The 266258-nt window shown below is 41.5% G+C and overlaps 17 protein-coding genes across 27 annotated transcripts; 6 read left to right on the top strand and 11 right to left on the bottom strand.

The window, feature by feature from the left end:
* Positions 1–4208: 4208 nt before the first annotated feature.
* Positions 4209–8853, bottom strand: LOC143106065 (LIM domain transcription factor LMO4-B). Its single transcript, XM_076270241.1, has 5 exons — positions 8485–8853; positions 6498–6719; positions 5595–5691; positions 5254–5412; positions 4209–4842 (listed from the first exon to the last, which is right to left on the bottom strand). Exons 2-5 carry the CDS (start codon positions 6710–6712, stop codon positions 4834–4836), a joined length of 480 nt encoding a protein of 159 aa, XP_076126356.1. The 5' UTR covers positions 6713–6719; positions 8485–8853; the 3' UTR covers positions 4209–4833.
* A 3269-nt stretch (positions 8854–12122) lies between these two features.
* Positions 12123–15992, bottom strand: ccn1l2 (cellular communication network factor 1, like 2). Its single transcript, XM_076270370.1, has 5 exons — positions 15563–15992; positions 14841–15057; positions 14382–14714; positions 13960–14159; positions 12123–13709 (listed from the first exon to the last, which is right to left on the bottom strand). Exons 1-5 carry the CDS (start codon positions 15635–15637, stop codon positions 13383–13385), a joined length of 1152 nt encoding a protein of 383 aa, XP_076126485.1. The 5' UTR covers positions 15638–15992; the 3' UTR covers positions 12123–13382.
* An 8460-nt stretch (positions 15993–24452) lies between these two features.
* Positions 24453–28635, bottom strand: LOC143106158 (uncharacterized). Of its 2 annotated transcripts, XM_076270366.1 has the most exons (9): positions 28566–28635; positions 28048–28424; positions 27524–27642; positions 27279–27360; positions 26797–27129; positions 26468–26672; positions 26119–26222; positions 25939–26041; positions 24453–24877 (listed from the first exon to the last, which is right to left on the bottom strand). In XM_076270366.1, the coding sequence occupies exons 3-9, from the start codon at positions 27580–27582 to the stop codon at positions 24663–24665; spliced, it is 1101 nt and encodes a 366-aa protein (XP_076126481.1). In that variant the 5' UTR covers positions 27583–27642; positions 28048–28424; positions 28566–28635; the 3' UTR covers positions 24453–24662. The 2 variants fall into 2 exon arrangements, with proteins under 2 accessions (XP_076126481.1, XP_076126480.1); XM_076270365.1 differs by having other exon boundaries at positions 28048–28571.
* Positions 28636–29659: 1024 nt separating this feature from the next.
* fkbp15b (FKBP prolyl isomerase family member 15b) lies at positions 29660–44265 on the top strand. Of its 4 annotated transcripts, none has more exons than XM_076271154.1 (29): positions 29660–29872; positions 31828–31934; positions 32035–32113; positions 32256–32325; positions 32644–32718; positions 32817–32915; positions 33157–33306; positions 33417–33485; positions 33583–33726; positions 34025–34173; positions 34350–34398; positions 34652–34774; positions 34894–34984; positions 35121–35224; positions 35536–35572; positions 35731–35840; positions 36140–36238; positions 36348–36442; positions 36565–36667; positions 37887–38058; positions 38438–38574; positions 38765–38920; positions 39219–39371; positions 39734–39826; positions 40110–40244; positions 40476–40583; positions 41432–42444; positions 42947–43055; positions 43371–44265. In XM_076271154.1, the coding sequence occupies exons 1-29, from the start codon at positions 29823–29825 to the stop codon at positions 43449–43451; spliced, it is 3960 nt and encodes a 1319-aa protein (XP_076127269.1). In that variant the 5' UTR covers positions 29660–29822; the 3' UTR covers positions 43452–44265. The 4 variants fall into 4 exon arrangements, with proteins under 4 accessions (XP_076127269.1, XP_076127267.1, XP_076127270.1 ...); XM_076271152.1 differs by having other exon boundaries at positions 35494–35572; XM_076271155.1 differs by lacking the exon at positions 39734–39826 and having other exon boundaries at positions 35494–35572.
* A 100-nt stretch (positions 44266–44365) lies between these two features.
* Positions 44366–49148, bottom strand: stambpb (STAM binding protein b). Of its 3 annotated transcripts, none has more exons than XM_076271158.1 (10): positions 48917–49148; positions 47784–48022; positions 47612–47687; positions 47345–47440; positions 46578–46959; positions 46192–46316; positions 45843–45980; positions 45346–45458; positions 45013–45112; positions 44366–44846 (listed from the first exon to the last, which is right to left on the bottom strand). In XM_076271158.1, the coding sequence occupies exons 2-10, from the start codon at positions 47984–47986 to the stop codon at positions 44790–44792; spliced, it is 1290 nt and encodes a 429-aa protein (XP_076127273.1). In that variant the 5' UTR covers positions 47987–48022; positions 48917–49148; the 3' UTR covers positions 44366–44789. The 3 variants fall into 3 exon arrangements, with proteins under 3 accessions (XP_076127273.1, XP_076127272.1, XP_076127274.1); XM_076271157.1 differs by having other exon boundaries at positions 48921–49148; XM_076271159.1 differs by lacking the exon at positions 48917–49148 and adding an exon at positions 48326–48905.
* Positions 49149–49505: 357 nt separating this feature from the next.
* LOC143105960 (deoxyribonuclease-2-alpha-like) lies at positions 49506–54878 on the bottom strand. The gene is made up of 7 exons (XM_076270101.1): positions 54768–54878; positions 54416–54525; positions 54182–54335; positions 53924–54026; positions 51596–51760; positions 51049–51276; positions 49506–50576 (listed from the first exon to the last, which is right to left on the bottom strand). Exons 2-7 carry the CDS (start codon positions 54517–54519, stop codon positions 50191–50193), a joined length of 1140 nt encoding a protein of 379 aa, XP_076126216.1. The 5' UTR covers positions 54520–54525; positions 54768–54878; the 3' UTR covers positions 49506–50190.
* A 271-nt stretch (positions 54879–55149) lies between these two features.
* nfu1 (NFU1 iron-sulfur cluster scaffold homolog (S. cerevisiae)) lies at positions 55150–58377 on the bottom strand. The gene is made up of 8 exons (XM_076270444.1): positions 58306–58377; positions 57797–57894; positions 57569–57704; positions 57364–57430; positions 57138–57255; positions 56946–57009; positions 56526–56700; positions 55150–56116 (listed from the first exon to the last, which is right to left on the bottom strand). Exons 1-8 carry the CDS (start codon positions 58362–58364, stop codon positions 56078–56080), a joined length of 756 nt encoding a protein of 251 aa, XP_076126559.1. The 5' UTR covers positions 58365–58377; the 3' UTR covers positions 55150–56077.
* Positions 58378–58702: 325 nt separating this feature from the next.
* Positions 58703–69875, top strand: rabl6b (RAB, member RAS oncogene family-like 6b). 3 transcript variants are annotated; one of them, XM_076271178.1, is made up of 18 exons: positions 58705–58800; positions 59061–59163; positions 59325–59716; positions 59876–60010; positions 61643–61690; positions 62171–62200; positions 63014–63066; positions 63176–63270; positions 63356–63496; positions 63582–63687; positions 64198–64301; positions 64495–64895; positions 66125–66272; positions 66671–66874; positions 67317–67629; positions 68185–68368; positions 68487–68545; positions 68763–69875. In XM_076271178.1, exons 3-18 carry the CDS (start codon positions 59587–59589, stop codon positions 68958–68960), a joined length of 2349 nt encoding a protein of 782 aa, XP_076127293.1. In that variant the 5' UTR covers positions 58705–58800; positions 59061–59163; positions 59325–59586; the 3' UTR covers positions 68961–69875. The 3 variants fall into 3 exon arrangements, with proteins under 3 accessions (XP_076127292.1, XP_076127294.1, XP_076127293.1); XM_076271177.1 differs by lacking the exon at positions 59061–59163 and having other exon boundaries at positions 58703–58800; XM_076271179.1 differs by lacking the exons at positions 59061–59163; positions 62171–62200 and having other exon boundaries at positions 58703–58800.
* A 1029-nt stretch (positions 69876–70904) lies between these two features.
* LOC143106732 (uncharacterized) lies at positions 70905–72917 on the bottom strand. The gene is made up of 5 exons (XM_076271180.1): positions 72808–72917; positions 71929–72225; positions 71580–71669; positions 71454–71473; positions 70905–71367 (listed from the first exon to the last, which is right to left on the bottom strand). The coding sequence occupies exons 1-5, from the start codon at positions 72860–72862 to the stop codon at positions 71284–71286; spliced, it is 546 nt and encodes a 181-aa protein (XP_076127295.1). The 5' UTR covers positions 72863–72917; the 3' UTR covers positions 70905–71283.
* A 1007-nt stretch (positions 72918–73924) lies between these two features.
* Positions 73925–77969, top strand: imp4 (IMP U3 small nucleolar ribonucleoprotein 4). Its single transcript, XM_076270996.1, has 9 exons — positions 73925–74001; positions 74761–74869; positions 75097–75180; positions 75264–75373; positions 75466–75598; positions 75695–75849; positions 76972–77066; positions 77170–77243; positions 77362–77969. Exons 1-9 carry the CDS (start codon positions 73999–74001, stop codon positions 77472–77474), a joined length of 876 nt encoding a protein of 291 aa, XP_076127111.1. The 5' UTR covers positions 73925–73998; the 3' UTR covers positions 77475–77969.
* Positions 77970–78437: 468 nt separating this feature from the next.
* Positions 78438–90093, top strand: araf (A-Raf proto-oncogene, serine/threonine kinase). 2 transcript variants are annotated; one of them, XM_076270994.1, is made up of 16 exons: positions 78438–78519; positions 80060–80271; positions 80588–80691; positions 81039–81141; positions 81236–81390; positions 81524–81646; positions 81742–81886; positions 82117–82141; positions 82556–82683; positions 82811–83013; positions 84212–84388; positions 85489–85535; positions 85829–85947; positions 86140–86271; positions 87274–87408; positions 87797–90093. In XM_076270994.1, the coding sequence occupies exons 2-16, from the start codon at positions 80164–80166 to the stop codon at positions 87935–87937; spliced, it is 1845 nt and encodes a 614-aa protein (XP_076127109.1). In that variant the 5' UTR covers positions 78438–78519; positions 80060–80163; the 3' UTR covers positions 87938–90093. The 2 variants fall into 2 exon arrangements, with proteins under 2 accessions (XP_076127109.1, XP_076127110.1); XM_076270995.1 differs by lacking the exon at positions 78438–78519 and having other exon boundaries at positions 78620–80271.
* A 2963-nt stretch (positions 90094–93056) lies between these two features.
* LOC143106630 (leukocyte surface antigen CD53-like) lies at positions 93057–96988 on the bottom strand. Its single transcript, XM_076270997.1, has 8 exons — positions 96852–96988; positions 96030–96102; positions 95541–95729; positions 95184–95258; positions 94838–94960; positions 94565–94672; positions 94214–94297; positions 93057–93906 (listed from the first exon to the last, which is right to left on the bottom strand). The coding sequence occupies exons 2-8, from the start codon at positions 96084–96086 to the stop codon at positions 93835–93837; spliced, it is 708 nt and encodes a 235-aa protein (XP_076127112.1). The 5' UTR covers positions 96087–96102; positions 96852–96988; the 3' UTR covers positions 93057–93834.
* Positions 96989–97272: 284 nt separating this feature from the next.
* On the bottom strand, positions 97273–102156 carry LOC143106631 (leukocyte surface antigen CD53-like). Of its 2 annotated transcripts, none has more exons than XM_076270999.1 (8): positions 102041–102156; positions 101140–101229; positions 100597–100764; positions 99146–99220; positions 98904–99014; positions 98642–98749; positions 98026–98109; positions 97273–97935 (listed from the first exon to the last, which is right to left on the bottom strand). In XM_076270999.1, the coding sequence occupies exons 2-8, from the start codon at positions 101200–101202 to the stop codon at positions 97867–97869; spliced, it is 678 nt and encodes a 225-aa protein (XP_076127114.1). In that variant the 5' UTR covers positions 101203–101229; positions 102041–102156; the 3' UTR covers positions 97273–97866. The 2 variants fall into 2 exon arrangements, with proteins under 2 accessions (XP_076127114.1, XP_076127113.1); XM_076270998.1 differs by having other exon boundaries at positions 97848–97935; positions 100597–100785; positions 102041–102155.
* A 1646-nt stretch (positions 102157–103802) lies between these two features.
* lman2lb (lectin, mannose-binding 2-like b) lies at positions 103803–112420 on the bottom strand. The gene is made up of 8 exons (XM_076270992.1): positions 112225–112420; positions 111444–111562; positions 110756–110873; positions 110406–110488; positions 106975–107136; positions 106551–106665; positions 104901–105023; positions 103803–104723 (listed from the first exon to the last, which is right to left on the bottom strand). The coding sequence occupies exons 1-8, from the start codon at positions 112418–112420 to the stop codon at positions 104578–104580; spliced, it is 1062 nt and encodes a 353-aa protein (XP_076127107.1). The 3' UTR covers positions 103803–104577.
* A 14564-nt stretch (positions 112421–126984) lies between these two features.
* On the top strand, positions 126985–129795 carry tbx3b (T-box transcription factor 3b). Its single transcript, XM_076271351.1, has 7 exons — positions 126985–127178; positions 127414–127681; positions 127996–128142; positions 128327–128403; positions 128553–128686; positions 128928–129144; positions 129684–129795. Exons 1-7 carry the CDS (start codon positions 126985–126987, stop codon positions 129793–129795), a joined length of 1149 nt encoding a protein of 382 aa, XP_076127466.1.
* Positions 129796–136205: 6410 nt separating this feature from the next.
* On the top strand, positions 136206–141191 carry tm2d2 (TM2 domain containing 2). The gene is made up of 4 exons (XM_076270261.1): positions 136206–136769; positions 136948–137035; positions 137184–137299; positions 139801–141191. The coding sequence occupies exons 1-4, from the start codon at positions 136507–136509 to the stop codon at positions 140012–140014; spliced, it is 681 nt and encodes a 226-aa protein (XP_076126376.1). The 5' UTR covers positions 136206–136506; the 3' UTR covers positions 140015–141191.
* Positions 141192–144943: 3752 nt separating this feature from the next.
* htra4 (HtrA serine peptidase 4) lies at positions 144944–157542 on the bottom strand. The gene is made up of 9 exons (XM_076270481.1): positions 156856–157542; positions 152532–152631; positions 151495–151699; positions 150321–150515; positions 150166–150198; positions 149269–149383; positions 148754–148811; positions 148362–148457; positions 144944–145913 (listed from the first exon to the last, which is right to left on the bottom strand). Exons 1-9 carry the CDS (start codon positions 157271–157273, stop codon positions 145748–145750), a joined length of 1386 nt encoding a protein of 461 aa, XP_076126596.1. The 5' UTR covers positions 157274–157542; the 3' UTR covers positions 144944–145747.
* Positions 157543–266258: the final 108716 nt, after the last annotated feature.

The raw sequence follows: 266258 nt of genomic DNA, 5'->3' as shown, positions 1-266258 counted from the left end.
GGCAGGGGCATCTGTGGAGCCTGAGAGGCCCTCAGGTCCCCCGGCAGAGGAACAGAGGAGCATCTGGCATCCCTCTGGGGTGTTATCAGAGGACGCAGCTCCTCGGAGGCCTCGGCCTCACTCTTGTTTTGCGGTGATATACGCCCGTCACGGACCCACCTACACATGGGTCACAACTGCTGTGGCTGCAATAGCTTTAATGCCTATATATGAAGCATGTCAAATGTCTATATAGCCCCTGTTAGCCAACAGACAATATGGCCCACAGTATAAATCACCAAGCACCAGGAGCACTGGCAACAAACATATTGGAGATGTATGCGACATCAATGATCTGCCCAACTTATCCTGTGCAGTTTCTCTATATGAACCAGTGGTGTCACTTTGGCTGATCTCTCCTTACGCTGCATTGAGCTGCTTGTGTTGCTGTGCTCGGAAACTTAAGGGGCTGCTAATTTAATATGCAAATGACTCAATTGTCAGTCTGAATGCATATTTTAATTAAAGCCATGCTACCAAAGTGGGAGAGAGAGGGGAGACGGGGGGGGGGGGGGGGCAGAAAGAGAGACAAGGGTCCATTGGGGGAAGGAAGGCTGTATTACAAGGTTGGAGATGGGGGGTAGCATTAGCTCAGGGTAGAAAATCAAGCAAAGGTGAGAGTGAAAGGTTGACCATATAAATGCTCAATAGAGCCCAGTGAGAGATTGTGCTACCCACAATAGAGATAAATGTCAGTGGCGCAAGTACATATTATGGGGTTTTTTTGAGGGTGCCTTTACTGAGATTCCCTTTTACTGTAATCTGAGATTTGCTAAAAACAGGCTTAGGTCATTTTAAGGTCACAACCAAGGACTGACCGATGGATCAGTGTTTAAATGTCCATGTAAAAATTACTGATTCTATTTATCCATAAATATAAAGAAACACAAACATGGGTTTGGGGTAAGACAACAGGTCACAACAAAACAGCTCTGTTTACCTACACAAGTGAATGAGAGGGAGAGAGACAAGAGACAGAGCAAGAGCTTTCTCTCATTCCATATTTTTAAAGTGCTGGATAGCAAAACTTGAGAGTGTGTATGTGAGTGTGTGTGTGCATGTGTTGGTGCATGTGTGTGTGTCTCTGTGTGTGTGTGGTGAACACAGTTAGTAGAGGCAGAGCATGCTGAAGAGGTGAGCATGTCTGTTGAAGGGGGGGGGGGGTGTTAAGTCAAGAAGGAGCCCTCCATGTAGCTAATTTATTTACAGATTTAATTAGATGGATCTCTCCTCACAGTTCTAAGAAAGAGAGGAGAAATGTTGCCAGCGTTACAGTACTTTAATTACGCTTCCCAGCTCCACATCCCTGCTCGCTGACGTCTGGGGAACCAGTTAATTAAAATGCTCATTATTTTACTTTTAATTAGATCCCCCCTCTTTTGTTTCCTTTTACCATATGGCCATGTTCCGTGGTCAAATTAACGTAATTGAGCTAATTAAGCCGATCAGTTTAATTATTCAAAGAATTCTGATTGGGCAGGGAACTTATTTCTCGCTCCCTTTTCTTGTCTCTGTCTCCTTCATCCCTCCCTGTTAAGTTTGCAGTTGTCAAGTTCTCTCTCTTTGTCATGGAGCTTCGAGCCTCGTTTCCAAAGCAGCACTTGATTATTGAGAGATAGAGATTGGGAGAGAGAGAGAGAGAGAGAGAGAGAGAGAGAGAGAGAGAGAGAGAGAGAGAGAGAAAGAGAGAGAGAGAGAGAGAGAGAGAGAGAGAGGAAATAATGTTCCATTAAATTCATGTTTCATTTAACTCGGGCAAAAAAATCATGTGTTGGAGAAATTCCTTTTAATGCATACCTAAAGGCTGAGACATTTATTTGAATTTCAGTGATGAGGTGTGAACAGCAGGGGAAACGTGAGATAGGCGATGCTCAGGATGGAATTAAAATGCAATCCTGTTCAGCAGCATCGCTAGAGTTCAATCATGCCAAAGGACGACCATGGTTCAGAGTCCTTATTAACATTCTTCTGCCTCGTATGAGGAAATATTTTTCGGTGTGCTGGTAACCTAAACCCATTTGCGGTTTCACAGTGAGCATCTTACCTTCCTGTGTATTGCAAGGGAGGGAAGCTACAGTTAGAATGGGCTTTGCTCACAATTAGGCCATTTGAATCCATTAGAGTGGTTATTGATGTTATTTGTCATGATGTGGACCAGGATGGCTAAACATGTGCCAGTAAGGACTAGAATCCTGGAAGTCACATGAGATGTAATGCAGAGAGCAGAGCTGCATTCTAAAGGTCTTTGCGTATTTTTCTCAATCATGTGACAAGTGATTGGGATCCAAGAGAATTAACATGAATCTTCTCAGAAGACATGAAGAAAGCACCGTCAAAGACTAGGCTACTTTTCAATACAACATGGCAAGTCCATGAGAAAATATGAACCATATTGCATGCAATGTCAGTAATTACATTTATTCATTTTAGCAGGCAAGTAAGACGCTTTTCTCCAAAGCAACTTACAAAATGAGGAATAACATCCAAGCTACATTGCAAAGGAGACCATCAGTAACAATAACATGTTCTTCCTCCCTCTACACATATGCAAATATAAACACATATGTAATACATACATATGGTCACATAACAACAGGCCCTCAGTCAGTGTCCGTAGCATAGCTCTCACCTACTTACTAACTACTCCCCAAACTTCCCAATACATGTCTTCATGTCTTCTTTCCTCATCGCTTGCTCTTTTGGATACAAATCACGAGTATAGCAAAAAACATATTTCAGCTTTATCTTTCTTCCTCTGCAAGTGAAAAGATCTTTTCAGGACTTTCTCTTCTCTCCTACCCAGCAGGAGGCGTGAAAGCTGAACTAATTAGACTCATTTGCATGTGTTAATATGATTAATTAGAGAATATAAACACTTTTCCATGACAGACGCTGCATAGCAATCCATACACCTGCAAACTTTTGCGATAAAAGATAAAGCCTCCTGGCAAAGAGGCTTTCTCTCCGAGACCTGCTAATTGGCATTTGAATATGCTCAACTAATTAGTAATATGCAGATGAGGCTTGATTGGTTTGAATGCAAAGTGTAACTTGTGGCACAGTGGGATTCAAATTGTGCTGAGGTTTTTATTTCCTTACTTATCAAGATATGAAGATAATTGTAATTGTGATCATTTGCATACGTTAATGAATTTGCCTGATGCTTTTCAATCAGACGTGCAATAAATAATTGATGCCGTATCAGCATCTAGGCTGACACTTGGGACTTTTTTAATAGCTAAGCACATTATGGTGCCATTTTGATAGCTGCAACGCTAAGGAATAGCACACGTCAAGTTGCTTGATCAGAAACATTCAAAAGATAGTTCATCTTATTTTAAAAAAATGCTAACTGCTAAACATTGTCCACAACATGGTATTCCAGTGTCATATTTTTCTTCAAGATGTCTAATCATGACAAATGCCTTTTGTTTAAAACACTAACAGACCCAGGTGACATTATGTTTAGGTTCAAAAAGGACAAAAAAGGCCCAGTAAGACCAAAAGAACAAAAGTATTATTCAGTCAAATGTTACATGTGACTGAGATAATGTGAATAATCTTTTCATTCAATTTCAGACCCATAAAAACGCAGAAGAGCAACAAAGCAAAATCCTAAAGACAAGCATCAAACTTGAAAGGCATGCCAAAAAAATTCAAGGTCACTAAATGTGTGTGTGAGAGAGAGGGAGAGAGAGGGAGAGAGAGAGAGAGAGAGCGAGAGAGAGAGAACATTTAGGTGGGGAGAATGTGAGGGACAGGGCTAGAGCTGGGTGGCATTTTTTAATTGCAACATGGTAAACAGTTAATGCATCTGATTGTTTTGAAGCACTGAATGGAAAAAAGAGCTGCTCCCCTTAATTAGCCAGGCTCCAGATTAGGCCTTATTAAATTCAGACATGGGATCAGACCAAAGTTCAGCATCCCATGTGCAAATGCAGAAGAGATACCGTGCTCACAATTAATTGCTTCAGTAATGGTCAGAGCTCGAGCCCTTTAATTCCATTCCTATGGGTAATCAGCCTTGCACCACTGAGGGCGAAACTAAGTAACCAAACGAGAAAGCTAGAACACCAACACCCCCCCCCCCGTTCACTATTTCTTTTTAAAAAAAATCTAGTATGCTTTTATCCAGTGTGCTGTCAACATTTAGTACAAAACAGAGGGGCTATGGTTTCAAGTATTTATTTACCATTTGATAATTTCACATCATAAATAGACATCCTTTTAAGAAAAGAGGATGTTACATTTTAGACAATAGAATTCCAATGTAGCACACAATACCATTATAAAAAAATATTTACAGGTCACCTCCGAAATCTGAAGATGTATGAAGTCAACTGACTTGATATATATAAAAAAATACCCTGAAAACAAACTCCAAACAAAGAATGACTGAATGGCGGCTGAAAATGTTCAGATCTGCCTTGTATAAATTAAACTGACAGTTCTGACAGATAGATTACTGACAGTTCACCGACAGGGATGACTTACAGAAAACATGGCATTTGCAGTCCTAACAATGTATTTTAAGTGAAGCAATGTCGAAGGGAAAAAAAACGTATATACTTGATGCACATCTGGTTAGTTGAGTCTGTAGTTTTGCTGGTCTGCCCATATCACATGTGTACCTTATCAAAATAAGTGCTCCAATCCGATGGTTAAGTCATCCACGGACACAGAAAGGATCCAGGAATTGCAGAAGCCAAAAACACCAGAAGCTGAGAAGAAGTTGCTCCAGAGAGAAGTGCGGTTTGGAGAGGAACATGTCGACCAGTCAGCAACTTCTACCCTTCAGCAAACCTGAGACGAGAAGGAGAAAACTTGATGTGTATATCATTTGCAAAAGCCAGTGTATAGGACAGCCGATCACAGTGACATTGACCTACATGACTGTTTGAGACTGTTTAGAACTAGATCATTGCTATGAAATGGTACAGCAAAATAACCAAGCACAGTTCTGAAAAAAAGTCATGGTGAAGTCCGGACTATACTGTGCATAAACAACTCCCAAACACTTACTGACAAAGGAACAAAGCTGGAAAAAAAATAGTACTCTGGACATTCTCACAAACATGTCGTACAGTCCTAATTTTCCCATGTTGTAGAGAACCTTAGGACTGCACACCTAGGACTCTCACAAACATGTTGTGGTTTGAGCTATTGCCGGATCTATGCATTGCTTGTCAGTGGGAGCTGGTCTCAAGGACACACCTTCTGATCGGGCAGCACAGGGTTGCTCTGGAGGGGCTGCAGGTGACTGCTCAGTAGGGACCCGCCAGGACGGTCGTGCTCACAGAAGATGGTTCCGTTCACGTAGTGGAAGCGATCGCCCGGCATCAGTCGATTTCGGCAAGTGGCACAGGTGAAACACTGGAACAGACAACAATTCTGTTGATCTCCTATTCATGCAAAGTCAGGCCAACATCAGTAAGCACAGGTCTACTCTATAGCCTAGTAATTTTACTCTAAAGCCTAGTAATTTTACTGTGACTTATGATAATAATGATGATGATGATGGTCATGAAGATAATGGTAAGGTCTAAAATCTTCACCTTGAGGTGGTAGACATTGCCCTGTGCCCTCATCACCATCTCACTGGCAGGAATGGATTGTCCACAAGCACCGCATGCCCCTGAGTGACCAAACAGTCTGTGTAGGACACACACACACACACACACAACAAAAGGGGTTACTGCAGTGCATGGCAAAGACATGACAACTTTCTGACGGTCACGTGTAATGAACATTACACCCCTTGTAGCACTTTTCCCCTGTGAGATGGTTGGCAACGCTAACAGCACAGACAAAAACCTGCTCTGACTAATGCACTCTGAAAAGCACAGTCTCCTACTTATTCAAAAGGGGTTTTCATTCAAGGCAGAGATATTTGCAATGCAAAACAGTTCATAACCCTTTGCTAACTAACTTGATCGGTTGGATTTCTCACCATCTATAACTTCCTGCATGCCTCATCATCTGTAGCCCCTTTATCCTTTGAGCATTCTAAACAGCAGTATTCCATTACCAGTATATGTATCTAATAGCAAGCGGCAGTACAAAGATGAGTCAATTATACTAATACACCACAACCACAAGGTGGGTTCGGGAATCAAACCCAGGACAACTGATTGTCAGGCCGTGGCTTAACCGCTGTGCCACCACGCCTGCAGTGTGGCGCGTTAGCATGTATGGGCACCACAGCCTGTTAGGTACGGTTACCACAGTTTCAAACACTACATGTTGCAAGGTAGACTCTGAAGGACTCTTGGAACAGTTCTAGACTCTCTAAGATGTTAGCGTCCACTAGAACCTTCAAGTCAGTGCTCAGGTACTTAAATGGTTACTTCTGAGTGGTGTCCTATAAGTAAGGAAAGGGGTTAATATTCACCCACTACTTGGGGCTTACATAAAGTCGGAATAGAATCCCCATCATCACTGTGGAGCCGGATTCTCACCTGATGTAGTCGCTTCTGCATAGGATCATGCCGCCCTTGCTGTAGCAGGTGGTCCCGATCTCGCCCAGCTGGGCCTGACAGCAGGTGCACTTGAGGCAGCGCGTGTGCCAGTACCTCTCCATGGAGAAGAGCAGGAAGCGGTCGGCTATCCGGCCCCCGCAGCCCGCGCACGACCTGGGGGGAGACCCACTGCCAGGCACCTGACTGTTCACCATAGCAGAGCTGTGGAATCAATCACAGGGCTATTACAGCAAACACGGCAGTCCAACTCACACTGCTTTTCTATTTATAACCTCCAAGTAGCTTCTCTGCTGTGAGATCTGCTTCCATCCAGTCAGTCTGTTTTACTACAAAGGCACCGCTAGTTAATTAATGTAGCAAGCACACAGGCACATTTTGACAGAAAAAGCATGTAGTATATGCATAAACTATACACGTGGTAAATCACAGTGATACATATCCAAAGAAACACATATGTTTGGACAATTAACAAATCTAGGAAAGCTACAGATTCGTCCATCATAACTTTGACACACTGTCGAGATCATGATGGACAATGGTCTGTGCTAACAAACACATGTTACCTTGTGCATAATCAACACATGATGAGACCAAGTGAAAACAGAACCACCAGAGGTTACCCAGCCGTGGCTCTTTTGCCATTTTACATCCTGTTCTCACTTGAAAGCCACAGAACCTAGACAGAATCATCTGAATCTCTTCTGTAATCTCCATCAGAGAAATCTTTGGGAATGTGTTCTAAATTGCAGCCAAAGGACTTGACAATGGGCGGGGGGGCTTTTGGAAAGGGAGTGGGTAAATGTGGGCGAGGACTCGCACTCTTCATGTCTTCCATTAGGAGTCAGCCGGCACTGAAACCATCTAGATTAATGGGTGTCAGCCCACCCTAATTGTCTTCTCAAAAACCCTCTTGTGTGACTAATGCACTGGATAACCTAGACACTGGCATAGTGCTGTAAGCACTGAATCAACTACTTTTACTAAAGACTGCAAATGTAGGCTGCCGTGGTTGTTAATGAAATGACACACAAACATGTACACTAGTGCCACATTAATCAAATCCAATCAAGCCTTTTCTACTGTGGTTGCAGATCATTTCATTCTAGATCATTTACACATAAATAGACTGGAATTATTTCCTTTAAAACAAAAAACACAAATATGGCTACCAGCTAGACCAATAAATGCCACCTGCAATTAATTCATAAAACAGATCAAACTGGATATTTTTAAGAACTTGAAAACTTCCCAGATTATAATTGCCATTATTTTCAGTGGTTCACCTTAGCTGATACTATTAACACAGTCAATACAATTTAAGATTGATCAGGACAAGAATGCCTCTTTGCATCACTTCCGTGAATGCCTGGGTAAAGTGGGTAGTGTAAACCATAAGGATCAATGCTAAACCTTACATCTCCAGATCAAACTCTGTGAAGCAGATGGACATTATCTAAAGCTGATCTCTAAGCTGACAGGGAGTTTATTACTAAGACTCTTAGATTTGTGTCAATTAGGAAAGACTTAAATGAATCCTTAACAGCATAAAGACCTGTCAAAAGAAAGACGGGACCATGCGTAATGAACGTGAACGTTTCCAGATAGGATGGAACACCTGAACAATTGAAACTTGCCTTTAGAAAACTTGACCCATGATCAGTGACTGGTTGATATATTATCAGTAGCTGTAACTGATCTGCATTTATGAAACGTGATTTCTCCTACTTGAACTTGAGTTAACGTTGGCGCAATCACATTCTACGAGTCCACACGTCTTCCTCCCTTGGTATGCGTAAACATAATAGCCACTTCCAACTTTGCATTTCTTATAAAACACAATTGTAGCATGCTGAATAGGCTTGGGTTTCAACATCGATATTCTATTTAACTGAGAACCTGAATAGAGTGTTCCATTAAAACGAACAACATTCAACAACAATCAACCAGGTAAGGAAATTTATCTCACCCTAAAGTTCCTCGTTTGGACACCGTGATGAACTTTTCGACGGGTTGTTGTCCGTAATCCGAAAGGTACCGCTCAAATATGAAGACAGGAGAACGTTGTAAAAACTTCTGTGTGTAAAACGAAAAGTCCGCGCTCCCTCGAACAAATTGAAAACAAACGAAAAGCCTCTAATTAAATTATGCTCTCGGTAGCTACAGACTCCGCTTGAGATGCGCAAAGCAAACTAAGGATAATATGCATAGAGGTAAACGCTCAAAGTAGCCTAACCATTGTTCAAGCGCAAAATGGGTAGACATCAGAGCAACATGACATGGATTTACTGCACGGCTCACTCTCGGTGGCGGTGAAAGCGTAAATTATTTCAAAAAGGGTGTAGGAAGGATTTTAAATGGCTTCTCAGTGACGTTGTCGAGATTCATCCATTGCAGCCATTGAACGTTCAGGAGGAGGAGTGGCACTTGACAGGATGATCGATGTGCAAGGTTGGAATTATTGACTAGTCGCGCCCCCCTAATCATTTAGAAGGTATTACTTGCCGAAAGTCATCCACCGTCATGCCACTATTTTATAGTAAATTCTGCTGTTTGTGTCAGAATATTATAATCTCAGTTGGGCTGTAAAATAAATTTCATTTTCAAAATACAAATACACATTTGTGAGTGACATCCGCCTCAGAATGTTATCGTCTCCATATTAGCAAAGGCAGCAATAACAGTCCCATACTTTAGGCGAAATAAAATACTATTTCTTCTTCTGAGGTCTTTGTGAAAGCTGCTGTGTATATGATTAAGCAAAGTGAGATGATTATTTCTCCCTATTATTTCACACTGTAGCCCTACATCACTTTTCTAAATCTAGATAAGACTATGCCCCGTTTCATGATTATGCAAAAAGAAACGGCAAATATGTTGCAGAAGTACTAAAAACAAATGCCATGTGTATGAGGCGATGAGTAGCTGTTCATCTCCAAAAGTCCTTTTGCAGTGAGTTGTGTGTGACCTCTGTCATTGTTGAGCTTCATTAATGTATATTCCAAAATAAATTCAATTCAATTACGACCAAACATTTTTCTATGGCATATATTCCATTCATTAAATGTTACTCCAAAATTGTAATGACAGAATACAACATGACAGAGTCAATTACAAATCAGTAAACTCATCACTCATCATTGTTGTATCCTTTTCTCATATCTGTAGTAGGGTATACGGGTGCACTACAATATTTCACAATTCACACAAAGCTGTTCTGATTCTCTTCATGCCTGCATTGTTAATTTGCTACACTGATCATTGTAGGTCGGTACTTCATTTTACCAGCAGGGGGAAGCCAACTCTTGCTCTTTGTTTGGTGTCTCGTTTAAATGACCCTACTGTGTTTCACAGCCTTTCTCATCGTTGATTTTAAAAGAATCCTTTTTTTTGCTAATTAAATTAGATTCATCTCTACCTCTATGCCCCAATATTGACAGTTTACATTTTTTAGGTGTCTGCCTATTTTTTTGTAAAATGAAGATGCCTACATATTTTTAAAAAATCAGGAGTTTTAGAGCAACTGAAGAGTGGGACTGAAAACCAGTGAGTGGCCTGTGTTTTTATCATATATTCCCTTACTCTCTACTTTTATGTTACGTGCATTCAGAGAGTTCGTTTTAATCGGTTACCATTTTGGTAATCAGTTATTCAGTATATGTAGGCCTATATTTTTTCAGGAAAATACCTCAACATTCTTTGATTTCAGTTCCTTTTAACATTGATTTAGCTTTGACAGCAAAATATCTTGACAGGTGCAAAACAAAGCACTCGATAACATAATCTTGGACTTTGGGAAATACTGATAGACATTTATTTACCATTTCCTGATATTTTAACGCTCAAATAACTAATTGATTAATCAATAAAATTACCAATAGCTGCAGCCATACATGGTACTCCCACTGAACTAGTACTAATGTGTTGAGAATAACTAAGAATACATCAGAATCTGTGTGTAAATCTGTTTATACTGGATGATGTGTGTATCAAATTGGCTATGTATCCATGTTATGCTATTTATTGTGTTGTGATGGCATTCAATTTTTTTCACCAACAGATTTGTCTGTGTTAGCTCTGTCACCTGTCATCTTGAATTATGGACATTTGTATTATGACTTGTGTTATGGGTGTTGGTGGACATAGTGGTCGTTTGTGTGAAACCTGAGTTCCTGTGGCCCCTTTATTCTATTCTCTTAGGCCTCGGTCAGTCTCTGACATATATCCTGTTTCTCTGTCAAGTTAATGCTGAAAGTTGCACTTTCATGTGAGATCAGGCAACACCTGGAGCTTCCTGTCTAGTTCATCAGGCACTGCACACTCTAGCAACACATCTTGGAGATGAAAATGTCCCAAAACACAGGGCTGTATTCACACGGCCATAACCTGCCATATATCTTCATCAGGTCAGGCCGGTTGCTGTGATAGAGGGGAGTTTGACCTATTTTTTATCAAAGGGGGAAAGTAAAGGGAGCTTATTATATGATGGTCATGTATGTATCTTGACCACTTCAAAATTGGAAATACTAACACCACTGCAATAATATACAGCAGTATATAATTTTTGGCAAATTCATTCACAGTTATTATAACTATTGCCATGACTGTCCTCAGAAATGCTATGTGTACCTCTTTGTCAAAGACTTGTTGTCAAGGGACACCAGACAATGTGTACAATAACTCCGGGAAAGGCACCAACTGTCAGATTCAACCATTTAAATCCCTCTTTGCAAATACAGGAGGGCTCACATTTCAGGGAAATGAGGCACACTTTGAATACAACAGGAAGACCAGTTTATACCAGTGACGATGATGGCGCCCTTGGTGTAGGTGTAACCATGGGGATAGTGGAATGCCCGTGATTTATGGAAATAGAAGACAACAGTGTACATATCATTTTCGCTATTGTCAGTTTTTTTAAAAATGAGATCAATGCACACATGAGAGGTTGTATATTTTAAAATGTAATACCCACTATGTGTGCTCATTTCAACTATGTTCCTCATTGTTGTTTCTAATGACTCTTGTGGTTGCTTTAGGGAGACAGATGATTATGGATGTGATGTTCTGAAGTGTCATTGTACTGTGAGCATAGAATCACACTGTTTTGCAGAGTGCCAATTTTAGGCCGTTGTCGTTGAGGATGCTCACTGTACTACCTGACCACAGAAGGTGATGGCACAGCACCGACACTGCCGCGCCCGGCTCTTGGGCAGGCATGGGTTTGGGGTGGGGAAGTGTGGGGGGTTGACCAAGACCAGGAGAGCAGGGCAGCGTGTGGAATTTGGGAGGTGTTTGCTATGTTTGTGCTGGAGAGCCCGGCTGTGTGTTCACAGGCTGAACTCTGGTCCACTGGTGTCTGACTGGGGCCAGGCCAGTGACTTAGCCTCCTCCTCATACCACTCTACATCCCCAGCCAGGAGACAAGTAACTGACGTGCTAGGACTTGTTGCCCTCTGTTACGCAAATGGCCATTGTAGATTGTGGCCTTTATAGCCCCATGAAGAGCCGAGTATGATATCTAGTATTAACACATATAAAGTTTTCTTCTGTGAATCATAATACATTATAGCAATATGATGGCCAAACAAATTGAAAGGCAAAATCAAGCTTTTGTATATGTTTTAATGTGATGTGCTTGTCACACATCAAAGACACAATTTATTACAAAACTAAATAGAAGTCATAAATACACAAATAAAATCCTCACTCCAGGATGAGAGCCTGTAAAGCATCAGAATTTAGTCAGATCCCAAGCACGCCCCGAAAAATGAAGCGATTTCCAAATATCGTCACTCCACTGAATGAAGTTTGTATATGTACATTGAAAGTTCTAATAAAACACACAGACTCTTTCTGTTATTTTTTTTACTTCTCTCATTCAACTTGTCTATCATCCCTTTTCATTGTCTTGACTTCACTCTGTCACCGACACAAAAAACACATACACATACACAAACACGCACGTATATGCCGGATTCACACACTCACATCAGAAGGCAGTGCAGTGCCAACAATGGTCGATAATTAGAGAACTGTATGCACTGAACAGACAGAAACAATTAACAAATGAGTCAGTATACTTATGGATCCCCAAATCTGTTGTGTATTCAAAGCAATCATCAGCCTACCATTCAAATACACATTCAAGACCAAAATCACCTGTCAACACCACAGCGGAGATCAACTTGGAAAGGGATGTTAGTGCACTTCAATATTTACCCATCCAAGCTGATGGGAAGTCTACAAATACCTAAATATTCTGCCTTTCCTCCAGTGTTGGAGGTACTCAAAAATTAAGACCAATAAATTAGAAGAGAGTCGGACCAAAAGAAACAACAGTAATATGTAACAGACACATCTCATCTGATGTCGAGTTTGCCATTCATTGGTTCAACAGCAATGTGTTGCAACTCAGAACTGTCTCCATAGATAGCAGGTTATGTCTGTGAAGTGTCAGCACTTAGTTGTGCAGTGCAGAGTCCAGCTACAGATGGTAGAACTCCACATGGCAAACATTCCACAAAAGGCGAGGGAAAAAGGGAGGGAGGGAGAAGAACGTCCAAATGGTAGGAAACGTAAAGTGCAAGCAGATCATCTAAACATATTATTGAAGGTTAGCTTAGTTGGGGGAGGAGGGGAGAGGGAGGGGAAGAGGGCTGATCCTGACACTAGATGAAGGCCAGTGCTCTCTCTTAAGTCTGTGGAGAAGTGATCGACCACACAAGAGGCAGCACCTCCACTGCCGGTGGTCTGGTGCGCAATGGTGGACCTTCTGGTCATACATCAGTCACAGAGGGAGGCAAGCCAGGCTCCCATCCTAATGCAGGGTTGGGTTGAGGGTTGGGTGGCTGGACGGATTGGCTTTCACTCCAGTGATGGCGATCCCTGGAAGGTGTGGATGTCGTTGTGGAGGCTGACCGAGGGCCCGGCCCGGTCATCGCCATCGTTGGAGGACGGGCAGCTCCGGCTGCAGCGGCAACGCTGGACCCACATGACGTTGCGGTTAACATTCTCGCCGTCGGGGCACTGGAAGCGCAGGCGCACTGTGCGACTCTGCGTGGGACGGCAGCAGCGGCCATCGACGCAGGAGCCGCAGGTGCGCGGCCGGTAGCGCCGGGTTGTGGTGCAGCCGGCGAACGTGATGCTCACTGGTTGCCGAGGCCGCACGGTCCGCCGGCACTTCTTCCCTTTCTAGAACAACACCAATCGAAACCATGAAATATGACATATATATATATATATATATATATATATATATACATATATATACATATATATATATATATATATATTGCATATTCTTAACAATCACCATTCTTTGTAAAACAATGTAGTTTTAGATGTTGTTTAACTGGTGCCTGAATTCCTAATGTGGGACGACAGGGAGAAAACAGGGAAACGTCTTAGTAAGCAGTTCACAGGGAGTTCACCATGTTATTACCTTGACACTAGCAGTCACACCACACTCCCGAATCTGGCAAAACCGTGTCTCTTTGACCAGGCGGCACTCTGGGTTCTCATTGGTGACTCGGCTGGAGACGCCAAAGCCACATGTGGCCGAGCACTCCGACCAATCAGTGGTCTGTGGGAAACAGGAGGTCTGGGGCACTATCAGACGAGACGTGGGCAGAGACAGCCACTCTGTGTGAGAGGAAAGAAATATAAAGTGCATCAATAAAAGCAACATGCTGAATTATGTGAAATATACAACTATGAATTCAAAGCATTGGTTTCATATTCAGCCTCAGAACAGGCTTAATGATTTTAAGGTCAGGCTAAAAAGCAATATGGTGACAATCCCCATGTTCTCTCGTCCTTGCTACACCCAAGGCATATGGGATGACGTATGTGTGTTTTCCCTACCCTGGAAGGAGAGGCTGGTGCTTGAGCGCTGCTGTGTCGGGAGGTGCTTGCTGATGTGGTTTGTAGGGAGAGACGTGTGCTCAGGCTCCCGCGGCTCCTCGCTGATGTGGTTGCTGTCGTCGCACACCCACTCCTGGCAGCAGCGACCGGCCGGCGTGGCCAGTCGAGGGCTGGCGCAGCGCCAGTCGGGCAGAGGCACCTGGTGCGGGCACAGGGGCATGCAGCCCACCACGCCGTCCATGCAGCTGCACTGGTGCTGGCAGCTGGGCTGGAAGTCCTCGCCGTGCTGGTAAACGCGTCCGGTGAACTCGCACGGCCGACCCTGGGCCTGGGCTAACGGGAAGAGGTCAGAGGTCAAAGGGGAAGGGTCAGGTAAACCCCCCCCCCCACCTCCTCTACCTGGCACAAAGAGGCCATTCTAAACCCCCTCCCCCACCCCCTGCCCTTTCCCTCTCTTACCTCGGCACAGGCCTCGCTCAGGGTCACCCCCGGCCCCCAGGTGGCAGTGCAGGCCCTTGATGTGGTCGCAGGGCAGGTCGGGGCCGCAGTCCTGGTTGAACTGCTGCGCGCACACCCGGCAGCCGCAGCCGCAAGCGTCCGTCACCCAGCTAACGCCCAGCGGGCAGGCCGGCAGGGAGGGGGAGCAGGAGCACTGGGCCGGGCAGGCGCCCTCCACCTACAAGAAGGACCACGCAGCACGTTACTTAATGGTCAGGACGGCCAACACAAAGCTACACTGTGCCTGGACCGCGGGTGACTGACTCATTCACTGATATCATTCCATCAGCAGCACTTCTGAGTGAGGTGACATCTGTATGAAAGCACTGAACCCTCTGATCTGTATACAAATATGAATAGATTAACATTTTTTTCTTTTACTATTTTATGTTCCGGGCTGGTACTTGGAATTAACACAATAATTGTGATTATGAACTATTCAGCCTGGTGTCTGGTTTTCAGTGTGAGTGGCAGTAAAAAGATTAAACTTCATAATAATAACTAAAAACACTCCATGAGACATTGTATATTTGTGTCTTTATCTGATGAGATAATTTAATTGACAGTAAGGTCCTAATGACTTTGTCATCCTTCCTCACTCACTGTGCTAAAACACATCCAGCTGCAACAAACTATCATCATGGGAAAAAAACTGGTAGCCAAGCAGTTATTGCTAAACTCACCAGCAATGCTGAGCCCCAATACATCAAGAAAGCAATGTTGAGCATCTTCCTCGTCAAATTCTCCATGAAAAACATCCCTCTGGTTGATTTTGGCAAAAATATACTAATTTTCCAGAAGTGATGTAGAGATCCAAACGATAGCTTTTAGTGATCCGGTGCTAAAGCATGAAAAATCCGTAGCAATTCTCAACAGCTTCACTGAAGATCTTATGTCCAAAAATGTATCAGAAAAAGTTAGTCTAGCTAAACAATAAGCTAACAGTGTCACTTCACTGTGTGTCTGCACTTTCTCTGTCTGTCTCTCAGTATGTGTCTGAAGCCAGTCAGGGGTCTTAAGTGCGTGCACTGAGATGTGCACCAGTCAGCTTCTCTCTGTCTGTCTCTCTCTGGCTTCTCCCCTCTCCAAAGCTAAGCTCCCAGTGCCACCCAGCTCCTGTGAGATTGGCTGAGAGAATCTCCCAGCCAGCACCTCACCTTATAGAGGCTCTCAGACAGCCCCCCCCCCCCCACACACACACCTCTCCACCACACACACTCACGCACACACACACAGACACACACACGCCCCCCTCCGTGACATCACCACACCTCTCTGGAGGGAGGAGGGAAGCAGAGTGCAGCTCTGGAGGAAATGGCTGATGAATTACAACCTGTCTGTGGACCATAGTGACAACAACATGAGCAAAGATTGCTTTTGGGTTTTGCTATTAGTTGCTATATTTGTGTGTATAAATATAGGGTGGCTAATGTAGTAGAATAGGCAGACAAGCATTTAGGCTGACACAGATTTATTATTGATAATAAGGATAAACAATTCTGATGGGGAAAAAATGGTTGTAATACAAGGTGATGTGCCACATAACAATCAAAGGTTTCAGTTATGTAGCAAAGCTATGAGGGAAACCCCAGTCTGAGTAAAGAATATTTTTATGCTAGGAAATGGTGATGCAGACAATGAACTGAGGAAATCCCTAAAAAACAACACATAAGCACAAATACAAGTACACACGAACGCACACACAAATACACACAAATACACACACACACACATAATACCTCCTATCCTGAAACACCTTCCGCTTCAGACACTTCCTGGTGAGCACCAGCGTAGCCTGAAATCTTTCCTAACAGTGACATTCCAGGAAACCCAGGCTGTTCACGCAGGTTCCCATGTTTTCGTAGGAAAAACCAAACATTCTCTTTGTCATCCCATAAGAACATGAAAAGTGTTTTTGTTCCTGGTCAGGAAGCCCTCGCATTAGGCCTTGGCTAGCAGTTATGAAACACATAACAGGAAAAGGAATTTAGCACTTTTCATGAGGCCGGTGTTAACCTACACCCAGACCTAATATGTCTAGTTTTGCCTTTACTGTGTACTGTATCTGGACCACAGGTATTTTCCACAGCAAACCAAAACATGCTTGTTGAAAAGCACTATTATATTGTGTGTAAAAAATGCGTACGTTTAAAGCACCATTTAATCAAAATGCTCTTTAAATGGGAACAACCAACAAAGATATCTCAAGACCATAAAAGTGTAATAATTATGAAGTGGAATAGTACATTAGAACCTTAGAAGGTTCTGCACACACACGTGCATACATACAGAAACACACACACACACACACACACAAATCGCTTTACATAAGCATACAGACAGAAAGCAGGATAAGATCGGGTGCAGTCTTGGAGATGTTTGGAAGCAGTCGGAGCACCTAGTCTTGGAAGGGGCGGAGGTAAAGAGAAGGAGGGCACACAGTCGGGATTCTTGGGATTCCTGGCCCACAAAGGCAGGATGTGTGCGCTGGCCATCTCACATCGAGCCCTGATGAGGAGGTGGGGGGCTGAGGGGGGGCTGCTATTGGCAAATGTCCGTCTGGCTCATTCCCAGCCATTGTTTGTCAGTCAGGCAAACATTTCCAAGAGAAAGTGTGTGTGTGGGGGGGGGGGGGGGGGGGAGGGCTGGAGGTATCTATGAAGTAAGGCTGTAGCCTACGGTTTCCCACTCCAACCTGGACCTCTGTTGGAGACTGAAATTACCTTTATGAGATTCCCCGTCAGCTGAACCACACACAACACGACAGCTTTGCTTTAAAGACTCTTATTTCCCTACATCCCTACTGGATCTCATATATGGACTACACTCCTATATGACTATGATCTGTGTAATCCTGACATCATTTTGGGGTGTGTGTAGTAAACAGTATATTACACTGGGTGTGATTTCCTTTAGACCTCAAACTATTTAAAGTGAGCTACCACTGCAGAGCTAAGTACGTCCTCACCTTGAGATTGTATATATGTGTGTGTGTGTGTGTGCGTGTGGAGAGAGAGAGAGAGAGAGATAGATAGATAGAGACAGAGAGAGAGAGAGAGATAATGTGCATTGCTTGTAGTCCTCATGATTAATTAAATGCATTAAATTAATTTTCCAGACTTTCTCACAGTATGCATGACATTAATTCTCCAGACTTTCTCACAGTATGCATGACATGCAGGTGCATGTCTGTTTAATGATTTGCTTGTGGAGATTGAGTCAGTGCTGGGCTTTGACAGGAATGTTGTTTGTATTTTTGGCATGACAACTCTTAGGACAGCAACATGTTTTGCATCAAATAAAGAATTAGTTCAATGTCTGTGTTGAGGCATGAGTAGGGTAAGAGGTTTGACTGTTCACCAAATAAACAGAGTAGGCCTATACCTCAACTGATTTATAATGGCATATACAAAGAAAGTTTACATTCATTTCCTGTCAGGCTATCATTTTGTTGCCTGTTGCAGCTGTTGTCTCACACATGAATTAGTTCATTCTACAGCTGTATATCACCTTGTACAGACACAAGTTAAACTGTGTACAGTGCAAAACCGTACAAGTGTATCGTATATCATTCCAAGGCACGTCACCAACCCACAATCTAGGATACAATACGTCTGCGAACCATTGAAGATGCTTCCGTCATGACCACAATGACGACATTGCTCAGGTAAATATTTATGCTTTGTTCTTGTATCTTCAATCTTCAATCTCTTGTTTTGCATAGCAACGCATTTTAGTATAGTATACAGAAAGTGTGACATCTGCCTCGTAGGCTCGTCCATGTAAACAGCGTTTGAGTGACATTGAGATCATTTGGCATAGACCTCTCCGGAATAAGTCCCGCCTCCGAAACATCCGGATCCACCCAACTTCCGGGCGTCGAATGTCTATGGGAAATAACATGGCGTTTCGAAGTATCATACCTGTCAAACATCTGTAGGTGGCGAAGTAGAAAAAAATGGTGGGCCGATTGGCCTTCACACTTCTGCCATCTAGTTTCCACTGGATTTTTTGATTGTCGATTGACCGTTGTACCGGAAATGCGACTGAACGAACGAACGAACGATTCAGAACGAATCATCTTGGCGAACTGAACGACACGAACTGTGTCATGAGAACGAACGATCAAATCCACCTCTACCCAGAATTGGTTCAACATGTAGCCTAGGCCTACTTATTCTGTTGGAACATGATGGATGTAGGCTTGTCTTAGTTAGAACATGAATACATGTAGGAAAACTGTAGCCTACAATGTTGAAACTTCATTAAATTAACATTCATTAGCCTATTTTGTGTCATTATTAGTGACAAGCCTATTGCTATTGTTGCTTAAAACTATTATGCATAATAACCATCTGCAAAACAGGACTATAACCAATTATCTGCTAGATATCAGAAATGCCATAGGCTGGCCTTACCACATTTTCTCTTTTTTACATCAATATGTTATGGAAGCATATGAGCCCACTTCAAATCATCTCCAAATATGTGATTATGTATCCTATCCTATAGACTATGTCTAACAACGTTTTCTGGACAAATGTATCCCTCAGACTGCAATTCGATTTTGCTGTGCTGTAGCTTACTATAAAAGTAGGCCTAGAGCCATTTCTTAGAGTGGCTTGAGATTAACATAGCCTAAATACTGTAATGTTGCCATTAATAAAGACACGTTTATTAAGTAGGCTAACAAATGAAAAGTGTTTTGAGCTGAAATGGCATGAGGGCTAGACTGCCTGGACCTTTGAGCAAAATATCAGCAGACAGAGAAGCCCTCAGTGTCTAGCAATGCAGACTGCTCGGGGGAACCTGCTTATCCAACTGTGGGTCGCCAGTCGAACTGACAGGCTTATCATAAATTCGCATTTATTTCAATTTGGCTATAGGCTACGATTAAAGTTCTATGGTTCAAAACTACTTGCAATATGCTATTGACACTAGTTAACCACAATTTGTAGCCCTATTGGTCATGTTAAGCATTACTTGCAATGTGAAACTAAAATCTAAGATAGTAGAAAATTATGTTTAAAGACAAACAAACAGACAAAATGCACCAAAAACAAAACCCCGGAGAGGTAGACTACACATTTGTTGTTGCATGATAAAGCAATGAACATGCTGGTAGGTGTTTGACATGACGTTTGATGGATCCACCGGTTGGTAGGAAGGGAGGTTTTTGGCATATTGGCCTAGTGTGATGGCATGGAGACTGCGCACCATTGACTGAATCGATAAGAACTCGGCAATGAGCCAGCGCAGGTTGACGTGAGCGTAGGGATGTAACAGTTACCGGTATAATGGTAAACCGCGATAAAAAATGTTGACGATAACAATTAGCGTTTTCATTTCAAATATCATGATTATCACGGTTGATTACCACGGTGTGGAAACCGTGTGTTTAATCCTTCTCAGATTCTGTTATCTACTTGATGGATTTAACTGTGGCACAAAGCCAATTAAACAGGACCAAGGAAAAAGTGACAACACACAATGCCACGGTAACGTTATGCTATTAATTTAGAATGCTTAGCTCAGCCAGGTATGTGCAGTCAGGATGTAGGCCTGCACCAGAATAAAGGAATCACATCTACTCAGTAAAAAAAAAAAAATGACCCTCACTCAGCACCCCCTCTATGAACACCCTCAGGTGAAAATGAGTTCCAGCGTCCCTGATTAAATGTTGCACTTTTGATAAGGTTTTGCCTATATTTTGTAATATAGTAAATGCTGTCACACTTTTTGAAACTATTTCAGCTTGTGTAGGCCTATTAGTGCTTTCTGGACATATTGAACACACTTTTACGATACACACCACGATAATATCGAAAACCGTGATCATTTTGGTTAACCGTAAGGTTACATTTTCATACCGTTACATCCCTCCCTGATTCATCTCCTTTGTGATATGGCACTGTGGTTTTAAAAGAGATCCCGCACACTGTCCATTCCGCATGACTTTTTTTTTTTGAATATGTATACAATTTTAGTCATATTTATCACCGTTATGCATGGTCACCCACACACATTAATGATCCCTCCATTGTGACTGGACATGAGTCAATCTCCAATTATTTTGGTGGAGATGTCCGTGGTGGCCCAACCCAAGTCGCACTGGCGTGATGGGGCAGCCAGTGTGTGTGTGTAAGGTGAGTGTGGAATCAGCTGCATCTCTCTCACGCAGGTCAGAGAGCAGACGCATTCCTCATACGGATGTCTCAGAGCACCTCCTCAGAACGTCAACATCAACAGAAACCCTGCGAAACATGTGGGTCTCATGTACTATGTAAGTACACAGCCAGTTGTTTGAGGTGGTGGTGGTGGTGGTGGTGGTGGTGGTGGTGGTGTGTGTGTGTGTGTGTGTGTGTGTGTGTGTGTGTAAGGGGGAGGGGGTGGGGGTCAGCCCACGTGTGCATGTGGCAGGCTGACAGACACCTCAGTGAAAGCAGCTTTCAGAGACCTCTGGTTTTGGTGGAATTCAAGTGAAGCACAGCTGGATCTTATTCATTCCTTCATTAAATATGCTTAAGTCATTTGATGCGTCAGCATGTTGAGTAGGTCTTCATGCTAATAAATGAATGTGGGTGTGTATATACTTTTCCCTTTTTTGTTTTACGTTGGACACCAACAGTCCAGCATAGGCCTCAGGCATTCCAAAAATCTTTCACCAGTCCTTAGCGATCCGCGATCAGCCACGTACTGATGCAGTACTGCAGGTGTATCTGGGACTCGTGCGTAGCCACAACAGGGCTCATTTAAACAGCTCCGGCTCTCTGGTAGCGGAGTGCAGCAGTGAGAAAGCGTGGCGGCTACATTCCAGCACTCGCCTTAATAGAAGTGATGAAAGCAACAAGAGACCCCCTCCACCGCGAGGCCAATAACCTGCCTATTGTGCGCGAGCTGTGGGCAGGTGTGCCGGCCGGGGGAGTTACAGTGTACATCGCACACCCTCTAATATGTCACGCTCCACATTCCCGGGGCTCATATTAAAACTGGTGCAGAGGGACAGGCATGTCGGTGAATACCTCAGCCATGATAGCGTGTGTGTGTGTGTGTGTGTGTGTGCGCGCGCGCATACACATGTTCATGACCATGGAACATCTGTCTCTCTGCTGGGTTATCTAAAACAATGCTGAGCCCAAAGAACGATGCCAAGAGAGGCAGCCATGAGAACAGCTTGATTGTACACACAAAACCAAGTAAAATGAAAACCTTAATCACCTAATATTTCGCAGCTATACTTTTGTGGTACAATGTCCACAGCAACAGTGCCAGTCGTCTACAACGAGAAATAAGCAATTTTACAGCGAGTCGACAAGTAAGAAGGAAAAAATACTGAGAACCTTGATTAGCTTGCTTATCAAAAGCCACACTGTGGAGCGTATGACTTAAAGAAAAAACATGAACGAGAGTGAAGAAAAATGGTCCTGTAAACAGACCATTGGCACCCTATCCACAGGTGAATTTGAGGTTGCTCCTCATCCAGCACACAGCAGCCCAGCAACATACACAAATAAGAGAAATAACATTTCTCTCAGAAAAAAAAAAGTGTTGGGGCTGCCTCTACAGAAGGCTTCACTCACACAGGCCGTTCTGTTAGCGGAGGAGCAAGGAGGCGGGTGTCTGTGTGGCTCCACTACAGAGCCCTGCCTGTGATTTCACAGGGAAAATGTTATCTCAGAAAGTTCCAGAATTATCCCATGGGGGAAAGTGACACAAACAAAATACAGTCCAACACACACTGGCGTGACTGTATGGGGGCAAACGCTGAAAAGCCTGCCTGTGAAGGCTACACTGGCTTGGGCATGGCCTCTATCAGAAATGTGGTGATTCAGAGATTTGTGGTACTGTGCTAAAAGTGATGGAGAATGAAATTACAGCATCCTAAAAAAGAAGAAGAAAAAAAGAACTGCAGAACCCATGTGAAACGGGAACTCCTGGCCAGGGAGATTCTTGTCGCAGCACTTTTTGAGATTCCTGGCACAAAGTGTTTGTTTAATCTATCTAATTACACTCGCATTGCCCGATCTTGCAGTCAGTTTCATTTGTTTGCTTTGCAAAAAAAAAGGGGGGGGGGGGTGGGGGGGAACTCCAAAAGCCCCTAACCTCCCACCCAAACCTCATGCCGCCTCAAATTAAGCAAGTCGGTCTGCACCGATGCTCACTTTTTCCCTGAGTCATTCCTGATCAAAAGGCCGCTTTATACTTGAGTGAGGTCTTACACTTGGGAAATCATACCTGTAATTAGGTCAAACCAGTTAAAAGGGTGCACTTCATCACACAGCAGCGTTTGAAGCATCGCGGTCCGACTGTGAGTGCCATGGTCTTCAGTTGAGGGGTAGAGTAGACAACATGTCAAAGCTGTCACTCAACATTGTGCAACCCGGTTAACTGTCTGTAAATGTCACTGACGCTTTTTAACATGCATCTTGACGTACAACTCCCAACAGATGACGAGGGCCTCTAACGCTGGTCAAACAAACGGGTCTCAGCTGTTTGGGGTTTATAGGGCCCGCGTTAATGTGAGGCCATCTGTTGCTATGGCAGAGCACATCCTTTGGGAGGCCACTATGGAAATCTGTACTCGTTGCGGAAGCTCCCTCCGCTTTTCCTACGACGATGACAGTTTACTCTCTGTTTAGGAAAAAGGGTGGGATGCTTTTTTCTTTTTTCCATTCGTGTTGCACACTGTGTGGGTCGCTTGGATGTCCTCTGGCATTCAGACAGGACCTGGGTGTGAGAACTGACTTTCCTCAGCTAACACAGCTGGCGGAGCAAAAACTCCGGGCCAGAAAGGAAATAGCCGGCAACGGGAGGGAATCCTGCAAGCCAGAGGGCAGTCTCTCACAATGCCATCAGTGCTGGGCGAGGGTGAAGGCTGGGCGACCACTGTGTCATTTCAGATTAGGATGAGAAACACAGCCAGATCCATGTAATATGGGAGATTTCTACATCCTTGCCTTAAACACTGGATTAGGCTTTAACTAAAGTTGGCTATTGATCTGTCTTCAACATACATGGTGTGCTCAGTAAGCACATCTAACATGCATATTACACAATTACTCAGTACTGCATTGTGTAATATGGTCCCTCGTACATGCAGGTAACATACATATTTAACAGTGTAAGCTGCTATTTAATGGGTCTTACATTTAATAAACAAAAACTTCTAATCAGTACACCTAGAAACCCCTTCACTACTACTAATAATATTAATAGATATATTGTTCTAATACATTTAGAAGTTTTCATTTAATATTTCTATTTAACTATAAAGTTGAGCTAACTCTGAGAATCTCATTATTGATATGACTGTCTGATTGCAAATAGGGAAAGTATTCTGATATTGTCTGGTACTTATTGGCCATCCCAACTCAGGACACACTGAGAGTCAGAAATTATTTTGAGTGTGAGGGTTCTGATTAATTAGAGCTCTTCTTTGCAATGTTCATGCATGGATCTAGCCCTCACCTCATGTTAAAAATTGAGTTCTGTTTCTAATAGTTTAGAATCTATGAATGTATGTATTTGATGTTGCAATGTCCTTACCAACATCATATTGCACTGCCTACTACCTAATTTACAGTTGTGCAAGTAATGTGACAATGACAACATACATACAAACATACATTTTGGATAAAGTCCAGACTGGAATGACTTAGAAGCATTTGAGATGTGCTTTTATGGACCTGTGTTAACATTTGTATTGCTGTTTGTATAAAAACGTAAAATATCTGCGCGGAATGACCACCACCATATGACTGGCAGGTCCTCACTTGATCATTTTTACTGCTCGTTGGGGTCTTTCTGCTTCGGGCTGGGTGGTGGCGCGGTAAGCTCAGGGCAAGAGACCTCAGGCTCAGGTTCCAAACTCTCAAAGTCTGCCCACTGTAGCCTCTTCTTACTGGCGGGATTGTGGAAAGCCGGTGGCATTACCTGGCTATGCTGAGGCACCTCTGCTTCCGCACTCATCGTGGCTACAGAGGTGTTCGGAGTTGGCTCTAAGATGACAGCAGAGAGAAATGAAATGTACATAATATCTATGAAAACCACATTCACGACATGTAATGACATGGAATTTACATGAAAACCAATCTGTACAATCTTTGTACTCTTTGGAAGGAAATTGGATAGTCATAATCAGGATTGTAGACTGTGTAAGTGAAAAAACTAGAAGATCTACAAGATTTAGAATTTCAAAAGTCCTCAAAACTCATCTAAAACATGAGCCATACAACACTATGCCAGTTTGGTTGCAACGGCAATACACAGTAAGTCAATGGCAAAGTGATGTACTAATGTATTCACATCCGTCTTAATAAACATTTACCAGTCTGACTCTTTGGTTATTAGGCTGTTAGAACTAACACATGCAATGTATAGGATGATTGAATTTGTAGGGTGCTGTAATATAAATCATAGCAACACAGTTCTACTCAATATCCTCACAAACAAATCGGTAAACCCTATATTCATCTCACATATCAGCACATAGGGAATGCACTGTAAATGAAAAGCCTTGTAAAAGGCTCAAATTAAAGGCACAGTCAGGGATTGCGCAGGAAGTAGCATTTATGTGTGTTTATGTTTATGTTTAAATGTATTAGCAGATGCTTTCATGCAAAAAAACAATGCATTATATTTTAACCAAACATCAAACAAAACATGCCAGAGAGGCAGCTCACCCCTACCTTATGATGTACAAACTGGACTACAAGGTATGGGGGGCATTTATTCAGGTCCCGGGGGTCCTCCTTCATCAGTTTTTGGTTTCTACCTTCAGTATTCCCAGAGAAATGACTCAGGGTTTCGTTTTTGTTTGAAGGATAGGCTGCCCCCACTTTGTTTGTTTCCCGTTTTCAGAGCCTGGGCTGCCTTTCTTTTTTCTTTTTTTTTTAAAGTGTACTCACGGAATAGCAGCTAGCGATCGTGAGGAGGTGATTGCTGAATGTGACAATAAGTTTTATGGGCTTTGAATCGCGTAAAATCCCTCATTGCACCTTTAAGCATTACTTCTTTTTAGATGGGGCAGTGTGACACAGCTGACTGATGGTAAGCTCACCTGTCTCATCTTCAGGGCGTTCCTCTGGCTGGAGTGGACCAGGTGTGAAGTGAACATCACTGCCTTGCTTTATAGGTACTTCACCCGCATCTCCATCAAAGAGCTATTAGTGACACATATGTTAAGAATGCAGTACCCCAAAAGGAATCATATACATCATGTGTTGGACAGCACACTTACATGGAGTGGGATTTGAACACCTGGACTCGAACTGTGCTTGGATGGCTCCTTAAGAATACTCTTGCTCTGGGAGACTAACTGAGGGGAGGTCTTTCCTGTAGCACCTTTCATGCATTGACATATTGCAGGTCCCATACACACACATGCACACATGCACTCACACACACAGACACAGACACAGACACACACACACACACACACACACACACACACACACACACACACACACACACACACACACACACACACACACACAGCTAATTTATTACTTTGTAATGCAGAATATATTTTAAAACATCTAATTTCATGACATCCTGTCTGTAGGCATTTACCTCGAGACTAAACTAACCTTTTAAGACTGGATTCCTTAGGTGGGGCACTGTAGCCTGAGGAATGACATTGAGACGGGGATGTGTATGCTGTGGTGACAGGGGTGCAGTAGCGCCCTCTGGAGGAACTGCTTTTTCCTTCGTCCGGTTGTTTGAGAGGTTATATTTTTTCCACAAATAAGCCTGTGCTCTGAGACTTTTCCAGTCAATACCCTCCTCGCTATTCTACATCAAATTAAAAATCATAAAATAATAATGAACAACAAAATCATTGAAAAACAATACAAAATGAAGAAACCAAAAACTGATGAAGGAGGACCCCCGGAACCCGAATAAATGCCCCCCATACCTTGTAGTCCAGTTTGTACATTATCTGGACATCACCGGGCACCTTCCTCTGCTTCTTCTCTCTGATGTCGTGGAAGACCACAGGCTTGTTCCTGAGCAAAAACGGGTCTTTGTTTGCAGAAGGTGCTGACTCGGGCCTCCGCTTGGTTGTGTTTGGGGCCCGCGCGTCAGAGAGAGGGAAGGTTCCTGTGTCCTCTGTGGCCTTCCAGGAGCCAGCTGTGTGCCCAAGGACACTGCATTGCTCTGATAAATCCGAGGCCATCAGTGGTGAGATGGATGGAGAGAAAGACAGCTGGAACCGCACCCTCTTTTTCACGCCTGTTTTCTTCCTGATCTATATTGACATAATACATTTTAAGAGCATGTCCTTTTATGATGATCTATTATCTATTTTTTTATTGTTAAAAAAGTAACCATGAAGGCCACACCTCTAATTGAGGTGGCTTTCAAACCTACTGGATTTGTAATAACATGTCTACTTACATTAGATTTGATCAAAGTTTCTGAGGATGGCAAACAGAAAATCTCTTTCACAGCCACATGAGGGGATTTAGCCCTTTCTTCACTAATGGGAGACAAAGCATGGATACAACTGACTTCTGTGAGTTACACAGTTTATATGCACTGCAGTCCCATTGTAATAAACTGCTATACATTATTATATTATAATATGATTAGTTAGATTTCCTCTATTCCTGGATCTCATCTAATGAGCTACCTGTATTTACCTGTTCTGGGAGAGAGCAACAGGGGCGTGGTCTGGATTAGGAACCCACACAACAAGCATGTTTGAACCTCGAGTTGGACTAGGACAACTGGCCAGTGGCTCAATCCAAGCTGTGTTAAGCTACAAAAATATTACATTGAGAAATAGACAAATTGGTTAGATAAAATAGGCCAAGGAGCATCTATTTTACTAAAAGAATGCCTGGTAGTCAGGCCTAGATATTAGAATAATGGAAAAAGGCCTTGTATATAATTTTCATGTTTTTTTTACTGCCCTTCATTCTATTCTTACTGTTCTGTTTTTATTATTTTACTCTTTTTATGGTTTTTATTTGTATTCCTATTATGTTAAGTGTGTTGCACTTTGAGAGCAAAGATTAACAGGAGTCAAATTCCTTGTTCGTTTATGCAAACCTGGCAAATAAAGCTGATTCTGATTCTGGTTTTGTCATGTTCTTAGCTATCTAGAATTGTAAACTTTTGTACAGCTTTAACCGCGTAAAGCATTGCATAAACAATTACACACCTTAACCTGCTGCTTGCTCTGATTACAAGAATCCACACAGGTCACCGGTGGAAGTTGAAGTCGTCTGTGCAAAGCAGAGGTCAAAACTCTCAGACCCAAACAATGAGTTTGTAGGCTACTTCTACACTAAATCTGCACTGCTTCTTGTCAAGTGTCAGATATATGGAATCTATTAAGAAAATCTTGTGACACTCACTTCTCTGACCTCCTGTTCTGTTCCATGAGAGGGCTCAAAGATGGGAAAGACTGGTTCTGATGAGAGGCCTCACACATCAAGCTATCTGTGCTGTTACTCACATACAAAGGGTTAGACCTAGATTTGTCTTTGCCCCAGGTCCATTGTGAAACATCCACAACTGTCAATGTTGGGAACTCATCTATGAGAGAGACATGAAGAAAAAGAGTGGTCTATAGGCCAGTATGCTTTTTGATCATAGGCTAGTAGGCTAAATACTGATATTGCAGCTATTGGGCACAACACACAGTTGATCTTTCGTTGTAATTTAAGCATAGAATACCGTTTGTACGGGCACATTCCTGAGAAGACAACTTCACTTTTTGCGGTGAGATGCCTTTAGAAAGCCTGCGCTCAGCCTCCCAGCAGCAAGGATGCTGACATACAGCCCAATAACAGTGAGGTCCATGAGAGTTCCTCTCTGCGACGCTGCCCATATTTGGACACACCTGAGAGAAAAGACAATGAATTAGCTATTTTCAGCTGATTAGCATCGATACCTTTTCAGCTAGGCTTGTCATAGGCTGTGTAGTGATTCAACAGTAAAATAATGTTAAGATGATAATTGGGGAATGAAGCGACATCTTAAATGTTTTAATGAAGTTGACATACACATGACCATAGCTTAGCCAGTTAACTTAGGCTACATGCGGGTTCTTTCTAACATTTAACGTTAGCGCATTTCTAAAGACAATTTTCAATAACCTGACTTAGTCGCTAACGTTATGCTTTGGCAATGGATGTTAGATGTAAAGTGACACACTGTCAGTAAGCAGTGCACGCAACAACGTTACCTCAGAGTGTTACATCGACTCTCTCTCTCGGAAATAAGACGATAATTAATCTCGGCCTAACGTTAATTCATAGAGGGAAGGAAAGGTCCATTTTCCAAACATGTAAGCTAGTTCTCTGGACAAACTCCCCCAATCTTTTTGGACTTTTCTGCTACAACACTGGAATAAACGGAGTGCTGCTTAGCAACGCAGTCGAAGTTCTATGTGGATTTTTGTCGCCACCATGTGGAGAAACTTAATTTTGGAGTGGAACAATTTAGTATATTCTAAACTGATTAAAGCTATTTTTAACAAGTCTGGCAACTACCTTAGCGTGAAAGCCTGATCATGTTTCAAATAATAATATGCTAACGATTCACCTAGGCTATATCAATCCACTTATATTAAAAATAACTTAAGGCCTATTTGATATTGTTCTGCTGATTAACAAATCTGACATATCGAGTATGAGCATGAGTATAAGTCATGCTTAAGTCATAGTAAGAAGTAGCAGATTAAAAAAAAAACTGCTATGTGCTTTCTTGTCTCTGTCAGTCCCAAGCATCAGGTGGTGGGTCAGCTGATTCCAAGGGAAACAGGAAGCGATGTGGTTGTTAGCTAGCCTAGCTCTCTGGCTACATTAGCTATGACCTGTGCATATTCGAGTACGTTTTGTCCTAAGAGTAAACCACGACATTAGTCGTTTGGAGAGTGCAATAATCCGTATCTGTGTCGTCTGCACTGGAACAGGACATCTAAAAAGAATTATGTTCTCCACAGATGATGAGGATGGAGATTTTTTGTCTCCCACAGGAGGGTGAGTGTCTAGTTCCAGAGGCAAGCTATCAGCAGCTAGGTAGATTCAGTGTTTAGGTAGCTGTAGCCATTAGCAGTATACAATAGACCCCACACAGTCCTAGTTTTGTTTCTGTCTTTTAATTTGATTACTTTAACATTAACATATTTGAGTACCATTCAACCATGCCAGTATTAACGTTAATCTAGTTTGACATTTCAGTGTTAGCATATTGTATTGGTGATAATGATTTTAACTTCATCAAAAGATTGTTACTGTACAACAGAAAGTAACTTAAATAGTTGGGTTAGCGGTCTCGTCTTTTTCTGATCAAATATGTTGTTGGCAAATTATTGGAGAAGCACCGTCAACGTTACGTTCAATCCCCTTATACGATCAGATGATTGCACAAAAGTGTGAAAAATGACAGTACACAGACAGCACACAGGTCTCGAGCTAGTTAATTAGCAGTCTGTCTGGATGGCTCAGGAGGAGGCAAGAAAACGGCCAGCTTGGTGAGACGAAAGCTTATGGCTACTTCAATTTACACGGATTTGTGGGTGAATGGCGTTGCTAACACCATGTTTTCCGATTTTCACAAGTTGACATTTATATACCCACATGATAATAAGTTTTAGTGGCTCAGTGGGTCATGTGAGTGGTTTTGATGTCCTGGCAGGAACTGTTCTTGCTCAAGGAAGGAAGTTGAAGTTTAAGATTAGCCCAAGTTAGTTGGACTAATGTGTCTTAAAATGTCAGGGCTGGTGCATGTTTAAGGTGATTCAAGATTAAACTTAGGCTGAAAGAAAACGGCAGAAAAGTTTCACAGGTTTAACTAAATTTGGGCTTTTTGTAAACACACACATGCACACACACTACACCTGACCACTGCATATTGTCTTTGTTTGCCTGTAGCTGCTACAGTCCTCTCATTGATATCAGGTGGATAATCTACTGCACAATAGATCTGTTTTGCTTTCTAATATTTTCTGGGCAGGGGTAGCTGGTGTGGCATGAAATGCAATTTGGAGCCAAATAAACTCTTTCTAGTTTGGCAGAAACATGGCCAAAAAAATCGGTATAGATGGGAGGGTGGAGTGGGGGCTGATATAATTCCTCTCACATGCTAGTGGTTATGGGAGGAGGTTAAAGGCAAGGCAAGGCAAGGCTGGCAGGCCAGCCCCTTCTCAGCTGGCTGAAGCTGCTGATTTGAGAGCTGCACTGCGGCTGCCTCATGGAGGCTCATCAGGGCACTTGCCTGCGATTCCCTGCTAATTCTGCCACCGACGTGTGACTGCCACCGATGGATACCAACCGGGAGAGGAGAGACAGGGAGAGGGAAAGGGCTCGTATGATGAAGATCGTCCGTGCAGAAGCACGTTCAAGTAATGTTTTGTCTGGAGTAGTGTCCATCAACAGGTCTTGGGGACCAAGTCCTCAGACCGTCGGCCCTGGCCTCACCAGCTTGTACTCACTACGGGACAATGACTACCAGTGGAGGGAAATCCATGGGTCAGCATGAGTTCATAGACGTGTGATAGTCAGATATAGGCCAGTCAGTGTTGGCATGTCTCTTTCATTTGTTTGTTGCTTGGTTTATTGGTTTTGCATGATTAGCTTGCATTAATCTGCATTGATATAGTTTCTTGTAGCCTACATGATAATGTCACTAAAGAAATGACTAACTAGTGCTATGCGTCTTAATATGCTATGTCGCCTGACCTAGTATGGTGTAGGATGTTAAAGAAATGCATGAGTTTTAATACACTTATTTTTTGGCAGATATTTTACTTGGCTTGTCGAAGGAAAACTAGTTGTTTTATGAACTACTGGGTAGTAATTCCTTCTGAGAAGTCAATGTCAGTCTTTGCTGTGCAAGGAGAACAATGCATTGTGATTGTACTGTAAATTCTTTGGGCAGTGAAGGATTTGCGTGTGTGCGCGCATTTGTGTGTGTCTGCGTGTGTGATTTTTAGGGCAAAGTTGGCGTCTCTCTTTGGACTTGATCAGGCAACAAGTCAAGGCAATGATTCATTCCAGTACACAGCCCCAAAGCAACCAAGGAAGAGTTCTATGAACTCAGGTATGATTGCAGATATCTGAGAATATGTTACCAAAGGATTGGCATTTGCCATCCCTTACCTGGCCATCAATATATTCCTGGATTTTTTGTTTTTTTGAAGGTCCACCTACTCAGAAGCCACCTCCACCAGCTGGAACCCCTGCAGTGCTTTTAGCAACAGCAGTTCATGCCTACAGATAGTAAGTTGTAATAACTGTTGAAAAAATATTAATATACAAGTAGTTACCAGAGAAATAATCAAGTTGTACAGAATGTCCTATTTCCCTGTGACTTGACTGTATATGTAGCCTAATATGTCGTAACTGTTCGTCCCTGCATCAGCGTTAATGGACAGTACATGAAGCAAGGCAAACTGGGAGCTGCTGTGCTGGGAAGTCACACTAGTAAAGAGGTGGGTATCAATGTATGGAGAAAGATAATCAAACAATATGTTATGATTTTGTGTGAATGACAGAATGACTGTTTAGTGAATGTAGGAGAGTGCATCTTGTGTTTTTAACTTAGATTCAAGTTTGATCGCCACATGGATCAGTACTAGTTCCATTGTAGAGTCATCTGCCTCTTTGCAGTCTGAGTCAGTAAGAATGGTATTCGGCGGAATGGTGGAGCATTTAGTGCTCGAGTTATGGTCCAGCTAAATGGAGTGGTGTGTCACTGGGCGCGAGAGTCCTGCGTTGACAACATATCGTCTGTCTGTGTTCTCTCATAGTACAAGCTGCTGCTGTATGCCAGTCAACAGAAGCCAGTCACGTCAGCCAAGATTCACACGGGCTTCATCTTCACTGTGAGTCTGGGCAAACTTGAAATGGCTGGACAATGCATTGTCCCTGGTTTTTGTCTAATGCAGAGTTGAACATGCCATACATTGTCTTGCTTCCTCAGGTTCAGCCTAGCAATTACTGCACATTCTACGATGACCAGCGGCAGAACTGGTCAGTGATGTTTGAGTCTGAGAAAGCAGCGCTGGACTTCTGTAAGGAGGTAGGGAGACCACTCTACAGTGTGTTAGCGATTTCAGGTAACATTACTTGTCACTGCACACACTGAGATTTCTGATTGTATTGAAAGCTCTTGCTGGTACCTATAACCATCTGAACTGATTGGTTATGTGGACACAATCAAATCCTGAATCTGCTTAATTGGTGGTAATAAAACCATCATGCTGCACCCTATGCTTATGAGGAGAGCCTCTAATGAACCAACACTTCCTCTTGTATTGCAGGTGTGTTTGTCAAAGGTCAACAGTGCGGCTCAGCTGGATGCTGTGATCGTGCAGGACCTGACGCTCGGAGAGGGACAGGCAGTGGAGAATGGCGACTCTCTGGAGGTGGCCTACACGGGCTGGCTACTGCAGAACCACACCACTGGAGCGGTATGCACATCATTTGAGAGTGAAGTGTAGCGGTAAAGCCCTTCAGTACAAGCAGCTTTACTGTTGAGGCACATCACAGTATTTCCTATATATACCTGTGCTCCTTGCAGGTGTTTGACTCCAATCTCAATAAAGACAAGCTCCTGCGGCTGAAGCTAGGCGCTGGGAAAGTCATTAAGGTAAGAGTACTCTTTCTTTGGCATCTCTCTACACTTTTTTAAATGTAATTGATCCAACCTTTGGGTTACCTCTCTCTCTCTCTCTCTCCACCCTCAGGGCTGGGAAGAGGGGATGGCGGGCATGAAGAAGGGTGGACGGCGACTTCTTGTGGTTCCCCCCAACCAGGCGTACGGCGCGCAGGGCGTGCCTAACCGGGTGCCAGCGAACAGCACGCTGATCTTTGAAACAGAGATCAGAAGGGTGAGTGACGCATTCACTGAAATAACATATTTAACATATAACATATTATAACATATACATTTGGTTTAAATGTGTACTTGGATAAAACTAGATCCATTCAGTTTTTTTAATGGTTAGACAATCTTTTTTTCTGAGCTGATCCTTCTCACTGACTCCTGTGTCATCTCACACCCTGACCTGGCATCTTAGCATGTTATTTGTCCATGACCTTCCTGACTTTTACCACTAAGCATGAATAATATGAGAGTGCAGTGTACTTTTTTTTAAAGCTCTTAATTTGTGCCCCTGCTCTTCTCAGGTGAAGTTTGCCAAGGATGGAGGCTCTGAGCGGGTCAGTATCGGCTCTCGGGACTCGGCCGCACCCTCGCCTGCCCCCAGTGTGGAGAGTCTGGGCCCTGAGGTGACCGCACAGCCTCCACCTGCTGCCTCAGCTCCGGCTAAACAAGGGTAGGAGTCCCCCTTTTACACACACAGAGACACAGACAGACACACACAAACCTCCAGCAGTGTTATTGTATTAGTTCTGCACATAAACATTTTTAATTTGTGTAGTTTAGACATACTGAACATGCTATGAGGAAACACTTACAGTTTGTCATTTTTTCCCCCATTGCTTTACCCAGAGATGCACCCCTGCGTGTGAAATCCAACTCTATCAGTGAACAGTTAACGGTGTGTAGCCGTTCATGGTACACTTTTATCATGAAGCACCATGCTTTCAGAAGATATTCTTGTTGTGGATGCATTTTTTAAAAACTATTATATGTCAATAGTGTGAAATGCAGCAGATGAGGTATTCCTGGACCTACGTGGATTGATATTTTGAAAAGTATTTCTAATTTGTATGTAGTATTTCAGTAATGCTGATCTGTTTTGTCACCACAGCACCGTCTTACCTGCCTCATTCTATTCCATTGTACCCCAGAATCCTGACGTGACCAAAGCCAAGCTCATCTCCCGCATGGCTAAGATGGGTCAGCCCATGCTGCCGTTCCTGGCCGGTCCAGCGACGTCCCCACACGCAGACTCCAGCGACTCTGAAATGGAGGTGAGACACTCTTCAGCTGGGGTGGGAAACTGGGGCACTTACGACACATACACCAGGCCTGAGTTTGTTGCATGTCTTCTAGGATGACGGATTTAGTTTGTCCCGTCTGGTCTCTCTAGGACCCCAGTGTGTCGCGTGCGAAGGAGCGTCCTGTGGCTCCCTCTCCTCAGCCTGTGCAGATCACAGCAGCCCCTCCGACCTCCGTGCATGGTGAAGCTCCTAACCCACATCACCTCATAGTCGTTCACTGTCATAACCCCCACTTACCTTACTAAGCCAGTGGAGACTAATGACTGCACTGATGTCTTCCACTGACCCCCATGTGTTTCCATATGCTCTCCTGTAGTGACCTCACATCCTCATGCGAACCCTGCCGCAGCACTGATGCCAGTCACCATGGCGACTGCCACCCCACAGCCCATGATGCCAGGTTCCCTCCATGCTTTTCAGGTATGCATTTTCTGTGTTCTGTGCTTGTTTACGTCCTTGCTTGCTAGTTTGTTTGTTCACTTCCCTGCTTGGTAGTATGTTCCGCCTCCATGTTTAATTTATACTTCCTCTTGTCACAGACGATCATTGCAAGTTTCATTTGTGTTTCTGTCTGTTTGATATCTTTTTTGTTGAAAGGTTTTTGTTTTGTTTTGTTTCATTCTTGTATGCTTTTTGTATGCTTTTGCCTTGCTTCTCTAAAAGCAAATCACTGCTTTTATTTTTCTCAGCCGTACACTTACACACAGTCTGCGGCTCCCTCTCACTTGCAGCCTGAGATGTATGCCGGTCAGACAGTAGCATACCAGGGTAAGTCCTCTCCAGCATCACTCCCATAGAGTTTCTCTGAGGTTCCCACCCTTACACTTTCCCCTGCTCTACATTATTGCCCATCGGCAACAATGCAGCTTGTCATCTCCTCAATATCTAGTAACCTCTGCATGTCTTTCTCATTGGGTTTCTTTAAGGACCTAGAGATGTCACGTCCTTCCTGATGACCGAGGCTCGTCAGCACAACACCGAGATCCGACTGGCCGTGGGCAAAGTTGGAGATAAAGTTGACCAGCTGGCTGCTAAGGTTTGTGTGTAAATTTGTGAAGATTTCACATCATTCATGCAGATGGCATGGAGTGGAGTGACTTTACAGCCCACTGTAAATCTTTATCTCCCTCTCCTTCAATTATACTGTTAGTTGTTACAGTTTAGCAGATAGGTTGCTCCTGTAATCTGGTTAAAGAGATTTATAGATGCAGCCCACAAGGCAACGTCCACTGCAAACCTTCAGTCAATGCAGAGTTTGAGTTGGTCTCTCTGTTCACATTGATATTATGACAGCTCTGCTGCTCGCTTTGGTGACGGCCATATGTCTCTGTCCAGGTGGATGACCTCCAGAGGCAGGGTGGACACTCACTGGGGTTCTCCAATGTCTCCATGGAAACATCAATGATCATGCACAACATTCAGAGAATAATACAGGTTAAACAAAACGCCACATTAAAAGCTTTTTATGTTGTGTTGGTGTGTTTCAATGATTCAGTATCCAGTATATCGTCACAATAAATGGTCTTGTCATGGTTTCACACAGGAAAATGAGTGCTTGAAGAAGGAGGTCTTTGACAAGAGCACACGCATTGAAGAGCAAAACCGCAAGATTGGAGAACTCATCAACCAAAACCAGAGGTCAGACTCACACAGAGCAGTAGGATTTGAGAACAGCATGTTGTGAAAAGCTTTCCTGTGTCCATGTTACACATCCTACTCCAGTCCAGAGTCTGTGGTGTCTTACCTGTCGCTCCCTGCAGGTACATGGAACAAAGTAACCTCCTGATGGAGCAGAGGAATGACTCTCTGAAGAGCACCAGTGAGCAGAGCCAGGCACGACTTCTTCAAGCAGAGCAAGATAAGGTAAGAGCATGGTGTCCACTGAGATATTCGTAGGTGCTCCAGAAGGTGCTTTACCAGTTATATGATGTTATAGCAGCACTGTGTCCTAGCTTATCCACTCCTGACTAACCTTAGGTTACAATTAGCTTTTATGAGCAACATCTCTTATGAACAGTAGAATTATGTGCAGCATGCTTTAATTTAACATTGTTCAATATGTTGAGTTCTGTGAAAAAGAATACTTGTAATAATGTGTATTAGATCAAGCTTGCCCTTTAGTTCACTGTTATAAATGTCAGTAATGTGCTAATGCACATCTAACATACATACTCATTGGAAACTGTGTGAAATGCAAAATGTCTCTAATACACTATACAAAGTGTTTTGTGGGTCTTCTGATGCCATGTTAAGCCATTGCTCCTTGTGTTTCTGATGTGTACAGGAAACCCTCTCAATGTTATACATCCTCCCCTGTCCTCAAGGCTTCTTACTTACTGTTAGTCCTCTGGCTATTTGAAAAATGCCTAACACCCCTTTGTTGATCACAATGAACTCCTCTGTCTGATAACATGTGGGCCTTTTCTGCACAGCTGCTCTGTTCTCCTAGCTGTCTGACTTAGGGCCTTTAGTAGTGACTGCTTTCTCTTCCCAGCATGCATTTCCACCAGACATGGGTTTGGATCAGGTGAGGTTCAGAGTGTTCTTTCTCAGTCTCTCCGTGTCACCATCATAATCTTCACTAGTCACCTCACTGTCTCTCTCCTTCCATGAGCAACATCTTTGTAAACTGCAACGGCCTCTTAACACTTTTACGTTCTCATTGTTTCTTTTCTTCCCACCCCGTGTCATCATCTTCAGGCTGATTCCATTACAAGGAGTTACATTGCTGCCATGTAACAGTCCAGCATCCTAGCTCAGTTACAATTAGTGTAGTGATTTTCTTTTCCGTGTTTGCTTGTTTTATTCCTGCACCTTTTGTACACGGCATTTTCTATTTTCATTTATCACCTATATAAATTCAGAGATCACTGAACTCTGTCTGTCTGTCTGTCTCTCTCTCTCTCTGTCTGTTTTTCTCTCTCTGTCTCTCTCTTTCTCTGTCTGTTTCTCTCTCTCTCTCTCTCTTTCTCTCTCTCTCTCTCTCTGTCTGTTTTTCTCTCTCTGTCTCTCTTTCTCTGTCTGTTTCTCTCTCTGTCTCTCTCTCTCTTCCTCCCTTTCTCTCGCTGTATCTGTGGCTTAGGCTCATTTGACGGAGGAGTTGGCGGGCTCCACTGCCCGTGTGTCGGAGCTGCAGCTGGAGGTGAGCTCCCAGCAGCAGAAGGCTGCCGCCCTGCAGGCTAAACTGAACACTGCGCTCCAGGAGCGAGACCAACACGCCAGCCAGCTCACCAACCTGCAGACCCAGCTGGAAGGTGTGTGTGTGTGTGTGTGTGTGTGTGTGTGTGTGTGTGTGTGTGTGTGTGTGTGTGTGTGTGTGTGTGTGTGTGTGGGTGTGGGTGTGGGTGTGGGTGTGGGTGTGGGTGTGGGTGTGGGTGTGGGTGTGGGTGTGGGTGTGGGTGGTATCATCTGCCTGTCGTGTTATGAATAAAAAAAAAAAAAATCATAATGACTAGTGGAAATCATGCAAATCCTTTTGGTGTTTGCTGTGCAAGGAAGTCATTTGTTACTTACTACCAGGTTCCCATGGCCACCAACATTACAAATAGCTCCTTGTTACAACATTTGTGTACAAATGCGCTGACCAACTTCATGATCGGATGAATAATTTGTGTGTGTGTGTGTGATACACAGAGGTGAAGGAGACGGGGGAAAGAGTACACACACAGTACAAGGCAGAGAAACAGAAGCGCAAAGAGGTGGAGCTGAAGCTGAGCAGTGTGGAGGAGGAGCTGCAGGACCTGACCACAGAGAAGGACAGCCTGGAGCGAGTGAGTAGCCCCACACTAGGGCTGCACCGATTAGTCAAATGACTGATTACTTATCAACTATTAGATTAATTGTCAACTATTCTGGTTATCGGTTAGTTATGTCAGACACGAGGAGGAGGTAGCAGGTGTTTGATGATCAGTGATGATGGTGATCTGATTGATTGATTGATTGAGTGTGTGTGTGTGTCAGACTCTTTCGGACAGGAAGAGGAAGTGGCAAGCTGAGCGTGAGCGCTGTGACGAGGAGCTGGAGGAGGTGCGCAGGAGCAGCCAGCAGGAGCTGGACAACCTGAGGAGCCAACTGCGCAAGGCCAGAACGAGCACTGACCACGCCGCCCAAGAACAGGTGCGTGTGAGAATCTTATGTATGGGTCCCTGTGGAGGTTGGTGGCTGATGCGCCCTGTACTTCTGAATGCTTTTGTCACTCCAGAGATTATCTGTTTTCTTTGGCTATTTATCACATGCACTGGTATAGATATTCAAGGCTGTCTTAAGATTTCACTCTTTTGGTCAACAATAAGCCTGTGTGTGTGTTTGTTATCTTGCATGGATTGTCAGTAAAACATTGATGATCTCTCTATAATGGTCAGTCTATTAGTGTAAGTATTGGGGGTGTTGACCTGTGTGTGTGTGTGTTTTGCAGATGACCCAGCTGCAGGCTGAGCTGGAACAGGAGTGGCAGACCAAGTGTGACCAGGCTCTGGCTTCAGCCAAGGAGCAGCAGACTCGAGCGATGGTAGAGCTCACCGAGCACAGAGACGGCCTGGAGGTCAAACTCACACAACTACAGGAGAAGGTACTGTTTACATATCCACACATAAACAAATAGCTCCTCAAGTAATATAACACACACACACACACACACACACACACACACACACACACACACACACACACACACACACACACAAAGGTACACCGTTCCCTAAAACTATGCAAACCAAAATCACCATTTGTAAACATAGCCCAAATGAAGCTATAAACATTGGCACACTTATTCACATACCCACTCAGCTCTTATGCTCAAGTCTGGCTTATCTAAACACCACCAGGCAGCCATCACAACACTGGTGAAGCAGCTATAATGAAGTGGTGAAAACAAGTCCATGTGCACCTTGCGCTTCTTACTGACCTGTGAGTCCTGTCTGCCTCCCACAGTTCTCAGTGCTGAAGCAATCCCGGGAGTCAGAGGAGCAGAGACTCCTCCAGCAGCAGGATCAGAGCGAGGAGCTGCAGGCTCTCAAAGACAAGGTGCTGCTGACACGCTTCTCCAGATCTGGAGACATTTATTAAAAACCTGCACTATGATTTAAAAAACAAAAAATACCCTGGAGTTGATAAATAACCTAATTTTTGCACATTTGCGAATGTGGACTTAACTGTTTGCATCTGATGCTGACTATCTCTCTTTTGTTCCTTTCCATTGTCAACAGTTATATATCACCACACAAAGAGATTCTTAATTTTACTCATCCATGTTTCTCATTCTTTTTCCCCCATCTCTCTTTCTCTCCATTTCTCTTCTATCGGTCAGTACTCTGCTCTGGAGGGCCGGGCGGTGTCCATGAGGCAGCAGTATGAGACTCGCGTGGCGGAGCTGGAGAGGCGTCTGGAGGAGCAGCAGCCACAGGAGGAGGAGAAGCTGGAGCAGGCAGACACCGCAGTAGAGGTGGGGAGAGCAGGTCCTCCTCCCTTATGTCCACAACAGCATACTTGTACACAGTAGAGATCGGAATTGAGAACTCAGGGAGAAATTGTCAAGGGAGTCCAGGGAAACTTACTTTAGGTTCCCCATCATAAGACCTCAAGAGAATATCTTATCCATATTGTTAACCTCTCTCTGTCTCTCCGTGGGGGTTGTTGTCTGATACAATCTCCTGGCCTTGTGTTGTGATTGCAGGTGAAGCGTGTGATGAATGGAGTGTTCCACTCACTACGGGGGGAGTTTGACCTCCATGAGTCTTACAAAGGCAGTGCCATTCTTGGTGTTCTGGTCAGCACCATTAAGGTATGTAACCCCCTCTATCCCTCACAGGACTACAACCTAATGATCTTCCAGCATTCACTTGTGAGGGAGTCAGAAATATATTCAGCCAGGGACGTCACTATAGGATTGAAAGACAGGGAGTGGCTTAGCCCCCAGGTTTGTGGGTAATGAATAATCACACCTTCTTTAATTCAATTATTATTAGTTATAGGGCATCTATCAGGACTTGTTTTCTGGCTCTCTTTTCTTTCCCTGCCTTCTTTCGAAGACTGATATTGTATCTTGCTTGTTAAGCGTTTTCTATAGCCTACCTATGTTGATCTTAGTCTAAATTACGGCAGTGTTAAAATTGGCAACTACAATATATCCTTTTCTTTCCCTTAAGTAGACGTGAAGGAATTACAAGTCATTAACACCTACTTACAATTTCACTCTGTGTGTAATCCTCCTTCTTCTGCTTGCAACTCTGCCGACCGTTCAGAAATTTAATGTTACAATGAACCCTAACTCACCCCTAGTGATAGCCCACCTAGCAACCAGAGCGATACTTGCCAAGCCCACCTAGCAACCAGAGCGATACTTGCCAAGTTGCCATAATTAAATAATGGCAACTTGTACTATTATTTATTTCAACTCATAGTCCTGCTTTTTACGTTAAGTGCATGCCTGCAACTATTTCCTTTAAAAAAAAATTTTTTTAATTACTATAATTGTTTAGGGGGGCTTTTGATCATCTTAGGGTGGCTTCATGTAAATGTGTCAAGTGCAGTAGTTTGTGGTCGATTCAATCACATAATGAGGATTGCATGTCATTTCTTATGTATGATGTATTTTCTTACATTATGTACCATTCTGATATCCTCCTCTAGAATGTAACCCTACAACTCCTTGCAAAGAGTGAGAAGACTTCTGTAGAACAGAGTCAACAAGAGGAGGAGGAAGATGAAGATGAGGAAAATGAGGAAGAGACTAAAGTGCCACCAACTACACAGATGAATGGGAAGAAAGAGGAGGTGGATGACAAAGAAAAAGAGATTGATGAGAAGGACGTGGAGAAGAATGTGCAGAAAGTAGTGGAGGAGAAGAGTGTACCTCCAGAAAGAGAGGAGAAGAGTGCACCTCCAGAGAGAGAGGAGGAGAAGAGTGCACCTCCAGAGAGAGAGGAGGAGAAGAGTGCACCTCCAGAGAGAGAGGAGAAGAGTGCACCTCCAGAGAGAGAGGAGGAGAAGAGTGCACCTCCAGAGAAAGAGGAGGAGAAGAGTGCACCTCCAGAGAGAGAGGAGAAGAGTGCACCTCCAGAGAGAGAGGAGGAGAAGAGTGCACCTCCAGAGAGAGAGGAGGAGAAGAGTGCACCTCCAGAGAGAGAGGAGGAGAAGAGTGCACCTCCAGAGAAAGAGGAGGAGAAGAGTGCACCTCCAGAGAAAGAGGAGGAGAAAGTGCCTGAAGCCTTCAGAAATGAAGTGGCCACGGACAAGCATGCGGAACAGCCAGGGAAAGCGGAGGAGGAAGTCGTCCCAGAGAACAAGGAAGTGCCCACTCGCACTGACCAGGAAGTACAGCACACAGAAGTCGTGACCAATCAGGTGACTGTTATGGACACTACTGTACAAGCTGTCTGCCAGGCAGACAGCCAGAGTGCCACAGAGACTGTAGACCCAAGCAAGGCCAAACCCCAAGAGCACTTAGTTTCTGAGGAAGAGGTAAAGCCACACCCTCCTACCGACACCAGCCCTGACAAAGACACAGGGAAGCACAACGAGAACGCGGCCAACCCTCTAGGGGAAGCTGTTGTCACAGACACCAGATCTGGACCACCCACTCAGCCCCCACCACCACCTCCAAACGTCACACACGAAAACACAAAGGCCACCACATCCAACAGGTACAGGAAGATTATCCAACTCCGATATCAATCTGCTAATTCGCAATTTCCAAAAGGCAGATATTAAGACAGGAAGAGCTTTGTAAATGAGCTTTTATCAGTTCTGACATACCATGGAGTATGGAGGTTGATGATCCCACATTGTATTTGCATGGTTATAGTAAGTCTTATTAAATGGGCACCACCTGGTCATTATTTCATCAGACTGATCATACTCTAATCATCAATTTAATTGTGGCGTCTTTAAAATAATAATAATAATAATAATAATAGTAGCTTTGAAATCAGCAAAACTAACCCATCCCAGTCTGGACTGCATGCTGTCTGTATTTCTTAACAATGTCAAAGTCCCACCCCACTTCTCTATACTCTGATACCCCCAGATTCTCTGTGTACTTACTGTGGACTTGTGTCCTCCATGTCCATCTATTTCTCTCCCTGTGTCTGTCTGTCTGTCTGCGTGTCCCTCCTGTGTCCTGTGCTCTCTGTGCTACTCTCTCAGTCTGACTGGGGGAGTAGATGAGGAAAATGGAGAGGAGCCATTTTTCAAGAAGGCCACCCCCCCGGTCAAACCCCCACCCACCCCGACAGAGGACGACGATGATGAGTTGGTGAGGAAGAATCTGCCAGGGCCCCCGACAGGCTCTCAGATTCCACACTAACATTCCACACTCCCTCTAACATCTATGTACTTACTCATTAGTAGTGGTAGTAGCAAAATCAATGCCAATCATCCCAAAGACTGATTGACCTGGTAGAGTTCTAAAACACTGTTGTGAATTGTCTTGTGACCTCACTATACAGAAATACCACATAGAACTCCTCAGGACTTACACTCTCCTATCTGGGAGGTAAAATGCCAACTTATTGCATTGCTTGTGTGCATTTCCCCATTCACTAATGCATTTGTATCTGCCACGTTTCAGAGTATGAAGGGAAGACCTCCCCCTGCCCCACTGTTTGGAGATGACGACGATGACGAGGATGATTTGGACTGGCTGAGCTGAGCAGTGACCAAAAGCTGCCTTTAAGGAGGCCAGGACAGTTCCATGGCAGAGCAGCCTGCTGGCAAACGAGATGAATTTCCATCTGATTGGTTGGATGGATGAAGGACTGGGTTGGACTGGAGCTGAACTGCCGCTGCTGAATGTCACCATGGATGTATACCAGAGCACCAGCCACAGGGGATGTCCTATGATTCACTAGTACTAAAATCAGAGGGAAAGCAAACAACCTGTGGCTTACAGGTCCTGACGGTTGAACTGAAGGTCATACAGAAAAGACTGTGCTTGACTGGTTTGCTGCTTCTTAAAAAAAAACAAAAAAAAAACAATCATGGTCTTTAACTTGGGGTAGCTTGTCTTAATTCTCAAACAGCTACCACTGTTAATGTTTTTCTTTCACAGGCACTTCATAAAACGGCTTTTTACTTGGAAGATCATGGTTCCTTTACAAGCTGCATTGTGACCGCAAAGCCTTTTGATATAACAGACTACATATTGTAGGACGATCAATGACATTCACAAGACCTGTATGAGAATGAAAAAAAAAAAAAAACCGTTTTAAGTATGAAGCCTATGAAGTGTGGCTAAGCTGATTACTGGCCTCGCTTTTATTTGAAAGCCCAGATGTTCATTAAAAGTGTTGATTCATGGATCGTTTCCTTACTTTTTGTAAAGAGGATTCTTGAGATTCAACAAATATTTTCAGCATTGTGCTATCTGTGCTAGCTGGCAAATGGTTGAATTTTACATCCTGTTTCTTTTTTGCTAACAGTAATTAATGTTGATTAATAAATAGAGTACTACCTTTCAGAAGCTAGTATTTCTCCCTTTCTCGTTAATCTGCAGACTGCAGTGAACAATGGCAGTAAGGTGTGTTTGTGTCTGATCCGAATTAAAGAGGCACTTTGTGAGAATCATTCCTTGAAAAATATCACTCATCTCCTTTAATAGTTTAGCAACAATTAGTGTGGAACCATTATGGGATTATAAATAAAAGATAAACACAGGAGGGTCAATAACAGAACAGAGTATACAGTGATACAATCCCTAACGAGAATGAGTATTCTGAGGTTAAGTGTCCATCCCTGAGCTCCCAGTAGACAACATTTAAAGGATTTTTATTCACTCTTGCCCCTTATACAAGTGCATCAGATAGGCTGATATGCCAAACGAAGTCCCGTCCCGTCCCTAAAGACACTCCATAGTCCTCTGGTCTTGGCTTCAAATCATCTCCCATCCAGGTTCTTGGAGTGCTAGTTGCCATAGAATGTAAATTAATATAAAGTCAAAGAGGGGTTGTTCTCTACTTCATCACACCGATACTCGGTATGTGATCAGACTTCATCGCAGGTCCAACATTGTGACCGTGGCGTCTGTGATAATGATATGGCTTCCTTCCTGTCATAGCAAAGACAAAGGTGGAAGAAAGTACTTTTTAACTTCAACTCAATTGCACCATTTTAATCACAAATACACCAATTTAAACTATTCTGTATTTAACACTGAAATGCATAGGGTTGTAGTTCATATTTTGAAGAGTATTTGAAAAGATAGTGAAACTCACAGCAAAGAGAGGAGGGTGTTTGGAGTGTGGATGGAAGCCCTTTTGTTTACAGGTGGATATCTCCTCCATTCCATGGTCTGTCAGCCTGAAGTATCCCGTCCTGCCAGAAAAGCAAGTCATGCAGTGTCTTGGCCAAGAGGAATACGGTGACACTATTTTTTATTTTTTATTTTTTTTAACCGTCAATCTAGAAAAAACTCGCACACCATTATTTGCCATTGAAAAATAGACTAAGTGTTTAATCCATTTATTTTTTAACCTTATTTTTTAACCACAATGGCTTAGCTTGCTTTGGACTGTTCATAAATGCCCAGGGACTGTGTTAAGACTCACTCGTTGAACTTTGGGGAGCACACAATAGCGATGGCCTCTGGTAGCATTATTTGGTAGGAGCAGTGTGTGTGAAGATCAACGCTGGATAAGAACGCTGTCTGTGTAGGGTGTGTCTACAACACATGAAATTCAAAGTCATATTCAAAGCACAGTTCAATCTCAAACAGATAATCACGTTCTCTCTTCACTGATATAGTAAATAGGTTAGTCACATAAGACATAATTATCTAGATGGCTCTAGGAGGTGTTGATTCTAGAACGTAAGAATGAAAAAGAGAACTAGATTGGTTAAAAAATGAACATCTGTATAATGCAAACCGGGAACTTACTGTACAGGCAGGCCCCACCAGGCACCTAATAGTCTGCTGCAACAATTAGCTTCCACTATATAATCCATGCTTCAATTGACCCCGTGTAGCCCGGCTGTTAGTCTTTGGCCAATGCTGAAATGTGTACCATTTTTAGTCGTGCGTGCACATCCATATACCGGTACTCACATGAATCCAGCCCAGGGTAATGAGGTCATACTGGCCCTGGACCAGGAAAAGCTCCTCTTCATTCTCCGTGTCACAGTAGTCTGGGCCCCCACACTGCTTTGGCACTATCACATGGGTTATTGTGAAAGCATTCCTGGTCTGGGGAAAACGGTCACAGTGTTTGTATAAATGTCGGTGTATTATTATGTCTCGATGAAGACCGTCACTATGGAGGGATGTAAAACTGGAGTTGAACTGGTAGAACAACTGGTGACAGAAATGGCATCTGATAGAAAATTAAGATGATAAATGCATGTTAAAAGCCAGAGGGGGCACATGACAGAAGGCAGAGAAGGTTTCTGTGACGTACCAGTTTGCCACAGAGAATTCCACAGGTTTCCACTGATCTGATAGTGTTGGCATTGGCTATTCTCAGGAACTGGCTACAAAGCTCAGCTGGCACAGTCAGTTGCCTCAGCCCATCGACCATGATATCTGTGCCACAGAAAAGAAACAGGATGAAATTCGCAGGCAAGAGAGATCAACAAACATTCAGAACTTCATTGCTTCATAACTACTGTATATTATGTATATTAATCAACTCCAACTCCAAATAAAGTTATCAAGACAGAATTAATAAAGTTAGCAAGACAGTATTCACCCTAACATGGACCTAAAGTATCCATAAGTAGCATTCACTACTGACTTTACAAAGAAACCTAGGAAGGCACTTTAGAAAAACAAAATATGTTTTACTGTTGCTAGTTGAGATGAGGGTTCCTGGCTTGAGTGATCGGTCAAAAGCGGGAGGCGATACAGGTGTCTGCACAGGTTCACCGGAGTGGTTGGCGCTGGGGTACACAGGACTCTGTGCCGTCGGCTGAACCGGGAGCGGAGGACCCTGTATCCCAGGGAGGAGTGGGGTGTCAGTGGTGAGGGCACCAGCAGTCGGGGCGTTGAACTCCTGGAGGATTCGCTTGCGCTCCTTCTCCAGCTCCTGGCGGCGGATCATCTCCTCGAAGGCGCTGAACTGCTCCTGCTCGCGCTGCCGCCGCTGCATCTCGGCCACGCGCTGCCTCTCCGTGTCCAGCTCTCGCTGCCGCGACAGCTGCTGAGCCATGGCGGCCTCCTCCGCCTGCTGCAAATGACCACACACACCTCTACATGTAAGCTTCAGAACAGACCACAGCAACAAGACCCAACATTCCAAATCCACTTGCACAACACCATCACACAGGGTCTTTTTGTTTGCTGTCTGTAATAGCTATATTTCTCTCCACATGTTATAATGCAATAACGCAGTTACACACTAAAATGTAAAGTATGGCTAGCAACTTATCATCCACTTTTTTCTGTAACAACCACATCTAATAACAAGAGGAAAGCACAAAAAACAATGAAGAATTGGTGTTAAACACATGGACTAGGATGAGAAATGTTGATATTATGATGTGGAACATAATGCCATTAAAGCCAATTGCTGTTATGTTGTTTTCGAGGATAGAGGCAGGAAAGGAGCTTACCTTTCTGACTATATAGTCAGCATACTCCCGTTCATATCGCCTGAAGATATGTTTCTTAAGCTCTTCTGCTTGAGGAAAGGCAATTTCCTTGAGTTTCTGTTTTGGTGGCAAAATGGATAAGAAAACACACACATCAAAATAACATAAAACGTGCTGTTTTCATCAGACATGAAATATACATCAAACACACACACGGAAAAATTGGTGTCATTACATTCAGGGTAAATCAGTTGGGAGTGGTTGTGTGAATCAATAACATACACTCACCTTTAAAGTGTCCTTCTTTTCGGGAATAGCTGAATTCTTATACTCTGGATGTTTTGGCAACTTTTCGATGAAAAGCCTGATGGAATAAAAATTTTAAAAGTTTATATGGCACCTATTACATGTCTTGTAACTTGTGTCTCACTCAAACACACCAACAGCCCCCAGCTCTTACGTGATGTATTTGTTATAAAGGATGAAAGCATGCTCTGTGTTCCCCTCCTCAGCGTAGGTGTGGGCCATCCGAATCATCTCCATGCCGGAGCGGAAGTATCGGCGAGCGGGCACGTTCTCATTGACGTCCACAGCGCTCCCCTTCTTGACTAAGGCACGCACCCGCTCCTCAGGCGGGAGACTTGGATCTGTGTGGTCCAACATGATCCCCTTCAATCAGAGGATCTCCTACTTAAACACCTGAAATGCACAGCCCAATCAATTGAGTGTCGGCCTAAATAAAGATCTAGTTACATTTTGAACACGTTGAAATGAGTACATCAAAGAATTACTTGGTGGTGTACAGATTGTCATCACCAAGGCAAACTGGAAAATAGGCACATTGCTGTGAGTAACTCTTGACTTTCAAACTTTAGTGTAAGCAGTTGTCTCTTTTTGCATTCCAAGTAGTACTATGTAGTTACACTATTGTCAGAGAACTGAAGTTTCTGGTTATCTGTCTAATCTGTAGTGCCAGTTATGCAATGAGTTCAGTTGTAAAACCTTGTCAGTGAGCTTTCAGTCATAGAGGATTGCCTTTGGAAGTGCTACAGCCATTTAATGTTGTTGCTCAATCCAACTCAAGGGGCAAGTGTGTTCTCTGCATTCCACGACATGAACATGTAACACCAGCAGAGTTAGACAGGATTCAGGGTACTGTGTTAACACGATTAGCGTTGTAGTGCATTCTCCCTTGTCATCTGGGAAATCCAGTTCTGTGCTTGAAACATATAAAGCCTGTTGTAGCACGGCCTCTAACGTTAGTCCATGTGCTGGAGGCTGAGTTTAGTGTAATTCCATTTGTAGGCAGAAACTTACGTTATTCTGTCAAATAAAGCATGTCAACCAATTTAGCCAGCGCTACGACTAGATTAGCTATCTTGTCACCATGTTGGGTGACCAAATCTCAGCTCTCTCAACACACCTTATTAAGACCTACAATTGAGATTCTAGAGTGATTTTTCTCTGTCCTTCCGCGTGTTAACTAACAATAACTTCAAACTGTTTGATTTTAAACAATTTCCAGATAACCATGCTACCATCATGCTACTGATGTCGATTGCACAGAAAACAAACAACACTCTTAGCCGCTACTTACCTGGTTGTTGGTAGATCACGATAGCCTATAGCGCACTATATCTGGTAACGTTAAGTGAGTTCATTTCACAGAGTTGCTACAATTGTTTTATCAATTAAAATAAATCGTCATAATTTAATATTCAGTCCCCTGAGAATAGTATAATATGCGTAACGTTGTATGGACAGACCAATATTGAATGTGGTCGATTTTGGGCTGAACGCGGATGGTCAACACCAGTTTACGCGGAAGAACCTCGAACCGGAAATACGCAAGCGCACCCACGCTCGCCCATTCAAAATCTAGCACCTCTCCAGTCCAGACTCCAACACTCCACTCACAATCTAGTCCTCATAGTCGAACATCTTCAGCAATATCGCAAACAGCTGTTTTTTGATATTACACATATAATAATCTAAGCACACGTTTAAATAAAATACCACAGAGTAGTCACAATTATGTGGAGGCACTCCTCTGTAAAAGTAGGATTACTACTGTAAAATAGGATTAACAGTTTGTTTCAGTGACTTTCTATTTTACAGTATATCATGAATAGCTACCCTCTCATGTGTACAATCCAAATAATAATAACAAATGAGAAATACATACGAACAGAATTGTTTATTTTAAACCAGTACATCCAAGATTATTTAAAGCCTCCTTTAGGTATAAATAATGATGTAGGCCTATCCTGCACAAGAGTTAACTTTTTGGCACAATTAATTTGCTCTGTAAGCATGAGCATTGCTGTAGGTAAATTGTGGATGACATTCATTTCTAAATTAAAAGTGGCTGTGGTAAAGCAACAGTAGTAGCAACACCTTCTAACATAAAAAAAATGTAGATGGAAGATTGTGTAAATTAATACAGCAAAGGTAAATACATTGTTTCCTGACTGCCAATGCGGTTTATTATCAGTTCGTAAAGGTTAGGCGAAGTAGGATGATGAAATGAAAATCCCAGATCAATGTGATTGGTTAGGCTGGACTAATGATTTCAAAAGTAAAGCAAAGTCTACACCCATTACGATGCCAGGGTTGGAAACATTTCCCAATGGAGAGTACCCAGACTACACTTCACGAAGTAAAACTAAGTATGAGTCTGGTGAAACCAGGCAGGCCTACCGATAATTGTACCAAAAATCCAAAATAGTGCTTGATTGATCTCTTAAAAAATTCTTAATCATATTTTACAGTAAAAAGCAACAAATACCTGAGATAAGTGCATACATCTCTGACATGAGCCATAGGACTGTAGAAATATTTCCCCCTTGAAAAACAATATTGCCGCTCTATCTCCCTGTTGCTGTATCACAGTCACATTGACCTCCTTGGCAGGACAGACATTTCAGGGCTGTGCTTCGGTAGGCTTTCCACACAGTGGGGTCTTGGAGGCACACAGTTCCTCCACCTCTCTTCTCCTCCGCCTCATTGCGGTTGATGTCGCCCACGCAGACCCAGCCACCGGCGCTTCCAGACGCAGCCATAGTGCTGACCGCCCACTTGGAGTGGTCATCTGTGGCGTCGAAGGTGAACCTCTGCCCAGGGGCAAGCTGCTGGACGTTCAGCACCTTCCAGCTACCGGAGCAGTTTGAGGGCTGAATCCCAGTGGACCGCTGCCAGAACTGAACCAGCAGGTCGGACTGAAGAGTAGGGGCCACCCAGGAGTGATAGAGATCTTCATACGTGACAGGAAAATATGAATTAGACCCTGCTCGACACATCTATGAAACTCCCGCCCTGCGTCCTAATTGGCTCTACCATAAAATCTGGTGCAGAAATCACTCTCAACGGAAGAGGTCCCAGATGGATGTGAGTGAAGCTAGGTGGAGCTAAGCGGAACGAAATTCATCTGGCGAGAGTCAGGTTAGTAGCCATAAGCATAAGCAAGCTATCTGAGTTTGGTTCCAAAATGCTATATCCACCATTTTAATGAATTTTCATAAATCATTTCGAACTGTAATTGGGTATTGTTATTTGATATATCTTTACTCAATCAAAACAACACAACTGCAATTTGATTGATATTACCTGAAATACACAATTAAATAGCATGACTTTTTAATGTTTTTAAAAACAGAGATATAGCATTTTGGAACCAAACTCTTCATATGTCCGTAGCCTACATTGCAGTCACTGGTAATATTTACCATTTGCAAAGGATGCTCCTTTAGCAAAGTCGATGAATGTAGTCCCACCCAATGACGTGAGGGACACACTGCGATTGGATATTTTGGTGACATCATGAAGAAGACTGACATTCCCTCTCTCTCCTTGGCTGTCCTTACACAGCTGGACCATGGATTGCACAGAGGAGGCAAGGGAATCGGGAATATGGCAGTCAAAGATGTGTGGCTGATTAATCTGTAGCTGTTCCCCTAAGAAACAAAGCACATACCTTACTTCACATTGACATGATCTGTGGGTCACAAACAGTTATGTGCATGCATAGAAAAAAAATATTTTTTATCCAATCTCATGTACCACATACTCTGCAATATGGATGACATATTTTTTACTTTATTTTCTAATTTCATTATATTCTGTCCAATTAACATTCTCAAGATTATTTTCAGAGTTTTTATCTTAAAGTTTTCTGTCAGAACACTGAACACATACAGTGTTGACAATGTTTTAGATCAACCTTTCTACAGAGGGCACAATCATACTTTTCTTGATACACATTATGCACCTCACCTATTGTCTGGAAGTGATCCAGGGGGTAGGTGACACAGATGAAGTTTTGACCATTCAAAACACCACTGTCTGGGTATGAAAACTGTCCGACTTTCTTGGGTGGTGGAAAATGTGGTGTGCTGTGGACCAACCAATAACCTTGCTTTTTGTCAAATAAGACAACACCTGAAGAAGGGAAATAAAACAGAATTATCTTATAAAATATGGCAGTGAAACCTGGAGGTGTAAGTCAAGTAAGATTATGAGACAACAGGAAGCAGAGTGGTTATTGTCTGATGTACTAAAACAGGTTTATAATTTTGAACTGGTTAATGTGCACATGGAAGTGAATTTAAAGGTGTGTAGTGTGACTGTATCTGAGGCTGATACATTAGAGAAGAAATGACAAAAACATTTTATCCAACCTGGAAAAAAATGAATTTCGTAATATTTCAAAATGGAGGGATTTGTTACGAAATATATTGCAAAGCATTCTTTGACCGGAATGTTTTATGGGAATGAAAAGGCTGCAGATGACAAGTGGGCCGCATCCTGCTTCAAAATCAATCCAAAAATCATGAAAGATACAAAAGGAATACTCGCAAATGTCGCAAACTTTTTACTTCAAGATTGAACAAGGTAGAGGAAGAGAGGTATCAACTCTTATCACATCTTGATGACGAAGCTCTATGTCAGTATCAGCTCGATGAAACGATTAAAAAAAAAGGACAAATTCCTATTGCAGGAATACACGATAACTCTAAAGGCAGGCATCGATCTACTGACAAAAGAGAATCAGCAATTGCAGGAAGACATGGTGACTCATAACAACCTGTGGGAGTCAGTGGAAGTGTTGTCGAGTGAGTTACAGTTAAAAGAGGCTGTACACAATTACTTGATGTAGAGGTTATTTGACATTACTGATGCTGGTGTAGTTTATTGAAAAAAGAGCTCAGATTCACAGTCATGAACAGTGTTGTTGTCACTAAATATCCAATGGCACCAAGTCACTCCAATACCATGATGGCACAAGTGGAGATGAAGTGATTTCGCATACCATCAAATACTTACTTATTATAAAATACATAACCCCATACTTAGAGTTAGTAGTAAAGAATGTCAGAAAGTTTGGACCTGATAAACATAGCCCTCAGATTTTCTCACCAGTCTGGAGGACTGGGTTGATGCATAGACATATTTTGATGCTTGTGTTATGCATACCTCTATGTTATCTAGCAGTGGTTCTCAAATGGGGGTACGCCTACCCCTGGGGGTACGTGAAGGCACTCCAGGGGGTTCGTGAGATTTTAAAATATACATATATTTAAAAAGTAGAATCCATGCAAAATACTTTCAAAACAATTATTTAATAAATATTTCAGGAAAATATAAGTTCATAAAATGAATTTTATATTTCAGGCTATTCAATTTCATTATCCTAAAAAACCCCCATGTTGATAATTATTTTATGTGCACAAATCTTTATTTATAATTAAGTTAACTATTTCTTTCGTTTTTTTTATATTTTTATAGTTCAAGAGAGAACACTACAAATAAGTGTTTTGCATATTTATGGAGTTTTAAATGGTTCATTTAATAGTTTTAAATGGTTATATGGTCACTGTTTTCACTACATTAGTTTGAATCATTTGCAATACATTTAGTCATGGATTATTAACATTTAAAATGTTCAAAATAGTTTTTCAAATGTTTGAATTTTGTATGTGTTTATCAGTTCCAAGGTTTAATAAATTAGACACTGATGGCACAGTGCTCTGTTTTAAGTCTTTTTTTTTTCTCAACTAAAAATGCTTTGCGCTGGTTAGGGGGTACTTGGTTGAAAAAATATTTCACAGGGGGTACATCACTGAAAAAAGGCTGAGAACCACTGATCTAGTCTTGTCAGATAAAAAGTACAGTAGAAATTTGGAAATAAGCAGGACAGGAAAAGGGTGTCACTAGAATCTGTCAATTTGGACAAGCTAGCAGAAGTGATGATGGGGAAAGGGGAACATACTGCTGCAAATGCTACAGACAGGTTACTAGAAGTGTTTCAGACATATGGTTGGTCCCTTGCAACTGAGCTATAAATCCACTTTGATTAACAAGAGTGATCCCGTGAGCTCAAACCCATAGGTTCTAGCATCACTTGCTAGCATGTTCCTTAAGGCGTCAGGAGCGAGGTTTCAGGGAAAACTGAATGCTGCGTCAACCTAAATAAACTTCCTTTTTTTTACAAGGATTTGAAAACAAGAACCAAAACCAAAGTATGGCCAATGAAAAACTGTCACATGATAAATTATAATCATATAACTGTCCTTTATGCCTTTGGTAATAAATCAACCTTACCTTTGGTATGACCTCCACTTCTACCAACATTTTCAGATGTTCTAATCCCAGGCACTGGTGCAGGAGGCTGATCATTGTACAGTATGTAGCCCTGCTCAGTGCTCTATAAAAAGGTGGTGTATTGTTATTGTTACAATGAGCAACAAGTAGGCTACCAAACATGGAAAACATTGTTGTAGCCTATTAACTGCTTATTTTCTAATCATAAACTAAGGTGGCCCGTTGCCATAAGTATGAATATGCAGAGGCATTGCTGACCGTGTATAGTGGTCCAACAGTCCTTCCCAAGGCTCCTGCACTGTCATTCACCAATCCTTTTCCATCTGCCCACCCCTCACTCCCTTGGTTCATGAAAAGATACTTCAGCCCTTCAAAACGGGACTTATGGTGAGGGAGTTTGTAGAGATAAAACCTGCATTGGAGTATATATTATATGTTATTTGCACCATTTGACTTATTTTCTTACCCTTTGTTTTTCGTCCTCATACTGACCAATCCACAGCTTTTCCCAAGTCATCATAGCACGAAATAGGGTCTGCACTCCCCTCTAGCGTCTGGTAATGTAGCAGCAACAGGGCAAAAGCAACAGCGACCATGACCCACTAAGGAAGCGAAAGCATAGTAAGTAAAGCAAGTAAAATAATTAATCTTAAGAAGAGTGCTAATATAACAGTGTAAATTGTATTGTTACTGTGTGACACTTTTTCGAGTAGTTAAATGTGATTTGCACGAATTTCATCTGAACCAAATCCGAAGCAATCGGAACAAATTCGTGTCAGGCTAATTTGCATCTAGACGAACGAAATCACTGCCACACGAAGTTGTTTAATAATGCATGGCTCACCTTTTTAAGTTGAACCGGATAGGAAATTCGAAAAGTAGGCTAAAAAGTCTTCAGAAGTTAGTTTGGAAGCCTGACGCCCTGTTCATTCGTACAGTCCATCCGACACATTGAAACTACTCACATCATTATTTTGAAGCTGTGTGACGTCTTTCTTGGTCGAGGTCATGTGATCACGTTGCTCACATGCATGTTGTTGCCCGATTTTTGCAAGCTGCATTTTTTTCAGAGATGTTTGAAGATTCTTGAATCACTCTCTATGGTGTTTGATGACAGTTATATATATAAAATATATATATTATATAAATAAATATAACAAAAATGGCAGTTACATTGCATTGCTGTCATGATTATGTAATGAACAAAAATAACTTGTAAACAAATGTATACTTAAAATAAATTTTATTACTTTATGAGTATGCTCTCAGAAAGTACATACAGTAGTATAGCTATAATATTTGAACTGTGAAATTAATCCCCCCTTATACAAAGGGTTTTGTATTTATAGCATCAGAATGTTGAACACTGGCATATGATTTATCAAACAACCAGTGAGGCTACAGTAAGAAGACGGTTTAATGAAACTCATACAATGTGGTGAGTATCCATGGTTATTTCAGGGACCAATATGGATTCATTGCTGTTGGTAAACAATATGCACACTGATGGTAAATATGCTCATTGCATAAATGTGATATTGTATGTTCAGAAAGAGAATGTCTTTATAAACCACATATCACACTTTAGTAGATTGCCTCTGGCTCAGTGATACTGTGAATCTGTTCTACTGATAATAAGCCACCTGTTCATGGGCACTGAACTTCTATCCAGAGCTAGTGTCTGGCACTATGCATACAATGCATACAGTCAATATTATACAACTGCATTTTGAGTACATTTGTGCGTTGTGACGTGTGCTTTTGTTACTCTCACTTCCAAGAGTCGTATTTAATTGTTACACAATAAATAATAAATAATTTGAAGCAAAGAGTAACTGCCAACATTTAGATCCTCTGTTGGGGTAAAACACTGTAGAGTGGACTGCAGAAATGTAGCATGGAAGACAATACATGTCTGCTACATCTCGAGGCCAGCCATATCTTTCTAATCCAAGGCCTTACAAAATAATCCAGGTAAAGAGCAATGACATAAATACAATGGGTGCAGGTCATTGCTGTTGAAGAGACCAGCCTCTGAGGCCCTCATTGAAATATGTAGCATGTCGAGGCAAGGAGGAGGAGGGGGGAGGGGGGGACATGGCTGCCAAGGTGTGAGCGACAGGAATGTCTTTCATCATCATGGACCGACAAAGTTCAGCCTTTGGCACCCTGCTCCACATCCTCGTCCTTCACCTGAGAGGGGAACAGAAAAAGACACTTTGGGTGAGGTGCTACAACCCTTCAATAAAGTGTATGGAAGATGATGCAGACATCACAGAAGCATTGATACAGATTTTTACATTATGTGATGCATTCAGCCCTCTTCACTCTCACATATGCATTTTCAAACTCTTGAATTTATGAACCAAAATAGCATATAACTGAATCAGTGATTTTACTACTCCTAGAGTCACAAAGGAAACATAATAAAACCGATTACAGCTCTAATCCGTATAGCACAAGGGTCATTGTAATAGTAACACAATATTTTACATCATCCAATGAATGGCCCAGTGTCAATTTCAAAACCTAAGATCAAAATCATCACCATAACAAATCAACTTTGGGAGGAGAACGTGAACAATATATGACCAAAATGTACCTGCTCTACTCCCTCCACCTCTGGGACATAGAACTGAAGCATATTCTGGATCCCACTCTTGAGAGTGACAATGGAACTGGGACAGCTGGTGCAGGATCCCTGTAGTTGCAGCTTCACAATGCCATCATCAAACCCTCTATACAACACATCACCACCATCCTCCTGCACTGTCGGCCTGTGGGACATAGGTCCGCAAGTTAGCATCATATCGGAATCATCAGAAGGGTAGAACCTCCGTTTGACAAACCTCCACATATACTCCGGAGGTTATATCTGAAAGCCCTTATAGATAGGCAGACTTAGTTTGGTCATCTTATCTAAACAAACACCGAGCATGGGTGGTTTAAAACAGTTGCCTTTAGATCTTTAGATTCACACTCATGTTAGTGCATTGCGATGATGTGACTATTTTCAACCTACCTAATGCGAGTGTCTAGAAGTTCTTTTATCATTGCAACCACCTCATCGTCATCATCTGATGGAGCTGTTTGAGAAGGAACAGTGTATCTCCAACAGTGACATTTGTGCAAGACCTGTTTATTCAAGATGTCTTCAGTCAATCTACTAGCTTTATTTATTTGAAATCTAATGGGAGGGAAAAAAAAACCAAACCTGTATCTGCTTGTGGTGAAGCATCCTCATTCAGCACTGGAAGTCCAGTGGTAAAGAAGTCCATGATTGTTGCAAAGACATCAGGCTTGATTACTTTCCACTCCATGGTCTCATCAGCCTGATGTATGGAAATGGTCATTCAGTCATTCCAGTAGATCTAGGCTAATGCTACTTATGCTGTATTGCATTCAAGTATTTTACACTGTAACTGCATACAAGTTCATACCCTAGTAATTGTTATGAAATCAGGACCCAGGAAAACGCTTTTTACACCATCAATTCTAAACAAATGCCTGTAAAATACAAATGTTATAGTCAATCACAATCAGTGATGAGTGAATTTCAATCATGACTATACTGTATGTCTATATGGCAATGCAATAAGCGACATAAACTAGCCTGTAAAAAAAGAATAAAGAAGAGCTGAGCACCTGGCCAGTGGAGAACAATATGCATCACGAGGCCCAGCAAAATCAATCGTTCCCGACTCCAGCACCACGCGACCAGGCAGGAACTTCAGACTATTTGGGTTTGGAGTGTCTTGGGTCTGTATGAACATGTTTCTCACTGGATAAAAAGCAAACAAAGAAACGTTAAGTGTTAATCGGGTGATGCTTCTTGATCTGATAGGACTGTGACAGAAGGGGAAAACCGCTCACCAAATACATGATTAGTAACTGATGGCAATGGTAGTCCTCTCGTAATTGCCTTTTGGCCGGAAGGTCTCTCCAGTACAGCAACATAATTACGAACGTGCCTGTAAAAATATTCATGATTCTGTTATGTTGAAACTTTTGCCTTGAACGGGGAGATTATGTCAGCGACAACACTGTACCCGGGGGCTCCAGCAATACATAAAGGGAAATTAAACTAGCCAGTTAGCTAATCATAACATATAATCTTTACACAGTACGCATAACACGCATCGCACCATACATATGACGAAACTGGCATTTCCCACTTTCTAGCTATGGCATTAACACAAGCTGGTTTTAAGAAAGTCAAAGTTGAGGACAAATCTGCGTCAGACCTAGCTCACACTGGATTATGAAACGCGCACCCACGACCGAAGCAGTTAGATAATCATAAACAAACTGATTACATGAATGACATTGCAAAGGCTTATTAAATAAACCCCCTGATAATACTCCATTCAAATTCAACTCACGGTCTTGCTATTAACGCAGAAATATTCCACAATCTCCCGACACGACCGTAGGATGCCATGTTTACACGGATTCTTCTTCGTCTAAATTTAATTCGAGTTTCGCGAAGACGTATCATGTCGGGCCTATGACCTGCACTGCCACCTTTCAGTCTGGATGTGAAAAGCATGCTCAACTTGTTTCACTTTTTTGAACATTACATTTATATTATATCATCATTCTTAACAAATATTATTGTAACCTATTACATAAATAATCAGATAAGATAATATACACAAAAAAAATAAATAAAAAAAAAAAATAAAAACGTTGTCGACTTCTAGCAAACACTAGAGGCAGCAGTCTTCCGGGTGCGTGCGCTCTGCAGTAAATAGCACGAACCCAGGAAGAGAGAAAAATGGTTGCTGATGTTGAGGAATGATGAAAAATCGAGGTCAAGATTAAACTTATTGGAATGGACTAATACTCACGCTAATGCTTTGCTGTGGTGCATTGCTGTAAGTAATGATCAGGGTAGATACCTGAATCTTAATCTGTTACTTTGGTTTTGCTGTGAAATAACTAGCTAGCTAACGTTACAGCTGATTATAGAGTTCCTCTATATCATTAGCGTGCAAGGTAGCTGCTATAGTGTTTCTCCTTATAACATCACATGTCGACGGAAGCAGGAATGTTGCAAACCAAGTAGCTCTGCATGTGTTCATTCTGTCCATTGTGCCATTGGGTAGATAAGGAATGTTGTGCCATTTGATTGCAGGCTACACTAGCTAGCTGACAACCCATTCATATTCAGCCTGGTCAACTCTGCCTGTTAATTAGTCAGGTGCTCTTGGACGTTATCTCAATACTACACCAGAACGGTAGCTATATTTTTTCGAAAGAATACATGTTCGAACATTGCTTCTGTACTTTTCTGTGAAAAGTAGTATTGAAAACATTGCACCGTTGAGAAGTATTGAAACATTGCACCGTTATGGCAGTCATTGAATTGACTGGACAATCTTTTGTGGTCTTTCTGCAGGGCATTACTAATGAAAGCAGATACACAAACATGATTTGGAACGCAGAAGACAGTTGACTTCAAGTTCAATGATATGACCATCTACATGCCTAACATCCAAAACAAAGATTACACTATGGAGCACTACGTTTTGTCACTCCAATTTTGCTGTGGGGAAATGTACTGATTCACAATGTTTTACACAGTGACAGTCATTTGTTGATAACCAAACAAACCCTATTTTCACAATACCAAAGTGTTCTTCAGTTAGTCCTCCATCAAAATGTTTTCTGCACTGAAGAAGTTGGTTGGCTCCGAGCCTGTGCCACCAAAAGACAAGAACATCCCGGCAGGTCTTCAGTCAATGAACCAAAGCTTACAAAGGCGCTTTGCAAAGGGTGTTCAGTACAACAGTGAGTACCTCCGCTCTCCAGCTCCATTGTTGAAGTGTGCTGTTTGATTTCGTTATTAATGCAGATTATCATGAATCTGCATAGTTAAGTATGCAGGAGGAAAATTCATATGGTCATTCCATGTATTTCATACCACATTTTTCTGTCCTCCCTTTCAAGTGAAAATTGTTATTCGTGGAGACAGAAACACTGGCAAGAGCACCTTGTGGCAACGACTTCAGGGACAGAAGTTTGTGGAGGAGTACATCCCCACTCAGGAGATCCAGGTCACTAGCATCCACTGGAGTTACAAAAGTAAGTGGGCCTGGTGGCTGGCATGATAATGAAGTAGGCTGGTTAGGTTTTCATCCTGTTTGAATGCTTTTATATATGAAAATTATTTTTTTAATGCATTTTGAATAGTAATATCAGATATGCACAGGAGACGTGTTTAATTCCTTTTGCTATAGGTAGAGGATTTCCCAGTTACCCCATATCCCAATCGACTGCCAAGCCTACACAACTTGATGCAGGATACAATAACAATGCACAATTGGTTGGCAGCAGTCTCAAAATCCTTCTTCACTGTACAACATGAGCTGCCAGTAGCCTGCATACCCAACCAAAGAAACAAAACCACAAAATCAGCATCAAAGCAACCTTAGTGTACAGAAAACAATATTGAACAGAGCAGCCTTCATGCACATTTTACTTGGGTCATCAAGCAGGCACCTGCCTTCGTCAGTGTTACATTGAATTAGACCTACGACACCTCTAGAAGGCTGAGCAGTGGTGTCTGGCATCTCAGACCCACACCCCTCCGTACTCGTGATCAGTTCTCTACCAGCAAATACCAACAAATACAAACAATTACTTTGGTCATTCTTCTTCATTGCTGTGGCCATTTATGATCCGATCCGCAACATTAACCAGACAAAAAGCAAACCCTTGATGCGGCCACTGACAAATACTACTCCAGAAACAAAGAAACAAGTTAGTAACTTAGTCAATTCAGGTTACAGCATGACCCCAAGTAGTCTGTGTGGTCCTCAGCCATAGCCACTGGCTTTAGATAACTCTTTTGCAGCTCCTTTCAGTGACTGTCCTAGAAAACAACAAAATCCAACAAAATTGTTGTGGCTGACTTTGCTACAAAGCCTCTAAGACCTATCTCTACTGGTATCTCTACTGGTATTGTGTGTGCTTGCCAGCCACATTCGCTTACTTCTGCTACCGGTTCTGCATACTTCTTCCTTTCAAAGGTTTCAAAGGAAAGGCATATATAGTGTAATTTGTCTGTGGTCTGTGTTTGTGATGTTTGTCATGTTTATTGTTTGTTGTTGTTTTGAATTTGTTTTGATTCATTTTTTAATTTGAACCATGCCTTTTCATTCATTTATCAAATTATATCCAATTTAGGTGCCAACCAAGGTAAATTCATTTCAACAAAATGATCACTAGTATGTTGGTGTCCTCTATAGAAATAGGACTGATTCTAGATCTGTAATGGTACAAATGTAGGCTTTTGTGAGTTTGCTTAAATATTGCTGACCTACTATAGATATGACAAATATCTATAAGAAATATATCTGCATTAATAGAAAAGCTACACACACCCCTCTTTCAAAGTTAAGCAGTTTAGATCAAGTAGTCTAGTTGATTATTATCAGTATTTCAGTTGGTTTATTCAATTGTGAGTCCCTTTTCATTAGAATTATACTGTTTCATTAGAAAAGTAAGTAGGCTGTTCTTTGTTTGTTATGTTTTTTTTCTAAGCCAATGTCATCCCCTAGTCTAGTGCATGTGACTGTAGAATTAGTAGTCAAAGGAATCCATGGAATTCCAACTCCTTCGGGGGAAACTAATACTGACAAATTCAATGCAACACAATAACTTGTATAAAGATAGTTTAATTTCTTTGATTGTCCCCAATTCTCTTATCCGTAGCAACTGATGACGTGGTCAAGGTGGAAGTGTGGGATGTGGTGGATAAAGGTGAGTTTGTAAGGGAGAAATTCCCTTAGAGAGAAGGAAAGACCGTTTCTTTCCTTAACAGTGTTGCCAACTGTTTCTAAAATGTATTGTCAGTCATGGGAATTTATTACAGACAAGCTGATGCCCATTAGAAGACAGTGAGCCCCAATTTAAATGACTAGAAAAGTGCACAGTCTTATCAATGAGCAAAGTGTCTCCTGCATGAGCTAAAGCTGTTGTGAGGTGTTTGGGAGCATTGAGCTGACCCACTGATCTTGCATAGGATATTGAATTAGCAAATAGATTTAGCCTTGTTATTGAAGTAGCTTTGGTTAGACTTTGCCCACCATTTAAATTAGGGCCCATTGTGTTGAGTTGCTCATGACCATGTTATTTACCTCTGACTCTGATCTGAAGCTGCTGTATAGATGTGTAAGCATAATCTGTACTGTTAACAATTGAGTTTTTCTCTTCCTTTGCCCAAACGCTTAACTCATCAAGGCCAAAAATATCCTCTTCCTGAAGGTGTAGGTGAGAGTGATCGTAGCCTGTAGAGGTTTGAGTGTGAGCTAACTGTGTTCAGTGTGGTGCGTCTTAATGCTAAGTGCTGCCTGTGCTATCTCACTGCTACTATACCCTGGCCTGTTCACAGACGTGGCACAGCTAAAGTACAGACAGATTTTCTGTTTGAACACAACATAATTTAAAATAGCCTCCACACAGTGCTCATGTGTTGTGTTTGGCATCTGTCTTTGCTTTTAGCCTAATGTGCTGTCCTCAGATGCTCAAATTGGATTCACCCTCACACTATTGAAATTTTTGTTGAGTCTTTCATATTTTAGGACTTTTCACTGTGTCCGTGATATCCCTCGTGGATGTTCCACTTCCAAAGCCACAGAGCATATGCTTTTCTAATACATATTAATGGCCGTGGTTATAATATGCAGTGTCATCTGATGCTGCATTGAAGCAGTAAACATGAATGGCTAAGCACCTGTCTAATTGCACCTTATAATGTCATGAGTTTTACCAGTGCCAAATGAAAGGCATAACTATTTTGCTGTCCATTGTGTGAACAGAATATATATGTATTCTAAGTTAAATTTCTCTCAGTGCAATTTGGTGGCACTAACATGTTTTATGTCTATGCATTATTCCTGCATTTCTCCGATACTCTTTTAACCTATTTAAAAGTAATAAGTGAAATATTCTTGAAGTTATGCTAAGGTTTTATAAAAGATTTGCCCCATATGTGTGTATTAACATGCTTGAGATTTGGAATGACTTTTGCCATTTTGACCTGAGATGCATACTTGCCTTTTTATTTTGTTTTAAATATCACAGGAAAAGGAAAAAAGAAAGGTGATAACCTGAAATTAGACAATGAACCACAAGAGGCAAGTATTCTTAAAGCCTGTGTATTGTCAGCTGAAGTATACCGGCACCAATAACATCCTTAGTTATTAATTTTTGTTTGTTGCTCTATTGATTGTTCTATCACTGTAGCAATCAGACAAAGAAGTGGCTTTGGACGCAGAATTTCTGGATGTTTACAAGAACTGCAATGGTGTGATCATGATGTTTGACATCACCAAACAATGGTAATAACACGTCTGTATGTGAACACACAAGTCCTGTCAGTTGAGTAAATTGTAATAAGAATTACACCACATCTACTCTTTGCAGGACGTACAACTACATTTTACGAGAGCTACCGAAAGTGCCCAACCACGTGCCGGTGTGCGTCCTCGGCAACCACCGTGACATGGGTGAACACCGCGTCATTCTGCCGGACGACATCCGCAATTTCATAGCGGACCTTAACAGGTAAGGGTATGGATAATTCGGTGGCGAGGCTATAAGCTAACCAAAGCGTGGAGTAAGTTTTGTGTGTGCTCTTGTCTTTTCACAGGCCACTGGGCTCATCTTACATTCACTACGCCGAGTCCTCCATGAAGAATGGATTTGGCCTCAAATATCTACACAGATTTTTCAACATTCCTTTCTTACAACTACAGGTAAACCCTCCCAGCATTCCATTCTGCATATGTGACAAGACTCATGCCCAAACCTAATTTGTTGTATTTTAGATTATATTTGTGAACGACATGTTTGTGGAACCTATACTCCATTACAGTCACTTGAGCTGTGTCAGGACCAGTGCTTTCCAAAGATGTCCTTCATTATTGATTTGGTTGGAGTGGAAAACAACACAGGTGATAGATTATCCTGCAGTAAACCTAGAGCCAGTCAAGACATTGGCGTGTGTGTGTGTGTGTGTGTGTGTGTGTGTGTGTGTGTGTGTGTGTGTGTGTGTGTATAGAACCACGTGCTGAGAAGATGAAACCACTAGCGAGTCTATCAGTGGCCTCCTTATGTGTCGGCTGGTTATTTAATATGCTAGTCTAGAGCCGCAGGCTTTCTCGCGCTGGTAGCTGTTGACGGAGGCTGTGCAGGAGTGAGAGGCTGCCTCGGGGCACAGTCACTTGATTGTTCTTACCGCTGCTGCCGTGCTCTGGTCTGTGCAGAGGGAGACTTTGTTGCGGCAGCTCGAGACCAATCAGCTGGACATTGACGCTACGCTGGAGGAGCTGTGTGTGCAGCAGGAGACGGAGGACCAGAACTACGAGATGTAATAATCCACCTTCATGTGTTGTGCTGTTTTTTTCTCTTTCTCTCTGCTTCGGTTCGTTATAGATTAAAAGCTCTGAACTTTGGTAAAGACAATGATGTGAAATGTCTGCATTTTAATGTATAAAAGCTCAGCAGAGTGGTCTTTTTACGGATGGCAACTTGTTTATGTTGTCTGTGCTGTGGATTGGCAGCTTCCTGGAGATGATGGACTCTCGCGGTAAAGGGTACAGCTCCCCTGGCCGTGCCAATGGACAGAGCCCGTCCTCAGGGTCCCAGTCCCCCGTCGTCCCCCCCAGCAGGGACTCCACGGACAGCTCCAGCCCCGGCACTCCGCAGCCCCCCCTCCCGGCCCAGGCGCAGCCGACCTCCTCTCCGTCCTCCCCACCCGAGCCCTCCAGCGCAGCGGCGTCACCACCTCCTCCGGCCGACCTCCATTCTCCTGAGCGGCCAGCGCCCGCCCCCTCCCCTTCCTCCTCCTCCTCCTCCTCCACAGCACCTGCCGCACCCATGGCCGCCCCACCCCAGAAGCGTGGCATCATATCCCGGCTGTTTGGATCGTCCCCCGCCCCGGAACCCCCTGCTGCCAAGCCAGGTGAGCCAGTTGACTGCCATTCCCAGAGGTGGACATCCAAGGTTCAGAAAATAAAAGTGATTTGCTCTGCCAGTGATTTGTTCCAACCATTTAGTAAACCAGCTAATCTTAGCACAACTGTTCAACCAGGTAGGTCAGCCAGTTAGTGTTAAGTGCACAGACAGTAGGAATGCATGGTAGAACTTTTTTGAAGCCGGGGTGGTCCACCTCCGGCCATTCCTGATTAGTTCCCAAACTGCCAACAGTGTGAATGCACTTTGATATGTAAATCAACAAGTCAAAACAGTCACTCACCACCACACACTGGAATACTTAACTGATTTATTTTCAGGGAACAACACATTTCCCTTGTTTGCCTCATCAATTCTGGTCCCCGTGAAGACGTGTTGTTGGCTCTTAATAAAATAAGTATTCCAGTGTGCGGTGACTACTTTGACTTTTTGATTCCCATGCTCCTGCACCCACCAGCACCTGGTAACCTGAAGTAACAGTGCACAGGGAGCAGTACATGCTGCACTTTGATGTAGCTTTGTTATACTTTGATATCACTTTTAATGGAAGCCAGCCAAGTAGTTTTAGATAGTTTTTTTGTATTTGCAAGAAATGTGACGGGTCAAGTTTTGTGGATTGCAGAGTGTAAAATCTCGTTTGCTCTGCTAGGACGTGCAGAGAGGATTTGGTTCCCTTGCACAGACAGGCACAAAAACTTCAAAGTGCTGACAATAGTCTTCACGGTCCGCTTGGCAGCAATGTGGAACTTGCAGAGAGGGGGATAAGCTACTTGTAGTTTTGAGTCAGATGTTTTTACCCAGGGGAGGTTTGCCTTCTTTTTGCCTCTGAGAAGTACTGTCAGCAGACTCCTGATCAATGGAAGCCATTGTACCGGCAATACTTTAAAAGGAGAGGTTTGTGAAATGACTCATGTTGAAATGATTAGCTTCACAACTGGATGTGTCCTCTTTTCAGTCTTAAAATGTTGCCTACCCTTTCTTAAAGCCTGATCCTATATTTCTACCCAAAAACCAACATCCATGTCAGATTTAGGACTGCTTGCCTGACTTTTCAACACAGGTGAACTATTTTAACAGTATATGCCCTTAAAGTGTATGCACTCCTGACACGTTTCTTTTGATTGTCTGATATTTAACCTTTGTAAAAAAACGTATGAGATGGGAATATACATCAGAATCCAGAAGTGGGCGGTAATTTTACTGTCTTCCTGTCTTCAGAGCCTCCTGCTCCAGTGTGTCCAGAGAAGGTTCATAATGTGGATGACTTTGTGCCAGATGAGGGGCTGGACCGGAGCTTTCTGGAGGAAAGCGTCCCACCCAAAGCCAGCGTGGCTCCCCCACCCTCGGCTCCACTGGACAGTGACAGGTATGGAGCACTATGGATTCACTATATATCTGATGAATGACACTGCTGAATTTGACTAACTAAAAGTACTAATTTAAATATATTCACCCTTGATATGGGTGTCTGTGTTTTGTGTTTTTTTATGCATGTTTTGCATGCATGTTTTGACCAAAGTTCTTATAGTAATGATTTTGAGTGATGATAATGATAATGAGTTACTTTTAGGCTTCAGCAATCATTAGTGTCAATTCACTTTAGCAAATGGCAATTGCATTACACATAGCGGTGCACCACCATTTTACCAAATGTAGTTTTTTGCTTGTGCATAGCTAAGAGCTGTGGCATATATTCAATTAAAAATATGGGAACTTCCAGGTTGACCATGTAAATGATGTTGTTTTTATTCATCCCTGCTAAAGTGATGGAGAAGGCCAAGGGGGAAACCCAATGGTGGCGGAGTTTCAGGACGACCTCGACCTTGATGACAAGGAGGCTTCACTCCCACTCCCAAGCGTTTCAATCCCTAGCAAAGACCTCACATTATCTAGTGACGAGGACGAATCGCAGCCCAAAGTCACCGTTGCTTTGGACGAGGATCTGGAACCAGAGCTCCAAAATCCCCTGTAAGTGCCATATTTAAAAGTCAGAACCCAGTGTTTCCTCTAGGATTTTTTTAAGCAGTGGGGGCAGGCCTGTCCGAACCTGTCCCCCGTCCCCCCGTCCCACGGAACTGACAATTGACACTTCGCTGCAACACAAACAATTATATGTATTCTATTCACACACAATGAGGCATTATTTTCAGTTGTGATTGAGCTGTATATTTGGAGAATCTACAACAGGTCTGCACAATGAATTTTGAAAAGGCAACTGCGACTAGTGTACTGTACGTCTGCCCCATTTCTGATACCATGGGGGAAGAAAATTAAACCGTGGGGGGCCGCCACTACCAAATCAACATAGAGGAAACACTGAGAACCGTTCAAATTAATGAACGTGATCAGCTTGTAGTTTGCTTATTTTTTTTCCTTTAAATCAACGATGCTTCCCTCTCCTTCCTAATAGAGAGGACTTGAGTTCGCTGATTCTGCACAGCCAGAGCACAGCTCCGGAGGCGATGCCTACCATCGCCACCCACGCTGAGCAGATTGAGATGGATAGTCAGGCCCCCGAGCCGGCAATCCTTATGCCATCCTCCACAGCAGCGTTGGCGCAGCCAGCCAATCAGAGCAAGAGGAGGGTGGAGAAAGAAGCGTACGCTCTGGCCGAGTCCTCAGACACAGACGGGGACGCTCCTGTGGCCAAACAGATGCTGTCCTATGTCATGGATGATCCGGACTTTGAAAGCGAGGAGTCTGACACACAGAAAGCAGCGAAGGTGAGCTGAGATCAGAAATGGAGACTTAAAACAGTTTTATGTTTGTGTTGGCAGTTCTGATCAAATTTTTGCATTTGCAGAGGTTCATGTGTAGATATGTAAACTTGCTAGCCTTATTGGTGGCTTATTTTGTTTTTATGAAAGACAATACTGAAATGTACAACCATTAGCTCTTTGTGCTGTTAATAATAACTCAGTAGTATACTATCAATGTCTGGATATCGTATCTGTATTGGGAAGAATTCAGCCTGGCTGGCATTTTAGATAGGTAATACAGTATAGAGGTTTGTTTACAAAATATCCATCATTTCTATATTTAATGTTATGCCCTCAATATGACCTCAGATCACAGGTTGTGGTCATGTTTATTAACACATTGACATCCACATACCGGTAAATACTGCATGTGAACACAAGATGGAAGTGTGGCCACAAGGCAAAATTTCTTTACTTTTTGTGTGCCATAAATTGCGGGTCAAAATACTATGCTCAAAACAAATGTGTCCTACACTCTTTGTTTCTGTCCAACATTGTGGTTCTTTGGCTTCTTCACAGGAGTCATTTTCCGTCAGGAATGACCTCTCTGAACTTTCCGATGATGATTTCATTCCCTCTAAAATGCCTGAGCCCATGAAACCCACAGCGCTGTCTTTCAAAACCAAGAACGAGAATGACCTCTTTGGTTTAGGATTTGTGGAAAAAGCAACCAAAACCAAAGACAGCAGTGATGAGCAAGATGGCAAGTCCTCTTTTAACTTCTTACCCAATAATGACCATGTCTGGTATTTTTCTATACATGTTTCACTCGCCAATTTATATCTTCTCCTCATATCTGATGGTTGGATCATTTCTTTCAGTGAAAGAAAGAAAGCATTCCACCAAAGAGAAGAAGAAAAAGAAGAAGAAAAGCAAAGAGGTCAGTTATATTCACGTGACAAAGGCATCATTATCATGACTCAGTTTTTTGCATCACCTAGCAGTTATTAGAGTCAGATGTTGACATTGTCAGTGTGTGTGGGTGTGGGTGAACGTTGTCGGTGTGTGTGTGTGTGTGTGTGTGTGTGTGTGTGTGGGTGTGTGTGGGTTCACGTTGCCAGTCATATATTTCAGACCGTGTTCTGGTTTCATTTCAGGAGGAGGATAAATCCAGCAAGAAGAAGCAGAAGCACAAGAAGAAAGAGAAAGATGAAGCCGGAACAGGAGACGAGAAAGACAAGAAGAAGAAAAAGTCTCGGCCCAAGAAAAGCGGCAACTTGGACGACCTGGAGTCCTTCTTGGCAGGAGGCGAGGAGTCCACGAAGAGAGATGAGGGCGACTATGAGGAGCTGTAGAAGCCCATCCACTATGGTGAGATGATTAGGAGATTGCACCACGTTTGGGTCATCCAATCCACGACAGAGGGGGAGGGGGGACTGCCTCCCCCCTCCATCTTGAGATCTGTGGCACAGCACTGGTCTGTCTTGTACGGTGGCTCTACCAATGCCACTGAGCCACAACAAAGTGCAGATGAGACTCCCAGCTCCCTACTCGGGTACAGATTGCAATAAGTACAGATGCTACTGAAAGATACTATGTTTTATCCTGGCTAACTATCCTGGCTACTTTTTTTTATACTAGAAACCGGAATTGCTGAGTTTTCTATGCTGGTACTCTTCCCACTTTAAGACACACCACTCCATCTTTAAATTTGGTCTTGTTGTTGTAGGCTGTGCTGTAATGCATGCCTAATGCTAATTGCCTTATATATTTTTCTTGTTTTGCTGTTAGTGTAGATATGCATTTTGTATGAATGTAAGAGTTGTCCATTTTTTCCTGGCTATGTGTTTATTTGTTGTAAAGCGATGATATGACTCCATATTGATTTTTTTTCTCTGACATTAGATGGTAAACAGTAGTATGCAGCCTGTTTGAATAATGCCTTTAAGAAAATCACAGCAAAAAATGCATGTTCAGGCTTTCTCCATTTTGAAGTGGTCTTATTGTAATATATATTATCATGTAAAGTTAATGAATTGTTATTGTGTTATAGCAGTATTTCACACGACACCTTGTGGTCTTAAGTCAGTCTGTTGAACAACTTCATGAAATTTGGCGGCTTACATTTTTCAGTGAATACAGGTCCGACTTGTTAGATGCCATTGTACTTACTGGCCAATGGAAATTATGGGTATAGTAGGATAATTAGGCTACTGAATTTACATACAGACTTTTAAATTATAATTAGACAATAAAGCAAGAATACTGTACATTTGAAAGTTATTTTGTTTTTATTTTAAAGAGCCAATCGATTTGGCAGTCTACTGTAGCCTTCAGGTAAAGACTTGGTAGAAGTCAGCTCTGGTTGTTGAAATACCACCACAGGGTATGTTGTGGATGGTTTCATTTTGTATACAAAGTTATCCTTCTATCTTACTCCATACAGTAGTTTGGGAATAGGGAAAAATATGTTCCTTAACTCTAGCTAACTTCAACTTGTAGTGTACCCTGACAAAAGCGCAAGTTAGATTTGTATCACATATTTTTGTCAGGTATTTCTGATATGTGCTTTTCTTGTTGTGTTTATGCACCATTGTCTCTTGCCAAGAGATTGCATAAACCAAATCTATCACTACGGATCTCTTTTGTGACTGACCTGTGTGGGCAGTGCAGGCTGTGTGTGCTTTGACTGCAAAGGAGCAGCAGGGGTTGTACCACTCAGACTCTTAAACTCAAGGATGGCCTCAAGGATCTCCATCTTGGTCAAACTGTTATACATATACTACATACCGAGTGAGTCTTTCGCCATGAAACCGCATCACCTGTGCCCACGGGGCTGTGTACTCATGAACTGTCCGCTTCATGTCTCTTTGTCTTTTTTTTTTACCTGTGTTCCGTTCTGTGTGTGACTGAAATGTAGACATTATTGGTGTCCCAAGTTGTCCTCCAAAAAATGGTGACTCCGTTGCATGCCTAATTGTCATGTATGTCGTGTTGCCCCCAACAAATACAGTGACGAGAGACGCACTTGTTAACAGCAAGCACATGGCTGGCTTATGAAGACAACCATCTCAGCTCTTCACAATAGACCTCAACTCTTTTAGAACACCAACAGATGGCAGTAGTCTCAAGTACTTTGACCTACTCTCATTTCCTCTGTTTTGAAGCTATGCATCAACCTAAATGACAGTAAGCATTTGTACCATTTCCTCTGAACGCCACTAAATGTCCATTTGGAAGAATTAATGCACTATCCTCCTCTGTGTGTCCTATATTCACAACAGAGACGGGGCAAATCCTTGGAATTTAAGCCTAAATTAATGTTTATTCAATATCAAGAAAATCGGTCATCAGTACATGTGTATGCACTTGTGAAATAAACGCCAGCACATTTTTTTACAGTCAAAACGGTGTTTGTTGTATATTGTGTTAAAGACTGATAAATATTCCACAAGCATTTTTATACCAGAGTCTGAAAAAGCTAACACAAGTTAATGAAAGTTATCAATTAACTTTAGAAATTAAGTACATTTTATCATTTTCTTTATAATGTTTTACATTTCCTGATGTGTCTAAACACAGCTAACAGCACAGTTAACATTGTAGCACAAGTCTCTGAAACAGAGATGCAACATTATGACAAGACGGAGATATTAAAGCACCACTCTGCCTCTGCCATCACTCCTCAATAACTGTGTTGTCAGCTTCACGATCTGCGCCTCTGGCACGCAAGGGGATTTCACTGTATGTGCCATCTGCCACCTAAAAGAGAGGTTAAGTGCTGATAATCAAAATAAAATGTGGACAAATTGATTCTCTGTTCTTTGAAGAACATTCAACCAACATACCTTTTCAGTCTTGACTGTTCCTAAGTGGGGAAATGAGGGTAAACATGAAAATGTGTTTTCACTGTTCTCCTGATTTAGGTATAGATATTACATATATATTACATGGTATACTTGGCGAATACATACTGCGTTTGAGCATACATATACTGAGGGATGACAGTGGCAGAAAGGGGAAGAGAATCCAGCGTATGAAGCTCCACACATAAAATGAAGAGTCTGTCAGAGAGGCAATAGTAAAATTCCATGTTTGGCAACCAAGATTTTGGTCACAGTATTTGTTTATTTTGTTATATATTGAAAGGATACTGAAGCATATCAGATGATAACAAATGTAAAGAAATGTTAAACGGCAGCTTGTCTATTCCTGGCACCATTAGTATAAGGAAACCAAAACTTGTTAAGCACAAGCAGTTCCTGTCAGTTTTTTTCTCATGGAGTCTAAAAATAATAGACAAGACAACAAACAGGCTCTCACCATTTGGAAAGTATTTCTCTGCCAGCTTGATGATGGTTTGATTCTTAAACACCAGGCCACACCAGTACACCCCATCTCCTTGACTCAGTTTTTGCACGGTGACTGTGAAAGCAGTCGCCATGTCGTCAGTTATTTCCACGCTTCCATTGTCAATAGACCTTATTTTCTTACCGAAAGCAAAGCCTGTACAGCACTTCTCAGACTCTTTCTTGCACCAGACCCTCTCCAAGCTTGCATACTCTTGACCATAACGACAGACTAAAGTCTGGTCCTCCCATGAGTTACATATGTCAGACTCTGAGGGATGTAAAAATTGAATGAATGTTAAAAAAAAATTATACTGTGATGATGAAATAACATGATGGTCCTTAAATTGCGTGAATCAGTCATTAAAAAATATTCAACTGTTTAAGGGTCAATACTTGCACTATTTTACATTGTCTCAAATGCATAGTATACTGTATAGAAATATTTAATTTCCTTTTTGGTTCATAGACAAGTTGATTGTATGTCTTATCAACATATCGACATGCAAAATTAATTTAATTCACTTCAGAACAACATCTATGATATCTTTTTGCAGTTGATGTATGGTCATATACATATCAGCATGGATCAAATGTTATAAAGAGCAATAGTGCAAGTACATTCTCGTATGCCTTATCTTATGTTAGAAAAGATCGAGTTATCGAAAGAACTATCTGTAGCTCATATAAAATCTTCTACAATTAATAACATCTATTGATACCTGTATCCACATGTAATCAATTACAGTTGGCTTTATAGTCATACAATTTGTATTACTCCCAATGTAGTAGCTCTAAGCATTCTTTAAGAAATATGTATCTAAGAAGAAAATGTGAAATGTAGAGAATTTACCTGTCAGAATAAGCACAAATATGAGTACAAAGTTATATGAGTGCATTTCACACATACTTTCGCTGACGAAAAGACAAAAAACATCCTCTCACAGCTTCTTTAAGTTGTAGGAAGTTGAAGTGAGAGGAAATGGCAAACCACTAATTAAAAAAAAAAAGAATGATGGCCTCATGTCAGCCCTAATTACAATTTATTATCTTTCTCCAAAAATCTATAGGCCTTTCCCTTTTTACACTGGGGTTTTATTGCGGAATTATTAGAAGAATATCTATCCATTTTAGACTGATGGAGACGGAATGGGGGGGTTGATGCTGGCCCCCATATTTGCCTGCAGCAAAGCTAGACCATAAAGGAAAAGACACATAATATTAATAAATGGCCAGATAGGAAGCCTACCCAATTTGAGTAGCCAAATCAGTGTATCTTCTGCAGTATACCTTAGTCAGGGCTAATGGGCAAAAAATACAAAAAAATTAGGAATATTAAGATAGCCTGCAACATTCAAGTTGTAAAATAAAATATTAAATAGCTAGGCCTTCAACAACCATGGCTATAAAGAAGGTATTTTGCATTTCGACATAGTAATATTGACAGCTTTTCACCGATTAACAATGTAACATATATATTTCAATACACATTGTCATGCAAACTAAATGACCTTAACCATGTCAACTAGGCAAAACAACTATAGGCCAATCATCTAGGGCTGGCAGACAATCATCCAGAGAGAGCAACAAAAGCTCTCTCTTTCAAACTTTTGCATCACATGCCGTCATGTAGCCTATACACATAGACGTCAACAAATAACATAATTTAAGGCCCATTATACAAAATGACAAAAAATGTTTTTAATAGGATAGGCTATGTAGGCCTACTGGTATTTTAAATAACCGAGCCTGCTGTGTATCAGAAATACTGGCCATTATGCCTACAGTCCGCCGGCTCTTCTGAAACTTTTCAAATGCACGACACACATTAAGACACGAGACCCCGGAAATTGTGAACTTTGCGAATTGTGTGACTTTTAATTTGTTTAGAGACTTTTATTTTGAATGTTTGTAACCTGTGGCTGGTTTCGTATGCGTAATTTCATTGGCTGTTAGTGTTATCCAATGACAATCTCTGTTATTCAGGTGACGCGTATGCTGCACATGTGAAGAAGAGTAGGCAGGCGACACAGTCAACGCCAAAATGGTAAGTTTCTTCATAAACAATTTCTCATTATTTAGTAATCATGCCATAGAACGTACCATTGGAAATAAGGCAAGAAAACGGTGAAATGTGTTCACTTTTAATGTATGTGCTAATTTAACTAGAAACCGTACCTTGTAGGTTAGCATGCTAGTTAGCTAACGTTACCCACTTAATCAAAATTTTCTCAGGTGATGTTTGAGCAAAATAAACACATGCCTTTATATGCGAGGTAATGTCGGTATGTTAACATTGATATGTTTTCTGATGTGGGAGACAATACCATCTGTTGCACTGGAACGGTACACCATAGTTGTGAGCTAGCATAACTAGAACAGCAACTATGTGTCTGTCTGTGGGGAAGACACAATCAGCATGGCTTCAATGTGTCTTTATGTTGGAGTGTGATAGCGTTACTGCAAATGCAAATACAGAGTACTGTATTTTCAGGTAAGGCATGCGTTATTTCAGGTGGAGGATAATAAACATGCTTTGCTAAGGTCTAGTCTACTGAAAGTACTTCTCATATCTCCTCACTTTTCTGTTGTGTTCTGTTGTGATGGATGTCCACATCAATAGGTAGAATCAATAATTATAGAAATTGTATTGTAGAATCATGACATTCACGGACAAAAAGGATCAACATAAAAACAAGAAGCATGAAACACTGAAACATTTATTTAAAATACAATTATATTGTAATGTTATCTGCTGCTGGATTATTGGAATAGTAACCTCATGTATGTTGTTGCTCCATTCTAGTTGCGGAGAGAGGTAAGATTAAGACGGGAATATCTGTACAGGAAGGCGCAAGAGGACAGACTGCGCACCATTGAGGAGAAGAAACAGAAGCTTAAAACCTCTCTTGATGGTAAACACACCGATAAGATGTTATGTATTTTAGCTTGGTGTATTCATGACATGTAGTCAGTTCTGCTTTATGAATATGTTTGCATATGATGACTATGAAGATAGATTTGGTTGTTATTGCTGCTGTTAATGTTAAGTGATCAACAATATTTTCAGTACAGTGAAGGATTCATGCAAGATCTTGTAATCACTGAATTTGTGACCTGTTCTTGTCCTTTTTCTCAACAGAGAATAAACTAATTCCAACTGAAGTGCGCAAAGAGGCCTTGCAGTTGCAGAAATTGTTGGAGTACGATGATGAGGGCGGCGAAGGTAAAGGAAATTGCAAACTCTATTTGTTTGCTATGTTTCCTTTAGGTCTGCTCCTTATTCTGTTGGTTCTGTGATGTTCACAGGTGTCAGTACTCATATGGATGATGAGTACAAGTGGGCTGGTGTGGAGGACCCTAAGGTCATGATCACAACATCTAGAGATCCTAGTTCCAGGCTGAAGATGTTTGCTAAAGTGAGTCTCTATCTAGCCTACATGCCCCCTATTGCCTTAGGCGAATAACAATGTCAGCTGCTGATTGTCCTGTAATGTGGTTTTGACTAAAGGAAGTGAAGCTGCTGTTTCCTGGTGCACAACGCATGAACAGAGGAAACCATGAAGTGAAGGCGCTGGTCCATGCCTGCAAGGCCAACAGTGTCACTGACCTCGTCATAGTTCACGAGACCAGAGGACAGCCAGGTGAGTTGGAGTGCCATTTTTAGGCCATACCCCCTCAGAAGAAGGCGTTAATTTGAACAAATCTGTATAACGATCTCTCCATTATGTACTTTGTAGACGGACTGGTAGTATGCCACCTTCCATTCGGACCAACAGCATACTTCACTTTATACAATGTGGTGATGAGACATGACGTCCCAGACATCGGCACAATGTCAGAGGCCTACCCGCATCTCATCTTTCACAACTTTACCTCACGACTTGGCAGAAGGGTGAGAGATGTTGAATGTGCTCTGTCTATGGTCAAAAGAACTTGCCTGTTTTGTTAACTTCAGCCAAGGAGTTTGTTTTCGATCTGCTTAGTTTGTCTATTAGTCAGTACTATTAGACAAAAACTATGGCACAATTTTAATATAGCATGGGCCAACAAAGAACCCATTAGCCGCAAACCCACTATCGAGCCAGGAAGAGATAAGGCGATATACTAAAAGCTTACAGGTGATAATGGCCAGGCTTGACGCTGCCCAAATCAAAAAACCTTTGCTTCCCATTATCAGGCGGATAGTCCCTTCTAAATCTCGCCCACAATGCCACCTCAATGTAAACGTCATAATCTCACCCACAATGCCACCTCAATGTAAACGTCATACCCTGATCAAGCGAGGGAAGTTCAAGCATAGTATCCGAAGTCTTTTTGCCCAGTGGAATATTATGCTAACATGAAAATAAAGCATCTTTTAGAAGGTAGATACTATTCCTTTGTACAATGTGGTGTTTAAGAAGTTAATTTAGCAGTACATTTTACAGACAGGCTGAGGGCCTGGATGTATTATAAAACTTCTCTAATATCTGACTTGTTTTGGCGCTGAATCGCCTTTGCCTGATTTGTTGCTTAATCCCACCTTCCAACTGCCTCAAGCACCAGTAAGCACAAGTTGGCCAGAGTGTAAAGGTGAGGCCAGAAACTCGGTGACTGTAGGCCTGAGGAAGCCCTGTGGAGGCACGATTAAGCACCAGACGTGATAATAGGAATGCGTTTAGACTCCATACGCTTTCATTCGCCCCGCTTTAGCCTAACAATGGGCAAGCGGCTATAACATTATGGAGTGGATCCAAATCATGGGGCGTGGCTACGAAATATTTTTGTAAGATGTCTTTTGGCTTTGGCAGAGGTCTGCAGTTTCTGAATGCCCCTGGTGAAGTGAGCTTGCAGTGAAACAGTATCCAGATAGAATATTTCTCAAACTATTTACCTTTAAATCTAAGGATCTGTGGGTCTTTTAAGTATAACATTCATGTTGTCACATAAACCATACAAAATTCCTTAAAGCTACAAATGAAGCCAGAGAAGGTAAAATGGGCATGATTATTGTCTTTTTTTGACGTTTCATCAGGTATCAAATATCCTTAAGTACCTGTTCCCAGTACCAAAAGATGACAGCAGACGTGTGATTACCTTTGCCAATGGTGATGACTATATCTCATTCAGGTGAGACATTAATGGCAAAACGACAATGTAATGTAGTATATTGGAATTTGATAAGGTGTATTAAAAATGTCATGTTTATTGAGCTTTATATTCTTATTTTCAGACACCATACATATAAGAAAACAGACCACAAGAATGTTGTGTTGTCCGAAGTGGGACCCAGATTTGAAATGAAGTGTAAGTTCTAGACATAGATCTTATTCTCTTTTCTGTATAGATTTTACTGGCGATGTAATTATTACACTATACAAACACTGTATACGCTGTGTTGTAATAATACATGTTCTCCCATCAGTGTACATGATCAAGCTTGGCACCCTGGAGAATGAGGCTACAGCAGATATTGAATGGCGTCACCATGCATACGTACGCACTGCCAAGAAGAGGAAGTTTTTAAGCGTGGAGTGATAGAGACTGTACATAAATAATGGACTTGTGATCTGTTTTAATGAGATGTACCCAAGATTCAAAAGGGAAATTCGGCAGAGTGCTCTGTTCAAAGACTCGCTCAGTTCCAAGAGGTGTCAAACCTTGAAGACAGTTTCCTCTTAAACCATGGAAAGGCAACTACTCCTAACTACAAAGAATTTCCCAATACAGCGATCACAGACTTGGGCTTGTTGATTTTACAGAGTTTAATGGATGTCCCTATGTTGCGATACACTATCTACAGTACAGTTATTTTGGTTTGCCACAAAACATTTTTTTTAAATTGCATGTGAACCTTTTTTTAGCATTCGAGTCGGATTGGTCCTGCATATCTGAAAGCTACTTTGTTGTGTACGTCAACTGGACACATTACCCTTTCTGGAAATTTTTTTTTTGTATTTTTGTACAAATAATCATGTGTTTATTTGTACTGGAATGAGCTACCCTACTAAACAATAAAACATTATTCATTCAGTTAGCGCTGTCAGAAGTCATGTTCATGTCCTGTGAAATCAGTATGGATTTGTGTGAATCAGTGGGGTTTGTCATTGGGCTGACAAGTTAAGTAACTAGGACTTCCACGAGCCTTATGGTCTGACCGTGTAAAACCAACCACACCTTGGCATTTAGGAATCCATCCAAGAGGCTTGCCAAGAAGTGATCTGCACCAGTCACTCCAAAGTTAACAACTTCTGCCAAAATGTAATACTTGAATATTTGTGTGAAGTGTTGTGTCCATCACCTTGTGTATCTGGCTAAAATGAAATGATTACAGAGGATTTGCATGGGCTGTCAGTGTTCACCATCCGGTTTCTAAAAGCAATATCCTTTTTTCAGTGAGGATAAAATACAGCATCCGTTCTGTGTGAATTTCTAATTGTAGTACCCGCCCTTCATAACTTGCTTGTGATGGACTAGGTTTGTGCAAAGGCATGGACCAATGAGGTTGCGTTCAGGAGGTGTTCCGCTTTCCCTGAAATTCTTTACTGATCCGACTTGTTAGAATTCAAGATGGCTGCTTCAGGTAAGTATTTATCTCTCAAATCATACTGTAAAGTGTCGTTTGGTCTTAAGAACAAGATTCGTTTGGTGTTACAGCCCCTGCGTGGGAAAGGCGTTTATGTTTATGGCCATTTTACGGAAGTTTGTGTTGGTTATCAATGTGAGAACTGTTGAGTAAATAGCTAGCTAACATTAGCACTCCTACTAGGGTTAGCTTCCTAACACTTGGCTAGCTGACCATCTAATCCCTTTCCGCCTCATGAAAATAGCATTCCCTCCTTCGAACGCACAAAAACACCTGACGGGAATTAAGAAACTATAAATAACTCGAGAAACCTTCAGCGGGTCTTGGATTTTATCGAAATAATATACTGCACAGTCGATTAAGCAACGAACTACAGAGGTATTTGACATCTACTGTAAATATTAATGAGCCCTCAAATCCCTTTAGCTGCACATCTTGCTAGCTAGCGTGCTAGGTTAACTACCTTGCCAACTCGCCGATACAACCCTATCCTTCGTGTTCATTATGGGCATTGGCGTTTAAGATGCAACCAGAGCTTGTATAGCATTGTCATCCTACTGTGTCAATGCTGTGGGTTACTGGCCAGAGTTTCATAATGATTATAACTTAGCTAGCTTGCTCACTACACTGTAAGTCATATATCTTAACCAGTAACGTTGGCTTGCAGGCTAACTGACATGAATAACAATAACGCTAGCTGTCAGTCATATCACCATTACTTAAATGGGGGCCCACATGTCACTCCTGCGCTGGCCGAACTTGTACTGTCACGAAAAATTACAGAAACGTCTTGAGACTTTTGAAGTTGAAGACAATGTAACAACAAAGCCTTTCTAACGCAACACCACTAAAAGACTTGTAAGGACATTGGTTACTGGCCTGTTACACAAGAGTACATTTTTGATGTTCATGATCACTGGAGAGAATGAAATGACAGTGGACAACATGCTGATGTCTGTTATGTCATGGTTATTCAAAATTCCTCTTTTTGTCATTCTACACCAGTATGCATTACTGCCTTGTACTTTAAATTTGACATAAATTGAAGCAAAATCTAAACAAAATACATGTGAATACCAACGAGGCAAGGCCTGACCTAAATGGTTGGAATTTTTATTGTGTCTTTTGTGATAGTTTTAAGATACTTTATGTACCACCCATTATAATTCAGCCTTTTAAGTGGCAATCGCTGGGAGTATTGGATAGTATTCTGCTGTTACCATATTAAAGCATTCACTCTTGCACAGAATGGCCCAGTTATTTAACAAATAGCCTAGGTCACTACCTCACATCACATTATGTTCTCAAAGAAATAGGTCTCTGCAAAAACTGTTAGTGGATAGCAGACAATAATCCCATAGAAATTAAATGAAATGTCCGCATCAGAAAGACAGTAGATGGACCCAACCTGTGTGTGTGTGTGTGTGTGTGAGAGAGAGATATGTTAGCCTCATGCTCATGCTGAAATATGGGCCATACTGTTAGTGCTGTGAGTGTGTGAGATAGAGAATCTAACACGAGACTGCATGTGTACCAGGTTGTAGGTGAGGGCTATTTCCTCCTGCGCTACAGTGCATGAAGCTCTCTTGCGGCTGAAGTCTTTCACTGCTGCCTCCCTCCGTCTGCGTCTGTCATTACAACATGTCCTCCTCATCCTCCTGCTCTTCCTCGGGGGAGACCAGCCCCGAAGATGTGCCCCGCGGAGGGGGCACCATCCGCGTCTACCTCCCCAACAAGCAGCGGACAGTGGTGAGGAATTCTTGCATCTGGACCCAGTTTATTCTGGTCGGTTTGCGTTTGTACATGCTGCCGGTTTTGGTACACATGTTTGTGATTTTAAAAAAAAAGAGGGAAAAAAAACTCTCTTGGCAAGCATGTCAAAAATGTTCCACTTTTTGAGTTAAACTCACAGTACAGACAGACACAGTGATTTTTGTGGAACAGGGAAAGAATATGTCTGCCTTTGATGTGCGCCGTGTTTGGACAAGTATTCTATTGTATTGGCAGCTTCGCTGCCCCCCACTGTTTTGATTGTAATGAGTGGTGCTCTGTGATGTGTGACCAGGTGAACGTCCGGCCGGGGCAGACCGTTTATGACAGCTTAGATAAGGCCCTGAAAACGCGTGGCCTGAGCCAGGACTGCTGTGCTGTGTTTCGACTCCTAGAGGGGTAAGTGCACCCATCACACACTCAGACCGTGTCAGACAGTGTCAGACAGCGCAGGCCACAATGTAGAAAGATGTGTGGTTTGCATTGTTTAGCAACTGAAAGCAGGTGCATAGGTTTTTTTAGTAGGTCCTCTAATAGCTAGAGTAAGTGTTTTATTTGTTGTTTTGTCTACATGTAGACAGGTGTACATGTAGACTTGAAATCACTGTTCTTCTGAAGTTAGGATATATGACACTGCTCATAGGGTGTGTGATCCTGCCATTATGAGAGAGAGATAGATAGTTAGTTAGTTAGTTAGTTATATAGTTTGACTTCAGTATTCTGATTGATTTTCTGTCATGCTCCAGTCGTAAGAGGCTGACTGAATGGAACACAGACATCACCCCACTGGTAGGGGAAGAACTGCTGGTGGAAGTGCTTGACGATGTCCCTCTCACCATGCACAATTATGTAAGTTAATCATACCACCTTTTCACCCATAACTCTTTTACATAATCGCCTCTGACTTACTAGAGCCTCTGACTTAACTGTGTGTTCTTTGCAGGTCCGGAAAACATTCTTCAAGTTAGCATATTGTGACTTTTGTCACAAGTTTCTGTTCAACGGGTTCAGATGTCAGACATGTGGCTACAAGTTTCACCAACACTGCAGCAGCAAAGTCCCGACAGTCTGTGTGGACATGGATACGATGACAAAACGGTAAGACTCATCAGCAGTATGGAGACACACCAGTTGGAACTCACTCCACACACTCTGGCCGTACTATCAAACTTGACTTGCAGATAGTATTATCGTAGAGAGTTCATGGTTCACATGTGGTTCATGTTAACAGATCAATCCCCAACAATTATCCGGACAGCAACTACCCAGACGACTGCCCCCAAATACCTATACTGATAATGCCAGACGGCTCCATACCAGGAAATGATTCAGCCTTAACACCTGACCCTGGCGGGTAAGTCCCTTTATCCCCTGTGTGAATATTCATCCCTCTATACCAGCGCAGTCCGTTTTCTCCACTGTGACACACCGATCATTTCTAACACACAGGCTGAACCTCCTGTCCCCCACCTCTGCCTTCCACTTCCCCCTACCCGGGGCCGACGGCCAGTCCCTGCAGCGGCACCGCTCCACCTCCACACCCAATGTCCACATGGTCAGCACGGTGGGGCCCGCTGGCACCAGCATCATAGAGGTGAGGGGTCACTGCAATCACGACTGTCCCACATTACAAGTCTACCGTCACTGTTCACTGTCTCCTCCTTCCCCCCCATTCATGTGACATGACCTCTATGTTCATGTTCTCAGTGTTTTTCCATTCCTGTAAAGGCAGATTTTTGTTTTTTGTGTTTACACTTGTCATGTGTTTTTGAGTCGTTGCCATTATTTTCATTTTTTATTTTCATTTTTGTGTTGTTCTCATAGGATGCAATAAAAAACAGCACAATGGGTGAGTTTTTGCTTTGATGTTGACATCCATCACACTCATTTTAGTTAGTCATCAGTCTTCATATTTGTCAAACCCATTTGACACCAGAGTTGTCAAATATGTTTTCTCATAACTGTTTAACCACACGTGTAAGTCTGTGCTATTTGCTTTGTCCCACAATACAATCCTTAGAGGTTCAAAGCTAACTAGAACACTAAGCCTAAATGTACTAAATCTGCTTTGATTTCATATATTAGCAACTCAATAGTTTTGCTTAATCATAATGCTAACCCCTTGAACTACCTTGAAGGACAGAAACTTGAAATAGGGATGTTCTCACAATTCTCAACTGGTTTTCATTTTGAGCATGTAAGTATGTGGTTAGAATTTGTGTGGTCTGTATTCGTGTGAGACATGTTCCCATGTGTGTGTCAGGACCAGAGACGTCCCCAAAGCCCTCCACCAGCCCCCCTTCCATGGGCTCTCCTGGCCGACGACCCCCCAAATCCCCCTCAGAGCACAAGGAGCGCAAACCCTCCTCATCTGACGACAAAAAGAAAGTGGTCAGTGGCTTGTGTCTTTCATGATCGTGATCAGTATTTCACTCCACTAGTGCAACGGCTAATTTATTTCCCAGAAGTTCCGCTGCGCTAGTCTGATGCTAATCTTATTTCACTTGAATGGCTGCAGCACCGCGGAGGCTACAGGGACTCCAGCTACTACTGGGAGGTGCAGTCGCGGGAGGTGAACATCCAGAAGAGGATCGGAGCGGGCTCCTTCGGGACGGTCTTCAAGGGCAAGTGGCACGGCGACGTGGCCATCAAGATCCTCAAGGTGACGGAACCCACCCCCGAGCAGCTACAGGCCTTCAAGAACGAGATGCAGGTCTTACGGTGAGAACCATACTTTACTTCAATCTATAGAACCAACCATCTGCCACCCTCACAGCCTGATCAATATGAGTGGATATGACGAAGTTAACATATACAGTGCTGGCCAAAAGTATTGGCACCCATGCTAAAGTTGACTGAAAAGAGGAATATAAAATCATCTTTTGGAAATTGATCTTAATGCCTTAAGTGAAAAATGAGGAAATATCTAACCTTTAAGGACACCAATTTTCTTAGTGAATGAATAATGTATCATAAATAAATAAATGTTCTTCCTTAAAATACAGGGGTCATAAGTATTGGCACCCCTATGGTAAATTCCCATAGAGACAGGCAGATCTTTATTTTTAAAGGCCAGTTATTTCATGGATCCAGAATACTGTGCATCCTGATAAAGTTACCTTGGCCTTTGGAATTAAAATAGCCCCACATCATCACATACCCTTCACCATACCTAGAGATTGGCATGGGTGTTATTTCAGTTAGCCTATTAGCTGGTTTGATTTGCATTAAGCTCAATGAGCATCAAACCAGCTTTTTTTTTTTTATTTATTTATGATACATTATTCATTCACTAAGAAAATTGGTGTCCTTAAAGGTTAGATATTTCCTAATTTTTCACTTAAGGCATTAAGATCAATTTCCAAAAGATGATTTTATATTCCTCTTTTCAGTTAACTTTAGAATGGGTGCCAATACTTTTGGCCAGCACTGTAGTATCAGACGAAGAGTAGGAAGTAGTCAAGCCACGGGAACTTCAATGTGAACTTTTGGTCTATCGCCCTGTGACGACACCTAAATTATGCAATATATGCCTGCAGTGGTAACAGGATTGAATGGCATTTGTTATGATGAGCATCATTGGGGCAGTAGAGACCACAGTAGAGTATGAAAAACAGTGGTTATGTTTTGATAGTAGCATTAGCTCATCTCAGCACTTTGCATTACTGAAGGAAGCTTGACCTTTAGAAATATGGCCCTTGTTGAGTGAGTAATAGCATCTTTCTGTTTGTTTCCCTCTCTCTCTCTATCTATCTATCTATCTATCTCTCTATCTATCTCTATCTATCTATCTCTATCTCTATCTCTATCTCTATCTCTATCTCTCTCTCTCTCTCTCTCTCTCTCTCTCTCTTTCTCTCTCTCTCTCTCCCTCTCCCTCTCCCTCCCACTGTCTCTCCTTCTTGGCTGACCTTTACAGAAAGACGCGCCATGTCAACATCCTGCTGTTCATGGGCTTCATGACGAGGCCCCACTTTGCCATCATTACGCAGTGGTGCGAGGGCAGCAGCCTCTACCGCCACCTGCACGTCATCGAGACCAAGTTCGACACCATGCGCCGCATCGACGTGGCGCGCCAGACAGCACAGGGCATGGAGTAAGAGAGCTGGGCCTGTTTACTCCATCATACTGACTCACGCAGAGAGAGTGGGATAGACTAGAGGACGAGTCATGAGAGTCAAGTTTGTTAGACAGTGATGGTTACAAAAAGGGCATTTTTTTTGGCTGTGGCACAAGTGGCGTGCATACCACATTCGGGTCTTAGTGCCCGTGTGGTCCTGGGTTAGAATCTTATCGGTGATCATTTCCCGATCCCACCACATCTCTCGCCCATTTGTTTCCTATCATTCTTTACTGTCCTATCTGATTAAAGGAAACAAGCTGAAAGATATATAAGATTATATATAACTAGAAAATGTAATTTCGAGGAAATTACCAGTGCATGAAAATATAAACATACTGTATATTAACATAAAATGCAAAACAAACTTTTATTTGATAACAGTTGGCAGAAGTCATAGTTGATAACAACTGACAGTTGAAATGGCTGAACAGTTAAATAGTTGACTAGTTTAAATAGTTAAATTATTTAATAGTGAATTATTGTAGTGAGGACATTTATTTTGAAACAGTTGTGGGCAGAGGAAATAGTTGAACAGGATCTGTAGAGCCAGATTGTATGTTTAAAGCCTGAGACGGAGTATATAGTTTAAAAGTTAAATATAGATAGTGTAATGGATGTTGATAGACAGAAAGTTGAATGGATGTTGATAGGCAGATTGTTTAATGGATGTTGATGGGATAGTTTAATGGATGCATGGATAGAAAGTTGGATGGAATGTGCCTTATATCCTTGTAGAATGGAGATACACAGAGATAGTTGGCCTAATTGAGCAGAAAGCAGTTGATACAGGTGCAATCAGTTTAACTAGCTTTTTGATGGGACCTAGTTGAGCAGCTGGAAGTTGATACAGGTGCAAATCAAGTTAATTAGCCCATTATGATGTCATAGTCCCCATACAAAGTCTATGGGGAAAAATAAGCATGTTTTTTATTAATATCTCAAAAAGTATAAAGTTTACAAAAGTGAAAAATACATTCCTCAAGTCTCCTTTTCAAGACCTACGTTACAAAGTTGAGCCATATAGCTGCTTGGATTTTAATGTTCTAATGTGACTCTTCCTTTTTTCCATCTAGTTATTTACATGCCAAGAATATAATTCATCGGGACCTGAAATCAAACAGTATCCTTTCTTTGGTTTAGATTCTTGTGTGATGTTACTTTTGTGTGAGGAAATACTTTTTTTTTTGTTTAGTGCGTTTGGACTGACTTATGACTTCAGTTTGAAGCAAGTAGGACAATGCTCTAATTGCTCTAATTGGGGAAGAATTAGGGAAGCCACTCTTGAGTAAGGGAAAGCACTGCCTTTCTGTGTGAAGTGTTGGTAGTGGACGTTGTTTAGTCATGTTCTACTACTTGGGTCTATAGTTCCCCCTTCCACCTCTGCTGTGCTGTCCTGTTCCTGACCTGTACCAGACATCTTCCTGCACGAGGGCTGGACGGTGAAGATCGGCGACTTCGGCCTGGCCACAGTGAAGTCCCGCTGGAGTGGGTCGCAGCAGGTGGAGCAGCCCAGCGGCTCCATCCTGTGGATGGTGAGTCCTGCAGAACAGCAGGCAACACAGTGGCCAAGGCATGGCCCTAATTAGGAAGAGCTGTGTCAAATCAGCACTTGGATAGTCATAATAACTTCAGCCTTGTGATTTATAACAAACTATGTTCCTTTTAGCTTCAGAGTTGAAGTTGTTGCCCATTTATTTTCCTCGGGGATGTGTTTGTGTCCACAGGCTCCTGAGGTGATCCGGATGCAGGACACCAACCCCTACACCTTCCAGTCAGATGTCTATGGCTACGGAGTGGTCCTGTTTGAGCTCATGTCCAGCACGCTGCCTTATTCCAACATCAACAATCGGGATCAGGTGAGCCACAGCTCAGGTTACTGCAGATGGAGCCCTGGCTTGGAACTTGTACCAGAGACTTTCTAAATGAGGAGACACAGCACTCAAAAAATCCTCCATAGAAATGCATTGGGGTTAGTTTGTAACGCCAATATGGCAGTTGTCTACATATATCACACCCCTTCCGCGGCAAAACGTCGACATGTGAATACATTGAGCCAATCATGTGCTGTGTTCTGAATACATTGAGCCAATAATATGGTGTGTTGTGAAGACATCGTGCCAATTATGTGTTGTGATGTCGCCGCTGGAGCAAGATTGGTGTCGTGAAGCCTTACGCATGCGCATTTCTGCCTAAATAGATGCCCGATAAGTGCAATATGGCCGCCGAGTGAAGGGACTTGCCTAAAAGGACTTTGCTTGTACTGCTTAACTGGAGTGCATTAAGATTGATTTTTAAGATTGATGCTGATACAGATGTTGTTTCTCTGATTTGCGTGAGTATGTTACATAGGGGAAAAAGTACATTTTTGAAGCAATGATTTGGTATATATTTCTCAAAGGATAATGCTTCCACTTTTCACTTTTTCACTGTGAAAATCTTAAATCGGAAAGTAATCCCAACCTAACATTTTCGTTATTTTGGCAGAATGCTCATTCAGAATGCTATTTTGTCTCAGACTGGACTTAATCCCCGTCTGGGAAGCTTGCCCTGGGAGTACTTGTGTTTATGTTTTCTTTTGCTGGCACCACACTGAGTATTCTTGAGCTCTTTCCAGTCCTATATCTGCTCCGAAACTCCCAAATTTATAATGATCCCCTCTTTCAACGTTTTTAAACCCTCTAAAATACCACTGCTGATAACAACTGCTTGTTGTTTCATCTGTCAAAAGTGTGATTGTGGGACCTGCCTCTCTTGTGCGCCTGAGGACAGATGGCCTGTCTGATTTAAATGTGGGAAACACTAGTGCCTACTCGCCCTTTTAATGAAGTCTGTTTTTTTTTTCTTCCTCCTCCACCCAGATCATCTTCATGGTGGGCCGAGGATACCTGTCGCCAGATCTTAGTAAACTCTCAGCGAACTGCCCCAAGTCTATGAAGAGGCTCATCATCGACTGTCTCAAATTCAAGCGTGACGAGCGGCCCCTATTCCCACAGGTGAGTCACCTGCCCACATCACACGACTAGCACAGAGCGAGTTCAGTGAAGATTTCAAAGGGAGATAAAGCTATTATGTAGTGATGGTAGTGGGTGGGTGCTGTATTATGGGTAAACATACTCCTAATGTAAAGTGCTACTTAAAGAGATTAGATGCTAATCTGCATGGTTTAGCCCAAAACGGTTTACAGTGGTTCTCTGTCACCACTCTTCAGTTTCAAACATTGTGAAAGCGGTTTAACTTGTAGGATCCAGGATGGTTGACCCAAATTACTTTGAAGCATCTCAAACTCAATCAAAACAGTACATCTCTTGACTCATTGTGTGTGTGTGTGTGTGTGTGTGTGTGGTGTGTGTGTGTGTGTGTGTCTGTGTGTGTGGCCTGTAGATCCTGGTGGCCATTGAGCAGGTCCAGGACCTGTTGCCAAAAATTGAGAGGAGTGCCTCGGAGCCTTCCCTGCACCGGGCTGTGCATGCCGAGGACCTGAACCCGCTGCTGTTCCACACCACCAGGCTCATGCCCTTGTGAGGGCACTATGCCACATCATGGCCAGAGGGTGCCAGTGAGAGAGAGAGAGAAAGAGACGGAGAGAGAGAGAGAAAGAGAAACAGGGAGAAAGAGAACAAGCAACTTCCCAGCCCCTCTAGTTCCTTTTGGAGCCTGACTGCTGCTGCACATACCCCCCCCCCCCCCTTTGAGCTGCACCAGGGTGTTGGCCTCAAGAAACACAAACACACATATACACACACGCACATACGTTTGGGAATACACATGCACACAGAGCCCTTTGCAGTTCTCAAAGACACATCTGGCCAAACTCCATATGTTTTAGCGGGGGATTCCTAGGTGCTGCAGTACTACAGCAGGCTTCTATGGCGTAATGCTCCAGATCAGAGAGCTGGGTTAGGTTGGCTAGAGGCAAGCGATCTTGTGGCGCTCCCTGGAATTTCATGGTGTTGTGCTGGCGTCATGCTGGCCAAGTTGTTTAAAGTCCCCCCCCCCCTCCCTTTTTATCTGTTGTTTTGGAAAATACTTCTTGAGAGAAGACGGAAACATGTGTCCAGAAACCCCACTAAAAACTTCAGGGACAACTCGAGTGTTTTCGTAAGTGGTGTTCAGTGATTTAATTTCAGTTCCTGGCTGGCTTGCTGATTTGAGTTTGTTTGTTTTTGTCCTTATTTTGTTACTTTTATACAGCAGAATGTAAATATATCAGTCAAGAGTTTTAATTAGTCCTTTAACATCAGCTAGGTTTTTAACATCAATCAGTTTTTACATAATCATGTCATTCTGAGCTGCCGTGTTCTCTTCTTTGCTCAAGTGCACATGTGTACGAATCCCTCCCCACTTTTTTTCGACCAGATAGAACAACAGTGTTGTTCTTAACTTTTGTTTCTGTTTTCATTCCATTTCAAGACCAATTTTATCCCTATCATTATGAGCTGCTAATTTTGGAACAGCGCTGTGGCTACACTTCAAAAGTAATTGTGAGAGAGAGCTGGTCTGGTTAGAGACATTGTTAATTGCACCCCTGGGTCTTGGCGTGTTCGAGCAACCAAGCTAATGGCGATGGCTAATACTCCTTTGTCGCTAGACAACCAGAAACACATAAATTGTGGGCTTTGGGCCTGTGAAGTTGAAAAAGTCTCCATGCTCTCTTGATTTCAGAGCTGAACTGATGAACAGTTCAACATTGTGGGTTTTTGTGAGTGCCTCAATGAATTGAAAGTGCCCATTGCACAGAATACATCTGATTTGCCCAGAATCAAGGCAGCTTTGCGGCACATAGCACAACTATATTTGGTCCGTGGAATGAATAAGAATATTTTGATGCATTATGCAAAGTAAACATTTTCTTTTCTTTGCTGTCTCACTTCTCTGGCGTTTGCAATTTCAAGCTTTTGTCCTTCCTCTTTGTGCAATAAAAGTATTGCTTTCGGTCAGATACAATAAGGATAATCTGTTGTAATCTGTAATAACCTGAATGGAGTATTGGACCATGTCGATCTTAGTGTGCTTCTTGTCAGTTGTGGTGGGTTTTCTGTTTCCATTTTATGTCTAGCATTTACTATTTGAGACTGCACATGATGCAGACAAGATAAGAACTTGCATCTGACCAGAGCAATAACATGTTCTCGAGTGAACATCGGTGCAGAGAAACAACATTGGAGGTAGAAAAGACACAACTGTTTGAAGTTGGACCTCACACAGTGAACAAGCCATCTCTTTTAAAAAAAAAGAGACAAAAGGCATTCCATAAACCACACTGACATCCATTCATTTCTATCTCTTCAAGTGCGCGTCTTGTCGAAGCTTAGTTCTGAGGTCCTCGCAGAGAGCTGTGGAGATGAGGTCGGGGAGACCTGCAATGAGACTCTGGTGAACTAGAATGAGAGAAGAGTAGCAGCAGGACACCACCTCACCCTCTGATGCTCCCTCCCACCCTTCTCCACCAGCAGAAACATCTGCAGCGGCTGCTGGGCCGTGCAGAGATGCTGCTAGCGGTGTAGGTTCCATGGCTGCTGATGCAGCTGAAAGCAAGCTGCATGGCTTGCAGTGATCACGGCTGATTTTGGTTCTGCATGTTGCAATATCTGGTTGGCTGAATGTCTTTTGGTTTTCTCTTTCTTTTTTTTTTTTTTTTTTAAGTTACACAGTGTACTGGCACCTTGCATCACACACAACATCGTCGGCATAAAGAATGCACCAGCACATACAAATAGCCGTTTTGGCACGTTCTCTCTAACAAAGTGGCATGGTGTTTTAAATTACTTCTCTTTAACTGTAAAACGAAAGTATGTCTCGTGGGTTTTGTGCTTGGTTTAAGACTATGTGGGGTCTAAAGTTATTTGTTTAAAGTGCTTTTGATTATTCCTTGTTTGGCTAATGGTTACAAGGTTGCGTCTGTTGACATTTCAGTGTCAGTATGTGATTGAGCAGTTTCTGTTCTCCTGTGTGCATAGGGCCTCTACTCCTTTGGCCTCCATCTTGTGCAGCAGCCTCAGTTTGGGCAAGCTGCTCAATGTTGACTCCTCAACCAACGTTTTTATCAAGACGGCCAAGTTGGTCAGTGCAGTGGTTTCAGAGACCAAAACATAGCACCTCCGCAAAAAAACTGTTGTTGTTGTTGTTCAGGTAGTCATAGCAACAGACCTGTTGCACAGAACCCGTGATCAAACTAGGAAATATGTTTTGTCTTGTCGTTGAAGAGGGAAGAAAAACTGAAAATGAATATGATTGCACTTGTCTACAACCACAATGTTGGTGTGCTACTATTTTTATCTGCAGTCCTCACGTCATATGAGGGGCAGCTGAAAGCCACAAGGGGGCAATATTCTGAGCAGGACTGTAAAGATATAGCGTTAGTTGGACCACATACGTGTGGATCACATATCTAATTCCTGTGTGGGTTTAACCACGCACTTGATGCAGATACAGAAGTTAGTAGAAGAGCTGAGGCTGTGGTTTGTGACCAGACTGTATCAACATGGGCCTCGCACGAGGGGAAGACAACTGAAATGGGTTTCTCTGTGCATAATTTATTGGCTAAAATGTTACAGAACAAACAACTGACACTCATTTTATTGTTGAAATGTAGCTTGTAGTCTATAGCTTTTTGTATTTGAAATGGGGCTGGGTACCCCTCTATAAAATGCTTAATTTTAAGGAGATTGCTTCGGTCGACGATGAATAGCACACACTTTTCCTGGGCATCAGAGCATGTCCGCTGAAAAAAAGTGAATCCATTACTATTTATTACCTGAAGTCTGCAATCAGGCGGTATATTATCTGTTGCATGATTTCTGTTGGCTGGGGACAAATAGGCACAAAGTAAATCTGAGCAGGCAGGATAAGGCTTTACTGACATGATGGTGTCTAGTGTGACACAAAAGATGTGTCAGTACGTGTCACTTCATGTGTGCCCCCCCCCCCCCCCCCCTCCATACACACCACCACCATTTTCTCCTCTACCCATCATGCTAGGTCCTTTCTAGTGTCCTTTCCTCCATTTGGTAGTGTAGAATCTCCAAAGAATCCAAAATGGAATGTAAGGGGAGGGGCAGCAATTTGCATGATGGTCCCAAATCAGGCTCTAGCTAAAAACAAATATGCACAAGATTGAACCCCTAATATCATGATAAGTCTTGCACATATGACTTTAGTGTACTGTATAGTGTTTTTTTATCTTTAATCATTCCGGTATGAGGCAGTAATTTGCTGGCCTACAGAGCAGTTGGAAATGTGAGTCCCAGTAAAATTATGGTTAACAAACTTTTGTTTAAAAAAAAAAAAAAAAAACTTTGATGGTGTTGACTCAAGAAAATGCCATTTATCAAGTTATTTCTGATCAAATGTGAAGTGATCTATCACTTTGATTTTGACCATGTGACCTTAACACCAACTAAAACGAATGAAATTCCTCCCCAGTCATGTACAACCCCAGGGTGAAGTGTCAGACTGTTTTTCTTCCTTTTTTTCTTTTTGAGCAGAGAAGAGAATGGTTGGTTAATTAATGTGTTGGCATAGTTCTGCGTTCTATTAGGCAAATTCCAGTAATTTTGTGTGTATAGTTTTAAAGGATTTTCTGGGGTGTTCCGTGTGGAATAAAAGTTGTACTCTGCTGTGTACAGTTACATTTTTTTTTTAATTATGAAATTGTACTTGTTTCTATTTTTTGTGTGATGGTTTAAAAAAGAACAAAATTATTTTAAAAAATGTAAAGGAAAATCTTAGTATTTTTTTAGTTTTCTTTTTTTTTGGTCTTAAAATATGGAGGAGACAGGATTTTATTGTTGAAATAAAACCATGGACTGCTGATGTAAGCTTGTATTTTCACTTTGTGTGTGCGTGCGTGCGCTATATCAAACTAGTATTCAGATGCATGGATCAGGGTTCCCACAGTCATGGAAAACCTGGAAAAGTCATGGAGTTGTAAAACCCCATTTTTCAGGCCTGGATAAATCATGAAATTCAGTCCATTTTTTGAAAGTTTTGGAAAAGTCATGACATTTAATTTTGCCATACAAAGGACGTTGATAGGAGTGTACATCATGTCACAATTTGATTGGTTCCTTCATAGATATAGAATGGTAGGGGAGAAAACACATTTTTATCCAAACTTTTCTTAATTAGCCCCACACCAGCGTAGCGTACAGTAAGCTATTTTGTACTTGTAGGCTGTGAAAAGTCATGGATATTTTATTCAAGGTCATTTAAAAGTCAAAAAAAGATTTTTGCAATTTTGTCAGTGAAAATGGGTGGGAACCCTGATGGATGTTCAAAACTAGTATGACAGCTGAACATGTAACAGCACACATACAATGATAAATAGTCAGTGCTGACCTTTACAGGTTGAGAGTTGAAATGAGAATGCTAGAGAACATATGATCTCTGGTGAGCTCATCTTCACGACTTTCATAATTGTATAGTGTGACAAGATAAAGTTTACTTCGAGATCAAGTGTTCTATCAGTATCTATGGATATGGGTAGAGACTTTTTCAGACTTCCTGTTGAAGCCACAGCCATTCTAAGAACCGAAACCATGCTGAGCAGTAACACTAAAGAAGTGAGCGCCCCACATGGGTGAAATGGTATGAAACAGAAAGTATTAAAGTGCCATGATATGTGCAGTAGAGTCTTTGGCTCTTTGTGTTTTAGAAGCAAAAGATGTTTATTGCAATACAACAAAGTAGTGAGGATGAAGGCATCATGGCCAATTATAACAGAAATACCAGTGTACAAGTAAATACAATGATTACGGCACGGGAGACGAGACGTTTAAAAAGATATCTGGTGGAGGGCCAAATTCTCAGACTCCTCATTTCTACTTTCTATTATGCACATATGAATTTGACTACAAGAGATTGTGACTTGAATGAGCAAAGAATATATGCTCAATATTAAAGTGCTTTAAAGCCAACTATGGAACTAAGATGTATAGCAAAAATTGGGATACATGTGTGCTGTTTATGTAAAGGCAAATTTTCAAACATGAACTTAATAAACAACATCTCTGAATAGGCCTACTTACTGAATAAGGAACACAGAACAACAAACTATATACTAACTGAAATCATTAGTATCAGGCCATTACACGACTTGCTGATGCTAAATTGATTAAATTGCCCTACAGATGAACTAGTAGAAAGCAGTGAATTACCCTACAGGCTATTAAATCAGTTACTATCAATGTTGACAAACAGACAGGTAGCATACTGCTGACTGTATAGATCATAGAAGTGGGTATACTGCTTACTATATAATAAAAGTGGAAATCCATCAATCACAATGTGTTGACTTAAACTCCAGGTGTTTCAGAGTGATTGTTTTTCAACCGCATTTTGTCCTAAGAGCCCAAATTCATTCATAGTGTGCACAAACCCTAGACTGCAGACAGGTGATCTCATCCATTTTGACCAGTTCATCATATTTTATATCCCAGTCCGGAACGACTTATGTGGCAGAACAAAGTCATAGAGAAACACATACCCAGGACCTAAAAACAGAGATGTTGACGTGAGAAGCAAAACCCCATCAGGCCAAAATAGAACACATTTGATTTCCGTTTTGGACTAAGTGGGTTACTCATCTATGTGGTCTCTTTTTCAAATTAAAATAGTAATATTTTTGACATACAGGAAATGTAAATAGGTTTTAATGAAAAGGCAAAGGAATGACTTCCTAGCTATCTATAACCTTGTTAAAAGAGTGTTATTGTCAATCTATTAGATGGCTATTAAATATTGTATATTACTGCTATAAGGAAAAAGATGTCACCAACGCGTCATCTGACTATAGCCTACCTCAATACTGCAGATGACAATCACACCAATACCAGTGTTGAGCAGGTTGTCTTCAAACCAGGTCTCCATCATAGTGTGGCAACCCTGATATGAAACAAATGGAATACTACAGTATTAGGATCTCTGACAACACCGCAGTTATATTATCTAACCACAAAATCACACATCACAATTGATCCAGGTATATAGGTTGGTCGTTGGTCATAACTAGCTATAACTAGCAGGTCAATGTTTGGCTATAATCATGATCATGTGACAAAACACCTCTCATGAGAAAAACTCATGAGAATCTAAATAAGAAATAGAAGAAGAAAGGAAAAAATGCAGCTTATTCTAGCCAATCTATCATACCTTTTCCCAGTAGGGGCCAGTGGCATTGCAGGAGGAGGTCTGTTCACAGCATGACGATGGTGTCTCGCCCTTCCAGTCTTTCCAACTTTTCACTCCACAGCATTTAAACTGTAAGCAAAAAAGCACATATGACCACATCAGCTCTCATACTCTCTCTCACACATGCACGCACACGCGCACGCGCACGCACACGCACACGCACACGCACACGCACACACACACACACACACCATGCCTGACAGAGAAGAGGGACATGAAGGTTTAAAGCCTCACTGTTTTCTGGAAGAGGTCCCAGTCATCACTGACCACTCTGACAGTTCCATTAACGCTTGATTTATGAGATTGTCTGGCTTCCTCCAGGCTTTTGTTGAGGTCGTTTGTGATTTTTTCGCCAATCTGTGAAGCAAAGGGCATGGCTGAGTTCTCATCACTGTGGGCTGTTTTGGTTAAAGCACTGGGGTTTTCCTCTCCTAATCCTAAGAGGAAGTGTGCAGTAGCCAAGGTACTATATGTCCAGTCAGTACATACAATTACATACAGGAACATGAAAACTGACCATTGCTGGCCATCTTTTCATATGAATAAATATTGTGTCCTCTTTGGCTGTAGGAATACTTACATCTTTTTCATAGACGAGGAGGATACAGGCTCCAGCCAGCTCTATCAGCATCACAACAAATAACAAGATGAAAAACTAGGAGAGGAAAACAGTCTGCAGTTAGTCCTGTCCCATCATCATGAACAACACATATAATAATAATAATAATAATAACCAGATATTGGACTGTAAAAGTTTCATATAAGATCAAAATATTAAAGGTTATTGAAATGGCTCAATGCATTTCAAGGCACTCTACGATTATCTATCTGGTCACAGGTGTCAGGATGTGTGTGTGTTGTGTGAGTGTGTTTTTTTGGTGTGTGTGTGTGTGTGTGTGTGTGTTGGGGGGTAGGGGGGGGGGGTTCCTCTAATCACCGTGATCAGTAGGCACCGGTTCTCTTTGTAGGCGCCCAGGAATCCCAGGAAGGACACGCAGGTGATGACGATCCCAGCGATGATGAGGATGTTCGTGATGCTCATGAACGGCAGGGAAGGGAGCAACGAGGAAAACTTGGTCTGCGTCATCATGAATATCCCAAAGCCAAGTATCGCTGCCCCACAAACCTGACACAACATGATGGTAGATAGGGATACATTACATACCAGACAGCCCCTCACAACATGTAACAACTCTAGTAACTTTAGAGTATTATCTGAACTAACACTTATAATATCAGTTAACAGATGTGCTACTATTATCATTTCCCTTGTCACATTTCTGTTAGAGGTAGAGTAGGGTGAAGCCATCATACCATGCAATTTTTTAGAATTGAATTGCCTTTGTAGAATTGAATTGACTGTTGCACAATAAATTGTATATATAATCAGAATGGTTGTAATGAGAATAAGTTTGAGGATACATACAAAGAATAAGAAGTTGGCCACACACATCGTGTATTTCAAACACTTGAGGCAAGACATCTTGACTTGTTCAGTTCTGTAAAGTAAGGGGGGAAAGGCACATCAAATGTTAGCTAATAGTTCAGCACATCCTGCCATGACACGAGAATGATTTGTTTGTAGATACACACACACACACACACACACACACACTGCATGCACTGCATTGTTCAAAAATAAATGTACGATTTTAATGACTCAGACATTCAGTTTCCCCTTTCTCTTGAAAAATGGTCAAGCTTGTATAACTATTCTGTCTAGAGCCCTCACCCTGATGTTTCCTGTGAACAAAACCTTCAGTTCATGAAAATAGGTGCATATATGTAAAGATTTCCGTATACACCCAGATGAACTCTTAAGTATGTAATAAAAAGGTAAATCATTTGGTTAGTGTTTATGACGACAGTGTCAGAACATGCTGAAATAAAATATTGAGTTTTTCTGTCCTCATTAATATGTTTACTGTACAGAACTGTATATGTTTTTTTATGTTTGATCAGTCAAGATATGGCACTTTTTGATGATAACAAACATTACATAACTTATATATATTTTTTAGTTAAACTACATTTCAAAACAGGCCAAAATAAAAATCTACTTTACAATCACTTTATTAGTAATCACATGTGAAACAATATACTGCCAGTTAGTTTTACGGAACTTAACGCCATATCAACGCACAATTGTTATAAACAACAAATACACAGGTAGGATTATAAAATGAAAAAGAGGAACTCAACTATACACAAAAATAAAGTTAACTTGTAAAGTTTCACACATTCTTACCTCCTCAGCTAAAGTTCTTTGTAAACCACACAACCAGACAAGTAGAACTATTGTTAGGTGCACGGAAAATGTCTCCCTTCACTTTGCTGGTCACACTCAGTTTAGTCAATTTTCAGAGCGTCACCATGCATCATCAGTTGACATGACTTCCTCAACAAGTGTACCGGATGTCGGTTGAGTAGAAAAAGAAGCCAAAGTCTTAGAAAGGTAGCTGATAAGAATAGACCTGGTGCTCGGTGATGGAGCCAGAAAAATGCTTTGGCCAATGTTTTTCAACTGTGAAATAGTGTGAGTTCCTCTTCCATAAAAGGACTGGGATTTTATAGCTACAAGAAAAGGGAAGAGAAAGAGTCTGAACACAGTTGTTTGTTTTTTTTGTTTGTTTTTGTTTTATTTTATCCACCTACAAACCTTTTATAAAACCCCAAGAGGGACGAAATTGATGATCATTTGACAAATACATCAATATAGCAAAATGGTTTGTACTTATTAATCAGAATAAGACATCAGGCACATCAGACATATAGGCACAAAGCAGCAGTTTGATTTAAGTTCATAGTTAAAGTGCATTTTACTTAAAATCTACTATAAATATGAATATTTCCTATAGAGAATTTCATCCAAATACTTAGACATATTTGACACTCTCTGACATCATTCAGGATGACATGACGTGCTTAGCAACAAGAACAAGTAACAAGAACAATACAGTATTCTTCTTTAGCTGTATGTGACATGTACATAAAGGGACAATTTTTTCCCTAATACAGCTAAATCAATTGTCTTGTCACATTATTATTATTATTTTAATTCCTGTTAATCTGAACTGTTCTGTTTTAACATGAATTTAACAAAAACGACCATCTGTTGAGTTGGTAATTAAACAAATTAATTACTTTTCTTGTACATTCTAACACTTTCACATCAATCTGAAAGTATGTGTTCAGAAAATAGTATAAGCATCCATTCAACCTAACTTAACTGGAGAAAACACAGGGCATCTTGAGGGATTCCATCACATATATCCCCGTCCAGTCATCCGGAAGTTGCACATGATTGGGCAAGAGAAGCACACGCAAAGTGCCTGTAATGAGGGAAAAACGTCACATGTTACAGAGCTTTTTTCCTTAACCGCTACTCTGCTCTTTATTTTATCAACTGTATTGGCATATACCTGTAGAATGGCCTGAGACACAACTCCTGCACCGATGCTCAGAAAGTTCATTTTAAACCAGGTCCTCAACTTCCCAAAACAGCCCTAGAATATGGGGTGGGGGAAGGGGAAGGGGGCGGGTAAAAGACGCAAGTCAAACATTCAATTCACATTGCGTCACTTGCCACACAAGTGCAACAGAAGAGTAGAGGGAATCCTGGGTAATTAAGCAAGACACTTGACCCTATACTTATTTATTTGGCTCATGGTCTTATCCAGAGTGACTTATACAGCTCTGCAAAAAATTAAGAGACCACTGCACATGTTTCTGATGTCATCCTACGGTTGCTGAGTGACACTCAAATGAGTTGACATTCATATTGAACCACTGCACAATAGAATATGACTGTCAACTCATTTGAATGTCACTCAGCAACCATAGGATGACATCAGAAAAACATGCAGTGGTCTCTTTTTTTCCAGAGCTGTGTATGTCAATTATTACAAGGGCCTGTCTCCCCGAGGCAACTCTGTGTTAAGTGCTTTACTCAAGGGCACAACAGTGGCATCCGGGAACTGAACCCATAACTTTCCTTGCTACTGCATGTGATGCGATCTGTACTAATAGGCAACCTACCTCTTTCCATGGGACGATGGGAAATATGTTGCAGGGGTCTTCAATGCAGCATGATATCTGAGGATGGCCATCCCAGTCTGATGGCCCATGGACCCCACAACATTGAAACTAGACAAAAAGTAAAACATTTTGAAACGTATATAATTTTTTTAACTTATGTAGGGAATCACAAACTCGTAGGGAATGATCATGAATGACTCAGATACCTTAACAGAGCCTTTGACTGGCTGGGTAGTGGGTACTAGTGACAATATACACTTACTGTAGCCTGAATGGCGTGAAACTCATCTTTCAGGGTCTGATTTCCTGTGTCAGGTGACTGCTTGTAGGTGTCCAGAGCACGTAAGAAATCATCCTCAAAGTACCTATCGATCTGGGAAAGTGCAGAAAACATTGACCCCATGCCAGTGTCAAAAAGCACAGGAACACACAAAGGCTGGCTTCCTCTAAACGTGGGATAATTTTGTCAAAAATGTGTGGTATAATGAAATATAGCAGTCTCACCTCTCTCTCAACTACCAGGAAGATACAGGCGATAGCCAACTCCACCAGCATCAAGAGGAACAGGACAATATAAAACTGTCATGGAACCAAACGTGACATGAACACATAAACACAATCAAAATCCATGTCTTACATACACTACATATGCTTTTAAAAATGAATGAAATCCACTCTACAGCACTATCAGCTGGAGACTTCGCTCACTGCCATGCACAACTGAAAGGCTGAGGAAGTCATTTGTCCCCAGGGCCATTGAACTGTTCAATGCTTTACTAAAGGGAAGAGGAGAGATAGACTTCTCTGCTTAGTCTGTCTGCCTCTCCACCCTCTCCATGTTTGAGTACTGACTGCCCACTACTGCTTTACTATTGTTTTACTAATATCCACAGCCTAATGTTTTTACTACTGTTTTGCTACACTGTTTTTCATGCTCTATTAGCACACATGACCAATGGCTTCTGCTGCAATACTGAATGGCTGTAACCCTATTACCTCAACCTGTTCTTGCACTGACATAGTTTTTTATATTACCTTGTCTACATTATACTTTACTCTCCTATTTGTCCATATTATTTATGCTGGTCTCTAGACCTTATTCTTGCACTGTTGCACTGTTGGACTACTTTTTGCACCTTCACCATAACACTCACTCTCTTGAGCACCTTACCATTGCACACAGAACTACAGGACTACTGTTGGACTACTTTTTGCACCTTCACCATGACACTCACTCTCTTGAGCACCTCACCATGCACACAGAACTACAGGCCAGTCCCGGCCCTGTCACTGCAAGCGTCTCATGCTTGATCACCCTCAAGCACACTGGATTTTTTAATTTAATTTATATAGTATATTTAGTATTTAGTTTTATTAGTTTTTCTTATCTTCTACTGTCTCTATTGTACAGTGGAGTTTGGTTATATGTTTATACTTATACTTATATTTACCATTTCTGCTGTAAGTGCATGTTGTGTGTGTATGTTACTGAGACCTTTGAATTTCCCCTGGGGGATCAATAAAGTATCTATCTATCTATCCATCTATCTATCTAAAAATGAATGTTTACTCATAATGAGTGAGCGTATAGAGCAAAGCAATATGTACTGACTTAATGACAATGGAAGAGTTAGTGGGGTTTAGAATTCTAAAAGTAAATTAAATGTGATGAAATGTAATCATTTAGAGAGTGCGATAACATGTGTGGGTGTAAATGTGTCCAGTGAGAATGAGCAAAAAGTGACGAAGAAGGATTTCAGAATATGCAACACTTCAGACAAGCAGCAGACCGCAACAACAGACCAGGTTTGGGTTTCACTTAGCAGGCGTGTGTGAATACAAATGGAACCCTCTTTCACCCTAGACAAAGTCAGTAACGTAATGACACGAATGACGCGACGGGTAATGGCGGCTCTGCTTGTGTGCGCCTGTGGGAGCAGATGGGTCAGACTCACGGAGATGAGCATGCAGTGGTTCTCCCTCAGGGAGCCCAGGATGCCCAGGTAGCACACGCAGCAGACGACGGCCCCGGTCACTATCAGGCAGTTGGAGGCGTAGTGCGGTTTAAAGGTGTTGATGATCGAGCCATACTGGGATTTAAACATCCCGAATATTCCAAAGGCCTGGACAAAAGCCCCACTGGTCTATTACATACAAACATATATATATATATATACTGTAAGTCTTGTAAACAGATATGATCAAAGTGCACAAAATATAATAAAACACAGCAAAAAAACAAAAAAACCAACTCAAAACAATAATTAAATTAGTTTATTTCTGTAGTAGATATTTGGTTGTCAACTTAATTCACAGGGGACCAATGAGGTCTGTGTTTCACTATGTTTAGGTCTTGCAAATCAACAACATCTCTACAACCAACTACACAACAAGCAAATGAATAAAATGTAGAAAATATTGTCAGAAACAGATAAAAATGAGCATTTCACAATAAACAGCTTTTTAGCCAGCCGTTTGAAAGATTAGGAGTGACCTACCCAGCAGAGTAAGTGCAGAAAAAACATCCATCTCTTCAGAAAGGTAACACAGAAGCGATTCATATTTCCACAAAGAGTATTTGTTTATTCCTGAAATTAAAAAGTATTTTCTTGTAAACTGGACAAAAATCACAATTCAATCACAAAGTTAAATCTCCTGCTCATTTATTCATCATATATTGGCTTTGGGACAGTGTGTAATGGTTAAGGAGCTGGGCTAGCGTGCAATAGCCTGAAAGTTGAGAGTTCCATTCCTGGCTTCCACTGTTGTCCCCTTGACCAACTCACTTAACGCCAAGTTGCTCCGGGGACAATGTAATCACTTGTAATATAGTTCACATATGTAAGTCACTTTGAAAAACAGTGTCTATTAAATGAATACATGTAAATATTACGTGATAAAATATTATTAAGTCTGTCAGGTAGTTGTTCCTCTTAAAATGCCATCAACTGATCCGACTTGTTTTATCTGTAGGATCTGTTGACGCAGTGTCCTCTGTTGTGATGGAAGGGCTAGTGTTTAGCATACAGAGGAGTTTGATATGGAAACACAGAGCCTATGGTGGTGAAATGTGCAGTTAAATGGGATTCAGAAATAAGTCTTTCAAAATAAATGGAATAATTTAATTCTGCTTGAATTATTTGTTTCACTGTAATTTTATATCTTACACAGGTACAACACACAATAAGGAAAAAAAACCTGAAATCAAAAAGTATGGCCTGCTTGATACTAAATTCTTAACCAAAATAAATGTGAACTATACTAAAATCTAAATATTTTAATATTTATTCATATTCAAATATTCATTAAAATAACACATTCAACAAATTTAGATTAAAACACTAGACACAATTTTACAAATTTAAACTGGTATGAACAGCAAACATGCAATTTACTTACTTTGTAGGCTTTTGCTTGTTTAGACTGTGCTGCCTAATGTTCTTATGTATTCCTCCTCAGTGTTCTCTCTTCTGCTTCTTCATTGACTGCAGACAGACTCAGTCTGAACACAAAGCACACACACACACACACACACACACACTCACTCCGCCTTCTTTTACACCTGCAAGCTACCTTTTGACAGTGAGGAGCGCTTTCTTATCACTTCCTCTGAAAGTAAATAAAGATGAAAACAAACTGTCCATTCATTTGCCCCCCCCCCCCTTTAAAGAGAGAGAATAGATCTACTCAATAGCAACACAAACAGGCAATAGTATTTACATTTTTATAAGGACTATGACCACACAGAAGAATCACAAACTCTCACCGAAAGAATAGCATAGCATACATAACAATAATTCAGGTGGGTATCAAAGGTGTGATGTATGTTCTGAGGGCTGCCTTTCAAACACGTAATTGTTTCTTCCAACATTTACATACAGATGGTTGTAAAGAACATCTCTTGACACAAATATCAAGAAGTCATTAAGTTCAAGGAATTGTTGATTACACTGACTCAGGAGTAACTGAGTCTTCTGTTACAAGAACAAGGGAGTAGCCTATGTTAACAACAGGAGTCTGAGGTTTTGAATTGTGGAAAATCATCTTTAAAATTTTATTTAGAAGATTTGACAAAGGAGAACGAGTGGATCCCAACCTCTCCTCATAGACAAAGAACATTTGACAGAACAGCATTTATTCAAAGATTCTCAGACATGTTTTTTTGATGCTATGGCTCCAACAAACTGAAGTGACCAAGACACATTTATGCTTCTTCAATGACAACACTTGTACAAATCTCAGTTGTTTAAAAATTCTGACGCTGTCAACAAATGAAGATAAAAATATTGGATTTGACTGGTCATTGTTTTTTTTGACCACAAACATTATTTCAGCAGCAAAAGACAATCGCTTGAGGAGGTAAAAGACCTGGTGATGTCAAGAATCCTAAATGTCTCCACACTGCTCTCTCTTGAGGTGACGGGATGTAGAGTAACAATGTAAGGCATGTGACACTAAGGGCCATAGTGGTTCAGTAACATACAAATCATTAAAAAAAATGCAAAAGAAAATACAATGAGATGTTCAGATGTAATCTGATTACCAGTCATTTTGAGCAACTACAGCAATTACCCAGTTTGAATACAAAATAACAAAACAGCGCAAGTCACAGATTTTGTTTTGGCCAAGATTGCATTGAATTGTATATCTGACTGAATATAATGTTCTCACACTTTTTATGATGAATTCATTCTTTGCTTGATTTGAATGTAAACAGCCAGCATGTTTTGTCAAGAAACTAGGCTTGGACAATTATGTAGGACTAGGACAAGGACTTCAAAATCAAGTACAAAGACAAAGATCAGCATTCACAGACAGTCTATTGTATAGGCCACTTGTTCAGTACCTGAACTGCCTAGACGTCTAATTCATACACACACATGCACACAATTGTTGGGACACTAGAACACAATTGTACTACATTTGATTAATTGATAAATAAGACTTCAGCCCTCACCACGGACGCACACATTATCTCTTCACATTACAGTTGATTTCATACAGTGAGCATACTGATGACCATGATGATGATGTTGGCAACATGTCTTCATCACACCACTTTCATTTAACACACACACACACACACACACACACACACACACACACACACACACACACACACACACACACACACACACACACACACACACACACACACACACACACACACACACACACACACACACACACACACACACACACACACACACACACACACACACACACACACACACACACACACACACACACAAAACTCTGGAGGTGTAGAGCAACATGCTGCCATAGACAGGCCAGGACTGGGTTAAGCTTTTTAGTAGAAAAGGCTGAGTGATTAAAAAAAAAACAATGTTTTGGTGACCATCTTCTTCTTTTCACTCATCTGATCTTCTGCTGAATGTCAGTGCAGAAATCAATTCTGTGCCTCCCAAGGAACCACACACAGTCCAAGTCCAGTGCATTAATACAGCATTCACCAGGCCGCTCAAAGGGGAAAACTTGGTAAAGTTTCAAAGATCTATCTGCATTTAGTCACAGTTCAATACTCTTCACAAGCGGACTTGGGGCAGGCTCCGAACGGTGCGTTTGTTTGATCAGCTAAGTCCTTCATGACCAAATGGCGAGGCGCTCGCCCGGTGGCACGTTCAGCTGGCTGTGAGAATGAGGTACTGTGAAGGCTTCAGGGTGGAGCATAGTTTTAGATAGGATGGGCGGTGGATGGGGGTGGCATTGGTCTCACCAACTAGCTCACAGCAAACACACCACTGATGCTTATTGTCATCCTCCAACTCTCTCACACACACAGTCTCTCTCTCTCGCAGGCTCTCTCTCACTCACACCTTCTTTCTCCCTTTCTCCCACCCCTTTCTCTCCCACACACACACACACAGACACACACACACACACACACACCCTAGATTTATGCCTGCGTCAGCGCATCAGTAGAAGCGTTTGCGGCTCCTGTCCTTCCAGCGGCCGTGCAGCACAACGCCCACTACAGCCAGCACACACAGGCCCAGCACGGAGATCAGGAAGGCAAAGAAGCGTCCGACGGGGCCCATGCCCTCCTCCTCCTCAACATCCACTACAGACAGGGAGACACAACCAAACATTAATACTGTGTGCTGCTCTTTACAAGCCCATTGATCCCTTATGAGTCCTCTGTATTCTGACATGTTTTAATATTTAATAATGTTAAAATAGGGAGCTAACTGAGAAGGGATGATCTGATCTAGCCTTTGGGCAGACTCCTCTGTCTTACCCTTGGGAAGGTCCATGTGGTCGACGCTGGGGATGGTCACTTCCTGCTGGGCCTCCTCCTCTTCCTGGGCGCTTCGCTCCACGGTCAACTGGTAGAGCTTCATGGAGATTAGGTCATGGTTATCTGCAGAGAATGGAGACTGGATTGGTATGGTAACAAAAATAAATAAATAAAAACATAGTTTGTTGGTGACAAGTCATGGGGACCGTTTCTGGCAGTGTCAGCACAGTCTGTAGATGGTTCACCAATGACTGTCATTCACCAGCCTTTCGGAGAGGACTGTGGCTAAGCCGAGGAAAAGCTGAACAAGTCAACTCTGGATGAGTGGTTAACCCAACGGACGTGCACTACTAACAGTAGCCTAGAAATAAGTCCTCCTACCACACTTCTCAAGTACAGTTGTGTGCAGAATAATAGCAGTGTGTTTAATTTTGTTTTAATAAAGCTCAAAATCCTTAGAATAGCTGTTAATTCCATAATATCAATGCATTGGGAACACTGCACATTCAATTTCAAATCAAAACATTTGATCAAAACAAATTGATCAAGTTTGTGTTATACCTTTACAGAAAGTTAGGCTGTTCAAAAAAATAGCAGTGTTTGCATTTTTCTTTACAAACTCAAACATTTACTGAATAAACTGAAAAATGTCTCAAGATTTTTAGCTTGTGACTATCCCCAAAGTGTGAAGGCCCCAAAGGTTCCTTGTTGAAGGTGGTAGTCTTAAAAATCCGAGGCACACTGATGTTGATGAAAAAAGTTAAAAATCCTTTATTTTAAGGGATAAGGCCTACTATGTCTCAAGATTTTGCTTTACTTTGAATCACTGCACTAATATCTAGTTGCATTACCATTATTTCTGAGAATTGCTTCACATCTGTGTTGCATGGAGTCAACCAACTACTGGCACCTGTGATTGGACGATTGAACTACATTCCACAATTCCTCTGCATTTCTGGGTTTTGCCTCAGAAACAGCATTTTTGATGTCACTCCACAAGTTTTCTATAGGATTGAGGTCTGGGGATCAGGCTGGCCACTCCATAATGTCAATCTTGTTAGTCTGGAACCAAGACTTTGCTCGCTTACTGGTGTGTTTTGGGTCATTGTCTTGTTGAAACACCCATTTCAAAGGCATTTCCTCTTCAGCATAAGACAACATGACCTTTTCAAATATTTTGATGTATTGAAACTGATCCATGATCTCTGGTGTGCGATAAATAGGTCCAACACCACAGTATGAGAAACATCTCCATAACATGAATTGTGCACCACCATGCTTTACTGTCTTCAGTGTACTATGGCTTGAATTCAGTGCATGTGGGTCATTGGTCAAACTGTCTGCGGCCCCCATGGACTGAATTCAAGCCACAGTACACTGTGCAGGGTGGACTTGTTCAAATCATGAAGCTATGGGGAGCTCCAGCTACAGGCAGGGGGTGGAGTTGTGGGCAGGGATGGAGACGGGCAGAGGGTGTAGATACATACAAGCCGTTTTCAGGGCATATCAGCATCACTTTCATGAAAAAAACATCATATGATATACTTTGTCCCCTAAAAACTCCTAAAATTTCTGGAGTGGGTCTTTTGGAAGTAGTGAATCAGTGCATCTGTTGAGCTCATTAAGGGTTGTGTTTCCACAAGCGAGTACCTGATAAATCTCCTGTTGCTGAAGAGGCCCCGAAGTAGTACCCCACCGGCATATGCACCCCTGGTACGTCCAGACACTCCCGCCACTCTCGCTTCCCATCAATATCCATCATCAACTGCAACAAAGATACAACAGTGTTGTTGGGTATAACCAGCGAACACACAGTCAGAGAAGTATAGCAACTCTAGCACCACATTGTTGATTAAATTCTGAAAATGTTTCAGCAAGGGGCATGTTGTGAAATTGATTATCCTACCAAACTATATAACTATATAGGTAGGACTGTATGACTCAAGTATCAAAGCAAGGGGCCACATATACCAAGTAGGTATTCCATTAGGAGTCTTTGGAAAAACACATCTGTTAATGGAATGTGCGTAAATGGCATGAGTGAATATTGATTAGAGTCGTCCTGATGTCTTACAGTCAGTCTGTTCCTCATGTATCGAAGGAGGATGATTGTGTCGTGGTTGACGTTGCGCACAAGGGCTGTACATCCACCCAGTTCTGTGGGCCTGCCATCGCGGTCGTGATCATATGACAGAGTACCATTTCCCACCATCACTGAAATGTATGGATACACTCTCTGGGAGGAGTAGAGGAGAGAGAGAGAGCGAGAGTGTTAAGAAAGAGAGAGAAAGAAAGAAAGAAAGAAAGAAAGAAAGAAAGAAAGAAAGAGAAAGAAAGAAAGAAAAAAGAGAGAAAGAAAGAAAGAATGAAAAAAAGAGAGAAAGAGAGAGATGGAAAGGCAAAGAAGCAGGCAAATTACATCAGTAACTAACCAATGCATTTCAATATACTAAAGTGCTAAATGATGTTACAAGCACATAGTTTGAGTTTGCTAATACTAAAAGCTTAATGAAGTTCAATGACAAAAATGTATGTAAAAAACAAGGCATGTATAAAGACTACAATTTAACTGTTTGAATGATACAAGTAATCAAACACCTCACATACTGTACATGTGCTAATTAACTACCTAAGTGCCGAACACACAGACGACCTAGTGCAACTAGGATGGGAGGATAACTGTGGGAGGGTGGGAGCAGACTGACTCTGAGATGACCTTCCTGTGTCCCAGGTGAGGCTATCTGTGCCTGTCTCCAGAGAAGGCGTAGGAAAGAACAGCACAAGAAAACATGAACAAGTGCGGCTCAGAGGGCTTCTATGAAGGATTTGGAATTTTTTGTTCCAGAATATCAACTGTTCTTCTCAGATCTTCCAGGTATTTTTCGGCAGGTTTAATGGAGCTAAAATAGCCCTCTACTCTTATCTATCTAATAAAAATATGGACATATCACACACAGGGTGCTTGCTCTTTTTCCAAATTAAAATTCCAGACTTTTTCCAGACTTTTTTAAAACTGGATTTTTTTTTCTCAAGACCTTAACTTTATGTACTTGTATACTTGTGTGCCTACTTCCTACTTCATTGGTTGAGATTGTCCCAACTGTGTTTATTAGAAATTTAATTTTTATAGGCTAGAATTCAATGAACAAATGCATTATTCACAGTAAATTATGCTTTTACTGATGAAAATGTTTCAAAACATGAAAATCACAAGTACATGAATTTCACATCAAACAAGTGTCACAAAAACTATCGGTAACACTTTACTTGACGGGTGAGTTCATAACACATTCATAGCAGCTGTCATAAACTGCACATAAAGCATTCATGACTGTTTCATGAGACATGACTCAACATTCATACCAAACCTTTCATGAATGTGGAAGACAGAACGACGAAAACTTGTCAAAATAAAAGTCCATCAATCGCAAAGCAGCATTGCCGTTTTTGTAAATATTTCATGAATATCTTATGAAGTCTACATTGAATGTCACTTTACTATACAAGTTGTGAAGTATTTGTAATCACTGAGTTTAACACTGGGAGGCAAACTAGCCTACATTCGACTTGTATTTGTGTAACCTGGAATGGTTGGACATTCCCAGTAGCAAAAGATGAGAAATTATCTGCAAAGGTTACATCATAAAACAAATACATTTTTATGAAACAAAAATTATTTGCTTGACCATGTTCTGTCTTTTTGGCACTGGACTAGCCCATTGACTCAGATGTGACATGGTCAGGTAAGAGGTTTGGAACAAAAACGGCAATGCTGCTTTGCGATTGATGGACTTTTATTTTGACGAGTTGTCGTCGTTCTGTCTTCCACGTTCATGAAAGGTTTGGTATGAATGTTGAGTCATGTCTCATGAAACAGTCATGAATGCTTTATGTGAAGTTTATGACAGCTGCTATGAATGTGTTAAGAACTCACCCGTCAAGTAAAGTGTTACCGTAGAATTCAGTCTCACTCACATCTAATTTTTTCTGTCCTTGACATGACTGAACTTATCTTTATGTTATCTCATTTTAACTTCTGAACAAGCTGTATCACAACACTCACAAAAGTGCATATATACATTTGACCTAGCGCACTTGGTTAGAACAAAAAATAAACTGTACAGTATGGCAAAGACTCTAATTTTTTATTTCATTTAACTTCAAATCCAGCCATAAATTCAAAAACACGCAACGACCCATTTCTGTTGACCACTAGGCTAGCTATGTGTCAATAGACCTCAGCAGTGACGAAAAGGTGCCAGACTAGGCTAAGCAAGCGTTGATTGGATATCATCCCATTAGGCTAATACAGTACGTGACCAGTTAGTAAAATTATAGTTTTATAGCCTACCTTCCTATTTCTCATTTCACAATGCCTTTGAGCATACTGTAAGATTCTACCATACATTTTTTCCATACTTTATTAAGACTTTCACACAAAATTCAAGACTTTTCAAGGTCTGGAAAACAGTGTTTCAAAATTCCATACTTATTAAGACTTTCAAGACTTGCGCAAGCACCCTGCACACAATACCTATCTGACCCCCTTGTGCAAAAATGTTTTACACAAGGCAACTTTTTGAGCAATGTTGCAAGCAATTATCCTCTGTATTTTTGACCGGGCATGTTCTTATTGATATTGGACAACAATTAATTTTCTGATTAACTTAAAAGAGAATTCCGGTGTGATATTGACCTAAAGTGTGTTGAAACATGATACAGAGTGTGAACGTATGTCTCATAGCTCATCTCGGCTTGTCCCCTGCACTCCGAAATCTGGCGCTAGTTAGCCGATGCTACCAACAGGTTTTCAAAGGGGGTGCCTCGGGCATCGGCCTAGCCATGCAAATAAATCACTGTTTTACACCATTTGGATTCCAGTTGCTGCAACGGAAACAACCAGATGTGTGAAACACCCAAACAGTGATTTATTTACATGGCTGGCCGATGCCCGAGGCACCCCCTTTGAAAATGCAGATTTCGGAGTGCAGGGGACCAGCCGAGATGAGCTATGAGACATACGTTCACACTCGGTGTCATGTTTCAACACACTTTAGGTCAATATCACACCGGAATTCTCATTTAAATAATCAGTAGGCAAATTGTCCTTATCATCTAATCAGAGCACATGGAACTGGTTATGTGGTTGCCCAGCAATATTGCTCAAAGTGCTGCCCCAGGTGTCATATCATATCAACAGAAAAAAAGAAACACACAAAAAAAAACATAAAAAAAACAAACAAAAAAACACCTTGCTTTAATATCTATATAATAACTTAATCTCAAAGTATTTATAAAAACATTTGCGGTTTGGCCCTTCTTTCCTGAATTCATTCACTTGGGGCTCTATACTTGGCTAAACAGCACTCTCCAGTGGTCTTTTCTCACATGGAGTGTCAAATGACAATGTCTCAATTTCTTATCACTGTTCAAATCACTTTCTGTTCCTACTGGCGAGCGAGCGCCATCACCACCACAGGGCCAACAGACACAAGCTGGACCTACCTCATGACTCTTGTCCTCGTTGGGATACGTGTCTATAAACACACCAAGCCCAGTGAAGTGGTTCATATTCCCAAACACTGGACCTACAATAACAAGCACTCTGTAAGTATTCGTAATCTGATAAATGTCCCTTGAGTAAATATGAAGGCAAAATTATACAAATGTAATTTGTAATCGGCAATGTTATCTGTAGTTTGTTAATCTATATTAAACAATCTTTTTATTTTAGAAAACCAACTGTGTCTTTATTTTCAGATTGCTTAGCACAAAATGTCTCTATCATTGAAAAGAAGAATAACTTGAAAAGAGTAAAAATTCATTCAGTAGTGGCTAGGGTGTAGGATCCTTACCATGCTGCATTCTCTCTTTGGTTAGCCACAGAGCCATTCCATCACCATTCAGGTTCTTCTTGCCTTGGCCAGAAATTTTAAAATGCACATGTAGCTCCCAGTCACGCAAGAAAAAGGGCTGTGGAATCAGACAGACCGGAATAATATTGCATTAAATACGTTCATTACATCAGTTTCCTTTGTACCAGGACACAAGAGGAAAATAGTTTGCCAATGCTTACAAATAAATACATTGAATCCATCGCCTTAGCAATATTGTGCTATAAGAGTGGGCAAGAAAGCTTGGAGCACTTTGAAGTAAATCAAAGACTGAACATGAGGTGGTGGTAAGCACACTAGCAAGTGTAAAATAACCTAGGTTTTCCACATCATTCAAACTTTTGTCACAAAATCAAGTAAGTAAGCTTAAATCTGTTTTGTAAAATGTATGTAAGACCTTCCTCCAAACTGGCTAAAGAACTTCGGAGATGACTCAAAAGGCAGGCTATTTGAGGTGATGTTGCAATACAAAAATTGCAACATTTTGTGACACTGACGACTGCGAGCTATGACAGGCCACTGATGCTGATGTTCTGGTTGGACTTACATTCTTTTGTGAGATGCTAGTGTGGTATGAAACGTGATATTATAAGGTTCTATACTGTACATCTTGATTGTACAAAGACTGTCATATTAGGCTACTACTCACTAGTCTGCCCCAAACTGCTCCAATTCTGCTTTGAAGGTCCGGGGTGAGCCTCACATGATCAGGTGTAACCATTGCCGTACCCATCAAGTCCCAGTGGGACGAACTGGAGGACCCCACACCTGTAAAGAATAAAGACATGTTCAAGGTTAAAACTAAGAATTAATGTATGAGTGGTTATCACAGACAGAAATTACTTCAATTACCTTATGTGAAGGCTTGGACAGACTGCTGTTATTGTAAAAAACCGGTTACCACATAGGAAACTTAAAATGTTCCGAGAAACAGCATTTCGCCATAACGAGAATATGACAATGTATCATATTGCCGAGATTATTTACTTTATGACTTGCTGCATTTCTGATAATGGCAGGTTGCTCTGCTGCCTTTTCTTTTGGCAGTTGTCTATTAGAACAAATGAGTTAGGCAGTTAAAAAAAATAGTAAATGACAGCGCAACCTGTCAGTTCAGAGTCAGACCTGTTAGCTAGCAATTTGGCTAACATAGCTAGTACAGATTTGCCCAGTTAGCTAGCTTAGCTAGCTGAATACATGTCATGGAGTGCGGCTGTTAACTATTTTACCGTATGTGAAACGACTATTTTATGAACTGCAATATGTCCGTTATCAACAAATGGATCTATGTTGTGACACGCAACTGTCATTGTAGTTCACACAGATATGTCTTTGGCCTCTGGTTTAACAATAGCTTCTAGAGGAGTTACGTTACGTCTGTGATTTGCTAAAGTTAGCTAACTTAGTCACTTAGCTAATAGCTAACTTACCTTGATAGGGTTTTGTAAGTGAATATTCCCTCTTGAGAAAGTCATCCGACTCATAGCCATCGTCACCCTGACACCGACTCGTCAGAAAGAGTAAAAACGTAAGTAGAAAGAGCTTCATAGCGTCATTCCTCATACTAAAAACTATATTTGGCACGGGAAAACTACTCAGCTGAAACTTGTTCATTGAGGCGGCCATGTTGCTCCTCCCACAAATCTTGGGTGTGTTCTCGAAGACATGGGCAAACGAGCGAATGAGTATTATCCGCGCAGGTTTATGCAAATGAAACAAACGTTGGATGCCGTGCTATAGATGCCAATGCGCCTTAAACCAAAAGAGGTGAATGTATCCCTAAGCCATACAGCCTACGTCTGCCATTATAACTAATAGCCTGTAGTTCTTTAGAATTCATTAGAATTTGTGGAGGACAGAAGGTAGCCTATACTGAATGATTGAGCATCAGGGCATCCTCATCGGGGCATCCTGAAATGGAAGGAGGAGAGCAAGGTCTCTAACATCCATCAGCTCCATGATGTAGTGTGTGTGTGTGTGTGTGTGAAAATAGTGTCCAACGTGGAGGGTGGACAGTGAGCCACAACATTTTAAACTCATAGTATCAAGCCTACCTCCGACTAGCTGCAGCACAGCACTCTCTGCGGGTATATCTCCAGACCTAGGGCTGGGATAAACGATTATTTTTTAAACGATTAATCTAGCGATTATTTTTTCGATGCATCGATTAATCTAACGATTAATTTTTTCAGTCCGATTCGATTTCGATTCGATTCGATTATCGATTATCTCCCCATTAATTGACTAATAGCAACTTACACATGTTGATTTACATATCTGAATGAAAAAAACATGAATTCCTTAACATTGGAATATATGTTTATTGCTCTTAAGATTCCAAAATAAAAGACTATACAAGTGCAAAGTAATGCATTCTTAGTCAGAGGTAGCATTCATTTCAGTTCAGTAGGTCTAATTGAGTGCCTGTCACTTTAAGACGACGTTCGTGAGGAAATCCCTGCAATTAACATTAACACCGTTAAAACGCTGCTGATTTGTGAATGCAATTCATAACGTAGTTAGTTCAAATAACGGTTCGTAGCCTACTTCTCCTTGGGACAAGCACTTTTGAGTCTTGGAAAACACTTTTCCATTTACATTGGGATTTTGCAAACATTCAGTGTCAATAAAATGAGCCCTACATGAGTAACGAAATTGACAAGCAGATGTAAGTAAGCATGCTAAACTTGACATCCGAACAGTATTCTAACGTTAGCTTTGAGATACTGCTTGATTGCATAACTTAACTTAGTTTGGTCTCCTCAATGTAGGCTAGCCTAAGCCTACTATGTTGTGATGAGACCTTAGCAGAGTTAACTTGACTGCAGCAGTTTTGAACAAATTTGCACAGCATGGTCATGATGCTAAGCGGATTTAATAGCAATTTAGCCAGCCGTGTTCTATGCAATGCTTCTACGTGGCAACAACAATCCTTCAACAATCGTGAATATTTTGTGTTAAATGCACGTGCAGAGGAGGGGCAGCGGGCTCGTTACGAGAGAGAGCGGGCGGGGCAGGGAAAGGCTGCGTGCGTAAAAGTGCAGCTCAATGAAAGGATTTTATCTTATCTTTAATTTAAATAGTACATACATAGAACATCAATGTGTGACGACCGGTTTTGAGTTCGTGGCGCCCCACCACAGATTAGTCAACGTATGGGAAACACTGAAGGTGTACAATTCAAAATATTTGTCAGCACGCGTTTTGGGTCTGACAAATCGACGCGCATATTTTGCGTCGACGTATTTTTTGCGTCGAAGTAATCGATTACGTCGACGCGTTGTCCCAGCCCTATCCAGACCAGAGATTGGCTACTGCTACAAAGTCCACCAGATGTCCTTGAGTATGGATAGAAACAAGGAGAACACGTTTATGCGCTCGTCCCTACAACAGATCCCACTGCACAGGACTACCTTCTGAAGTTTGTCAGCTGCAACTGTGCAGGGGACTGTGACACTCTCAGGTGCTGCTGTAAAAAGCAAGAAGTCAAGTGTATTTTTGCTTGTGGATCATGGTAACTCTTGCCAGAACATCAATCAGCCAGATGATAACAGGAGGGAGTGCAGGGAGTTGGATGAGGTTTGTTACATTTTAAACTGATTAAGGAAGTTTTGTTTTGGACTTCAATAAAACCATTTGTTATAGACTTGGAGTCATTTTTACTCAACACTAATGGCTGGGATAGATTCAGCATCCCTAAAAAAACCCTAGTCAGACATCTCAAAAGCTAATATTGGTAAAAAAAAAAAAAAGTTTTCATTATTTTCACCCAGACCCTTGTACCCAAAACTTGATTGGCTCTCCAGGCGTTTCCCAGAGGATTTAACCATGGATAAATAGGGTGGTGTTACTAGGCACCTATAGGAACACATAGTAAAAAAGCTATTGGTAAGAATTTTTTGCAGATTGGCAAAACAAATGCCATAAAGGGAGTAGGCCTAGTAATGATTAAGAACAACAATGTACGTTGCGTTGATGCTCAAAGGCGCAACTGCTTTTAAGAAATTATTTGAGAAATACAGATTTGTCACAATACACCAACCAACTTGACACTTTAGGCGAGAAAACACAACAGTTGTTAATCTTGCCTTTCCTTTCAAATTATGGCAACTGGCTGAATTACCCTGGGCATTAGTGTAACTATCATGCTCCCCTGACAGCTCTGTGAAACTGTATACAGTGGCATGACACCTCAGAGCCTCAGACACTAAGTCTGACTGCAGTGTGGCATTGATTTTGATGGGCTCTTTAGGGCGATAATGATGTTCATCTGTTCACGCCCAAGCTGTCACGGCTGATTATGCCGTAGACAATGAATCTATTCACACTAGTTCAAGTTACCTTTCTACCTCAGTTTTCACTTCTTTTTCCCACACTCAAAGCAGTGTGTTTCTGGAAAAGAATTTACCACAGTTTTCTCCACTCTTTATGCATGACAGTGACATTTAACTGTAGACCATTGCTTTTGTCTTTTGTAATTTGTGTAACTGTTACACAAACAATACAAAAATAGGCCTAATATTACAGATCAAACAAGTGATGTAATGAGCCAACAGGTTGCAAAGCCAAGCCTGATTAGAGCCAACAAAGCAATTCTTGATAAGGTAAGCCATTTTTTTCACCATTCATATATTTGGTTTTGTGATATATTTTTGATGTAATTTACACCCTCTATAATTTGTGTTCACATCACAGCTCATATACAGGGTGATAAAGAAAATGGGATTGATACATGTGTTGCAGTTGTTTCTGCAAACACACTCTAGAGGGCATTGCAGTGGTGTACTGAAGTTCAGTGCTTGCTCTCCCTGTCGTGTCTTAATTTAAAAAATATGAAAAATTACTTAGATGGAAAAAAATGACGTGTGCATTTTTACATTAGGTGTCATGGGGGGGTTGCGGGAATTATTTGCCTATTATGTTTTTCTTTCCGACATTGCCTCAGGTAAGAGGTCAGTGTGCACTTTCTAAGTGCTGGACGGTGAATCAAATACTGACAAGAAGTCCACACACTCAGTTCTTTCTTTTTTAATGGTTTTTATTTGCACTGTTTTTACTTCATCAGCTTGATTTTTATAGCATATTCTAAATGATTAGGCTGACTATCATCATTATCATGCACAAAAAACTTCTAACAAGAAACTCTAAAAGTGAGTGAAAAAAATTATAGTTTGTATAGATAATATAGTAGTTATAAATTATTGACTAAATGTATTTGGCTCTGAAAGATATTATCCCCTCTACTGGATAAAAACATTTCTTATAGTTTATGGAACTGCTTATACAAACACCTCTTTTAAGATCACAATAAAATGAAAACAAAATACAAATTCAAGAGCAAAGTTCTTGAAGAACAATTCACCAGATGGCACATCTGAAGAGCCTACATCTTCATCTTGCCACAGGTTGCATTAAAGGGACATGAATTGTGTGTAATTATTAAGACAGAACAAGACAAGCACTTCCTTCTCGATCCATACTCCTTCCTCCCCCTCTCTGCTGATGTCTAATTTCACAGAGAGGGTGACGCCGGACCACCATGATAAATTAACGAAGCTATTGACTGATAATTGGCGCCACAGGCTTTCACAGATGGTCCTGAGAGGACTAACAACAAGTCCAGTTTACCCAGCCTGGGTGCTTATTGCTGTCTGTGGAGGGCTGGCCATGGAGGGGGCAGAGAAGGTGCAAAGCCCCCTGTAGATCGTGCGTTTTAGATGGGGCAAGTTTCGTTTTTGTCACCAGCATTTCCGTTTGCCTGACAGATGTCCCGTGGGAGGAGATTACTTACGCTGAGAAGGGGAGTTGGGGGATGAAATGGGGTGGGGGTGAGTCTGGGACTTTGACAGGACAGCTGTAATTCGAAACATCTTGTACACTGCTGGGCATTCTGTCTGTGGTGCCAGTGTACCTCTGTGTCATCCACCTTCTTCATTGACAGGAAAAGGAGTTTGTTTAGCCAGTGAGAGAGTACAATTGTTTTCATGTCTTCAACACTGTCTGCACACTGTTTTGCTGGTGCATGTCAAATGTTGAACTGTAGTCCTGGGTCCTCAGTGATTTACCCTTTATGCTAATCTACATCTGTTTTATTTCAAAATGCCGCATGACAAAAGATGATTTTCTGGCATTATATGTGATTGATGGCAGCAGCAAGCCTTTAAAGTTTAAAGTGCAAAACATATTTAAACTACAAATATGGTTAATGGAGAGTAATTTAAAACTCGCTTTTAATGTACTTGATGATATTTGAGTATGTTGGTGAGTAACTTATTCACAAAAGAGCTTGGTGAAATATTACCTAAACTTATTTACTCCAAACTAAATAAAAAGGAAGGATAAAAATGCTTTACACCCTCATTTTCAAGATTGTACATAATGAATTCAAGTTAAGCTCTTGTCTGAAGCTCTAAAAGAAACACACAATATTTAATTAGCTGACACTATGAGTGTTGTGTTTTAATTTTGCACCTTTAGCAGTTTGCTGAAATGTGCTCTATAAAGAAAAGCGGTGTGTGTCAAGTCTGAGCGGCCTTAATTCACACACCTCGCATCTATCTATTATCCACCTGTAAATAATTAGATAATGAAGAGGCCCTAATGCTTTCCCTGGCAGATCAAGCCGCCTCAAATCCATAGCCTCTTACAGTGGCAATAACTGTCCTGTTTATCTTATGGGAGACAGCAGGCATTAAGAGCCGAGAAACACCTTTGGACATAAATATTCACACCGTTCCCAATGGGAGGCATTGAGTGAGTGTGGCCGGGACGGTGAAGGGGAAGACAGATAAGCGGCTCTTTGTGTAACGGCATCCTTAATGTGTCTTACCCTTCCGTTGCCTTTGTGCTGACAAAATTGTGAGGGGGTGCAAAAAAAAGCTCAGGAAAAGCACATCTTCTTAATTGAATCAGATACTTCTTAACCAATCTCTATTAGTGCTGCTGTTATTTGAGCTCTCAAATCAATATTTCACACCAGTACTTGTCCTATACTAAATACACTCAATAGTGGTTTCTCCATTGCTAAACTCTCGCTAAAGGCTTTTTGGGATTTTCTGCAGTGAGTCCTTGATGTTTTCATGCAGCTCTGCAATACAGATTCAAGGAACGCTGCCTCATAAATGGTAGCTGTCTAAGCAGGGATGGATTACTGCACGGGCCTACCGGGCCCAGGCCTAGGGGCCCAAGGGGTCAGGGGGCCCTGAAGCCCAAGCCTTTGCATGGAATCACTGCCTTAATATCAACAAATCAGGATGTAGGCTATGAATCTGATTGAATTAAAGTATTGGCCATCCCCAAAATGCACCAGAATACAGGAAATCACATCAAACAAATTAAAAAAAATTGGCGGGAGGACTCCTAACCCCCCCCCCCCCTCCCACATATGCGACAATTAGTGGGGGGCCCTTAATAAATCTGGGCCCATCAGGGGCCCGAAAGTTCATAATCCGTCCATGTGTCTAAGCAGTTGCAATTAACATCCTTCATGAATTCCTACACTGATTTCTATTTTCTTAGGTGAATATACGTTCTGTAGCATTTCTGGACCTACATAGATTCATGTGAACTTATTTCACATGACTCAACTGTCACATTTGTCTTTACATAACAACATGAAAGATTACATAAGATAGTATACAACAGTAGCCTATACGACAGTACCAACATACAACACATTGTACATGTGAACAGGACATGCCTTGAATGTGTCTCAGCATCATCACTCTAATAGAAAAGAACAAAAAAGGCCCTTATTCACTCACGTTCTGATTTATTCTCCCCAAGGAAGCCTCCACTCACCCATTATCGGCCTGTCGATATTTACGGCTGCCTGCAATCAATAGGTCTCATTAACATTAAAGCTAACTTTGCTGGGTTTTGATTCTCTCCATGCAGATTATTTATTTGCTCAATTTCCATCAGTGAGAGGGAGAGAGGGAGATGCTGAGTCTCTTGGCTGCTGAGACTGGAGCACAGTTTATTCTAGTGTAGAGGACCCACCTCTTTTTCACCACCAGCCAAACAGTAGAGTGAAATGGAGACTTCACCGCAGCAAACTTGCATGTTTGTCAAGTGCTTAAGGGGTCAAATCAGAGTCTAACGCAACTTATGATAAAGTTACAGTCTTTTGTATAGCGTACAAAGGTTATTAGATTTCAGTATAAACAAAGCAGAATTCAAACAAATAAACGTTCAGAAATTGTGTTTTTATAAACACAATAGTTTTTGTATCGAGTGCCTCAATTTTAATGTTAAATCAGTATCTTTGCTGCCCTGCCATCTCTATAACACTACGGTCGTAACACATCAGCAAAGCTTCCTGGTAAGATATGACTCATCCAAGGAAATGTGGATATAAAGGTCTGTGTACAAGTTAACACAATTTTCACACCACAAGTTGAGAGGTTGGTAAGTCCCCTTTTGCACTGGCAGGAAAGTCCCCATGTGTTTTAAATTAGCCAACAAGTAGTGAGTAATATCAATATGTCCTTTACCTGAGTGCGCTGACAAAAACACCCATTACTTTCAATATACATGTTAGTGTATGTCTGTATCATGGCACGCTCCTCATGACTAACTGTGAAGCATCGGTGAAAGAAGAGAGTGTGTCTTTGTAGCGGTTATCAATACTGTGGAAGGGGTCCAAGCATTGAGGCATGTTTATCGGTAAATCCACTCTCAAAATAGAAGTGTCTTGACAACATTTGATTCCAGAAAGCCACGACCCTGTGGACCCAGTGGTGTGCCAAACAAAAGGCAGAACAATCCCAGCATCAATTTTTCATTCTGTCTTGTAAGACATTAAATACCGCAAAGTATCGATACCGCAAAGTAAGACGATACCCCGGACCCGCGCAGCTTCAAGCATCTCCTCAGTGTTGACTGTTGCGGTGACCGCTCCCACATCAGCTCTGAGAGGACAGCTCAGAGACACACAATCACTGATGAGTTCCTCTCCCAAATAACATCCGACTCAGAAAAGATCAGAAACAGATCTGGCTTAAATAGAATACGGATACTTTGAAGGTCTAAAATAATTCAGACAATGCAGAGGCACACTGTGAAAATAAAATACTGTTAGATGATGCACATATTAGTCTATGAGGACATTAGATTGAGGGTTCTTGATGAACTTATACCATCCAAAGGTTTAACAAAAAGGTTCAAGGGTTCACAGTACTGGCCTCAACAGTCTCTGATCCAGAAAGACAATATTGATATTTGTGTGCAGTGAAAATGTACTCGTCTAGATTAGGAGGCATGAGTCAGGCTCAGTAAAGTGGGATGAAAAGCTCTGAAAGCACTCCTCTGAGTATTAAACAGGAATCAAGGTAATGAAGCCATGGACTGAGGTAAATAAACTGGCTTTTGTTTAAATTAGGTGTGCTTATATAAAAAAGTCATAGCACCACAGAATCTTTACACACCTTATATATATATTTTTTTGCTTTTAGTTTTTTCCATTTTTTGATTGCCTGGCTAGGCAAAAGTTTAGAGGTTTTTATGCTCTATTCTTTTGTATGGTTTGATTGCATGAAATATAATAGAATATTTCTAATGATTGTTTCACACCATTGATATTGCAGTCTTTCCAGTTTCATTGGCTGATCGTCTAATGAAGCACAGATGAAAGAAACACAAAATTCCCTATTTAGCACATAGACCTTCTTCATCAACATCCTTATTTAAAAACTTGACTGGCTATTAAATGTCTACATATTCACAGCCCCAAATATAATCAGAAACAAATGTATAAACTTGAATAGACTATGAACACCAGACCTGTTTTCCTTGACCTGCATGTGTAATCTGTCATGGATGTTTCAATAAGCTAATAGTTCTAATGTGTGAAAATTGATTTTTAGGAATCCATGGCCCTCCTTCTCTTCCCTCTTTTATTTGTTTTCTGTTTGCCCCCCACCTCCTCGAGTCCTGTGTGATTTATGCTCATGTTGCTATTGATAAGCTGAAATTGATTTGGCTGTGTAATAAAGCCGGCCGTTTATTTAAGCCATGGGAGTCCCAGCACAACTGGACTGAGCCTCTGACTTACTGGACGTAGCATGAGTATGAGCACACTGGAAGCATACAGGATGGGAACTCGGGCTAATGAAGTCATCCCGTGAATTCAACCATGACTGCATCCAGCACAGTAGGGTGCAATCCCAAATACCAGAAGAGATGGTTTTAGATGTTATCATTTGCATTTTATAATTACAATAATTACATCAACACAATTGCTATTATTGACATTATTTTGTATTGTTATTAAGCCTTCCACTGAAAAGGACTTGCCCTTTACAGAAAGAGAAGACCCCTCCAGGGTGTGAGGGTAGCATTACAGTATGTCCTGTGGTGTGCGCACATAATGGGGAAAAACTTTTTCACAGCCAGTTCTTCTCACAGCATGGGCAGTGCTGGGACTGGGGGTGGGTCTGTGTTACCATCAGCTTGCCCCTATACTGACACCTCACACACACGCACACACACACGTAGCACGCACGCACACACACACACACGCACACACACACACACACACACACAAACACACACACACATGTGGAAGAGACACATTACACACTACATCACATTCTGTATATTCTGTATATCTCTACTCCGGTCCACCCACTGTAATGATTGAGAAAGGCCACTGCCCTGAACAGAAATATTTACTCATCAGAAAAAACTGCCTAATTATCATAAAAAGCACTGTCCAGAGAGGACACTCCCAACTAAAAATGGATCAGTGTTGTATCTTTAGAGCACAAAGAGACTCACCCAAATGACTACACATGCACTAGCATGATTGGCAGCTTGGGAACCTGTACAGTTGTCATATCTACTTACTCTCTGTCACCACACGATTCTCTTCATAGAGGCTGGCACTGAAGTTTGTGCCCCCTCTGCCTCTGATATTGATGCCAGGCTTAAGCTCGCCATGATCGTCATGACCACACTTTCACACATGCGCTGAGGCAAGCGTATGTAATAGCCGCAGAGCTGAGCAGCAGATTAGTATCAACTTTTATCCGTGTTTTTTATTTGTCAGGTGGTGAAGTGAGTGAAGTGAGGTGTGTGTGTGTCTGTGTTTTCATTTGGTCCCTCGAAATGCTTTGGAGAGGATCACTGATGCTAGAATATTGCTGTCCAGTTGCCAGTAGATCTAAGGCTTGGGAAAATGTTTGGAATTTCTCATGTCTCTCCGTGAATGTGTTACCCAAACTGCAACTGCCTCCCAACACCCCATAACAGGATCAGTGCCAGGGTCGCCTCCTTAGCCCTATTTCATAAGGGTGGACCGAGGCCAACACAAGAATCTCTGGATATCTGAAACATTACTTTTGTCTAGCAGGTTGAAAGAGTTGAGTTTGGCTAATTTTACATGTGTTCAATGAGTTACTATATGTGGTAGCTATTGCTCCACTAGATTGATACAGCCACTTTGAAATCAAACCCACATTCGGACAATATGGCCTGTTAGACAAAAGGGCTAGGTCTGAAAGTGATTATGAGAATGTCCTGCATCTTGAATTGCTGACCGTGTAAGAAACTGTAGGTGTGCTATAAAATGAATCTCAACTCCAGCACTCTCACCACCTTCACACCGTCGGACCACTGTTGTTTAACTACATTCCTCCCACCTCAAAAGTCCAAAGAGGTCCAGTCACACCACCCTGTAAGGGGAAAGCTATTCATCACTGCTCTACTGTCTAAACACAGGAGGTGTCTGGGACATTGCACCGGCAACTTCTCTAACTACATTTTGAGGGCACTCCAGTGTTGTGTGGGATGAGACGGACTGTAATACAGTAAGCAAACTGTGAGGCTTGTTATTGACAGAGTTAGGAGAATAACAAACAGAAGGTAGAGGTAGATGTGATGCAGATCTCTCTGCCCATATGGAATAACCAACCCATACAGAGGTTTGAGTTTACTCAGAACTTGCTGTGCAGTCCAGCATACTGAATGTGTACAATTACAACAATTAAAACAAATACAGTGTATTGTATGATCAAACTTGTGAATGACACAGTGTAAGCCGCAAAATACTATTCGATATTCAGGCTGGAATGTTATATGGAACATCAACAACACTAACCAGGTGCATTTCTAGTTTTCTTGTTTGTTTTGAAGTGACAAGTATAAGCCCTTTCTCATTTATTTGTGAAGAGAGTGTAAGAAGTTGGGGAATTGTGTGGATACGATGATGATTATGCTATTAGGTTGTTGCCACATATGCTTGAACAGTAGTGCTCTGTTCCGTCTCTGTTTGCCGAGTGAGTATACAAGGTAATATACCCTTTCACACGGGCAGGAATCTTGCAGTGTAACACTAGCACGGTGAGGATGAGGGCAGCAACACCTCTGTGCCACGCTGCACCAGGTGACTGTCAGGAGACACCAGCATCCTCACGGCCAAACACGTCCAAGGACAAGACGGACTGTGTTTTTTTCTGGTGACAGTAATAACTGGAGCGGTGGCGCGGTTTAAATCCATTCATTGATCTGCGGCGATAAGGTTCACACGTAATCTCACAAAACAATGGACCCTTTCGCCCCCTTCTCTTGTGTCCGATGTCGGCCTGGTCCTTTGAAGTCGCGCTGATTGGCAGGCAGGGTTTCCCCTTGGTCCGTCCACCAGGATAAGATCGGGCCATTAGGAGTCGCACTCATGGCATATCTGCTCTAAGCCTTTTGTATGAAGCTCTCTTTAAACAGGATTCCACTGGACAGACAGCAGGCCACAAACCATAAATCTTTTCCCCCAAAGGCTATTTTCAAGTTTCCCCAGGATAACTGTAAAGTTTCTAACATTTTTATTTGCATTTTACAACAAAACTCCATCAATCCAAATAAAATACTGCATTACCTAGATTAAAGTCTGCACTGTTGCATCAAGCATACTGATGCCTTACACTCAAATCAATCAGCGTTTGATGATAAACACAATGAGGGTCTTTTCTTATCATGTGGCCACTTGAAAAAGAAAATCCAGTTGCAGGAATTTTCAGCTGTTGGAATTCCGTTGCTGGAATTTCAGATGAATGATAGTGCCCAGAATAGTGTGTTACAGTGTCACTCAACCGTAGCAATAACCTGTCAAACAAAAGAGTACGTGTTTATTAACAGTGGTCTTTTCCTGGGGGGAGAGTGGGTGAAGGGGATGAGGCAACTGTGATGCGGTGCCCTGCTTTGACTGACGTGTTCAGTGGCAAATGTAACTGAACACTTCCACACCACTAACGCATTGTGTTTAGAAGGAGCCATGTGCTGGCAGGCATTTTCAATTGTATTCCAGAAGGGGGGGGCTTGGAATGGACAAACAATGGTGACGCCAGAGTCATGAGAGGTTTTTGAAAGGAGGGAATGCTGATTATGTAGACTGTTACAGTACAGAGTTATTTCAATCAGTTTTTTCAACGAGGTCAATTTAGAGACAACTATTCTTAACCAATACATATTTTATCAAATTCAGTGAGTTGCTCCTCTCTGAAACGTTCACACAATGTCCCATCTGTAAATGGAAAGCATACATTGTGGCTCGGACCAAACCTTACAGTTCCAACCAATAAGGATTGATGCTGCTTCAACAGCATGGAGGGGTGTGATTTGATTGGCTGTTGAGCTCAAATATCAGCCTTTACTCAGAATGGCCGACTTTACTTACTTATAAGTATCTGTTCTGTTCTGTGATAAACTCTCTCTTTCATTTCAAAATCAAAATGAGACAGTTTTATGGTTTGGGGTCAAAGCATCCTAGAGTATTTGTTTGCCTCCCTGTTTGCACGCTGTAATGCAATGGCACAGGTTGAAAGAGGAGGAGGAGCCTGGGCGCTCCTGAACCTGCTGCTCTCACTCACTGGAGCAGTTTTACGGTGACGTTCTCAGCCTGCCAGAAAGGGTCTGGGGCCAAACTCTGCATCAATAAAGGTCAGTAACTAAATACACAACTTAATCCTGCCTGGACAACCGCTGGCCTGCCCCGACACTGTGGCACAGATTCCCCGCGACAGACAGTCGCCCGCGTCCGGCTCATGTCACTGGGCCGTCACAGTGGGAGCCCTGGAACTGCGAGGTTTTATGTGAGAAGGGGAGGGGGGAGGGAGAGAGGGGAAAAGCATTATCAGGACTCCTCCAGTGTAGACCCCCTTTCACATATGAACCCATGTAACATACCAGATAAAAAACTGGAATAGATGATATATTTTCATTCCAACTCAGTCCTCCACAGTAAAGTCACAGGTGTTGTGTTTTCTCAGCTGTCTGTATATATTGTTGAACGTGGGTGAGACGTGTAAAACATGTAAGACCGGATATGATATAATTCACAAGGTGGCACATCCAGATTGTAATGAATAACCCTAGCGGGGACAGTTATCTTGCAACATGGCACCACTTGAGCTGCATCCCATCTATTTTAAGAGTTTTCTCCCTGCTTCACATCATTTGTTTCATCCCATTGCAATAGCTTGGCATTATCAGTTACTACTGCATTAGGCATTATGCACCATGGCATTATCAGTTAAATTGGTCACAACATCCTCGTTCCAATGCTTTTTGGAGCCATGGCAGAAGATAAATAGTTATGCTGCTAGGCTGCAAGGGTTTGATGGTTTGACTTGATCGTCTTGCTCCCATTGTCACATTAAATTATTACTGCATAATCAATAAATAAACGAATTTCAGTGTTAGTGGGAATGTGTCTATGTGATTCATAAGCCAAGTACGGCTGCCCCAAATCACAGAGGGGTTTGGTTCTAAATAACAAACAATTTCACAGAAAAATGCCTTAGTGCTTTACAGTTTTGCATTTACATTGCGTAAGACCAACCACATCACCAAATCTTGGTTGCAAAAGGACAACAACTAAAAACAAAGTGATCTTAATTTGGTCTTCCACATACATTAATTAATAAAATATCTTGAGTTAGATATGATATTTTGAACTTCTGAAGTCATGTAGTTAGTGAAGTCATGTAATGTTACGTCATGTGTAACCCTACTGTCAGCCCTCCTCATCTCTAAATGGCAGGAGCAATTTCCTTGGTTGAGCATTAGGTGATTGACAGGGGAGGGGATGCTGTGGTGGCATGGATGAGAGGAGGAGAGAAGGGAGGAGAGGAGGAGGAGTAATTCCAGCTAATGCTGGAGCAGAACAGCACTGAATTTATTCACACAACATTAAAATGCCCATAGCTCCCTTCATCTTTTTTGCCCCATGGTATAGTAAAGACCTCAGAGCACAATGAGTTTGCACTTTATAGATAAATAAACTGAACCCTGTGTCCATTACGTTAACAAGGATCAAATCATGACAACCCAGGCAGACTTTTCTTAATTTCTATAGCACACTACATACCAATGTTCATAATATCAGCATGCCCTTAAAACCCAAGTGTGAGAAAAGTATGACTCAGAGAGTTGATGGCTACTTCCTTGCTCCTTTTAGAATATTCAGGGTCGGGTTTGTGGCTTTTTAAAAACGCTGACAGCACTTACTGAAGCTTTCCCTCCCCTTAAACCACGCCTAGGATGGTCCACAATTGGCCCGGACGCGTGAAACAGTCTATCAACTACCTTGCAACTTCAAGCCAACTGTCTCACGCCTGCCAGTGCCAAGTTGTCCATCCACCGAAGCGCTACAAAGTACCTTTCAGTGAAAGACGTCTTCTTCGATGGATCTTGGATTTATTATAATGAGCATTTTGTTTGGCAAGTGCGAAGATGAAGATGGCATAACAATTCGTTTCGCACCCAGATCAATAGGATCAGTGCGCTCTGACTGAACCATCAAGTCAAGTTTTGTTAACTTCGGTAAGGTCAACGGTTGCGCAATGGAGTGGCCAAACATATAAGAAGGAGCGAAAGAATTTCCGTAAAATCACTGTGAAATAAGTACCCTAACCTTACAGGCAACAACACTCCATCGGGTAATGTCCCTCTACATCTTTTTTTCAAACAAACACTAGTTGATGAGTTTGAACACGCGTGTTTCTTCAGTTAAAAACAGATTGTTTGGAGACAGAGTGGCTTGTGAAAACACGCTAACTGTAACGAAGCATTGCGAGAGAATGACTTACCATACACTTCCAGACTTCTCTATGAATGCAATGCTGGTACAACAGTATCCATTCGTCCCAGTTCTTGGGTCTTTTCCGTGCGTACCGGTGAAACACGCGGAGAACCAGATGGGCAACACCGAGACCTGCATCCAGCCTGGCTTCAGGATAGAACATGCTAAAGCTGCGCCGCTCGTGAAACAGAGAACACGTGAAGCAGAGACCGAGGTTGAGGATGATCCAGTGGTTCACATTGAAGCTAAAGATTTGTGGGAGCAATTCCATAAATTTGGAACTGAAATGGTGATCACAAAATCCGGAAGGTAAATATGTTCTGTATATAAAACAATATTTTAATTCTACAATTATGTGTTATTAAAAGTTGAATGTTGTAAGTATACGTATATTTACTGCGGATTTAAAGTCTTCCATATGGTCTAGTATTAACATAAACAGTTAATATTTTTTAGTTAGATGGTCATGGATGATAGGCCTATCCACATATCCTGTGTGGAATAATCTAAAATATGCACGCTGATGTGTTTTACATTCTCACAGACGAATGTTCCCACCATTTAAAGTAAGATGCTCTGGCTTTGACAAGAGAGCAAGTTATATTTTATTAATGGACATTGTGGCATCAGACGACTGCAGATACAAATTCCACAACTCTCGCTGGATGGTGGCTGGGAAAGCGGACCCAGAGATGCCCAAGCGCATGTACATTCATCCGGATAGTCCAGCCACAGGAGAACACTGGATGTCCAAAACAATCAGTTTTCATAAACTGAAGTTGACCAATAATATGTCTGACAAGCATGGATTTGTAAGTAGGCCATAATATACATTTTCCTGCTTGCAATATACATAATTCCATTTGTCAGCGTCTGGTATGGAAACGTATTAACTAGAAGAAAAGTATTAAACAATATTTAATGCAATTGAACTTTATTAAATAATTGACCTAAATTAGAGAAGCATACATTTTCTTTGAATTCAATGGTAGGTTACCCATTTGTAGACCAATAATCATTAAACAACACATATAAATCACATATTTGTGGAGAAAACAAATGCATATTATTGGGAATTTGTAGATTTATTAATGTCAATTTATCTTATTCTTTATGCATTCAACAGACTATTCTAAACTCTATGCACAAGTATCAGCCCAGGTTCCATGTTGTGCGGGCAAATGACATCCTGAAACTTCCATATAGTACCTTCAGGACATATGTCTTTCCGGAGACAGAATTTATTGCTGTGACAGCATATCAAAACGACAAGGTATCTATTCTTTGCGCAATACATTAAATATTTATGATTACACACATAGCATTGTAGAATAGAGTGCCGTTTACACGCATGAGCAAAATGCATGGACCACTGTAAAGTGGAAACTAAAATGATTCTGTACCTAAAAAAGTGTTCTTTCGGAAGAATCTTCAACAGTTTTGATTTTATTTATCAGATAACGCAACTGAAGATTGATAACAATCCATTTGCAAAAGGATTTCGTGACACTGGAAATGGAAGAAGAGAGAAAAGGTATATCATGTAGCTGATTAGGCCCAGTTTCTGCTTTCTTGTCTTTATTTTCCACAGCTGTACGGCTTAATTGTGCAACTCTGCCCTCTCCATGTTGTCTTCCAGTAGTCTGTTGTTTGCTTCTAACAGCTCTTTCGTTTGTATTTCAGGAAACAATTATTTTTGAAGACAGCGCGCTCTAATGACCTTAATTCCCCAAAAGATAACGACGTCTCCACTGCAGCGGATCGCACAATATCCACTTCTCCACAAACAAGATATGTGGTCACATCTACGTTAAAAGGTTTTTAAAATATTTTTTGTTGATTGCTTAACGGAAACCAAACATTTAGGCTACCACCGTGCAAGTACATTATGAAATTCTGCTTGACGAATTCACATGCAGTTTAAATAACGTGGCAGCTCTTAATTGTAATGATTCCCATGTGAATTTGGATTTGTAACCTTTTGGAAACAAATTATTAATTTGAATAACTGTTTGTTTATTGTTTAATGTGCTTTATTCAATCAATTCTGTTTGAAAGAAGCTAGTGACAGCGAAGCTGATAGCGATGAAGATGAAAAGGATCTTACTGTCGAGGATGGTGCAGACCCATTTGAAGTATCCACAACCACATACACCCCACATTTAAATAATGAACATTCAAAGGCTAAGCACGACTTCTGCACCCAAAGACTTCCGTTTGAGACAAACTTTGAGAAACACAAGGAGAGTCTTGATAATGAACCCAAAGCGGAGAAGTATTGTCCCATTAACGAGGGGGAAGAATTCCAGAAAAATCACCGGCAACAACCTCATGTTATTTTCACACCAGGGCCAATGGAACAACATTTTCTGAATTCTCTTAACAATACTAACAATTTTTTAATCCATCCAACGCCCTTTTACTTTGGAAGGAACGTTTCCAGTTTGATCTCTGAGGGAATGAGCACCTTGGACACAAACAGACAGTCACCTTCATCCCAGGGAAGAAATGTAACGTCAGGATTACCCTTTTACGTTCAACAATCGTCTTTGTCTTCACCACAGGTAAGGACAAATCAGTTTCGTCCACTGATATTACTGGTGTACGCTCAGGTGTGCTGTATAGGATATTCTACACAATTGAACGTGGTGCGTTTTTACGCATGGCTGTTCTGCGATTCTTATAATGTCGGTCACACATTGAGTGTCCGATACCCAACATACACACACACAAATAATTGTATCTGTGTCCTCCAGGGTCTAGGACTCCCTCCCTGCGCAAGCTTTCTACGTTACCCCTATGTGGCTACCGCAGCTGTGGCCTCATCCTGGGTACACCAACTTCACTTAATGAATACATGGGGGCATCGCCCGAGGAGCAAGCCCTATTCTCTCCCAATAAAAGTTCCCAGGAGCACTACTCCTGATGCGATTTATAGAAAATCTGACCTTAACTTGGAAGACTACACGATGGAAAAAATATTGTTCCCTACACCAGTGGAAGGGGATTCTAATGTTCAGACGGCACCTGCAGTGCAATCTCCAGACTATGTTTCAAAGTGAAACTTCAGAGTGGAACTGTAATGTTATTGCAGTGTATAGCCTAATGTGTTACAATAAGGCTTTGTGTATAATCTAATCTGTCATCGCCAAATTGTAAACATGGTTTAAATGTGGTTTCCCTTAGATGTTTTGGTCATTTGTGAAAATGAATGAAAACGAATGACATCAAAACTTCAGGAATGAAATGGAATGCCTCAAGTAATGCGAAATAGGCTACCTCGTACCAGTAGGCCAGGGCCCACTTCCCCGAAAGCATCTTAAGCCTAAGAGCGTCGTAAAGTCCCTCTTACGAACGTCTTAAGATTTGCCGACTGTTTCCCGAAACCATCGTAGCTTAAGAGCATCGTGAAAACACTCGTAGATCTACGAGTGCTCCAGAGTACTCGTTACCGGCTAAGAGCGTCTTAACAGTACTTCTCACTGAGGTCACCAACAGGACATACAGAGGAATTACAACTTAGAATACATAATCCAATTTAGGTTCCCATTCTTTATTGTGTTTACCTGTGATGAATCAGATTTTAGCGTGCAAAATAGCCTACATTTAATGGTCATAATAATGTGATGAAAAGCTGACAAAAATGCAATCAAGTTATGAAACGAGACGTTGCCAGAATAGTTTGACATTATCTTTGCTAAGTGAATATTTTATTAGGCCTATGAGGTAAAGAGCAGAGAAAGCAACATGTGGTTTAGTCTGTAGCCTACTGCATCAAAATCAAAGCCTACATTTCCACTCTTCTTACTCGACTTCTTTCTTATCTTCAAACGTGTTCTTAAGTGGCACCGCGAAAAATTATTGCATGGTGCAACAATCTAATCTTAAAATAATTACAATTATTTATGTCTCTGTGTGGTATATAACCTACTTGGGATGCTTACATGCAGATGTCAAAGTGTTTCTATTTTCGTATTGATGTGAATTAATGTGTAGATCCGAAGTTTAAATGGTAGGCCTATAGCTGTGACGTGCAGTCACCTGACATCACCGTCAAATCAGAGGATATTTCAGAACTATTAACGTGGACAGCTCCCCTTAAGAGCATCTTAAGAGCAGTGCACGCGCGTTCACGCTACGAGCATGTTCGGGAAACAGTCGGAAAAACTAAACGAACGATCGTAAGATGAATCGTAGAAAACCCTCTTAAGAGCGTGTCTCCGTCGTTATCGGGGAAGTGGGCCCAGGGCGAACATGCTCGTAGCGTGAACGCGCGTGCACTGCTCTTAAGATGCTCTTAAGGGGAGCTGTCCACGCTACTAACAGGAGCTAAGTGAGTTAGCCACAACACGTTCGCTACGTGATGGTTTTTTAATGGAAAATATATAGGCTACCTGAAAGATAACCTGTCTATGATCCCGTGATGATCTACAATCTCTATTTAAACCAGATGTTTTAGAGCGCACGTTGAGATGTATTCAGGGCAGGGCTGTACCTACACATATTTGTTGCACGTGCTACAAAAATCATTCTTTGCGATGAATGATTTAGTACCAACGTTACAAGGGTCAGATACAGTTTTGCCTATGGCTATTCCATAGGCTGAGACTGAGGCGCTTTTTGTTTGTTCGAAGTGCGTGTTTAGGGTGTGAGAGGGGAGTCGATGTGCTTTGATTCCAGCTTGGTCCGTGTACCTTCCGTTCATTTGATTTTCAAATTCGAAACGAAAATTGAAAATCGAAAAACGAACTTATATCTGTATTTTTTAAAAACAAAATAGGAAATTCCCTCGTGTTTTTGTTTTGGATATTAAACTTTGTATCCCCACGACCAAAATCCAAAATACGCACAACAATAATGTGAAATCGGCACTTTCCTCAATTTTTCATTTGGCCTATCCCCGCTAGGCTGTCCTACATTGAAACCTATGACGTTTTAATTAGAGACATGTTTGTAAACAAGCTAACTTACGCAGAAATGTCAGCTAGCCTAGCCTACGTTGTATCAACTAGGAGCAAGGGGAGTGGAAGCCGTTGAACGCAGAGCTGGAAAAAATCTGACAACAATTCACTGCATGAGGCACGGAAATAATGCATTTGGGCTCCTCTGTTCTGTATGCGCGACTAGCCTATCGTTGCCTGTATTATGTTGGTAAAGGAGAATAGTAATGGAGAAAGAATCGAGAATAAGCTGTCCTTGCATTGGGGGGGGGGGTGCACGTGATAAGGCCTAAGGAAGCATATAGTAGCCAGCTGACCAAGGACGTAGCTATTTGGTTATGGTTATGATAATGGTATTTCCAGGATGCTTCTGTTCAAAATGACATAGGCCTACAACTAATTTATATTTATATTCATATTGTAACAACTGAGGCAACAAGGTTAAAATCAGTAGCCTACATTTATTGGATCAGGAGCGGGGAACACAGACAGGTCAAAACATCATTATAGAACAAACAAGGCTAGTCACTAACACATGCACAATACACGAACGGGTAGTCACACACAACACACATGAATAAACACATGAGGTACAACCATATTGTAGACTGTATATATATACAGTCTATGGGTACAACCAAGGGAAGACTACACATGCTAACACACCACAAGGTAAATGCAAATACAATAGGCCTACTAAAACCGATATATCACATTCCAACATGCACATATGCATGTGCACGAGTCAAACGCACCGACGTTATTTTTTTTTTGCAGTTTAAACTGTTAAGCTAAGCCTATACCTACAAAACATAGGCAAATAAATGCATGATGTCGATTGTCTTTTCAGTGACATTTCCCCTCTTTCTTCGAAGGGTGCACGCAACCTTAATCCCATCCCTAGCACACCTGGGACATAAATTAGGCCTACATATCGATCAAAATGAGAAGCTTGGAATGTTCTGGCGATTTTTTTCTCTGTGCAGATCACTGTCCTTCAACATCACCATCTTGCTCCCTTTGATTAACATAAAGGCTAGCAATTATCCATTCGGGCAGTGACAAAAAAATGCTGTCAGCATGCAGTAGTGAATGTGGAGTTCCTGTTTTCATTTTTAACTTGAATAATGACTAATTGAAATTACAATATTGAAATTCAAACCCTCATTGTATATTTGATTATTTTTTCCACAAAATGCTTCAATATTTGTGTTTTATTTTTCTCTGGGAAGTACTGTTTTAGGTAAAGGTCTTCAAATCTGTTTTTTGATCACTGTTTCAACCTTGAAAATCAAATGAACAGAAGGTACACGGACCCAGCTTGGTAGTTGTAGTCTATGCGATTAAAAAACACGTGTGTGTGAAGTATCCAAACAATGATAACGCTTTCATTATGGCTGCTTTAGCCACAGACCTTGAGCTACTGTACAGTGGGTTGGGTTCCGTTTAGAAGTGTCCACTTCATTCGCCCTTTCCGTGATTCACAGCTACGTGAAATGTATTACTACTGATATGCAAAACTATTAACTTTTTCGCCAAGAGGTGGCAGCTTGATACTGTAAGGTGTAAGCCATTGGTTCCAACGGAGATTTTATTTGGGTCGCCAGCATAGCCTAGCGACAATTTGTGTTGTGTAATAGGCCTAGCATAGGGCCTACCTTATATAGCTTATAGTTTGTTAACAGTCACGGTTTTGTCATAACTCCCTCTATGCATTTTTGCATTTAGAATAGCTCTAAAACCGGGGGGCGAACACGTCGCAGGGGGGGCGCCAGTGCGTGGATATCTCAATCGCAAAATTAAACAATATTTCTATCGGGCGCCTACCATGGACTAGGCTGGGTGAAAATCAAAAGATTGCGTCAAAAGATTGAGCTTAACCATTGACCTCATGGTTGCAAAATGCAAGGGAACATGAATCAGCATATTATTTGCACAAACAATAACGGAGAGTAGCTCTTCAACTTTGCCCGTTAAAATGTGTATGAACAGTCTCGCAACGCATTTCATGAAGGCCCTTTGGACATGTCAGTTATTTGCACCACTGGGAAAAACGGCATTTTGTTTTAGACTACTGGTATTTCATTTGTGCATTGACAATAAAGCTGAATATCATTTGAACTAGATGACTAAACTTATGCATATGTAGAAGAAGAAACATTCACAAAAATCCATGACATGACCTCTCTTCTTGATAGCTGTTGAAAACTGCATGGAACTGACAGGGATTGTTTTGTTTAATAATAAATAAATAAATACATTATGCTGCTACCTTCTGCTTTTCCCAAATACAATGTAGCCTACAGGTGTACCTTTCATCAGTCCAGTTGCAATGGATGGACTGTGATGAACTGCCCTACTTGTGATTGTTTAGAGATTTTAAAGGTTTTATAACAATGTTACAGATTTTTTGGCCCAGAAACAAATCTATTCACCTTTGCAGCGCCAGTAGGCTACTTTGTGTGCGGAATGTGTGCAAACACACATTTCAAACAAGCATACACAAAAGTTTCAAGAGTGGGGAATGGAGTAGAAGATGGAGACAAATTCATTAATATGATTTATTTTCGCAGAATGGATGTGCAGGACTGAGCGGCGGTCATATTTTGTACCGCTACGCGGTACATCTAGTTTTAAGATTAGATTGTTGCACCATGCAATAATTTTTCGCGGTGCCACTTATGAACACGTTTGAAGATAAGAAAGAAGTCGAGTAAGAAAGAGAGGAAATGTGTAGGCTTAGATTTTGATGCAGTAGGCTACAGACTAAACCACATGTTGCTTTCTCTGCTTTTTACCTCATAGGCCTAATAAAATATTCACTTAGCAAAGATAAGGTCAAACTATTCTGGCAACGTCTCGTTTCATAACTTGATTACATTTTTGTCCGCTTTTCATCACATTATTATGACCATTAAATGTAGGCTATTTTGCACGCTAAAATCTGATTCATCACAGGTAAACACAATAAAGAATGGGAACGTAAATTGGATTATGTATTCTAAGTTGTAATTCCTCTGTATGTCCTGTTGGTGACCTCAGTGAGAAGTACTGTTAAGACGCTCTTAGCCGGTAACGAGTAGCCTACTCTGGAGCACTCGTAGATCTACGAGTGTTTTCACGACGCTCTTAACCTACGATGGTTTCGGGAAACAGTCGGCAAATCTTAAGACGTTCGTAAGAGGGACTTTACGACGCTCTTAGGCTTAAGATGCTTTCGGGGAAGTGGGCCCTGACTTCAACATCATTGAAAAACAGATAGCCTACACTTAGCTATATGGTCTAGAGTAGACGATTTTTCTGTTGGATGTAGGCTATTTCTTCTTTATTTTTACTTCAGAATTTTCTTCAGGCTCTTTTTTTGTAAATGTTCCCACCGTCTGAAACCACTGTATTTAATACAATCATGTAGACCTATGTAACTTAAAAGCAAATATTAGATAGGCTAACTGAGCCTATTCCACGCGGGGTCCTCCTATTCTAATCAACATGAATAGGCTTATGTGTAGGTCTATATTTTGTTCTGATCGAAGTTCACTATTACTACACTTAATTATTTAAATGAGAATATAGGGAATAGGCTTATTTGTTTTAACTATGTTGCACCAGATTGCTGCTCTTGCTGGATGTTTGAACTTCTGCTGGGACTAAAAAATAGGCCTATTGTAGCCTGTCAAAACATATTTTTGTTACTGATAATTTACCTTGGAAATGCATCTTAAAAGTAAGAATTAAGTACAAAGTTAAAAGTTGCAGCGCTCAATTAGCCTAAAGTTGGAGTCTTCAATAAATGACTATTACACTGATTCTCTGTATTTTGGTTTTCTGTATTTTGATTTTGGAAATATGATCGCTAATGAGTCCGTATAGTTATCTATCTATCTATCTATCTATCTATCTATCTATCTATCTATCTATATGTCAATATAGTGAATCTCCTCAAAGGATCACTTCCTAACTCAAGCAAATGAACATAGGCCTACTCGTCACTTTTTGACGAAAGAAAATAATGTTTGTGTCAGAGATAAAACAAACAGCAACAAAAAAATCGTAGTGTCCCCCTGAACAGCTGTGAATAACTTATGCTCACAACCTACTGTTCATATTGTGTGTTTAGTGGCAAAAGGCGCATGATGCATGAATATATTTGAGGTAAAAAGAAAAACAATTAGGCTATACATAGAAGCGCGTAGGCTACCTCAGTAAGAACGGTAGTTACTATGACCTAACTAAACGCAGCCGGGTAGTAATCAATTAGAACAGATGTCTTTGCGCAGCCAAAAGCCACAGCAGTTGTATGATATTCCCGAACTCGCCCCCTTGCCTCTAATGTAACGTCACCTCCGTACACTGACGTCATGAGGAAGCGATCTCCTTGCTAGGTTGCTGCCTTTCTTTTACTGTCTATGGTTGCTGCTTGCTGGCACCATACATTGTAGACGTTAACGTTACCTACCTTGTCATCAAAATGAAGGTCTTAGTTCTTACTTTTGGAAACGTGTGCTGAATTATGATCATTTTCTACAGTCAGTGCACCAATTTTCAGGAAGTAGCCCACTGGCTTGTAAACCAGATAGCTAGAGAGACTGCTATTGTTGAAAAGAGAACATTAGCGTAGCTAGCTAGCAAGCAAGCCAGCTAGCTTTAAAACCCCATAGGAATTCCTTTTCTCAGCATGTATCAATGATCATAGCAGAATGTTTCGGATATCTGTCAGCTACATTTTACTCTGCGGCCAATTTGTATTGCTTATAACAGTCTTGCTGTTGCAATGTCTGGACGGAATCCACTCGCATAATTCATCTGAAACTCCTGGAAATGGAGTTACGTTATCAGCAACAACAGCCACATATGTCGACCAAGCCGACAACGTAACCAATGCTACTGTAGTGGAACCTCCGAGTGAGTCGGAACCGTATGAATACAACGGGGAATCACCAGTTGTCCTCTGTCGTTATTTGTAAGTAGCCTACAATGTATTTTTTTGACCGACAACCACAACGTCGAGTTGACAGTTAATGTTACAACGATGTGTTGAAATGCCTTATTGTAAATGGCTAGCTGCTATCTTTTCAGTATTTAACAGCTTGCTTTTCCTTCCCAGCTGAAAGTAGGCCTAACTTATGTTTTTCTTTCAGACCTGACGAGTTTGTGTTTTGTCAAGACCCCGTCGATCACGCTGGTAATTACACCGCACGTCAGGAACTTGGACATGGATGCGTTAAGGTCAGTAATATAGCCTACTCTTCAGTAGTTAATGATTTTGATGGTTTGATGGTATGATGCACACTAATCCAGGCCTAAAAATATGTTTTTGGATAAGATTTGAACATCAGAGAAAACTTAACCTGTGTTTTCACTTTTCATACTGAAGTTTGGAGGCCAGGTGCACAAGGATGTCAATACTACTCCAGTGTGGTGCACCGCCTTGGAAGACATTGAATGTGCGGGACCAAGAGAGTTTCTGAGAGGAAAAGAGCCATGCATCAAGTAAGAACAGCTGCTGATAAATCCTAAACTGACACATTCCTGTTCTAATTCAACTGCTAGTATTTACCATGCCAAGGAAGAATGACCACTGTTCAATTACTGCTATTTTGTGCTTATTGTTTACAATCAAAATGCATTTACTATATGCATCTCCAATTCTAGGGAGTTTTTCCTCGCCCCTGTTACTCATGGGCCTTCTTTTCTTTTCTCGGATTGTCTAACATTCTGTAAAGCGCCATGAGACATGTGTAATGTTTTGGCGCTCTATAAGTGAAATTAAATTGAAATGGAAATTTCTTTGGTAGGCTGTTAGGGATTTTCAGAGACTTAAAGTCAGGACAGTGGCCATTGTGATTTAGGCAAGGCAAGTTTATTTATATAGCACATTTCATAAACAGGGTTATCCAATGTGTTTTACATAAACAAAAGCAAAGAATAATAGTACATAAACACTTAAAAGGGCAATAGTTTAAAAGAAAATTGTTTAAAGAGTAAAGTACATAAAATAGAATGAGGATTTAATTTTGTCTTACACAGTTTCTTAGACAAGTCGGTTAACGAAGAAAACAGTTTAACCTCTATTTACAGCATCCATTCCAGCATTAGGTGAAAGTAGATTAAATAAACTAAGTTATATGACTCATCACAATGATACAGTATGCTAATACACCCTGCACATGCAGCAAATAAATAACAATACTGTCTAAAATGGAAAGTTTATGAAACAATCTATACCACTTTCTGTAAATTAAAAATTTAGTCATCACCGTTTGAACAACAATCTTGTGCCATGCCAGATTATAAGTAAGTATAAGTATATATACTATTTTGATCCCGTGAGGGAAATTTGGTCTCTGCATTTATCCCAATCTGTGAATTAGTGAAACACACTCAGCACACAGTGAGGTAAAGCACAGACTAATCCCAGCGCAGTGAGTTGCCTGCAACAACAGCGGCGCTCGGGGAGCAGTGAGGAGTTAGGTGCCTTCCTCAAGGGCACTTCAGCCGTGCCTACTGGTCGGGGTTCGAACTGGCAACCCTCCGGTTACAAGTCCGAAGCGCTAACCAGTAGGCAACGGCTGCCCCCGATCAGGGCCATATACAGGCCATTGATACATAACTGTCCCAATGCTTTTCACTTTTATAGCCTATATTATAGTATTTATTTATTTTATAATTTTATAATGTTTTCTTTCCTTTGCACAGTTGAGAATCGTCACAATAATCTCAATCCCCATGTCACTGCTTTTGCACCTGTGCAATTACACAAGTGGCAACCTTGAATCATAGTGTATTCTTCAGATCCAACTCTCTAGCTGATTTACTCAAAAAGTCACAGGAAGGTGATGGGATAGGGCATCTGAACTTTTTTCATAACAGGTTTATTAGGAATGTAATTACATTATCTACACTGTAATGGTGTATTGTCTTAATATACATTTTCTTGCAAAACAGTTTTGACCTTACAACATACTTTAATATCTTCCCTTTGCTCCGATGCCTGTCCTTAATAATCTTGTAACCTTGGGGTCACACATTAGAAGCATTAAAAATAGGGTTAGATACTGTATACTGGAAGAGATTGTTGAAATTTAAACTAAAACAAAAAAATAGGTTCCCTTCAGTGCTCCATAGGTTCATTGGTGCAAAATAACACTGCTTGTTTCTGATTGGCTACAATAGTGTTTGTGTGAGTCTGTTTTCAGTTTATGGAGCCAGGGCTGTGTAGGAAAGCCAGTGTTTTGGCAAATGGGTAATTCCCAGAGCAGTGGGTTTCATTTGTTGTGGCTATTACATAGGATTCCTACGGTCATGGAAAAGTAAAATCCCATTTTCCAGACATGAATAAATGATGAAATTCAGTAAATTCATTGAACGTCTGGGAAGTCTTTTTTTTAAGGGACATAGGCAGTAGATCTTACATTTTATGATATTTTATGTTTTTAATTAGCCATATAATTCCTTACCCTACCTCCTATTAAACAGTGTGGTAACCATAGATATAGAACGGTTGAAACAATTCGGGAGAAAAAGCATCTATATTTTATAATTTGCCATGTGAAATTGTTTAACAAATATTTACCATGTGTTGCATAATAACCAGTCAATGGGAATGCAATGGTAAAGCAAATGAAAACATTGAATGATTCTGAATGGTAAAAAAGAAATGACATAACTTAGTAGTGCAAATGGATGTAAATGAATCAAAGGTGATACCACAAGGTGGCAGTGTTTACCCATCTAGGAAGATATGTGTTGCCTCTTAATTACATATGGGCTCAAACCAGCGGTACAGTGGAAGATGATGGAAGCAATTGGGGATTATGTGATACTAATGCACTTAAATGTTGTACTTGTTAGTGTTTAACGTTTTACATGTATCATTTTTACTTAAACACAATGGTGGAAAATTGTACAAATGGAGCAGAATAGGTATTAAATAGCCGGTCAATTCTGCTTGTTGAATTGTATTGAGCCCTTTTTGTCTGATGTGTGATTAGGTACACGGGACACTACTTCATCACCACGCTGCTCTACTCCTTCTTCCTGGGCTGTTTCGGGGTCGACCGCTTCTGCCTCGGTCACACCGGCACAGCGGTCGGCAAGCTGCTCACCTTGGGCGGCCTTGGCATCTGGTGGTTCGTCGACCTGATTCTGTTGATCACGGGAGGTCTGATGCCAAGTGATAGCAGCAACTGGTGCACCTTCTACTGACATTGGGAAAGTGACCCAACCCCAGGGTGGGTTTAGCAGGCAGAGCAGAAGCACTGTACAGAAAGCAGCCACTGCTTGGGTTGCACCGAATGTTGAAACATGTTTCTGCAGTACAATGTTTCTGTAGTCATTGGGTTGCATCAAGGGGAGTTGTATGGTTCTTTTTTTGGCACATCTGCATGCATTAAAGCTGCTTTAGGATGTATCATTCGGTTACTTCTAGTGACTACTTATCCCCTACATCACGGTTTTTGAAAGACTGAAGAGAATACATACTGATGTTTTAAAATAATTCTGAGATATGCTTGATGGTGGCCTCTCATGCACATACAGTTTATGTCTTTGGTCTTATGTAATGCACATTGTATGTTTGCCAAGCCCTCTATTGACATCACATTTTGTATTGTATTTTTTGTTTTATTTCCTGTGTTTGCTGCCAATTTGGTTGTCAATCCCCCTTGATTGCTTTTAAACCTGTGACACATTTTCAATCAGCTTCGGCTTTTGGGCATTGTCACCCTTCAATGGCGTTGCATCTGAATAGATAGATTCTCCTCAGGTATTTGTTTAAAATTCTCTCACCAAATAGGATGAAAGTATTTGCATGAAATGCTGGAAGGCCTCCAGAGTAAACATCGCCTCCCCCAGCGGAACCGTTGTGTTTTCTATGAAGGACAAATGGAGCGTTCAGAAAATACAGCTGGATAACTACCAACACTCGGCAAGTAAAAAATCAGTGCTGTTTGACTGGGCTTTGTCTTTAGGGCTTAGTGGAGTATTTGCAGGTCATAGAGTTGGTAAGCAATGTGGTTTCAGTGCGCTTTAGGAGGACTCTTCATAGTTATTCCACTGATGCTTTCTATGAGAAGGAGTTTGTTGGTATCTAACCTTGCAAAATGTCTCCATTGACAAATCTCTTGATTTCTGTCAATCTACAATTTGAAGTCTTTTGAGGTTACCAAACAGGTCATGGCAAGAGTACCTTTGAATGAAGTGTGCTTTAAACGGTGTCAAGAATTAAATGTATTTATTACTTTTTGTTTTGTTTAAATTGTGCAAGTGCAGTACTTTTGGTTTTGTTTGTCATGTTTCGTTGATAAGTGAAATGGCTTGGCCTGATGATTTCTGTTGTATTGTTAAACTCTGAAATATTAAATTGAGCTTGTCTTTCACTGAATTTTGCCAATATTAATGACAAGGGTGACCCTGAATATGACTTCTGTTCAGTCATAGAATAGGATATATATTCTCCGTGGATGCTCAGACACTGAACTTTCCCCAAATTCCAGGTAACTTATTTTTTTCTCTGTTGCATGAACACGGGCAAACATGTTTGCTGCTCCTGGGAAGGCTAAATGTATTTTGAATTTCTGAAGCCATACTGTTCTAATATGTTGAAAAAAAACATCCTTAGTTCTCTAAAACTAAAAACATTGCAAGTGTGGACATCTTTCTGATATTTCTCTAACCCAGCTTGTAGAGTTAACTCCGTAAACTAGTGAAAGCCAGATTTAGGCTCGGACAAACCCAGACAGACCCCTTTTGACACCATTTGTGCAATTATTTTCATAACTATTGTGTGTGAATCTGTGTGTGAGTGTGTACACTGACAGTTTAGCTGTAAATAATTCATGAATTGGTGTCTTATCGGGAATTGATGGACAGATATTTTTGCACCGTGATGGTTTTGGCAGATGCCTCACCTGTTGTTTTGCTCAGAGATACGTCTTGACTGTTTAATGATGTTTTCTAAAGTATAGCTTTCAGATATCTCTAAAATGCCCCATAACCCATCACCACAGCTGTTAACTGTCTCTATTTGATTGAGGCAAATAAATACCTAGCCCAGCTAATGTGAGGGGATTAGATCAGAATTCGTTGGTTGTAGTGGCAGGCCTTTGATGTGCTGTGCCTCTGTGACAATGATGGGATGTGCAATGGCTTATAGGCCTACTTTTAAAATGGCGCACCTATTCAAACTTACCACACAATCGTAAAATCAATACTACATTAACCAATTAATCATGTCACCTTTTTAATCTAAGGAAAGGCAAATCTAGAGTGTTGTGTCATGGTAAAGAGAGGCATTTCTATTTTGTTCTTCACCCAAGCAGTAGAGACATTATGAGTACTGTGTTTGCAAGACTTTTAGGTTGTTTTAACCCACTAGTTACAGACTAGTTCTCGTACCACTTTTTTAAAAAAGAGACCAACATCCCATGTATGAGGCTGCGTAGCCCAACTCCTAACTGTAAACCATGATTAAACATCGGGCATGATTCTTTAAGGTGTTAGGCACTGTTCCTGTTCTTACATGCTGTCTATCAAGAGAAGGACAGAAATAAATTAAGGTCAAAGCCAGAGGTAACTGCATACCACTGTGAGGGAGAAAAGGTTGTTGGAGAGATTCAGAAGCACAGTGGCATTGCCATACTGGCGCGCACACACACAGACACAGACACACACACATACACACAGACAGACAGACAGACAGACAGACAGACACACACACACACACACACACACACACACACACACACACACACACACACACACACACACACACACACACACGTAGACACACACACACAGACACACGCACGCGCACACACACACACACACACACAAACTACATGGTGTGTCAGGAGAGGTGAGGGTGGAGGTAGCGTGACCTCAATTTTTCTTTTGATACCTCATTTACATATTACTTCCACATCTTTGCTCTATCACACCCAAACAGTGCACGAGCACACCCAGTTTAATGCCTTGAGCAAGCCACAAGCATTTTGGCCTGATTTTGCTCATGACTGTCATGAAAATAGTGTTTGGTGGTCCTTGTGCTTACACTTTGCCACATACTTAAAACTCCCTTTAAAATGTGGGTCCAAGTGCTTGGACTGCATCTCTGTGCAATTCACTAGACTGAGAGTGCGGTTCTTTTATCCAAGTAACTCATGCATTTCTGAAATTGGCATTTTCAATACTAATGGTTCAAAAATAAATGATAAATTCTTCCCCTCTGACATAATTCGATAAGACACTTGGCAACATATCACTCAACCGAATCAATTCCCCGCCCTGCCACCACATCTAGCATTCAAGTATCCTACCCACTGAGAGTGTGTGTCTGATGAAAGAAAAACGGCCAAAATCTTTGTAATGTCTTCTTTCTGGTTAATAATAAATGCCCATACAATTCACATAGTTCATACACTAACAAAACAGCACCACCGCATTCACTCACTATAAACCACAGTATCTTTGTAAACAAACCTAGACATTTGGTAAAATGATGTCCATGCAACCACACAAAAATGTTGTAGGGTTGTGTCTTAAAAGTACATTGAATGCGTGCCTGGAAAGTATTCAGGGGATAAATGCTGCTATATGAAGGTTTGTGTTATCAGTCATGGTAAATGTGTTCTTACAAATTTGTTCCCAGTAATCAGGGTAGGGAGAGAAGACCAGGTCAGTTTCCCACTTGGTTGTTGGGAATGTTATTGTGGTGTTTAGGTTGGAAATCATTGTATATAGCTGGGAGGTTAACTGATGCTAGTAGGAATTTTAGGTTAAAATACTGAAAATGTAATGTAGTTAAAAACATAATGTTAAGAATTGTTTTGATAATGTCATACGTTTCTGTGCTCTGTGTTGCCAAGATAATTACTAAAGGTTGCATACTATAGCTCTGGCCCACCCTATCTCATTATACCATTCTGGCACTAATGAGTCATTGTAACATAGCGAAGCAAAGCAGGATTGCTGTTGTGGACATAATTGTGCGTTTTGAGAGAACTCAGATCCTACAGCAACTTTAAGGACATATCTTATATAACCAATGCTACATAACATAGTAATATAACCAATGCTACAGTACATAACACAAACTCTCATCACACCAACAAAACTTCCCAGATACACACCCATGTGGACTAACAGTACTGGCACACATATGTGATGCGATCTAGGAAAGCCTTTCACAAAATCCTTGATTTTTGCTCTGTTTCAACCCTCTCTGGTGAAATTTCACCATCTTAAAGGAGATATTCGGTGTGAACTTTTATGTCATAGCTCATCTCGGCAAATTATTTTTGGAATCTGATCCCTTATCATACCTGTTCATTCGTACTAGTCGCTTGCCTTGACTAATCGTGACTGAATTCAAGATGGCGGTGAACGGTAAACTTCCTGAAGGTACTGTCTGTATAAACGTCTTGTAAATAAACTACCAGTGCTTTTTCAAAGTTCTGAATGTCTTGTTTTAAATGTCAGGGCCCTCAGTCTACCAATGAAGTGTTGAGCTACTCTGAGCCTTGTAAATGGTGTAAAACAGTGATTTATTTGCATGGCTAGCCCGATGCCCGAGGCACCCCCATTGAAAACCTGTTGGCAGCATCGGCTAACTAGCGCCAGATTTCGGAGTGCAGGGGACAAGCCGAGATGAGCTATGAGACAAAAGTTCACACTCGGTATCATGTTTCAGCACACTTTGGGCTGTATTTTGGGCACCAGCGCATGGCGTAAAGTTCGTTTTCCACCCGCGCAAAGTTTAATTCGGTATTTTGTAAGTTTATTTTTTAAACATTGCGCCCAGGGGTGTGGCAATTAACAACATAGGGAGGGGCCTGGCACGTTGTCTAAAAATCGCTATCATACACCACCTAAACCTGGTCAGAAGTCAATGGCGAGATGTTCATATGCTATTTTAAGAGCGCATGTCAACAGTCATATTGGCAGGTGCAGGCACCATCCTTCTATCATTCATGAACGCACACCAGCACACGTCCATGCAAAGCATTACAAATTGCACGATTACAATGGGAAACATAATTAGAATAAAGATATTACGAAATACTGTACATCTCATGATGAGTAGTTATTCACCATCATTTGCAAATTGGTAATGACGGTTAAAAGTGATTAGGGGAGAGGCGAGAGACACGTATGGAGCACAGCTGAAGACGCACTGTCACGAGATATAAGCAACTCCTCTGCAGGATAAATGTTGTTTTATTCAGTCATTTGAGCAACATTAGGGTAAGTGTTGCTTTTTCCAGCCTATGTTTTCGGTGGTAACCCATTGTCAGTCAATAGTGAAAGTAACTGCATATACTGTAACTGTCTTGTCGTTGACTGACTCCTTGGTGAAGTTAGTTTCACTTTGCCAATGAGTTCAAATAATAGACAGTGCAAATGCGTGAAGGCTATGCTAGGTTTTAGTAAAGCATGGTTTAAGAATGACTATGCCGTTGAATGCCAAAATACCGATGCATTTATTTGACATTTCGCGCTTTGCGCCGTTAAAGAGAATGACAGATGTCATTCTCATTGGTTTAAAATGATGTTACGCCCCAAACACACCCAAATGATGATTAAAAAACCTAGCAACACCTTGTTGCGCCATGCGCTCCACGTTTGATAACGAAACCCCTCCCAATGTGAACTGGACATCCTACTAAATTTGAATAGACTTTTGACGAGTGACGATGCACTTTAGAATGTCATGATAGGGCCCTTTAGGTCAATATCACACTGAACTTCTCCTTTAAAATTCTGATACCATCCTAGCAATGTTCTGGACACTCCCCTAGCAAAATCCTGGATGTTGCTGGATGGTATCAGAATCATAAGTTGGTAGAATTGCACCATGTGAAGGGTTTTCCCAGATTGCATCACATACAAAAATCGAACACATATATACTACACAGCTGCTGGTTAATAATGCAGTGGCATTTATTCTACTTCCTCAGGTACTACAGTTAAGATGACATCTCTGTTTTCCCGACGCACTACCATGGACAGAGGCTGCCCTGACTGCACGGCGTCACTCACATCATCTGTGCTGTGTACAGGCTGACCATTGATGGTGGTGATCACATCGTGGTTCTTGAGGCCAGCACTGAGAAATGAACATGATACGTTTAGTTAGAATGGGGCTAAAAGGTGGTTACAAGATTGCAAACTCTGCTGTACTCTTTTGACCGACCCTGGTGATTTTGCCAACTCTGGAATTCTTTATCAAAAGGTGACTGCATTTGTGAGTATAGCTCCTCTGTTACAATTCAGAATTAGTGTTTGCATTGTGATCGCTCCTCAAAGGATCAATGCCTTTTTCACTGGAAACATACGTAAATGTTTGCAGTCACAAGCAAAACGCATGTTTGAAGAACAAGATTTTTTAGATGCAGTATTTTACATCTATAACACTGGCAAAGACATCATAAAGAGTTAATAACACTTTATTTTAATGTGTCGCTGTTACAGTGTACCTACCTAATTAGGTACAGTGGTACAACCTGTGTAACAACATGTACTATCAGGTACTATCATTGTACTTGCATTATGTATTTTTGGGTACCTACCTATGGTACCTACATATAGTTGTTACATTGTAATACTGAGTGCTTTTACAAAACTTTGCCAATTTGCCTACAATTTCATCAGAGGCAAAGAGCTGACCTGAGACCTGATGGATGGGGTAAATCTGGTCATTATAGATTTGATATACTAACCATTCTTAGCTCCAGACAAGGCCTCATTGTCTTCAGTAACAGCTGTGCTTCATGTAACAGCTGTGCTGCTACAACCTTGTTACTCTTTGATACAGTGGAATAAACCTATTAAGTGTACCAGTTAATCACTTACAAGTACATATGACATGTATGTTGTGTCTTACTTACATGTACATATGACATGTATGTTGTGTCTTCAATGTCTTGGAACAGGTCTACTAATTCATAGTACATATATCAACTGTGTTGGTACACACTTATTACTCTTTGATACAGTGGCATAAACCCATTAAAATGAAGTGTACCAGTTAAGTACTTACATGTATGTTGTGTCATTGGTGTCTTGGAACATGTCTGCCATTACCCTACGTAGCACATGTATCAACTGTGTTGGTACACATGTATTACTCTTTGATACAGTGGCACAAACCCATTAAAATGAAGTGTACCAGTTAAGTACTTACATGTACAGTACATATTGTGTTGTGTCATTGGTGTCTTGGAACATGTCTGCCGTTACCCTACATACTGTAGTACATGTAAGTAAAAACTGGTACACTTAATAGGTTTATTTACTATTTATTGTTTACTGAAGACAATGAGGCCTTGACTGGAGCTAAGAATGGTTTGTATATCAAATCTATCATGACCAGATTTACCCCATCCAGCAGGTCTCAGGTCAGCTCTTTGCCTCTGATGAAAATGTAGGCAAATTGGCAAAGTTTTGTAAAAGCACTCGGTATTACAATGTAACAACTATATGTAGGTACCCACAAATACATAATGCAAGTACAATGATAGTACCTGATAGTACATGTTGTTACACAGGTTGTACCACTGTACCTAATTAGGTAGGTACACTGTAACAGCGACACATTAAAATAAAGTGTTACCAGAGTTAATCCCGAACAGAGACAATAACAGTATCCCTTGACCCCCTGCTGCATGATCGATTTTCAAATCCATCAGTGCACAATGTGTGTCGATAAATACATGAAACATAAACCTTAGTTATCAGAGATCATTTCACTAGTCTGTAGTAGGAATTCAGAATGCGACTGAACCATAGGCTGAATGGGTTGTTTGGGGTGTAGGGGTGTGTGTGTGCATGTCTGTGTGCGTGTGTGGGGGTGGGTGGATAGGTGGGTGGGGGGGACCTCCGCTGGCTGTGGGTGGATTGAGCGCTGCAGACACCAGCGTCCATTTCACTATGATGGCCTTCAGAACCTGTAGGGTGTTCTGGTCCAGTCCCTTTGAAAGTGTCTGGTTGCATCCAGAGCCTCCTTTCGCTCAGTGCAGCGGCTGCCAATCCATTTGGCAGGCAGGGGGGATCTCTTCAGGGGAGGCCTCCCACGGTGTAACCAGATGTGTCTCAGGTTGGGTCTCCTGGAGGCTTTTATCTTTTGCCTGATGTAAGCATTTGCCTTGACTAGCTCTGCCCCATACAAAGCTGGAATCCTTTATGAATTTCAGGCATGTTGGATCCACTGACTCTGAACTATGATTTCCATTTTAATTTGATCTGGATGCGTATTCTGAGGCATGTGGTCGTCTCCAGTCTCAGTATAGTTGGTGTTTCGCCTTGACTGCACATGCCGTTGCCATCAACTTATCAATAAATCTAACAGTCAATGTGTATAATTTATGCTTTTCTTCATACAAGTGAATGCATTGAAAATGTTTTTCTTTCACACTTGATTGGCTAATCCAAAAATAAATAACAAAAATGCTAAATCCAAAAAACATGAACAAACAAAACAGATAATAATCATAACACAAACAACTATCACTACATCTTTTAATAATAATGATAATAATAAAAGTGAATCCTTTACCTGTCGGCAGCTGTCCCTGGGATGACCTCGTACACATAGACCCCAGATGTCACATCTTGGAAATCTTTATCACGCTCCTTTAGTTCCCTGATCAAACTGCCAGATGAGAGGCAATTTAGATTTTATCCAGACGCACTCATCTGCCATTTTGTGACAATTCTTATCGCAATCACTTACTGAAGAGCGACACTGTCATATCATTTATTGTAATCGATGTCAGAAAAGCCAGTGATTTGTATTGCCTTATCGGTTGTATCTTAGTCATTCAGTGGCGATTAAGTAAAAAGGGAGCATTTAATGCTTTATGCACCGCATATAAACAATGTATGAAAAGATAGCAGCAGATATATGGCATAGTAATACAGTCTCACCAAAGGATGAATATGACTTACAAAGACGATAACTGAAGCATCCGTACTCCCATGTATCTCTTCTTTGGCATTGTCTTTCCTGAAATTGAAAGCTAGGTTTAGATATTTTTGAGGCCTTTAGGTAATAAAGTGTGAATGCATTTGAAGTACGTTTATCTGTGCAGCACTGGTGCATAATGTATTGTGTAACTATCAAACTACCCAACATGATCACGTAACTTATGCAGCAAGAGCAACAGCAAATGCTCAGCAATGTCATCTGAATGCACTCATCATGTATGATAGATGTTCAATTTCAGTAAGATGTTACGGATTAAAACAATGATATCTTAAATGAGCCATATCTATGGGTCTGCTTTGATGCCAAGCTTGGTATGAATTTGCAGTGGGCACCATGCATGATGTGATCAGCTCTGAAGCACATCTGCTCCTGGCACGCATTCAAATGGACCAGAAATGATCAAAGTATTTATGACAACAGACAAGCACTGGCTGCCTAGAGTGCTGGTATGAGATATGTCCGTCGCCGTCGGTACCTCTTCTTTGCCTGTCGTAAGACTCCGTAAGGAACTGTCGTATTCTATCGGAGGGGATAGCAAATGAAATTCCAGCTGTGACCTTTAAAGTGTTTATGCCGATGACATCGCCATCCTGAAAAGAAAAAAAAGCGAAAACAGTGTAGCGGAAATCTGTCATGTAACTCTGAGTCATATCACAAACAAAGATAGAGCCATTAAGGGACAAAATTGGAGCATAATTGCAAGAAACATAACTAGAAACAAACACACAGTTTCTTTCTCTCTTATTGCCTCGTGCATCTGCAGCACATTATAAATGGTAATTTTCTAATTTTGGCACAAAGCAGAAACAATTAAGCATTGAAAGGGATGACCTTAAAAGGGGAATTTGAATGAATAATACCAGAAATATAACAGCCATCAAACAGCATTTCATTAAATCAGCAGCGAGCTTTTAAGGAGCCAGCCAGAAGATGCATGTATCATCTAACATTCTAATGGCCTTTCCAAAGAGCACAGTAGGGGTTTGTGCATATTCTTTTTTGTTACTTCCATCTCCTTCCTCCAATAAAGTACTTTTGATATAGATGGAAATAATCAGATAGAAGGGTGAACGTTTTTCAAGGGCGAGGGTTGCATTTTTCCTTTTCAAGATCAATAGTGGGAATAATAGAGGTTGCAGATCATCTGTTTTGGGGGGGAGGTAGTTTCCACACATAGGCAGATGTAAAACCATAGAGACCACAGAGAAAAGAAGTAAAATCACAGCAAAAGCCTTGAGCTCAAAAGAGAGTAAATGGAATACCAACCCACGTATCCATGCCTCTCATGGATATAAAAGGGAAAGCATTGTATGCAATGTCTGGTTTATTGGTAATATGTTTTCAGAATGACAAGTATGAGAGGGATACTTACTAGGTTAACAAGTGGTCCTCCAGAGTTGCCGTACTGCAAAAAGAAACAATAGTTGAAATGTGTAATGGTTTATAATGGCAAATAAGGCACTTAGAGATAAAAACCCACTGGCAACATACTAAAATAAGCTAAAATATGTACAAGCATAAAGGTACATTTATAATAGCGTCAGTCTGAATGTATTCCATGTCGGAGTCCTTGAGGCCGAGTTCATGTCCGCCACGCTGTGTGGTGCTGATGATGCCGGTGGTTACGGTGTTTTGCAGCGAGAACGGGCTGCCCACGGCCACCACAAACTCCCCCGGTCGAATGTCCGATGAGTGGCCCAACATAAGCACGGGCAGAGGGCTCTATACGACCAAACACAAATGGCATCACAAGTTAAAACATTGCCTCGAAGCCCCATCCACCCTTGCCACTGCCACCATCACCTCCAAACTCCAGACCCCCCCCCCCCCCACACACACATAAATTACTTATCTCACTCCTGTGGATGAAACCTTAAACTCAGCAATTTCTTTCTCTTGGCCTTGTTCATAAAGAATAATCCCTGGCGGTCCTTTGGACTGACTCACTGGAGAAGCCCGCCGCTCCAACAAGAGGGCCTCACGATCGATCACGTCTCAACCTGTCACGGCCTGTTTCCCCCTACCTGCCCGCCCAAGGTAGGGCGCACTTTTATTGCATGTTTTATTGCCAGCCCTTCAAGGGCACGAAGCTGACTCCCATTAAAGAAAGGAGTCGGCGGGCAACAACTGGGGCCTGATAGTCTGCACAGCGTGTAGGACTCCCATTTGCTGTCACCGATCATTTCACTTTGCATTATCTGCTAAAGGTTTTTTGCACCAAAAAAGAGAGTCTTTGCTTGAATTAATGTGATTACTAGTCACAAAAAAATGTCACATCTCTGGACAGGGCCTGCAGCAGTTTTCTTAGAAATCCCCCTAATAATAATACACAAAGACCCTGTTTACCAACGGGGGCTGTCACAGCTGTAACAGATGTGTTTGTCTTGGTGGTGTTTTGCGAATGCTGAGATAAACTGGAATTTTGAATTTATACGACCAGAACCAATTGCCCCAGAGAAAAAAGCAAATGACAAATTGACTGTGTCAAGAAGTGGAATCTAATTTTGGTCAGCAAAAACCCTCCCTGCCATTCCCCAGGAACATCTGCTGGACTGTGTCCTGAGGTCTAATTCATTCACTGCCACTTTGACGTTAGTCACTGATGACAAGCCAACAGCACAAGGGGCACAACAGCATAAATTTGAGCGATACACAGGAAATAGGCCCATAGAGACCTTTAGCATTTAGCCAAGACACTCACCTCGGACTCTATTTTAATAAGGGCAATGTCTATTTTTGGGTCCACATCCTTAACCGTTGCATCATACTGGGCGCCATTTTGGAGCTCAACCTTAATGCGCTGCTTGTTTGACAACACGTGGGCATTGGTCACTATCCAACCATCTTCGGAAACCATGAACCCAGAGCCACTTGACACAGGCACCTCCTGATTGGAGTATGGCATCCTGAGAGGGAAAAAAACATTCATACTAATTGAACACTTAATATATTGTTTATGAATGTATAGTATAGCCTAGACCTTGACATCAAAGATCATCACCTGGGGGTTTCAGTATTTTACAAGGCAAATAAAATGGAGCGTTGTCAAGGGTATTTGTTGGACTGTGTACATTTTCATCTCACCATAAAATAGGTTGTCGTATCATTACTTGCTCTTTGGCCCTTCATAACTGAGTTCCGCTCATCAATTCTGGCTAAGTATGAAGTAGCACATGACCTTTTCTTGGCCTCTACCTGTAATTTATGTCCATGCCCATATGGCCGGGTCTGTTTTTTTTTTTTTGCCCAGGTGAGAAGTTCTGAGGCTTAACCAGCATGCGGTTAATAGAAGTGCGGCTTCCTCTTAACAGTCATCAGCTTGACTTGACGAAACAGCCCCTTAGAGTATTGTTCAGCTGATCTTCTACACACAGGATTACGCTCCTGTAAACAGTATGTCTCTTTTTGCTCCAAAAGTTCCAATCAACTGACTGTTAATCACACTCTGAACTGCTTGAAAATCATGAGATGGACTGCAAAATGTGTGATCCTGAAGGCAATTAATTTACTTATTTGCAACTGAATGTGGAATCTAGTAAAAATGCAAAATATGTAGATCAATTCATACAAAATGCACATAATTTAACTGCTATTTTCAGCAACCTAGAGACATTAGGGTGCGTTTCCATTCTCCCCAGTTACTGCAGAGGTCTCTCTACATATCGACATGACTACCATCCCATTACCCTCAAATGTGTGTTCAGTAGGTAAGTGGGCCCCTGTGGATCCTCATTTTACCTGCGGAAAAGCTCGAGATGGACCACTGCAGGGGCAATCTTATCCACCACATCTGCAATGAAGTTGAACTTGTAGCGCATGCTGCTTGGATCCTGGGAACCTGGAAATAGAGGTTTACAGACTGCTTGATTGGAAACCACAACAAAGTGTAACTGGTGCCACCATAACATTGAGAGAAAGATTCATAAAATATTCAGTATGACTGCCAGGGAGTTAAAGATGAAGCGAATCAATCCTCATCATTAAAATGTACTGACATTATATGGCGCGAAGGGCAAGATATCACTTGTTTCCATCCAAGTAAACATTTGAATGTACAGCATGTTCAGTTAGGTTCTTTAAGAACAAAATGTTTTTTACAAGAAAAAAATGTTCATCATGTTTTAACAGCCAAGGTAGAGTGTACTGGATATGTGTTGTTTTTGGGGCGACCACCTTGTGTCAGTCATATATTTCTGTTGCTAAGGGATTTTTTCTCTCTCCTGTTTTACATTTATGTGAGGTGCTTATCACCCAGGTAGTACCAGCTGCAAGCAGGCTTGTTCCTCCAGGAGGTAATCTGGGCCTGGATACCAAAAGCCTTACCTTCCCTGAGGTAAGCAGCGGTAGCTAACCTCAGCAGCATACTTCTTCTCCATACTCCTCCAGGGGTAATTCCCCTAGAACTCTGCACAAATATGCCTCTAAAGTATTTAAGTGCTATAGCTCTGGGAGTTGTATTGCTACATTGCTATAAGCTACATTTAGTGACAGGTATAGGCCTCCCACCCTACTGAAAGTCATGCCCTGCCTTTCATGGGCTTTGCATGTGCAAAAGTGATTGGCAGGTAAAGACTAACTGATGTGTTTGACTCCCTGATGAAAGCTTGATGCTGAAACGTGTCGGAGTGTTTTTAAAGGTTTAAAATGAATAGGGCATGTAAATAAAGGGTTTTTAACAGAAACAGAGAGTGCCTAGGAACTTGTTCTTTTTACGGTGCAAAGCCAGTTCTGCAGAAGCCGTAAACAAAGCTGTAGCAGACAATAACTTGAAAGACAAAATGTCACTGATGTGTGATAACAGAGTACTGACTCCAGTGAATGTGTTTTGAATATAAGCTGCATGAATGGCCACCCGTGCTTTGATTTCTCTAGAATCACAAATACATGTTCTGGCAGATTGCTACAAAAGAATGTGCTGGATACAAACCAACAATAGTTTTCACTAGACTCCCCCTTGACATATCCTGAAACCATTTCTTTAAACTCTGCATGTGAACTGTTAAAACCCATGGAAGCACATTCATTCCTAACACCTAAATTACATATAACCTTCTGTATGCAAAGCAATGATTTAGCTATGAAGACAGGCAAGGGAGAAACGTGAGCCTGTTGGGATCTCGGATCAGCATGGAACAGGTTGTGGTATATGCTGTTTTGCTTCCTTTCAGGGATAGTATCCCCTACGGCACACCTGTCAGGGCCAAATGGATGTGCACAGCTTGGAAAGTAGCCAAAATACTAGAATCAGGGAGCACTGAAAGACAGGGGACTTACAGACAAGCCATGGAATGCTCCAGTGTATAAAATCCCTCTATTTCTACAACCCCAAAACAGAAAAAGTTGGGACGTTGTGTAAAACGTAAATAAAAACAGAATGTCATAATATAGAAGTCTTGTAAACCCATATTTAGCAGCAAAAAGGACATAGACAACATATCAAATGTTGAAAATGAAAATTTGGACTATTTCATGGAAAGTATATTTTCATATTGAATTTGATGCTGGCAACATGTTCCAAAAAACGAGAGCCTGTTTACCACTGTGCTGCTTCACCTTTTCATTTAATACAATTTTGTAAATGTTTAGGAACTGAGAAGACCATTTGCTACAGTTTTGAGTATGAAATGTTGTCCCATTACTCCCCGATATAGGAATTCAGTTGCTCAACAGTATAGGGTATTCTTAGTCATGCTTTTCATTCCATTATGCACCTAATTTGACAAATCTGGACTGCAGACATGCCATCTTAGCACCTGGACTCTTCCTCTATGGAAAAATACTATTTAAGTATGTGCAGAATTCATTTTGGCATTGTTTTCCTGAAATATTCAAGGTCGTCCCTGGAAAAGACATTGCCTAGATATGTTGATCAAAACCTGTATACATCATTCAGAATTGATTGTGCTTTGCCAAATGTGCAAGATGCCCATGCTGTTGGCAAAAATGCTCCACACCGTCATAGATGTTGGGTTTCGAACTAAAACAAGTTGGATAGGTTGGATACGTGGATAGGCCCCCTCCTCTTTAGCCCAGATGAGTCCATGATTTCCAAAACGAATGGCAAACTTTGATTGGTCTAACCACAGGACCTTTTTCCACGTTACCTCAGTCCATTTTAAACAAGCTCAGGCCCACATAAGAGGGTGGTATTTTCTGTATCATGTCTCAATACAATTTTAGCTGTTAAAATTTTGGCTGTAGTTTTGGAATTGAGTATCAAACTGGGCACATAGACAATGGTTATCAGAGATTGTCCTGAGCTAATACAATGACAGGTCTGGAAACAGGTCTGGTGTTGATGCAGTGCCATCTGAGGTCTAAAAGACCACTGCCATCCAATTTGTTTTTCAGCTATTTCCCTTGTTTGCAAAGATTTCTCTGGATTCTCTGAATGTTTTAATAATATTATGTCCTGTAGATGATGAACTCCCTAAATACGTCACAATTTCTTGTTAAGAAGCATTAGCATTGTTTCATCATTTGTGCACACAGGTTTACACAGAGTGATAAATACCCCTACATCTTTACTTCTAAGAGACCCTGCCTCTCTTGGATGCTCTTTTTCATACCCAATCGTGTTGCAGTTACCCTAATTAGTTGTGTAACATTCTTCCTTTTGTTTTCTTTGTCATTACACAACTTTTCCAGCATTTTGTTACCCCCGTCCCAACTTTTTTTTAAACATGTTGCTGGTATAACATTCAAAATTAACATATATTTTTCATGAAATAGTCACATTTCTCATTTTCAACATTTGATATATTGTCTGTGTCCTTTTTGCAACTAAATATGAGTTTAAGAGATTTGCAGATTATTACATTCTGTTTTTATTCACATTTTACACAACGTACCAACTTTTTCTGTTTTGGGGTTGTAGGATGACATGGTTTAGCCTGTTAACTACTGTACTGTGCTGATTGCAGTGAATGTCAGTCATTTTCATAATTGTGTGTGGGTTGGTTGACGAATACTGTAATAGTTAGCTTGTCTAGCATTCCTTAGCCTGAGAAATGGGAAATTACTGGCCTGGGTTGCATTTCAGACTGTTTTTTTTTTTTGGTCAGATTTTGACATGCTTCAACAATCTTTCTAATCAAGGACCGATGATTAATATGTGTTCCTGTGGTGACAGTAGCAGCATTTCTTTCTCGTGCTGGCAATTTCAGAATTTGGAAGACTCTGGCGTCACTGTGAAGTAATGAAATACAATCTCATGTAGAGATGTCCTGCCATGCACTGCAAATTCTCTCTTCTAATTACACGCTCTCCTCACCCAGTGAGCTACTCACTATGTAAGCTAAACTTCAGGACTCAAGTGATTAATCTTTCTAATCACCTAATTCTTTTATTGGTGTGCTACCATTCCAGCGACAGCATGCAGAGCTTTGAGTGAAACGCGTGAGGTGGGAGCAGTCATGTTGGTGCCTGTGCTTGCTTTTTAAAGATAAGGGTGGGTTTCCCCCTGCAGATATATATGGTTCTATGTCAGTTTTAGTGATAGTATTGCATTTTAAGCATTGCTGTATAAATGTTCTGTAATGCACATGCTCAATTTCAGGGTTGGTCAGTAGTAATAGCTCTCAAATATTTAATTTTGCATATATATTATTATTATATTATTATTATGCTAATATATTATTATTATTATTATTATTATTATTATTATTAGTAGTAGTAGTAGTAGTATCATTATTATTATTATTATTATTAGCCTCCAGTATTGGGACTGTGCACCCATGTCGACATGTATGTTCGACATTTAACTTGACCGTGAAACAATTAGATCAGGTATCATTTTGTCATTGTCCTTAGACAATGCCTCAAGTCATATCCTTATAACTTGTCTTTCTAACACAGGTGTGAAGTGAAACTCATGAGAGAGTGAGTCTCGAGTTCCACTCATTTCCAAAGATCTGCCTAATAGGTGATATCACTGCATGCAGTAACATCTTCAACACAGGGGTTTAGGCTTTAATCCCATTTTCACAGATTACATTGCAGAGATTAAGATCAGCTGTAAATGCACTAGGGACAAAGAGTGATACAAAGAATTTTCACACACCTGTTTCACAAGGCCCCTTCTGAATCAAAATCACTGACGGGATATCCTTGAGATCAGCTCGTCGGTTTTCGGCTCTTAAACTGCAGAGGCTTGGATAAGTTCTCCCATCGCTACCGCACACTGACTCTGAGTTGTTGCACACGCAGAAACCACGAGATTTGCGCTTTCCAGATGAGTTTACACAAGTCATTCCATCGCCGCAAATGCCATGGCCTCCATCCCCGCAGATGGCTCCTTCTCCAGCACCACACACTATGCAGCAACCGCAATAATCCTTCACAGCACCGTAGTAGCATGACCCTGGAAGCGGGGGACAGCGGGACACATCGCACACTTCTGGACATAAAGTCTGTCTTTTCCTCAAAGACCGAGAATGTGCCACTGCGGCGAGGTAAATCAAAAATACAAATTTCAACATCGCTAATTTATGACGATAAGTCTGAATGAGTGAGGTAATCCAAGAATGCGTTTTTTTCCCTCAACCAAAATGTATTTCAACGTTAGGTATCCAGATGCTCTAAGAGCAGTATATTTCAATGTGCAAAAAATACAAAAATGAGAAATGGAAAAAGAGTAAACAAATACCTCTATAGGGCGTTCAAGATGAATCTCGACGCCTGAGGAAAAATAAGTATATTTCCCCAAATGTCATTTTTAATGAGTTTTGGCTATAATCTGAACGCTCTGTTGTTGCTTACAACTAGTATAGGCTTGAACGCAGTAGTAGCCTAAAGTTGTGACATCAGAACAGTCTTTAGGAGGGGCACAACCTACCCCTTCAGTTAAAGTTAGCCTGCAGCAGTTTTAGTTTGCGGGACTGCTCTCACTGTTAGACTACTACATCAGTTGTTGTAAGTCTGTTTTATATTTTTAAAGAATTGATAGAAACATATTATATAGTAGCCTAGGCCTACGTTATCATGCAAAAAAAAAAAAAAAACTTTAACCTATATGTTACAACATGTAATACAAGCATTGATATGGCATCAATCAGCGTGCCAGTGACTCTCTCTTAGACCCATCATTCATATTTCTCGTCATATTATAAATGCCTTCCTTTTTTCTCTCCCACATGTGGCCTTGGACTAATTTCTTATGGTCTGTTATGGAGACCTCAGACTCCCCACTCCTTGGATCTGTCTCATCTTGCTCCTGTAGCATGCAGGGTTTTGGAAATGGGCAGCCTGTAACATGACATGGGCCTACTCTTTAAACAGAAAATATTTGCACAGTAGTTGTTCATCTCAATATATTGACAGACAGCACAACGTATTAAATCAACCCCACTTGATTTCTGCAGTCTTTTCACCTCAGTGAGTAACAGTTGGCACACTGTAAAATCTAACACTTGTGTAAACTTGCATTAACCTTGTTTACTTTACTTTCAGCAACAAATGTGTGCATCTTAATGATTTGAGTAAAGTAACAGTTACTTCCATGTTGAAAAAAGCATGTTACTTCATAATAAGACTGAGGTCAACTTGTCTGAGACAAGTAACCTCAACAGTGACAAATTTCTACCATTAGGAGGCGCCCTTGCGCGTATTTCTGCAGGGAAGAAGAAGAAGAAGAAGAAGAAGTGGGAGCATGCAAGGAAGACGTTACTGTGCTGGAGGGGTGTGATTTGAATTTTCGCCCTCTCAGTTTGCTCTTCCGAAGAATCGTTGAAAGCATTCAGAAGATAAAACATCAGACCTTTTCCTTTCGGAAGACTTTGTGGTAAGCTGTAAGGATATACATGTTGGTGAACTGTTTTTATTTTGCCCAGGCATGTTTTTGGTTTGAAGGAGCTAACGTTAGATCGATGGCCCCCCTTCCCCCCACCACACCACAGATGTTTTGCATTAACAGTTGGATAAATTAATGTGTAACTTTAACTACTAGTAAATTACTGTCCAATTCAACGTTGGCAGCTAATTTAGAATTTTAAAGCAGGAGGTAGTGAATACAGAATCAAAGTTAAGGTTAGCTGCAAATTTAGAAGATGGTAGTGTAAGCATGCAGTGGAAATGTACGCATTGCATTTTTTCGGCAGACAAAAGAGGTCAGTTATTTAAGCATTAACGTTATAGTCTAAGACATGGCGGATTTATTCGGCAACAACCAATACCTTGACTTCATATGGATTGTTTATGCACTTTTCAGTCATATGGGGAGCCCTGCACTGAAGCAGATTTTTTCACACATGTGCGTAGTCATTTGAAATTAACATTCCATGCCCATTTGAAGGCTGTGATTTTCATACTAGTGTGTATTCAACATTTAAAGGAGAAGTTTGGTATGATATTGACCTAAAGTGTGTTGAAACATGATACCTTGAACTTTTGTCTCATAGCTCATCTCGGCTTGTCCCCTGTACTCCAAAATCTGGCGCTATTAGCCGATGCTACCAACAGGTTTGCGATGGGGGTGCCTCGGGCATCGGCCTAGCCATGCAAATAAATCACTGTTTTACACCATTTACGGTAAGTTTCCATGGATGTAATACAATGCTGAAAATTGCTTGTTTCTAAATCTTTTGTATCATTTCATGCTGATGACATCCTCAAGAGATCAACACAAAGCTTGGATTACTTGCAGCAGCATTACCGTTAATTTATTTTATATTTCAGCAAGGTACAGTTTGGACGCTAATAACTAATCAGTCATATATTTAACTGTTGTCTTTGTATTTCTATTTGTTTTACAGGTTACTGATGGTGAGGACGTGTGGGCACAAGTCTCCTTTGGGCTGCTGACGGTCATTGATGATGACACACCGGTTGATCCAACTCTTATCCACCTGGAGCAAGTGTCTACAGCCATCATCATTGAGGGGAGGCTGGTAATGGATGGTCTCAAAAGTTTGCCTGAGGCACTCTGCATCATGTTTGGGTTATCATATGCCTTACACCTTGATTACCCCAAGTCAATCAAAAATACATTGAATTTTTATTCAAAAGGTGATGCTTGGTTTGGGTCAGAACAAGCTACCACCAAAATGGCAAAGTCTTTAAAAATCTTCTGCTGAGATGTTTTCTATTTTTTGAGCTTATATGGTTCTAAACTGAAAGGAGAATTCTGGTGTGATATTGACCTAAAGTGTGTTGAAACATGATGCCGAGTGTGAACGTATGTTTCATAGCTCATCTCGGCTTGTCCCCTGCACTCCGAAATCTGGCGCTTGCTAGCCGATGCTACCAAGAATCTGATCCCTTATCATACCTGTTCATTCGTACTCGTCGCTCGACTTATCGTGACTAAATTCAAGATGGCTGCGAACGGTAAACTTCCTTAAGGTACTGTCTGTATAAATCGTCTTGTAAATAAACTACCAGTGCTTTTTCCAAGTTCTCAATGTCTCGTTGTAAATGTCAGGGCCCTCGGAAGTCTACCAATGAAGTGTGGAGATATTTTGAGCCTCGTAAATGCTGTGAAACAGTGATTTATTTGCATGGCTAGGCAGATGCCGAGGCAACCCCATTGAAAAAGCTGTTGGTAGCATCGGCTAACTAGTGCCAGATTTCGGAGTGCAGGGGACAAGCCGAGATGAGCTATGAGACATACGTTCACATTCTGCATCATGTTTCAACGCACTTTAGGTCAATATCATACCGGAATTCCCCTTTTAAGTCTGTGGTGGTAAGTCATTTAGAATTTGGCCCTATAAACTGGTGGCCCGATTAAGTTTTAAGAGATGTTTAAAGGGATATTCCACCATTTGAGGAATTACACTCATTTTCCACCTCCCAATTGATTTTTACCTTTCTCCAGTTCATCCAGCCGTTCTACGAGTCTGCCGATACCAGTTTTAGCTCCATCCTAGCATAGATCATTGAATCTGACTAGACCATTAGCTTATCACGTTTAAAAGTGACTAAGATTTCCAGGAATTTTCCTATGTAAAACTTGTCTCCTTTCAAGTTAGAAAGTGTAATAAGACCAACGGAAAATTAAACGTGGCAATTTTCTAGGCTGATTTGACATGGAACTATACTCTCATTCCAGCGTAATAATCAAGGAACACCATGGGCACAGCAGCACAATAATATCATGCAGCACCTGAAAATAGTCCCTGTAGGCTAACTTCCAGCAACAAAGTTGAGCTGCAGCAGACGAATCGGTTAGTGACTGGATTATTACGCCTGAATGAGAGTATAGTTCCATGTCAAATCAGCCTAGAAAATCTCTACATTTGATTTTCCATTGGTCTTATTATACTTTCTTACTTGAAAGGAGACAAGTTTTAAATAGGAAAATTACCGGGAATCTTAGTCACTTTTAAACGTGATGCTAGCAGGCGAGATGCTAATGGACTAATTTGATTCAATGATCTATGCTAGGCTGGAGCTAAAAGTGGTATTGCCAGTCTCAGAGAACGGCTGGATGAACTGGAGAAAGGTAAAAATCAATTGTTTAACTCAAGGAGAGGTGGAAAATGAGTGTAATTCTCCAAATGGTGGAATATCCCTTTAAGAAGACAGTAATTTATTGTGTTAATTTACGTTAGACTACTGTGTTGATTTTTATTTGGTACAGGCTACTGAGATACTTAAAGTGTGTATATTTTAGTTTCAGGCCTTTAAAAAAGATTTTTATAAAATGTTCAAGGAGAAAAAAGGAAGATGTAGGTTGTTGCTACAGCTAAATTGTGCCATTTAAGACATTTTAAGATGTTTTTTTATTAAAACTGAACACAATGTTGTTGTTTTTACAAGAATAATAAATAATTCAAAGCCGTATTTGTACCTGATGCAGTTGTAAATGTCATTATTTTAGAATAGAGCCTATTTTTATTCAAACTTGTGTATATGAGTAATAGTTACTTGCTAAATTGAAGGCAATCGGTTTCCATGGTTTCACCAAGTAAGATTAACTTGCTGTTCAAGTAACTGTTACTACATATTCCAGATATGAGGAATTGGTTGATTAGTTACCTCAACTTCAGAACATGAGTTTTATGAATGAAAACTAAAGTACACTTCACTTGCAATACCTAGGTAGGTTAAAGAGGAATTTGCTGTAGTGTTAATACACTACACTAAGGAATTGCTTGTAAGCTCAGTTTTAGAATCCCAGTCCACTTTAGTCTGATTTTTCAAGGCAATCGGTTTCCATGGTTTTTTTAAGTAAGGTTTACTTATTGGATTTTACAGTGCATTATGATAACAAGTTCAACTTAGATAACAAGATTTTTCGTATTTTATTTCACCACAGTTGTATACTTATTAATTGGAGGCAGCAGAGAAGAGGTTAACACAAAGTGAAATCCAACTGCTGCACACCGAGCATGTAATTAGCGAAACAGATGGACAGGGAAAACAGGCATGTTTTTAAAGGACTTTTTAATAAGCGTGGACTATGAAAGTCGCATTGACTTCATGGCTGTTAATGAGAAATACAGAATGGACACACGCGCGCGCGCACACACACACACACACACACACACACACACACACACACATTTTCCTGTGTAGAATCTCCTTGCTGTTATACTAAGAAGCCTAGTTTATGGCACCCCTCTATAGTTTTGACATACTTACTTTTATTTCTTTTCAGCAAACCACGTACCGTTCTGATGCAGCAATTATGCAGTCTGTGTTTGGAGTCAGTCAGCACAGCAGACTCTAGCTGCAGATTAAGCACATCCTGTCAACCTAATTCAGCATTCAGAGTTGTTTTGAAATCATGGAAAGAAAGTTGACAACACAATGGATTTATGATTTATGGAAAAAGACAGAGAGATGTATGTGAGATGCTGAAATATAGTCAAAATGTATCCCTGTTGAATAGATTCAATTTTTGTTCTATTTTAAGAAACCAAGAGTTGCATAACTTGATACAGAGCAAATATCAGTTTCAGACATTTGGGTCTAGTCTCCAGCCACCAGTGAAGTTTCGTTTTTAATAAAAAGCGTAATCCAATACAGACTAAGTAGGAGCATATTACATTATACACAGAACAAGGTCATCAGTTTAATATTTCCCTATCCTTAAAGTAGGCAGGAGACCATCAGAAATTAGTTTATGTAGGACCACAGTTGATGTGGGAAGGAGGAAATGTACTTGCTGTTTGTCATCCATGCTGGGTCTGTTTTCCATCCGTCCTAACAGCTGTGTGAATTACTAGAAATCCTGTGCGAATGATCCAGCAGGGAGCAGGGCAGCTAAGATGGGGTTGTTTACCGGGGTGTGATGTTTTTTCCATCTCCATTAATCACAATGCAAGCAGGCTGAATGTAGGCATAGATGAAAAGACATCTGAGGCACACATTTCATTCAAATGCAGTGACTTACTGCCCTGAATGCATATGCATCACTTATACAGCTTTTTGCTGCTCAGTTGAGAGGCTGGACACATCAGATGAGAGGATTTAAGCTCTAATTAATGGCTTAAGATCTAAAGAAGATGTGTTTGAATTCAAACATAGCAAGTTTATTTAGATACAAATATGTGTCATAGAGAACATTACAAAGGCACCCATATGAAGGACTGTGGAAAAGTCAGTTATCGTTGTTCAGCTCGGTGAGGGGCATGGATCATGGTCAGGTATGATCCCCATGAGTCAAATCCTTGTCGTGGCAGCCCTCTTGAAGATGTGGCAGAATTGGAAGAGACACAGAAATACATTTTTCTGCAGATTTTCAGCTCCACTTAAGGGCATTACTTTGAGCTGTATCGGTCCTGTCTGGAGCAGTGGTGCTGTAAACTTGGTATGTTTACACACTAGCAGTTACACACACTGCTCACTGGTCTGCCACCGGTGGTGGTGGTGGTGGTGGCGGTGGTGCTGCTGCTGAAACAGCTTTGTTGCTTTTTTTAATGACATCCTGGATTTCTGCCTCCTCTTATGTGGGTGACCAATACAGGCTTTACAAAAGACAGTCACTGGATTAGAAATTAAGTACTGCAATCTGTGAAATTGCTCTTGTTGTAGTGTTTTGTGGAAGTTCCCCAAGAACAGCAAATACTTAAGTATGACAAAGGATGCATGGCACATCAGGCTGGTTTAAAAGGACATTTTAACATGCATATTAAAGGCTACTGGGCTACTGGGCTCCCCCTATAGTTGTGGAGTATTTTAATTTTAGACAGCTGTTGTAAATACCACTCACGGCTTGCACACTTCCCCTTGGATATGGTGCATGTTTGTTTACAACCCGAAGAATTCTCCCTATTACAAATTAGTTTACTATCAAAATGACTTTGAAGCTGGTATAGTGAAGTTTAAACCTTGCATAGGATGCCTTGATGGGATGGCATAGGATGACAGAACTGGGGTAATCTATATAATAAGGCCATGCAGTCTGTATTCCGTGCTACTGAGTGTTAACCAAGTAGTGATACCAGGTAGCGATGGTTCAGGCATCTGTTGTATATCTTCCACCAATATAGTGAAATATCTTACTAGTCTTTACAGAGTCACAGAAACCATAAAGCCTTGCCTAAAGCTTTGGAATGGAATGACCAGTGACTGCAAAAATGCTTGCTTGCAGCTTGCTTTCCCCACTTTCAGCTTGCCTCAGCTATCACCTGGCGACATACAGCTTGGCTTCCTATGGACCATTTGTACTGTACAGGTAATGCATTCGTAAAGCAAAACAATTCATTATCACTCACAAAGGCCCCTGTAGTACAGAAAGAGATAAACCTACAAATCTCAGCGACCTCTTCAAAACAGAAGTCAGAAAAGAAGAGCAGTTGGCAGGAAAACATACAGTACAGTATATGACTGTATAAGACCTCTATCAGGGTAGTGGTATGTGACATGACGAAGGACAAATCTTGTAGAGATGGTTGAAGTCCACTAATCTTGCAGTGCTCTCGCAGATACAAAGTGCATGTCTCTTGGACTTAAAAGAAAACTTTAATGTCATATAATTTATAAAGGACGGACAAAAAAAAGGAAAGTGACGTAACACACATGAAGGTGAACTTCTGCTACATAACTGCATACTCTTCGACTTTACCATCAGTTCTCGTTCTACTTCAATTCCATTATACTGCCTCTGAGTACTCATAATTCATAAGCTCACCATAAAGTCGGTGAAATAATAAGCTCTAAGCCGCCTTGGCAATTTTCTGATCAGAGGTGCCCTACTTCTCAAAGTCCAGAGCAGTTTCAAATGAACTTTCCCTTCTGAAGTTATTGCACCACGCATTTCTCCAACAGTCAGTGAACAGAGGAACTTGGTAGGGGAGAAGGTCTTCACAGAAAACTCAATACTAATACAATGTTACCACGCATCATCTCACTCTGCGAGCTTCAGGGTCTGAAGCTGATTTACATGCAATTAATGGACTCCAGGAGTGAGGAATCAGACCCTATCATATGTTACATGAGTTCAGCTGCTTTTTCTTACATATGCTCGGCAGAAACATGCATTTATTTATAATTTATCATTATTATTCAACAACAGAATTGGTCACCTATTGTCCCAGACCCTGTGGGCTTTCTTTTGCACAAGGCATCAGTTTTCCTATAAACAAAGCTGAGGTGGATGTGATGTTGCTGGGGAAATCAGTCATGTGAATAGGCAATATCACGCAGTGATGTGCGTTCCCCAATAAAAATTCAATGTATTTCATCAGAATACATATGCAATGGCAGAGCAATCATTTCAACGATGGAAGCATCTTGGACCCCCCCCCCCATACCCCATTTTGACCGTCTGTGCTGACCTGTAATGGACAGGTAATGGACAACTGAGACTCCAGAGTGTCAAGCACTGTTTCAACACTGACAGTGAAATGACACACGGTAGCATTTTAATATTTAACATTTTAATAGGTAATTTCAATGGTACGATTTTACCAGTCACTTTTTTCTTTTTAATGATTTTTCTTTTCTCAGAGGTTTGATTTACAATTGACTCGAACAACTGCCAGTGAATCTGACAAATTAGTATCTGTAATATCATCGTGTCAGAGCGGCTGCATGGGGGAAGTGTTACTTTTTAGCACTTTCTGTGGCATTAACTGTCAGACATCTTAAGGAGGGTGGAAGAGTTGGGAACAAAAGGCCTCACTTCTCAAGTCCTTTATATCATTTCATATTTGGTATTCTACTTGCCCTCTCCTCCCCAAGAACACCAAAACTGCAGCATTTACATTCACATTTAAAACATGACACTATTCAAAGGAACATACAGTAAACTATAAAGGACAGCATTCTGCTTGTCTATGTTCACTGGGAATTGAGCCATTGGTCAGTGCTAACTCGGTATGTTGGGCGGGTTGAGCTTACCAGAGTGAATCTCCAACACAGGTATTGTATAAGGCATTATCACCAAAGCTTTTAAACTTCTCTCTGCTTTGTGTCTTTGGCATTTTCACTCTAAAAACTTTTACATTTTCCAACTTAGCTTATCTGCACCATACAAGAGCCATATAAACTGCCTGCTATTACCGATGAAAGGACCCGCATCTGGTGAGTGCTGTCTACTCAGACACGTCTCATTTCTGTCGTGTGCCCAGAGGTATTACATTTCTGTATGATTATCCTCTGCTTTTAGAGAATGGCACAATATGACACCGCCCGCGTAATTGAGGCCTGCCAGCCATACTATGGATTGACTCTGCAGCCTCTGATGACTTTTCAAGGTGAGACCCTTTCTGCTGCCCTGCCAGATAGCTTTCACGGTACATATCTTTCATCTTTAAGGGTAGATTCTTCAGATACCTTTCGCTATGGATTTTCTCCATGCTTTGTTATACATATTACACTCCTAGCTGGAAATACTTTCGCCAAGAGGATGAAATTGTGGCATCATCCTCTGTTGATCCTCTGTTGTGAACCACCAGGCCGATAATGAACCAGTAGGGGGCATTGGTATTCCATGTTGTTTTTCTTTTTTCTTTTGGGCCACGCACGCAAGAGCCTGTGGAGCTCCAGGCACCGACCAAACACGTGTGACTCGACTAGAGCTGGCTGCACCTGTGCAAACAAATACGCCTGAAAGAGAGGGACGCCGCACCCCCCCCCCCCCCCCCCAGGGGGATCCTCTCCCTCTCTCTTATTTGATGCCAGTGATGAGGCCCCCATTGCCAGATCGGTGCTGCGACACCCACAAAGCAAAACCTGTGGACATAATTAGAAATGACAGCTCACTATTGCCGCCATTCACTCCACGGAGGTTTCTGGGACTTCATATTTGCAAATCCCCCAAATCAACATGGAAATCCAGCGAATATGAGGCCGGAGTGAGGTTTTTATATGAAGGTATATTGGGTGCAAAAGTGGCGAGCACATTTAACTGCAGATTTTGCATGTGCACACTAAAGTCATAAATGTGTAACAGTAAAGTTGAAGTTGTACATATTTTTTTTTATATCTTGTTAACACAAAATAGGGGCTACGGGTTCACAAATCCTTTTTACAGGTACACAAATCCTATCCTGTGAGTCACAACTTTCAAGAGTCGCGCACTCGACACTTTTGCTCCAATCGTTGCAGCGCAGTTGGTGCGAAACACATTTGCACATCCGTGTTTCATAATCTGAGAACATGCACAACATTCGTGAATTTGTAAACCCACATGTGAACTAATGCATCCGAAGTTGTGCATCTGAGAAATAATTTCTCATTAATAAAATTATACAGATCGCTTTGATTTTCTTGCACGACTACAAGTCAATTAATACAAGTGCTCGAATCTGCTTCTACGAGTGACGATACTTTTGCTCCTGGCTAGGTGATATAATAGGAGCAAAAAGATTTGTATGTGTGCACGTCGAGCGAATCGATCGAGAAAACAAGGCGGCCGGATCTGGATCGCGCTCATACTACCATTACCTGCTCATAAGGTAGGCCTAAGTAACATGATAATAATATGAAGAAAGTTATGTTGTTTGTTGGTTTACATTATCATGACAGCTATGTTTAGCTTAGTTTACCTGCTTGCTAAATCCTCCAGTGCCAGATCAAGCTAGCTATCGCTAGATAAATAACTAGTTTAGAAGTACAGAAATATGACACTGCCCGTCCAATATCGTTAGGACACACAATCTGACACAATTGTTCTGCAATTTTCGAACAGCTGATTTGTATCTTGCACGAAGACTATTGGATAGTGCTAGGCAAGATAGCAATTGTTTGCTGTGCAGACATTATGAATAATAAGGTCGTAAAACTTAACACCGCACACCGCAACATTTTTTCCCTCGCTTTGTGCAATCGTGTGTCCTTCATTGATAAGGAAACATACTGAGGTTACTTACTTTATGAGCAGGCAATGGTAGTCTGAGCGCGATCCAGGATCCAGATCCGGCCGCCTTGTTTTCTCGATCGATTCGCTCGACGTGCACACATACAAATCTTTTTGCTCCTATTATATCACCTAGACAGGAGCAAAAGTATCGTCACTCGTAGAAGCAGATTCGAGCACTTGTATCAATTGACTTGTAGTCGTGCAAGAAAATCAAAGCGATCTGTAGAATTTTATTAATGACAAATTATTTCACAGATGCACAACTTCGGATGCATTAGTTCACATGTGGGTTTACAAATGCACAAATGTTGTGCATGTTCTCAGATTATGAAACACGGATGTGCAAATGTGTTTCGCACCAACTGCGCTGCAACGATTGGAGCAAAAGTGTCGAGTGCGTGACTCTTGAAAGTTGTGACTCACAGGATAGGATTTGTGTACCTGTAAAAAGGATTTGTGAACCCGTAGCCCCTATTTTGTGTTAACAAGATATAAAAAAATATGTACAACTTCAACTTTACTGTTACACATTTATGACTTTAGTGTGCACATGCAAAATCTGCAGTTAAATCTGCTCGCCACTTTTGCACCCAATATACCTTCATATTTTTATATCACGCTATGTGCCTTCCCCAAGGACTTGGGGCTTTGTGAGGAGGAGAGAGTGTGGTAGAAGCATCACTTGCCCTTCAAGGTTGTTCAAAAAATGGCATTGATTTCTTGTGTTGATGTTTTCTCGTGCTTTGCATCTCTTCCATATATTTTCATTTAAGGGGGTTGCACGCCTGCACTGTTATTGTTACTTGGTGAATTAACTAAGGTAGCATGGCAACAACATTATAATATAAATACAATAAAATTATTATTTTAAAGCCATATTTTACACTTAGTTACACTCACTACACAAGTTTTTAAACTGTATGCGTCAGTGTCATCTTGCTCTAAAATATGTGTGGCCTGGCTGACAGACACACAATACGAGAGGAAAACAACATGAGGAATTAAATATTTGCAAGTCTAAGTATAATTGAAATCGTTGTAATCAGATATAAATGGCATCGTTTAACAGCTTTCTGACAAGCCATGGCTCTTGATTCATATAACTTGCAGTTCATGGGATTTAATTTCATTACCTGTGAAAAGGTTGTGCAACAGTGATGAGCCGCTGCTTCCTCCAGGACATTGGTTAGCAGACTGAAATAACAATGTTGATTGCGATTAAACATTTAGATGCACCACTGTAGGCTGTTGAAGGTTAAAGGCATCACACTTCATTGTAAGTACCCGGTGTGAACAAAGGTGTCAGAAACTCTTTTACAAAATTTGGAATCGTTATGAAAGGAGAGGTTGTTGAATTCACATTCATGCCATTTAAAGGTTCTGTTAGCGATTCTAAGCTATTTCTGTCCCGTAACACTTTTTGTCACCTTCAGCTGATATCTTCTCACGATCAGCTAGCTCTTTATTCTATGAGTTCACTGTAAAAAAATAAATGTTTTTCGTACATAGCCCTAGCTCTGTGAACAGGAAGCAAACAAAATAGAGCAAGCCTGTCCTTCAAACATACAAAACTGTTCCAGCCAATCATCGAAAAGTGGGGATGGGAGTTTGGAGAAATGGAAGGGGAGTTTGGGGAGGCTATTGGTGAATTCACTCTCTGGTGTTTTGTTGGTGTTTAGTTCAAACATCAGCAAATGTGACATCATCAACATTCACTGACGGCATCTTTAAGTGGCAATTTGAACCTTTGAGCTTTTACAATTTCAACCATCTTATTCTGGGCTACTGGACAGACATAGTGGCCTTTATAATGGTTTAATTGGCTTTGAAAAACTAATTAAAACTTTTTACACATAGATTGAACTCCATCCCCTTCTTTTTTTATAATTGCTCTGCATTTTCACTTGACAGCTCATCCATATTAATGAGCATGTAAACAGGAATATTTACAAAAAATAAAGTGTTTTTAGCGTATGTGTAACATCTGCAGGAGTCAGGGGAGGAAGCTGCTGTCACTGCAGGTCTGGTACAGGAGTCTGGCCGATCGTCTGCATATCTGTTATTTCACTCTGACCCCCACATGGGCGCGCCAATCTGGCTGTTTTCCTCCGTCTGTTCTGTCAAGCGTCTGTGGGTTTTAATTCGCTCGCCGCATTCATGACGAGGGGGCGGCGAGGGCAGAGGGTGGTGGGGATTTTTTTCCCTTCTCTTTCTCTCTTTTTTTCTGTCCAAGCCTTAGCTTCTTCTAAACAGTTCCTGTGTGTGTCTGTGTGTGTGTGTGTATGTGTGTGTGAACTTGTGTGCCTGTGTGTGTGTATGTGTGTGTGAACTAGAGTGCATGTGTGTGTGTGTGAACCAGAATGCTTGTGTGTGTGTGTGTGTGTGTGTGTATGTGTGTGTGAACTAGAGTGCCTGTGTGTGTCTGTGAACCAGAATGCCTGTGTATGTGTCTCTCTCTCTGTGTGTGTGTGTGTGTGAGTGTGTGCACGGAGGCAAAATGCCTGTTTAAAATGTGAAGAGCGACCAGTTGGGGGAAATCAAGGAGAAGACTGAATCTCCCAAGGCTTTCTGATAGCGAGTCCCAGGGACGCCAGCATGCTACTTAAACCAAAGCACAACAGGCTGCTCCAGACTGGGCACAGGCAGTTCCGTATGCACGCCCATGAATATTTCATGGCTCTCCAGCGAGTGACAGGTCTCAGTTGGTGAGACCTGTTACCTCTCTCAGCAAAGCTATATTGGGGCCAGACTAAGTGTAGGTGTAATGTGGAGAGTCTCCTTGGTGTCTGAGGAAGTGAGTATGCAGGAAGAAGTCCTTTTTTTTACTGCTCATATCTATTTTGGTTTTGGGTTTCTATGTTGGGTATACTGTCTAACTCCAGTCTCAGTAAGGGGGTACAATGAGAAGTCTTATTCAATTCAGTTCATTTCAAAACACTTTATTCATCCCCGAAGGGCAATTTACACAGTCACATAGAGGAGTATAGACATGCCACACAGATATACGTAATATAAATATATAGATATTTAAAAGTAGTATATATAAAAACATTTAAAAGTAGTATATATAAAAACAGAGGTAGTTATAAATTGCCCCTTGCTTCACACAAAGTCACTATGTGCCTGTGGTATTGGCAAAGGTGGGCATGAATGTAGCCTGAGTGTGAGAGATATTAAGCGTGTAGATAACAAGGTGAAAGGTAGTTTGGAGTTGAAGAGTTTGACAGCCATAGGCACAAAAGTTGCTTGGCTCCTCTTCGTACTGCAGTGTAGGCTGCGGAGTGGTCGTCCAGAGAGGAGCCACTCAAAGGAAGGGGACGGGGCATGTGAGGGCCTATCAAATCCTGCCAGCCAGCCTGATTATTTGCTGCTTGTATAGAGAAGAAAGGCTTCTCAGGGAAGTCCTACAATTTCAAAGCACACATGCCAGGGTTTGTTTATTTCCAGGAACATACAAGGCATTCAGTCATTCTCAGAAATCAAGAATTTGTTTTCCCCATCATAACAAAAGTCTATCTTTAAAATGCAGTGTACTTGTTTGTCAACAGATAATTTCTAAAGGCATCCCTTGGTACAAAATGAAATGTACATGGCCTACTGTGGCAAAACGTATTGGAAACATTTTTAAGTTGAGTGCAAGGGTTTTTTAATTTTCTGACCTTAAACAAAATATGCAAGTGGAAGGCATAACTGAGGTCCTTAAAAACAAGAGGTTTGCTTAAATGTTTCAGCTAACTGGACCATCTAGCTGTGGTTTTTGGAGTTCCTCTAAAGGAGAGGTCAACTTCCCGTCAGACCCAGCACCACGGCTCTCTGCGGTAGCAGATCCAGGGTTAGGGTCAGGCTCCTATGTTCCCAGAAGGCCTGTCCCAGAGGCTGAATGCAATTGGGAGCAGTGGTTGAGCGGTATGGCAAGGAACCAGACAAACAGTTTTTAATACTAAGTCAAAAGGTCCTGATTTTTGGTCGTGCTTCCTTCGAAAGCTTTCCTGGTAGGTTATTTAGGTCGCCTCTGTATGACTTCAGCCAATTATGACAGACTGCCCACTTTCTTGGGTCAGTTATTCCACAAAGCACTCCAGGTGGTCTGTCTTTCTCTTTATGACCGTCAAGAGAACCTTCCACCTTGGAGCCAGTTTGTTCATTCGTTTAGCCGAATTATCAAGCAGCACCAAGTCTCCTACACTGTGTGGATGAAACACTGACCTTCTGTCATAGCACTGTTTCTGCTGAAATTCCTAACAAGGTTGAGTGTTGATTAGCAAAGGCATGAGCTAGCTGAGCTGTAGATCATTCGTATGCTGCTTGTGTAACTGGGCTGGTAGTCGTGTGTGCTGAGCTTTAGCTCAGAGTAAGACAAAGGCAATGATTCAAATGATTGAAATTATCTGTAGGAAACGTTCAAAGATAAAACCCTACTGGATTCGGAGTGCAGGCTACAGTATGAAACATGTTAAATGTGTGTGTGTGTGTGTGTGTTTGCTTGTTTGTTTGTTTGTTTGAGTGTGTGTGTGTCAATCAATCAATCAATCAATCAGATTTATTTATATAGCACATTTAAACATGACAGTACAATCAGGGCTCCGGTCAAGATGAATCGAGAAACGCTAGAGAGAAAAGGTATGTTTTGAGCTGGGATTTAAAAGAGTCAACTGAAGTTGTGTGTGTGTGTGTGTGTGTGTGTGCTTGTTTTAATCAAGATGCATGGTAGGCTGTCTCTCAGTAGCTAACATAATAGCTAATGTTTCATACAACAGGTTTGTTTAAAAGAAAAACTTGCATAGTAAGCGATGTTGGTGAAACTACTTTGAATGCATAGCTTTAGAAATGATTAGTTAACATTGGAAGAAGCTGAACTACAGCAAAGCTACCTTAGGGAGAAATCTAGCTTGGTTAACTAAAGCTATTAAGATCAGATTGATATAATGTGCATGTGTTCTGAATATATAATACAAACAAAGTCACATGCCAGCAAAGAATGCCACACATTTGAGTTCATTGACATTGTACCTACTAGTGCCTACATGTTTACAAGTCATACAGGGCATACTTTACCCCCCCCCCCCCCAAAAAAAAAAAAATGCAAGGAATGCCATCTTTGGTTTTCTTTGTAACATCCACCTCTCAGATCTGCCCTCCAGATACAAGACACCAGGTGGGTGTATATTGCCCCAAGCAAGATTACTCAGTTAGCCAGGTAACTTGTGATGATGTTGTCCCTGTGTGGCTGAGCAACTCCTATACTAGTATGTGGTGGTGGCTGCATAATAAACAAATTGCCTGGCCATGTCTTCACAGCTGTAAAGAAAAGGTGAAGGGCCGATAACCCCCTTTGTTAAAAAAAACAATTTAACACAGGGGGGCAGGAGGTTAAATTATTATTATTTTCAGGACCTTTTTATTTAGTAACCTAACATTAGCTGTTGTTGCATTTGATTCAAGCAAGTTTATTTTTATAGTCTAGTTATCTAACAAATATGCAGGCTGACCTTATTAGCTTAATTATCATGCTTCATTCTCTTAAGACTATGTTGATGCTAGGTAATGCCCTTGTTACTTATTCATACAGCAATTAATATGAAAACTATCATATATTCTGGCATAAAATGGCTAATAAATTCATCCATTCTCCACACATAGACTACCTACAGTATACTGTATTCACATTGGCAATTTGCTAATTTAACAATGTCCAAACCCACATAAAACAAGGAGAAAGGACACAAAGGGTCCACACTCTGCACAGGGCTTGGTAATATCACCTGTCATGTATGGCCAATAACTGCCCCACTGAGCTCAATTCATGGTCCTTTCAGCTCCCAAATGCCCACTGAACTTGTCTCCATGTGGCAGGGACCTGCCCATACAAGTGAGAGAGCGTATACTGTACTTCCACAGGGTAGCTAGGGCGTGCTTCAGTGTTCTGACTGGGGGTCCCTTTGTACCATGTTCCATGCATGACATGACAGTCCCAGTGCATGGGGTTAGTGTTCTGCTTCAGTCGCAGATTGTCAACTGCTAATGTTTTCCATGTGTCTGTGAAATCACTAGCTGTTCTGAGTTCTGTCAGCTGGTTAGCAAACACTACACTCCTCTGCTACTTACTGGGGGATCCTGGTGTCCTTAATGTGGCATGGGATGGCATGGCAATGTCCATCTTGATGTATGATGTTGAAATCATACATGTAACTCAAGAAACAACTGGTCCCTCCGGTCTGTTGCATTAGCATCTGTAGGAGCCATTTTGAGTTTAAACCAAACTGGATTCACGTATGACGGGTGAGTACTGGTATATTTGTTGGATTTAGGGCCCTTTATTTTGTAGGTACTTTTAGCTTGATAGGCTGTGAGAAGGCTTAAGATGGTAGGCTGTAAGATGGCCTACCTAACCATTTACTGCAAATTTAGGTACAGCCTATCTTTATGCCAGATGTCGCTGGAGGTAAACGTAGAAAATTGCCGAAAATTGTTCTGGAAGCTCTTCTACAGGTGCAGCAAAAGTGGTCTCGTGTCAGACGCAACTTCTGTCCAGGAGATGTTGTACTAGTAGTTGATGGCACAGCACCATGAGGAGCATGGATATTGGCCAGAGTCAATAGAAGAAGCTGTCCTTGACTCCGAAGGCTTGGTTAGCAGTGTATAGCTTCAAACAAAAATAAGCCAGCTTGAGAGACCTGTCAGCAAGATCTGATTGCTGGTAGAGGGCCAGCAACCTAAAGCTGTCTAGACATCAAGATGCATGCACTGATTCTTTGCACTCAGTTAGTCAGAGGATATCTGGACAACAGAGCTGTTTGTAGCTATTTGTAGCTATTTTTGGAACGTTTTAAACTAAAAAAAGAAAACTCCACACAGCACCTATTAAGTGTCTCGGTGACCAAACAGTGGCCCATAGCTCTCCATCGTAGGTGGCCAATTGTCACTGAGTGTGAGAGAGTGGGTGACTGGCATATGCTATTACACGCTCCTGCTGGTCCCCCTGCCTGAGCAAGCACAGATCCATTGGCAGCCTGAGAAGCATCTGTGTACAAAAGGAAGGGCTTGTTGAACACTGGTTGGGCCATCACTGCAATGGACGATTGATGAGGGCTTGCTTCATCTCACTGAATGTCTCTTCACAGTCATCAAGGCAACACCTTTCAGTGTCAGTATCAGTGTCAGGAAAATCAGGGGTTCAGGAATCTCCAATAGTTAGACTTCCAAACCCAGGAAGGCAGGCACTGTGGTGGGGTTACATGGTATAGACTGGTGTTTGACTTTAATCAAGTTCTTGACATCAGGTAGGCCCTATCTGGAGACAGGGTGGGACAGAGACATGACTGCGGGCATGGTGAAACTGGCTGGATTTAAGTATCAAACCAATAGTCCAAGTAAATGGGAAAACGCTTTGTCTTGGCTTTGAAGATGTACTAGAAACGCATGGCTAAACACTAAACATCATTAATATAGATGAGAGCGACTGTCTAATGGAGACTTTGCATAACAAGCTCCAATCTTGTTAAGCAGGTCTTTGAGAGGGAAAGAGAGCATTCATGGGCCCTACTGGCATGACTTTAAAGTTTATAGTGAACTGCCAGTGGTGAAGGCTGTGTTTTCTCTATCCTTCTCATTCATTTCAACCTTATTCATTAAGGCTACTGGGAGACAGTGCAGAAGGAAGCTGCAGCTCATGTTCCAGGTCTTTCGCATCTGTTCATTTACATTTCATTGTATGATGCATGCATTGTATTTAAGTAACAGAAACTCAGAATGCTATCACAGACAACCTCAACAAATTTGTTCCAACTATACATACCCTATTGTTACAGGATACTTTACAGAGGTTAAATTGTGCCTTCTGTGTACACATTAGTGTGTAAGACACTCTACTAACACCCTAGTTAGTTTCTAGAACCTAAACTCTTGACTTTCAGAGCAACGAGGAACTGTGAATGGTGGCCATGCTGGCTGTGTCTATCAGATCCAGATTGAGCAGGCTGGCTGAAGTGAGTGAGGCTGGGGTTGGGGTTGGGGGAGGGCGCGCGGGTCATCGCCCGCTCCTCGGCTTCCGCTGGCTCCAGCGACCGGAATAGCTTCCTCTGTGACAGTTACATTAAATCTGCCCGCGCACAGCCCTGTAATCCTCTTCACCGTAGCAATGCTTTTCCATGGATGCACGCAGCCAAGAACCTCCAGAACAAAGCGAAAAACCCCAGAGACGGCGTGTAGGCAGTGACAGACACGCATGGCACAAAAGCAACCGGCAAATGTCTGCTTCCTGATGTTTTTTCTTTTTTTTTTTTTTAAAGAAGGGGTCTTGTCACACTGTCACGCCGTTGATTAAGCATATTGTGTGCACAGATTATATTTGGTTGAGCATTGACAGCTAACGCAAAAGGGAGGGCTGGGGAATGATGGAGAGGGAGACATTAGCGCATCAGATTGATGGGTGGCATATCTGTGGTGGTGAGGGAGGAGGGGAGGCAATGGCACTTTCATAGCCCCAACATAAGGGGAGTGATTTGGAGATTGTGCCTCGTTCAAGATAGGTTAATTACACTGATAAGCAAAAATGTGTTCGATCCGATGCTGTGATGCCAATCGCTTTAACGCCGCCTTTTGTGACAGTCACCATGCATCTTCTTCAACCTTGGGATTATTTTTTTTTTGTTGTGGCCCTTTCAAATCCATGGCAGCACCTTGCTAATGTGGTTCATGCTGTGCTTGTGAAAGGCATGGGCTCTTTAACACAGCGAGGGGAGCAGAGGGCAGGGGAAGGCGGGCTGGGGAGGGGGCGGTGATGATGACATGTTGACAGATTTGACAAAATTGGAGAGTTTTGATATTTTTACGCGGTGGGAAATCAGTGTGTTAGTGACGGATGAACAGCAATTACACGCTGGAGATTTATGCGTCAGGCCCTGGTGGTAACATAAAGGTGCTTACCCCCCCCCCACCCCCCCCCCCACCATCACCACCACCACCATGAGGTGACTTTCATGGCCCATAAATGGCCCTATTCTTCTAAATCTTCCAGATACAGAGACACAGAAATGGTTCCACTCAGATAACAACCAGAAAGCACACACACACACAGGATTTTTTGCAAACGCTGGTACTGTATATTTGTATTTTGGAAATAATCTCAAATGCAGGTATTTAGTGTAAGTGATCTCTTCCTTCTTTGTTTGTATGTTGCATGTGAAACCTTGTAAAGCACGAAACAACAGCACAATTTGATAAAAGCCTGCTAGCTTGGTACTGGTGTTTTTCGGCGATACTGTATGATTTGTGGTATCGCTTTGTGAGAAAGCATCTCTTATATATATATTTTTTTCTGGACCACAGAGCATGGTTGGCTATAATTGTGAATATCAGATGTTTGCATATGTCCTTCACATGACCTTTCATCAGCAAAATGAACTTGAAGATGACACCAAAAGAAGTAGCAATAGCACAAATGTTGTGAGTTCCTGCATACTGTTTTATTTTATCATTTCATTTAATCAAGCAAATGGAGAAGTGGCGAGAGCATGTGAGCTTCAGGGAAGCTATCCCAGACCAGCATGTATTGATTTACTTGGTTCAATGCTGGACTAATTCTGTCTTTTGTCCTCGTTCTTTTCTCCCTGCATCACTCTTCCTTGCAAGGCTTGTCTATGCATAGTCCTGTTCACACACAAAGCATAGTTTCAGATGTCAAACAGCTTTATGTCACATTCAGTTTAGAAGAGCATGAAAGTTCCCATAGTCATCAAACATGTTTAAAACATAACAAAACACTTCATGCGCTACACTGGAGTACTGGTCTCTCAGCAGAAACAAGACTAAACCCAAGAAAACTGAGCTCCTGCCATAAAATGTTAGCTTGTGATGTGTCATATCAGCAATGTTTATGAAATGGATTCTGTAGCAGACTGGTTCAGTAACTGTATGGGTGGAAAGCAGACTGATAGACTGCAGAGTGATCCATGTTGTTGAGGGCAGGATTTGGGAAGTTGAGCGGAATCAAGTGGTCTGCTAAATACATGGTAAAATACTTGGGGCATATTTAGTAAGAGAGGAACTAATCACCATGAGTTTCACAAAATGTGCTTGTAGTTAGGCCAGAGCTAGGGCATAAATTAAAATTATGTATACAGATGATTTTCCTTTTCCCAATTAAATGAGAACACTTTTTTGCAGCTTCCGGAACATCCTAATAATGCACTACAAACAGACAGAATCAGTGTGATAGTGTAATAAAAGTCTCTGTACCACTCCACATTATTTATAAATAAATCACCTGACCACACATTTTCTTCTCAGGATTGAATACAGTACATTCGATTACTTTATCATCTGTCTTCCATGTTATCATCAAATGCTTGTCTCTAGTCTTCTCCAGCTTTGGGGACTTAGACACACATGCATTTTTGATGACTGCTTGGACTCTTCTTTGTTCTCTCCAGTGTACCCCAAATGCTACTGCCTGGTTAATCATGTGCTCAAGGAAAGCTTAGCTTTCTGGTTTTTATTTCATTTTATGGACTCTCTGTCACTAGCTGTATCTAATTCAAACCTCCCACTCATCACCTAAAAAGCCTTCACCCAGCCAGTATTTTACCCCTGCACCTGTTCACCATTCCCTTATGCATGCATCTCGAATACTGAAGTCAGGTAATCACTCCTGTCAAAGATGTCAGCTACTCTCACAAGGAAGCAGTCTAGTTGAATGCTCAAGAAACTTCAAATCGTTTGAGAAGAAATATAGTGAATGATGATTTCACATCCACGCATCTGCATATAAATTGTTATTGAGCTTTGTTGATACGCATATAGGCTACTTTTTGTCCTCAGAACCTAAACTGACAGTGGCTCAAGTTTTGGAGGTAGTGTAGGCCTATCGCTAATGTCCCCGAGCGCCGCTCTTGTAGCAGGCAGCTCACTGCGCCGGGATTAGTGTGTCACTGTGTGTTGAGTGTTCACTGTGTGCTGAGTGTGTTTCATTAACTCACGGATTGGGATAAATGCAGAGACCAAATTTTCCTCACGGGATCAAAAGAGTATATATACTTATACTTACTTATACTTATTGATAAGATAAAAGCAACGGCCGTAATCCAATGTTGCATCTGGAGTGTAGGCTACAGTGTGAAAAATGTTAGATATGCAATCACTGATCATGATGCAGGTTATGGCATTTCACACAGCATCAAAAACAACTTACAGTAGCCTATCAAGAACAAGTGGGCTAGACAGTTAAAACAAGTGAGTTAACCGTTTCCCTTAACCTTCTTTGGCCCGTCCTCACCCCGGAAAAATATCTGATGTTTTGAAAGCTAGATGTTTGCAGGTTTGGTCATGTCTTACTGTAAAGTAAACTGTGACATGTCATGTGACAGTGCAGCAATGTGAACAAATGTTCAGGTCCAGATAGTCGAAGGAGTTATTTTGAGAACTAAGAACTTGCAGAGTTTGTTGCCTCTAGGTGGGGATCCCCTTCATGCTGCTTTAGTTTAACACAGTTATCCCATGTTGGACTGTTCTGGGTGGAAAACATGGACGACATGGCAGAGAAGAAGAGCAGAGAAGTCAAGAAGTAGCTCTTACACATTTTGTCCACCTGTCCTCATTTTGAGTATGAAAGGGAATAATCACATGGGGTGAGAATGTTGATGCGTGTGTACGTCCATAGATTTGGGTGTTAATTACAGTGCCTATAAAAAGTATTCATCCCCTTGGATATTTCCACTTTTACTGCTTTTATAAATGGAATCTTGATTAATTTAATTTGGTCTTTTTTACAATAATTAACAAAAATCCCCTCTTTAATCTCAAAGTCAAAGCAGATTTCTACAAAGTAATGTTAATTAATTAAAAATATATAATGCATAATAAGCGATTGCATAAATATTTACCCTCCTTAAAGTAACTGACCATCAACAGCGCGGCCCAGTCAAATAGTGCTAATAATCTCACAATTAGTGAAATGGAGATCGCCTGAGTGCAGTAAATGTGTATAGTATAAAGACATCTGCATGGAAGGTCCAGTCACTGGTCAACCAGTATTCCTGGCTATAATTCCATCATGAAAACAAAAGAACACTCCAAACTACTCAAAGAAAATGTTATTAAAAAGCATAAGTGAGGGGATGGATACAAAAAAATGTTCAAGTCACTTTAACATCCCCTGGAGTTCAGTGAAATCCATCATTAAGGAATATAAGGAATATGGCAAATGTGTGAATCTGCTTAGAGCAGGCTGTCACCACAAACTGAGTGACCGTTCAAAAAGAATAATGGTGGGGGAGGCCACCAAGGCACCTATGATAAGCAGCTAAGATTTTGCCCGATTTCTTCACCAGTCAAAGCCCAATGGGTGAGTGGCAAAGCTCTTATTACATCTCGACTGGAGTTCACCCAAAGACATGTGGGAGACTCCAAAGTGAAATGGAAGAAGGTCAAATTAAATGAATCAAGAAAAATTTTAATTGATCAAGATTCCATTTCTAAAAGCAGTAAAAGTGGAAATATCCAGGGGGGGGGGGTACTTTTTATAGTCCTTGTATTTCATGAAGTCAGACAACATTTTCACTGTACTTTAAGACCATAATCATTCATATTTCGCCTTTGTTGTGATGTATTTTTAACCTGGCCCTAGCCAGATGAATGTCGTTCCGCTTAGCTCCGCCTAGCTTCACTCACATCCATCTGGAACCTCTTCCATTGAGAGTGATTTCTCCAACCAACTTTATGGTTTAGCCAATCAGGACGCAGGGCGGGAGTTTCATAGATGTGACATAGCGTAGAAGCGACTGTGAGACTGTTATCAGCGTCACGGGTTGGCTTCGATGTGAGTGGTTGAAGTAGCACGTCAATAGATGACGGACAAGTGGCTTATTCAATCATATGCAAGCATTTTTTGATTAGGTCCAGCCTTCTGAAGCAACACTTCAATGGATCGGTTTCAGATGGATGAGTGGAGCTAGGCGGAGCGAAATTCATCTGGCTAGGGCCAGGTTAATGTATTTTATCTTCTGTTTGGAAATTGCAAGTCCACTTCCAAGAAAACGGATTCCCTGCAAAGCTGTTGGAACTCTCAATCAATATAGACCACAGGGACATACTGTTGAAGTTGTAACCATTTTTCTTAACTGGGGAAATGTTTTCAGAATCGAAGATGTACAGTTGCAGTCCCCCACAACTAGGCCTAATGGTTCAAACATCAGGGATGGGAGATCTGTTTCTAAGTATACTCAGAGTTTATCTCCAGTGTTACATTAGTGCCTTTAATGGAGTTTTAAACTGACCAATTTGGTTTATCCCCACCAAAGGCTGTTTTTTTCCTCTAGAAATTATGTTAAGTATGTTAATTCCCAACAATTTATTTACCTGAGGCCACCAACAAGGCCTCCAGCTTACTTCTGAAGGATGCTGACATGAACAGGGGTATGCAAATGAGCAGTGACAACAAGCTCAAGCTAATATTTTAGCTGGGTCAGTGTTTTTATTCACTGATTGAACTGGCACGTGCAAACACACACACATACATACAAACACACACACACACACACACACACACACACACACACACACACACACACAAACATGCACACATACACAAACATTTACACTTAGACACAGACACGCACATGCACCCTTCCATAGATTTTAAAGCAAGTTTTGCTGATATGTCACCTCTGCAGAGGGGTTAAGCTGGGATGGGGGTTATCTCCAGGTCAGACGCCACGGAGCAATATCCCCCAAGTCTCTCCGTTGTTTGGGATTAAGAACGGGAGGTCACCCATGTTATTTCTCAGCGAGTCAATGCTTGACGGCATTAGCGCTTGTAATGAGGGCTAACAGGCCAGTGTCTTAATCCTTGAGAGGACCCTTAGCATCCTTATCCAAGTGCACTTAAGCGATGACTTATCACCGGTGGCGAGGGTTCCTCTCAGTTTGTCCTTGACGTGCAATAGTTCCAATACTTCACATCGCAACAAAGACATTAACCTTCTGATAAATAGCAAATAGTAATAGGACACATAACATTTGTGCCTTGTTGAACTTGAAGGTCAACTTGGTTGTCACAGTAGCCTAATGGCTGAACATGTCAAAAAACATTAGGGCTGGCAATGTTTCTGTGCAGACTGATTTAGTCATAGCAGGCATATTCAATATACCATTCATTACCTTTTGCTGTGCATATGTTCAAAGTTTATTTTCACTAGTTGGTATATTGTCAAATGTGGTGCATAGATTCATTATTATACATGCTTAACAGAAATGGATCTTGATCTTCCTCTCCATATCAACAATCAGCTTTTTACCTTAACATTTTAAGCCTTGCATACACACTCATAAAACTGTGTTGTTAAACGCATGCTCCTTTTTTATCCTCGAGGGGGGAGAGACACATACACTTTGAATAATAATTGGTGGATCCGATACATTATTGATGCAGTTGAATTTATTACTTTGTGGTGCTCTCTCAGCTGTCAGACATATGGCACTGATTTCCTTCATATTCCCCAGCCAGTCTTGGCTTGTAGAAAGTATCAGATGTTTCCGTCTCAATCACATGCTGTTTACTGGTTTATGAGTTCGCTTGGCTCCCTAGTTTCACTGAGAAGCCACCAGAACATGAGAGCATCAGGCCGCTGTCTAACAGCAGTGCTAGCTGTTATCATTGTCAGTCAAAAGTAAATCTGAAATGACTTGTGAAAAGATATTTTTTTCCCTTCATGATGGAAATCAATTGATACAAGCTACACACACATGCAAAATTGTATTTTGACGAAACAATTGTGTGTTGTATTTTACATTTTATTTACCCCACACAGTTGAATACATTTCAAAGGTCTTTCTGTTTGGCTTGTCATTAATTAAAACAGGAAGCCAGAGGACTTTCTTGCCATTGTTCTATAACATCAGCCAGTGTGGACTCAAAGCCCAAGGACAGGCTTCTACCTCATAATTTAATTTTTACTCATTTGCATATTTTTCATTCTCTGGGCAAAGTAAGCACACATGCTTTAGTTCTCATCTCCCTTCTGCTTTGTTCCCTACTGTTCACAGGGAAATGGCTTAATTGTTTGTGATTTGCAATCTGAGATGATTTCGCCTCTGTTTCGGCACTCAGACATCGTCATGGGGACTAATTGAAAATGAAGAGTGTTCTGCACCACATCACCCACCTTAACTGGTGAAGACACAGTCTCCTCTTCAAAGGCAAAGATTGTATTGCTGTATTTTTATGAGAAACTATCCATAAAATACCACAACCCTCCCCACACTCACACACAAACACACACCAAACAAAAGAGTAAACACAGACGGGCCACAGTTTTCCATCAAGTCATGTTGTCTGAAGCAAATCCCAGCAGTACTTCCAAGTGCATCCAAATGTCCTGTTTTCTGCCCTCCTTTCGTACTTTTTTCCCCTTTCTTTTTTGTTGTTTAGTTTGTCTAATCAAAATGTTCCCCCTGTCCTCCTGCTAGGTGGACGGGCTTCCTCCTCGTCGTCCTGCTGTCTCCTGATGGAGCGAATGATATTCTTGGGCACAAGCCCAGACTCTGGATCAATACGGGCAGCCAGTGAATCTTCGCAGGTGAATCAGCCTCGCTTACGGATGTATTACCCGACGCAGCATGGCGGCCGCCGCCTCTCCTGAAAGTGTCGCCCGCCTAGGAAGTGCTCTTTTTCTGGAGACCACGGGACGACAGACCACGGGATGCTGTCATAGGTGCGTAGTCTACACTGTAAGTTATGGACCATGAAGGCATGTGACGTCTCTGTATTATAGGGTCAAGAAGAGCAATCATCACACATTTCATCTGTACGATTTGCAACTTAAAAAACATCACAGGCATGAAAATGGCAGGCAATATTTCAGATACTCCTCAGTAATAGGATTTTCTTCAATGGTAATCTTATATATCTGAACCCTCATTAATCAGTATGGTGCACATTCAATTATGTGCATAAACCATCCATGCATATGAGACTTAAAGAAATTAATATTTTGCTTTTTTAAATTATTGTGCAGTTAACCATATATTCGACTGTGTGTATGCAAAGGATAGAGGAAAATTCGCTGTATAAACTGTATATAATCGACTGTATACATATAGAGTTTGACTACATATAGTGATTTTAGATTATTTAGTGTTTTTACAGTCCCCAGTACAGTGCATAACAAGATGAAGCTCCAGAAAGCAATGGGAAAGGATACTTGCATCATACACGGATTCAACTCTTTCTTTTCTATCTTAGTTTTGTGGTTTATCATGTCATTAATTTCTTTGTGTTTTTTTGAAGATAGACAAAGATAAAAGAGTGTGCCTTTCTTTAATCAATTGTTTATCTTCTGGTATATGAAAGCTGTTGAAATGACCACATGTCATGAATTTGACACCAGCAGAACGCTCAGCCACAAAACAGATCAGTTCTTCCTCTTGATGTTGAAGACATCTGCTGACTTTGCTTGATCTGCCTAACAAAGGCTGTGATTAAGCACCACAAATAGCAAGCTTCATTAGTGTTATTAAATGTCTCAAATAGCTTGTCTTGCCAGTGTTAAAATGCCACAAATAGCTTCTCTTTGCAGTACCAAAATGTCGGGCTTGAAGGCCCACAGATTAGGCTTTCAAAGATGCCCTCTTTCTCCTCAACATTTCCAGTTGGTGGACAGCTTAATAGTAGGCGAGGAAAAGAAATCCCTCTGACTATCTGAATTGCCTTAGATGAGGCATTCTCTTTCACCCCCCGTCCCACAACAAAATCTTAGGAGCTTCACCACATTGTCACACCCTTTGAATTAAATAGCTCTTACCCTGGCCTTGACAGCATGCATCAAAAGTAGCCCTGGTTTCCGCGGTGACTAAAATCCGGATATAGTAAACAATGTGTAACATCATTTTCTTACTCAGACGGGTCGGCCCAGAGTGGCTGTGCTCCACTAAACCAGAATGAACCGGGGCTGAGTGCTGTCCGCCAGATTTCACCCTCTCAAGTTCACGAGCGCCTCCATCTCATTACAAATGCTCAACAAAACCTCAAATTGAGCCCTGGTGTCTAAAGCCAGCTACTTAATCCTGCTGCAGATCATTCTCAATCCCATCCGTTTGCAGAGTGTTGACAGATATTCCCTGGTTATGCTGTATTGATTGCTGTTTTAACATCTAAAGGACTGACTTCTCTCCCCTGTCCTGCACGCTCAATATTTTGTTTCTGGCTTACAATTCACATTTAATTAACCTGCTCACCCCAGACATAAATCAATATGTAAATGGGGTGAAACTGCTCATGTTCGGCAGAGGACAAGGAAAACACCCTACAACAGGTTTAATTTGAAAAAGGTTAAGTTGACATAGCTACATTTAAGATTGGACCAAGACTCATTAGAAAATATCTGCAGCCTTATGCTCAAATGCAGCTTCATACTGTGTTATTCCCTTTAGTGGCTTTTTAAAATGCAATTTAGATTAAAGTTGTATATAGGCTTCACAAATACGAGGTTGTCAATCCACAATACAGTAATGTATGGTTTGACCGCTCTTTTCTCTTACAGAAAAAAATAAATCCCTTATTTAGGGAGAGTACAGAGTACAGAGACATGAGGGGAAAAAAGGGAAGTATGCAAAGCATTGACCTCGTCCCCTGGCACTTCCAGGACAGATATGAAGCAACCTAGAATGTTGATGAAATCTCGAGGTCTCATTAAGAACAGGGGTTATTTAAAGGATGATGGTAACTCATTATAGTTTGGCCAAGATTATTATTGCTGTTGTGATTGAGCATGGCTCTCTTTCCCCATTGACAGGCGACCTATTTACCTAAGGTCTTTAACTCTGGTAATAAAAAACCTTTTATGGGAGGGCAGTTGGCCTAAAAACAGAACCGAGGAGACTGGCTTTAACCCACATAGAGTTCTTTTGTTTGTTTTTGTAGTGGCAGTGAGCCATTGTTGATGCTTTTTAGAACTCTGCACATTCAATGAGATCTGGAACCAACGGAGTTGAATGAATTCAGATAAATTGCCTGTAAAAAATCACAGACCCTCCCCCTGCAGTCGCTGATAGATGATCTGTCTTCCTGTGTGAGGTCCTTACACACAAACAGATGCTTTAGAAATGGGACTACAATGTTAATTATTTTACCTAAACATCCCAGTGTTCTAGTGTTAGTTCAATCACATTCTGTCTATAAATAGAAATACACCATGCACAACAAGCAGGAAACCATAATACAATTCTTTCAGTACAATTACAATTGCATTGACTAAAAATCTCTTGGATTGATTCATTGTTGTGTTTTTTGTTCTATATCATATTTTGTAGACTCTTCCTTTTTTATTTTTAATACATGATTTAGTGGCCAAAATGTGATCCATATCAATTAAGCTCTCTTAAATTTGTGCCATCCGTTGATGTCCAATCACCTCCAAAATATTTCTACATAAATATTTCAGATGGCAAACTGATGGTGTTGTCAGCACTAATGCCAGTATTCATCTCTGACAGTATTATCAAAGTAGACATTTCTTGAGTCAAGGCTTTGAGCACCATATCTCTAATGAAGTGGATTCATTCATGTCACATCCAACCTTGGACACTGATTCAACAAGACAAAATCCAGCAGAAGGAAACATCGCGGGTGGTCATGGTCCAAAGCCACTCTTCTCACACTCCGTCATCAGGCAAATACGGATCATAATCTAATCCTGTTTCCGAGAAGTTCCTTCGACCTTGTTCCCAGGGCTTGTTCTTCCTACCACAGCGGTGGTGTCCATAATCATACACCTCGTTAGTAGCATCAGGTCTCCAGGCTCTAGCATTTTGCACAAAGACAGTGAAAAGGAAAATGTGTTGTTGCTCAATCAAAAGACTTTCACATTACTTAAAAGAGTAACGCACAAACGGCAGCGCTGCGCTATGAAGCACAACAAAAACCCTCTGGACATTGCCTCAACCAAGAGCAACCTAACGGCGAACGCAGCACATGCCATGTGCAATGTGAATTCTCCTGAATAGGCTCTGCTCTGCCAACTTAGTGTTTTATTCATCAAAGAAAACCTATACTCTTAAAACGAATGTGTTGTCCCTATCTGGACACAGAGATGTGTTAAAAATAGGGTTGGGTATCGTTTGGGTTTTATCCGATACCGGTGCTAAATCGCTAAAAACGTTGCCGGTGCCTTAACGGTGCCTGAACCGGTACTTTGTATTTGAATTAAAATGGTCTAAAGCATGAATTGCTTTTTTATTGATAAGACAAATTTAAACAGGAAATTGAACTGAACAATTTACTATCAATATCTCATTGCTCCTACGCATAATAGCCTACATTTAAAGGTTAAAACAGCTTGCCATGGATGCACACACAATGGTAAGCTCTGCTTTCAAGTTTACCCAGTGTAGGCGGTTTGCCATAAGGTATGTTAAAACCGCTTGCCATATAGAACTGCCAGGTCGTGGACAACAGCATTTGCAAGCAAGCTAATCTAACAGGGACTCTTTCTGAATTACTTTCCAATTAATTTAGTGTGTTCCCAAATGCTTCAAGAAATTTCATGTCTTCCCCCATAACACGCAAAAGTTTTGAACATGTTAGGCTACATGTCGGTGTTGAAATGTTTAGATTCCCAGCGCTAGGCATTTTAACAGCAACTATGGCTATGCGCTACCAGTGTGTTTAATTAGCGATAACGTACGGAGAGGGTTCCATAGCCTCTTTGACAGCTCAGTGACATCAGGTATGTAACCTACATACAGTATTTATGTTTTTGCCAGCTAACTTTTAACATGATCTTCATATTCATTGTGATGCTATACTATATGGGCCTCATGCATATGAAAGATTAATATCATGCCATTATGTTGTTTAGAAAACACTGTGAAATAAAGTTTTCATCTTACAACTTTGCTGATAACATTTCAAATAAATGCCAGCTGGCGCATTAGCAAGGATATTGTGTAACGTATACTGTTGATGTTGTTTCATAGCCTTTTGCTTGTGTGTAGTTAGGGCCACTACTAGATTTTGACAGGAGCTCGTGATATTGCTTTAAAGCTACTTGGGCTCCCGCAAGCTGTCAAACACTGTCCACTCGCCTATAGGGGTGACCCCTCTGGTTTATACATCCAGTGTTTATGTTAGCTAACTGTATCTGGATGTGTTGCTAAGAGCAAGATGTTAGAGATGGCGCATGACATGCAGTGATGCCTCGTACAAAAAAAAAAAACGCGATTTAAGCACCGAAATGAGGCACCGAAATCCACGTTGTTATTCGATGCAGTTACTACCGTTTGCGTCGGCACCGGTGCCATATTAGAACCGTGTTTCGATGCCCAACCCTAGTTAAAGTTAAAGTTGTGTTATTTTCAACACATATTGTGTAACAAATAAAAAGTAATAACACAAACACAAACTGTGTTGTCCCTATCTGGACACAAAGATGTGATAAAAACAACGCAAGTTGTTATGTCGAGGAAAGTTTTACTTTTTGAGAGGGTGCCAAACACTTTGGGAGATGTTATCACTGCAAGCCCAAAGGCATTGCCATAAAGTGTGTGAGGATCTTGGTCAGCAGAAATGATAAAGTTCATCATCAGCATAAAGAACTACCATGACCTGTTTTATATGCTGCCAACATGTCTACACATATTCAGATCCATGAGCAAATTAGACCCATAGCTATAACAACAGTAATGTGGTGTGAGTTACTTTCAGCAACAGTAAGTTAAGGAGTGAATCCTGTATGTTTTACATGCATCTGCAAACTGATTGAGAACAGCTGGTGTTTTCAGCACAACAGTTGAAAACAACAGCTTTATTTTAAAATACTGAGAAATGAGTAATCTGTATAATACTGTATTCTGTAGTTTCATCATTTGAAATAGTGCTTTTCTGCCTAACAGTTGATGATGACTTTCAAGGCTTCTAAAGTTTTTCCAAGTTTTTGGGTGTGGGACAAAGAAATGAGGATTGCAAAGCAATATATATGATTGTGATCTCTTGTCATTTAACAGAGATAGTACATAGCTTCCTATATGCGCCGCTTATCCGGCCTTACAAGATAACACTACATGCTTCTGATTTTGTGAAACATAAAATATTAAACAGGTTAGAAGCTATACCATCATTTGTAATAAATACCAAGGATTAAGTTCATATTTGAAACTCTTGGCTGTGCACTTCAGCTTGGCATTTGCTATGCTGAACCTGTAACGTAAACACATTGACAACCTTTTGCTTGTGGCTGACATGGTAGAATCTAAATGACTCACCTCAAACTGTGAAATATTATCAGAGGGCAAGTACATTTACAGACAGTGACAAACTGTATCTGCAATGCAGTGAAACACACCAATCAGTATTCATGATGTATTAGCGGAGATGTGAATGTGCCCCTTAGCATCATAGCAAACTATACATCAGTCACTCAAATGCAGCCTCCACTGGCCCCAGACTGACTATTTGCAGTCTCTCGCAGTCCTGATGTCTCAATAAATAGATCGTATCTTTCCCAGTGCTGTCCCTCCTTTTATTCATAACTACTCTTATGGCTGCTCTGCCCTCCTGTTGAGCGTCCCCTGAGATCACTCCTGCGTAAGGTGTCTTCCCCAATCAAGGGGCTCCTGAACCCTTTTGACACCGTTTGCTCTTGGAAGTGATGATCGGGCTTGATTTCACCTCTCGCTTTCATATATGTATGTATATGTATGTATGTATATATATACAGTACCGTATATTATACTGTATATAGTTTATATAACTTTGTATGGAACAAGACTAGAAGTTACAGTCTCTTGATTGGTGTAAATCATCATCCCACTCAAAGAGAGGCAACACAGACTCTCTGTCATATCACACTAATGGATAACTTGATAGGATGGTATTTCTCTCTTTTTTAAATTGATAGCCGAAGTATCCTTTGATCTCCTACGGCTGTCATCTTCACAGAGTCCTGTTATGTTATCGCTGATATAGGGTTTCCAATAAAACTTCTTCTTTTGAAGTTTAATATCTGTGATGATGTTAACTTTACTGTGCTCATAAATGTATGATGGCGGTTCAGTCAATTGATAAAGCAATCGTCAACCATGGGAAGTGTAGCCATTCTCTTCGTGCCTGCTGTGGAAATTTTCAACTGTGTTCCTTCTTCAGTTGAGTCAAGGTAGCGGTCGTAAAATACTGAATTAATTGCTTTTTGTCTTTTGCAATTTTCTTTATAGCTAATTATATGCTTGTGGTGGACGTGTTCACTTCCATTTAATCCCACTGATTTGGTGACTGCACTGAGTTTCCCTCATTTGCAGTGATGCACAAAACAAGTCCTTTTGGTTTCTCAAAGTATGAGACACCCCCCTTTTGTCTGAAGTCAAGTAAAAGCGATTAACTCTCCTCCCATAGGGACAGCTTCATCAGCCTCTTACCTGAGCTATCCACTTGTACATGAAGCAGAAGTCTCAGCATGCCATTATACAGGGAAAGAAGGATGCACTCGAGGTCACAAAAGCTGATGTATTCACCCCATTTAATCTGTTTGAAGCTGAACCAATTATTTTTGAGAGCTACTCTTCCATACAGTCGCTAAAAACAGGCATTAGAGTCCTGTTTGTGATGATGCATAGCTATTGGGAGATTACTGGAGGAAAACTGCATAGCTAACTAAGTCCTTATAGTTCATAATTCAATCTTATCTCGACACATTCCCATAACAGATGATCCCTGTCAACCATTTAAGTGGCACATTTTTTAGTTTTAAAAAACAAGGGAAGCAAAATAAATAAATAAATTTGCGCATATCACCTTTGTGTACTCTGCTATGCTCGACTGAACCATATTTCAGAATGCAATCTGTAAAGCAAACAGGGTGGAACATTCCTGTTTTTTATTAAAGAGACCCACAACCATTGCCGTGGGCGTATTTACCAGGATCCCAAGTTATGCATGGACGTGTTTTTGACTTGGACTGCCATTCATAAATGTGATCTGTGTTGCTAGTCTCCCCAGAGGGTTAAATAAATAAAAAAAAACAAGAAAGGGAAATTGGAATGCATTACTTTTACATTTTTAAGCACTCTGACTCTGAATAGAGACAAAAAGAATGGCTTTGGGTCAACTGAAGACCAACAGAAACCTAAAATGCATTAAAATGCTTTTTTAGAATGGATTCCATGTTTTCCGTGTTGATGCCATCCGTGGTCTATTTGGAAATGTTGGTTGCACCTGGGGAAACATAAAACACAAGATATGAGGATTCTTTCATGGAGTAGACTCCATCACGTAGGCAGTGTGCGTGGTGGAAACGGCAGCGTTCCCAGGTGGTCTGCGTGCAAAACTACAGCCATGAATCTAGCCCCCTTTCACTGTTTCCGCTCCCAGCAGTATAACAACACAACAAATAATACTCTATAATTTGTAATTTAGAGTCAACAGAATAATTTTCATTTTTCACTCAGGAAGCAGTGGGAGCCCATGGGAAAAATGGCAGCTAAATATTCTGTCATAGTTCAAAAATAGCATGTGATGACACTCCCAAAACAAGGGTTTTAAGAGCCGAAACTCAACCATTAGAGCACATTGAACAAATTGCACACATGTTGCTAAAGCAAATTGCCAAGGTTTTATTGTCTGCTGTTGAAGTTTGAAGCGAAATGCTGTTAAATTTAGACACTGTCTTATCATTTACTGAAGACGGCAGCACGATAACCCCAAAGGAACATAAAGATAAGTGTACACAGTTCATACTGTGAGGACTAGGTGACATTTTCAACTAATTGTCACACAGGCTTGCAGCATAAGGGCAATATTTGATAGCTGAACTTAGAACTCAGGGGGAGATAGCTTTTGAAATGTCACTTGCTATGACAATTACAGTTTCCACGTTGAAAAAAAAAAAAAAACGCCTTTGTGCCGTGGCATATTCTCACAATAGACATTGGCCTGAGGTGTTGTGAGTGTTTTGATGATAAAACATTCCAGACTTGAGATTGAAATGTGGATATGGCAAGGAAGCTAAGGAAGCATCCAAAGATGTTAAATTGGAGGGATCACAAAGCTTGATTCTTAACGACATGCTTTCACTGAAGCTCCACTGCCAAGATTCATTTGCTTTCCAAATGCAGGTCAGAATTCATCCTTTGAATATCCAGCTTTAAAACTGGATTAGATCAAGGACTGTGCTCTGATAAGCTTTTGCGAAGAAATGAGTTGTGCCAAAAAAAGCTTTTACCTTGCATGTCGGAAAGTGTAAATGTTGCAGACTCCCCGCTGCTGCAATGTGCAAGGCATGGTGGACAAATGTGTTTCATTAACTATAGCGTCTAGTTGAAAGAGCAATTACAGCCAGTCGTGCCCATGTAGGAATCCAGAAACAGCTGGCACAAGCAATTCATATGGTACACATTTAATGTCTACCACTCTTCTGTAGTGTCAAGCCAAATGATGGTAAAAGCAGAGAATCCTAGCACTTGAAACAGTTGAAAAACTTTTCTGTTTTTACCAGACCTTTATCAGGCCTATATGTAAGTCAGATCTTTATATAAGTCAGATGGCCTTATCACAACCCCATAATCCTTCAGAAGCTGAATATGTGTATGCTTGGGTATTTCAGGTAAGTGACCTTTCACACATGGTGGCTACATTTTCCTTCTTATACATTTCAATATTGAAGAATCTCCTGACCCGCAGCAAATGTCCACAGGTGCCCTCTGACAACACAGATGGTTCCACTCATGGACTTGAGGAACATTATCTAAATTGTCTATTTCTGAGGATGACTCATATTTTGTTGTGATTTATTTCTGGACAAAACGTTGAAAATAAAATAAATGGACGGCACATCTTGTTTGCTTGGGGGGTTGTTGTTACGGGCGCTTTGAAGCACTTCGAAAATTATACTAAATGAAGACGTTCGTTACTCCTCTGTGTTTTTCTCTGATGAGATGCTTGGCAATGCGTGCTACCTTCCGCATGGGCGGCCACTTCGCCACCCCCCTCCCGCCCCCCGAGTCTATCAGCAGCGCCCCGCTGCTCAGCCGTCCTAGCAGCAGCACGTCACCCCAAATCACCTGTCGGGGGCACTCGACGGGAGCAGATTCGCCTGTCATGTACCGCAGCAACGCCATACTCGCAGCCCTCTGCAGGGGCGACTCTCTCCTTCCTCTCTTTTGTATTTTTCCTTTCGGTGAAGGGGGCATGCTTTTTGAAAGCATCACAAATGATTGGTTTGCCGTGCTGTTTAGCATATCACAGCAGGTATTTCATGCTTTCGATTATTCGCAAAAACAAAGCTTCTGAAAGAGTGCGCCGTTTAAACGTTCACATGACACAAGGGGTTCTGGTACAGAGTAGGAGGTTAGTGGTGCTTGCCTAGGGGTTTGCGAAGGTGGACTCCCTCTTTGTGATGTAAATATGTCCTCATGCTGTTTAAAGAAATGGGGTGCATCACAATAAGAGCTATTTTCTTTTAAGACTTCAGGTTGTTTCCTACTCTATTATACAGAAGCTCTCATTTAGACTGATTCAGTTGCAACAGTGCAACGCCAATGTGATAAAGGTCTATAATGTAACACCAGGTGTTATTATAAAATTGTAGCACATCCAGCTGCCATAAATAGTTTGACTAATGTGCTGTGCTATTGTAAAAGTTGATGAAAGCATTGCCACTGGGTTGTTTTTCTGTGCCTCCGTGTGCAGTGAACGTGATTTGATAAAGCAGCTTTTTTTAGAGCATGGGCGTTGTACCTGAAGCCTCGCTCTGATTGACTTCTGTGCATTATAAAAACATCATTATGCCTGTTGTGAGATATGCTAGTGTGGCGAGCCTTTGTGCTAAGGTTGTGCACTGGGTAGAGACTCCCCTTTTTTGTGAGCATGTCTGTGTTATCCCTGCAATCCTTATTTGTGGGGCTGCAACATGAGGATGTGGTTTTTAAACAGTATTTTGCAACCTTGCCTCAACCCCAGGGCTGTTTGTATTTCCCCTGGGGAGGGACTGAGAGGAGAGGAGGGTGGAGATATTGCGTTCTGTTATCTTCGTGCCAGCATGTGACTCTCTCCTCATTGCCCTGCTAGGTCTGGCTTTACTCTCACGGAGTCATATTGCAATTTCGCTCCTGTATTTTTCTTTGTTTGTTTTTCTTTTTTTAAAACAACAACAAAAACATGTTCATGAAGGTGTGAAGTTATATGGTAAAGTAGAGTTTCACCATTTGTGTAGCAGAATGAGAGGTTCAAAGCATTGACATTTGCATTATTGAACCATGCAATATGTTACACTGACTGGAAGTGACGCCACACCAAAACAGCTTCCTTTGAAGGGCACAAGTATTGTAAAACAAAGCAATGCAATCCTTCATGCCTTGACTTTCCTCTGATGCACACAAGACTTTTTTATTTGTATTTTTTGTTGTTTTCACATGCCTGCTCCTACAATGATGCTAAGGTTTTAAGCTGTGTTATTTAAATGTGGAGACACTTAAAAGCGTGCACCTCTGCGACATATCTGGCAAGAAAAGAGAGAGAAAACACATCAATGCTGGTAGTATTCATGCACAAGACTTCAAATCAAATGCATGAGTGATTTCATCACAAATGAAAAAAGAGAAGGCTAATTATTGCTCATATTATATTAGGGACCGTTCGTTATTTATAAACGGGGTCACCGGAGGAAAATAGGGGAGGGTCATGTCTTTTTATTCTTTGTTGAGGGGAGGGTCACCTAACTTTTTTTGTCTAGGAGGGAGGGTCACCCATCTTTTGTAATAATGAAAACAGCAAAAAATAAAAGTGGCTTGTTTGATTGTTGATTTCTGTCGCCATATAACGTTCAGCTCTGTCAACATTGAACAATGAAAATAAGGGAGATTTCCCGGGTTTCTCACGCAAAATACGGAAAATGTCAACATTCGTCCCCATTAACGTTGGAAGGGTTGGAGCAACAAAGTAGCCTACTTTATTCACGCCTTACAACCTAATATCCATTTGGTCAACTTTATCCAGCCCTAAACAAGCTAAATTTAACTTTGGTTTACTTGTAGTTTACCGTGTAGCCTATAAGCATGCTTAACACAAAGCATGCTTCATTCATCCACACATCCAGCTCCTAACGTTTTGACAAGCATTTCTACCAATTGACCTTGTATATATAGTATTTATTGGTAACCAGCAACAAGTGCAATTTGTTAATCGCTGTCATTCTCTCTCCTGCCAACAAAAATGTGTTAGGCCTACGTTCCAAGTAGCAGTGCGTAATTCTGCTTCATAAAGTTGAACAAATACATTTGGTCATATAAATAGCCAGTTTATGGTCTACAGTGTAGTTGGTTTGTCTAGCTGAGTAGCCTGGCAGGTGCGCACATAGGCATAGCCTACGGCCGAACACCGCAAGCGCTAATGAATCTTGCTCTCACGACAACCACGTCGTTAACTTAAATAGGCCTAGGTACATCACTCTGAGTTCGCATTCAAGCAAGCAAAACGATGATTTGAATACATCTGTTTCACTGGAAGGGCAAGGGGTAACAACAGGACAACACAGAGACAGGCCAGAATCGAGGACTAATGTTATGAGTATTACAGTAATATGGGATATTCTACGGGAAAATATTAAAACGGCAAGACAGCAGGGAAACGTTAAAATGATAAACCCGGAAAAAAGTTGGCATGTTAGGTATTTTTCGGTCCCTGTGATTATTTGTGAAATTGTGCTAACGGATTTTTCAAGTCATTTGAGAAGGAAGGAGTGTAGCAAGCTCCCAAATTGACGCTCGTCTGAGAAATTGAGTTTTGGATAATGTTCAGCTTCGGCAGCTTTACAATGACTGAGGAAGCCTAGAGACGAGTCCATAGCAACAAGTTCATGTGTTGAATATTACCCAGTGTGCTTTGTTGAATGGCCTCAATGCTTTATTGTTTTATTTCATGTGAATACTTATAGAGGAGTAACTTTTCAAGTAGGCTAATGCAGTTGCAGGAAGTGTGCATTTAGTTTCCATGCTTATTGTGTTTCCACAACAATGTTAGCGAGTAAATCTACTGAAATGGCCACCATCTTGGTGAAGTGTGATGTGTAAGATCAGAAAGCAGAGGTTGATTTTAGGACGTTAGCATATGTTAATGTGTTACCATAGCGCGTAAGAGCGAGGGCGGAAGACATCGTCAATTGGCCGGGGAGGGTCATGTCATTTTTGTAAATGCTGCTGGAGGGTCGTTGTAAATTATATTGCAGGCAGGGGAGGGTCATGCAACTTTTGATCGAAGCACTCAAAATCCCTCCGGTGATCCCGTTTATAAATAACGAACGGTCCCTTATGCTTTAACATTTGTGTTTTGTCTGTATGTGAATTGTATTTTAATACTCTAACATACAAAGACTTGGTATTAAGTTTGGTAAGTGCTTACTACTTAAACGATTACCCTAATAGGGCTATTAAATGTCTAAAAATCGACAAGTCAAGTTTTGCATTGTGGTGCTGATCTTATTAATCTGCCAGCAGTGTTGTTTATGCAGTTGCGCTGGATCTCTGTTCCAGCATTTCCCATGATACCACAGAAGACATTTGAATGCCACTGATATATTTGCCTAGTCTGGAGAGAAAAGCAATAGAAAATGTATCCCGGTATTTTACCATGGTATCAGTGTGAATGTGCATGAAAAGCAAAGCAGCCACCTAAATCAGCCAGGGCGTAATGCCGGTAGTCTGTGGATTTATCACGGGGCTTTAAGATAATGCACTCCAATAGTTGGGTGGCATAGAGGAAAACAAGGCCTTTGCAGTTAAAAGCAAGAACAAAATCCCCCTCCAGATGTGGTCCTTCCCGCTCTCAACTCTAACTGACATCCATTTCACTCAGAGAAGAGGCTCCAGGCATCGCCAGAAGGAAGAAAACCACCATTGATTCTCATCCAATTTGGGACGGCATGGCAGGTTACAGACTCTAGCAGCCATTGGACAAGACAAGGGCCTTGCATTCGAATTAGCATTCAGAGCTGTGCTCGAGTTATGCATGACGGTGTACGGCTCCTGCATTCGGGCAGAGATTAGCTTTATGGATCAAAGTTGGGCACATGTATGACACTATGCCCCGCTGTCGGAGCTGATGCTGGGGGCCACTGAACACATAAAGTGGGGGGTTGTAATCCCGGCGTCCCTCGAGATTCATTCCACAGAGTGAAGAAGGATTGACTTCCAGACATTAGTGACGCCTCCTCTGGATAGGAGATGTCTCATAAAACAGGGAAAATGTGTCCAGGGGATGAATTAGGCAGCACAAGGAATGAGTTTCCATTGTGACAGAATAATATGAGTTAGATAAAAATATTTTTTCACACTCTATAGAATAGTATACAGGTCATATGAGATATGAATGATATTTCTGGAAATGACAAAGAACACAAAGATCAGTGTAAGCCAATATATAAAGAGGATAATTTAATAAAGACCGAACAGACATTGTGAGACTAATATTCCAGGGAATAAACTACGAGAGAACAAATAGAGCAATTCTGATATTCCTTCATGATGACAGTGAACACCTGGCAATACACCGGCCTGGGCAGTTACTGGAGCTTCATTCTAGACATAACCACATGGTGGACAGATACAAATGCTGCATGGGAAGGCCAGCTGCAGCAGGAGAGGAAACTTCATGTGTTCTTCTGACTAATTCCCTGCTTGGAGATGCCAGCCATGCAGTGCCTGAAGGCTGGCACCATGAATTCGGCCAGGAACAAATCCGCTCAGAACAAGCCATTTGTAAACTGCGCAGTAAACGCAGTTGGCCATTTTCCACTGATGCTGCTCCAAAAAAAAAAATGGCTTTGCAGCTGCCAAGCTAGCATCTCCAAACACACTCGGCTCAAACATGTGGCTGTTTGCCGTGTTTATATGACAGAGGATGCAGTGCAGAAACCCATGATAAGCCCCAATGCCTGCAACCTGTCAACATCCATTTCAGCCGTCAGTCAAAGCTGCCAATCAGGCGCGCCACTCTAAAGATGCATTTGTTGTGGCACCAAACTTCATAATTAAGTGTCAGGCAGGAGGTGGTGATAGCATCTCCACCTCAATTGCCCAAGGCTCCACAAAGGCGCTATATCTGATGCCTTTGAGTCGCCTCAAAACATCTTGCATCATTTGATTTAGTCAATTAGCCATCTGATGTCAGTCAAGAAACAATGGCACGGTTTTCCATGTGATCCCTCTCTCTTACTCTACCATAGTCTCTTCCCCCATCCCCACCCTCCTCACTCTACCTAATTATGATGTTTTCACTCTCTTAGCCCTGTTGAATTTGGTGGCTCCACTCTTGAGTGATAGTCTGTCAGGTGTCGGCAGACGATGCCATCAGACACCGGGAGGCAGAGTGATCCCGGTGCAGAAGGGGACAGATGCAGGCTGTTTGATCCCGTGCGCGTCTCTCCTTACAGGTTCGCCTGTGATTGATGCTGCCTGCCATGCACTAAACAGATCTATTTTTCTCTTACGGCACAACACCATATGCGTATAAGAAAAAGAGAGAAAGATAGAGAGAGAGAGAGGAATTGTTTTTTTTTTGGTAAACATGATGTTGAGCTCGATGCAATACCACTGCCTCTCTACCTCTCTGCTCTCCTTGATCAGCTCTGGCTCGGCCTGTTTGAAGTCAAGTCATGCGACACTCAAGCAAATGGTAATGCTGCTTTTACTGGGAGCAAGGGTGACTCCACTGTCAGCAATTCTGTGTTTGCGCTGCATACATTAGCACAAAAGTAAACAGCGAGAATTGAGGCGCATGTAGTCTGGCTCACGGCTCCACATGCCAGTACAGTCCTGGGGCGACGTGTGAAGATTTCCTATATTGCAACCAATGCAGGAGATTCCACTCTTGGCGAAGAAACAAAAGAGCAACAACAAAAAAAGAGGAAAATAAATAATGAATGTGCTTTTCAGAATGTGTCTGCCTGCCTGATGTCACAATCTGGGGCTTTATTTATTCATGTCATTGCTGGTTAATCCTCCCCGGTGTTTGACTGCTCCCATAGTGAGTTATTCATGATTGCATCGGATCCTTATTGCTCTGGCTACTGCTGTGCTTGCGCCTCACTCGTTAGGAGCTGTGGGAGAGTAAGTGACATGGTCCTATTTTGGCTCGCTCCGGGCTTGAACCCGGGTCAGGTTGTTAACACTCATGCGAGTCCCTAAGAATAGCGTGCTATGCATTATGAACGGAGTCATGCTGTAATTGCGCTGTGGCTAACTGTGCTACTCTGATTCACTGAGGGATGTTTACGGCAACGACCTACGCATTCTAGTGAACCAGCTGATCTGCGCTGCATGGTCATAATTGCCGAGGCGAAACAACACACAGTAAAAAATCCTCATTTATGCATATATGCATATTTTGTCTCTCTCTGCTGTTATGCTGTTTGCTGTAGCTCTGAGCTCTCCATCTCGTGAGCACATGTGGTGCTCCCCAGGCTAAGCACAGTGAGACTGATGAAAATTTAGTGATAGACATCAGGCTAGCTGTTTTACTCGTTGGTTGATGTCCAGAATGTAATGTATATGCTACATTTACATTTACATTTTCTTTCTTACATTTATCACACTTTTATTCAAAGCGACTTACAAAATGAGGAATAACATTCAAGCTACATTGCAAAGGAGACGTTAGGTAACAGTAAATACTACCACTACAAATACTACTACCAAAGGATGAGAGTGCAGAAGCTTGAGGACTAGTCATAGTGCACTCTTAAAACAAATGTGTTGAAAACAACACAACTTGCATTTTTTTAACACATCTCTAGGACAACACAGTTTGTGTTGTTTGCTTTTTTATTTGCTACACAATATGTGTTGAAAATAACACAACTTGTGTTGAAAACAACACAACTTGCGTTTTTTTTTAACACATTTCTGTGTCCAGATAGGGACAACACATTCATTTTGTTTCGTTGAAGGGGATGGTGCTAGAAGGAAGAAGGAAAAGGAGTTAGAAGGAAGTAGAAAGGAGGGAAGAAGAGGAGTTGGGTTGTTAGACGTTAGATTAGCAGAGGAGGTACTTTCAGAAGTACCAGAGCGGATGTGTATGTATTCAGTTCATAAAGCAAGGTGAAGAAGTTAACTATGGCATTGATTTATTGTTTCATTATTGAGTATTTTGAATTGAATCGTTTATTGACTGTCTGACAGTCATATCTTGGTAAAACTTGTAAAGCTATAATAAAGCTTCAAATAAAGATTTGGTTTGAGTATTCGATGCAAGTTGGTTTTCATCTCTCAACCTCCATCATGCACTGAGCGGTACATGGCACACAGATGCATATCCAAAATAAGGAATTCACACTTTCTATTATCTGCTAAGGAATCAGATTCCTATCAGAATTGAAAATCGACTGAATCCTCAAATTCAACAGAGAAACTCCACGACATCATTAAAGTAAATGAAGAATTATCCTCATTTGTATTGACCTAATTCGGGGCCTACTGCAGTCAATGATTTTTTAATGGATTTTGCATCTCTCAAGACCCATCTATTATCAAAACATTTCACAAGTGCAAAGAGCCATTGCAGCAACAGCCACTTAATGAATGAGACCTGAAAGTAGTTTTCAGAATATAAATGCATGTTGCTCAGAAGACAATGAATACAGCTGTCTGTTATAGCAACTCTGCTTGGATACAGTACAAAAATAATATTGGTCAACAATTTCATTCGTTTTTTCACTGCAGGAGTAATCAGTTACAGCAGCTGTACATTAACCAGATTTTAATTGCATCATCACAGATAAATAGACTCTATTCAAAAGCATAGCTCAATCAAAGCAACCATGCCAGAATTTAATCTAGCACAAGCAATAGCTATAGTTAATCATTCTCAAAGACAAAATGGGCCATTAGGAGATTCAAGACAATACATGGGGAAATTGAAACAGGGAAGGCACTTTTTTCTTTTTCTTTCTTTTTTTGCTGTAAGAGAACAGCTCCGGAGATCTGCTGTGAATCATGGGACTTGTGATTCTTTTGTTGTAGTGGTCCTGTGAGTCTGCTGTATGCCAAAAGTCAGTTTAAAGAGGTGTTAATGTGTTTGAAAACTGTTGCTTTGTTTGCAAGACTCTTCTCTGAGCGTGTGCCAACAGATTAGAAACGGGAAGTCAACGAGGCAACACAGCAGCAAATGTAAATTGATTTTTATTGACAGGCAGTAGCTGGATTACTCTTGTCTCCTGTAGGTTAAGCTTTTGAAGAAATTGCTGAGATCTCCATAGTTTAAGGCAGAGACTGGGACCAGGTTTTGGTAAAATTATGATGTTGCTTATGATGCGGCAAAATAACATAATCTGCCATGTGATCATACTGTGCGATATTTGACCACCTTTGGATGAAATAACATGTGTAACTGTTAAGGTATTGTATTGTAATTCAGGAGAGCTGGCTGCACCCTGGCTGCAAGGTTGCACTAGTTTGAAAAATGGGAGAAATGCACTTTTTTACACAAGGAACATTCCTGTGATAGTTTAATGTGAAAGGTTGAAATCACACGCACACCTTGTCAGATTGTCCATGAATTCAGACAGAAATAAAGAATAAAGAAACAAATCAGATAAAGATGTCCATGTTCAACACATTTATGTTGTGGCTCACAACAAATCCATATCTTAGTGTTGAGAATCCTCAGTTATTTGGACTGTACTCAAGCTATTGACTGGTAAGCTCAATTTTCTCAAACACAATACATAGATGTATGTAACTTAAAGCAGAATCAGATTTTTTGATTCTTTGAGGTTAACACTAGTTGTCATCAGATACAGCTGATCGGTGTAGAACAGGGAACACCATTATTATTGACTGAGCTCTACTGAAATTTTACTGAAGACTGTACCAACATCAGGGGAAAGATTTTGTGTGCTTCAGTAACACCTGACATGTATCTCTTATTCTATACAAGCAATACTGATCTTGCAAGGTGTGTAAAGGCATTAGAGATTTATATGAAAAACACACATACTGTATATATAACACACAGAAGTGTGTTACTGTTTGCTCATTCATTCCATGGAACGAGACCCTCTCCCAACAGTGGCTATAGACCCAAAAGAAACCATTAAGTATTCTTATCTCTTCTTTTAATCCCGTACAATACTTGGAAATAAGCCTCTGCTGATTAAACATTCGATGGCAATCTCAGCGCTGCGGTACGCCATGGCGTAAGAGTGGGGGCATCACCTCAGGTGCTCTCTGCCAATGCCGCCACCTCTGTTCGATGAAAGGATACAGCAGAGAAGAAGAAGGAGAAGAAAGAAAAAGAAAACAGCCTCTTTCAAGGCAACTGTGGGGCTGTGGGCAACAAAAATTACTTTGCCATTAGTGCGGCACAATGCACTTCAAACAGAACTCGGAGATTGAACTGCCAGAGCAGATAAGATGAGGAGCAGATCAAGCCATCTTGATTAGCCTTATCATTGGCACTGCTCCGTCCTGTAATTACTTGTGTGTGTCAGGCGGCCTGCCTTCTTGTTCCTCAGAACCGCTGTGACAGTGGAAACAGAGCGACAGGTCGGCTCTTGGTCGCTTAGGCGCCGCGGCTAAGTGCACAACAACTCAGGTTAGATCACCACTTGATCTGCTCGTCTACTGGATATTGGCCAGGAAGTGTGCCTTGTGTAGAAGTTGGAACCTCTAGAGTTTTGAACAGAGTTAAGTGTGCCAGTGCAAATATGTATCCCTGAGGTTTGTGTGCAACCATCACAAAGACTGAATTTCGTATTATTTAGTTCAAGCATCACCACACATTAAACCTATATGATGAGAGTTGAACTTGGATGTCACAGACTTGAACATTGGGTCTGTTTGTTGTGAAACAAATAAAACAAATACTTTAGAATACCAAACAGCAAATGATTGTAAAGGGGCCTGTTCAAAATCATTATGTCTTTGAAAAGGGGAGAGAGTACAGAAATCTGGATTCATGTCTTTAGTCATTAGTAGTTTATGTCCTTATGTTTCTTATTTATGTTTCTTAGAGTGTGTCCTTATGTTTGCTTTCAGAATTATGGTTGAATAGAAGATTTCAACTAAGTCACCACCTGTAATGTGTTCTTCCACATATGACATGACAGTTTTTTGTTTCATTCTGTTCCTGTACCATTCCTCAGTATATCTTTGTGTGACTGTGTCTTTCAGAGATAAAGGGGAATACCGGTATTATGTATTTGCCGTGTGTCACAGTTCAGCATACTGTAGGTGCATCCTCTGCATCGGTGGTTATCTGCTCTGGGTTGCCAGGTTGGCCCTAATCAGGGTCTGATTCAGTGTGATCCACGTAAGCTGGGATGACCAACGGCATCTCTTGGCAACCTGGAAGGATACTGACCACTGAACCCTGCTTGTTTAGTTAGAGCAGCAGGTGGATCTTTATGTGAAGGCATGCTGTCTTTCCCTTGATGATCATTGTACATAAAACTCTGTCACTGATTTTCCTATCATTTCCTAACGGAGTCTTCATTCATCTGTGGTTTCAAAATTACCATCACTGTAAACCCTGATATAAAACCATCCATATAGCTGTGTGGGTTATGGAGGTTTGGTGATTCTCTTAAAGCAACACCAAAGAACTTTCCCCCTGTCGCACGCACGCAATTTGTTTATCCAGCACCGGCTTTGCAAATAACGATGTCCACAGACAAGGTAGAATATGTTGCACGATTTATGAAAGTACGATGTATTGCGACATCAGATGCAAGTCAAATTTGTAGTTTCTTATTCTATCGAACTACAGATCCGCTACCCGATCTGGCAAACTTACATAGTGCGGTTATAGCCGATAAAGGGCCGCAAAGCGAATGCAGAAGTGCCATTCACCCTGTTACAAGTTGATGAACCATTGAAACGATTTTGGAAACATTATTTTAAGGTACAAAAAACTATTTGGTGTTGCTTTAATGTATTAACAAGTAGCACATTCTATCACCTTCTAGAATACCCAGACTTATTCTGAATGTATATGTATACTGAAGATATAGAGATCAATGCTGTTCTGGGCTATGCTGCCTACTGTGTTTGAAAATGTCACCCGAAACTAACTGATGTATTGCAAATACCACAGTAAAATGTGGACAACGTGTAATTTTCATCGGACACGGGGAACAATTATAGACACAAAAGCTTGTCACTGAATGGAGCCAGTAAATTGGCTATGAGTGCGTTTTGACTTAATTACAATACACTCGGGTACAAAGCTCCCTAATCTATATTGGAGTAAAGCTAACATTGTCAAGGGCAAACTGCACAAAGTTAACATATTCCTGTTTTATTTGTTCCTGAATTGGAACCTTGTATCTCTGGCACTGCCACACTGCAAGAGGACAGGCAGTGATCTCTGTATTGTTTGTGTGTTTGTTTGTTTGTTTGTTTGTTTGAGGTAGGAAAGACCTTGCAATACTGCTGCAGTGATTTGGTCCTTTGAGTGGAATCCAGCCTGACATTATGTATTCTCTTGCAAGACAAGGCGATTTGAAACAAAAGCATGCATTATTCCTGTTTTGGGCAGGGGTTATGGCTCTGTCTATAAAGGCCCTGGCTTTAAGACTGTGTGAATCCTGAGAAGCCTTTTATGCCTGTCATCTCAGAATACAAACATCTTTCATGTGCATTTATGCGGAGGATTTCAGTGAAATAGAATATGAACTACCACAACAGAGTATTACCGCAGAGCTGCATTAAGCTAGTGCCCATATAGTATATGGTCCATATACTAGTGACCATTATATGGTAACACTTTATTTGAAGGGGTATACATAAGGGTGACATGTAACCATAACAATGACATGACACATGTCATGCACATTAATGACACATTATTGATGTTTATGACTGTTGTCATAATGTGTCATTCGGTTTTTGTAATGTCAAGTTTACATTGTTTGGGTGTCATCATTATGACAACTTGACATTAGCCAAGATGACATTATTTGATGGTGTCTTTGTCATGAGAACTTGACATTAGCCAAGAAAATGTAACCCGTTTACAATATTGTCATACGTGTCATGTCATTGTTATGACGGTTACATCATGTCACCCTTATGTAGACCCCTTCAAATAAAGTGTTCACATTTTATTGATAAAATATTCTCTTGCACATTCAAGAATATTAAGGCCCAGTTTAGTGGACATTCCAAACGTCTCATTCCCTTAACCCCCATTACCATTAAGTATTAAAAAAAGAAAGTCCTGAAAGTCCATTAGATCAAAAAAGTCATGTTGTAAAAGGGGCACATTCATAGCTGGGACTACAGGAGGAGGCCGCAACAGTACCTCCCCATGGGGAGAGTGCATTGAGCAGGCAGTGATTTATGTGCTGCCAGGGTGGGGGACGGTCTCGCTGATGGTTAATTCAGGGGAGAGGGGCCTTCACAGTGAGTGGTCCGAGAGGGGGCCTGTTTGAAGCCAGGTCCCCCGGGGCCGATGTGACATGTAAAGATGAGTACACTAAGGCAAAGAATTTAATCAGCCTACCAAACGCTGTCGAGTTCCGCAGGGATTTTTTGACAGCAAATCTTCTGATACGGACAAGGCTCTGTGACTGACATGCGACAGATGGATGTAATATTTGGTACATAATTTAGAAAAAAAAAAAAAACCCTGAGAGGAGAGTGCATCATGTGGTTCGACGACCGACTGACTCCAATCAGCCAGCAGCAATGTTGGTATTACTCTGAGTATTTATTTCCATGTATAAATAATTTATTTCATTTCAAGTACTGTACTTCCCTCAGATGTAAACATGTGTCTCCAAAATCCAGCTTTTTACTAACTTAATTCACTGTACTTAGAAATTGATACAAAGATGATCAACCAGAAGTAAGTACGCTGTTGCTAGAGCAATTAATAGGATTTTTGACATTGCTGCATTTAATACAATTGAAGCCGTAATGATAACACAGAAATTTAAATAAGGGGTTTAATTAAGACGGCGTTCTGCCCCATGTGCCCTTTCTGTGTAAATGAACTGGCTGCAACATAAACAAAGTAACTAATTATTATGATGTGTGAGGAAAACCTAAAAGGTACATCATTACAAATGTGATTTAGAAAGGTGTAACACCTACTGTGAGCTAATTGAACTTCATTAGAAGACAAGTTACCTTTGCACTTGCTGCAATGATTTCACCAGTATTCATGTAACTTGAAGTTGTTCCTCTTCTTTGGAGAAGAATGTAAAGTAATGGTCTATTCATACCTTATGTTCCAGCCTAATATTCTTTTCAGCTCAGAATAAAATACTTTCTGATATGCATTTGTGTTCCATGCCATCTAAAGTGATTTTTCTGAATGTGCTAGTGAATAGAAAGTAATGATGTGACTGAATTTCCCACTGTGGCAAATCAAAAGAAATCTGGTTTCCATGTTGGTCTGGCTATCCTTCACCACGTATGGCTGTGACTGCATACAATGATGAAAACACAATGAGCAATCCCATTGCACTTGGCAAGTTAGGTCGCACGCTGTCATGGTACATTGTGAAAGAAAATTGCAGTTAAAATTCTAAGCTGAACCATCCACACCCATTGGACTAGTTGGTATTGAAGTGTAACTTTGAAGGATCAAGAGATTCAAGAAAATATCATTGATAAAAACAGCTTGGACATTCTTGTGGGTAAGATAACCCTGTTAGGGGCAGCACCTCCTGTTATGTGTCCAGATGTATTCACACTTTCATTTGCAAAATACATGATTATTGTAGCCTACAACAGTACAGCATGCTCATATATAGAAAACTGACCCACAGTGAGTGATCCATACATTCAGAGAGGACACAGGGCAGCATTTCAATGCTACCGTCATAAGGTCAAGGCCAACCATGTGGACAGTGATACCCTTTACGTAATTAACTTAATAGAGGCCTTAATGAGCACTAAATTCATACACATATTAGGTATGTTTTAATGGCTAACATGTTAAAATAAACTAAAGTGTTACCAGTCTGTATACGTCTACAATGTCACTGTAACTAGAGATACACATCTTATACTTATTATTATGAATAAGAGGTTAGGTCACAATTCAGACCAGTCAAAGCAGGGAGTTATGAAAGTTCATACACAATGAGTCACTTTATGGTCATTATCTTTGTATTATATCGAGTGTACATTTCCCCATGCCGTTCACCTGTTACTGAATTCGTAACTGCTCCCACCTCCTAACTAGGATAACAGTTTGCTTCTGTGTATTATATATCTACTCTTTAAGATGGATATTAGTGTTTTTTAATGTATTAATATCATGCATTGTAAGTATGTGCATGGTGTATTTTTGTGTAAGATTGTATTGAAATGAAGTGTTCCTGAAAACTTCAACTTGTATTAATCAACTCTCAAGTTTTTGTAGAACTCTAAAGTTCAGCCACTGTCAAACAAGATATAAGTGCTTTAAAAAGATGCAACCAAAAATATATATATTTTTATAAAATTTCCTCTTTGAGTGAGGCTGTATATCAAATGTCAATTGTCTGTGTCTGTTACGGAAGCTGTGACTTTTTGAAGGCTTGATGCTAGGTACTTTGGGAAACAAAGGCAACACAACATCAAAAATCCCTTTACTGTCTGCCGAGTTGCACAGTGATCTACCGTCAGACTTTCCTCAAGCTTGTTAAAATGATCACAGGGCCCGGGCTTGGGGCTAACCACCCTGACATCAGTATGTCACTGTTGTTAGCCTCAAAATAATGCATAGAAGTAAGATGAGCGAATGTGTCAGACACTGAAATTCGACTTGATGCGATGTGCATCTTGCCTTGAAGTGTCGAAATGAAGGCTTTCAGACCGTAGGCGGTTTGATTAGCTCTTCACCGTGATGACCCAGAATGCTTCAGAGTCCGACAGAAGCCTCTGTGATGCCTAGAGCCGATAAAATGTATATATATATATACTTCAAAGCAGGATCTCACCTTCTGCAGCCTGATAGTGCGATCAACAGGAGGTGATGAAATTGTGGAGGCACAAGGCATCTTAAAATGTAATTGAAACACCAATATCAGAAGAGAAGTGGTGTAGCCGTGCATTGAATGGCGGTCACGTCTGACCTATTCTCCTGAGTGCTGTTCATGTCTGTCGGCACAAACTTTCTTTGTTCCCTTTGCTTTGTTATTTGAAATCACTATTAGGTGCTGAGGGAATGTTGAATACCTGATAAAATCAATGGTCTTTCAGTCTCGTCCAAACATCTTCAAGCATCACTTTAATCAAATGGACCAAAAGAGGAGAAGGGGAGCTGGTTTTACTGTCTTTTTAACACTGTCTTAGGAGTACTTTATTGGGATTTGAATAAGCACTTCACACAATTTTCTCATTATATCTCCATCAAGTCTGCATGACCCCACTTCACTTTAAAGCAGCCCTAATGTGCATTTAAGACAGTGTACTAATTAATTACTTAACAACATTTAGGGAATTTTCACACCAACAGCCTTTTAGTGTGTTTTAATCGAACTATAGAGCATTTGACTCTGTGTTTCGGTCCACTCGTATCGGTCAGAATGCAACAATCAGACTCAGGTCCGCACCAATTTAATCTGTCTGAGACCTCCAAAAAGAGGTGATCTCGATCCGCATCATCTGGCAAACTCTAGTGCAGTCCCACTGGGATGACAGCAACTTGAACCAAGCAGGACTGAAACTATTCAAGAGCGCTGAATCATGGGAATTGAGGGCATTCCCTTCTAAGCTACAACAACAACAACAACAACAACAACAACGCAATGCATTTATATGTGCGTTTCATGGCACCCAAAAGCACTTTAGAGTGAAGGGGGAACCTCACTAATCACCATCGATGTGTAGCACCCACCTGGGTGATGCACGGCAGCCATTATGCTTGCATCTGATTACTGTTATGGCAGAAAAGGCGATGGACTTGTGAGGAGTTGTTCACAACTCAGCCTGTGTCCATTTTGAATGACAAAATCTAAAGGATCAAACACACACAGATTTGCATCTCTTCTGACAATCAACAAGATTAAAAAATATGAGAATGAGTTTAACAGCTATAGATCAGATTGCCCTTGCGTCTGTCTGAACTCCTGCGCATGAATAGATTTATTTCCAGCCATGCAAATTTCATTTGTCAAAATGATAAATGCTAATGCTGTCGGCTAATAAACAATCACCAGGTTCAACGTCAACCCAAGTGGTTCTGCCTATACTCAAGTACAGGGCGACAAATTTAACTCCAGTAACATTGAACCCAATGCCTTACAGTCATGTGGGTCTCTATAGCATTGCAGTAGGAATTTGTATTCATGCTTATCTTCTCCGTATGGGTTAAATTACCCTGAGCACTTCTACTGGATAATTAACATACATTGAGCCCTGTTGCTTCTACAGTTGTGATTATGGGGATGACACAACCTTGAGCTCATGGCAGCTTGGTAAAACAAGTAAACAGGGTATTTTCAGTATAACAAGTATAAACACAAGCACTTGCTACAACAAGTAAACAAAGAATTTTCAAAACCAACTCACCTGGCCAAGCAGTTGAAGACGACAACAGCAATGGCGTTAAAAAAAAAAAAAAAAAAACCATCATTCCTGAGGTCAGTGGCTGGTTACGTGGCGGAAAAACCTCAGTTTCCAGGTCATCGTCCACTGGAGCACAAATTCTAATTAGAAAGTGAGAGAGCACACATGAATGCACTCACACTCTGGGCACTCTCTCACCCTCACACGCCTATCATCTCATTATGGTCGTGGGCATAATGAGCAACCTTTTCGCGGGCCTGCTTTCTGCCTATGTGTGTTTTCAAATGAGCCATCCTGGTCCCATCACATACTTAATTCTCGTTTATGAGGATCTAGAGATGAAAGCACTGTAACATCACTGAGGGCCTTATAAAACCCCAGACACACACACACACACACACACACACACACACATACAATATGCTGGGTTTAAGGGGGACAATCTACTTTGAACTGAATAAACTGCATGGTGAGTATGATTATATTTTGGCATACTCTTATCCAGTGAATCGTTTTTGCATCTGTGGATGAAAGAGCTGTATTATTCAGAGTCCCTTCAATCCTTTAAATGCACCTCATTGTCATTAATTCATTGGCTGAGAAAATACTAGTGCATGTGGTCGCGTTGCCACATCAATCTGCAGTGCATTTTAGCCACGGCCACTGATGAAAAGCCCTCGCTCAGATGAAGAAGCAGGCCATTAATTGCGCTGGGCTGTGATTATTTACCAGGGTTCATAATTAGGGAGGCACAAGTGGTTTACACAGCATAATTGCAGGCATCTTGGCTCAGTGCATGTTCTCCAGCGCTTTCTGCCCTCCATTGTCAAAGTGAGTGGGTCTAGCCCTTGTTGCTTGAAAATTAATTGTGTGCCTGTTAAGTGTGCCTGTTCAAAAGCATCACTCCTAGCCTATGTTTTGTATGAATTTGCATCGTATGTGGAACAAATGACTCATTGGTAGGCTTTTTTGCCCTTCATATTTTCATATAGTGGTGGGGATAAGGGGGGGTAGGTGTGAGTTAGCGTCCTCATATATCTCATATTCTCGACTGATTGAGCCATGGACTGACAGTGCGTGGTTTGCTGTTGATGGAATTAATGACTCTTCTCCAAAAGCACAACAAACAGACTGTGGAACTGCGCTGATGGACTCCACTCCATGGGGTAATAGAATTACATTAAACACCATTAATAGCACAAGGACAAAACTGCATGAAAACATGAACACATATTTCAAGGAGAGTGTTTTAGCTGCAAACAAAAGCAAACCTGCTGCAGGCCTTACAGAATTCAATGGCAAATTACATCAACAGGAAAAAAAAGTTTCCCTTTCCAAAGAACCTTTGCAATATGTCCCCAGAAGAACTCCTCTTCCCTAGATATTGCTTGTTTTTTTCTTTATCCAACCCCTTCTGCTTTACGTTTATGAAGCCACAGGAGTGATATATTATTGTGAAATTTACAGAGCTTAAAAAAGGGCATCCCGGCTTACAGCAACACAATAAAATACCAAGTTTGTAGACCTCTGGAATTAGAGGTGACATAAAAATGGCTTCTGGGGATTAGTCAGCCATGTCAAATATGTCTTGAGGTGAGAAGCCTCTACAGTGAGCAATCACTGCGGTAAAACTGGTTCCTGCAAGAATCAAATCAAGAGTATAAAATGCCCCTGATAGATTTTTATCTTGTTGAAGCTTCGGGGTTGTTAATGCTGGTTTGTCACTCATCTGCGGAAAGTGTAGTGGCTGAGACCAGGGCTTTGATGCGAGTTTTCTCTTTTCTTATCCTCCGGCTTTCAACTTGTATTTACTCTCACTCTGCCGTTTGCTCCTTAAAGCAGGAGCTTATTAGTGTGCAGAGTACATCTATACTTTTGAAGGAAAGCAGTTTGGTTTTGTTTTGTGTTCCCGAATTAAATCAAGCAATGAGACCTGCGGCCTTACAAGTTGATGAGTTGAAAAAAATAATAATCTGAAAGCCAATGTTATCATTTTACTTGATTTAATTAAGAAACATCTCAGTCTAGCAATGCACCACAGTTAGTGAAACACAATTTTACTTCTTGTGCTGTATTTCTGGTGGTGTCCTTGTCTGAGATATCATCTTGGCTCTGTGTAGTCTAGCATATGGTGCCATGTGGTGTTTTTGAGGGGTCCCTTCAAAGTGCAATGCATTCACAATCTTTTTTTCTCTCCTCAACAAAGTATGCATCTATTTGGATTTGCATGATGTGTCAACCGGGCCACATGGACACATTGCGAAGGAGTGCTCTTGATCTTCAGGACGATTTCAGCATCTGTTTTTTCCTGTGTGTCGGCGCATAGGTAATTTCCCTTTAAACTTGACAAAGAGGAACAGCTTGTACCATGGTAGGTCATTCGGCAGATATTTTGAGCACCTCAGTTGTAAAATAAATGTATGATTATTAGAAAAGTTTGCTGGTTTAACACTGATCAATCACATTCTGTCACTCACCTCTGCAATGCTACTTCATTGGAGGTTCAACATTGTGTCAGCTATGTGTGCTGTGTTACATAATTATTAAGGTGGAGGTAAATAGAGGATCCTTCCCTTTCCCTATGCAACGCTCATGGTAATAGAAAAAAAAGGAAAATTCCATGATGAATTGGTCAATTTATCAGAACTGAGAAATGTTTTGGGGTGGAGCGTAGTAGATTTGTTTTCATTTGTATTGATTGTTACCTAAATATTTATACCAACACCTCCATATGAGTTTAGTGGTGATGCAGGGACCACAACCTGCACACTCTCTGCACACCTCTGCTGAGGTCTATTGCATGTCAACTTTCACCCACCCATAAGGCATTTTAACCCTAGGTGTGCTGCCACTGATAGCACATCAAAGCAAATGTATTTCACAGAAAATGGAACACTCTCCATTTATATAAATTTTATATACCTATGACACATATAGAGTATATATCATACACACACTTCAGAAAATGTCTGATACTTAAATTATTTAATTGTAGAAACGTTGATGCATGCGGTTTTGAATGTCTCTATTATATCCTACCTCCAAAGAAGCCTAGCAGTTCTCTCACCGAGGATGCTACACCACTGGCTGTGTGCACGGCCATAACTGGAGAGGTTGCCAGCTAGAAGACCCTTTGATGTGTTGATGCTGAAAACACCATTTTAACATCCAAGTGATGTTGAAGACTTGAGGCACCACTAAAGGGGCCAGTTCTCCACCAGTGGCAAACAGAAACCCATTCCCCCGAGAAGCTGCCTTTAGTCACAAGTCAGCAAAGTACAGTAGGCTTGTAAACCAGGGACTCCAGAGTGGCAATTTAAAAATAAATATGATAATGAATGCAGAGAAACATGCTGATATAGGACTGCAGCCAGGCACATTACCATTAAAATCCAGGTATTTTCTGGTGCTTCCATTGGTCTGCATTGGTGGAGACCGTGCCCTGTTGGCCCATTACTGAGCATCATCCCAAATATTTGTCACATGGACACCGGGTCATCAAAGTTAATTTACGTGTTCAAAGCCTATTAGCTTACTATTACAGCCTCACACTGAGATGGACGAGTTTCCCTAATGAGGAACATGCCAAGTGTGTGCATCATAAAAAAAAAAATCAAAGACTCGTAAAAAAGTGCTCTGAAGTCCAAAAGTAGGACATGAAAAACCTCACACGAATAAACATGTATTGGGCTTAATCACATTTAACACTGATCACAAACAGCTATCAGACTTACTTAGTGGTAATAATGCATTGATGGCATTAGAGGTGTCATGGCTTGTTTTCACATTGACATTCTAGTAAGAAATCACTTAAGTTTGTTTATGCTGTCTGTGTGTAAATACACCTTTGTTAACATCTAAATCTATTAAACATAAGATAAATAAAAAATAAAGTTAATAACATCTGATGCAAATCTCAACCCTATGACTTCTAATGGAACAAAAGCTTGTAATACCTGACAAATGGTAGGTCTACCCGCCCAGCTTAGAAGCTTTTTTAAAAGGAGGTTTGAAAGGGAGTGTGCTTGTACTTATACCCACTCTATGCACCTGATATACTTTTGTCTGCTACTATATAATAGTAACCTGTGAGCAAATATGTATTTAATATAATGGCCAGACATAAATAATGCACTCACAGAGGAGCTATTACATTTAGGTGAAAAAGCATCCCTCAGTCACGTTATTTTATTAAACCTCCCTACACAGGCACCGCATTGATAAAGGGAGCTCATTCAATCCTGCAGGGGAGGCAGGACAAAGTGAAATCATGGATATGTAAATAATAGACCCTCTGTTTGATTACAGCAATTTATCACCGTCTGACTAGTTGTTATACACCCTCCTCTCCCTCTTCCCTTCATTGTCTTTCTCTCTCTCTCTCTCTCTCTCTCCCACACGTACACTAACCCACACATGCACGCACACATTGACCATTGTGTCAGATCAGTTTTTTCCCCAATTGTTTACTCCATTGTCTATATTGTGACTATATGGCTTATACGCTGCCACTCATTACAATCTAATGCAAGACTTTGGGTTTGTTGTTGTGCTGGTGTTCATCCTGCCACTGAGTACAATGGAAGGAGACAGCTAAACAGACCAAGTTCAATATGTTCAATTCATCAATATCACATGAACCAATCAGAACCACAGACGTCTAACCCATTGCACTGACTTGCACCGGATCATGCCCACCCCCTTTAGTCAGGACCAGATTTCAGGATTCTGTAACCCTGTAGGCATTTTTGAGGAAAAGTTGTTATACAGCATTTTTAGATAGTTCAAATTGTCCTTAATACAAATCCACCATATAACATTTTTTTTAGGTCCCCAGTTTCTCGGAATTTTCATTTAAACATAGATGCTATGTCAAAAATACTGGTAGATAGGGTAACATTTTAAACTTTTATGTATCACCACAAAACTTTCCCAGTTTGTCACTTACATTAAGACAAGTATTTTTTGTATTACAGGTTTTCTGAAATGTAATGTTTAAATATGCAAATGAGGCTTAATCTACTGAAATATGCGCTAATATGCATACATTTCCAAATTTGACACGTACACATTGGATGAAGCCATGTGAGGGTAAAAGTTGTTATACATGATATTTTGAAGGTTCAATGTCTCCTGAATATAAATCCACTATATAACATATTCATTAGGGTACCAGTTCTTAATATTTTGTACTGAAACAATATGCGTCTCAGACACTTTCAAAACACCACCGTATGAATGGGGAAAAAAAAAAAAAAAAAAACATAGATATCACCGTAAAACTCAGTTTTCTGAAATGTTATTTTTACTTATTATTGATTCATACAAGTATCACATGACATTCTGCATTTGCTAGCAGCAGTACATGGGTTAGGCTTACAACTGCATCTAGCTGTCTTGCATCCTTTGGTGCAACCACAGGAGATAAACTCCTCACAAGCATCCGGAGGTAGTGACATGAGTTGAGGAACAAGTGAACTTTCCTCCATTTTCCATCCCATGGTCTCAGGGGGTGGCAGAATTGGCTGCTGCATGTGGGCCTGCCGCCAGACCAATGTGGAAGTAGAGAGAATCTCTAGTTGGTGGTAGTCTTTCTATTGTCATGCCCTTCACAAACATGCTTACTTGAACGTCGTTGATGTTGTTAACATTCATTGCTCCATACAGTTTGCAGAAAAAACTTTCTACATTCTGAATGGTGAGTTCACTAAGATCAGGACCTTCACCAAGCCCCTTTAACAGATGATGATGCTGTACAAATACATCCCAACATGACTTTTTTGTGCGTCCAGCAATGTACGAAGTCACTTCCACTCAAGCGCATGAAAACCTGGAAGCAGATCGAGGACCTGTGGTTCCATCTGCAAATGTTCCACTATGGCATGAACTGGAATGTACTTTCTGTCCTTTGCTGTACCTGCCTTCATCCAGATCATGTGGAAATGGGCAATCATCAGTACCAAGATGTCGGTGTCTCTCGCTGAGACAACAATATTTGATGCGTTGCTTCTAATGCAGTGAAGAACAATTCTTGTGTCTGCTTCTTCATGCTTGGCTTCCAAGCAGTCAGTGTTAAAGGTTGAATTAGAAGCTTCAACTCTCTCTTCATCACTGAAGCCACCTGCAGCAACTATGATCTTATTTGCTGGAGCTCCAACAATCAGCTGTTGGGATAAAAAGTGTGCAAGATCAGCCTTGTTGTCTGCATGAGCAATAAAGTTCTCCCACTTTGCAGGAAGAGGCAAATCTCTGCTCTCAATTGGTCTTCTGATTGCCACCAAGCCTTTTCCACGGCGCTTTCGTGTTCCACTTTTGATAGAATGTGTGTGGTAGCGATCAAACAAAACATCAATTCGCTGGAATTGTGCTCCACTTCTGAGAACAGATTCCACAAAAACATCAGCAAGGTCCCCAAAACTCTTTGCTGCTTGTGGCTTTCCAATGGCAATGACCAGAGCTTGACCATCAATGATGAGCATTGGTTCATCCTGAAGGTCTCTGTTATCAAGGTGGTTGGGACATGGAATGCCAGCAGCTAGAATCTTAGTAAACACTGCCTTTGAACCTGAAAGAAGCTGTCCATTTACATCTGCCAGAGACAAGGGCACAACAAATAGTTCATGCATCATAATGCTGTCAAGATTGACTGGGCGCCCTGCATCATATGCAGCAATGAGGCGTTGCAGAATGTTTCGGTCTGCCTTGACAGTTTTCACCTTTCCCGTTTTTAGATCTGACTTCTTAACTTCAAACAAAGACGCAAACGTTATACTTGTTCTTTTTAAGTTTTTCCCTGAACGAGACTCTCCCCCCTCCCCCAGATGGCAACAGCCTCTCAACAACAAATGTATCTAATTGACTTTGACCTTTCTGTGGTGCTGTCAACAGCTGAAAACTGTCAAGGCAGACCGAAACATTCTGCAACGCCTCATTGCTGCATATGATGCAGGGCGCCCAGTCAATCTTGACAGCATTATGATGCATGAACTATTTGTTGTGTCCTTGTATTTAGGACCCTTTGAACTGTCTAAAAATGCTGTATAACAATTTTTCCTCAAAAATGCAATTGATGCTTCATCCAATATGTGTACGTGTCAAGTTTGGAAATTTGTGCATATTAGCGCATATTTCAGTAGATTAAGCCTCATTTGCATATTTAAACATTACATTTCAGAAAACTTGTAATACAAAAAATACTTGTCCTAATGTACGTGACAAACTGGGAAAGTTTTGTGGTGATCCATAAAGGTTTACATTTTTACCCTATCTACCAGTATTTTCTCGCCTGAGAGCAAGGCATCCATTTTTGAAGGAAAATTCTGAGAAACTTGGAACCTAAAAAAAATGTTATATGGTGGATTTGTATTTAGGACCCTTTGAACTATCTAAAAATGCTGTATAACAACTTTTCCTCAAAAATGCCTACTGCCTCTTTTCTGAGGCCTTTTTTCAATGTTTGGTCCAGACTATTTGAGCACTGTGTTTTTTATATCTACCTCTTTCCTAATTGCAGCATCAGTAGGTAACTCCTCTAGTCTCTAAGCTATGATAATCATCAAAGTAGCAGCAGTGCAGTAATAGCATTGTTTGGCAGTGCCTGTACACTTAGTCTCCAAAGACCAAATCATTCCATGGAACTCATTCTATTTGTTAATGTGCACTTATCCTTGCAGGGCAAGGAGACCTGCTTTCACAGGAAACAAACTGAAAACCACACTCTCTTCCTTGGCCTCCTTTTTTTTAAGAAATATTTGAGGCTTGAAAATTATGCTAGTTTAGTAACCATTTTAACTACATTATTCTATATTTGTATCTTTTTAAATATATATGGTAATAGGTTAAAGAAAAGATAAAATATATACCACTAGGCTATAATTATTTTCATCTATTTTCAACAGGAATTCACACAGCTCATTAATGATGCTGTCCAGATATTTTGGTGAAGTGGTCAGCTGAACTCTTGAACCTGTGAAGTTTACTTCTGAGCCTTTTAAAAAAACAAAATGTTTCTGAGACCAAAGCAGGTCATTTGAAGCTCTACAGAATGTAGAATACGTTTATAAATAAAGGCTTATGAAACAGCCACTGTTGTGTCTGAGCTGCTTTACTACTGCACTCGTCACCCTGTGCAGTTAAATGTCTTCTTTGACTTCCTGGTCAACGCCTACTCTTGCAGCCAGTCTGAAAAGATAAGTGGTAAGTGATTAAGTGGTAATTTTATCAAATTATGTGGCTTTAATAAAATAACTTGCCCATTGGTATGTATGTTGTGAGGGCATAGCACAAATTTAACTAGATGTACCGCAGAGCGGTACAAAATATTACCGCCGCCCAGTCCAGCACATGTTTTCCACAAAAATAATCACGCTGAAAGGCATAAATGATTCGAACTGTCTCACTGAATTGCATTATACACACTCAATTCTCACTGGTATCTGCTAGACAACAAGTACCAAAACATGATTAGTTCATAGATTTCACATGTAATATACATTTTATACAACCCCACCCCCATCTTGCCTGTTCATAATTCTGAGAAATTCTTGAATTGTGTGCATGTGTGCGTGTACATGTTTATGTTTATGTGTGTGTGGGTGTGTGGGTGGGTGTGTGTGCGTGCATGTGTGTGTTTGCCTGTTTATGTGCCTGTGTGTGTGCATGTGCATGCATACGTATATATGTCTACTGTGTGAGTATGTGTCATACGTATGATTACTGTTAATGTATGTATGTGCGTGTGTATCTGTTTATGCACACGTGTGCATATGGAATGGGTTTACATGACCCCTGGAGGCAAACATACGCAAAAAAATGGTCATCCTAGGCCCTACGGTTCTCAAGATATTCACAGAAAACTGTGTCTGCCCTACCCTCCTTTCGGGGGGTCCAGTCCAGCAGGGGGGGGGCTACAGATCAAAACGAAAAGCAATGGTTCCATGCTATCCATGTGGGGTTACATGCCCACCAAGTTTCGTGTACCCCGGTCTTTCAGTGTCCCGGGAATCCTTGTTGGTGTACGGTCACTAAATGTACACATAAATTATTTTATTGTAAGGCCCCCCATGAACGAAAGTCCACGAAACTTGGCATGCATTCGGAGGGTGTCATAATGATCCTACACTTTCAATTTTGTGCAGTTTTGACCATGTCAGCCAGAGATATTGTGATGAAAACACCTAATTTTTTGCTTTTTAATTTTTAACTAGGTGGCGCTATACATGAAATAAGTGGTAATGGGATAGGTTGACATTCCCCCTTAAGACCAACATACAAAAAAAAGGTGGACCTCCTAGGCCCTACGGTTCTCGAGATATTCACAGAAAACTGTCTCCGGCCACCTACAGGCCAGTTTGTGTATAGTAACATAAATGAATTTATTGTGTGGCCCCCCATGAACGGAATTCCACGAAACTTGGCATGCATTCAGAGGGTGTCATTATGATCCTACCCTTCCAATTTCGCGCAGTTTTGACTATGTTATGTCACAGATACCTGCAATTACAACACCTCATTTTTCCTTTTTTGTGTTTAACTAGGTGGCGCTATACATGAAATGAGCCCTTTGAGATCAACATACAAAAAAAAAATTCTCGAGATATTCACAGAAAAGTGTGTCTGCCCTACCCTCCTTTCGGGGGGTCCAGTCCAGCGGGGGGGCTACAGATCAAAACGAAAACAGGAGGTTCCATGCTATCCATATGGGGTTACATGCCCACCAAGTTTCGTGTACCCCGGTCTTACAGTGTCCCGGGAATCCTTGACGGAAATTTGGACATGCGAAAAATAAATAAATAAATAAATAAATCTGACTAAACCTATATGCGGCGGTCATAATAATTGCTACAAGGGCACACAAAGACACATATTCCCATTCTTTCAGTAGAAAAAACTCTTTTACCCCACCTCAGCAAACTCGCTGGGACCCCACATGCTCGGTTGCTGATCTAAAGCCCTGTGTACGATGGGTAGGTCACTTGTTCAGTAGCCAATGAGTTACTAGATCCTGCCCTCCTACTGTCAAATTCATGCCTAAACTCAAACGTGAATTTTTTAAAAACGAGAGCTGAGAGAAGTGTTACTAAGAAGGACCCCTTAAGGAGCGAATGAGGTTAACTTACTTTGTAAAATACACAATTAAACTGATACACATTTGAAATATTATGTTTGCCAAATGGTTTCCTAAGCTGTTGACATAAACGACAGATTCTGGTTTTGGTTCTCAGATTCTGGATTTTGGTTCTTGAATACATATGGCATTACTGTATATTGATGCCTTAATAGTTAGCTTAGATGGGAATAAAGAAAGATTTTTGCTTTGTTATTTCCTGCTAGCTATTGAGTACATTGGGGGATGTACAGTACTGTGCAGCGCCCTGTACCTCAGCTCTTGTTATGTCACTCTGCTTTCCTCAGGCATTCTTTCAAGTAATTTGCTTTTCTTTTGTCAGTCAAAAACTAACTTGCACCAAAGTAACTTTTCCTCTGGCCTGAGTGAAAGCTTGTGTCGCTCATCTCTTTGAAAGTCAGTTGCAGGGAAAAAACATGAAACAGCAGGGAAAACAGGCAAATGCAGAGATTAAGTAAGGGAATTCATCCCTCTTGTTTTTCTAATTTGCCCCAGAGATAGAGCATTAGACAGCTCCTGCAGCTGCTGATAACAACCTGCCCGTTCCTTCCGGTAATTGCCTAACCAAGCAGGAGGTGGTAATGTCTTAATTATGCAATTCAAAGATATCTTAAAGCTCATTATATTCTGATTTATAGTTTAAAATGAAGGGTTAGTGCAAATAGATCATAGAGGCAATGTTATAGCAAGGTGAAGTAGTTTTTCATACTTATGGTTGGCTACAGATAATCTGTTTAAAACCTCATAGTTATATAATCACAGCAAGCCCAGAACCACCAACCCACTGTCCACTTCTGCTAAACGCTTGATAAGACTGTCCCATCCCCCCTGAGGAAGTGCGAGTTGTTCAATTTGAAAGGAAACACATATAGTATCTCCAGTACTTCACGTTCGTTGCCCCGAAATCATGTTGCATCCAGTACGCCAGTACTCTGAGTGCAACTGCTGTATCTCCCAACAGTATTGCTTAACTCAGTGAAGATCAATCTCTGCAGTCACTCAGAAAATATCTTCACGGCTAAGTAACTGTCTTTTCTGATGCCCAACAGCTGTAGTTCACATTCAATTGAATTTACAGTGCTTTGCCCCATCTGTGATGTTTGAGAACGGTTTATACCTCTTTATCTAAACATCCCCCACCTCCCTCTCTCTTAAATCTATCTCAAACACAGACTCACCACAGACTATCACATTATTCTAAGAATAGACAAAACTACTGCAGGTGGCAGGGCCTGTCCTATCAAGTTACTTTCCTTTGGATAAATCTGCCTGTTTCTGTCAAGGACACTGACAGTTTTTGCAGTCTCAAAGGATTACATGGGAGTAGGAGAGTTGAATGTTCGCCAGAATCACTGACTTGCAGCAGGATTGTTACTTCAGTATACTGGAACAGTGGTTGAAACCTTGGTCCAGCCCAGACGACTGCTGAGGACCTGAAGTAAATGATCCAAATCTCGCCACTAAGATACATGACTCCCAACTTTGCCAGTAGTTTCATTTAGTCTTGGCTATCTCATTGTGTTCCAGCCTTCCTCTTCCAGCTCACAGTTTCCTCATCCACCACTCAGGCTCCTTTTGTCTTCCATTCATTTATCTCTGGACTGCTGACAAATCATGATGTCAATCCTCCTCCTCTATAACTCAGTGACCTACCAGTAGCCACAATGATTGATTCCATGGTGACCACTATTCTTGCTGACCAGTTCTGCATGGTCCGCCACAGTTATGAACATGCTCTTAATGTTGCTCTGCCTGATGCAAGTTCAGTAATTCCCACATCATCTCCTGTGATGCCAGTGTGAACCTCTAGCCCACCTCATTTACATGAGCTGTACATACTCAGTAAATTATCCATTGGCACTCTGTTGAGAGTGAGAATTAGAAATAGACTTTAGTAGATAAAGAGTTAGGGTTGGGGCAAGGTTGCAGTTTAGCTTATTTGACAGTTAAATGCTGGGTAGTTGGGCTTAACAGACAAATACTTGAAATATTGATTTTGAAAATTTGTTAAATAGCCCCTGAGAGCAGGCTGTTTTGTCAGATGTGGACTCTCCACCTCAAGTGTTAGTGAACAGTCTCATTAAACACAGGTCTAGGTGCAGAAATATGTCTAATGATAGTAACTTGAACACATGTGATACCATCACCTTCACCAAATTCATTGTTTTGATAATGCATCACTGTAAAAATGAAGGTGTGTAATCCCTGTTACTTTTTATTTTCTATGAATAGCATTACTAAGACCTTTTTGGATTATTGGCTTTAAGTCATCTCACACAAAGCAATGCATAGTGCAATATTCTACACTATAGTACAAAACCATCAGAGGCATTGCTGAGACAGTGAAATAAGAGACAGAGGGACAGACTGTGTACAGTGTGTTTGTGTGTGTGTGTGTTAGAGTGTAAGTGTGCCTGTGTCTTTCTCTCTCTCTCTCCCTGCTGTGTGTGTGTGTGTGTGTGTGTGTGTGTGTGTGTGTGTGTGTGTGTGTGTGAACGTCAATGCAGCTGGGAGAGAAAGGGAGAGAAAGAGTTCTTGCAAGTTACTGTTTTTCCATTGTGTAGCTGTAGCATTTCGACACGTTTTTGGTGAAATGCTTTTTGGGGCAGATGAAATATTGACCCAGCCAGGAGATGAAGTATTGACACAATCATGGATAATTTCCCCACAATTCACTCAGTGAATAAATGCACATATTTTTTATTGTAGCTTTTTGGTTGGAGCAGCAGAGTCAGCAGGCACCCAAGCACAACACACAGCCATTATCATGCAATGCAACGCTCTGCCATTGTGACTAAGGGAAGGGCCTGTATCAGCCATCTCCTCTCACCTTGTTGTTGACATGTAATTTAGATTAACAATGACCACCATGGAAAGAAAGGCATATTGTGATTCTTCTGATTACTTGTTACATTTGAGTGTTTTTTTTTCTCTCTCTCCTTCTCTCTACGTCTGAATGCAGTAGATGGTAAGGTCCATTTACTGCAAAAAAGCAATTCTCTTTTAAGTTTGTGTGTGAGCATCCTTCTTTTATGCACTGGTACAAATTATGTGAAGCAATACAGAAAACCCTGAAAGAAACTAGGATTTTCCCTCCACTGAATGTCAATATTCATTTAAAATCCTATCACTCTTGTCTGTCTATGTGAAAGTACATGTTAAAAGACAATGGGGGAAAAACATAAAAAATGTGTTTGTCTTCCTTAATGATGTCTGGTATGAAAGTGCCTTTATGAGTGCCGAGTTGGGGAATTATAGGCAATTGAAATCAGTACGTCCTCAGGATGTGCTCATAAATTAGAATGGCTGCCAGCTCATAATTGAGATGTAACTGGAACCTTAGATCAAATTGATTTGAAATTAAATAAAAACACATTCATGGTGATGTCATGCATCATAAAATTCTCTAATGGTAAAAAAGTATGGTTCTGTTCTTTGCTATAAAACTATGATTGATCACTAACAGTAGGCATGCCATCATGTTTGCATAATATCCCACTCTAAGAAATATGAAATCATTTGATTCAGGCGAATTAAGTCTAGAATTTAGCATAACAGATTAATGTGTGATTCCACTTGATATACATTGTTTCTCCATTCTAACCGTGAGATCCTGCCCTAATGACTTAAAAAGATTTGCACGCCCGTTAATCAATCTGCTGTAACTGAGTCGTAGGCCTACTGAACTTATATTTCTTCAGAATTAGTTGTCTAGTCTACTATTGTTTGTGTCTATGTTGACAAACCGTCATCTTGTTTTTACTTAGTTTTATTATTTAATTCACTAATGTTTATATACACAATAATTAGCATATTCGCCATAGCTGTTGTTATGGCTATAACCCAATACTTTTCAGTGTCCCGCCGGAGACATATACACACAAGCTGGGAACATTCATCCGTATAAGAAGGGGAAGAAGGGGAAGAAGGGGGGTAAAGGGGGAAGAAGGGGGGGAAAGGGGGAAGAAGGGGGAGAAAAGGGGAAGAAATTCCAGCAAGTCGCAGGTTCGAATCCAGACCAGAGCAAGAGCAAATTAACAGATTTCATTTTTAAATTTGCTTGTTTTACAATCAATTCCTTATCTTTTAATTTTAAGTAAATTAATAAAAACACATTTACTTATGCATTTGTGTCTTAATTTGGGGGATATCATTCATACTATATTGTAATTGTTATATCTCATTCCAACTGCAAGCAGCTTCTTGATATTATAAGTGTTTCTAGAACGGACTTATTGTAAAGGAATACAACACAACATAATCAATTCCACAAGGAAAGGAAATCATTTCCACAAGTACACATATTCTAGGCAAAAGGTCAATTGGGTGAGGTCAGTGAGTTATTTTAGTCAGGTCAGTGATTACTTTCTGACTGAAAAGGAACCAGAATAATAAAACATATATTTTAGATTTATAAAGATATAAAGAGCCTACGTGTATATCTTGTGAGTTGTGACTGCATGGCAGCGAGCACATTTTGTGTAAAATGTGGACACGTTATAGACTTTTCCTACACGTTGCAGTGTGCGTTTCAATGCGTGGATTTCATGCAAGCGTGTGTGAACTGAATTCTAGAAAGCATTGACTGGACTAGAGGATACAAAATGATCAGGCAACACAGATTACTAACCAGAGTGGTGGTCAGTTGTGATATGCGCCATCAGGTTAATATGTAGAGTATTGATTTGTCATTCGAGTTCGAATCTCATAGTTGACCTTTTTTATTTTATTGATTTGCTGGAGTTCATAATCCTGTGTTAGAGACACTTCAACTAGAGGCGGCCACAGCCTGGCAGCAATCAGTGAAACGTTTGTAAACTTAACCATGATAGGCTACTTTGAAGGCCTAATTAAACGGCTTGTGCAAGATAACACAGTAGCCCATAATCCGCTGTGTTAACCTGCTAAACACAATGACATACTAGGTGACCTCTTTTACTAGTAGCCTAGGCCTAGTACATATGGCCAATTTCGCTGCAAGGTGTCAGCTGGTTAGTGGCGCAAGCAGGTAGATGTCAGGTTTTCATGCAAGCAGTTTACTGTTCGAGACCCACGTGGAGTTTATTTAGTTTTATTTATTTGGTGTCATATTCATGGGCCAGCGCATGTAGCATAGCCTACTACAGACAACCTAAAACTTCCAACGCCGACACATCGTGTTGTAAAGCTTTATTAAACAACAAAGTGGAGGATCACAAACATTTCTCTTTGAACTTGAGTTAAACAGACGAATCTGCGACCAGAGGGGTATTTCACAAAACCTAGATAAGGGATTAAGCTGGGATTTTTAGGTTATCCTGGATGCATGGGCGGATTATGAACTTTCGGGCCCCTGGGCCCAGATGTATTAAGGGCCCCCCACTTATTGTCGTATATGTGGGAGGGGGGGTTTGGGGGTCCTCCCGCAGAAATTTTTACATTTTTTTGATGTGATTTCCTGTATTCTGGTGCATTTTGGGGATGGCCAATACTAAATTTAATCAGATTCATAGCCTTCATCTTGATTTGTTGATATTGAGGCAATGATTCCATGCAAAGGCTTGGGCCCCCTGACCCCTTGGGCCCCTGGGCCTGGTAGGCCCGTGCAGTAATCCATCCCTGCCTGGATGAATTTAGCCTTGACTTGGTTTCACAAAAGAGATGGCACATAAGTTACCATGGGGATTTATTCTCTGCACCTAGCCTGGTCCCGACCAGGCTAACAGCCAAGCTAAGTTAATTCTAATGGTAATTATGTCGTCTTATTGGTTCAGCTAGCTGTCATTCACATCAGACCTCCGTGCTAATTTTTAAGGAGCTTTATTATGACCGCCGCGCAGCGAAGCGGCGGTCATATAGGTTTAGTCAGATTTTTTTCTTTTTTTTTTTTTCTTTTTCGCATGCCCAAATTTCCGTCAATGAGTCCCGGGACACTGAAAGACCGGGGTACACGAAACTTGGTGGGCATGTAACCCCACATGGATAGCATGGAACCATCGTTTTTCGTTTTGATCTGTAGCCCCCCCCGCTGGACTGGAGCCCCCGAAAGGAGGGTAGGGCAGACACAGTTTTCTGTGAATATCTCGAAAACCGTAGGGTTTAGTAGGACCATTTTTTTTTTGTATGTTGATCTCAAGGGGCCATGTCAACCCATTCCATAACCACTCATTTCATGTATAGCGCCACCTAGTTAAACACAAAAAAGGAAAAATGAGGTGTTGTAATTGAAGGTATCTGTGACCTAACATAGTCAAAAACTGCACGAAATTGGAAGTGTAGGATCATTATGAGACCCTCTGTATGCACGCCAAATTTTGTGGAATTCCGTTCATGGGGGGCCACACAATAAATGTATTTATGTTACTATACACCAACTGGCCTGTAGGTGGCCGGAGACAGTTTTCTGTGAATATCTCGAGAACCGTAGGGCCTAGGAGGTCCACCTTTTTTATGTATGTTGGTCTTAAGGGGGCACGTCAACCCATCCCATTACCACTTATTTCATGTATAGCGCCACCTAGTTAAAAATTAAAAAGCAAAAAATTAGGTGTTTTCATCACAATATCTCTGGCTGACAAGGTCAAAACTGCACAAAATTAAAAGTGTAGGATCATTATGACACCCTCCGAATGCATGCCAAGTTTTGTGTACTTTCGTTCATGGGGGGCCTTACAATAAAATAATTTAGGTGTTCATTTAGTGACGTACACCAACCAGGATTCCCGGGACACTGAAAGACCGGGGTACACAAAACTTGGTGGGCATGTACCCCCACATAGATAGCATGGAACCGTCATTTTTCGTTTTGATCTGTAGCCCCCCCGCTGGACTGGACCCCCCGAAAGGAGGGTAGGGCAGACACAGTTCTCTGTGAATATCTTGAGAACTGTAGGACCTCGGATGACCATTTTTTTCCGTATGTTTGCCTCCAGGGGTCATGTTAACCCATTCCATGTGCACACATGTGCATAAACAGATGCACACACATACATTCACAGTAATCATACGTATGACACATACTCACACAGTAGACATATGTACGCATGCATGCACATGCACAAACACACATACGCAGGCAAACACACAAGCACGCACACGCACACACACACACACACACACATAAACATAAACGTGTACACGCACACATGCACACAATTCAAGAATTTCTCAGAATTATGAACAGGCAAGATGGGGGTGGGGTTGTATAAAATGAATTTTACATGTGAAATCTATGAACTAATCATGTTTTGGTACTTGTTGTCTAGCAGATACCAGTGAGAATTGAGTGTGGCTAATGCAATTTAGTGAGACAGTTAGAATCATATAGGCCTTTCAGCGTGATTTATTTTTGTGGAAAAAATGTGCTGGACGCTCTGCGGTACATCTAGTTATTTTAATTGTGATAGCCTTATAATTATTAACATAGGCCTAGGTACTCTTTGTTTGCTTATTTTATTGATAGATGTTTGATGAATAGCCTACTGTAGTTGATTGGAAGTGGAGGGGCAAGTTCTCGGAGGTATTTTCAACTATAATATTAAGGTATATCATACTATGTGCATCTTTGCAGAGGCAAGCGCTTTCTTAATGACGTTGCGTGCCGAGACAAGAAAGCACTCACACGTGGGTTCATACGTAAATTTGCATTCAGTTGGTCTACCACGCCTACTCCCGCTGTTTTACAGAAATAGCCATGATTCCCCATTCCAAAAAGGACAACTTTACTTCATTGTTAGTCTATATCAAAAGCGGTTGTTCACTTTGTGTGAATGACGCTATTTTCCGCGTCTTTTTTATTCCAACTGTGGGCATTTTGGAGCAGAAACGAGAACGCGCACACATCCTGAATTACTTACACCTGGCTTGACATAGTTGCTCCAACTCATCTTGGATTGGCGTTAGTGAAACGAGTTTAGCTAGGATGACCAGACAACGCTATGTCAAACCTTGCTTTATCACTTATCTTGGATGTCTTAATTCTGCCTTTGTGAAATACCCCTTTAGACCTAGTGGGGTTATCAAAATAGGATCGATCCTTAAAGCCAGTGTTTGCAGGACTGATGATTGTAGTTCCCAGAGAACCAATGCTTGTTCTTCTGCAGTTAGTGGATGGGATGCTTGAAGTAGCAGCACTGTGCCAGGTTCAGGTAGTAGTCCATTTGTTGAGTGACCTGTTCATTTCTGTCATCCAAAGTCTCTGTGCCTTCCTGGCACCAAGGAGAAACATGTAAATCCAGCCAATCATTATCTGGGTAGGTTAACCCCCCATCGGAGGTGTTTATCTTCCTCAGGATAGTCCATTAGCATATCCATGCAGTGATTGAACATTGATGAGCTTTGTGTCATTATGGGAGAAAGGTTACAACATGTTATAGATATAGTGTATTCAGATATTTCATGACAACAAGTTAAAGTAGAAAACAAGGTCTCAGTCTCTTTTACAGAATATTCAATGTGATCCCATTTGTGAGCCTGATTCTTTACCACTACGTTCAGAAAGAGCATGGTGGTAGAATTGAGAAGATTCTGTTAAGGGCAAAGTAGCCTAAGGGAACACAGCAAAATAAGTTATTAAAGCTGGTATATACATTTTCTGTGAACATCATCAATGCTTTTAGCTCTGAATATTTTTTTTTAGCGTCAGCCATCTATTATGTTAAAGCATTTCCATTAGATAACTTAAAGCATTTCTAGGTGACTTACGTAGGCACAAATCTAGTATCTCTTGTCAGGTGACAGTAAATAAATCTTATGCAGTTCTACAAAGGCATGTTTGAGGTATCATGGGACACTGTGTGATTAGTAGTTGGAAGCGCCTGCACCACACATTTTACTACTTTGAAAATATCCTTATTACTATTAGTGAAGTGTTGAAAAACCATTTGCGCAATCTGGTTTGCCAACCATGCTGAATATTGGAGTTAACTTCTCTTAGACAAAGACTAAATCATCAATATGTGCCTGTAGTCATACATAGGTTTCATCATTGTTACAGTGCTATACATATAATGACAATACAGAAAAGTATAGGCTACAAAGATTATGATTTAACTTAAGAACAATTTTACAACTATCCACTGTATAGCTAGATGCTTTTAAACAAAAACAACCTACAGAGTCTATGTACTATATAGGCGATCAGACAGCAACATACCAAACCATAACATAACACATTGTCTTTAGCAAAAAAGTATCTTTGTCAATGTGTTTGGAATTAATTTTACAATGACCGCTTGATCACTAATAGGCACAGAACGGAGTTAGCATTTAAATGTTTGCAATATGTGTCTGCCAGTGACGCACGTCATGTGTGGACGCGGCCCCTTGGCAGACTGCATGTGCACGATATGTAAATATAGGCCTAAGTAGGTCAAAATCATAGGGAAATCTTGGTGCTTCCGAATGTTACGCTACTTTACATTTTATCAAATTTAGAAGTAAATAAAATATCCATCTTACATACATTTGAAGAACACAGTATCATATCCACTCCAATGTCTTTACTTTAAACGGTGGAAAACGTCATTCGACGCCCAACTATTAAATTACGCTTTCAGTTCAACATCTTTATAGGCTACTTCAAACTGTGATCTTAGTTACGCAATCTAAAGATGGTTTCATATATCTGTTATGACCAGCGACACTCTTATGCAATTTCATTTTCAGGTGAGAGATTCATTGTCCGTCGATGAATCAAACTGGTTTGAGTAGGATTTGTATAGATCGGAATTCATAAGGTAAACAAACAAAACACTATGCCATACTATAAAGCTACCTGGTACGAATTACAAAAGTTATTGAATATTAGGGTGGTTACCTCTGAGCTTAGACAACGCAAGATGTTTCCGAACGTCTATATGATCATAGCTCTGACTGTCTTCCATGAGTTTCACTAAGGTTCCCCACCGGATTTCGTCTCCGGGATAACAGAGGGTATGTCGACCCATACTAATTTGTACAACTATAAATTATATTGTCCTATCATAGCTTAACCTCAAAACTGGTATTAAAAATAAAACAAGACTCACCACAGTGTCTGTAGACAGGGAAGAAGATCAAACCTCATACCGCTATTCTGTGGGAGAGTTAAAAGACGCGCAGCGCTTGTGTTACTTGTACGTGATTTGTTGATAGAGGTCACGCATCCTCACACGGGGCACCACCTGTAATGACGTCACTCGTCAGGACCAATGAGGGAACTGGGAGTGGTCGAAGGAAATCGTGAAGCTGTCCGCGTATGGCAAGCGATTTTATCATTTACCCGCTAAGTTTGACTATCTGGAATTAACATTGTAGATATCAACAACGTCTTTCTGACTAGTCGCAATTACATTTTGGATAGTTGGAATTGTAATTCAAGATATCTGTAACGTAATTGTGACTAGTCGAAACGTCAGATATAGATATCTGTAATTTAGTTTTGACTAGGCAAAACTGAATTACAGATATCTGTCCTCACGTCATTGAAAACAACATTCAACTCGTCACACATCTTAAATGGCAATTACAGATATCTTTAATTCAGTTTTGACTAGGCAGAATGAAAGGTGAAGATATCTCAAACGTCATTATGACTAGTGCAAATTATTGTGCAAGACGTTGCTCTTTAGTTCCGTAGCAGAGCCCGTCTAGATTTCTAGGCTAGCCCATCTACTTAGACATTGTCAGCTAATTTCCCCTCCCCAACATAATCGAAGAAAAAAAGTGGGCTTATTTCCTTATTTCTATGAATGGAAGAAGAATAAGCAGGCTGTAATGTCGTAGCCTACATTAATTAGTAGGCCTAGGCTACTAAATTCACCAGCACCAGCTACAGGAAATTCCACTCATAATGGTGTTGGCTGTAATCGAAAAAATCAAAGCAACATTGAATCATCAATTCTTGCTGCCAGCTCCTGTCTTGCATAGGCTGCAGCATTAAAAAGACGATTAAAAACTCCTTCACCCTGGCTGCTCTGACATGGTGCTAATTACAAAGTTAACAGTTAACAGGTGCTATGTGATTTGATGATTTGAACAGCAACACGCTTTTCTCCCGCCTAAAGTGGGGTGCGGGCCTAATTTGCATAGCAATACAGATATCTCTAACGTCATTTCGCCTAGTCAAAACTCTAATTCAAGATATCTATAACATAGGTGCCAACTCTCACGCATTGGCCGTGAGACACACGCATTTGATTAGTTTCACACACTCACACGCCACACCCCCGATTTCTCACGCTGAAGTTTCAACCCGGTCGGTCAGATGCCTGAAAAATGAGTTTAGCCTATCTCTATCGATCTACCTGTTGAGCCACGGTTATGCTTTCAGAGACGGTGAGAGGGTTCAAGAGCACCCCCTGTCTGTGGAATTTTCTAAATTTTCTCTCATTTGCGATGCTACTTCAGAAGCCGTCCCAGGCGCATCCCCCCCGCATTTCCCCGGCTTCAGGTATGCTTTGAGTATTATTGAGTATTTTTCACGCTGAAGTGTCAACCTGGTAGGTCAAATACCTGGCAGATGAGGTTCAACTAAACTAAACCTATACATATGATATCACACATCAGGTGAACGTGCGGAATCTAAGCTTTCCAATGATATTAGCGCCAAGTTGCTGTGATAAATGGTTCGCGAGAAAATTAGCATTGAACCGACGTGCAATTTATAGGCTATCATATTTGCATTTTGCACACAGCTGCACACCCATTACTCTCGGTTTAATATTTCACTAACCCTTCACACAACACGTGGCAAACCCAATATCACAATAAACAGCAAACCGTACCGAATACGAGGATATAAAGCATGCCTCTGTGCAATAAGTGGTTCCTGAGTAATCCGGTTTTGAAATTGCAAAACATTTCTACATAGCCTCATTGGGGCGAAATTATAATGTATTCTAATGTAAACTATTTGTCAGTAGGCCTACATACATTTTTGTAAATTGCTCAGCCATAGATTATCCCACTATGGTTCTTATATTGTCAGGTTCCAGCCAATCCCATTACAGATAAATGAATATATTTATATTGGCATGCTTCCTAGTGACATTAATGCAAAAATATGACGAAAATCAAATAATATTGATATAAAGCCTGACATAAGCCATATGCAAACATTCACATCATGCAGATATGGATACATCCTGAAAAAGGAATAGCATGTAGGCTATAGGCCATTACAATGACCAATATATTGTAGCGTTTTACCAAGAGCCAGAGTTTCATTAACTGGTTTATTGAACAAGCACACAATGCAGCATGCAACACACAGCGGCCCGTGTCAGGCCCAGAACGCAAAGAGGCAGAACTTCCTCGAACCGTAGCCTATATTCCTCGGGGGGTCCCGCCCCCCCTCTCGCCAGGCTGCCAACCATGAGCGCGCCCGGGGTTACGCAAAGCACGGTCGCTACATTACCCCCCCGCATCAAAGTTCCTCGACCCTGAGGGAACAACAAATACACACAACACAACACAACAACTTTAAACAAAGTCTCTCAGATGGGCCGGCGGTTTTCTTCGCCTCTGGGGCCGAGTAGGCACCGCCATAACACGTGTGGGAGAGAGTGGCACTGGGGAGAGGGGTGAGGTGGGAATGTCCGAATGTGTGTCTGGGAGGGGGCTGTTAGGGGGGGTCTGTGAGGGCCTGTGTGGGAGCTGGGGATTAGCATCCCCGTGGTAGGGGGCCAACCTGTCTCTATGTATGGCCACTCGTCTGCCACGTGGGGGTAGCTGTACTCTGTATACCACCTCCCCTAGACGCTCCAACACTCTACAGGGGCCTACCCAGTCACTGTCCAGCTTGGGGCAACGACCTTTTTTTCTCTGCGGGCTGTGGACCCAAACCAGCTCCCCTGGTTCCAGGTGGCGGCCCTTGTGGTGTAGATCGTAGTTTCTGCGCTGCCTCGCCCCTGCGCTTTGCAGCTGTACGCGTGCAAAGTCGTGGGCTGTCTCTATGCGGTCCTGCAGTCTCCTGGCATACTCTCGTCCTGGGGGCACAGCTGGGGTGTCAGGAGGGAGGCCAAAGGCCATTGCTGGTGGGGTGCGGAGCTCTCTACCCAGCATGAGCAGGGCTGGTGTGCAGGCTGTAGATTCTTGGACGGCGGACCGACAGGCCATCAGCACGAGCGGGAGGCGCTTGTCCCAGTCGCGTTGATGTTTAGCAGTGATGATGGCCAGTTGCTGGATCAGGGTCCTGTTGAAGCGTTCTACTAAGCCATCGCTCTGCGGGTGTAGGGGGGTGGTGCGAGTTTTGTTTACACCCAGTCTATGACACAGGTCGGCGAATACTCGTGACTCAAAGTTCCGCCCCTGGTCACTGTGTATGGTTTGGGGCGTCCCAAAACGGCAGACCATACCCTCCAGTAGAGCTTCAGCCACAGTCTCTGCCTCCTGGTTAGGGAGGGCATAAGCCTCGGGCCACTTAGTGAAGTAGTCCATTACTGACAGCACGTACCTGTTCCCGCTGTCAGTGACCGGGAGTGGACCGACTATGTCCACCCCGACTCTTTCCATGGGTGCGCCGACTGGAAACTGTTGGAGCTGGGCATGGGACTGTTCAGAGGGGCCCTTCTTTGCCGTGCAGCTGTCACACCTCCTGCAGAAGTCCTCTACGTCCCTCCTGGACTGCCCCCAGTAGAAGCTCTGACGTAGGCGACGGAGAGTTTTGGTGACCCCGAAGTGACCAGCCCCCATGGCCCCATGCACTGCTTTCAGCACGGTCAGTCTATCTGCTCTGGGGACCACCAACTGCCACCTCAGCTCTCCCGTCGCTGGATCCTTCCAGGCCTGCTGTAGCACCCCATCAGTGAGCCGCAGGCCCTGGAACTTTGCCCACAGCCCTTTCGTCGCTGTGGAGAGCGGTGCCACCTCCTTCCATGGTGGCCGTGTCTGCATCTCCACCCACTGGAGCACTGGCTGTATGTCCATATCGGCCTCCTGCTGTTGTCTCCACTGCATCGCTGACATTTCCGTGAGCTCACAGCACACCGCCACCGCGGCCCGGCTGACGATAGCTGCCTCCTGGCCCTGTAGCTCCCTGTCTCGTGTCTCCCTCCTGTCGCAGTGGCGGCACCCCTCCTCAGCGCAGGGTCGGCGGGACAGGGCGTCGGCGTTGGAATGGCGAGCTCCCGCTCTATGCACCACTTTAAAGTCATAAGACTGTAGCTCCTCCATCCAGCGTGCTACCTGGCCCTCTGGCTCTTTAAAGGACATGAGCCACTGGAGGGCAGAGTGGTCCGTCCTGACGGTGAACGGTAGCCCACAGAGGTAATATTTGAAGTGGCGGATGGATGATAACACAGCTAGGAGTTCTCTGCGTGTGACACAGTAACGACGTTCGTGCTTGTTAAAAGTCTTACTGTAATACGCCACCACTCTCTCTCCCTCTGGGCTTAGCTGTGCCAGCACCCCGCCCACTCCCTGGCCACTCGCGTCACAGTCCAGGATGAACGGGAGGGAGGGGTCAGCCGGAGCCAACACGGGAGCCTCCCCCAGCGCCTTCTGTAGCGAGGTGAATGCTGTTTGACACTCGCCGGTCCACACGAAGTCTTGGTCTTTGTGCAGTAGCCTGAACAGTGGTGCAGCCACACAAGAGAACCCCCTCACGAACCTCCTGTAATAAGAGGCTAAGCCCAGGAAGCTTTTCAGCTGTTGCTGGTCCGTTGGTGTGGGCCAGTCTCTGACTGCTCGTACCTTTTCATCCATTGTGCCAATGCCCTCTCTGCCCAGCCTGTGCCCAAGGAATGACACCTCTCTCTGCATGAAGTGGCACTTTTCCGGGTGGAGTTTGAGACCCGCTGCTGCTATACGCTCCAAAACATGCCGCAGAGACTGGAGAGCTGCCTGGAAAGTGGGGCCGTGGGCGAGAATGTCGTCCAGGTACACCACACACTCACGCCGAGGGACTCCTGACAGCACTTTGTCCATCAGTCTTTCGAACGAGGCCGGTGAATTGCAAAGGCCAAATGGGAGAACTTTGAACTGCCAGAGGCCACGGCTTGTGCAGAAAGCAGTCTTTGGTTTGGCAGAGGGGGAGAGGGGCACCTGCCAGTATCCAGATCTCAGGTCCAGTGACGTGAACCAGGCTGAACCCGCTACCTGGTCCAGAGCCTCATCCACCCGTGGCAGGGGGTAGGAGTCCTTCCTTGTCACCCCATTGAGCCGTCTGTAGTCCACACAGAACCTCCACTGACCGTTCTTCTTTGGGACCATGACGACAGGGGCGGCCCACGGGCTGTCAGACGGCTCCACAATGCCCGCCTGCTGCATCTCCCATAACACCTTGTCTGCTGCTTCCTGGCGTGCCAATGGGAGGCGACGTGGGCGTAACTTGATAGGCGGGCTGTCGCCCGTAACTATGTCATGCTGTATTAGGTGTGTACGCCCCACGTCACCTTCTTTGAATGCAAAAATGTCCTTGAAATGCAACAATAGTTGCCACAATTCTTCACCCTGTTGGGGGTCTAGATGAGAACAGTTCCGACACCATACACCCCGTACTGCCGACACGACACTTCCCTCCTCCGTTTGGGGGAGCTGGGCTGCCAATGGTTCAGGGGCCCGGCTCTTAGGGGTCTGTATAGTGTGTGCAGGCTGTGGCGCAGGTGAGGCGGCTAGGTGAGGTGAGGGGGGTAGTGGGGGAGGCGGCTGGTGTGTTCCGAGCAGCGGGGGCTGTAACATGCCTCTGCTCGGCTGTGAGTGGGGGGGTGGGGGGCTACAGGGGTCTCGAGGAGTGGGCCTCCCGGTCCGTACCACGGGGACATTGTTGGCTTCAGCGGAGTTTGCTGACACAGTGGTTACCTGGGGTGTTGTAGGGTTGAAGAACAGGGGGGGTGGAGCCATGTTGACAGGCTGTTCCCCCGGAAAGCACAGGGTGGCCTCTGCAAGATCGATCCAGCCGACAGCCCGTGTTCTTCAAAAAGTCCAACCCGAGAATGCAGGGGTCCTGGACTGACGCCACCCACACCGGGTGGCGCACTGTTTTACCGCCCACCACAAATGTCAGTGTCCCTTTGCCTTTCATGGGTGACAATTCCCCCGTCACCGTCCGCAGGTGGACTGCTGTTGGCTCCAACACAGTTCGCCTGGGGAGCACATCGGGCCGCACTAATGTCACTGTAGAGCCGGTGTCAACCAGCGCCACACACGTTACTCCCTCCACAGTGATTGGAATGTGGCATAAGTCCCCAATTGAAGTCCGGCCCACTACCGCCACCGCCATCGGGCCAGCCGTGCCTGAGGGTGTATGTGAGGGCCTGTGATTCGTGGTCCGCGTTGCCCCCTCTATGCGGACCCAGGGTCGTTTCCCTGGTGTCTGGGTGCTTTTGGGCATGCGCGTACCAGGTGACCGGGTTTCCCACAGCCCCAGCACAGTCTAGTAGTGCGGTCCGGGCGCCGTTGAGTGCCCAGGGAGGCTGCCCGCACTAGCTCCGTCAGCTCCGCTGCCCATGTTGGTGTTTGCGGAACCTCTGCTGTTGCTCTGACCTGGGGGCTGTTGTGTTCCTGTGTGGGCCTTGTGATATATGCGCGGGCCGTCTCTCTCTCTGACGCCCTCTCCAACGCCTCGTGCAGGGACCGTGGGTGTGTCAGCTGCACCTCCACACGCAGTTCAGGTGGTGAGAGGGCTTGCATGAACCGGTCGCGGGCTAACTCGCTCTGTACCGCCGGGGGCATGCTGCTATATGCTCTGCGGGTAAGGCTCTCAATGTCGTTGGCTAGTTGTCGTAGCGGCTCGCCATGTCTTCTGTATCTGTTATTTAGTTCATTGCGGAGGAGCTCTGCTCCTGTAAAATCCCCGAACCGTCGTTGGAGGGCCCCTACCAGTGCGTCGTAGTTCCCTCTGTCATCCACGTCTAAGAGCAGCAAGCATGCTAAAGCCTCATCCGTAAGGCACATCGCCAATTGTAACGCTTTAGTCTCTTGCGACCAGTTCTGTGATTTAGCAAGCAGTCCGAACTGCGCATGAAAAGCTTCCCAGCTCACCTTCCCGTTGTACTTTGGAGTCTTCACGGAGCTAGCCGCTGCTGCCGCTGTTATTGTGGACTGGGCGCCGCTATTGTTGTTTACTTCTGAGCTTCCCGCGCCGGAGGTGACGTTAGTGTCTACGTCCCCCTCCAGCTTTGGCTTGCGGATAGCGCAGCGTGCGGGCCCTCGTCCGATAAAGCCAGCCTCGGAGGTCATCTCTTCCATCGTGCCCCGAGGATGGCCTCTTCTGTCCCCCAGCCGTCGCAGCTCCCTTGTTAGGTCGCCAAACGTCCATTCCCCGGCTCCGTCTCCGTCATTCATCTCACCAGCCATTCCACAAGATGCGAACATTTTCTCCCCACACACTCTGTGGCGGCACCGTCTTGCTAACGCTAATCTCTAACTAAACTGGTCACTTAACTAACAGTGCAGGGTGCACCCTCGGTCTTCCCTAATCACTCCTTCGATATTTTTTACTTCTGACACCAGTGTAGCGTTTTACCAAGAGCCAGAGTTTCATTAACTGGTTTATTGAACAAGCACACAATGCAGCATGCAACACACAGCGGCCCGTGTCAGGCCCAGAACGCAAAGAGGCAGAACTTCCTCGAACCGTAGCCTATATTCCTCGGGGGGTCCCGCCCCCCCTCTCGCCAGGCTGCCAACCATGAGCGCGCCCGGGGTTACGCAAAGCACGGTCGCTACAATATTATCTTAAATAAACTAGCTGAATAACACAGGTGACCACTTCTGCATAATTTCATGGAGTGCTGAAATGTACACACATTTTTGAACATTTCTGAACTGTGAAATGTAGCATATGTTTTTGTGGTTGTGAACTTATTGCAATATCACCATAACTATTCCACCTGTGTGTGCATGGTTATAATTCTGAAGTGCAAAATAGCTTAGGCTACAGCACAAATATTTCCATAAAAATAAGCAAGTCTGACCTCTGAATTTATTTTGAAAGTGCACCTGATTGATGCATTTAAAAGTTAAAATATACAAACATTTCTTAAATTCTTACAAAACACCCACCCACTTTTTAAAATTGTTAGTTTGGACCCCCTCACTTTTGCCGTGCGAAATACCAGTGCTGTTTTCAGCATCTGTTTAGTGCTTCATTGTCATTTTCATTGGATTCACGGTTTAGTTTGATATTTAATTTACTTTTGGACTGTTTGATTATATTGTTAAATATTGGGACTGATGGGCACTGAAATCTGGGGAGGTATTTGATGATCACTATACGTTCCATGTAGTTGAAAGAGTGTCAGGATTTCAAACAAACCATCCGCTTTCATGCGTTCATTGAACGTCTGCGGTGCTGTAATGGAAACCTTATTGCGTAGCCAAGTAGCCTATTGAGTTATTTTTAAATTATGCATGATTTACTTTTTATTAATTTCGTAGGCTGGCTTTATTTTGTTATATAGAAGTATCTAAATAACCTGTTAAAATGTACCAGAATTCAGGAAATTGCATCTAGTCTGGGGGAGGACCCCCATACCCCCCTCTGAAATGTCCCACCCACTTTCACAATGCCTCCGACGCCCATGGTCCTAGTAGTAGGCTAGATCCCTTTGATACCAATGTTCATTTAACTCTGGGACCCTGGTCCCAGGGATGGATTACTGCACGGGCCTTCCGGGCCCAGACCCAGGGGCCCAAGGTGTCAGGGGGCCCTGAAGCCCAAGCCTTTGCATGGAATCATTGCCTCAATATCAACACATCAGGATGTAGGCTATGAATCTGATTGAATTTAGTATTGGCCATCCCCAAAATGCTAGCCTGACGAGCCAGACCCACATTAAAATGTAGGGTCTGGGCACTCACCGTTCGCAGTGCTCAGTCCGAGGGGCGGGATAATCGGTTGTCTTTCAAATTCCCTCTGCACGCAATAGGACAACACTGAGTCCCATGCGTTTTCCCACCAGCGGAGCTAGTTGGCTAGTTCAAACTTTTGCCATCTCAAAACAAGCTTAACTCGTGTCACACTGTTGGCCAACAGCAATGTCCATCTTCTTTGTTTTCAAGTAGCAGGGAATTCAAGCCAAACCGTTGCAACTCTGCCATCAATCATTATGTTATGCCCCCCTAACGACTCTATAGACGATTTGATTGGCCTGATAGAAGTTTAATTTTTCAAGCTCACAAGCCAACGGAGAGTTGCTAGACTAGCCCTGGAAGCAAATGTAATTTGCTGCCGCTAGGGTGTGTCTAGATTTCTAAGCTACCAAAATGCACCAGAATACAGGAAATCACATCAAACAAATGAAAAAAATTCTGGGGGAGGACCCCCAAACCCCCCTTCCACATATGCGACAATTAGTGGGGAGCCCTTAATACATGTGGGCCCAGGGGCCCGAAAGTTCATAATCCGTCCATGCCTGGTCCCTACACCTGAGAACCACTGATGTACGTTTTTTTTACTGTACGGTATAATGCTGAATGAGCCAAACAAAAATTTCCGCAGCAAAATTTTGGTTGGCCCCACCAAATCTCACTCCAAGGTTTTTTGAAAAGTTGGCAGCCCTGCTATAATTACATTTTGACTAGGCAGAATGAAAGTTATAGATATCTCCAATTTCAGATATCTCTAATCAAAACTCATTCAAGATATCTATAACTTGATAATAGATATCTACAATCAAATTATGACTATCCCTAACTCCAGTTTGAGATATCTACAACGTCAACTACAACTACAATAGTCAAAATTCCTTTTACAGATATCTACAATGTCATTTCGCCTAGTCAAAACTTAATTCAAGATATCTGAAAAGGAACATGTAGATATCTTGAATTGAAGTGAATTAAAGATATCTTCAACTGGAGTTATGACTAGTCAGAATCAAATTGTAGATATCTCTAACTGGAATTACAGATATCTACAATTCAATTGCAGATATCCGTAATTCACATAGTGGATATCTGCAACTGAATTGTAGATATCCGTAATGATAAACCCCATAGAAATGAATGGCAAATGTGGCGTCATTTGTCCTAGGAAGAATGTCTTTGTGGATATCTGAAATGACGATTATGAATAGGAAGAATTCAGTTGCGGATATCTAAAATGTTCATTTTGACTAGGCAAAACTGAATTACAGATATCTGCAATACATATCCAGTCTAGCGGGAAAATTTTAAAATCAATTGCCATAGTCCGCGCGCTGTTGGAAATAACAATTGATTATAGAACAATTTATTTGTCAGGTACAAGCTATTCATCCAATACATTATAGAAGGTACATCTAAATGAATAATGTGAAAGTTACGAAAACAGGTTAAAGGAACATTTAGGAAACCATATGAAGCAATCAGAGAATGAACATACCAGCTCAGAGGATGATGACTACACACCTTAGTGGTGCGGGAGATTCTGACTACAGAATGGCTCCTAGAATGCTCTGTGAACCGCACTTAAATACTACCTAGTTTGTGGTTGGTTACATTGATATGGATCACATGATTGGAGGTCAGCTGATTTGGGATCACATGGTTGGAGGTCATCTGATTTGAGAGTACTTTGATGAGACTTGAGACCATTGTTGTAGTGAGAGTAAATCAATCAAGACATGACAAGGTATACATTTGATTACATTTCCTGTCCCTATAGTTAACTGCTCCTGTGGGCATGTGACAATAGGCCCACAATAGGCCCACACTTAGCAGTTGATCAAGAGTCAATATATGACTGAAAAGATTATCATCAGCCTGGTAATTAGGATCCTTACACAATTAAAATAATAACCATATGGTAGTAGGCAGACAATCGTTTTTTTTTTCGAGCAAATACATTTAGCAAATAGTATATAAATGGAATAAAGCTCCTTAAAAATTAGCACGGAGGTCTGATTTAAATGACAGCTAGCTGAGCCAATAAGACAACACAATTGCCATCAGAATTAACTTAGCTTGGCTGTTAGCCTGGTCGGGACAAGGCTAGGTGCAGAGAATAAATCCCCATGGTAACTTATGTGCCATCTCTTTTGTGAAACCAAGTCAAGGCTAAATTCATCCAGGATAACCAAAAAATCCCAGCTAAATCGATTATCTAGGTTTTGTGAAATACCCCTCTGGGCAAACCTAGCCCATGAAAACATAACAAACGGTTCCAACAAATCACAGACGAGATGCGGGTTTAGGAGAGTTTCAATTGCACGGGAGCAGCACGGGAGGGAGGGGGAGGAGTATAGCGAGCTAGCTCTCTGTTTTGTTTGAAAGTCAACAAAAGTGATGTTGCCCAGCATCGCTTAGAGTACCTTTAAATACATATTTTTTTCTCATCACAGTTTTGTTTGTTTGCAGTCTCGAGATGGTCATATACTTATAAAAAAAACAACCATTTCTCGTGCATTTGTCAAGTCTAATGTTGATGTTGATCTAGCTACATGGCAGTAGGTTGGATCTATTATGTTAGGTGTGGGATTTATTTACTTATTTAATAGCAGCTGTAGGTTGAAATTGAGATGATGAATTAAAAATGCTTCAGCTAGACTAGCACTACATCTAAATGCCAGCAGTCTAATCTAAAGCAGTACATCTAAAGAAAGTCAGCATTAAATGTCTTGTAGAGCCATCCTACAACTAGCTAGCAGAGGCACTCAATTGAACAAGTTCAGATGTGCTAGTCATGGATCACTCCAATGCCAAGGTTCATAGTAGAACATTTTCCATTGTTGATGATTAAAAAAAACAAAAGTTCGGAGTAATTTCACCCTAGGGTCCTTTGCACCATGACCCCAGGCCAAACACCCTCCCAGAACCTTTTTTCCCTTGGTCGAACCCTGGTCGAGTAGCGCTATCAGAAACTAATGACGTTCTGCAGTCGTGATGGAACCAACTTTTATCTCGTAAATTACTCCACTAATAATGCCCTGAATGGTACGAAACTTCTGCAGTAGTACAACTACGACCTTTAGTCCAATAACGGGGCATTAGAAAGTTTGTAAGTGCACCAGGAGTTTATTATGACCGCTGCTAGCGAAGCTAGCGAAGTGGTCATATAGGGATTGTCAAAGTTTTTTTTTTATTTTTTTTTTCCCGTCATCTACTTCCTGAATTTTTGGTCAACGATACTCGGGACACCGAACCACCGGGGCACATTAAATTTGGTGGGTATGTAGCCCCACTAGACTTTTATGGAAAAATTTCGTTTCATCCCCGGGGGCCACTCCCCCCCCGTGCTGGGCCCCCCGAACCGCAAAAAAAGCAGTTTTTCCTAAATAACTACCTGAACCGTGGCACTGAGGATGAAGAATCTTTTAAGGTATGTTGGTCTCAAGGGCCCACATCAACCTGGCCCATAATCACTCATTTGTGATTTGCACCCCCCCGGTAAAAAATGAAAATGCAATATTATTTTGCTTTAATCGCCCCTATCTTCAGTTAAGATGTTCAGAACTGCACCAAATTGTATGTGTATGATTGACTTGGCATTCTCTGGGGGTATGCCAAGTTTCGTAGAATTTCATCCATGGGGGGGTCCTAAAAAAATTAGGTTATGTGTACATTTAGTGACTGTACACTCATTGGCCTGTAGATGGCGGTGCACACATATACACATGCACACACACACAGGCACCCACATACTATCGGCTGATACATAATTACAAATTCAGTAGGATTAAAAGAAAGCCAAAATAAATATTTATCATCATCATCATCATGGCTGCATTTCCAGTATTGGCGATAAGTAGTCATTTGTCCACTAGATGGCGCATCGTTGCAGTGAGAAGTAATTTTGTTGGAAGTTAGAAGTGGGTTGGAAAAACAATGGACGCTTCCTACAAGGACTGTTTACCGCAGAGAACGTCTAATAAGGATAGGACAATGTTCACATGAAATGTAATTCCCATTTCTTCTTGAAGCCGAAATAAGTCTGAGGATGTTTATCGGACATGCTTGGTTTTTACTGCAGGTACGTTAATCTTATAATATCAATAAGGACCTAGGTAATGTTACCGTTAGCGTTGGTTGAGTGATGGAGGCCAATTTGATTGATTGCATTTGTAGAAAACTATAAATGCGATTATACCAAGCAAATTGATAGCAGCACTGTAATTGTATCTTTCGACTGTCATTTGTTGCACGTGCTACAAAAATCATTCTGTGCAATGGAAGATTTACCAACGTTACACCGGTCTGATACAGTTTTGCCTATACATGCGTGGAGGGTGTGAGAGGGGAATCGATGTGCTTTGATTCCAGCTTGGTAGTTGTAGTCTGTGAAACAAACGAGGGTTCCATGTTCCATATGTGTTGTGCATGCACATTACTTGAAAAGAACTAGCTCCAGTTATGTATGAACAGTGAAGGTAACGATCTCTTAAACATGTGAAAAACGTGAACTTGAAGAAGTGAAAATTGAACAATATGAACTATGAATATTGAACAACTTGAAGCTACAACTATAAGTGTGAACATGCTTAACAAAATATGGGAACAAAACTACTGTTACTTAATTTGTGCATTAACAATAACGTTTCAGACTACTGTTACTTAATTTGTGCATTGACAATAAAGTATTACATGAACTAAAGATGACTAAAATCTTATAGTCTAGGTCAATTTTGAAAATAAATTAACCCTGAAGGCAAATCATGTTAATTTTTGGCATACAACATTTTTAGGGGTTTTGAAGGGTGCTGAATTCAAATCTTCTGTATGCCAGGCTCAAAAATGTCCCATAATGCCTCAAAACGGAGAAATCCAATATGGCCGCCGCCGCCAGGTCAAAATCGAATTAATCACTTATCTTTAGGACTGTACAAGGTAAAAACCTGAATGTAATGTGCTTTTATAGGTTTTCACATATAGGGAATTCAATGCCATACTCAGATTTAAGATCAAGACTAGAGAACATGCTTGAAATGAATGTACATGGTTAAAATTGTTGTCTCGGATAACGAATAATTCATGAAAAAAGAGGACCATGAAACAGGTTGATGGCTTTCTGAAGAATTTACTTTAAACATGTTTTTTATTTTTATATTTTTATATTTTAACTATCTATTTATATTATTTATCTGTATTTTAACTATTTATTTAGTATTTGAAGAAAATGCTTGAAACTCTTAAGCTATTACTACTAGATTTGCCTACTATTGAAATATTGTACCTGAGCCTATTGTTTTGATGTCAGTGTGCTATGATGACATGTTTGCCCATCCCACCCCTACCCGTACCCCTACACACCCAAATACCCATATGTAACCCTGAATGAGGCCACACCCTCTACCTATACACTGAGGAGGCACTTTTTAGCAATTATGTCGCTCCTCTCACATGATGCTCAGCAGTAACAGGTAAACTATAACATAATATCACAACAATTTGTTTAGGACCATGTAATACATTTATAATAGCATGTGAATATTGTTATGTGAGGATTATGTATAGGCTAACTGAATAATTAATATATCGTAAGAAACTAAAAAAACGTTAGCTAGTTAGCCTTTGTGAATAGGAAGAAGCTAACTAGAGCCTCGACTCTCTGGGATGTGGGCCCCCTCTTGACAAGATGTTGGCCGCAGCATACAAGGCCCCCGGCACATGAACTGCTCTGAGAGAGCTGAACAGGGGATGAGCCCAGAGCCACAGGTCTGTCGACAGGCTGCAAAGACCTGGAGACCCCAAGCCCCCCTGTCTGTTGATGTAGGCCGCAGTCACCGTGCTGTCGATCCTCACCATCACATCTTAGCCACGGTAGATAGTGTCGGAGGGCGAGGAGAGCAGCCCTCAGCTCCAGGACATTGATGTGCTGGGATAGCCAAGGGTCTGTCCAGAGACCATTGATGCCCTGACCATCGAGAACGGCGCCCCAGCCTACTGGGGATGCGTCTGTAAATACGACCCAGTCACGAATTTATTTATTTTATTTATTTATTTAAAGAGGAATGCCTCTTGAGATGTGGCATCTCATTTTCGAGAGGGTCCTCGATAGGACTGGACAAAGACAAAGGGACAAGATACTACAGTACAGTACAGTACAACATACACATTCACTCACATACAGCCCTCTTCCCCCAACCCCAACCCAACAGCTCCCATTCCCTAATAATACATACATATACACGTATATACAACAAGCATACATCTACATATCCACATATATATATATACAGAGACACATATATGCATGCGCACAGTACATACATACACATATACGAAAATATAGACACGTACGCTCACATATCTATAACAGGGCATATTGACAGATCAGACAGATCAAAGACACACAAAAAGCATTAATGAAAACAGTTACAACGGTTACTTACTTTCAGATATGTGAACAAAGATGTCTTGAAGCGACTCAAAGATGTAATTGATCTTAAGGCCCCAGGCAGGCTATTCCAGTCAAAGGGAGCCTTGTATTTAAATGAACGCCTGCCGCTTTCTTTGGAGATATGTGGTACTGTAAATGATAGATATTCGGTGTGCCTCAAACTATAGTTTGTTTGGTAAGGTATTAAATGTTGTTGCAGGTAGAGTGGATAACTAAGATGTATGCACTTAAAAATAAGCTGGAACCAATGAAACTGTCTCCTGGCGTTAAGTGACAGAATATTCAATGAATCATACAGGATACAGTGATGCGTCCTGTATGAACATTTCAACACAAATCTACAAATGCTATTAAAGACAACAGTCAAGGGCTTAAGATAGGTCTCAGTGGAGTTCTGGTATACTACATCAGCATAGTCTATAATTGGAAATAATAATTGCTTCACAATTCTCAACCTGATCTACTGTGTAAAACAATTATTAAAACGATACAACATCCTTATATTACAATTCAACTTTCTTATGATATGATTGATGTGGGTTTTATAGGAGAGTTGAAAATCAAGCCAAAAGCCCAAGTATTTAAATTCATCAACTCTGCCAAGAGCGGTGCCATCTAAAAAGTTAATTGACAAGTTTGTTTGTTTAACAGTAGATCTTGTTGGGAAAAGCATATGATTTCTTTTTATTCAACAGGAGGTCATTACAGTGGAACCATTTTTGAATAATATCAAAGTCTGTCTGAAGAGTGTTCTGTATCTTAGAAATATTAGAGTCGGAATTATAGATCACTGTATCATCAGCATATAAGTGAATAGAACAGTCTGAGCAAGCTTGTGGAAGGTCATTGATAAAGACTGAAAATAGGAGAGGCCCTAACGAAGAACCTTGAGGGACACCCTTTTCCATAATGGCAAAGGAGGATAGACTACCCTGAAAAAGGACACACTGTTGGCGAAAATGTAAGTAAGAGCTAAACCAAAGAAGAGCTTGTTTAGAGAGCCCAATAGCATGGAGTTTATCTAAAAGCATGTAATGATTAACAAGGTCAAAAGCTTTGGTTAAGTCTATAAAAATCGCTCCAGTAGACATATTATCATCGAGGGATGATGATACATCATTGGTGAACTTCAATAAGGCAGTTGTGGTGGAAAATTTAGGTCTGAAACCTGATTGATGTTGAGACAAAATAGAAGACGCATTAATATAATTATATAATTGATTAAATATTAGCTTTTCGAAAACTTTTGCCACGCTACTAATAATGGAAATGGGTCTGTAATTGTTAAGGTCAAATGGATCACCTCCTTTATGGACTGGGGTTACCCTGGCACATTTCCATCTTAATGGGACCTCACCAGTGGCTAAAGATTGATTAAATAAATCGGATAGTGGATATGACAATATGTCAGAGGCGACCTTAATGAACTTGGTTTCCAGACCATCTAAGTCTTTACCACTGCCTGTCTTCAGTTCAGATATAGCTCTCTGTACATCAATGGGACTAATAATTGAAAAAGAAAAAGAGGTAGGCCTATTACAAGAGTATTGAGCCATATTTAAGATGTTGTTGGAATTAGAAGACTGGGTTTTGCAGATTGAAGCAAAATGCTGATTAAAAGCATTAGCTATTGCAAGTGGATCAGAAAGAGTATCATTTTTAAGTCTAATTTTAGCTGGAGCACTTGGATTAGATTTGTTAAATAACTCATTAAGATTTCTCCAAAATTTCTTGGGATCATTGTAGTTATTTGATAGAGAACTTTTAAAATACTCAGATTTAGCATTCCTTGTTTTTGTAGTACATATATTTCTTAAGTGTTTATATGTTTCCCAATCTACAGGGTCCTTAGTCGAACAATATTTACCCCATGCCTTATCCCTTTGTTTAAATAGTGTAAGTAGTTCACCACCAATCCAGGGTAGATGTCTTCCTTTTACCCTTACTGACCTCCATGGAGCATGCTTATCAATAACTTGGAGAACCTCGGTGTGAAAATAATTCCAAGCATCCTCAACAGCGGGAATTAAGTTAAGCCTGTCCCATTTAATATTCAATAGGTCTTGAATGAAATGCTCATCATTAAGGTTTTTCAATTGTCTTACTTTAATAATTTTAGGTGGTAATCTTGGTAGTCTCATTTTCCATATGCAAGACACAATAGAGTGGTCACTAAAACAGTCAGGAAGTACTCCAGATTTAATTATCCTATCAGGGTGGGTGACCAAGATCCAGTCTAATAGGGTTTTGGATCTATTATCAACGCGAGTAGGTTCTTTGACTAACTGAGTTAAGTTAAGGCTCTCAAGAAAATGTCTTTCATGAAGAGACGAACGTGTAGCCAATTACGATTAAAGTCACCAAGGATGATCATCTCTTTTGAACAGTTTAAGGAGCTAATGGTATTGGCAATACATTTTATAGACTCAGAGGGGGAGCTTGGTGGTCTGTAAATATTACCTATAGTCAAATGTTTGTTTTCATGGAGACATAATTGTATAAAAAGACATTCAAAGGACTCAGGAATTTCATTGGGTTTGACAACCTCTGAGGATAAGTGTGATAAGACATAGGTGGCTACACCACCACCTCGCGCACCACTATCAGATCTATACAGTGTATATTTATCAAGCTTCATTTCATCGTCTGAGATATTACTATTAAGCCAGGTCTCAGACAAAGTAATAACATCTGGCTTGTTGTAGACCAGCCAGGCTCTTAGAAGGTTTATTTTATTTGTCAGACTCCTAATATTTAAATGAATTACATGTAAACCTTTACCCATAATTAACTAGCTGTTTAAGTAAAGTAGAGGGATAGGAGGTGGAGTAGGGATGAGGCAGGGAGCAACATACAGACGCGCGCGCACACACACACACACACACACAAACACAAACATAACCACAGGTATTTGTCCAGGAGCATAAACTAGAGGCTATTCAGGTGTTGCCTGCCTAAATTCAATAAATGGGAAACATAAAGTCATTGTGCTGATGATTACATTTACTTTGTAAAGCAAATAAGATATTTTACAACCATACTATAATGGAGGGGGGTCAACATAGTATTTAGTCTAAATGAAATACGCCAGCATCATCATTAATTATTGTAAGTTGACCACCATTCACATTGGCAAATTCACTTTAGGTATTTAGACTAAGGTAATATGGTCAAATAACATAAAGCACAACGTGATTAGGTACTGTAAGTATAGGCCTAAATGAACAAATAGCAGACAAAAAAGATTAGATTTCACTGGCTTCTCAGCCATAAAGAGAAGCTGCATTAGGCTACTCCCAAAATCATTGCAGGGCCTTCAACCTTTAGAAAATTACAAAGCAACAATAACAGTAGACCTAACAGTTCATTCACTTCAAACAATATCTGTAGGCTACCTCGCAATGCAGGCTGTCAATCCATAGGCCTTGGCACGGTGATTAGGAACTCTTCGGCTTCTTTAACACATTTGAATTGTACCGTTTTCCCAGCAGAGATAATCCTCAGTGTTGCTGGAAAGATAAGGGAGTATTCCATTTCCAGTTCACGAAGCTTTTTCTTGACGTTGTCGAACTGCCGTCGTTTGTTCATTGTACCAGCCGAAAAGTCTGGGAAGATGTGGACCCTTTTACCTCCGTATTCAAGGTCTTTTTTCATCCGCGAGAGACTTAGGATATGCTGGCGATCACGGAGGCTGTGAAGTTTGACAAGAATCGGCCTCGGTCTGTCTGTCTGAGTGTTGGCTTGCGTAGTAGGAGAGCGATGGGCCCTCTCGATGACTGGAGGACTGGGGAAGTTCTCAGCTCCCAAGAGCTGTTTAATTAGGCCGCCCACGAAGCCAAAGATATCAGTACCTTCGGATTTTTCAGGGATATGCAGAAAACGCAAATTATACGCCCTGCTTCTGTTCTCGGCATCCTCGACTTTATCACGAAGGTAAGCATTGTCATTCTCTAGCATGTTGATGCGTTTTTTCAGGTCGAAAACGTCGCCCTCATTTGTACTCACTCGTTGTTCAAGGATGGAGACATGATCCCCGAGTGTGGATAATGAGTTTTGTATGGACTGTAGACTGGATTGAATTGGGTCCATTTTTGTATCAAAGTGAGAAAGCATTTCAACCTTTAGTTGCTGTATGGATTCCCAGATTGAATTGTTAGAGACGGGTTGCTGGTCGACCATGGTTGACTGCTGTTGCCTATGTTCGTGCAGGTAGCCAGAAAGTTTTACAAGTCAAAACATTAGCTTTGTAGAGTGAATGTTCAGTCAGTTTGTAGCTTGGTTTGTTGCAGTTAATTTAAGTAATACTTAGCATGAAGGCCAAAACAAAATAGACGCGTTGAGCAGACACCTGAATCTCACTCACGTTGACGCCATCTTGGAAAGAAAGGAACTGCGAATCTCTGGTTCCATGGCACTCTCCTTCTCGGTGTTGGCGGGATCTCTTCACCAGTATAGGGCCCTGTGAAGCCTGCGGGACACAGTCACCTTGGCCTGGGAGGGCCCTTGGGGGCACAGACAAAGGCTCAACAGGCACCTCTGGACTGGGCGCATGTGAAGGGCCATAAGGCCCAAGAGGCGAAGGCAGAGTTTCCACTCCACCTGGGCGTGCAACGTGAAGCAACTGAGACATTGAGACGGTTGTCCTCCTGGAGTCCAGGACCATGCCCAGGAAGGTGGTGACCTGGGAAGGCTGAAGCCTGCTTTACTTGGGATTGGGGCGCAAGCCCAAGTCCTGAATGTGCTTCAACAGCAAGGCCACGTGTAGGTGGCATTGCACTTCTGAGGTTGCACAGATGAGCCAGTCGTCTAGATAGTTTAATATCCTCAGCCCCCTCTGCCTCCATGCACCTGGTGAAGGTTCGGGGCGCCAGAGAGATTCCAAATGGGGGGACTTGGAACTCGAAGACCTGACCCTCGAACGCAAACCTCAGGAACTGCCAATGCCCTGGCCATGGGTATCTGAAAATAAGCATCCTATAGGTCGGTAGCAAACCAGTCCCCTGCATTGATGGCCTGCCGCACCCTCGGAACTGTGATGAACCTGCACCTCAGAGACCGGTGTACGTTGAGAGCCCTGAGGTCTAAAATAGGACGAAGGTCCTCTGTGTGCTTGGGTACAGGAAAATAACGGGAGAAGAACCCCGCTTGGGGGTCTGAACTCCTCACTTCCCTTATCGCCCTTTTGTCCAGGAGGGTGGACAGCTCTGCACATAAGGTCTGAGCGTGGGTCATGGTGGAGAGCACCCATGGATCTGCTCCAGCCAAGCCTTAATGCATCGAGCTGAGAGGTGAGGCTGGCTGGCTCGGAGATTGTCAGGAACGACAAGGGCGCCTGGAGAGGCCACGGCCACTAGCACGCTGGCCCCCCCGGCCAGCTTGTGGGCAGGTACCCCGCCCCTGGGATGCCTGAAGCCGCTGCATGAGATCAGTCGGCCCCCAAGACGGATGCCCCAAGGTAGGTGTTGGCTGAGGCGTGAATGCTCTAGGGCGCTTAGCGCCCCTGGTACGCCTGCCAAGAGACCCTCTCACCTCTTCTGCACAGGGCTAGCTGTCACGCGCCTGCTGTGGGCCGAACATGGACCCAGGCTCCACCGGCACTCTCAAAAGACGCTCTCTGTCTGCCTGCTGGAGCTGAGATTAAGACAGCCAGAGATGGCGTCTAGCTACTTAGAACTGAGGCAAGGAGCGGCCCGATGCCACTGCCTGCTCCTTAGACACTGCAGTGAGGTACACAGAGGCTGACTGGAGCTCTATCAAAAGAGTGGGATCGATCACCGGCACTGCTTTGCAAGAGACCAGAGAGGTGTCGAACATACAGGGACAGAATGGCCGCTGTGTTAGCCAGGCAGGCTTGCATCACTATGGGCCTATGCAGCTTACCCAGCAGAGCCTCCATAGTCCTGCCATTGGCACTGAGGCAGGAGGGACCACCAAAGAGGGAGTTGGGGGAGTTGAAGAGGGGCTCCAAAGCTTGATCCACTGGGGGGAGCGAGCCACAACCTATCAGCCCTTCACCGTGCATGTTGGAAAGCACCTTAGCCTGGCCAGACCACCTATGAAAAGTAGTTGGGGAGGAAAACTGGTGACAGAACAAGTCGCTAAAGTCTGGTAGGAGGGAAATGAGCGCCGCCACTGAGCGCTCAGTCATGTCTGTGTGGAACCTAGATGCAGAGGCAAGGGGCTTTTCTGGAAGTGGAATATCAAGAGCCCTGGATGCCCTGCCAACGACCTCCTCAAACAGACGGGCCAGCTCGCCTCCCACGGGACTGGCTACACAGGGCAGTGCACAAGGTAGCTCCTCTCCCTCAGACGCAAGAACAGTCTCAACGTCCACAATGGCCTCCTCATCTTCCTCCTCCAGCTCATGCGGACTGGTAGAAGGAGCAGGTTGGGGAACTGCAGGCCTTGTGCTAAGAGAAAAAAGTGAGGCTTGTAAGGCTGCTGAGGACTCCCCAAGTGCCCTGGCTACTCTTGCCATCTTCCTTGACGGACCCTCGGAAACAGGAGAACCCGCACGTTTACCAGAGAAAAAACGACAACGGGCTTCCCTTGTGTGCGTAGGCATAATTAAACAATTCATGCACGACTGGGGGGCGTCCCTTGCCAAGAAAGCATGTTGGTGGCCCAAACACAACACACACTTATCAGGCCATCCAAATGTGCATGATCAGTTAGTGCCACAGCTACTATCTCTCACCAATTCCAAAAGCTTGTAAGGAGATCACCTCCTGTGGTTGCGTCAAGGGATGTCTAAGCCAGTGCTACAGTTGCAGGAAAAGTTGCATGTTATGCAGCAGCACCTGTCAGAACACTGCTGGAGGAGGATGAGGATGATTAGGATAGCCTAAGTGTGTAGCCTACCTCTTCATACCAAGAAGTTTAAAGAATTGATTAGAACAGAATGGATTAATTACTAAATAAATAGGTAAATATGCATTATTAAATAAATAGTTAAAATACAGATAAATAGATAAATACAGATAAATAATATAAATATATAATTGAAATATGGTAATCAACCTTGCTTCTAAACATGTTTCAAGTAAAATCTTCAGAAAGCCATCAACCTGTTTCATGGTCCTCTTTTTTCATGAATTATTCATTATCCGAGACAACAATTTTAACCATGTACATTAATTTCAAGCATTTTCTCTAGTCTTGATCTTAAATCTGAGCATGACATTGAATTCCCTATATGTGAAAACCTATAAAAGCACATTACATTCAGGTTTCTACCTTGTACAGTCTAAAAGATAAGTGATTAATTCGATTTTGACCTGGCGGCGGCGGCCATATTGGATTTCTCCATTTTGAGGCATTATGGGACATTTTTGAGCCTGGCATACAGAAGATTTGAATTCAGCACCCTTCAAAACCCCTAAAAATGTTGTATGCCAAAAATTAACATGATTTGCCTTCGGGACTTTAAATAAGCACATTTTCCAAAATCCTGCCTAGTCTATTATGTAGAAGAAGAAACATTCACAAAAAATCCATCCATCCAAAAATGACCTTTGTTTTTGATAGCTGTTGAAAACGGCATGGAACTGACAGAGATGTTTTTGTTTATTAATAAATAAATAAATAAAATTATGCTGATACCTTTTGCTTTTCCCAAATACAAATGTAGCCTACAGGTTTAAGTGACCTTTCATGAATCCAGTTGCAATGGATGAACTTGTGATTGTTTAGTAGACTTGTAGTCAAGACCGCCTAAACCGAGACCAAGACACTACCAAGACCAGAGGGTATCAAGACCGAGACCAAGACGAGACCAAGGCCAAGACAGACTGAGTCAAGACCAAGACAAAGTCGAGACGAGACCGAGACCAAGGCCGAGACCAAAAAAAAAAAAAAAAACGGCTAGCGAGCTAGTGTTACCAAAGTCCTTTTAGGCATGTCCCTCCACTCGGCGGCCATATTGCAACGCTTTTTGGGTACTCATCGGGCATCCTATTCAGCAGAAATGCACGTGCGCAAGGCTTCACCACACCAACCGTGCTCCAGTGTCGAGTTCACAACACATGATTGGCACAATGTCTGCACAACACAGCACATAATTGGCTCAAAGTAGTCAACTCACATGATTCGCTCAATGTATACACATGTCGACATTTTGGCGAAGAAGGGGTGGGATATGTGTAGACAACGGCCATATTGGCGTTGCAAACTAGCCCCATGCATTTCTATGGAGGATTTTTTGAGTGCTGTGTCTCCACATTAGAAAGTCTCTGGTGTTACACCATAACTTGCATCAATTGAATAAGAGCAGCATACTGGGGCAGGGTTCTCAAGTTTTGAGCTCAGCTTGGAGTGAGATTGGGGGGGGGGGGGGGGGGGTGCACTCACTCATTAATTATATTGAAATATTAAAAATTGGAAAGAAGCATTAACCCTTTGAGACCTTGAATTTGTCATTGTAATCTATACATCCTATACCTTGTTTTTGTCTGGGAAAGTATAATGCATAGCCTATGTCTCTTATGTCAGCCTTATTAAGGGAAACCATTTGTTTTTTTATGTCACCAGGAAGCATGTCAGTAGAAATAACTTTTCATATTTAGGTGGGATAGATTGGAATCTTGAAATATAATAATCGTGACGCTGGGATATTCTATGGCTCACCAATTTACGAGATGTAGGCCTATATGTACTGAGTGAGACAAATATTTTATTTATTAGGCTAATTACTTTATTCACTTGAGTAGCCTATATTGTCACTGAATCATTAGTCTAAGCATGTGCATGCCGAAACCGAGGACAGCAAGTTCATTATACATTATGGTGGTTGGCAGGTCATTGTCTGCAGCAGTCCTGTATGTTTAGAAAAAAATGTAGGCCTATGTGTAGCATACTCGCTCAAATTGATAACACTCGTTAATAATAAGGTAATTTTCATTTATTGTTGATATGGTCCATGGAGGATCAGATGGGTGCTAAAAAGCACAAACGAGTGCGAAAGTTGCAGCCGTGACGACAGGGAAAGTGCAGGCAGCCACGAGAGTGATTGGTCGTGTAAAATGAACGTTGCTGATGTCTGGCTTACACAAAGCTATAACGACACAATCATTAGGTTTTCTTAATGACCGACAGTTTAGTTTAGTTTATAGATAAGAAATAATTTTGCCATAAAGTAGGCTAGGCCAAATGTTCGTGAAAAGGCTTAATTTACACACCCTGTAAAGTACCATAAGTAGGCTGGTTTACCAAATGACACAGTTGAATTTCTGAATAAAAAGAATGTTGGTGCAGTTTTGAAATCTTAAACGTGTAACCCCACACAAGCATAACGTGGTTGTAGGGAGGGGATGTGCTATTTTGGAATTTTACCCGGATACAACGAATAGCCTACTATTTTTTGATTGGATGTCGGTGGCTATTTATTTTTTTGATTTTGCTGGTGAGTGGTGCGCTAGTTCTGAACCCTGCGAGAAATCCTCTCGTATCCCTGCGCCTCCTCTAATAATTATGCAGATACCTTGACATCCCTAGTAATATTTCTGCGTGAGAAATGCAAGGTGTGGTGTGTGAGCGTGTGAACTTGTTGAATTGCGTGTGTCTCACGCCCATTGCGTGAGACTTGAGAACCCTGCTGGGTAAGAGGTTCAGTCCCAGTTTAAATTAAATTTAAGAAGGTATTATTTCAACAGACAGAACAATGCAGAGACAGAGCATGTCATGAATGTGTGTGACTGTGAGCTCACTCACTGTAAATGTTTTCGTAGACTGGGTGAGATAAACTATGTAGGCTATAGCAATTGCATGACAATGATGAGAGAGAGAGAGACTTTGCAAAACTGGCATTTTGCAGAATGCTTCTTTCTTGCCCCTGGACTGCAAATTTATGTTCCGTGAATGCAAATTTAATGATGGCGGAATTCGCTGACATTATTAGCCTACAAGGTCTGACTGAGACTGACAGCTACGACGTAAAACGTTTCGCGCTGGCTACACTTGCGTCTTTTGATTGGATGAGCGCCAGTTTCTTAATCACAACAAAATACATGTATGTCATTGATTGGTTGCATTTGAAAGGTTGCATTTGAAGGGCGTGAAAGGCGAAATAATTTAATGTTGCATTATCGAATGTTATGTTTTGTATCATGGACATATTTGTTGCAAATCTCCCGACCACTATGTCGACCCGAGACCGCAAGACCAAGACAATGAGACCAAGACAAGACCGAGGGATCCGAGACCAAGACAAGACCAAGACCAAAGACGGTCGAGACTGTGACAAGACCGAGACCACGTAAAAGTGGTCTCGAGACAGGTCTCGAGACCAAGACCGGTCTTGAGACATCCAACTCTATTGTTTAGAGATTTTAAAGGTTTTATAACAATGCTACATCTTCTTTGGCTATTCTACAATCTATTCACCTTTTCAGCACCAGTAGGCTACTTTCTGTGCAGCCGCACACACACACTCAGGCATGCCATACAAGCATACACAAGTTTCAAGAGTGGGGGAAATATGGAGACAAATTGAAGTGTAATTTATTTTCGCGGAACGGATGTACAGGACTAAGCGGCGGTCATATTTTGTACCGGTATGTGGTATATCTAGTTTAAATAAGACTTGCCTGATTATCTGCTACTATACTGCTGCGTAGACGTTTCTTCCGTGATTTGGGAAAAGCCCGTAAAAGTCCTGGCAGGAAGCATGCATAAGGATGTAGATCCAGGAATGCACTAATATTTTGTTCGTAGTCCAGTTTGCAACAATTATTAGTTAACACTAAGTTGTAAACACTTCGGAAAAAAATATTTAAAACTGGATATACCAAAAATCGTTGATGTAATCTTGAATTTCTTGAATGTTGTTGAATTTCCCCAAGGGATCAATAAAGTATCTATCTATCTATCTATCTATCTATCTATCTAATCGCTTCCTGCAAGGACTTTTACAGGCTTTTCCCAAATCACGGAAGAAACGTTGATGCAGCGGTATAGTAGCAGATAATCAGGCAAGTCTTATTTAAATAAACTCCTGGTGCACTTACAAACTTTCTAATGCCTCGTTATTGGACTAAAGGTCGTAGTTGTACTACTGCAGAAGTTTCGTACCATTCAGGGCATTATTAGTGGGGTAATTTACGAGATAAAAGTTGGTTCCATCATGACTGCAGAACGTCATTAGTTTCTGACAGCACTACTCGACCAGGGCTCGACCAAGGGAAAAAAGGTTCTGGGAGGGTGTTTGGCTCGGGGTCATGGTGCAAAGAACCCTAGGGTGAAATTACTCCGAACCATCGCTTTAAATAAGTTCAATTGATAATAATGATTAATCATGTTATAAATAAAGATGCATGACTAAAATCAGAATATGGTGTTGCAAGAGGGTATTTTACCTTTTGACATGTAATTGATCTCCCTCCCAAACACTGTGTTTTTTTGTTGTTGCAGGAACAGTACACAAGTTCCAAGATGCTGTGTGGTGCTATGGGAAGAGTCATCCAGTCGATGCCAAGGAATCCACTTTCAATCCTCTAATCATTGGTGAACTCCCCCAACAGTGCCAGCACCAACATCAGCTTTGATGAGAATGTATTATAAGCCAGCATCCCCAAAATGCTTGCCAATGCAGGACAGGAAAGTGTGTTCTTTCACACAAACATACAGGCATTTGAGGGTGTTTTGGGGCGGTAACCAGGTACGCCATGCTGTTGGAGGTGCAAACAAACGCTGCATCGCCATTGAGATCACATAATAAGGAGCTGGCTCAAGGGTTATAAAAGTATTTTGTCGTGTTTAGTTGTATGATGAAAGTACTGTTTTTATAGCTATCCATGTGTGTTCACTTCTGGCTCCTTGGCTATCAATTTGGTAACTATAACAGGGTATTTGACGTCTTTAGAACACTAAACATATCGGAGGTGTCATATATTGACTTACTCCAGTCTAGATTTTTTGACGTTAATCACTCCTATGATGTATTGCTATTGTCTATCCAACGTAAAGTGCCTGTTTCAAAGGTAACTGATGGTCAAATCAACCAAAAATCTGATATTGTTTGCACCTCCAAGTGGTCTGTGACGTATGTTTGTGTGAAAGAATACAGGTGTGAAACTCACCCAGTCTTTTCTTGTATGCGTCATTACTCCACCGTATCTAGCTTTGGCATAGTTGGCTTGATCAAAGACTATTGCTAGATTTTAAAATCCACAAAGCACACATGAGCTGCAAACACATTTTGGTAGACATAGTCGAATTGTTTTATTCCATACATAAAATATGGTTTAGTCTATCGACGTCAATCAGTCAACAGCGTAGTAAACGTTGTGGGCCCACCGTCTAATACTGCTCTAACATCTTTCAACAAGACACCATAATGTTCTGCATTACTTAGATGCATCTCCTTGGTGATGTGTTTCTAGTGATTTATAGGTTGCCCCTAATATGTGCACCTTGCATTAAATCTAGAATGCCAGTGGGAAGCAAAGATAATTGTTGCTAATGGCATTAGAAGCACATGATAAATGTTATCAGCGTTATGAAAGAGCCTAGATGTAATTTTATTTAGTCAGAGTAACCCATGGCTATCATAGTTCAACTAGAACTCTTTGATAGAGACCTGTGTTCCCGAAAAAAGAAGGCTCAGAAAGTATTCTACACAGACCAGTGCCCCATATAGTAACACTGCACCTTTGTTGTGAGTTTGCAATTAGTTCTAGGGATTGTCAGAGTGACCAGTTCCATGCCATTGCACTCAGGTCATTTCACTGGTGTCCATAGCATAGACAGCTTCTATAGAGCCATGACAAGAAGGTCAATTGAATACCTCTCGGTACCTGAAGGACACAGAGAATAAGCATGCAGCTTTTGGCACACAGACAGAGGCCCTGGGTCAGTCCAGGCGTTTGACATCTACTGCATAAGTCCTTTTGATGCGTGAATACTTGGCCATCACATCTCTTTTTTCACCCATTACCTGTCAGTGCAGTCAGCAGAATCGACCCCCACTGGTGGGCATGCTGATTCAACTAAATACAAAAGTCACTTCATGGGTGCCTCATTGAACACAGCCTCACTGGAGCAATGCGGTGGTTCGGTGTAGCCACACATTCTGGAACATTCTACAATGTTTTTGTAATAGCTGCAGCCATGACAACACATCCAGTTTCATGTGGTCCTGTGCTAATTTTGAGATATAAAAAAAAAAAACCTTAGCATCTCTTCAGGGGCATGGGGTTCCATTTAAAAAGCCTTTCATACAGAAGCCGCAGCCGGGGACTGGCGACAGGGACGGGGCGAGAGCTGCATAATAACTGCAGACAGTATGGGAGACACAACCCCTCTGCTTCTCTTGCTGTTTTTGAACAAACTTGCCCATTAAGCCATCTCAACTGGAGAGGTTTGTTTGGAAGAAACTTCTTCTTCCTGCAGTGTATAATTGTACACAGAAAGGGCAATAATTGGGCCAGTACGCCTACTTTAAAAATCACCAAATTGCTATTTATTTAGGTTATAGTTAACATAAAGAAATAGGCTGCATTAAATTTTAAGATGCTTGTGTTGTTTCACTTTTCACTTGTACATTGGTTTGTGACAAACGTGACAAATGACTGAATGTGAAAATACGTAAAAAGCAAAATAATGAATTAAATAACCTTTTGTGCCACTATAGCATGCCCTAGGTTATTATGTAGTTTGGCACATGATGACAAGTATTTCAACTTCAATAAATTCAATGAATACAAAACAATAAACCAAACACAGGCTAACTGGTCGAAATCAGAATATGCAGTAGAATCTCATTTAGCTGGGCCAGTGCTTTGAAGTTGATAAATGACCTCATTTTCAGGTTTTGTTTTCATCCAATAACAACATAGCAATATGCTGCAGTTACACCTGCGTATGTTTTTAGTTATTACTAGTGGCAAGGAGGAAATCCCAGCATAGATTCAAAAGGACCAATAAGCCTATGATTTGATTTTAGTGTATACAGTAAGCAGAGTTTGGAATAGAATGTGTATTGTTGCTTCAGTTCTGAACAGTAACTTCACAACTACTTTGTGGAGGTCAGAGACGTCTCAGAGTGAGCTGCTGGGCCTCAAGGGCTGACTTAATGTGGACACAGGATACTGGACACTGACATTACAGCAGAGCATTTAAGATGATGTTGAAACACGCTGTTGTTGTTGTCGTTGACTTTGTTGCTGTTATGGAACGTGCACTCTGCATCCCTCCGCCGGCAATAGACCCACAATCACTGGGGCTGGAAGGCAAGGAAATAACAAAAGTCGAAATGGATGGAGCCCTGTCCTTCCATTCAGCGAACCCACCACGACAATATTGCCTCTGAAAGACACAAAATCCTTTCTCACCAATTATAGGAGCACAGGGGTGCAGACTGTTTTTGCAGACTGAGGCTTTCAGACAAAATGGCTTCTCTTAAGAGTGAGAATGCATTTGGGCAATAACTAAGCACATAAACCTAACCACAGAGCCAATAACTTGTTTTGACATTCATTGCTTTAAGCAACTGAGTTATTAATTGCATTAACTAGAATTTCATTACTTTATAGGAAATACGAAAATATGCAAATAAGAGATAACGTATTGATCTAATGTTTGACCCTACCGGCATAAATTAATGGACTACTCTTCTGTTAGAGGATATTGTTCATGCACGTATATTGCGAAGGAGAATTACATCCCATTTTGGAAAATGGCATATATCCACATATTAGTAATGGGATGGAATATGAACACTGACTTAAAATACGTTGTGGTCTAGCTCTATTAGTGGGCCTGTGTAAATCATTTCTGCAGGGGCATGTGCTTCAGTGTCTGCTCCTCTCTGCAGTTCCTCTCCCTGTCCCCTCTATCTCACCACTGTGGGTAGTGTCAGTGATTTATCTGGTATGTTCAAGCATGCTAATTAAAATCCATACTCTTAATGAGTTTTAGCCCCTTTTATTTGTTAACATGATTGCCAAAGATAAGGGCAGTAAATTGGAATTCTTTTAATTAAGTCCAAGATTTACACTACCGTTTTTACTCTACTTAATGGTCACTATCTTAAGTTAAAGTCACTTAGGAAAGCTGAGGGTCTGTTGCATGTCTCTATCTATCTTTCTACAAAGCATTCGGACCTACAGTATCATGTGTTTTCAAAGGATTTTGCTTCAGAAGTGTTGTGGCCTTTATTAACACAGTTTATGCAGATGTTAAATCTTCATTAGTCATCCTCCGCTACTGAATAATTTCTCCGTTTTTATGCCACACTTGAAGATACATCACATCGAGTGAAACCTGTGTTGCGACACTCTGCAGGGCAGTGAGTAATATGTTTATGATTGATACAGCCTTCGGAAAACGTGTGGTGGTTGTGTTACAGTGTAATCAATCTGTAGATCAGAAGATCAGGGTTCAGATGTGTCCTAGAACATATTGACATTTCAGTAACAATGCAATAAGCTTTGGTTAATATGAATTATCACTTCCTTATGAAGAAAATATATTCAGGTTGAGCAAACATGAAGGACCTAAAATATTCCATTGATGAAAACAAATCCCTCCCTCTCATTCATGGCATCGCTTTCCCAGACCTCTATAGTCTCATCACAGTTCCATGGGCTACAGCAGTCTCAAACTCCAACGTGTCCTGCAACTCACCCCCACACCTCCCCAGTCCACCCCGTCCCCCATCCCCCAAACTCCCTCTGCCCACAATGGTGGGTAATTGCCTGTCTCAGAGGAGTTATTCATACAGTGGGATTGAATCGTTTGACCTTGGGAGTGGAGAAGGCCCCATTTGCAGCATGACCAGTCAGAGCATGGCTGCTGGTGGTTCAAATGGTGTGGCACTAAGCTAATTGTTACACTGACGTTTAGTGCCCAGTAGGCACCCAATGTATCCATTGTGTATTGTGCTCTAGTGAGAAAAAAATAGGCCTGCAATGTTTTGTGTTATGCATTTAAATGGTCCCTCTGTGAAACTACTTTTTATTCATTTCGCATGCTTGGCAATGTTCTGTTTTGTAGTGATTTGAGCGTTCTGAAGGGTCTCAAGGAGGCTGTTGTTATTTCAATTTCCTGTGAACATGTTTCTTAATAGTCATCTAGACAGCTGGAAGTCATACTTGCTTTCCAACTGTTCTTTGACCAGTACCCTTTCTTGAACATACAAAAAGGGCTTTTAATACTTTTTTTATGGTACATTTTCCTTTTCTCTCCTTAATTGATATGGCAGGCGAGTCCAAATGCTATCAGAAAAACATTTTTTTCTTTATCAGACCATAATGGGTATGTCAAAACGAGATCTTATCTTGTAATAAAAAATATAATTTGTTTTCATTTTATCAGCCTAAATCCATTATGTCTAATATATGCATTTCCCTATTTTCCTGCCATAATGGCATGCAAAACAATAAATATGTTGATTGGAGATGGTGGCCTAAGTCAACCATTGATGTTTGCCACAATAATAGTTTTTGAGAGAAAATAAAAAATAGCCACTTTTAAAAGCATTTCCTCTGTAATATCCCTCACAGCCTCATAATTGTTGTGTTGATCACCAACACAATATCCTCCAATCTTGATTGTAAATAACACTGACAAAAAAACACAATCATAACAATCTCTAACCTATCCACAGCAACAACACAACTTTATCTCCCGTCGCAAGCTTTCAGTAAGAGAGCACAACTGAATAAATAAGCCAGGGGCAATGACCATCCTGGGCAAAGCATATGACTCCCACATCTGTGGTTATAGGTACCAATAACTCAGGTTTGGAGAAACAAGTGGAGTGCAGCTAGGCTAATCTGAGTGAATGCTCCAGTCGCCCTCAGAGCGCAATTCCCCACAGGCATACAAGCGGTGACAATAGGAGCCATGGCCATGAGTTTGATTGTCACCCTGGGTGAGGTCCATGGCGCCGTCAACCTTGACAGACCTTAATGGCTTTTGTCTGCCTGATAGCCTGCTCTGGCTTGATGGTGCAATGCACCACAACGATACATCATAGGACTGTGTCATTTTCGCCGGTTTGTATAGTTACTCGGTTGTGTTGTACAGTAGCCTACTACTGTGAAGTAGAGTAATGCTTCTGGGTCTCATCTTCAGGCATTCAGCCTGTGTAACATGTCTGATGTCCTCCTGATGTCTACATTGCATAATCTCCTTCACTTTTTATATGCATAACCTTCAATGTGTACTAGCATGTGAATGGAAATCTTAAATATCCCTCTTTGATGGCAAAGGGTTTTATTACACTAATAAAACACACAGTGATTTGATATCGACTTTGTCTCCTTCAAGTACGGACAGCCATCGACAATAAACAGACATAGATTAAAAAAGCCCAGAGCAACAGATGCATAATCTGCTTTAAGGATGTGTTTAATGAGGAAACTGCTCACAGAAATAACAAATGCACATGTGATATGATTCTCTCTCTCTCTCTCTCTCTCTCTCTCTCTCTCTCTCTCTCTCTCTCATCTACAGTGAAACCAAAATCACCATGCTAATTTAAAGCAGGCTCAAATTACCTTTGAACACTACTCTGGAGTCATGTCTCTGGAGATCTTCAAGGCCAATTAGAACACATGGGCCTTCAGCACCCCACAAGAACACCACTGGAGGCCATTCTGAATAGAGCAAGTTGGAATAAATAACGAGTAGTCTCATCATGTTCCAACAAATATGCCAGGGACACTTTAAATTCACACACTCTAAACTTCAGTTTAAAGGCCCAATGTGAAAACAAAAAAATCAAAGATCATTCCAACCTTGCCCTTTCACATTTCAGGTGAGAAGATGTTTTCCTCTGTTTGCCAGGAAGCCTTGTGGTCATTTTTCCCTTCCAAGTCTTTCATTTGTGATTGGCAGAACACATGTTGTAGTGTTCGAACCACTTAGGCGCTTGTCAACCGTAAATACATTTTCTGTTGTTGTTTGCTAGAAAAGCCTGACACCCTGACCCTTGTTGATTCTGCAGACGCTTACGCAAGGACACCAAAGTGCACGCCAACTCCGATGAACATACAATGACAGGCATGCTGTCACCATTGTCCACAGTCAGTGCAGCCTCAGTCAAAAGCAAATAAAAAAATACAACAATCCTTCTATCCCTAAAACTATTCTTCCTTTCTACAGCATGTTTGCTTACAACACCTATAGAGGTTCTTGTTTATCACAACTCGTCCCATGGGGATGTATGTGTGCACTTATGGTTGGCTGGTCTATTCTTAGAGGAAATCGCTTTCCCAACATGTCAACATATAGAGCAGGAGCCTCTTGACTCAATTTCAAAGTGTTCACATTTCACACGGCTAGCAGATAGCTGTCGATACACTGCCAATTCAATAAACCTCAAAGCTCGGTGCTAATGGCATTAGCATCAACCTCACTGGCTTGATTCAGACCTCTGATTCATTGGCTGACTGTTGTTGATTGCATCAGTGATGCAGATAAATCCTCTACACACCGCATACTGCCGCAGAAGTGGCAGACAGCTGCAACAGTGGCAAGATGGATCAGCCATTGTTGCCAAATAACTTCTTCAATTCATCACCCTTGCATTTAATAGAGACTGCATGCTTTTATAGGTCCACCCCAAAGCTTTACGCAAAGGCATTGTTGTTGTCAAATGTGTTTGCTTCTGCTATGGTGGCCATATAGGTTCAACACCTCAATGTGAGTTGAATACAAGTATTGAACTTGTTTTCATGGTACTGTAGCTCTGTTTCGTCTCTGTCTGATATGCCAAACTTGACGACATGCTACTACAGTAGCTGATGGTTCCACACCAGGATCAGTGAAACCAGAAAGGAATTAGCATAACGACTTGATTCCTGACATATTCACTGACGTGACACATGGCCAGATTCCCATCATGAATAAATGAGTGTAAAAGCTGTGAAACATCTGGTTCTGACATGAGTCAAGCAGTAACCTTTAGCAGGGACCTCATCATCTGGATTTTCTGCAGGAAATTAAAATTCTAAACATTAAAACAGAGCCCTTTTATCTATGGAAAGCCATTCTTAAAATGCATGCAGCAGGTTACTCCTTGGCACCTTGGTGATGTCAGTGAATGTTAAAAATAGTACATGCAATACTAAAGCTAAAATGACACACTCATATTAGTATGATAGACACATCACAGAATATGATATTATCCTTCATTAGTGCTCACTTGTGGTGTTGTTAGCTTATAGCAAAAATATGTATTATCTTGTAGAAATGTTAATTTGTTACTTAAGGACATTACAATGTAACTGTACTGGGCACCTCTTAAGAAACATGGATGCCATGAAACAAATCAATGAATGAAAGTTTTTTTCCATGTTGACATGTTGTTATAAGAGCCATGTATATAATTGGTCCTTCCCAGTGTACTTAAGTACTGCATTATACACTTGTCATGTAAATACATATTACTGGATGTTACTAAATTGAACACTTAACTAATTTCATTCTCAACCCCAAGTGCGTCTTTCTACAACATGCAGTAATGCCACACATACAGTGGTCTTATTAATTCAATTAAGTACTGGTATTAAGTACCCAAGTACCCAAATATACTTTTAGCTGTACTTTTAATATCAGACCAGCTTGTGTCTGAAACGCTGTTGCTATCCGAGTTGGAAGCTAATGCAGTTCCTAATCTGAGCCCTGAGCTGTATTTTAATAAATATTCATGTTCAACGCAGGTAATCAAGCTGAAACTCTCTGTGTCACATTTGAAGGCTCAGTATCAATCTGAAAGGGGTGGCCGGCTGGCCCTTAACTAATTTTAGCTGACTGAAGCGAGAGGAAATAATAAAACTGTCTAGACATTGATTTAACAACGTTCATAACTTAGCCTGTCATATGGGCCAATGTTATAGCCATCTGTAATAGCTTTCACAGGTTTTCTCCAGTCATAACACAACAATATGACACATCTGTTTGTGGATGCCTTTACCATTGCATAGCACATATCATAGAGAAAGTATCCTGTCAGTTCGACATCTATATTTTAAAGTAGTCACAGACTCGACTTGGAAAAAAAAATGGCGATACTTATTATGGAGATGGTAATAAATGAAAACCATTAACAGAATATTTTGGACCTATGACGCCACACAGGTTTTTAAAAAAGTTTTTAATGATACAATTAATGATTCAGAGCTATCAATACACTGCACTTTGTAGTTCATGGATCACCTTCACTGAACAGTAATAAAAATGCATGAAACGTCCATTACTTTCTCTTTGAAAATGACATAAATTCAGGAACATGAGGATGTATGTGGTGCGGGTATGTCAGTGGACTGACGTCTTCTTCGCATCAAAGCTTCTCCATTAGCCAACAAACAATGGGCACAATTTGTAGCCATGTAACATAAAGTCACCTTCCACACCACCTAGGTCTTTTCAGTATGTATGGTGAAGTCCCCGGGGCAGCGTGCCAAGACCCCAGTGTGAGTGCTAGACTTTGATTAATCACAAAACATGTCGAGCAAGGGGAGGGCTGCTGGGGGCAAGCTGGATGGATGAAGTTAAGATTCAATTACACCATGCTTGAGACCCGAGACATGCTATTGAGTGCAAGAAACCAGAACAAAACAAATTTCTATCTATGGGAACACAAATATGAGGTTGCCTGGGTAACAGCATTAGAGTCACCACTCCACGGGAGACTGGGAGTTTGACCTAAAGCTATATTTGACTTTAACATTCCACCGACCACAGGTAATATTATGGAAATGCTGACCTGCAAGGTAAAGGGTAAAGTGAGTCTATTTTAAGCTTCACACACAGCAAATCTGATAGTCTCATGGAATTGTTTCAGATGCTTATTTTCATTTGGTCACGAAAATGAGAAAGTTTTATAGTTCATGCAGTGCTAGTTTTAGAATTCACAAGAACAACTGGTATCAATTTCTGAGCCTAACCAAGTGTGTCATTTCTGAGCAATTCTTCAGCAGTGCAGATTATTAGATTACATGGTGACCCAAGTGACTATCAGTATCTGTGTGTATGTGCTGTATGCGCTGTATGTGTGTTTCTATGATGGATATAGTAGCATGGTGACTAAAACTTCACACAGCTGAGAGACAGGAAAAGGCAGAGAGAGAGAGAGGGAGGGAGAAAGAGAGAGAAGGAGAGAGAGAGTACGGAAAGAGAATAAAACAAAGGAAGAGAGAAAACGCTTTGAAAAGATTAACAGATTCCAGTTGCCTGTAACCTCAGGTGTGAGACACGGTGTTCCCAGTAAATGCCTTTTTATTTCACTTTAATGCTTCGTGTCTGGTGAGGGGGACTAGCAGAAGGAAGCGGTGGAAAGGAGCAACTCAGAGAGCAGGCTTTAAATCCTCATTTTATTTCTATGGTTCTTCCTATTTATTCGTGTGATTTTGGTACAAGACACCTGAAAAAGAGTTTCCTACAGCAACT

This window comes from Alosa pseudoharengus, unplaced genomic scaffold, assembly GCF_046254945.1.
Source record: "Alosa pseudoharengus isolate Yale_2024_CS ecotype anadromous, Long Island Sound unplaced genomic scaffold, YU_APseudo_1.1 YU_APseudo_1.1_scf_6, whole genome shotgun sequence".
Classification (NCBI taxonomy): Eukaryota; Metazoa; Chordata; class Actinopteri; order Clupeiformes; family Clupeidae; genus Alosa; species Alosa pseudoharengus.
Note: the sequence above shows the minus strand (reverse complement) of the source record. Positions and strands in the feature narration are given on the sequence as shown.

What these genes read in the sequence shown, in the direction of transcription:
- LOC143106065 (XM_076270241.1), bottom strand. Translation starts at nt 6,712, where the DNA reads ATGGTGAACAGTCAGGTGCCTGGCAGTGGGTCTCCCCCCAGGTCGTGC. An exon ending in TGCAGAAGCGACTACATCAG is followed by an intron (nt 5,692 to 6,497) that starts GTGAGAATCCGG and finishes TGTCCTACACAG; the next exon opens with ACTGTTTGGTCACTCAGGGG. An exon ending in GCAATGTCTACCACCTCAAG is followed by an intron (nt 5,413 to 5,594) that starts GTGAAGATTTTA and finishes TGTCTGTTCCAG; the next exon opens with TGTTTCACCTGTGCCACTTG.
- ccn1l2 (XM_076270370.1), bottom strand. Translation starts at nt 15,637, where the DNA reads ATGTTTTTCATGGAGAATTTGACGAGGAAGATGCTCAACATTGCTTTC. An exon ending in ATTGGGGCTCAGCATTGCTG is followed by an intron (nt 15,058 to 15,562) that starts GTGAGTTTAGCA and finishes TCCTTCTTGTAG; the next exon opens with GTGGAGGGCGCCTGCCCGGC. An exon ending in GTGTGACTGCTAGTGTCAAG is followed by an intron (nt 13,710 to 13,959) that starts GTAATAACATGG and finishes GTGTTGTTCTAG; the next exon opens with AAAGGGAAGAAGTGCCGGCG.
- LOC143106158 (XM_076270366.1), bottom strand. Translation starts at nt 27,582, where the DNA reads ATGCTTGTTGTGTGGGTTCCTAATCCAGACCACGCCCCTGTTGCTCTC. An exon ending in GTTGCTCTCTCCCAGAACAG is followed by an intron (nt 27,361 to 27,523) that starts GTAAATACAGGT and finishes GTCTCCCATTAG; the next exon opens with TGAAGAAAGGGCTAAATCCC. An exon ending in GTGTTCAAATCCCACTCCAT is followed by an intron (nt 26,042 to 26,118) that starts GTAAGTGTGCTG and finishes TGTCACTAATAG; the next exon opens with CTCTTTGATGGAGATGCGGG.
- fkbp15b (XM_076271152.1), top strand. Translation starts at nt 29,823, where the DNA reads ATGTTCTCCACAGATGATGAGGATGGAGATTTTTTGTCTCCCACAGGA. An exon ending in AGAACCACACCACTGGAGCG is followed by an intron (nt 33,307 to 33,416) that starts GTATGCACATCA and finishes TGCTCCTTGCAG; the next exon opens with GTGTTTGACTCCAATCTCAA. An exon ending in AAGGCCACCACATCCAACAG is followed by an intron (nt 42,445 to 42,946) that starts GTACAGGAAGAT and finishes CTACTCTCTCAG; the next exon opens with TCTGACTGGGGGAGTAGATG.
- stambpb (XM_076271158.1), bottom strand. Translation starts at nt 47,986, where the DNA reads ATGTTGGACCACACAGATCCAAGTCTCCCGCCTGAGGAGCGGGTGCGT. An exon ending in CCTCATCTCAACTAGCAACA is followed by an intron (nt 46,317 to 46,577) that starts GTAAAACATATT and finishes TCTGTGGCACAG; the next exon opens with ATATCATGGTCGATGGGCTG. An exon ending in GAATTCTCTGTGGCAAACTG is followed by an intron (nt 45,981 to 46,191) that starts GTACGTCACAGA and finishes CGTTTTCCCCAG; the next exon opens with ACCAGGAATGCTTTCACAAT.
- LOC143105960 (XM_076270101.1), bottom strand. Translation starts at nt 54,519, where the DNA reads ATGGTCGCTGTTGCTTTTGCCCTGTTGCTGCTACATTACCAGACGCTA. An exon ending in TTGGGAAAAGCTGTGGATTG is followed by an intron (nt 54,336 to 54,415) that starts GTCAGTATGAGG and finishes ACTCCAATGCAG; the next exon opens with GTTTTATCTCTACAAACTCC. An exon ending in GGATCACTTCCAGACAATAG is followed by an intron (nt 51,277 to 51,595) that starts GTGAGGTGCATA and finishes TTTGTTTCTTAG; the next exon opens with GGGAACAGCTACAGATTAAT.
- nfu1 (XM_076270444.1), bottom strand. Translation starts at nt 58,364, where the DNA reads ATGGCATCCTACGGTCGTGTCGGGAGATTGTGGAATATTTCTGCGTTA. An exon ending in TATTGTTCTCCACTGGCCAG is followed by an intron (nt 57,431 to 57,568) that starts GTGCTCAGCTCT and finishes TGTATTTTACAG; the next exon opens with GCATTTGTTTAGAATTGATG. An exon ending in ATTTCATAACAATTACTAGG is followed by an intron (nt 57,256 to 57,363) that starts GTATGAACTTGT and finishes TCCATACATCAG; the next exon opens with GCTGATGAGACCATGGAGTG.
- rabl6b (XM_076271177.1), top strand. Translation starts at nt 59,587, where the DNA reads ATGTTTTCTGCACTGAAGAAGTTGGTTGGCTCCGAGCCTGTGCCACCA. An exon ending in TAGACAATGAACCACAAGAG is followed by an intron (nt 63,067 to 63,175) that starts GCAAGTATTCTT and finishes CTATCACTGTAG; the next exon opens with CAATCAGACAAAGAAGTGGC. An exon ending in GAGGACCAGAACTACGAGAT is followed by an intron (nt 64,302 to 64,494) that starts GTAATAATCCAC and finishes GTGGATTGGCAG; the next exon opens with CTTCCTGGAGATGATGGACT.
- LOC143106732 (XM_076271180.1), bottom strand. Translation starts at nt 72,862, where the DNA reads ATGTGTGAAATGCACTCATATAACTTTGTACTCATATTTGTGCTTATT. An exon ending in AGAGAAATACTTTCCAAATG is followed by an intron (nt 71,670 to 71,928) that starts GTGAGAGCCTGT and finishes CCTCTCTGACAG; the next exon opens with ACTCTTCATTTTATGTGTGG. An exon ending in GAACAGTCAAGACTGAAAAG is followed by an intron (nt 71,368 to 71,453) that starts GTATGTTGGTTG and finishes CCTCTCTTTTAG; the next exon opens with GTGGCAGATGGCACATACAG.
- imp4 (XM_076270996.1), top strand. An exon ending in GGCTGAAGATGTTTGCTAAA is followed by an intron (nt 75,374 to 75,465) that starts GTGAGTCTCTAT and finishes TTTTGACTAAAG; the next exon opens with GAAGTGAAGCTGCTGTTTCC. An exon ending in ACCCAGATTTGAAATGAAGT is followed by an intron (nt 77,244 to 77,361) that starts GTAAGTTCTAGA and finishes TTCTCCCATCAG; the next exon opens with TGTACATGATCAAGCTTGGC.
- araf (XM_076270994.1), top strand. Translation starts at nt 80,164, where the DNA reads ATGTCCTCCTCATCCTCCTGCTCTTCCTCGGGGGAGACCAGCCCCGAA. An exon ending in GTGTTTCGACTCCTAGAGGG is followed by an intron (nt 80,692 to 81,038) that starts GTAAGTGCACCC and finishes GTCATGCTCCAG; the next exon opens with TCGTAAGAGGCTGACTGAAT. An exon ending in GCGGCTCCATCCTGTGGATG is followed by an intron (nt 85,948 to 86,139) that starts GTGAGTCCTGCA and finishes TTGTGTCCACAG; the next exon opens with GCTCCTGAGGTGATCCGGAT.
- LOC143106630 (XM_076270997.1), bottom strand. Translation starts at nt 96,086, where the DNA reads ATGTCTTGCCTCAAGTGTTTGAAATACACGATGTGTGTGGCCAACTTC. An exon ending in TCCTCGTCTATGAAAAAGAT is followed by an intron (nt 94,961 to 95,183) that starts GTAAGTATTCCT and finishes TTTGCTTCACAG; the next exon opens with ATTGGCGAAAAAATCACAAA. An exon ending in CTGGCCCCTACTGGGAAAAG is followed by an intron (nt 94,298 to 94,564) that starts GTATGATAGATT and finishes GTTTCATATCAG; the next exon opens with GGTTGCCACACTATGATGGA.
- LOC143106631 (XM_076270998.1), bottom strand. Translation starts at nt 101,202, where the DNA reads ATGAATCGCTTCTGTGTTACCTTTCTGAAGAGATGGATGTTTTTTCTG. An exon ending in CCATCGTCCCATGGAAAGAG is followed by an intron (nt 98,110 to 98,641) that starts GTAGGTTGCCTA and finishes CCCATATTCTAG; the next exon opens with GGCTGTTTTGGGAAGTTGAG. An exon ending in TGTCTCAGGCCATTCTACAG is followed by an intron (nt 97,936 to 98,025) that starts GTATATGCCAAT and finishes CCCTCATTACAG; the next exon opens with GCACTTTGCGTGTGCTTCTC.
- lman2lb (XM_076270992.1), bottom strand. Translation starts at nt 112,420, where the DNA reads ATGGCCGCCTCAATGAACAAGTTTCAGCTGAGTAGTTTTCCCGTGCCA. An exon ending in CAAAGAGAGAATGCAGCATG is followed by an intron (nt 110,489 to 110,755) that starts GTAAGGATCCTA and finishes TTGTTATTGTAG; the next exon opens with GTCCAGTGTTTGGGAATATG. An exon ending in ACGAGGACAAGAGTCATGAG is followed by an intron (nt 107,137 to 110,405) that starts GTAGGTCCAGCT and finishes TACTCCTCCCAG; the next exon opens with AGAGTGTATCCATACATTTC.
- tbx3b (XM_076271351.1), top strand. Translation starts at nt 126,985, where the DNA reads ATGGGCAACACCGAGACCTGCATCCAGCCTGGCTTCAGGATAGAACAT. An exon ending in TGTCTGACAAGCATGGATTT is followed by an intron (nt 127,682 to 127,995) that starts GTAAGTAGGCCA and finishes TGCATTCAACAG; the next exon opens with ACTATTCTAAACTCTATGCA. An exon ending in AATGAACCCAAAGCGGAGAA is followed by an intron (nt 129,145 to 129,683) that starts GTATTGTCCCAT and finishes TGGCTACCGCAG; the next exon opens with CTGTGGCCTCATCCTGGGTA.
- tm2d2 (XM_076270261.1), top strand. Translation starts at nt 136,507, where the DNA reads ATGTTTCGGATATCTGTCAGCTACATTTTACTCTGCGGCCAATTTGTA. An exon ending in GTTGTCCTCTGTCGTTATTT is followed by an intron (nt 136,770 to 136,947) that starts GTAAGTAGCCTA and finishes TTTTTCTTTCAG; the next exon opens with ACCTGACGAGTTTGTGTTTT. An exon ending in TTGGACATGGATGCGTTAAG is followed by an intron (nt 137,036 to 137,183) that starts GTCAGTAATATA and finishes TTCATACTGAAG; the next exon opens with TTTGGAGGCCAGGTGCACAA.
- htra4 (XM_076270481.1), bottom strand. Translation starts at nt 157,273, where the DNA reads ATGTTGAAATTTGTATTTTTGATTTACCTCGCCGCAGTGGCACATTCT. An exon ending in CATCTCGAGCTTTTCCGCAG is followed by an intron (nt 151,700 to 152,531) that starts GTAAAATGAGGA and finishes TTTCCCTCTCAG; the next exon opens with GATGCCATACTCCAATCAGG. An exon ending in GAGGACCACTTGTTAACCTA is followed by an intron (nt 149,384 to 150,165) that starts GTAAGTATCCCT and finishes TTTTCTTTTCAG; the next exon opens with GATGGCGATGTCATCGGCAT.